The 278,264-nt window shown below is 55.7% G+C and overlaps 7 protein-coding genes and 1 long non-coding RNA gene across 25 annotated transcripts; 4 read left to right on the top strand and 4 right to left on the bottom strand.

The window, feature by feature from the left end:
• The first annotated feature begins 58,192 nt into the window (after window positions 1-58,192).
• On the top strand, window positions 58,193-120,826 carry DAGLA (diacylglycerol lipase alpha). 8 transcript variants are annotated; one of them, XM_067748798.1, is made up of 21 exons: window positions 58,203-58,329; window positions 84,684-84,823; window positions 93,776-93,914; window positions 94,320-94,531; window positions 95,909-96,010; window positions 96,782-96,920; window positions 100,738-100,825; window positions 102,833-102,967; window positions 103,569-103,646; window positions 105,545-105,669; window positions 109,315-109,468; window positions 110,055-110,138; window positions 110,253-110,330; window positions 110,802-110,882; window positions 111,731-111,873; window positions 112,194-112,262; window positions 112,598-112,670; window positions 113,871-114,067; window positions 114,883-115,012; window positions 115,527-115,714; window positions 117,151-120,826. In XM_067748798.1, exons 3-21 carry the CDS (start codon window positions 93,820-93,822, stop codon window positions 118,100-118,102), a joined length of 3,123 nt encoding a protein of 1,040 aa, XP_067604899.1. In that variant the 5' UTR covers window positions 58,203-58,329; window positions 84,684-84,823; window positions 93,776-93,819; the 3' UTR covers window positions 118,103-120,826. The 8 variants fall into 8 exon arrangements, with proteins under 8 accessions (XP_067604894.1, XP_067604901.1, XP_067604899.1 ...); XM_067748794.1 differs by lacking the exon at window positions 84,684-84,823 and adding an exon at window positions 88,175-88,426 and having other exon boundaries at window positions 58,206-58,329; XM_067748796.1 differs by lacking the exons at window positions 58,203-58,329; window positions 84,684-84,823 and adding exons at window positions 86,489-87,421; window positions 88,175-88,426.
• A 4,797-nt stretch (window positions 120,827-125,623) lies between these two features.
• Window positions 125,624-159,257, top strand: MYRF (myelin regulatory factor). 7 transcript variants are annotated; one of them, XM_067748779.1, is made up of 27 exons: window positions 125,625-125,792; window positions 137,957-138,044; window positions 138,208-138,471; window positions 140,883-140,944; window positions 141,840-142,098; window positions 143,168-143,418; window positions 143,513-143,636; window positions 145,290-145,485; window positions 147,218-147,294; window positions 147,478-147,588; window positions 147,984-148,074; window positions 148,429-148,629; window positions 148,878-148,989; window positions 149,480-149,589; window positions 150,270-150,430; window positions 150,503-150,575; window positions 150,851-150,939; window positions 151,231-151,299; window positions 151,734-151,814; window positions 151,970-152,055; window positions 152,165-152,344; window positions 152,600-152,851; window positions 154,165-154,270; window positions 154,516-154,590; window positions 154,960-155,065; window positions 156,409-156,483; window positions 156,663-159,257. In XM_067748779.1, exons 1-27 carry the CDS (start codon window positions 125,747-125,749, stop codon window positions 156,741-156,743), a joined length of 3,426 nt encoding a protein of 1,141 aa, XP_067604880.1. In that variant the 5' UTR covers window positions 125,625-125,746; the 3' UTR covers window positions 156,744-159,257. The 7 variants fall into 7 exon arrangements, with proteins under 7 accessions (XP_067604877.1, XP_067604876.1, XP_067604882.1 ...); XM_067748777.1 differs by having other exon boundaries at window positions 151,967-152,055; XM_067748782.1 differs by lacking the exon at window positions 151,734-151,814 and having other exon boundaries at window positions 151,967-152,055.
• Window positions 159,258-159,804: 547 nt separating this feature from the next.
• TMEM258 (transmembrane protein 258) lies at window positions 159,805-163,307 on the bottom strand. Its single transcript, XM_067748792.1, has 4 exons — window positions 163,173-163,307; window positions 161,127-161,236; window positions 160,524-160,660; window positions 159,805-159,910 (listed from the first exon to the last, which is right to left on the bottom strand). The coding sequence occupies exons 1-3, from the start codon at window positions 163,173-163,175 to the stop codon at window positions 160,534-160,536; spliced, it is 240 nt and encodes a 79-aa protein (XP_067604893.1). The 5' UTR covers window positions 163,176-163,307; the 3' UTR covers window positions 159,805-159,910; window positions 160,524-160,533.
• FEN1 (flap structure-specific endonuclease 1) lies at window positions 162,732-166,224 on the top strand. Its single transcript, XM_067748791.1, has 2 exons — window positions 162,732-163,630; window positions 164,327-166,224. The coding sequence occupies exon 2, from the start codon at window positions 164,345-164,347 to the stop codon at window positions 165,485-165,487; it is 1,143 nt and encodes a 380-aa protein (XP_067604892.1). The 5' UTR covers window positions 162,732-163,630; window positions 164,327-164,344; the 3' UTR covers window positions 165,488-166,224.
• Window positions 166,225-168,134: 1,910 nt separating this feature from the next.
• On the bottom strand, window positions 168,135-179,862 carry FADS1 (fatty acid desaturase 1). 2 transcript variants are annotated; one of them, XM_067748789.1, is made up of 12 exons: window positions 179,500-179,862; window positions 177,479-177,589; window positions 176,713-176,910; window positions 175,948-176,049; window positions 175,714-175,842; window positions 173,955-174,015; window positions 172,777-172,853; window positions 171,776-171,873; window positions 171,513-171,609; window positions 171,183-171,262; window positions 170,949-171,074; window positions 168,135-170,595 (listed from the first exon to the last, which is right to left on the bottom strand). In XM_067748789.1, exons 1-12 carry the CDS (start codon window positions 179,689-179,691, stop codon window positions 170,544-170,546), a joined length of 1,323 nt encoding a protein of 440 aa, XP_067604890.1. In that variant the 5' UTR covers window positions 179,692-179,862; the 3' UTR covers window positions 168,135-170,543. The 2 variants fall into 2 exon arrangements, with proteins under 2 accessions (XP_067604890.1, XP_067604891.1); XM_067748790.1 differs by lacking the exon at window positions 179,500-179,862 and adding an exon at window positions 179,350-179,487.
• A 113-nt stretch (window positions 179,863-179,975) lies between these two features.
• Window positions 179,976-244,828, top strand: FADS2 (fatty acid desaturase 2). Of its 3 annotated transcripts, XM_067748786.1 has the most exons (13): window positions 210,011-210,145; window positions 210,440-210,557; window positions 219,274-219,384; window positions 220,908-221,105; window positions 221,225-221,326; window positions 227,503-227,628; window positions 236,054-236,114; window positions 236,526-236,602; window positions 241,305-241,402; window positions 241,665-241,761; window positions 242,067-242,146; window positions 242,606-242,731; window positions 243,087-244,828. In XM_067748786.1, exons 1-13 carry the CDS (start codon window positions 210,138-210,140, stop codon window positions 243,136-243,138), a joined length of 1,254 nt encoding a protein of 417 aa, XP_067604887.1. In that variant the 5' UTR covers window positions 210,011-210,137; the 3' UTR covers window positions 243,139-244,828. The 3 variants fall into 3 exon arrangements, with proteins under 3 accessions (XP_067604888.1, XP_067604886.1, XP_067604887.1); XM_067748787.1 differs by lacking the exons at window positions 210,011-210,145; window positions 210,440-210,557 and adding an exon at window positions 179,976-180,168; XM_067748785.1 differs by lacking the exon at window positions 210,440-210,557 and having other exon boundaries at window positions 209,518-210,145.
• Window positions 244,829-249,668: 4,840 nt separating this feature from the next.
• Window positions 249,669-265,188, bottom strand: FADS3 (fatty acid desaturase 3). 2 transcript variants are annotated; one of them, XM_067748783.1, is made up of 12 exons: window positions 264,781-265,185; window positions 255,573-255,683; window positions 254,879-255,076; window positions 254,403-254,504; window positions 254,148-254,270; window positions 253,823-253,883; window positions 253,189-253,265; window positions 252,609-252,706; window positions 252,162-252,258; window positions 251,970-252,049; window positions 251,660-251,785; window positions 249,669-249,992 (listed from the first exon to the last, which is right to left on the bottom strand). In XM_067748783.1, the coding sequence occupies exons 1-12, from the start codon at window positions 264,985-264,987 to the stop codon at window positions 249,941-249,943; spliced, it is 1,332 nt and encodes a 443-aa protein (XP_067604884.1). In that variant the 5' UTR covers window positions 264,988-265,185; the 3' UTR covers window positions 249,669-249,940. The 2 variants fall into 2 exon arrangements, with proteins under 2 accessions (XP_067604884.1, XP_067604885.1); XM_067748784.1 differs by lacking the exons at window positions 249,669-249,992; window positions 251,660-251,785 and adding an exon at window positions 251,831-251,909 and having other exon boundaries at window positions 264,781-265,188.
• Window positions 265,189-270,662: 5,474 nt separating this feature from the next.
• LOC137230125 (uncharacterized) lies at window positions 270,663-277,774 on the bottom strand. Its single transcript, XR_010946009.1, has 2 exons — window positions 277,254-277,774; window positions 270,663-273,357 (listed from the first exon to the last, which is right to left on the bottom strand). It is a non-coding gene; the product is annotated as an uncharacterized lncRNA (long non-coding RNA).
• Between the last annotated feature and the right edge of the window lie 490 nt (window positions 277,775-278,264).

Raw genomic sequence — 278,264 nt, 5'->3', positions numbered from 1 at the left:
ATGAGGCAACTGAGGCTCAGAGTGGAGAAGTGACTGGCAGATCAGGGGGCATGTGGCAAATGGTCAGCCTCTTGGGAGTCCTCCGTCTGTTCAGGCAGGGATAGGAATTTGGGAAACTCATCCAATGGGAGAGAATGATCTCCCTTTCTTTATTAGAGGAGTGGGAAAGAGCCAGATACTCGGGGGGCTAGCCCGACTACTGAGAGTTTCCAGAATAAACCATGCCTCCTTTACACTCCAGACTCTGTCTGGGATGTTCCCTCTTCCTGGAACCCTTCCCTCCACCTGGCTAACTCCTACTGATCCTTTGAGTCATAGTTTAGATGTTGCCTCCTCCAGGGAGCCTTCCCTGGTTTTCCTAGGATCAAGTACCCTGATACGTGCTCCCGCTTCTCCCTGGGCTCTTCTCCACTAGCGCTCTACTCACCTGCTATGTAGTTGTGTTTCTCCTCAGCGGACTAAGCGTCAGGCTGTGCCTTATTAGCCTCTAATATCCACATCCCATTACCCAGCATGGAGCAGGAGCCACAGTTTGCAAGAGCTCTCTGTTGAATAACTGAATGACTGAATGAACATCTGTAGAGATCAGCCATGTCCCAGGCCTATGCAAGGTGTCCAGGTGTTGATAAGACCCAACCCCAGCCCCATGGAGCACCCACATGCACAGTGGTCCAGGACGCTGTCCAGAGTGACCCTGGACAGGGCATGCTGGCGGCTCAGAAAAGGGAAGGGCAGCATTGGAGAAGGGATCCTAGGAGGCTCTGCCTGGAAGAGAGGCAAGGGTCCCGGAATGACAAATAGTTTGGGTCAGGGGTTATGGCTGAGAGTGGGGAGCTGGCTGAGTGACCCAAGAGTAGGTGGCTTTGTCCCAAGCTTGGGACCGCACCCAGGAGTGGACCGGTGAAAAGGCTGCTGGACAGAGAAGCCGGGTCACATTATGGAAAGCCATTTCCAGACCAGAAAGGGCAAGCCTTGTGCTCAAGGTAACACAGCTGGGCAGTGGCTCCCAGCCAGGGCTCTGCACCATCCACCGCCCTGCCCCCCGACCTCCTGGCTCTGGACAAACAAGCCGCCCCAGGTCCCGGGGATGCAGCACCAGAGGGAGGTGACAACAAAAGCTTATCAAACAGCATGTAGGAGGCAGCCGCAGATTTCAGCAGCTAAGTAAGCTGTGTCTAATGTTCACTTAGCAGAGCGCGAGCCTCTGAAATGTCAGTACTCGCGGTCTGACCCTACAGCAGCCAAGACTGTTGAAGCTGGGGAAATGGAGTCACTGAGCGTTCCTAGAGCTCCGGGCCCGGGCTGCAGTGGAGGTAGCAGAGTTTTCAGACGCCAGACCGTCCTGGCAGCCTTAGCTGGCTGCTCCCCGGGGAGTGAAGAAGCATCTTTCTCGGTCCTGGGGAAGCCCTTCAGGAGCACGGAGTCAGAGCTGCCGTTTACAGATGGGCAGATGGAGGAGGCTGGTGGGAACACACCGCGGAGTGACTTCAGAGCCTGGTTTCACCCAGGAGCCTCTGCTGCTGCTGAGTGCCCTGGGGCCCCTCCCGCAAGGGGCGGAGGAGAGGGGTCCTGGGCTCTTCCAGCCCCCACCCCCCAGGACCATAGAAATGAGGCCGTGCATGGACCACATCGGGGTCAACCTCACCTCTGAGCCCACACACAGGGTCTTGGGGTCTGCCTCTGGCCCGTCTTCCTGGGCAATCTCAGGCAAATCCCTAGCCTTCCTGGGCCTCAGTTTCCACATCTCTCAAGGGACTGGAAAACACTCCCCAAGATTTCGTTTTTCTACAATATCTTTCAAACGATGAGCAAGGCGGCCACCCCACACCCTCCCTTACCCTGCTCTGCTTTTCCTGTTCCCCAAAGCATGGGGCCTTGTTCCGTTCACTACAATATTCCCAGTGCTGCAGCTATACCTGTCACATAGGAGGTGCTCAAAAAATTTAACTTCCCAGCAGGCATGTCCCTTCCTGATTACCTGCCCCCCCCCCCCAGGTTCTGTTTAATCCCCTCCTGGGTGGGGCTGCTTTGCAGACCACTGTGCACAGGTTGGTATGCAAATCTGGAAGCTTCCCCTGTTTCTATTCCACCCTCTCCTTTCCATAGTGGGTGCGTGGGTGTCAGCCATGGCTTCTTTTAGATCCCCCCGGCAAGGCTAGGACGAGTGCCAGGGCCCGGGTGGTACAGCCAGTGCTCTGTGGAGTTGTTTACAGTCTGCCCATGACTCACCCACAACAGCCCATAGAGGCTCTGCCCGGGCTGGGCCCAGGCTCGGGGAAGTGAGGCAGATGTGGTCCGAAAAGCCCGCTGGGATCCTGGAACCAGGGAGCAGTGCGCAAAAGGACTCCTGGAATAGCCGTGGCCAGGAGAGCTGGCACGGGGACTAGAGGGGCCAAGGATGGGCCAGGCTGGACCAGGACTGAGAACCTGTTCTGACTCAAGCCCGCCGATTCGCCAATGCCAGTCCTTTATCAGGAACTCGCTCTGGGTGCCCTGGGCTGGGAATGGACGCCTGGAGACGAATCACCCAGGTCTTGGCCTTCGGGAACTTGCAGGGTGATCTAGAAGGTAGTAGACATTACTGGCTGTAACGGAGGTAGCGTGCGGGGGTGACGTGGAGATGCCAATGAGGTTGTCATTCATTTGGTGGGCTGAGGCCACACCGAGGAAGGGCTTTCCTGGCAAAAGGACCAGCACTTGCAAAGACACAGAGACGGAGCTCAAATGACAGAGAGCGGTTAGAAGCTGGCCCTGTCCTCCTGCACTGTGACCTTGAGCCACTCCCTTCCCTCTTGGGTTGTTTCATCTGTCAAAGTGGAGGAGGTGTTGCTTGGGTAGGCACTTAGGGGTTGTCCTAAGAGTGTTCCATGGGCCTCTCCTGCTCTGGCAGGGACTCTGTGGGAGCAACAGGGGGTTGAGTCGCTGATAGAGCAGGGATCTGGGCGACAGTGAGGTCCTGGTGGCTGGGCAGACAGGACAAACAGGGCTGTGTGTTTAGACAAGGAGGGGAGCTGGGAGTAGGACACTGCCAGCCAATTAGACTGTCTCTCTAGGCCCAGTGTTTGCTGATGGAATAAGGGAGACGGGTGTGTCAACAGTGGGGAATGAAGCGGCCCTGAACTACACACACACATGGGCTGTCGCTGGACAGGGTACCACCCAGGGCGGCGGCTGGTGGGAGCCCGGGAAGCCTGATACACCCACGGAGCCCTTTAGACCCGTTAGTGGAGGTGCTCAGAGAACGGGGCGCAGGCTGGGTCTCCAGCCCTCTTCTCTGGCTCAGCCCGAGAAAGGGGCCGGGGAGCGGGCAGCGAGGCCATCACCCTCTGGGAGGCGAGGGAGTCCTGAGTCTCCTTCTCGCTCCGCTGGGGAAGTCCCACCACCTGGGTCTAGTATTGACTCTGCCTCCAATATGATGGGTGACTCCGGTCAGTCCCTCCCTTCTCTCAACTTCAGTTTTACTCTCCGAAAAGGAGAGGCAGGGAGAGAAGTACATATTCAATTTTCCGACGGGAGCCTATCTTTGCTTCGGTCAGAGCAGTTCTGCTTTAAGCAGTTTGCTGAGGATTCCCTCCTATACCGAACAGTTGCTGTGCGTCCCCTCAAGTGCCAGGCGGGTATGAAGTCTAATGGGACAGCCTCACTGAGTTCCCACTTGAGAAGGGGAGCCCCTGCTCCCGGAGCCTGCGCTGGACCACGTGTGGCTCTATGGCTCGGTGAGGGGGCTCCAGGGTCACACAAGTCGTGGTTCACACCCCGGAGCTGCCACGTGCTAGCTGTGTGAACTTCTGGGGCCCTTTGCGCCTCAGGCCCCTCACCTGTGGATGAGAGCACCCCACCTGTGAGAGCACCCGGTGTAAAGCCTTCAAAGGGTGCAGGGTGGGCGCTCCACAAGCCTCAGTTGCTCTTGTTACTCCTGAGGGTCCTGATGGCTCCTCCCAATTCTGGGAAGGGGCCGCTGTGGAGAACAAGTCGTGGGATCCAGGCAGGAGGGCACTGAGGGGGTTGAGGACCCCAAAGTTGGGGAGCAGCCTGGGGTTGGGCGGAGCTAACAGGTGCCTCTGCCCTCCTCCGTCTCCACTGCACCCCATCCACACCCCAAAGGAGTCAGCAGTTCAGTATCCTCTACTGGACCCCAACACACACAGGAGCCCCAGGAAAAACATGTCGGGAAAGCTCCTTCACACAGTAGGTCCGGTTGGCTGGAGAAGCCGGGAGGGAGCTGGACAGCCATTCCATCGTGCAGATGGAGACCCTGAGGTTCAAGTGTCAGGGAAACGAGTCATTGAATGTCCATCAGGGGCCAGAGACAGACCCCAGCCTCCTGAGCCCCCAGCCTGGACCCCTGGCCCATTTGTGGGGAACAGAGTGAGGCTCAGAGGCCCCAACACCAGGCCAGGAGAACCTCAACTCCACCCTGCCTTTCCAGGGGCACAAGCACCCTGGCACGCCCTCTACGGAGCCTGCTCCCCAAGGGGAACAGATGGTGCTGGGCCTGCTGAGAACGGGCTGTCTCGGAGCCCAGCTGTTGCACAGATGTGAGGGGTAGAGGAAGGGTGGAAGGGGGGTTAGGGAGGCAGGGACCCTTGGCAGCCGGGGAGAGGTAATGAGCGGCTTAGAATTACTGCAGCCGGAGGACACGGAGCGTGCTTGCTCATCCCAGCAGCCGCCGGCAAAGGGCTGATGACCGCGACTGCCGCAGCCACGCCAGGCCCACCTCGCGTGCCCTCCCATCACCCTGACCCCGGGGCAGCCTCTGTGGCCTTCACACGCCTCATTAGAGCCTCCTGGGCGTGCCTGCCGGCCCTCTGCGCAGACATCACCCTCCCCCCATTTCTCTAGCCTTGCAGGGGGGACACTGGAGCCTGCCTTGGACACTGGTAGGTGGGCACAGGATCCCTGTCCAGGAAGCTGGTATAAAGTCCCCCCAACCACTTGGAACCGGGGCAAGGACAGGGTGTGGCAGGGCCAGTCCTCGCCTGTCTGCTCACCTTAACCAGGCATATGAAAACTGGGGGCCACGTAGATCTGGGTCAGGGACACGGCGGTCTGCAGTGAGGGCAGCTCCTCCTTTCCCACTGGGCTTCATGTCTTCCCATCTGCTTCCCCCCAGAGCAAGAAGAGAGAACCGACATGTCACGTAGCTCAGGGCTGAGTACCAGGGTGACAGTAATAACAAATAACAACTGAGACTTAGGGCTTACTATGCTCTAGCAGGCCCTGCTCTGAGTGCTGGACATGTTTTAATTCACTTTGTCTTCACAACAGCCCTAGGAGGTGTGTTACCACCATCCCCATTTTATAGATGAGATGACTTAGGCCCAGAGGGGCTAAGTAACTGACCCAAGGTCACACAGCTGGTGAGCAGTACAACTGGGCTTCAGTCCAAGGATCCTCTCTTTCAACTCCCATGTCCTGCTTGTCACTGCACCTGCCCCAGGGCCTCTCTTCCTGAGTTGGTGCCCCACTGGTGGCCTGATCACCTCCTCTAGGAATCATCTTCTAGAAAGACACTTCTCATCGTGCCTGTCCCCCAGTCAGAACCCTCCCATGGTGCCCCAATGCTTCTCTCCTGGCTTTCGAACTCCATCCTTCTTGACTAGCCTCCCAGCCTCCCTCCATTCCCCATGTTTATCCTCCACACTGTCGAGACCAAGCTCACACCCCACACTTCGCGTCCACTTTCTGAACGGTCCCACCTCTAGATACTTTCGAGTGGGCTGTGCCCTCTTCCCGGAGTGCTCATTCCTGTAGGTTCTACCCGCCTCCAATGCCCCTGGCCTGTGCATCTGAGCTGACCCAGGACGTACAAGCCCCTCCAGAGGCCTGACGGGAAGAGACAGTGATGGGGAGGCAGAAAAGAGATCAGGAGCTTTGGGGGCAGGTAAGTCACCATCTCTCTGAGCCTCAGTTTCTGCAAAATGGGAATATTCATCCCAGCTTTTCATGAGGTTTAATCACGATGTAGGTGAAAGTCCCGACACAGTAGGTCTATAACCACCTGTTGAGATAAGTGTACGGCACTCCCTCCTCCACTTGTGGAGTCCAGCGAAAACCCTCTGGTGTTGGCAATGCTGGAAAAGCCATCACCTGAGGCCTCTGTCCCTAGGGAACCACCTACCCTCAGCCCCTCTCTGCTCTGGTCCCACCACTAACAGACTGGGAAGGGGCTTCTCCGTACACAAGGCAGCCCCCAGTGACCAGTCCTGGTGGAGGGCCCACCCCCGATCTCTGAGAGCCCAGCACCAACCATCCCCCGCTCTGGGAGGGGGTGGGCGGCACCCTCCCTCCTCCACATTGCTGCCGCCTCAGAGTCAGAATCCAGGGAGACGGTCTCCTGGCAGCACAGCTTCTGCTGCTCGCCCTGCCTGGGTGTCTGTGATGCTGTCACGCCCGGGGGCCACAGGCGCTTGGGCATCAGGGCTGACTAGACCCTGGGAGTGGGCCGGGGGTCTGGGCAGGGGGGCTGGGGACAGGGCCAGCCCCAGGTGTGCACTTGCCAGGGGGCAGCTGACAGCGTGGCACAGCCTGCAGGGAGCGTGGGCAGGTGAGACAGCGGTCCTGGCTGCCCGGGGCCTGTTCCACGACGAGCGAAAGCACCTGGCACAGGGACACGGCAGGTGCTCGGTGAGGGAGAGGAGCCTTCCCTGATGGGATTCTGAACACTTCGGGCGCCAGCAGGGCCAGAATCCCCAGGGGAGGGTGTGAGCATTTGATAATGGCTGTTGGGAAGATGTGGCATGTTCATTGTTTCTGCACGTGAGGGGCAGTAGCGGTGACCTCAACCCCAGGACCCTCTCGTACCTATCCCATCCACCCACTTCCCCCTCAGCACGCCCGCTCTGTGCCAGCCTCAGCCAGATGTGGGCGGAATGTAATGAGGGCTGACCTGTCCTCTAGGACTTTACACCAACTTTGGGGCCATGGCTGAGCAGGTGCCAACGTAGCTCCTTGGTCCCAACATTTTCCTGCCTTTGGGGTGGACTTGAGGTCACAGGCCTGGCCCACCCAACTCCTGGGGGTCCCACCTCACTGCCCAGACCCCCGGGCCCAGCTTCTGAGGTTCCCACCCCTGGAAACATGGAGCCAAAAGCACATCTAAAGCTCAGTCTCAGCAAGGAGAGTCTAATTTTTAAAACGGATATCTAAAAAAAAAACTACCAAAAAATTTAAAAAAATAATTTACCTTTGTATTTTGAATAGGTGATACATTCCCATGATTCAAAATTCAAAAGGACATACAGCTGATTTACTTCTTTGTACAGCAGAAACTAACACAACGTTGTAAAGCAACTACACCCCGATTAAAAAAAAATTCAAAAGGGACGTACAGCGGAAGGTCATTCCTCGACTCCGGCCCGGCCACCCAGGTCCCCTCTCCAGAAAGGAGCACTGTTGCCGGCTCCCGTGTGTTCCTCCAGAGATATTCTATTCTGTGTACCAACCATCACCTTCATACCTGTTCTCATGTGCTCTGCTTTTAAAATGCATACACATCCCGCTCTGTACCCGGCTAACTTCCCTTAAAGCTATCTCTTGGTTATTGTCGTATGTCAGTCGGAAAACCGTCCCCCACTCTTGCTTTATGACTGCACGTTACCTCATTGTATGGAGGGGCCACAAATTATTTCACTGATCTCCTACGGATGGACGTTTAGCTTGTTTCCAGTGTTGGGTAATTACATTAAATATTGTAATAAATAACCGTGTACGTACGCCACTTCAAATGTGTGCTAGTGAACCTACAGAGAAATTCCGAGTGGAACAGCTGAGTGGGACGTGGCTACGAGCAGCCATAAAGGAAAGGAGGGCGTGAAATCGCCCTCACCGGGGCTGCGTCAGGCTACCCTCCCGCCAGCCGTGTCTGCATTTGCCTGTTCTCCCATAGTTTTGCCAGCACAGTGTTTTATCAAACTCTGTGAGCTTTGCCAATCAGATATTTGAATAACGGTACGTCACTGTGGTTAGAAATTTTAAAACAGCGATTATGGGACTTCTCTGGTGGCGCAGTGGTTAAGAAACCGCCTGCCAGTGCAGGGGACACGGGTTCGAGCCCCGGTCCGGGAAGATCCCACGTGCCGAGGAGCAACTAAGCCTGTGTGCCACAACTACTGAGCCTGTGCCCTAGAGCCCACGAGCCACAACTACTGAGCCCCTGTGCCACAACTACTGAAGCCCATGCGCCTAGAGCCCGTGCTCCACAACAAGAGAAGCCACCGCGATGAGAAGCCCGTGCACGGCACCGAAGAGCAGCCCCCGCTCGCCGCAACTAGAGGAAGCCCGCGCGCAGCAACAAAGACCCAACGCGGCCAAAAATAAATAAATTAATTTATATAAATAAATAAATAAATAGAACAGCAAATATATCGGTGGCTGTTTACTGAGCAGGAAGGCCCCGTGCCAAACACGTGTTGCATGTGATGTTATGTTCATTTCTCACAAAGCACCGTTGGAAGCAGATAGCAGTTGTCCCATTTTATACAGGAGAAAACGGAAGCCCAGAGAGGTTAGGTATTTCCCTAAGATCCCACAGCCTTGAAGAGGCAGAGGAGAGATTTGAACTCAGATTGTCTGCCTGGAGCCCATGCTCCTTCCTCATTTCTGGCTGCCATCCAGTGCTGGGCTGCTGAAGAGTCCCCAGGGTGAGGGCCACCCCCCCTCCTTGCCCTCCCCAGCCCCACTTGGGCTCTGGGCCCACCCGTGGATGTTCCTCCCCAGGAGTAGGTGATGGACAAGACCTGGTTCCCCACAGCCCTGGCTGGGGTGGGGCCTCCCTGAGAAGGACTCCCAGAGCCCCAGCGCTGCCCTCGAGGGCAGAGGCTCAGCAGGAGGTGGGCTCCGCTGGTCCTCAGCTCCAGGCAGGTCAGCATCCCCGGAGGGCAGAGCCAGTACCAGCTCCCGTGGCACCCACGGGGGTACGTTTCGCAGCAGCAATTTCTGCGGGTGGCTCCCCCAGGCCTCTATCTTTCCAGAGCCCTCCCCTCCTCCCCTCCCCAGGCAACCCACAGCCTCAGCGGCCTGTGCTCATTTGGCCCTGGGTCCCTCAGGCCTGGCTCCTCTGCTCCCTGAGTCCACGCCCTCTCTCTGGTACAACCGACAACCAGCTGGTGAATGTTTCTTGATCCTCCCCAGCAGGCCCAGAGGTGGGGGAGGGAAGGCACTGAGCCAGGGGTCAGGAGTCCACCTCACTGTGTGGCCGCCTCCCGGCCTCACCTCACCCACACCTCCTACAAGCAAGCGTCAAGTGCCTCCCTGACCTGCCCCCTCTTCCAGGCTGGCCTCAGTCCCAAGAAGGCTGAGGAGACTCCAGCTGCCCAGGAGGGGCGGTTCCCCTTATACCACCCACCAGGCGGCTCTGGGGAGACTGTGAGGCCTTCACTACTAAGGTCTTTTTCTCCTGCTCCCCCCTTTCAAGCCCCAAAGGCCCAAGAACAGCTCTGAACTCTGGGCCGACCCGTCCAGCACGGTGGGGCAGTGTCAATAGCATTAGAGGCTCTGATGGTCCAGTGGCTGAGTGTGATGTGACGTGACATGATGGACGGTGGAGAAGGGCTCCCTGGGACAAGGGTGTGCATGTGTGTGTGCATGTGCGTATGTGCGTGAGGGCTGGGGAGAGAGAGACAAAGAGAAAGAGGGAGAGAGAAAGAGAGGGAGAATGAGTAAGTTTGCAAACGAAGATTGAGCCCTGAGAAGTGTTCTGCCTGGAAGCCTTCCGAGGAGGCTGTGGACAGCCTCCCAGGGGACTCAGAGTGACGGGTGTGTCACTCAGGCAAGGATGAGCTGTATCAAGCACCCACGGGGTGTCAAGCTCTGCACTGGTTGCGGCTGGGGCGGGTGGGAGCTGAAAGAGCAAAGAGAGAAGAAGGTCGCTTCGGCCCTTGGGGGTTCCAGACACACGGAGGAGTGGGCAGGGGGCCGACTTAGAAAGATCTCTGACCATCGCCCTTGGGTCACTGCCGAGTCCGAGGCTCAGAGAGGCTAGGTGAAGTTCTCGAGCTCACTCAGCAAGCCCGGCGCAGATCGGGTCCTGAACATAGGACTCCTGGCCCGGTGCTCACTGCAGAGCACTGCGTACCGCACAGCTGAGTGTGACACACGCACAGACTCTCGGTGCCTGGTGCAGGGTGAGGAGGACATCTTTTCAGGTCTTCTGGGCTAAGTGGCCAGGACTGGTGGGGCCGAGCAAAGCGTAGGAACCTGCTCCCTGCATGTCGGAGATGATGGAGACCCGGGTCTGAGTCCCAGCCCCACAATTCCGTGCGTGTGTGATCTCGCCAAGGGACTTTCTTCTCTGAACCTCAGTTTCCTCTCCTGGGACAGCAGGATGATAATCACAGGATATTAGCGAGTCTAAAGGAAAGGCCCTGGCCTGCAGCAGGGCTCAACGATGGTGCCCGGAAAGGTCAGTAAAGTCTCATGGAAGGGAATTGGCCCTGGACAGAATCTGAGGGAAGCCAGAGAAGCAGAAAGGAGGGCTGGTTGGGGTCCAGTTGCTCTTGTCTGGCCCCTAGGACCTCTCAGCTGTGGAGCCAGTAGAACTGGTGGTGGAAATCCCAGGCAGACAGCCAGGGTCCAGCAGGATGCGCCCCACCCCAGTAGCCAGAGCAGCCCTGCCCGGGCCCTGCTGAGGCCCCTCCCCTCCCCATACCCCAGGGCCCTCCTTGGGGAGGTGTCCTCAGCAGTGGGGAATCCCAGAGCTACCCGGTTCTGGGCACTGCCCAGGACATCTGCTGTGCCCGTGCTGCCCAGGCTGCTGGCTGGCATACAGACAGGCCGGCAGGCCGGCCAGCGGGCACTCGGGAGTGTAAATTCCACATTTGCATCGTGGATATTCCTGGCCCCAAGGGCTGACTTTTACAGCCGCTGCCTCGGTCCTCCTTCCCCTTCCAGGCCTCTGGGCTCAGCCTGGCTGGCTGTCCCTTGGATGCTGGAGTCTTATAGAACAGCGGGAGGGTCAGGGGGCAAGGGGGCCAGGGGCCGCTGGGCAGGGGGCCTGAGAGGTGGGCCCTGCCTCTTCACCCAAGCAGGGGGAGCCCCCTGTCCCCCGACTCAGCATCAGTTACCCAGTTACTCAACCCAGTCACCGCCTGACTCACGGGCAGCTTGAGCCCCCAGATTAGCAGCGTCACTGAGACATCATTCGCCCCCAACTGGCATCTCCCCGAGGATTACCCCGTCTGTGCTGATTGACAGCAGTGCTGAGCACACTGTCAGCTTTTCTGGGCTCAGCAGTCAGACCTGCCCTTCTGAGGGGCAGAAACCCTTCCCGGGCCCACCCCTACCCCTCCTGGCCCCAGAAGACTGTTGTCACGGGTGGCTCGGTCACCCAGCCGTCTGGGAAAATTCCCCAAGAAGCATGTAAATTAAAATCCATCTAAGGCCCTCCAGGAAGGTTCCTCTGCCCCGGCTCCTAGGAACATGGAGATGGGGATGCTGAGTCCTACCCCTGGGGGCTCGCGACCAAGAGACCCCATTTATTCATTTTTATTGTCCATCCCACTTACCTCTCTAGGACCAGGTGCTGGGGAGCTTTGATGAGCGTTATGGGTTGAACTGTGTCCCTGCAGAGGATACTTTGAAGTCCTTAACCCCCAGGACTTCAGAATATGACCTTATTTGGAAATAGGGTCATTGCACATGTAATCAAGTTAAGAGGAGGTAACACTGATGTAGGGTGGCCCTTAATTCAATATGACTGTTGGTGTCTTTATAAGAAGAGGGAAGATGGCACATGTGACAACAGAGGCAGGGATTGGAGAGATGCATCTGCATGCATAGGGACACCAGTATTGCTGGCAACACTGGAAGCTAGGAAAAGGCAAGAGGGGATTCCCCCCAACAGATTTCAAGGGCACTAGGGCCCTGCTGACACCTTGACCCCAGACTTCCGGCCTCCAGAACTGTGAGACAATACATTATTGTGGTTGTCAGGCACCCAGTTTGTGGTACGTTGTTACAGCAGCTCTGGGAAATGAATACAAAGTGTGACGGGGTCCTAAGCTACTAGAACTTACAGTGTAGCAAGGGGAGTTGGGACTCATTAACAAACAGGTGTAGAATCAGCCAGCGCGCTCAACTAACAGTCGCTGACCTTTGTGGAGTGTTAGCTACCTGCCTGGCATTGTTAAAAGACTTTTTAGATAACAATTTAAATCTCCACACCAAAACTATGAAGTAGGTACTCTTAGGATGCCCATTTTACGGATGAAGAAACTGAGGGACAGAAAGTTTGGATAGCTTGCCTGAGGTCACACGGTTGGCATATTACAGAGAGGGGATTTGAACCCAGGCAGTCTGGCTCTGGATCCCGCGCACTTAACCACCGCTCTCCATCTCCATGTAGGAAACAGGAGGAAAATCAAGACTATGGACTTTGGGGGTGGCGTTTAGAAAGACAAGCAAGGATCCTCTTAAATACAGATGGGACCATATCACCTTCCTCTCGCTCAGACCTTCAATGGCTCCCCGTTCTCGAAGTCCGGGCTCTGCTATTAGCCCCTCATCCTCCCTTCCAGCTGCAGGCAGCCGAGCCATGTGGAGGCTGAGAGCACAGACTCAGGAGGGAGGCAGAGCTGAGCTTGAATCTCTGTTCTGCCGCTGACCAGCTGTGTGACGTCTGAGCCTCAGCCCCTTCACCTGTGAAATGGGAGCGCAAAGAGGACCCCATGGTGGTTGGCGGGTTTCACCCCCTCGCAGCAGCTACTGCATAAGTTGTCCCCACCCCCACCATGTGCCTCTAGCTGCCCCTCACTGGGAGTTGCAGCAAAACGGACCCTGACAGGCTGGCGGTCCCGCATGCCTTTGTTCATACCGCCCCCTCTGCCTGAGATGCCTTTCATGCCCTCCTTTGCTTCCTCCAACTTGAAGCATCCTCTGCCCTGCCCTCTGCCCCCATGTGGGGTGGGGCGGCCCCCATTAGGGCCTCCCAGGGACGTCTCCCAAGGAGCCTGGAGACCCAGCCACAAGAGAAGTACAGCACGTTAGCTCACTCTGGGGCAGGGGTGTAACCTCGGTCTTGCCTCAGTTTACCCATCCTGACGGTGCTGTGGCGCCTGGCATCCTTGCTCTGCCCCTAGCCCCACTGTCTTCTCTCACATGTCTATCTGCCTACCAGCTGGCCCCCCATCACCGCCTCCCTCACTGGCTGCCCTGCTACCCCCTGCCTGCCAAGTGTCAACCTCAGCAGGGGGTGGAGGAGGGGGGGCCCCCTCTCTCCAGCTGACAGGCAGATTATATGGCTGTCTCACCCAGAAAACAGTGGGTGACAAGGGTAATTAACTGCCTGTCGGCCAGCCACCCCGAGCAGCCAGCCCTGCCTCTTGGGGATGGGGACAGTAGGGAAGGTCTCCTTCATCTCCCACTAGGGTCCATGTCTCTCCTCCTCCAGAACGATTCTGGGTGCCAGAGCCTTGGGGTCACCAGCTCCTGAGTCCTCTAATGGGGGTTTGTCAGTGAAGTCATATCATGTTGGCCAGGGGGGACAGTGGAAAGAGCTCTGCCTGTGCGCTTTGAAGGCCTGGGTTTCAGTACTCCCTTGCTTTGCTGTGTGACCTTTGGCAAGTCACTTCCCCCTGTAAATCCTGGTGCCCTAATATACACATGGGGAAGGATGAGCTTCAAGCCCCCTCCATCATGTGACTTGTGGAAACGCTGCTGACTGCCCACGTAATACCCATCACCCCACCGTGCTAACCACACTCCAGTTTTTTTCGGGGTTGCCTTGTCCCCTATCCTCATGGATGGATCAGGGATTACCTGAGCTAATCATGTTCCCCGATTTCCCAGCTTCCCCTGAGTCTATGGCTGACCAATGAGGCATAAACAGAAGTTGATTGTGGGAATTTCAGGAGAGTATTTGTTTTTTTTTTAATAAGAGGCAGACTGGGCTGGTAGGGTTCCTTTTGATTCCAACCTCCCTTTTTCTTTTTCTGACATAAATTTATTTATTTATTTATTTATGGCTGCATTGGGTCTTCGTTGCTGCGTGCAGGCTTTCTCTAGTTGTGGCAAGCAGGGGCTACTCTTAGTTGCAGTGCACAGGATTCTCATCCCGGTGGCTTCTTTTGTGGAGCACGGGCTCTAGGCACGCGGACTTCAGTAGTTGTGGTTCACGGGCTCTAAAGCACAGGCTCAATAGTTGTGGCACACAGGCTTACTTGCTCTGCAGCGTGTGGGATCTTCCCGGACCAGGGCTCAAACCCATGTCACCTGCATTGGCAGGTGGTTTCTTAACTACTGTGCCACCAGGGATGTCCCAACCTCCCTTTTTCTTGCAAGGAACCTTAGACATGATGCCTGGAGGTATGGCAGCCACTGTGGCACCATGAGTTTGAAAACCAACATCTAAGGATGGTAGAAGACATCATGAGGCCAGCCCTGGGCAGCTTACCTCTAGATTCCTTGTTATGTGAGAAGAGGAAGCCCTGAAATGTTTAAGCCACAGTTTTTAGGTTTTCTTTGACTTGTGCCCAAATGTGTTTCTCACAGATGCAGACTTAAATCTGTCTGTGGACGTCTCCACTGCTCTAGGCCACTGTAGGATATTTGGACCCTGTGCCTGGTGGTACTATTACATGCCTGTTGACTGACTGAGTGAGTGAATAGTAAGGATCAAGGTTATATAAGTTTACGATAATAATAATAATAATTGTCATATCATCATCATCATTACAATCCCACATACTGAGGGCTTGCTATACCCTCTATATGAAGCATTATCTCATTTAATCCTTACAGCAACACTATGAAGTAGAACTGTAACTGTTCCCATTTTATAGATGAGGAAAACTGAGGTCAGAATGGGTCACACAGCTGGCAGGTGGTGAGGCTGGAGTTTGCCCTGGGTCTGTGAGCTCCAGTGTATGCTTTCTGTTCTCCTCACCTCACACCTTCAGGTTGAGGGAACCAGCTTGATCATTTTGTCTTTTGGCCAAAGAACAGTACGGGGAGAGAGGGTGGTCTTGCTAGACAGGGTGGCCTGGAGTTTCCCTGAATCTCAGCTGTCACGTGCAGTTGTGCTGAGCTTGGGGGGCTGAGGGCTGGAAGTCAGGGGAGCCTGAAAGAGGGGACCTGGGAGGGAGGGAGTCAGAGAGCTCACGGTGGACCAGGCAATGAGGAGTCTGTCCCCAGGGCCTCTGGCCTCAGCGACCCAGATCATGAGGGGACCACGAGGTGCCGCCCACCTGGCCCCAGGCCCCTCTGGGAGGAAACCACTTGTTCTCAGAGATATCACCACAGAGGAAGAGGCTATGGAGGAAACCGGGCCCTGCACCTCTCCTAGCACTTTAGGGTTGCGCTTCCTTGCTCAGCCAACTTGGCCAAGGCGCTGTTCTGGGAGGGAACCCTGAGCCAGGCAGCAGGTTCCTACCCTCTAAGGGCTTATCCTCTAGGTAAGAGGAGCGGGGCCAGGGGAACGTGAGAGCCACTGCCAGAGAAGGGAGAGGAGAAGGAGTATTCCCGGGAGTGGGACCCGCATGGCAGAGGCCTGCTGGCTGGGCAGCGAGGGGCTTTCAGAACAGTAGCATGAGGGGCAGAGGAGAGAGAGGAGCCTGGGGGATAAGCGAGGGCCGGCCCTGGGGCTTGAAAAGCCACACTGTGCCACAAGGAGGTGTGGGGTGTGGAAGGGTGAGGGACAAGCCAGAAGGAACAGGCATTGGGCTAGAATTTGAAGCATCCCTCAGGTCTCTATTGGCTTAGAGGTTCTGTGTCTCTGAGGCCATAGTTTAAAAAACCATGCAGAATGGGTACCAGCCTCGTGGAAACATTCTTGAGAATGAACCCGAAGGAATCGGAGACCTAGGGAAGGTCTGCAATTTCCCTCAGTCCCACCCTCAGACTAGGGGTCGAGAGTCATTTTCTGGTTCTTCTTCATGTACTAACTCTGGGTTCCAGCAGTTCTTGTGAATTAATGCAATATCTACAACGATGCCCGTGGTGGCCGAGGAACATTTATCTTGTAATGTTTAAACAATTTCTATTACTCCTAAATCTATACATATAAATTTAGATGTAATGTGCATGGAGTGTGACACCATTTCTTTCCATTACCAGCCAGATGGGCATTGAACACTAGAATTGCTAAGAACATTATTTTTTCAAAAATGTTTCATAACATTTAATTAAGATTTCAAGAGATTAATAAAAATTCAGATTTGATTTATGTTTTCTTAATTAGAATTTGTATTCTGCCTTTTGATTTCAATAAATATCTTTTTTGAAAAATATTGTTAAAATTTTACATTTACTATAATTTATCATTTTCGTGAAAACATATTTTATTTCTTTAGTCTTTTCAGATCACTCCTTTTAGTAGAAAGCAAGTTAGTATTTTTGGTGAAATGAAGGCATGAACATTTTTGTGGAATAAACCTATAATAATTTATGAATTATGTATGTCTTTATTTTATCACTTGTTCGAAGAGAGCTGTTCTATCAACAGAATACCCAAACATGCCAGCTTTCAAACATATATGAAACTTAGCTTTAACACTTTTTTTTTTTTTTTTTTTGCGGTACGCGGGCCTCTCACTGTTGCGGCCTCTCCCGTTGCGGAGCACAGGCTCCGGACGCGCAGGCTCAGCGGCCGTGGCTCATGGGCCCAGCCGCTCCGCAGCATATGGGATCCTCCCAGACCGGGGCACGAACCCGTGTCCCCTGCATCGGCAGGCGGACTCTCAACCACTGCGCCACCAGGGAAGCCCTGAAACTTAGCTTTATACATAGTCTTCAACTTTGCCACTATGGAGGTATATTTGTCAAGGTAAGAGAAGGCAACATATTTTATTTGATAGCTTGTTTGCTTGATTTTTAAACATTCAGGCATATGGTATGTGTATCTCCAGCTATGCTCTTGCAAATATTAGCGACAGATCTGGGTTGCTTTGTTGATATGTAATTCACATACCATCAAGTCCAACCTTTTCAAGTGTACAATTCAGTAGTTTTTAGTATATTCATAAAGTTGTTCATCTACAACCACCATCTTATTCTAGAACATCACCCCCCAAAGAAACCCTGCCCCCTTAGCAGTCACTTCCTATCCTCCCCTGACCCCGAGCCCCTGGAAATCACTAATCTACTTTCTGTTTCTATAAATTTGCCTATTCTGGGTTTTTCATATAAACGGAATCACGTGTGTGGGCTTTGTGTCTGGACCTTTCACTTGGTATAATGTCTTCAAGGATCATTCCTGTTGTACCGTGTGCCGGAATTTCACCCTTTTTAAAGGTTGAATAATATTCCGTCACATGGATACCCCATGCTGATATCCATTTATCAGCTGATAGGCACTTGGATTGTTTGCTCTTTTTTGGCTCTTATGAATAATGCAGCTGTGAACATTCGTGTACAATTTTTTTGTGGACATATGTTTTCAGTTCTCTTGGGTATGTACCTATGAGTGGAATTGCAGGGTCCTATGGTAATCCATATTTAACTCTTTGAGGAATTGCCAAACCGTTTTCCGAAGAGGCTGCGCCATGTTTTTGCATTCCCACCAGCAGTGCACAGGGGTTCCGGTTTCTTCGCATCCTCAGCAGCATTAGTTATTGTCTGACTTTTTGACTCTAGCCATCCTAGAGGGTGTGACGTGGATCTCATTGTGGTTTCACTTTGCATTTCCGTGACGACGAATGGTGTCGAAAATCTTCCGTGTGCTTGTTAGCCATTTGCCGATCTTCTTTGGAGAAATGCTTCTTCAATTCCTTTGCCTGCTTTTGAACTGGGTGATTCAGGTCTGGTTTTAATAGTTGTAAAGATACAGCAAGTTATTACCGACCCAACACAGAAGCCTGTGCTTCCTTCCTCACCAGCCTGTGCACATCGGGATGCACAGACCGCCTTTTTTTTTTTTTTTCTTTTTTGTGGCTGCCCACATAGCTTGCAGGATCTTAGTTCCCCGACCAGGGATTGAACCCGGGCCCTCAGCAGTGAAAGCGTGGAGTCCTAACCACTGGACCACCAGGGAACTCCCCAGACTGCCTTTTAGTCTTTGCAGAGTCAGTTCCTACTGCCTAGAATTCCTTCCCTTCTTACCTTCTCAGCAAAGCCTTCTTTTTGTTTTTTTTCGGTACGCTGGCCTCTCACTGTTGTGGCCTCTCCCGTTGTGGAGCACAGGCTCCGGACGCGCAGGCTCAGCGGCCGTGGCTCACAGACCCAGCCGCTCCACGGCATGTGGGATCTTCCCGGACCGGGGCACGAACCCATGTCCCCTGCATCGGCAGGCGGACTCCCAACCACTGCGCCACCAGGGAAGCCCAGCAAAGCCTTCTTGGTAATCCTCTGCTTCACAGAGTGATAACTGACCACACTGTAGTGGACCAGCGTGGCCTGTAGCCCATGGCTAAGAGTTCAGGCTCTGGAGCCAGCCTGCCTGGTTCATACCTGGACCCCCAACTCTCAGCTGTGGAAACCTGGGCAGCTAACTTCTCAGGGTCCTCCTCTGGGAGATGAGATTGCAATGCCTTCCTTATGGCCCTGTTGGAAGGACTTGCCGAGAACATACACGGAAATCCTGCTGCATGTTGTGTGTGATCAGGACTTGGTGGACGTCCCCCTGGGCAGAGCACTGCCAATGACAAGAGGGTCACTGCTACCAGGGCAGGACTTGCCGTCTACGGATGATATGAACCGGAGGAAGCCGTTGGGGTATCTGGCTGAAAATCTCCTGCCTGTGATCCCCCCTGCAGGGTCCTGGGGCAGCAGCCCCAGCTTCCTGAGCCCTCGAGTCTGGAGCGAAGGCTGTGGGTCCCCCCACCTCTTCTGGCCCCAACCGTCCATCCACTCCTCCCCTCTGTGTCACCCACACCTCCTCCCTCCTTCCTCCATCCACTCCTCCCCTCTGTGTCACCCACACCTCCTCCCTCCTTCCCGAGTGGCGTGTGAATGCTCAGGGGATGGGAGGGGCAGCTGGAAATCAACACAACGTCCCTATTCACCCTTGTTCCTTCTATATCCCAGCACCTAAGTTCAGCCAGCAAAGCCTGGGCACTGGGGACCCGGTTCCTCCCCACCAAGCCCCCCACCCTCGGCAGAGGCAGGAAAATGAGCCCCAGGACAGGGTTTCTTACTCAGCACCTGCTCTCACTGCCCTGGGGGTGGGTCAGGGACGTTGCTAAGAGGCTGGCTGGGGACACTGGGCTCCTAGAAGGATCCTTCCTGCCACAGCCGCCAGCTGGGCCCCCAAGTCATGACAGAGCAGAGTGCCACTTGCCCACCCCCTGCCCTTCTTAATGACGGGGATGCCCGGGAGGGAGGGTCGGAGACAGCGGCTGGAGTGTCAGGGACACACAGCCCTGGGCTCTCAGCTTCTACTCTCCACCTGACAACTGTGTGACATTGGACAAGTCAGCAAACCTCTCTGGGCGTGTTTCCTCATCTGAGAAATGGGGACAATCATAGGATCTCCCAAGTAATGTAGTTGTGAAATTGAAATGAGATGATGCAAATAAAGCATGTAGCACCAAGTGGGTGCCCAACAGACTGTTTCAAAGCCCACCCCCTCCAGGAAGCCTTCCTAGCTGGCTCCATCCCAGGTCCCCCCATGTTCCCCAGGGGCAGAGTGTGTCTGCTGCAGACCACGATCCCCTCCCAGGCTCCAAGACAAGTTCCACAAGGGGAGGGCGTACTTGTTGCTTCTGTGAGCCTTTAAGGTTGCAGGACAGAGTTTCTGTGAACTACAAGTCACTGCTCTTTGGAAGAAATAGGCAAGGGGGAGCCAGCAGGTGGGACTATAAAAGGGAGTTGGGGTAGAAGGTTGGAGCTGGAGGAAGAGTCAGCCGAGGAAGGTGTGCCTGGCCCACTCTGTACCCCAGGGAGGTGACAGTGGCTTCACCCCGGAGCCGGGAGGCTGGGATGTCCTGGTCGGGGTGGCGGCCTCCAGGGTTGGTCAAGGCTGGGATCGACACCCCGTTTCTGGGTCTCTGGGCCTCAGTTCCTCATCTGCAGAATGGGACAGTAAACGCCAGCCTCCTAGAGGTGGGGAGAGGATGAAGTGGGGCAGGCGACTAGGCACCCACCCTGTGCCCCACATGGCTGGGCCCCCCAGCAGGTGGGAAATCTGGATGGAACCTGAATCTCCTGTTTCACCTGAGGCAGGTGTGGCCCCGCTGGGCAGCTTCCGTGAGTACAGCTCTTTCTCTCTCACACACACACGCATGCACGCACACACACACACTGCTTCTTGGCCACGCTGGAGCTCCTGAGCACCGTTCCTCAGGGGCACAGAGGGAGGCGCTGGGGCAGCCACCCCGCTACTGCCCTGGCTCCTGGTCTTCCCACATCACCAGCGCCGGCTGTTATCCCAGCTCATGCGGTACTTATCGTCTCACTGATTCATTATCCTGTGTCACCGGTGAGGAAACGGGGGCACAGAGGGGTTAAGGAATGTTCTGGAAGGACAGAACTTAGGTTCAGACCCAGGCAGTCTGGCCTCAGAGTCTGTGCTAGAAACTACTACACTCCTCCACCTCCCTGGATGGATGAGACCTTCTCCTCTGCTGGGATGGAGTAATTAGACAGCCTTACAAAGTGAGAGGTGTCCTTTCAAGGTGTGTGCTCAGGTAGCACCTCAGGAGTTAAATTCTTCACCGGAAGCTCCCTTCACTGAGGGGTCTCATTGAGTTTGAGCTTCTCTCTTGCAATATATAATAGTAATAATCATAATAATAAACTAGCAGCTAATATTCTTCCAGCCCATTTTATACACTGTGCGCCCATCCTAAAACTTGACAAGTGTGTTAACTCATTCAATCCTCATGACGGCCCAAAGAGGAAGGTATTGTGAATTTCCTCATTGTCTAGATGAGGAAACTGAGGATCAGAGAGGATGGATCACTGGGCGAATCCCAGAGCTGCTGGTGGAGCCGGGATCAAACCCAGGTATTCCTTCATCCCAGCCCCTCTTAATCTCAGCCTCCTGCCTTCTCCTGCCATAGCTGGTGCAAAGAACCTCTCCCTTTCCCCCTGTCCGCCCCCGTGTTGGGAAGCTGCATCCCGGCCACCAGGAGGGACCTTCCCCCAGCAGCCAGGATAACGAGGAATGGCCCAGGCAGTCCCCACCCGCACCCCCGCGCAGGGAGGCGGGGTAGGCCTGGCCCTAGTGACAGCCCCGGGTCGTCCTGGCAGAGCCCCTGCTGGCCCACCCCGGCCTCCCGCACTGAGCGCAAACATAAGTCAGAGACAGAACAGCCTGAGCCGCGTGGCGAGGAGGAAAACATCATCTTCCCAGCTGCTTCCCTTTCTCAACAGGGCTCCTGCCTGGATCCAGTAAGCGGCATGACCATAAGAGCAGCGCCCAGGCCCTTAACAACTGCTGCCTCACTCACGTAAGGAGGCTATTCCCGTAAAGGGCTCCATTAACTCCTTAGCCGAGGGCTGTATTCTCCATCTCAGCTGAGGGGGAGAGGCCACTGGGCCAGTCGTCTCAGACGGAGCTGAATGCTAGAGGGGCTTCATTAAGCGGCAACTTACTGTCATCATTATTCATCATTATCATTTCATCATGACAGAGATAAGACCACACAACCGTGTCTAGTGGGAAAGGGGTTAAAAGGACCCACCCAAGCATGCCCAGGGGGCTATAAGTAAAGTTTCTCTCATGTATTTACTCCTCCAACCGTGAGTGGCTCAAGCCTCTGGTGCCTCTCTGAGCGTGTGACTCTCAGGCCAGAGGACGGGGTCCCTGAGTCACGGCATCCAGAAGAACAGGTAGTCTGGCTTTTTCTCGGGCTGTTGTAACTTATCTGCAATAAAAGCAGTGCGTTTCCAAGCATCTTATTGGAACTACAGGGAAGGGAGACTCTGGAAAGGGTCCAGTGGATGAGGGTTGATACCTGGAATGGAATTGTACCGTGCCTGTTGTTACTGCTTAACAGCTATAAAAACCCCTGGGGTTTTCCTTTTTCGTTTTGTTTTGTTTACGGATTGATTGCAGTGGTAGAACAATTGGGTATAAGGGTTCTCAAGGTCCACTTCTGACCTGTGCGTTGTTTAGAATTACGTTCTGCCGAATGAGACAGAAAAGCTCAAAGAAACAGAGCGTCAAACAATATAGAAGTCTCTTTTCTCCCAAGTAAACAACATTTGGACATATCTAGTCTAGGACTGATGTGGCGGCTTCACGAACATCAGAACCCAGACCACTTCCTTCTGGTTGCTTGTTGGGTCATCCTTAACACATGGTGTCTACCTCGTGATCCAAGGTGGCTGCTTCAGCTCCAGCAATCATATGAATATTCCAGCCAGTGGAAAGAAGAAAAGAGGCAGAAAGGGTGCAAACCTCTGTCTTTAAATAACATTTCTTACACCCCAGTGGTAGAGCTTATTCACGTGACCATAGCTAGCTATAAGGGAGGCTGGGAAATGTCTTTATCTCAGATGGTTATGTGCGTAGCTAAAAATCAGGAGGACTATGGCAAAGAAGACAGGAGCACAGATTGGGGGGAGTAGTTAGCGGTCTCTAGCACACCATAACGTTCTTCCATTCCACTGGGGAAGGATGGCCATGTACTTTCCGGCACTGTGTTCCAGGCAGCCTGGGCTTGCCCTCAGCTTGTTCTCATGTGTTATTCTTGACTCCCCATCACAAAACCAGAGCTACTCTGAGAGCAAGATGCGGCTCCCAGAACATAGCCCTCACCCTAGCATCCAAGGCCCTTGGGCATTGGGTTTCCTCACCCGCCACAACCCCCTGCAGCCTTCGCCCAGCGACTCTGAGCCCCCGGCGGCTCCATTTCTTGCTTAACCAGATTGTTGCTTGAATTCCTCCTCCCAGGCCTCCTCTGCCAGGGCGACTCCTATTCAACCCCGAAGACTCACCACGGAAATGTTGCCTTGTCATTGCAGCCTCACTGGGCCCCTCTGGGGAGAATCAGAATCCCTCTCTCCTGCCCTCCCTTGGGCTTCCGGAGCCTTCCGTCATCCTCTATTTATAGCCTGTTCAAGTCAGGTGCCCCTGGACATGTTGCCGGGACGGAGGGAGGGGCCCCAGGCTGGGAGAGCAGGTTCTGTGACCTGCCTGGGGAAGGGCTGGGTGTTTCCAGGATGGCTCTTCTGGCCTGACAGCCCCCCTCATTCATCTGTCTATGGGGGAGACGGAGCTCCCACACCTGGAGCAGCCCCATCATGGTGCATGTGGGTGGTCGCGTGTCTCCCCAGCTTTGCCGCTTGTCCTGGGGGCTGGGCTGTGCTCATCTTCATCCCCCGGGGCCAGAGCCCAGCCCTGGGCCTGACACTGCCTCCACCACTGCTGCCCTGAGTAACGGGATGGGCATAGATGTCTCCATGCTGGGGAGGGGGCTGACTCAGGCCTGCTCTGGGGGAGGGTCCTGGCTGGGATGCCCTGACTGGGTGAGAGGGCAGGAGCTGGCTGTAACCTTGGGGAGGCTAGGAGGCTCTCTCCCCAGACACTCGGCTTCCTTCCTGCTTTTCCTGGCTGATACAGGCCACCCGCCCTGGGTGGTAGAGAAGCAACCACGCTTCAGAAAGCCAAACAGGGAGAGAAGGGCCCCGCAGCCCCACACTCTGCCACTGTCACCTCCCCTCACCCAGCCTAGCCCCTCCTGTCAGCTCTGCACCAGCTGACACTGGGTCCGTTGCTCAACACCCCTCCCCAGATGACCGACTTCTCAGCCCATCTCCGAAGGCCTCTCCCCACCCCAGTTCCCCAGTCAGCAGCGTCCTCGTTACTCCCATACGCTGACGAACCTGAATTCTAAGCCAGAGTGACCTGGGGCTCCTGAGCCCGACGCACTCCCCCTCCGCTCCCACCTCCCACTTGCACATCCACTTTCCGTTAAAGATGTCGACACCAGTGCCAAGGATATCCGCCAGCTGCCAGCTGAGTGCCTCCCCTGCCCTTTCACCAGCCTCCATGCCCGCCCCTGACTGCCCGGACCGAGGGACATTTTGGGGAAGGCTCAGCCCTTTTGTCACCACCAGGGCTCACAGGCCCAGCCGACAAGGACCTTCCTACCTGCCCTGGGACACCTGAAGGGCTGAGTCCAGTGCACGTGCCCAGAGCCTCCCCTGAACCAGGACTGGGCTCCGGCATTTAGAACCAGACGAATCTGGCTGTATGGCCTCAAGCAAGTTACTAACCCTCTCTGAGCCTCTGACACTTGTAGCTGACCCCAATCTGGCACATGGGGCTCCCAAGGGACCCAAGGAAGGAACCAATGGGCCCTGTGGGTTTGAGACCCCTCTCTTTTCTCCCTCAGCCTTGGAAGGAGCCTGCTCCGTAGGGGTTGGGTTGGGAGACGGAGGACCAGTGTGCCTTCTGACCTTGCCCCAGGAGCTGGCAGCCCAGCCCCCCCAGCTCAGAGCGCACCCATTGGGCGGGGTGGGTGAGGGGGGAGACCACACGGGCTGAAGAAGAAGGGGCTGGTGCCAAGCAGGAGGAGTGGTCTGGGGCGCCTCCTAGTGGACACCAAGGGAATGTCTACCTGGGCAGAGAACACTCACCGGGCTTCTAGTCCAGCGGGGTAATGAACGGCTCTCAGCTTGGAGTCGGGGTCCAGTACTGACCCATCACTGCCAGCTCTGGCAAAGGTCACCTCTCCTCAGGGAACCTCAACTTCTTCATCCCTCAAACGGAGCTGACGATAACGATATGACTCCTGGGACCACAGCGAGGCTTCAGCCGGGTGGCCCGGCCACTCCTCCTTGCACACAGCGATGTTTCTCAAGGTCCAGAGAGAGAGGAGCTTGACCGAGGGCCACAGCGAGCCGGTGGCCAAGCCGGGGTGAGGAGCTGGGGGCTCAGACTCCTGGTTCAGTGCTCCTTCCACTCCTGGGTGCTGTTCAATGTGACCTTGGACTCTCCAGGCCTGTTAATTCCTCCGTGTGGCTCTGGGCGTTTTCAGATGTTTTAGTGCTATTAGCATGGCTGTCCCAGGAACAAGCTTACGACCGTGTCCAATTAACCTTCCTGCCAACCATTATGGGATGTGATATCTTTTCCAGCGCTGGGAGGGATATCTCTGTTCCCATCTCCTTCCCAAAAGACGGAAGCCTCACGTGAGCCCGGAGGCAGCTGTCATGTCCCTCCAGCTGGTGCCGTGAGACCCCTGCTCAGCCAGGCCCCGGGGTGAGCCCTTGCTTCTGCTGCAGGAGAGAAACTGCATGTGTCTGTTGTGGGGTCAGAGGAGAGAGGCCTCCGCAGGGGGAGAAGGGAGATGTGGAAGGGGAGCCCCAGCCCCAGCCCCAGCCCCGGAGGACCAGTTTATTTGGTCTCTCATGAAAAGGGCCCTTCCTGAAACACACTCCTGAGCTCCTGAGCTCCTCTACGGTGGGGCTCGGGGTGACCCGGGGGCCACGGAGGGGACCGGAGGGGACCTGAGCCCAGCCTGACACTGTGCTTGCACGGCAGGCTCCCTTTTTTTACTTGGGCTGTGTGCTTATCTGGGGGCGGCTGCAGACTTCCCACAGCCCACCCCCAGCTCCCTCATGCTGGCTCCATAATTCTGGGCCCCCAGAATCCCCTCTTTCATCCTGGGAAGGCCCTGGGTCCTCACTGAGAATCTGAAGGGGTTACGTTCATACACCTGTACGCGCTGTGGCACACCCAGCTTTTAAGAAACACCCACAGGTGGGGCTTCCCTGGTGGCGCAGTGGTTGAGAATCCGCCTGCCAATGCAGGGGACACGGGTTCGAGCCCTGGGCCGGGAAGGTCCCACATGCCGCGGAGCAACTAAGCCCGTGCGCCACAACTACTGAGCCCACGTGCCGCAACTACTGAAGCCCACGCGCCTAGATCCCGTGCTCCACAACGAGAGAAGCCACCGCAGTGAGAAGCCCGTGCACCGCAACGAAGAGTAGCCCCGGCTCGCGGCAACTAGAAAGCCCCCGTGCAGCAATGAAGACCCAACACAGCCAAAAATAAATTTATTAAAAAAAACAAAACAAAAAACACCCACAGGTACACAGATGCACAGACAGGCAAAGACAGAGACTGCATGATCACATGACCCTGAAAAGACACACACACACACAAACACACACACACACACACACACACACACACACACACACAGAGCGTCCAAAGGATAGGGTCAGGCCCTTGGGAAGTGAACTGAGCTAGGGGTGTTAGTGGATGGTTGGGGCGCTGTGGCAGTTCCAAGCAAACAGAGCTGCACCCCCTCCCAGGCAGAGCACCTTGCAGAGGGAGGCCGCCACGAGCGTGTGGAGCAGTGAGGACTCACTTAGGCCTGAGGCTGGTAAACCGATCCAGGCTGGGCGTCTGACGGCTCCAGGAGGCCAGGGTGGAGCCAGCCCTGGAAGCTCTCCCCCACCGGGTCCCAGCTGAACGGACTTTCACCTTCTCCCTGCTCAGCCCCTCACAGACCTCTTCCCCGCTCATCTTTCACTGTTCTCCCAGCTCCCCCCTCCCCCAATCCCCTTCCCTCAGGTCCTTCCCCTCCTGGCTTTTGTCTAGCTGGCCCTTTACCCCGGTTCCTTGACAGACACCAGCTTACCCTCCAAGGCCCAGCACCGTGCCTCCTTCTCTGAGAAATTTTCCTGCCACCCCCTCCCTGAGGCAGGATTAATCCCTGCCTCCTGGTGCCCCAGGGCCCTTGCACAAACCCCTGCCATAGCTCCAAAGGCTTCCTGGTGTGATGCGCCATGAACACACCTGACTCCTTGACTCTGCTGAGAGGGCTGCACTTTTTTGTATTTTGTACTAAGGGCAACAGGAGGCCGTGCGACGGTTTTAATGGAGCTGTGTAGGATCGGATTTGTGATTTGGAAAGGTCACGGGGCAGCTGCCTGGCAGAAGGAGGCAGGGAGAGAAGGCCTAGGGGACTTCTCCTCATCATGGTGGGTGGCCGAGGTGGGGGAGGTGGGCAGATTCGGGGGACATTCAGGGTATAGCTTCCCTGCCACCAGGGGTCCCAAAGCCTGGCTGTGCACCCGATCCCTGGGGGAGAGTTTTAAAAAATAGATTGCTAAGCTCTACCTCAGCTCTACCTAGATAGGATCTCAGGAGTCAGGGACAGAATCAGTAATTTTTTTTTTAATTGTGGTATAAAGCAAGCTACATAAAATTTACCATCTTGGCCGTCTCTCAGGGTACCATTCGTAGTGTTAAGTAAATTCACGTTGTAGCGAAACAGATCTCCAGAACTTTTTTTATCTTACAGATCTGAAACTCAACATGCATTAAACAGCTCACACACACCACCACCACCCCGCCAGCCCCTGGTGACCACCACTCCTCTTTCTGTCTCTTTGAATTTGACTACGTTAGACGCCTTGTGTAAGTAGAATCGTGCAGTATTTGTCTTTTCGTGACTCAGACCCTGTATGTTTTCGAATCCCCAAGTAGCTCTGATCCAGGTGGCGTGCAGCCCAGAGTTTGGAAACCACTGTCCACGTTAACCAAGCTGAAAGGGGCCCTCTCCCTGTCTCTTTGCTCTTAGGAGCAAATTCAGGTGCTCGTGACCTCTGACCTTCACTGGGTGTTCCCCTTGACCTCTGGGGAGAATTGTCTCTCAGACAGGGCCCTGTGGTCTACTAAAGTCAGACCAGATAGTAACTCAGTGACCCACATTATTATGAATTTTCATGACCTATGTTTATATAATGTTTTGGATCCTGGCTCCTCGAGTCTGGTCCCAAACCAGCAGTGACGGCATGCTTGGGGGCCGGTGAGAAATACAGGGTCTCAGGCCCAGCTTTAGGGTGTACAGAGTGGGTCGGCTGGGGGCTGGGGGAGAGAGGGGTAGTCGAGAGTCTGGGGAGGTGGCCCAGGCTGAAGTGGGCTTGGTTTGTCTCTCCCACCCGACGGCCACAGTCTTGAACTTGAATAAGTTCCCCACACCAGGTTTAGCCCCTCAGTCACCTGCCTCACGGTCAGCTCTCCAGGGCCTCGACTACAAATTCCCGGGGCTTGGCCTCCGTGTGGGACATAATCTGTCTCCTTCGCAGCCCAGCTGTGGAATGATGCCCTGGCCCTCTTCCTTCCCCGGCCTGGCCTGACACTGACTCTTCCAGCAGGCCACCAGCTCTTGTGACGTCCCAGCAATCGCATCTGGTCTTCACAATGACCCTGAGAGGTCATGGTCGTAATAATGGCTTACTGAACACTTATTAAGCCCCAGACACTGGGAAAAGGGCTCAGGCCTCCCAGGACTCCATGAGGTTGCCACAGGGATTATCTCTACTTGGCAGACAAGGAAACCGAGGCTCAGAAAGGTGAAGTGACTCGTGCAAATTCCCATCGCTCAGAACTGCTAGAGTTGGGGTTTGAATTCCCATCAGTGTGTCGCGTCTGAGTTCTTAACAGGGATGCCTCTGTTCTTTCTGTCTTTTTACAGAAGGGGACTCTGAAATTCACTTCTGTAACTTGCCCAAGGTCATAGGACTGGTAAGTGCCGGATCTGGGACTTGAACTCAGGACCGTATATGCCCACACCCTGAATTCTTCACTGATGGGCCTGCTTTCTTCACCCCAGTAGCATCTCCGAGTGCTGGTATGTCCACCCCATTTCCAGCCGCATCAGACCCTTCCGCTTGGGTTGTCATGTCAGTGATAACTGGCACTGGCGGACCAGGGTCCCTGGAGTCACAGCTGCAGCCCAGAATGCACGGGAGCTCAGCACTGCGAGGAGAAATGGAAAGTGACACTTCCTGGCCTCACGGCTCTGTGCCTGGGCGGGGGAGCAGATCGCGCACCTGCGCACAGGAGGTGGCAGAGCACAGCAGCTGTCAGAGAATCAGGAGGCGGAGGGAATGGAAACTGACAGCTCACCCCCCCCGGGCACCGCTGGGCACTCACCACAGCTGGGATGGAAGCTGGCGGGGCCGGGGCTGCAGAGCTCCTGCAATGGCCCCTGGCTACCCAGGCAGGAAGGGACAGGGGCTTTCAGCAGGCTCCCCATAAAAATGGCAGGCGGGCTAGGGGCTACAAGCATGGATTCAAACAGCAGGTGACCCCTCACAACTAGCTCTGCAACTACAGGCAAGTTGCTTATCCTCTCTGGGTCTCAGTGCCTCATGTATCAAACGTGGGCGGTAATAGTACCTCTGGCACCGCTAAGGGCCTTAGGAGTATCAGCATATGTAATATGCCTAGCAACCAGTAAACGTCATGATCCAGGTCGACCAGGTAGAAGAGAGGCACTTTACACCTGGGTGCTGTGGGGGACAGATGAATTACAAATAGCAGAAGCAAGCAGTACCTGGCATACAGCAAGCTTTTTATCAGTAATAGGTATTATTATTAGGAGCAGGGCAGGCTACATAATTCGCAGAACCCGGTGCAAATGAACATGTGGGGCCTCTGTTAAAAAATGATTAAGAATTTCAAGATGGGGCTTCGCTGGTGGCGCAGCGGTTGGGAGTCTGCCTGCCGATGTAGGGGACATGAGTTCGTGCCCCGGTCCGGGAGGATCCCACATGCCGCGGAGCGGCTGGGCCCGTGAGCCATGGCCGCTGGGCCTGCGCGTCCGGAGCCTGTGCTCCACAGCGGGAGAGGCCACGACAGTGAGAGGCCCACGTACCGCAAAAAGAAAAGAAAAAAAAAAAAAGAATTTCAAGATGGTGACAGCAGACCATTAAACCAAGCTTGGGGCCCTGAGCCACTGCACAGGTTAGACACCCGTGAAGCTGGCCCTGATCAGGAGATAGGACACCCAGGTCCTTACAGTGGCTCAGCGGTCTTTCTTCGGGAAGGTTGTCCATCTGCTCAATGCTGGAGCTGGATGCGGGCTTCCCTGACTCTGCCTTCCATGGTCTTCGGATTATTCCAGGAGACCCCCTTGTGACCGGGAGCTCCTGACGGCCCCCTCTCATTTAGCCGAGGCCCAGATTCATTTGTCCTGCATGAGAGGAGGGCCTTGGGGCTGCCTTGGGCTTTGAACCCTTCCTGACAGCCCCAGAGTCTTTGAGTGTTAGGGCCCTCTGAGATCATCCCTGTGCCCACCCCAAGACAGGCAGGCACCTGCCCAAGGACACACAGGGCCCAGTGGCAGGATGAGGACACGGCCTCTGACTGTCAGCCTGGGAGTTCTTTCTTGGGGAATCAGCTCAGATACAACGGGGGGTCCCAGGGCTGTGGTAGGAAAAGGGGGTGCCGGGGAAGGACATTCTTCCGTGGGGGAGGGGGCAGTTTCAGGATGGGGGAGTTTCTGTTCTCTTGGCTTCTCTGCAATGGCACAAACTCCTTTTGTAATACCAGGAAAAAAATAAAACATAAGGGAACCTGCAGTTAAAGAAAAGCACAGCGTTCTCATAGGAACCAAGAAGACAAGCCCTTGATGCAAAGTATATTCAGAGGGAAGAAAATTAAAAAAAGAAAATAGAGAGACGGTTAGATTAGAGCAACTGATCTTCTTGTAATAGCTCCTCAACGCTCACCCCCTCTGGTGTGAGGGGCTAAGATCTTGGCCAGTCTCTGAGATTCCGGATGGGGGCTCGTGGTGTGTGTGTGTGTGTGTGTGTGTGTGTGTGTGTGTGTGACTGTGAGTATATAGTGTGCTGTGTGTGTGAGTGACTGAGTGTGTGAGGTGAGGGACAGTCGGTCCCTCCAGAAGCCAGGCGTGAGGTGCAGGGGAGCTGAGGGAGGCAGATGGTCCCGGAAAGCACACAGGCTCTGGAGCCAGGCCCAGTAGAGCCAGCATCCAGACCCATCAATGACTCTGCCACTTCATTTCTCTGAGCTGCAGTTTCCTCATTTATAAAATGGAGAAAATGACGTCCGCTTCACAGGCTGGCAGCTGTGGGGATGAAAGAAAACGAGCTGGCACAAAGAGTTAGCGCATAGTAGGTGTTCAACCACCATGAACAGCCCCCCCCCCTCCCAACAGTGACCCCTCCCTCTTACACTGACCTTGTGCTGGACAGTTTCAGAAGCTGATCCTCACCGTCATCTGTGATCTGACCCCAGGAGGGATCAAGGGGTACGGGTGGCATCCTGGAGGCCAGGGCATGGCAGCCCAAGCGGGTCGCCATCTAGCCTGTGCTCAGCGGGGCGGACCCTTCTCCCAAGTTAGCCAAGGCCAGCGGAACCCTTGGAGGGACCCTAGAGGAGCCATTGTGCGGAGCGTGGAGACCCCTAGTGGCCTCATGGGGGATTGCAGTCTCCTTGTGAAACCCACCAGGAATGTGGCAGCTCTGTCCAGGAGCTATCCTCTGTGGCAATATTTCTTGAGTCCCTGTTAAGTGTCAAGGCTTGTGCTAGGTGCTGTGGAAGCAAAGAGGAGAGAAGCTCACCACCCCGGAGAAGCCCACCACCAGGAGAGCTGCAGAGGCTGCCTCCCCGCCTTGTACTCCCACATTCACCCACAAAGAAGAGAACGCGGGGGTCAGTCGGAGACCTGGGGCAAGACACCCCCTCTCCCACAAAGCACCTGGAATGAGCAATATTTTTAAATTATTATGATTATTAAACGTATAAAAGGGCAAATGCATTGGGTTAGGGGTTATGCTCCCTTGCTTTTCTCAGAGCACGCTGGAAACTTCTAGATACTTTCATAAAACAAGTGCTTACGCATGTGACATCCATCTGATCCCTGAGGAACAGATACTAGTAGCCTGTGGATGAGAAAACCGGCACTCAGGGAGGTTTAGGTAATTAAGCAAGAGTTGGGATTTGAACCCAGGTCTCCCTGGCTCCAGAGCCCATGCCCTTATGCAAGAGGTAATATGTCTGCCAAGTGAGGAAGCCTGTGACTTGTCAAGAAAACTGACTCACCTCTCTGGGTATCAGAGCCCTTCTCGGACAGGCCAGATGTTTCACTTCGTTTGTTCTGTTGTTGTTGTTTTTCAAGCTCCCGTGGGCACCTGTTCCGAGTCCCGGCTGTACGTGGGATTCACTGGATTTCCTTGGTCTCGGTGCTTCCAGGGCGTTGGGATTATAAAGCTTCCCAGGTGATTCTAAGGTGCAAGGAGGACTGGGGAGAGCCTTGCTGGCCATGACACAGAGACTAAACTTTATTCTGCTCGGTATTAAGCCTGTGCGTCTCCCTCCAGCTCCCTGTGCCCAGTTCTACTCAATTGCTTTTTATTATTTATTTATTAGAGAAAATTCCTCCTTCTAAAGTGTACAGTTCACTGGGTTTGAGTATGTTCACAAGGTTGTGCAAGCATTCCATATCAGATTGCAGGAAGTTTTCATCACTCGAAAGAGAAACCCTGTACCTATTAGCCATCCCTCCCCATCCGCTCTCCGTGGCAATCACTAATCTACCTTCTGTCTCTACAGATTTGCCTCTTCTGGACATTTGATGTAAATGGAATCATATAGTACGTGGCTTTATGTATTCAGCTTCTTTCATTTACCTTTATAGCTTCAAGGTTCATCCTCGTTGTAATGTGTACCAGTTCCTTTTTATTGCTGAATAATACTCTATCGTATGGCTAGATCACATTTTAAAAATCCATTCATCAGTTAAGAGATGGTTTTAGGCTCTGATGTTCTCTTGGCCAGGACAGGTGACTTGATTTACCCAGGTGGAGGGGCCAAGAGAGGAAAAAGGGAGCCAGGACACTGCCTCTCATGCCTGCATGAAGGAACACCCAGAGGGGCAGAGACGTGAAAATCAACCCTCAGAAGCTCCAAAGGGGGCACAGTGGGAGAGAACCTGAGCAGCCGTGAGAGGTGGGTCATACCTGGTCCCCCACTTCCTTCCACAAAGATAACCAAGGACCCAGGCAAAGCTGTATCCACAAAGCTGCATCATTGCCACATAGCTGAACAGTGAAAAACAGAAATCACCTGGGTGTCCAACAATAGGGAACTTGTTCAGTAAGCGGTGCTACTTCTATCCAAGGGGATACCATGCAGTCAAAAATGATGCAGTTATCAGCTCACTTTTATTATAGTGCCAAACCCTCCTTGTGCATTTCACATGTGCTGACCCACTCAGTCCTCAGGGCAACCGCATAAGGTAGGTGCTCTTAGGATCCCTGTTTTAAATGAGGAGATGGAAGTAGAGAACAGTTAGGTAACTTGCCCAATGCTGTGGAGCTAGAAAGTGGTAGGGCTAAGATTTGAACCAGGGTCCACTTGCTTAATATCTCAGCTCTACCACCTCTCCGGGGGTAGAAAAAAATATTTACCAACAAGAGAAACCGTTTACAAAATATTGGTTCAGTGAATAAATCAGATTATGGAATAGGATGCAGGATACGAAGCAAGACTTGAAGGAAATATACCAGACTGTGGATAGGAGTGATCTCTGCACAGCTGGAGCAAATATAATTTTTGCTTTCTGCTTTGTGTTTGTATTTTCGCAGTTGCACACAAGGAACATGTTTTCGTTTTTAGGAAGAAAAGTATTTTATTTGATTCACTTAAAAAAATAAACGCCTTTCATATATTCCTGGTGGGAATTCAATATGGAATTCAATATGCCCTACGAAACGCAACTTTGTAGCATTTATCAAAGTTGCAAATGCATTTGCCCTTTGACTCAGCAATCCTGAATCTGCATATTATCCTATAGGTAGAGCTGTTCATGGATGACGTATGAGGCTACTCCCTACACCATTGCTTATTATATAGCAAAAGATTGGAAACAAATTAAACATGCACTGTATAGGGGATTGGTTAAATAATCTTTGAAAGGAATACTATACAGCTGTAAAAAAGAATGAGGATGCTTTCTATACTGCTAGGGAAAGGGCACTGGGATATTTTTTAATGAAAAGGGCAACATTCAGAACAGTGTATTCATAACTTCTGTGTGAAAGGAAGGAAGGGAGAAAATATATTTTGTGTCCACTTGTACTTTATCATAATGATGCTGAAAGGCAAGGTGACAACGAGAATATTTACAGCTAGTACACAACAGATTACAGCTGGCCTTATAACCACTGCAGAAGGGGAACCCAAGAAACTAAAGAAGTAGCTGCCCTTAGAGACGGGAAAGTGGGGTGCACAGGACAGGGGTGGGGACAAGACTGACTTCTCAGACTCTGCCCTTTTATACTGTTTTAATTTTTGAACCGTGGAACTGTATTACCTGGTCAAAAAATAATAATTTCAAAAACACCACACACAAAATCGTGGCTTTCAGTCCCTGTTACCCCCACCCCTGGGACATGAGGAAGGGGAGAGGGCTCGTTGGATTGCATGAGCAATGTCTATCAGGACATCCCCTGTTGTACTGGCCCAGGCACGTAGAGGACGGCATACATAAGGGTCAGGGGTGTTGCTCCTGTCCTCAAAGACCTCCGCAGGCTTCCTGGTGGGAGCAAAGGCCTTGGGGCTTTCTCGGCTGCCTCAGCCTGGCACAGTGCCTGGCACACAGTAGGCTCTTAGTAAGCGTACGTCTAATTAATTGCTCCGCCGCTGGCCGGATTATTTCACCCTTTGGGTGTAGGTAAGCCTCTTACCTACACAGATCTGCCCCTGTGGCTTAAGCCGTGGAGTTGCTGGTACACGGGCCATATTACTTTAATCAGATAATCAGATTACTCTTTCCCCTTGCATCCGGCAGAGACCAGGGCATTACCGAACGGGAAATGAAAGCATAAAGCGTCCATCCCATTGGGCAGATGTTTATCAAGTACCTGCCATGCACGGGCCCCAGGCCTAGGATCTGCAATACAACATGCCTTTGGACTTCCTGTCCCAGGGCAGCCGTTCTCTGTGCACCCCCTTGCAGCTAATGTCTATGCAGCACTCACACGCAGCATCTCTCTTGGTCCTCCCCCTAGCCCTGCATGAGAAGCGCTTTCATTATTCAGTGCCTGCAGGTGCAAGTGACACAAACCAGACTCGAACTCACTTAAGCAAGAAGAGATTCTTTTTTTAAAATAAATTTATTTATTTTACTTTTGGCTGTGTTGGGTCTTTGTTGCTGCGCATGGGCTTTCTGTAGTTGCAGTGAGCGGGGGCTACTCTTCGTTGCGGTGTGCGGGCTTCTCATTGCAGTGGCTTCTCTTGTTGCGGAGCACGGGCTCTAGGCACACGGGCTTCAGTACTTGTGGCACATGGGCTCAGTAGTTGTGGCTCGCAGGCTCTAGAGAGCAGGCTCAGTAGTTGTAGCGCACGGGCTTAGTTGCTCCGTGGCATGTGGGTTCTTCCTGGACAAGGGCTCGAACACGTGTCCCCTGCATTGGCAGGTGGATTCTTAACTACTGCACCACCAGGGAAGCCCAAGAGGAGATTCTTATTGGCTTGTACAACTGAAGGTTAGTAGGTTTCAGGTATGGTGAGATCAAGGCTCTGGCTGTTTCTGTTTTCTTCTGTATCCCCTTTGTCCTGAGGCCAGCTTCCCTCATAGCAGCGAGATGTCATCGGTAGCAGGGGGCGGTATGTTTCCCTGTTCATGTTCATCAGAAGAGAGCTCTCTCTCAAGAATAAGGAAGATTCTTTCCCCAAAGCCTTGAGTAAACCTAACCTCACATCTCATTAGCACACATTGGCTTAGACTTTCCCACCCCATAATCCCGTGGTTCTCAACCCTGGGGCTGCACATCACAATTACACAGGGAGTTTTTGAAAAAATATCTGGTGCCCAAGCCCTTCTACCCTGGTCCTATCCAACCAGAAATTTTGTAGGTGGGACCCAGGCATCAGCATTTTACGAAAGCTTCCCAGGTGTTTCTTTTCTTTCTTTTTTAAAAAAATATTTATTGGGCTTCCCTGGTGGCGCAGTGGTTAAGAGTCCGCCTGCCGATGCAAGGGACACGGGTTCGTGCCCCGGTCCGGGAAGATCCCACATGCCGCGGAGCGGCTGGGCCTGTGAGCCATGGTCGCTGAGCCTGCGCGTCCGGAGGCTGTGCTCCGCAACGGGAGAGGCCACAACAGTGAGAGGCCCGCGTACCACAAAAAAAACCAAAAAAAACAAAAACAAAAAAAACAACAAAAAAAATATTTATTTAGGCCGTGCCAGGTCTTCGTTGCGGCATGGAGGATCTTTAGTTGAGGCCTGCAGACTGTCAGTTGCGGCATGCATGTGAGATCTAGTTCCCCGACCAGGGATCGAACCCGGGCCCCCTGCATGGGGAGCACAGAGTCTTACCCACTGGATCACCAGGGAAGTCCCTTCCTAGGTGTTTCTAATGCACAATGAGGGCCTCAGGATTAGGCTTGGGGAATTGTCTCCCAAGGAAGTCATCTGTCCAGTGACAGAGAGCCTGGCCTGACTGAATCAGAAAACTTCACACCTGTGGCCCATTGCTGGCCCCCGCCGCCTGTCATACCAGCGATTAATAATTTTAATAAATCCTATAATTTTCTTGTGAATAGCGTAATTATATTGCTTAGCAATTTGTGTGTGTACTAAAAGCATTAATTTGTTCAATGTAAACATCTAAAGTGTGCCACAATTATCGTAAGCCCTGTTAGCATGTCTTGGTTTTTTAATAAGCTGGGAGCTTCCAGAACTGGATGTAGCCCAGGCCTCTAGGCTTCTGGGAGATTCCCAGCCTGATGTCGGCCCCAGGCTGAGTCACCCAGCCCCAGACCCTTCCCTTTCTTGGGAGTTTAAAATTTTGATCCCAATTCTTCATTGCTCTGTAGTGGTTTTGGCAATACCCCTTCACGGGGGCCTTGTGGTGGGTGGGGTGCCCTCCCCGCTCTTGACCGTGAGCTCGATCACGTGACTTGCTTTGACTGGTGGGGGATGGGGTGAACCGAGGCTTGAAACGTGCTTTCCTGGCCGAGCTTGCTCCCTACCCTTGCACATCTGTCAGAGCCCCTGGAAAACCACATCCCAGATGCGTGGCCCCTTCAGTCTGGGCCGTGGATGAGACATGCATCTGAGCTGAGCTGGACCTGCTGCCTGGAGCAGAGCCACATAGCCAAGCCCAACCCTGCTGCAGACCCATGAGTGTGAGAAGTCACGATTGTCCTTTTAAGCCACTGAGTCTGGGCATGTCTTGTTATACATCACGATTGCCGCATTCATCGCCTGATACAGCTTCTCAGACTGTGCAGTGGACAGACATATCAGCCCCAAGCTCTTTTGGCCCCAGAGGACATTAGGGACCAAGCATGGTGACAAGGAGAGTCTGAACAGAAAGCATTTCTCTTCTGCGTCCCAGTGATAGCATCCAATGCTTATGAAGGTTGTGGCCAAGCCTTAGTCTAAGTGTAGTGATTACAAGCATAGGTTAATTTGGAGCCAGTTTGCCTGGGTTTAAAGCCCAGCTCCACCACTTACATGCTGTGTGACCTTGAACAGGTCACTTAACTTCTCTGGGCCTCAGGTACCTCATCTGTCAAATGAGGATGTTAATAAGAATACCTACCTCTGCTGTGAAGATTAAACAAATTAATTTGTGTAAGATGCGTAAAGCAGTGCCTGACACGTAGTAAACAGTAAACAGTGTGAGCTCCTATCACTAAGCACTCTCCGTGCGTGCGTTTAATTCTCTCCACAAAGCAACCAGAGGATCTTATCACTGTTTTGTGGATAAAGGAACTGAGGTTAAGAGAGGTCAAATAACTTGTCCAAGGTTATATAACATGTGAGTCACTGAGCCAAGGTATGAAAACAATTCCATCTGATTCCAAAACATTTTTTTATCTCTGTATCCCCACACTTAGTGCGAACTTGGTGCCTGTCAGGAAACGATGCACGTTGATGAATGAATGAACAGCCATGGCTGGTGGGCAGCAGGCTGGACTGCGACCGGAGCTCCTTATCCAGTGCTCTCTTTACTTCTCCCAGTTTTTAACTGGGCTGGGCCTGGTTGATGAGTGGGAACCTCCCTCCAGGATGGAGTTGGGGGATGGGATGCCATGGAAGCTGCCCCAAGTTGGGAGGCCAGGTTCCACATTCCAGTCCTGGCTCTGCCCAGTCCAGCTGTGTGTCCCAAGGCCAGAGGCTTTGCAAACTCTCTGAGACTCGGTTTACTCTCCGCTTAAAGCAGGATCCTGCGGGAAGGAGAGCCAGGGAGCAGCAGGGCAGCCAACGCCAAGGTCTCCCCTCTGTCCTCTGCTGCCTGCAGAAAGGCTCTGTCCTCCGAGGGAAATCTGAGCCCTGCTGAGCTGGCACATTCTGGGGTCCAGACAGCTGTGTCCCCTTTACCCGCAGCCCAGAGTGAAGGCCTGTGCCTCCAAAAGGCAAGGACAGGTATGGGGCCTTCATAGGGTAGCAACGTGCCCTGGGCTGGACCCATAGGCTGAGCCCAGAGGGCTCAAGGGCCAGATACACCGAGGTGTTTCCTAATGGAAAAGGGTAGGCCGAGTCCTGTGTCCTGGTGTAGGGGAGAGAAAGGACCCGGAGGCAGAGCCCAGGGCTCACGTCCCAGCTCTGGTCTCTTAGCCACATGGAGCCTCAGTTTCCTCGGAATGGGAATCATAATTCCTGCATCTCAGGGTTGTGCCGAAGCTACAAAGGGAGTTCCTGGAGGGAGAAGGCCCTCTGTAAACTGTAAGGGCATCTGCTCCAGGAGGCTGCTTTCTGGATCTCAGTTTCTATGTCTTAAATGAGAGCAGGGAGCTCAAAGGAGGCTTCTAGCTGGGAAGACCCTCGGCCCAGTCCCCTAAGATATGGCGACCATAAGTCAGCATCCCTTATGAGATATTAGGCGGCTTCCGGTGTGATGCATTGCAAAGGAGACCACCACCAACCACCCTCCAGGCGTCCTCATCCAAAACGTCTCATAACTGGAGTCCAACAATTTTCCTGACAGTACAGGAGACAAAGGGATGAACTTAACAAGGCAAGAGGGAAACAGGGAAACAAATCCTGAAGGTGGAGCATTTGGCAAGACAACCGGTCTAGTCCTCACAAATCATTGTCATAAGAAAAGGACCTGCCAAACCCAAAGAGACCTAAGTGCAGCCAACCAGAGGGTCCTGGTAGCACCCTAGTTTACACAAATCAGCTTAAAGGATGTTTGGAGGACAATGCGGGAATTTGAATATGTGCTGTGCCCTAGACAAGATAAAAATGTATTGGTGGAGAGGTCGAGATTGTTAATTTAAAAAAAAAGCAGATTACAATGCAGCAAGGACATTTTGAGCTTGTCTTAATAAAAATATAGGGACTGCCCTGGTGGGGCAGTGGTTAAGAATCCGCCTGCCAATGCGGGGGACACGGGTTCGAGCCCTGGTCCGAGAAGATCCCACATGCCACGGAGCTACTAAGCTAAGCCCGTGTGCCATAAACAACTGAGCCTGCGCTCTAGAGCCTGCGAGCCACAACTACTGAAGCCTGCACCCCTGTAGCCCGTGCTCCGCAACAAGAGAAGCCACCGCAATGAAGAGTAGCCCCTGCTCGCCGAAACTAGAGAAAGCCACACACAGCAACGAAGAACCAATGCAGCCAAAAATAAATAAATAAAATTTAAAAATATATATGTATATATGTTCATAAAAAGAGATCTGGGAAGACAGACAAGAAGGTGTTTACAGCGATCCTTCCCAGATGGTAGGAATGGAGTGGTTTGTTTTATTTTTGCTTATCTGCATGTTCCAACTTTCTACAATGCACATATACAGCTTTGATGATAATCAGAGGTTATTTTCTTTTATTTATTTATTTGCCGAGTCGTGCAGCATGTGGGATCTTAGTTCCCCAACCAGGGATCAAACCCAAGCCCCCTGCACTGGAAGCATGAAGACTTAACCACTGGACCACCAGGGAAGTCCCTCAAAGGTTATTTTAAATTAGAGAAGTTCTCTACACAGTCCCCTCTGGCCTCAGCCTCCTCTCCGAGCTCCTGCCCAGTCTGGGACCTGCTATCCACATCAATCAGGCACTGGTGTCTCCCTCCCTCCCTCCCATCGTGTTTCCCCCATGGAGGAGTGTCCCTTGAATTACAGTAACATTCCAGCCTCTCCCATGAAGCTCACTCCCTCTTTCTCCCCTACAGAGAAGTGACTTATCTGATGGTCAAGTTTCAGAGGAGCTCTTGGGCACACCCAGCCCAGCCCCTTCTCTTTTGGAAGCCTTTACTGCATCCCCACTTGGGCCAGGGACTGGGTAGTTTTGGCGGGTGAATGTCAAATTCAAGGGTGGGATTGTAGGAAGCCCCCTTGGTCACCGATCTGAAGTCTCAGCCAGAGGGAAATATTTTGATCTCTGTCTAGGTGGCTGCTGTGTGTTTCTCTCAGTGGGTTCCAGGCTTGGATGGGAAAGAGGAGAGTTCTTCGCTGAATTCTCTAAAACCCGCATCTTGCTCTCCGTCCCCCAGTGGCCACTGCGCCCCTTCTCAACTCCAGGCCTCAGAGGAAACCCATCTTCTACCAGTGGAACTTCAGGACTGAGTTTCTATCGAAGAGAATAAGGCATCCCTGGGGGTGAAACCGTGCACCTCAGATTGGGACCAGAACCCACGTGCCGGGCCTCTAACCCAACCTAAACCCAGATTGGGACTCGAACCCAAGCAGCCAGGACTCGAACCTGGCCCAAATCCATGGTCTTCCAACTGAGATCACACGCCTGCTTTCAGGACTTAATGAAGCTCAGGTTCTTGATGGCAGGAAGAATTCAGTGAGAGAAAGTGATAGGGAAGAAGTGGATTTATTTAGAGAGAAACACACTCCGCAGACAGAGTGGGCCATCTCAGAAGGTGGGAGTGGCCCCAGGGTATGGGGTGGTCAGTTTTTAATAGGGCTGGGTAATTTCATAGGCTAATGAGTGGGAGGAGTATTCCAGCTATTTGGGGAAGGGGCGGGGATTTCCGGGGATTGGGCCACCGCCCACTTTTTTTTTTTTTTTTTTTTTTTTTTTGCTGTACGCGGGCCTCTCACTGTTGCGGCCTCTCCCCTTGCGGAGCACAGGCTCCGGACGCGCAGGCTCAGCGGCCATGGCTCACGGGCCCAGCCGCTCCGCGGCATGTGGGGTCTTCCCGGACCGGGGCATGAACCCGCGTCCCCTGCATCGGCAGGCGGACTCTCAACCGCTGCGCCACCAGGGAAGCCCCACCGCCCACTTTCTGATCCTTATTGTCTGCCTTGGAACTGTCATGGCGCCTGTGGGTATGTCATTCAGCTTGCTGACATGCTACAATGAGTGTATACTGAAGTTCAAGGTCTAGTGGACTTGTCCGCCATCTTGGACCCCTTTGGTTCTAATCCGTTTATGTCCTGTCCTCGGGCTATGTCACTTTTTCAAAGCTTGTGCCCTCCCCCCTTCCCTCCTGTTTCCAATCAGAGTTTTGATGGGTTTGAGTCCCGGCTGCGTGGGTTTGAGTCCCAGTGTGAGTTGCAGGTTTCAGGTGGATGGAGCTGGGAGTGGTGGTGAGGTTCGGGCATCCAGACAGAGGAAGCAGCCTGGGCCCAGGTACAAAGGCTGGATGGCAAGGTGGGAGGGAGGAGTGAGCAGAGAGGAGGCCGTGCCCTGTGCCCAGGCTCAGCGGGCACCCTGCGGGCCAGGCTGAGGGAGTCAAATGTGGGGCCACAGACCGGTTTTAGGTCCAGATGTGGCACAGTCACCTTCAGATATTGGGACCATCCATTGAGGCCACTTCGTGAGCACAGACCAAGGAGGAAGTGGCCTAGGAGTGACGGGACCAGCAGTGGGATGGTTAACCCAGAACATTTACAGGGAAGGAAAAAAAAAAAGAACATTTACAGGGAGAGGAAAAAGAGCTGTTGAAAAGAATAAATGACGGCAGCAGCCTCCACATTCAAGTGAGCTGAGAACTTCATTTCAGAAACAAATCACTCCTGGTTGGCAAGAGCTCAGGAGTGGGCTCTTACTTATGCAGAGGTGGGCCCTTGAGCAGTGGCAGCCCCAGCAGACCCAGGCCCCTTTGGGTGACAAATGTTTTGTAACTACCCCCGTTACCAAGCCGAAATGAGATTCCTAAGTAAACACACGTGCCCTCATAAGTGCTTTTTAAAAAAAATCAGTGTAGTATCCTAACTATAATATGAAGGAGAAATTAAAGGAAAGTAATTTATAGTAAAATCATTTCAGGGGCTTCCCTGGTGGCGCGGTGATTAAGAATCCACCTGCCCATGCAGGGGACATGGGTTCAAGCCCTGGTCCGGGAAGATCCCACACGCCACGGAGCAGCTAAGCCTGTGCGCCACAACTACTGAGCCCGCGCTCTAGAGCCTGCGAGCCACAGCTACTGAGCCTGCGTGCCACAACTACTGAAGCCCACGTGCCTAGAGCCCGTGCTCCGCAACAAGAGAAGCCACCGCAATGAGAAACCTGCACACTGCAACGAAGAGTAACCCCTGTCTGCTGCAACTAGAGGAAGCCCACGCACAGCAACAAAGACCCAACGCAGCCAAAAGTAATTAAATAAAATAAAAAATAAATTTATTTAAAAAACCCAGCATTTCACAGTGAAAACGCACAAGCCGACTGCAGAGGAGATGGGATGACGTGGCCCTGACACTTGATCCTAGTGGGACCACTGGGAATATGACAGCCACAGAGGCAGACGGACCCAGGTGGTCCTGATGGTGACTCAGACACCACGAGCCATGCTGTGACTGGTGATGGGAAATGGGCAACAAGTCTTGGCAAAATTCCGAACAAAACAAAGGACAGTCTTTTCCTTCCGTGTACGTAATAGTCGTGTTACTGGAAAATTCTGTGTGTATTAGAAGCATGCAGAATTACTTTGTGTTTATATATAATAACTGGTTACACACACATTGTGACAAAGAAAAATGCCCTTACAGATTTCCCTGACCCTTCCTAACAGGGCTGTCTGGGTCTCACTGAGCATCATTGTCTTAGAGCCTGTTCTACAAAGACAGCAACAGAAGCCAAAATGTAGATGCCCTGAAAACTCAACTTTGCTTCTTCTGGTGGCTGAGAAGGAGGCAGAAGCCTATGGAAGTGGGAGGAGGGTATGGAAAACGGGATGGTGAACAAGCCCCAAGAAATGGCGTCAGATCTGGGCCAGAGGAGGCAGCGGGCTGGTGAGACACTTCCTGAGATGGGCATGGACAAGAGATGCTAAACATGGTGAGGTCCGTGGTTCAGCTGTAAACTGTTCTGATGCTGCACTGTAATCCCCCTCCTCTGTCCCCAGACCTTCCATAAAATCAGTTATAAATAGTAATACTCAGTGGGGGGTAAATAAAAATGATGGCTCATGCCCTGTAACTTCCAGACACTGGACGCTTTGCCCACATCAACTCATGTGCCCTTCAGCCAGCCCAAAGAGGAGGGGCCACACTTGCCCCTATTTTATAATGAAAAACTCAAAGGCCAGGGCTTCCCTGGTGGCGCAGTGGCTGAGAGTCCGCCTGCTGATGCAGGGGACACGGGTTTGTGCCTCGGTCCGGGAAGATCCCACATGCCGCGGAGCGGCTGCGCCTGTGAGCCATGGCCGCTAAGCCTGCGCGCCCAGAGCCTGTGCTCCGCAACAGGAGAGGCCACAGCAGTGAGAGGCCCGCGTATCACAAAAAAAAAAACAAAAAAAACCTCAAAGCCCAGAGGGACAGAGAACCTTGCCCAAGGGCAGGCAGCTGTCTGTCAATAGCAGAGCTGGGCCTTGAACCTGGACAGTCTTGCCCTTGTGGTCCCGCTTGATCACGCCATCAGCAAGGGCCAGGCCTGTGCTTGGGAGAAGCACCATGGAGAGAAATCGCTGCAGGGGGGACCTGAGACAAGGTTGCAGAAATCTGGACTAGGAGAAACCAGGAGAGTGACCGTGAGCATCTACTGGGGATTCTCAGAGACGCAGAGAAGGATGCCGGACTTCCCCAGTACAAAGAAGAGGGACTCAAGCCGCTCCAGCTGGATCTTTTGGGGAAGGTGACTCGAGGGAGGTGGAAAACTTGAAACATTCCATCTCCTCCCACATTTTGGTTACCCCCAAATAGTCCTACTGGCTGATATCCAGGGCCATCTGATCGCTTTTGTTTTCTGAACTCCTACATTTCAGTGTCACCTATTCCCACCCCATTTACCAACAGTTGTATTTTTGTGAATTCACTAAGAAAATATAGCACAAAGACGACTGCGAATACTGAAAAGCTTTCAGTAAACTTGAATGTCGTTAATCACAATGGGATCCACATACATTGAAAAACATTACATACGCAGAAGCCGATTGCTTTCCAGGTACAACGCTTGAGGATCTATAGACGATGCTGGGTTAAGGGCACGGGTGGGAACCAGAGGCGTAGTAGGGGCAGGCGATGCATCCGTCACATAGTTCTCCCAGGCCCCAGATCACCCCACGGTCGGGGGGCGCTTAGGGTCACCACAACAGTATCGATCCGTATCATTGGCTCCCTGCTGGTACTATACGTCCTGAGGAAGGGCTTTGACTGGGTGGTCCTAATGCCACACTTTTTGAGATTCCTGGACCAAATTCCAATGTGTGTGGGGGGCTTCCCTGCACCAACAAGCAATTCTGCCGCACCATCAGAGCGTCTGAGAATTCAGCTCAGTCCTGACACCATCTTCCCAGATAGCATCAGTTTCCACAGGTTAAGGGCTCAGTCCCACAAGACTACCGGTCACAAGCCCAGGTGGTTACCTGTGCTTCTGGCCGACCAGCTATAAATCAGAAGTTCCTCCTTGGGTTCAGTTAATTTGCTAGAGCGGCTCACAGAACTCAGGAAGCCCGTTTACTCACCAGATTACAGCTTTGTCACCAAGGATATTAAAGGACGCGAGTCAACAGCCAGATGAAGAGGATGAGGCCCCAAACAAAGGAGCTTCTGTCCTCGGGGAGTCTGGGGCCAGGCCTGGCGGCACGTGGAAGCATCCTGGTTCCCCAACCTGGAAGCTCTTCCAAACCCCATCCCTTTTGTTTTTTTAATGGAGACTTTATTACTTAGGCGTGATTGATTCACTCATTGCCATTGTGACTGATTCAACCTCCAGTCCTTCTCCCCAACCTGGGAATCAGCCCCACCTCGCCCTCTGTTCATGGTGGTTCCCCTGACAACCGGCTGCCATTGGGCACTTTGCAGAAGTCACCTCATTAACATAGACCCAGTTGTGGTGGAAAGGGGTTGGTTATGAAAAAACAAAACACCCATTTCACCGTTATGTATGTGGAGAGGGTTCAGGAACTGAGGACCAGAGACCAAATATTATTGTGATGATTTTTAATCTATTTATTTATTTATTTTTGGCTGTGTTGGGTCTTCGTTGCTGCACGCGGGCTTTCTCCGGTTGTGGTGCCCAGGCTTCTCATTGCGGTGACTTCTCTTTTTGCGGAGCACAGGCTGTAGGTGCGTGGGCTTCAGGAGTTGCGGCACGTGGGCTCAGTAGTTGTGGCTCATGGGCTCTAGAGCGGAGGCTCAGTAGTTGTGGCATACGGGCTTAGTTGCTCTGAGGCACGTGGGATCTTCCCAGATCAGGGCTCAAACCCGTGTCCCCTGCATTGGCAGGCGGATTCTTAACCACTGCACCACCAGGGAAGTCCCAAATATTATTTTAAAAGATGCTCCCATTGCTCTTACTGCAAAGGAAATTCCAAGGGTTTTGGGAGCTGCGAGCCAGGAACCATGGACAAAAGCCAAATATATGAGAAATATATGTTTGGCCATCTGAATAACCAAATATATATATATATATATATATATTTTTTTTTTTTTTTGCTCAGCAACCATGCCTCACGGGCCCAGCTGCTCTGCGGCATGTGGGATCTTCCCGGACTGGGGCCCAGACCCGTGTCCCCTGCATCGGCAGGCAGACTCTCAACCACTGCGCCACCAGGGAAGCCCTATATATTTCTTATGTATCTGTCACAGCATCAAATACTCATTATAGTGTGACTCCACGGGGTGGAGCTTAGATCAACCCCCACCAGGGGGTTAACTGACCTTCTGTCTAGTCCGTATAGAGGTGCCTTCAGACCAGGGGCCAGCCCAGGGCAATCAGCTCTGACCAATGGAGTCACTGCAGGGAGTGGGAAGGGGAACAAGTTGGGTCACATTAGCTGGAAAGTTGGCTAAAACTGAAAGGAGAGACTCTACCAAATGTTGGCAAGGATGTGGAGCAACTGGAACTCTCATACATGGTTGGTAGGTGTGTAAATCAGTAAAACCACTTTGTGAAACTGGAAGAATTGACCAAACCTAACGTACGTATATCCTATGACCCAGCAAATCTACCCCTTGGAATATACTCAACAGAAATGGGTGCATGCGTATGCTCACTAAGACGTATAAACAAATGCTCATAGCGGCAAATATCTGTCAACTATAGAGTGGGTAAATGTTAGATTGAAACTTATGAAATGGTCTTCTATATTGCAGATTAAGAGGCTGAAGATTTGCAATTTCATATGATTAATCCTAATAGATTGTTGTATAGCCATGCAATGGAATACTACACAGCAATGAAAAAGAATGAGCTACTACTGTATGCAATGCTATGAATGAATCTCAGAGATATAACAAAGAGTGAAAGAAGCCAATAACAAAAATAAACACACTCTATGATTCCATTTATTTGAAGTTCTACAACAGGTAACATTATCCATGGTGATATACGTCAGAATGGTAGTTTCCTTCTTGGAATACTGACTGGGGCGGAGCCTCAAGGACTCTTCTGGGATGCTGGAATGTTCTAAATTTTGATATTTATGATGGTTACCCAGTTGTTTAATAAATTAACCAAGCTGCACACACTGAAGAATTGTATGTAACTTATGCCTCAATAAGAATAAAAAAGAAAAAAAAACCTACTTAGAAATGGCCAATAAGCACATGAAAAGATGCTCAACATTACAAATCAAAATCACAATGAGAGGGACTTCCCTGGAGGTGCAGTGGTTAAGAATCCGCCCGCTAATGCAGGGAACACGGTTCGAGCCCTGGTCGGAGAAGATCCCACATGCCGGGAAGATCCCACATGCCGCAGAGCAACTAAGCCCGTGCACCACAAGTACTGAGACTGCTCTCTAGAGCCCATGAGCCACAACTACTGAGCCCGCGTGCTACAACTACTGAAGCCAGCGCGCCTAGAGTCCGTGCTCCGAAACAAGAGAAGCCACCGCAATGAGAAGCCCGCGCACCTCAACAAAGAGTAGCCCCCGCTCGCCGCAACTAGAGAAAGCCCACGGGCAGCAAAGAAGACCCAACGCAGCCACAAATAAAGAAAGAAGGAAATTTTAAAAATCACAGTGAGACACCACTTCACATCCATTAGGATGGCTATGATAAAAAATAAACAAACAGGGAATTCCCTGGCGTGCCAGTGGTTAGGACTCCATGCTCTCACTGCTAAGGGCCCAGGTTCAATCCCTGGCTGGGGAACTAAGATCCCACAGGCCATGCCGTGTGGCCAAAAAATAAACAAAAACAAACAGAAAATAAGTGTTGGCGTGGATGTGGAGAAATTGGAACACTTGGGCATTACTGGTGGGAATGTAAACTGTGTAGCTGCTCTGGTAAACGGTGTGGTGGGTCCTCAAAACAGTAAACGCACAATTACCATATGATCCAGCAATTCTGCTTCTGGGTGTTAAAAACAAGAGAACAGGCCCCAAATAAAGTTGCTTAAACCCCATGTCACCAAACTGAGACTGAATTAGTTCTGGCTTTCCCAGAAATGGAATCTTAAACCAGTCAATCAGGAATCGCTGACCAGTATTAGTTAGGTCCTCTTCCTGATAGACCCCTAGCAACCCCTTAAGGGAAGTAGTTTTGCAATAACCAACCTGCTTTTTTGCCTAGTGTAATTTGCTTGTTCCCATTCCCTTCTGCCTATAAAAGTCTTTCCTTCTGTTCAGCTCCTCAGAGCTCCTTTCTATCTGCTAGATTGGATGCTGCCTGATACGAATCAATTTTTGTTCAAATTATTAAAATTTTTAATCTGCCTCAGTTTATCTCTTGACATAGGTATATACCCAACAGGATTGAAAGCAGGGGCTTGATCAGATATTAGTACATCCATGTTCACAGCACTATCATTGTTATTATTACCAAAAGGTAGAAACCCAAAATTACCAAATTACCAAATTACCAAAAGGTAGAAATAACCCAAACGCCCACTGATGGATGAAATGTAGTCTATACACACAATGGTATATTATTTGGTCTTAGAAAGGATGGAGATTCTGTCGCATGCTATAACACGGATGAGGCTTGAAGACATTATGACCAAGTGAAAAAAGCCAGACGCAGAAGGAAAAATATTGTGTGATGCCACTTATAGGAGGTACCTAGTGTAGTCAAATTCATCCAGACAGAAAGTAGAACAGTGGTTATAAGGGGCTGAGGAGAGAGGGAAATGGCGAGTTCTTGTTTAATGACACAGAGTTTCTGGATGGGGTGATGAAGAAGTTCCGGAAACGGTTGCACAGCACTGTGAATGTACTTAATGCCACTGAAGCATACACTTAAAAATGGTTAATTTTAGATCATGTATATTTCACCGTACACACACACACACACACACACACACACACACACACACACAATTTTTTTAAACTGCTAAGAAAACGGTGTCTGAGAGCAAAGGCCAGTCCTGAGGTTTCCTGAGTTCATCCTGCCCACTGCAGTCCATCAGGTTCTGTCCCCTCTGATATCTGTCCTCCCAAGAAGACCCATCACAAACCTGCCTCCAGTACCTGCAGTACAAATGCTGGCTTACCCTTCTTGACGTGGCTTCGAAAGGCAAGGAAAACAACAGGGTCCTACTGTATAGCACAGGGAACTATATTCAATATCCTGTGATAAACCATAATGGCAAAGAATATGAAAAAGAGTGTATATATATGAATAATTGAATCACTTTGCTGTACAGTAGAAACTAACACAACATTGTAAATCAATCATACTTCAATAAAACAAATTTTTTTTTAAAAAGGCAGGGAAGGGAATTCCCTGGATGTCCAATGGTTAGGACTCTGAGCTTCCAATGCCGGGGGCCCGGGGTTCGATCCCTGGTCGGGGAACTAAGATCCCACAAGCCACTCCTTGTGGCCAAAAAAAAAAAAAGTTAAAAAAAAAAGGCAGGGAAGTCTCTGAAAGGTGCTGCATCCCCTTAGAGCCCATTGGGAACCCATTTTCTTTCATGAAATTGCCACCTTCTGACTCACAGCTCAGGATGAGGATGGATGACATCTGTTTGTCCAATCAGGGGATCAGCCTTGAGTTTCTACTAACTGTGCTCATGTCCAGCCTAGACTGTCGCTGAGACCCCAGGGCAAAGACTCCGGGAAAGCACCTTGGCTGAGCACCTAATGGGGTGCCCAGCGCCATACACGGCATCCTCACCACCCCCAGGCCGGGCAGTGTTATTAGACTCATCTTCCTGGTTAGGAAACTGAGCCTCGTTGAGGGTTTTACAGCCAGGAAAACAGCGGTGGGGGTTGTTTAGCTGGCTCCGCTTGGCTCCAAACCCTGCTTGCGGACTCTCCAGCTTGGGACTGTCCTGGGGAGAAGCAGGCTCCTTGAGCTCGGGGCCAGCTCAGTCCTTCCTCCGGGGTGAGAGGAGGGGGGAGGGGGAGGGCAAGGTCCATCCTGTGAAGCTCGTCCACGTAGATTTCCCTCCACACCTTGCAAGTCTGTTTGGTAGAGGAGGCTTCAAGCTAGAGGGACTTCTGGTGTTTTCTACAGAATATATGTCTCCTCCCCCCTTTGCCTGTCTCCTCACCCACTGCGAGGGTCACCCTGACCCTTCCCAGAAGGGAAGCCTTTGAAGAGGATGGAGAGAGAGAGAGAGAGAGAGAGAGTGTGTGTGTGTGTGAGTGTGTGTGTGTGTGTGTGTGTGTGTCTGTAGGGGGAGAGCTTGAAAGGAGGAAGAGCTGATGACTCAGAACAGGGCTGGGAGGGGTGGGGAGGGCGGGAGTAGAGGTGGGGCACTCCTATGTTGTACTGAGTGGAAAGAGGCCTGGAACAGGAATCAAAGTCTTGAGGTTTAGTCCTAACTCAGCCTCCACCATGCTGTGCAACCTGGGACAGGTCCCTTCCCTCTCTGTGCTTCTGTTTCCTTATCTGTACAAGGACAGGGTGAGAGTTCATAATTGCTAAGGGTTCATCCACTAGTTACACAAATATTCATTGAGCCCCTGCTCCAGCCACCAGCCAAGGTCCGGGAACACAGAATACAGACCCGTCCCCTGCCCTCCTGAAGCCGAGTCTAGTGGGGAAGACAAACATGGCGTGACGAGGAAATATAAGCAACTGCGTGCTCCGGGGGAGAAGTGTGAGGGTGCTACAGACACCCACAGCCGGCAGATCCAACCCAGACACAAGGATCGGGCTCAAAGAACAAAGAATCAGCTCAAAGAACAACCTCTTTCTGCCTGGCCTTGACCCTGGATCCCCAAGAGGCTCCCCGGGTGCTCCAGATTCCAGCAGGGGCACAAGGATCCCAGACGGGGGGCTCCCACCCCTGTTTTCCTAATGAGCCTGGGGGTAACGGGAACTGTCCTCCTCTGAAACAGGAACTCTTCAGAGTCAACCAGAAAAGGCTGAGAGGAGCTGAGAGCAGAAGGGCCTACAGCAGAGTGGTTTGCAAAGGGAAGCAGCTGAGACTGCGGGGTTTCCCGAGGCTCTTCCAGGAGACAAAGTTGGAACTATCGTGCCCTTAGCAGCCAAGAAGCGACTTCTGTTGCACAGTGGTTCTCAACCTCAGCTGCCTGCTGGAATCGCCAGGGGAGCTTTGAAAACTCCTGATGCCTGAGTCCAACCCCCAGGGATTCTGCTGTAATTGGCCCGCGGTGCAGTCTGGGCAGATAATTCTAAGGTTTTTTTTTTTTCTTTGCGGTACGTGGGCCTCTCACTGTTGTGGCCTCTCCCTTTGCGGAGCACAGGCTCCGGACGCGCAGGCTTAGCGGCCATGGCTCAGGGGCCCAGCCGCTCCGCAGCATGTGGGATCTTCCCGGACCGGGGCACGAACCCATGTCCCCTGCATCGGCAGGCAGACTCTCAACCACTGCGCCACCAGGGAAGCCCTTCTAAGGTTTTAAGTTGAGAACCAGTGTCCTGGCAGGAGGCTGGGGTCTGCTCAGAGGCTGAAGACCGTGCGTCAAGGAGGTCAAAGAGGTCAGAGGGTGGCCAGCTCTGTCCAGGGGACAAACAGGCCGTATGTCCTAGAGAGCATGAGGACGCAGGTCCCCAGACAGGCCTGCTTAGTAGTGAAGCAGGGATTAACCCTCACCCCACTCCTGCAGCCCCATTGCCACATAAAATATAGGATGCCCAGTTAAATTTGAATTTCAGATGAATGACAATAATTATTTAGTATAAGTGTGTCCCATATAATACTTGGGACATACTTATACTAAAAAATTATTTGTTGTTCATCTGCAATTCTAACTGAATTGGGCACCCTGTTTTTTAATTTGCTAAATCTGTCATCCCTACCCTACCCCACCACTGAGCTAGGAGTCAAGAGCCCCGGTCTCAGGTCCCAGCTCTGATTCTAACATATTGGGGAGCCTTGGGAAACCCATTGCCTCTCTTGAAGTCTTGGTCATCTCCAGACTCATATATCACACCTCTCCTGCTTCAGGGGCCAGGCTGACTGTTTCCAAGGCAGAAAGTATGAGTCACAGGTCCCTGCAAAGGCATCAATCTGTCTGTGAAGGAATACAGGGCCTTTCTCGCTAAGAGATCAACATTTCACTCCTGAGGGTTTGGTTTGATTCTCGTGAATGGTTTTCAAGAGTCTTCTTGCCCTGGGGATGCTGGTGAAATGAGACTGAAACTGAGGGCAGAATCTGGGCCTTGGTGGTCTCCAGGGTACGTGTTTCTGTGTTTCCTCCTGTCTCCTTTCTTCCTCGTCCTTCCTCTTCTCCTCACTTCCTCTGACATCATCACTGTACCCAGACGTCTCCCCCTCCCTATCAAACAGATGTTCATTCATTCAATAGGGAGGAGGTAGCTGCGGTGGGCCTACGATGTGCCAGGCTCTGGGGCTGTGTGCTAAGGACATGGGGGTGACCCAGTCCCTACCCACATGGAGCTTCTAGTCTGGGGATGGGGTCTTGGGGAGGAGATGGGGGGCAAACTCAACCACCTCAATGAATATGTCACGGCAAACCTTGACAAGTGGCCTGGAGGAAAAGAAAAGAGTGCTCGGATAGCACATCAGTAACTGGGAACCTGACCTTCTTTCCCTGAGGAAGCATCCTGGGAACTGACAGCTAAAGAGTGGGGGAGGGGAGAGCCTTCCCAGCAGAGGGAGCAGCACACGTAAAGGGCATCTCTGAGGAACATCACGGCTGGCTTGCCTGATGTGGCTGGAGGGCGGAGAGAAGAGCCAAGAGTGGCCCAGGATGGGGGTGGACACGTTGGCAGGGCCAGACATGCTGGGTGGTGGAGATCACAAGAAGAATTTGAGTCTTTTGTCCATCCTACGACCCAGCAATTCCACTCCTAAGCATCTACCTGTATCAGTTTCCTCTTGCAGCTGTCTTAAATTGCCACAAACTTGGTGGCTTAAAACAAACTATATCTTAGCGTTCTGAAGGTCAGAGGTCCAGAATGGGTCTCACCGGGCTAAGATCAAGGTGTCGGCCGGGCTGTGTTCCTTCCAGGGGCTCTCTGGTTCTCTCACCTAGCTTCCCTCTCCCAGTTATAAGGACGCTTGTGATTAAGCTGAGCCCACCCAGATAAACCAGGATAATCTCCCATCTCAAGGTCAACTGATTAGCAACCTTAATTCCACCTGCAGTCCGAATTCCCCTTTTTCATGTACTCGAACATATTTACAGGTTCTGGGGATTAGGACGTGGACATCACTGGGGGACCATTATTCTGCCCACCACCCAACCTAAGAGAAATAAGTGCAATGTCCACCAAAAGACTTGTACAAGAATGTTCATAGCAGCCTTATTCACTAGAGCCCCAAGCTGGAAAAAGCCATATATCCGTCAACAGCAGAATAGACAGACAAATCATGGTGTATTTATCTAATGAAATATCATACAACAATAAAAAGAATGAACTGTTGATACACATAATAACATGGATGAATCTCACAGACGTAATGTTGTGCAAAAGAAGCCAGAAACAGAAGAGTATGTCCTCTAGGATTCCATTTGTAGGAAGTTCAGGAATAGACAAACCTATGGCATAGAAGTCAAATAGTGTTTACTTCTGGGGGGTGGCTATTGACCATTAAGGACACAAAGAACAGGAAATATTCTGTATCTTTGTCTGGGTCTGGTCACAGGTAGAAATTCATTATCTGTACACTTTACTGTATACCCACCAAAAATTGGGGTCTGTATTTTAAGAGTGATAAGAAACCAGAGCAGGGTTTTAAGCAGTGACATGATATAATCTGATGTTCATTTATAGAAGGTCACTCTACCTGTTTGGTGCAAAATCGATGAGAAGTAAGAGCAGTTAGGAGACTATGACAGTGGCCCTGAAGAGACAAGTGTGTCCTGGACTTGGGTGGTACTCGTAGAAATGGACAGAAGTGGGTAGTTGCAAAGATATTTAGGAGGAAAAATCAACTGGACATGATTTAGGACATAGTTGGGTAGATGGATGGGTGGATGGATGGATGGATGGAAAGATAGGTGGATGGATGGGTGGGTTGATGGATATGTGGATGAGTAGATGGGCGGGTAGGTGGATGGAGGAGTGAGTGGATGGGTAGGTAAGTGGGCAATGGACAGACTGGGTAGAAGAATGGGTGAGTGGGTGAATGGGTGGGTGGATGGATGGATGGGTGAAGATGCAGGTGGGAGAATGAGTTGTTGGGTGAATGGGTGGATGGATGGATGGACACCCTCAAGAGTACCCTCTACTCTTGTTATTATTGTCCAGAAAGTGCAGATGAATCCCACTAGTCCGTAAGCAGGCAATCTTTCCCCCGAGACATCTGTGTTTACATCCCATAGCTCCCTAGTGCCCCAAGGAGAAAAACTAGTTACTACAATGCTCATTAGGGAGCAGACACTTACAAATAGGCCGGTTTAATGAGATGCAAGGATCCCCCAATCCTCTGGGCATCACAGTGAAAGTGCCGGTGATACCCAAGTGAATGGAGGATGAGGTGGGAATGGAAAAACCCCTTGGAAGCCATCAGTCTTCTTTCCCCTCCCTCTCATCACCACCACCTAGACTACCATCTCTCTCACCTCCTCCAGCATCTCCACCATTATCACTCCATCACCACAGAGATTTGTCGAGACCCTGACGGCAAACTATGCTTACTCGGGTAAAAGGTATGGGCTGCAGGCGCCCCTCTGGTGGGAGGGGACAGCTTACTTCTCGTACAGGACCTCAGCACATCCCAGTGGGGGCTGATCTTTTCATTCCTGGCTGGTCCAGCCCCTACTTCCAGGCTATTTGCCCCCATGACACATACCTGTACCTCACAGCAGCAGCAACAAGGAGGCAGGAAAGAAGCTGTATTCAGAGAGAAGGAGGATTGAAATCCTGCCATGAGATAGCCAGGACGATCCCGAGCTGGGTCCAGGTGTCCCAAACCCCAATTCATAGGCATTGTCTAGACCTCTGCAACTGGCTAACTTCTCTCCCTGTGGGAGTCTGACAGCTCAGCCTCCAGAGCTTTTCTCTCGCCTCCCCAGGCAGGCTGAGTTTGTGCTATGTGGGTAAACAACATTCCCCTTGGTTGTCAGATGCAAACATTTACCTGGTGGTGGGACTGAGTGATTCCTTCCCATCCACCCCATCATGGGTACCAGGATTCTGGGTGAGAGCCAGCACTGTACAACACTCAGAGATGGGGGACCCAGCAACTGGGAGCGGGCAATGATCTCACACTGACTACTGGGAAAGTCACGTTCACTATTTCACTCAGGGGCCTCCCTGGATTTTTGCATTTGGGAACGAGCCAGGCTAAAGTCGCCATGCACAGAACTATGATTTCATCCATTACCCGATACCCTGCATCCAAGCTAAAATGTAGTCATTGGATCTCCTTGGCCATAAGCAGATACTATATACTTCAAAACACTGCATGCTTTGAATTCCCCCAGCCTTAAGCCAGTATGCCACATTGGCTTTCCCTCCCTCGGGCTGTGAGGAAAGGCAGTCAGTCGCTGGGACCACGGGGCAATGCGGTCAGGGGGTTGGTACCCAGCTCAGGAATTCTGCAGTTGTCTTTCTGCAGGCAGCTCTAACCTGATGCAATCACTAGCCAAGCCATCCCATCCTGCAGCTGCTGGGAGCTGAGAGTCTGGGGCAGGGCACAGCTGTGCCAGCTGTCGGAGACAGATTACTCTACGAAGCCGGGCCTTGACTCATGTTCCAGTACAGGGGAAATGAGCAAAAGTTAGACACCGACTTCGGGGGTGCCAAAAATCATCTTGGTTTTGTCTTGCAAGACGTTCAGGTTGCAGAGCGTGGGGCAGACGGAGGAAGGGGCTGGGGAGGAGGCGAGGGGAGCAGATCTGTCTCCAGTCTACTCTGCCTGTCACACGCTCCCCATTACTCTAATAACAACGCTCAGCATTTAATCAGCCCCTTTGTGGAAGCAGACGATGTCACACTCATTAATTAGTTAATCCACACAGCACCCCTGGGAGGAGGAGACATGTTATTATCCCCACTGGGACCTAGAGAGATACTGAGGCCAGAGCGGGAATTTGGCACCGAGCTGAGGGAACACAGCCTGGCGGCTGGACCGGGACCAATCGGTAGCTTGTGGCCCATTCTGGAACCCTCACTCTTGTCTTCCTCCCCTGCTCCACTCTGCTCACAACGCTCGTAGCTGTCTCCAAAGACACCTGGTCAAACTCTGTCAGAATGGGGCCTGAGGGCGTTCAGAGGGGAGGACAAACGAGATATTGGAGTAGAGGGGGAGCAGCCTGGTGGCTGGACCAGGTAAGGCCCCCAGTGGATGTGTGCTCTGAACCAGACATCTGTTATGGTATGTTTCCTCCAAAGGGTCTGGGAACTAGGGGTGGAGGCGGTGATGTGAGTTTCACCATTGTCAAAATGCCTGTCGTTTGCCTCCTGTTCAGGCAGTTCTGAGTTTTGATTGTCTGGTCTTAGAACTGAAAGGAGGAACATTTCCACCAGGAGGCACAATAACGGTTCCACTGAATTGGACACTGGGACTGCCACCTGGCCACTGGGGGATCGTCATCTCACACACACACACACACACGCACACGAGGGATATGGGTGGCGCGCAGGGTCCCTGTGCAGTACCTCCTACACCGTCACGCCCGGTGGTAAAGGCAGACGGAATTCTGCTGTGGTGTTTTACAGCCAGGATCACCGACGGCTCAGGCCCTCAAGGATGGAGACTCGGAACGGTCCACCAGGAAAATGAGATGCAGGCAGGAGGCAAGTGAACCAAAGAATAAAGAATTAGAGGAAGAAAGTCCTAAACACCTTTTAGGAGTTTGCAACCGGTTGCAAAAATAAAGACTGCAGCCGCTACCTTGATGGTTACTGGAGTCGGTTATTTCCATGTTGGTTACTGGAGTTGCTGAAGATTAAATAACTCACCCCTCCCCCTTTTCTTTTTAAACAGCAGTGATCACCATTGAAAAGCATCTTTCATACCTTGCCTTTTCCTTTCCATCCATATTTATAATAGCAGTGCTTCTCCAACTGTAATGTGCATACAAACCACCGGGGAGCTTTTCAATCTGCTGAGATGTGGGGGCCTGAGATTCTGCATTTCTCACAAGCTCCTCGATGGTGCTAATGCCACCCTTTGAGCAGCGAGGATTCAAAGGACATGTTTGTGGTACTTAAATGCACCCTTTAATTCAGTTGTTAGATGCCCAGATGGGATCACCATAAACCTTGAGGAAAAAGAGACATGGACATCACCTTGAAGACCTTGAACTTTGATCTTGATCATGACAGCAAGTCTGGAGGTGGCCGACCAGGGAATATTGGAACACAATATCGTTTGGTGAAGATGACTTTGGATGAATGGGAGGAAGATGTGTGTGTGTATGTGTGTGTGTGTGTGTGTGTGTACATGTGTGAATCTGTGTGCACTGGGCAGCTAAGGGGGTAGAATGTAGCTGCTATGATTGACCATGGCTCAAGCTGGACCAACAAGATTCTTTCTTTTGGGAATCTAGAACTTTGAACCAAGGGACATTACATTTGGCAGTTTTGATTCTGATTAATTACAATGATCTAGACAGAAGGCTCCCAAACTGCTATGTTACAGTCAGTCCTTAAAGCCTCCCTGATACCCGGCCCTTCCTGAGGCTGGGAGGGCCCAACTCTTTCTTGAATCCCCTGAGGTATCCCACCCAGTATTTGCTCTCCCCACCCCCATTCTTCTTTTTTTTTTAAATAAGCCGGAGTTTGCCTTCAAAATAACCACGGGTAATACAGAACTCCTTCCAGAAGTAGGTCCCACCTGCTTCAGCAGAGGGGAAGACTGCCCTGGACTCAGAGTCTCACCTTAAACCCAAAAGTCCGGATAGTTTTCAGGCGGCTACTGCACCACAGGCCCTGCACACGTAGCTCTTTACACTCCCACTTACACTAAACTGCTGTGTCTCACCCTGTTTTCTTGGGATGACGACAGGGCCCAGAGAACATTTTAGAGGCACTCCCCCTGCTGAAACATGCGACTCCCCTTTTTGCCTCTGAATTCTACTCCACCTTTGAGACCCAGCTGGGTCATCTCAGCCTCCAGACCCAACTCCCTCCCCCACGGCTTGCTTAAGTGCCCCTCAGAGCGCTCCACCCGCCCTCTCTGCTGAGCTCCTACACCACAAGCACCCTGTACCGTGACGGTCTAGTACCCCCTGGACTGAACTGAAGGGCAGGGCCTGGGCTCTGCTTGCCTTTGTGCTCACTCACTCCCCGAGCTCAGCACAAGGCACTGGACAGCGCTGCTCCGGCTCAAGGTTGGCTCTCAGGGAAGGTGTGTTAAGTGAATGAATGGATGCGTGTGAAGCAGAATAGGAAGGGCAATTTTCTTTATTTTCCAGGAATTCAAAATTGACCAAGCGCCCTTTTGGATGCCAGGCACGATGCTGGGCCCTGCAGGGGTAGAGGGTGAGGGGAGGACACAGATGATTATGATGTGCTCTGACCACCCCGCCCCCCAAGGAGCGCTCAGCACCCCGAGGAGGTGGAACCCATCTCTCTCTTTCCTCCCCGCAAATGAACCAGTTCTCCAGTGATCCTACATGCTTTTTTGCCTCTCTCCCACGCTAAACCCGGTCACGCGGGGCCTGAAGGAGGGGGACCCAGGCGGCTCCCTTCCCCGCATGCAGCGCGGCCGGTCCTGCCCCTCCCGGCCGCCCACGAAGCTGCAGCGGCGGCTGGAGTCCTGCGCCCACCGCCCCCACGCGTGGAGCCCCGCGGAAGACTCCGCTCACTCCTGCCTCGGCGCCGCTCCCCTCCCTGGCACCAGGGGGCGCTGCCGCCCCGCGGTCGTCGCCATGGTCACCGCTGGCGGCGGAGTGGGGTTTACGTAAAGGACGCAGCGTCCCCCGGGGGGCGGAGGCGGCCTTCGCGCCGGCGCCGGCGCCCTGCGGAAGCGGCGTTAGTGAATTGGGGCCTTGGGGAGCCCAGGATGGAGGTGGCGGTCGCGGTGGCGGCGGCGGGCCGAGCCCTGCGGCTGGCTGGAGGTAAGGGGGGCCGCGGGCGCGGCGGGCCGGGCCCCGGACTCGGGCGCGGTGTGAGCGGTGCGGCAGCTGGGCAGGGTCCAGGGCGCGCGGTGTGGCAGGTGTGAGATCCGTGGAGCCCCTGGCGCCAGTGTGGGAATGGTGACACCCGTGGCACGGGCGTGGGCAGCGTGGGTCTGGCACAAGCAGCGTGGTTTTCCCGGCACGGGTGTCAGAAGACTCACCCCCACCTTGGTGCGGTGGTGGCTGCCCAGGTGTGAGGCGGGCGCAGCCCTCAGTGCAGACTGATGACGGGCACAACACTTGGACTGGTTCTGGAGTGGCGGTGGGCAGCCTGTGGGCGCATGGTGGTGCCCCTGGCAGGGGTGTGAGGAAGTGCTCTCATTACTAAGGTGTCGGATGGTTCTGGCCTTGACATGGTCTGGAGTGATGGTACCCGGGGCTTGAAGAATTTGTGTCCTCAGCATGGCAGGAGTTCCTAGCGTGACTGTAAGAAATGGCCCTGGCACAGCGTGGTGCCGGGGCAGCCTGGCCCTGCGAGGGGAGAATCCATGGCCCTCAGACCCTGGTGGATGGGAAGGGTAAATGCCCATCCTCCCACTGTGGTGATGATGAGGGGCACTGCCTCTGGCACTGCGGGCCCACCTTTAATATCTGTTGGGTACACTGGACTGAGGAAGGCAGACAGCTGAGAGAAGGTTGGTGTCCTTTATAATGGACGTGAAAGAGCGATGCCTGGAGATGCTTCAACCCTGAGGACGCTGTTGGTGACCCAGATGGAGACCTGTCCTAGCATTGTCCTGGGCTCATGAATTCATCCAGCTTTGGGGAGGAGAGGAGAGGTGGACAGTTCTCAGCTCTTCTCACTCTCCCTGAACATGCGTCCCGAGGAATGTGCAGGGCTGAGAGGTGGGCCACGTTGGTGGGCAGGGGGGAGGTGTGTTGCTGCATCCATCCGTAGTTCCCGGGCCCTGCCTTTTCCTTCGCTCCTGGGTGTCTGGGAGTTGCCTCTCTTCTATGATGCTTGGAAGCCTTTGGGCCCAGAGGCTCATTTGGGTGATGTTTGAAAGACGAGTCTGCAGCCACCAGGAGTGTGCTAGGATTGCGTCTGCCCTCACCAGTCCTTTGAGAAGCTCTGGGCGAGGGTCACAGTCAGCGTCACCTGTGTTCTACTTCACAGAAGGGCAATTTACGACCCCCAGAGAAGTCTTAGGATGTGGGGGACTTTGTTAGGTCTTTGTGGCTCTCTTGGGGGTAGAAGAATAAATGAGGCTGGGCCTGGAGAAGACCTTTAGGAGTCCAGAAAGACCAAGTTGAGGGTATGGGAGACTAGGGTGGGGGTGGCAGCTCACTTGCCAAAGTGGGTGCTTGGAGATGCTGCTGAGGTTCCTCAAAGCTAGAGGTTGTCCAGTGTGTACGGAGCCAGAAAACTTGAATTCCAGCCTTGCCTGTGTGACCTTGAGCAGGTGACTTTATCTCTCAGAGACACATCAGAAGGTGGTCGCAGAGGATGAAAGATGGTGCCCATGAAAACCCTTTGTGAAAGGCTGTCCAAAGGTCAGGGATTATCATCAGGTAAAGAGACCAAGGCAGGAGGCAGAGGAAATGGAGGCATGGAATGTGATTGGGGAGGAAAGCAGCTGGAAGGTCGAGGGCCTGTCATAGGGAATTAGAGGCCCTGAGCGTAAGGGCTCCTGGTGGGGAAAGTGGGATCTGTTGACACTGTGAGTCAGCTGCCGAACAGGAACCAGGCCCCAGGGCTCCCGAGGACTGTCCGAGCGTGGCTGCAGCAACCGTAGCATCCTGCAGGAGTGGCCAGAGCAAGAGGGAGCGCTTCGCCGGGGCTTGCAGACGTGCTCGTGGCCGCGCAGGGCTGGGAGGTGTCCTTGGCTGACAGATCTGGGGTACCTGGGTGGGAGCGAGACTTGGAAGTGTGCACTTTCTCTTGAGAATTTCCTTTAGCTCTGGGTTCAGAGGATGGGGGTGGGGAGAAGCTGCATCAGAGTTTTGGGGGCTGTGGCCTGGAGAGAGCCCAGTGGGTCAGAGTCACCAGAGGGATGCAGGGCTGGGTGGTCCTGTGAGCAAGGTTGAGGCTGGTTGGCAGGAGGCTGGGGCCCATGGGGGATGCCCTCGGATACACGGGGCAAGGAGAAGGGGTGATGGGCACCCTCATAGGGGGTCTCTGAGGGCAGACAGGTGTAGCAGGAATTCCCCAGGACACGGGCCCACTTCTGCCTGAAGGGCCTTCCCAGGTGGAGAAGCTGAGGGTGGCTGCCAGTTGCTTTACTTTCTGCCACTGGGGCCTAGTTCCTGATAATGGGCTGCAGAGCCTGGATTACATACCCCACGGCTAGAAGGCTTTGCACTGGAAGGCCCGATTCCATGAACCCAGGCCCGGTTTCTCCAGCATTCCATGTGAGTGTCTGCCTTAGCCAGCAGCCCATTTCACGAGCTTGGTCCCGAGGCAGAAAGTTTTTGTCCTGTGTCCATGCTGCAGTGTCAAGCCACAAAGAGAGAAAGAGGACACGGCCCCCCAGGCCCCTGCCCAGGGGTTGCCGCCTGGACACTGCCTGGCGCTGCAAGCGCCTCCTCGGCTACTTGTTCCCGGGTCATCCGTGGGGCGTCCGAGGCCTGTCCCACGTGCTCCTGGGCCCCTTTGGCTGCCTCCCCAGGAGTTGCCAGCACTTGAGCTCCTGCTTGGAAAGCTCTCCTAGTGCAAGTCCATTAAGAGGAAGCCTCCGGCCTCCCTGATGTGAATATCCCGCATTCACATCCCCTCAGCTCACCCACCACACCTCCGCCTGTTTGTTCTGACTTGTGGCTCAGCCTCCTGGTTTGGGGACCCAGGAGCCACCCCTTTGCAGCCACCCCTTGCCATCTGCTTGGGATGCTGGGACCCTGCACAGCAGAGCTGGGTGGCAGGCGGGGCAGCTCGGAGACATCGACAGGAGGAATTGGCCTCTGTTTCCCAAAAGCAGAGCAGGGCTTTCTTCCGAGTCCTCAGGGTTTGAGGCCACAGGGAGCCCAGCCAGGTCACCACCACCCCTCGTCGTGCTGCACAGCTGCTGACTTTGAGCAGATGCCAGCGGGGGCAGGGGGCTGGTAACACAGGAGTGGCCATCGAGGGCAAGTGGCTGCCTGGAGCTGAGATTGTTTTCAACTCTGGTCCTCAGTCCTATTCCTATTTCTTTGTCCGTGTTTCTCCAAAAGTTGCTTAACTCAGCTCCTGGCAACCTTTCCTTCCTCAGCCACCTCACACATCATGGTGCCCAGCGGCTCAGCTTCAGGGGTGCCAGGGAATCGGGCATCTTTGGACAGAGGCTTCCTGGGCCACAGCTGAAGGCCCGGACCCTCCCCGCAGTCCCTCTCTCCGGGACCAGAAAGGGATCCCTCCTTAGGGTTTAATCGCCTGTTGGCCCACGTTCCATCTGAGTTCAGTTTCTCCCTGGAATAGCTTTACATTACACTCTAGTGGACCGGGTGAGTGGCGCTGGGGAACTATCAACGAGCGTGCGGTCAGAGGACGATAAATCTTTTAGAGCCGTGGAGCCCAGGACATTGTGGGATGTGGTTACATCTCAGCGGGTAGGGCTAAAGACTGTTAATCTTGATTTTCCTTTTTCCTTTCTGCTACCGACTTTGGCTGGACTGGATCTCTCTGGGTGGACAGGACACTGGGTGTGTAGGCGAGGAGGATCCAGGAAAGCCCCTGCCCTGTGGGGTCCTCTCGCTGCTGAGGGGGGTCCAGGGAGGTGATGTGGAGGGGAGCGGTTTGGCCACAGGTGAGGGCGGTGGGCAGGAGTGCCCAAGTCCTCTGCAGGATCACGGTGGAGACGGGCAGGGGTGGGGCTGTCGTCACTGCAGGCTGCCGGGCGATTGCACGTGTGCAAAGCCGCGTGTGCCCGTAAGCAAGCGTTTCTGTGGGAAGTGAGGGCTGAGGGGGTGTGGAGCGCCTGGTGGTGGGGGAGCTTGTGGGCTCCTGTGTCTGGCTGGCCTGGTGTCAGTGGGTGTGTGCAGTGGGGTGTTGCTGGGCCCCACGAAGCAGGAGAGAACTGTGGGAGTCAGGGGGAGGTCTCCTTCCAGCTCCAGGAGGGTGAGTTTAACGTCTCCATGTGATTCTTACGAGAGCAACCTTTCTGCTTTCTCAGTATTCCTTAGAAGGACGCCCAGGCTGGGGGTGTGGCTCTGTGACGCCCATATGTACTCACACACGCCTGCTTCCACCTCCTCCCCAAGCCCACTGGGAAGTCAGCCGGAGACAGTCCGCCCGGGTGTCAGAAGAGAGCACTGTAGCCCAGAGGCCTTACGACTTGGGACTCTGAAGTCAGACTCGAGTTTGAATCCTGCTATCTCTTTACACCTCAGTTTCCCCATCTGTAAGATGGGGACAGTAAAACCTCCCACAGGGGTGGTTGTAAGAATCCCATGCCTGACGAGTGGAGAGATCATGATGGAGGCAAGCATCATGTTTTTGCTCCTGCAGGCAGGATCTTTTCCACAGAAAAGCAGTTACATCATCATCTGCATACATTAGCAGCAGGGGAGATATCATAGGTCATGTCCCTTTTCTCGATAAAGAGAAATTAGCTCCACCCTACCCTTGGCATGGATGGAATCTGGCCTATCTGTTAATAGAATCACATGCAAGATAATGTGTTGGCCCCTGGGGAATGGTTCCACTCCAACTGAGTCGATAGTTATTTCTTGAGCACCCACTGAGGGTTGGGGTCAGTGAGGGCCATGAAGATGAAGTGGACACACTAGCGCCTCTACGGTATAGATTCGGGCGTTCACAATCTATTGAGAAGATATGAGATGGACACAGAGGTCTACGCTGTAACCTCAAGAGGCGGATGCTACCGGCGGTCAAAGGAGATCAGGGGAGACTTAAGTGGTGGTGACCTTTAACCTGGGCCAGCCAGGTGATTGTAGAGGAAACGGCAGCAACAGGGGATATGGCTGGGAAAGCGAGGGGCTGACCGTTTGTGGTCTGGCTTGACTATGGGCACCGGAAACGGAAGTGAGGAAAGGTTGAAATCGTGAGTTGGGGCCAGCTGGGTCCCCAAGAGCCACGACAGCGAGGCTGAAGGTTTGGCCCGTGAACGTGGGCAGTCACTAAAGTGTTCTGAGCGAGAGCCTGGCAGCCGGTGCCGGCGGGACCCGGGGGCAGGAGTGGGGAGGCCAGCTGGCGTCTCGGGCGAGTGCCGGGTTTGGAGGGCTTGAACTGGGGCAGGGGCCGCCCTGGGGAGGGCGGGGAGAGGCCACCCTTACTGATTTGCGGAGGGGAGGTGGAGGCCCCAAGGTCTGTCACTTTGGTCAGTAGAGGCGGGGCCTGGAACAGGGCCTCTTCCCTGCCTCCGATGCAGCTCCCACACTTGACTTTCAGCTGCTTTGACTCCGGTGGGTTCCAGGCCCAGAGTGGGAGTGGGAGGCTGTTGGGGATCCCCTGAAGGAGGCTGTTCTCGTCCCTGAGGACCCACTGAGGGGGTTCCAGTATTCTTAGCACTTATTTCCAGGCGTTTGGTCATTTTCTCACCAAATTACCCCTTGAAATTTCTCCTGCCTGAGTTCAGCCCAGGAGGTTACTATTCTAGGAAGTTTCATCAAAATCCCTCTGGGCATTTGAGAGCTCTCTGAGCCTGGGGGGTGGGGGGGGGAGGAGGGTGGGGGGGGGAGGGGAGAGAGGGCGGGGAGGGGGAGGGGTGGGGGAGGGGAGAGGGGGAGGGGAGAGAGGGTGGGGAGGGAAGAGGGGTGGGAGGGGAGCGGGGAGAGCGGGGCTTATCTTCACCTGTGTTTTGGGAGCTGCTCCTCAGAACCAGTTCCTCCACCTGGAGATGCTCCTGGCCACAGAGCCTGCAGGCCGGGGCCAGAGAGGGTGGGCTGTGCCGTGTAACGTGAGGCAGGATGCCGCCTCTAATTGATCTTGTCCTCGCGTCTCCTGGAGCCATTTAATTAATTTATGATTGATGTTCCTGGACTTACTTGAGGTTAATTTATTATTGATGTCTCTTCATTATAGACAGTCTACCCTGCACCTCCCAACACATGGCTGCCCCGGCTGGGCAGGCCTCACGGTGGGGTGAGCTTGGGTGGGGCTGCTCCTCTGGCCCCCACCCCCACCCCCACCCCAGGGACAGCACCCTGTACTTGGCTTTTGCCAAACCCTCTCAGGTTTGGGGGTCGGGAGGCCTCAGGGCATCTGTCTCCAGGAGCCTTTGCCCAGCCACAAAATAACAGTAATGATAGCAGTCGTTTCCATTTTGTGAATTCGGGAAACTCAGCCTGGCACAACATACACTATAGATGAGATCCCATTTACTCCTTGTAATAGGTATCCCTCTACTCCCCCCATCCTTCTACCCCTGTCTTACAGGAGGCTCAGACAGGGTGAGTTACCTGCCCAAGGACACACAGCAAGTAGGTGGGAAGCCAGAGTTTGAAACCAGGACCCCTCCCTCTGTTCTGTGAGCCCTGCCTCTCCTTCAGGCCCACACAGCCCCCCCCTCCCGTGACGCCTTTCTTCCAGCCCCACTGCACCCCGGGACTGTCCTACCTGACGTGATCAGGGGGCAGAGCGCCGGCGCCCCTCTGAGCGTGTGTTGTTAAATGTTCGTGGCTTGCTCCCCTCGCTAATCCATGTCCTCATTGAAGGCTAACAGTGATGGCAAATAGCACTTACTGAGCGCACACGCCAGGCGCCATGCTAAGCACTTTACATGCGTTCGCTCATTTAATCCCCGTGACCACGCGAGAGGCAGGTGGTATTACCCATTTTATAGGTGAGGTTTAGAGATGTGCTCTAGGCACTCAGCTAGTAGAGGGCAGGGCCTCCTGGACTCCAGCGGCCTTGAGATGCAGGGTGCTGGTCTCGATCTTCCTGTAATTCTCACCTCTCTCCATCTGCTCCGGCCTGTGTATCAGATATCTGTGTATTTATCCAACGCCTCAAACCTTCTGCCTGTCTGGCCTGATGTGTCGGGCGCCGTCCTTTGCCATGCGGACCAGGAGTATCTACTCCTGGGATCCCAGGATGGGTGATTTTAGGGAGACAGCAAGGCAAGTGGAGGGTGCTGGGCCTGGATTCTGCCCCTGGCTCTGCTGGGCAACTTCAGATGTGTCACTCAGCCTTTCTGAGCCTCGGTCGCCCCGTTTGTATAAGAGCAACAATGATACTCTCTTCTCCTTCATGGGCTGTCCCCATGCTCAGAGGTGATGCTGGATGGGAAAGACACTGTACTGATCAAGGGTTAGAATTGCTTGTGTGTGAGATTCAGAGCTTCAGGAGCTGGCGTGAAGGCCAGGAGCGCTTAAGCCAGGGCATAGTCCCGGGCCGGGGCATCTGCACCCACCCTCTGAGTTGCCCGGATGGGCTAGCGAATTCCATGGTTTGCCAGCTGGAAGGCCTTGCTCAAGGACCCTGTTGGGCCAAGAGCTGGGCAGGAGGTCCCTAGAGTGGGGGCCAGACCGCAGTCTGGTGTCCCGGTTGGCTGACCAATGCCTGGGCCCTTGGAGGCCGCCCCACCTGCGCTGGGGCCTTGGGTTGTGTGGAAGTGCGTGGGGCCCACCTGGGGTTCTGGGCCTCACCACCCCTCTGGTCTCCCACACGCCTGGGCAGCCTGACCAGGTCGCTTCAGGCAGGGTTTGTTGAGGAAGGAGGATAGTTCACCACGCAGCCGCCGGGACCTCTCCTCACCCCTCAAAATATGCGGAAAGCCTGGTGAAGAGGTGAGCCTGCGTCTGTTCCGGAAAGCGGTGAGACTGTCAGCCTCTCGATGGCAGGCTTCCCAGGGCGTTGGCTAGAAACCCTCTGCTTTCTCGTCAGCTTTACTCCGAGCACGTTTCAGCGCCGAGCTGGGCATGGGGAGCGCAGCGTGTGCTTTCAGGGCTCCCCCGGGCCCCGGAGAGGAGGGCAGAGGCCTCAGACTGTGGGTAGGGGCGAGGCCTGCCTGGCATGACTGTTGGAAATCTGTGGCCGGGCTGCAGTGAGGTGACAGCTGGTTTCACTTCCCAAGTTTCCACCCTCTGCAGGCGGGGGATTACATCAGGCTCCACTTCATCCACGCTCCTGCACTGCCCTGGGACAGCTGCCCTGCTGCAGCTTCAGGCCGGCTGCAGGACCTCCCGGCAGCCCTGGGCCCAGCAGCCGAGGACACTGTCCTGGCCTTTGCAGTCTCGCTGGATGCGCTACCTCCCAGGTGGCACTGCCCACCTGGCCCGCTCGGGACTGCCGAGTCTCCAAGACGATGCTGCCCTTTCGTTCCTCCCATCACCTACCTCTGATTCATTTTCTTTCTCTTTTAAGTTCAGTGTAACATAGGCCTGCAAACATGGACTTTAGCATAAAGCTCTATTCGAGTCCACTACTACTTGGGCAAGTCACTTAACCTCTCAGAGCCTTGGTTTCCTCCTCATCTCTAAAATGGGGGATCTAGTGGGATGTGGCACGCCGGGCAGCTGTCGGGATCAAATGAGACGCTACCTCTTTGGAAGTTCCACCCAATACCAAGAGCACTGTCAGTGTTACCTGCTGTCCACTCTTCTGTCCCCGCAGGCAGTGCTAAACTGAGAGGACCCTCCCTTTCCTGAGGCTGCGCCCTGCAGCCAGGCAACCCTTGCACCACCCCTAGCACTTCTCAGAGCTGGCAGGGTCTCTCTGTCCCTCTGGCACTGACCCTGTTCCCGCCCCAGCACTCTCTGAGGCTGCCCGTCCTTCTTTGGTCCCTCTCCTAGTTTGGTTTCCTTCCTTTGGCGCCTCTTCCATCCGGCTGCCTTTTTTTTTTGGTCCACCTTTTCCTCCCCTGAGGCCTTTGGGGGAAGCCAGGTCTTTCCTTAGACACTCTCTGACCCCCCCGCCCCGTGCCAAGTGGCAGCCCCCAGCCCCTCCCGCTCCCCTCAGCTGTGGGTGAGCTTGTGCGTCCCGAGCATGGCAGTCATGACTTGGCCTCACAGCCAAGAACACCGGCAACCTTGACAAGTCCAGAGTCCCGTCCGGTCCGTTCCAGCCCTGGGAGCTGGTCGGTTGGGGCAGTGACTGGAGAAGGAGGCCAGCCTGCAGGGCTGCAAAGCCCCACCTGAGGCTGGAGGTTCCCGTGACAGCAAACCCTCCCTGTCCTCCTCGGTTCCAGAGACGTGTGGAAGGAGAAGGCCAGAGTCAACCCCAGTGTCCCGGAGCCAGAAAAACCAGCCGCATCTGGAGTCTCTTTCCTCCTGGGAAGCCAAGGAATTTTTCTCAAGAGGTGGTTTCAGCCTCATACCTTTGAGAGAACTTGGTCTTCCGCCGACACCGTCCCTGGGACTGGGGCCAGATTGCGGAGCAGGGAATAGTCCTGCCACTTGTAAACTCCCGTCCACCCGTTCTCAGGGACACTTGTCCAGCAGCTACTGCACGCTTAACTCTGTGCCTGGAGCTGGGAATAAGAAAAGTTACCACCGCTTCCTCAGAGAGTTCCCAGGTCAAGGACTGACACATCAACAGACAAATGGAACAACAGCAACAATAGCAAAGCGAGTCCTCTCTGCCAGGCACCTTCCTAAGTGCTCTATGTGCCGTAACTCATTTAATGCGAAGGATAGCGACCGCTCTCGTGCGGTGGGCGCTCACCGTGCTCTGTGCTGGGGCACTGCCCTGGGAGGGAGGCACGTGTGTTTGACCGCTGAGGGACAGGTTGAGGATCTCAGCTTCCCTGGAGAACTGAAGGGACCTGCTAGAGGCCGTGTACCTGCAGCTGGCCGGCTGGGCCTCGGACCCCCGTTTGTCTGGCCCCTGCTCTCAGGGTGTTCCTTCTTGCTCCCCCATCTCGCATCAGGTTCGGGGACCCCGTGAACCACAGGAAGGACAGACAGGTTCCTACAAGAGGAAGGCCCCCTATGGCCACCCTGTTGCTGAGAAGACAAGCCTGCCCACTCCTTCGCCATTGCCCGTGTGTGGGCCCGTCTGTGGCTCAGACCCTGCACCTCGCCGCCCTGGCAGGCCCTGGCAGGCAGCACAGGAGGCTTCCTCTCACCCCCATGCCCCCTGCCAGCGGTGCTGAGCTGCTGGAGATTGTCCTCCTTGCCGCACTCTACCGTGCAGTTTAATAAACGGCTAACAGAGGGCCCCCGTGCTCTGGGGCCGCCTTCTCCATTTCTTGGGCCCTTCAGAGAGCCTGACCCCCACCCCCACCCCGGGTGAGCCCCATTCAGCAGGCTTCCGGCGGCGGTAACTAAGCCGGGCGCCCAGCCCACCACCTGCTCAGTACTTTAACCTTGATGGTATAACGAGCGCCCATCATAAAGCAGCTGGAGCAGTGCATCCTGGGACGTATAAATTATAGGAGCCCTCTGGAGTTGTACTTGGAAACGGCGCAAGTGGAAGGTTGAAAGGGGCCGGCCTCGCTGGGCTGAGCACGGCTATTCTCTGCCGCCTTTCAAAAGGCCCACGGAGCTGAGTCTGGCTGCGAAGAAAGAATGTCCTCAGACCAAACTGAACTCCTGGTTGCTCCGCCCCGGTTCCCACTTCCTGCCCCCGGCTGTGTCCGCAGAGCCTGCGGGCTTAGGAGGCGGAACCCCTACCCCGGCCTCGGCCGCAGAGCGAGTGGGCCGGGAGGGAAGAACACAGGCCTAGACGCCGCAGACAGGGAGGCCCGCGCCCCCGCCCCGGCCCGCCGTTTCCCGGGGAGCGCTTGGTCTGACGCCCCCCGCCCCCCCACCCCCGCCGTCTCCGAGGTCTCATCTGTAAAGTGCAGAGTCGGAGGCAACCTCTCACAGTGGTTGTGGGGCTTGAACAGGAACCCGCAGGGGGTGTCGTGATTTGGGGTGAGGGGCTCTGGAGCTGGACCGTACCGCTTCTAGTTGCAGCTCCTGCGGGCGGCACTTGTGAGACCTTAACCAAGTCAGTTAACCTCGCAGCTGCGGAATCTCGGCTGGAAAATCAGGGGAATAATTGACCTGCGTCTGAGGAGGGTTAGGATGGGGTTAAGGTCTCAGCAAAGTGCTGCTTTAGGGACTCCCCCGGCGGTCCAGTGGTTAGGACTCTGAGCTTCCACTTCAGGGGGCATGGGTTCGATCCCTGGCCAGGGAACTAAGATCCTGCAAGCCTCGAGGCGCTGCCGAAAAAAATTAAAAAATTAAAAAGTGCTGCTTTAATGGCACACAGATCCCCAGAGCTTGCCAATGCAGATGCCCGTGGAGGCTGGATGGGACCCCAGATCTGCTCCTCAGGACGTGGCTCCCGGAGCACACCTTGAGCAGCCAGGGCACAGCGTTCGACCCCTAGGAAGTGCTTGCTACGTGCCAGCTGTGATCGCCCCTCCAGGCACAGTGCCCGTCGCCGGCACCCACACGGGGCACCCGCACGGGCTTAGCTGAGCGCTCCTGAGTGTGGCCCATGAGCCAGCCGCAGCACCTGGAAACAGGTTCGAAAAGCAGAATCTCAAGGCGCCCCTCCCTCCCTCCACTGAATCCGCATCTCTGGAGTGGGGCCCAGGACTCTGCAGTTTAACCAGCTCCGAGGTGCTGCCTCTGCTTGCTCAGGTAGGAGGAGCATTGGTGGGCTTCATCCTCGAGAGCAGGGCTTCTCTGAGTGCAGGGAGGTTCAGACTCTCCTGGGGTTGGCCATGACGGGGCTTGCTCAGACACAGGCTCCTGGGCCCTACCTTGGACCAACAGCTTCAGAATGTCTGGTAGGGCCTGGAAACCTGCATTTCCCATCTCCTCCCTGCCGATTCAAGTTTGAGAGTCACTGGAAATCACTGACTGTCTGAGAGCTGTGGAGAAGGGCAGGACCCCCATCCCTACCCCTCTCCCCACGTTCTGCACAAGGCCCCGCCTCTGCTGGGGGAGAATGAACCCTAGAGAGAGACAGGAGCCCCGGGCTCCAGCACCACCCCATGGGGGCCTGGAGCCACTCATCCTGGGGCCCAGCTGTGGGGCTTTTCTCACAGGGAGAAGAGGGAAACAGCCTAAGGGCCACCAGTAGGGAACTGGTTGAATAAACTCACATACTCCATGGGCATGGACTGCTCCACAATAATGAGGGAAGGTAGGGCTGGAAAAATGTTAAATGAGGAGAAATGTTCACCTTCTCTAGCTCAGTGAAAAAAAGCAGTAGGTACGGAATGATCCCATATTTGAACAGGGGAAAAAAAGCTAGACAGATGTTAATAGTTAATAATTTTCCTAGAGGGATCATGGATGATTTCTATTTTCTTTCCCTTTCTCTTTCTCTTTTTTTGGTTTCTGTTTTCTGTGGAGAACATGTACTTTGTGATAAGAAGGAAAAAGTAGGTATAGATAAGCATGTCTGGTCCAGGGTCCTCAGGACACAGGTGCCAGTGGCAGCCCCAGACTCGCAGGACAGTGTTTCTCTTGCTCGACTTACCCCCGCTGGGGTATCCTTCACCTTGGTCCCTCCTTTCCAGGCTGTGCCCAGTGTTCCACAGTCCTTCCTGCTGTTTCTCCCACTTTTTCACTTCCTCTCTGCTTTGAGTCTTCCCTGGTGATGGCGGGGCACGTCCTCCTCTTTACACAAGAGGAACGAGTGGGCAGGGGAGAGCCGAGGGATGGGAGCCCCCCCCCCGGCTTGCAAGCCTCTGGGGCAGAGTTCAGTTTTCATCAGGGCATCGCCTAGGAGCCTAAGCCTACGTTCCAGAATCTAGGCACATAGAATGTGCTTGAGAAGTAATGGTTGAATGAATGACGCTTGGAATGCAGCCAACGAGAGGACAAGGACCCATAGCTGTGTGACCTTGGGCACATCAGCGCACCTCTCTGGGCTTAAGAGTCTTCATCGCTAAGAGTCAGGGAGTCTTGAACTCTGATGTCCCCCGGGCCCTTCCAGCTCTCCTCTCTGGTGAGTCACATGCCTTCCCACTCCTGCTCCTTTGCCTGATTTTCTAAGCAATTTGTGTTGTCCAGGAAGACCCCACCTGTCCGTTCCAGCTGCCCAGTAAGAGTGTGTGCAAAAGCAGCTGCTCAGGGCGGGGCCCTCAAGGCAAGAGACAAAGGGAGGAGCAGGAAGAAGGGAGACCCATGGTGCTGAGAAAGCCACCAATAGTAGAGGGCTTGAGGGCATCTGAGCGTTCCTGGATCTGATATAGTGGCCTCCCGTGTGTCATTTTTCATCTTCTCCTGACCGAAGCTGCCTTTATCCCAGTGCCTCTTGCCTGGCTTTGCAGCTGAGACCCAGTTTCCATCAGGCCCCAGCAGCCCCGAGTGTGGCCCTTTGAGCTGCTGTTTTCCAATGAGTGGCTCAGTGGAGAGAAGGGGTGGGAGAAATCCATTCAAGCCATTTGTTTTAAAGACATTTCAGTAAACTCATGGGATTTGTGGTTACATCTTTTCAATGTTCTTTCAAAGAAATGGGTGGGTTTCTGGGTCTCTCCAACCACCAACTCCCCTGCCTGGCAGCAGCCTAGAGGCAGGAGTTGGGAGCTAACGGCGGTGCTCAGCACAGAGCGCTTCCAGGGCAGAGGAGAGGGAGACAGGCTCTGTGCTGGCTGGGGCCCAGCCCCTGCACAAGGTGCATTGGCCCCCGGGGTTTCTGGGAGGCTTCTGTGTGCGGGGGGGGGGGGGGGGGGGCAGGGGGAGGTGGCGGAAAGAGTGAGCCTGGTTTCGCCCCTCTTTCTGCCTGGTGGTGAACTCCTGCTCAGCTGTGAGCACCCTCCTGGAAGCCTTCTCTGTCTGCCTTGGGCTAAGCAGCTGACCTTGCTGTGGGGTCCCTGGCATCAGAGCCTTGTACTCACTGACCTGTGTGTGGATTTCCTCCTCATTCTGCACTGTGAGTGCCTCAAGGTTGGGGCTTGTCATCTTCGCGTTCATAGCCCCAGAGGCTCCTTCTTTTTTTTTTTTTCTTTTTTTTTTTTTAATTTTATTTTTGGCTGCATTGGGTCTTCGTTGCTGCGCACGGGCTTTCTCTAGTTGTGGTGAGCGGGGGCTACTCTTCGTTGCGGTGGCTTCTCTTGTTGTGGAGCACGGGCTCTAGGCGCCTGGGCTTCAGTAGTTGTGGCACATGGGCTCAGTAGTTGTGGCTCACGGGCTCTAGAGCGCAGGCTCAGTAATTGTGGTGCACGGGCTCAGTTGCTCCGCGGCGTGTGGGATCTTCCTGGACCAGGGCTCGAATCCACGTCCCCTGCATTGGCAGGCAGATTCTTAACCACTGCGCCACCAGGGAAGTCCCCAGAGGCTCCTTCTTCAGATCCTGTTGAGCGCATCTGAAGCCTCGGCTGGGCGGGTCTGCTTCCCCACCCTGGTCTCGGAGCCCACCTGAGGCAGTGGGTGGGGCGGACTCAGAACATCACCCTCCCCTTACCTATGCCCAGAAGGTGGTCCTACCTGGGCGGGTGTCAGGCTGGAAGGGATGGGAGTAATGGAGTAGGTGGCATTCAACAGTGAGGCACCGGCCCGGCAGGACCTTGCCCACCAGGCCCCCTGCACACTCAGGCAGCCGGAAGCAGTGAGGTGACCACTAATGCCAGACGCCAACCGGTCTGGCGGGTTTGTGGGGACCTGGCCGGGTTTCTTGAGGGATGGGGTGTCCTGCAGGGAGCAGGCTTTGTTCCTGTCCTCTCTGTCTTTACCCTTTCAGGCTGCTCCTCTCCTGGCCTTGCTCTCCTCTCGGCCCCGCCTCCCTCCTCTTGGGCAGAGCCTTGACCCTGCCCTTTCTGGGGTTCAGGGCAGCCTTTAGTGGAGGTGCCCAGGCAGGAGACTAGCCAGGGCCCCACAGGAACGAGGTGGGCCCGTGAAGGCCTAGAGGCACTGAGACCCTGGGAGGCAGGATGCCCAGTGGCTGGGGAGAAGACAGGCACGGGGCCGGAGCTGACAGTGGCCTTGGCGACCGTGCTTCCACCCCCTTCCCCACTGCTGCGTCAAGCATAAGGGACCAGAGCCCCGAAGAGGCCACAGGGCAAGGCCTAGGGCCTGAGCCCTCACTTGTAGGGCTCCTCTGAGCCCTGACTCCTCCCTGCCCCGCAGCCAGGCTCCCCTCTCAGGGAGCAGGAAATGAGGGCGTTCTCTCGCCCTCTGCCGGGAGGGGCTGGGCACCCCGCTCCGGAGGTGTCAGCGGCACTGTCACCCAGCGGTGGGTGCGGGTGCCGGGATTTCCCTGGCTGACTCACTCGCCCCGGCCTGGCTGTGCCTCTGCCCAGGCAGGAGCTGTTCGTGAAGGTGTCTGGGTAGCGAGAGCGGCTCACACAAAGGGAGTCCCGGGAACCGGGGGAGGGGGGGCGGGGGGAGGGGGGCAGTTCCCTCCACGGAGCCCTCAGGCCTCCCTCCTGCCCCACGGCACGCCCCCCGCCCCTCCCCCCCAACCCCACACCTCCATCATGCGTAGTGACCCCACTTCCCAACACGGGGGGAGCCGTGAGGCATGGAGGGTCCTGAGCCCAAAGAGTGGGCCTGGCCGCTCCCTGCCTCCCTGAAAGAGTCCCCCAAGGGTGATGAAACGCCTTCCCTCCAAAGAACAGAGAAGCCATTGATTCCCTCGATCCCCAGGCGTTTCACAGACAGGGCGGCCTGCTGGGGGTACTGAGAGGCAGGAAGCGGGGCCGGCACAGTGACCCAGCCCAGGGGCCAAGGACCCTTGGAGAAAGGGTGAAAATTGTCGGCTCCCCTCCAGAAGAATTCACACAGGCCTGTGCGCAATTTCCGGGCCCACAGATGCCCCGGAGCACGGCTTCGGCCCCCCGGGCTGCCAGCGGCCTGTGCCGCCCTCCAGAGAGCAGGCCGCGGGACGAAGGTGTCGCAGTTACGGCGTGGGGGGGCCTGGGGAGGACCGAGCAGACAGAGTGTGGAGCGCGGCTGGAGAGCGGGCCTGTGGGGGCGGCAGCAGCAGGGCCGCGTGGGGCAAGCCGGGCTGGGGGTGGGATGGGATGCACCGTTCTGGGTGATTGCTCCAGAGCGCCTGCCTTCCCCTTGCCGACGCGAGGGGGAGTCGCCCCCTGACCTCTCCAGGCTGGAATGGCAAGGGCCGGCAGCCCCCCACCGCCCTGGGGGCCAGGCTGCCAGGGCTGAGGTCCCTGGGCGACATTCAGGACCCTGGCACAGTTCAGTCTAGGTGAGCAGGCTTCTCAGCCCCCTACCCACCCTCCTGGTCTAGTGAGAGATGCAGCGGTTTTTGTTGGCTGGGTGCCGGCGGGGAGCTCCAGTGTCTCTGATGAGCGGGCTGCCTAGCCCCCTGGCCAGCATGTCCAGCCTTGTTGGCCACACTAGTCCCTCTGTGAGCAGGCTGAGGGCAGGGTGGCCCGGGGAACGAATGGGGTTTGCGGGCCCAGCCTCCAGAACAGTGGGGCTGCAGGCACAGCCACGAGGGCAGGGCTCTCCCTCCCCGGCTCTCAGCTCAGCCCCCTGCTGCTGTCGGGCATGGAGGCTGCTTCACAGCAGCCCGAGCAGGCAGGGCACGAGGGAGGCCTGGCCTGAACTGGGTTGGGCCCTCGAGACAGGGCCAGCACACCTCAGCCCTCCAAGGGCAGCTTTCTTTAAAGACCAGAGGGCAGCCCTGCACAGGAGGCTGCGGAGGCCCCGGGAGCTGGGTTGCAGGCCAGGGGTCATGTTCTGCCCCCGACCTGCTGCTGACCTTGGTGTGGCCTGGGGCAGGTCTCTGCATCCTTAGCCCTCACTCTCCTCCCTGAAATGAGCATGTGTGACTCAGTGGCCCAGAAGGTTCCTTCCCACCCAGATGTTCTCCTGTTGTTCACTGAGCCCCCAGCTTAGAGACTGAGGGAGGGCCCGAGGACCTTCTCCTGATGCGCCTAGGTGGCCAGGTGCGCCCGCACCGTGGAGCAGGGCAAAGGTCCTCTCTTGGACTCTCCATGTCTCCTCCCTCCTCCCTGGGGTGATGGGCTAAAGTGAGATAATGGCCACAAGCTTCCAGTACAAGACCTCTGACAGGTCGTTGGGCTCTCGCTAAATAGTAGTTGGTATTGTCACCCTTATTATCATTACGTTTGAGATGTTATTATTGTGGTGGAGTTGGCTCCCCAGAGCCTGCAAGGGGCTCCCTGGAAGGGATGGTGTGGCCCATGCCCTGGGCTGGCATCCAGGCCCCCAGTCTGCTTGAGAAGCAGGAGGTCAGACAGGGGCAGCTGGAGGGTCTGGGCAGGCGGGAGGGGTCCTGTCCCCGGTCAGGCGTGGCTGAGCCACCGACTCCCATCTGCAGAGGGGCGACCCGCCCTCCGCGAGTTGGCTGGGAGACCTCAGAGCTGAGGAGTGCGTGTTCTCCAAACATCTTGTTCACAGCAGATGGCAGCCACAACTCCCTCTCTCCCTGCAGTTCCGGCTGCACTTCCCTGCGCTCACCCTCCTGTTAACTCTGCTTTCTGCTTTTGGAGGTGGAGAGGCAGCCTGCAGCCCCCGAAGCCGCCTCTGACTGTGGTGAAGCTTGGTGCTCAGAGCGTGGACAGTGTCCAAGGGAGGGGAAACCTCGAGCCCCCATCTGCCTCGTCAGGGAAGCCGTCTTGCCCAGGTTCCCACACTCCGTCTTAAGTCTCTTTGGCCAAACAGGCCAGCAGCGTGATCTCAGAAGAACAAGGGCCTGGGCCTGGTTTGACTTTTCTTGAGCAGCTGTTAGGCACCAGGCACTGTCTGGGTGCCACGGACACAGGCAGAAGGTGCAGCCCCGCCCTCTAGGAGCTCCCAGCCTGGTGGGGAACCAGGGTACCCGGGGCGGAAATGGAGGGGCGCTGATCAGGTCTGCCTCGGGGTTGGCAGGCTTCCATGGGCTTCACTGAGGAGGTGGTGTTTAGGCTAAGCCCTGACGGGCTGAGGAGTTCCCAGGAGAATAGGATTAGAAAAGGCATCCTGTGCAGCGAGAAGGGCCTGTGCAAAGGCACGGAGGCATGAAGAGCTCAGACCCTGCAGAGCGCTCGACTGTGGCGAGTGGTAGAGCAGATAAAGGCCAAGCTACTTCATCAGCGTGAGCCGTTCAACCCCAGGGTGGGGTCTGCCAGGAGGGGCAGACAGTGCCCCTCTGGCTGCTTGTGGGGCAGGGCCAGCCTGAAGCAGGAGCCCTGCATGGGGGCCAGTGGGGCCCTAAGCAGCTGGAGGGAGTTCCGGGATCTGACTGCCCTGACTGCCCTGGCTGCCCTGGCTGCCCTGACTGCCCTGGCTGCCCTGAGTTTGGGACCAGCAGGAGCAGCCCCTGCTGGTGGAGCAGCCCCTGCTGGTGAAGCAGCCCCTGCTGGTTGAGCCATAGGTTAGAAGTCTCCCCCAGGGGCTGAGGCCAGGAGGCGATGAATGAGCATGCCCTCGGAGGGTGTGGTGCAGACTTCCACGGTGCTGCCTCTCGTTCTGTGACCTGTCCCAGCTTCACCCCACATCCATGTGGCACTGGACAGAGCCCCCATGAATCGAGACCCTAGTCTATGCCAAACTGCACTAAGTGCTCCCACGCGGGCCTCCTCCCATTTAACCCTCACGAGAGCGGTGCACGTGGGCATCACCCCAAGGTCCTGAGACTTGTTCAGAGTCACCCAGCCAGGATGTGGCCAAGCTCCAGGCCCAGGTCAGCCTGACCCTCCCCTTGCACGCCTCCTGCGGGGTTACGTACCCTGTCCCCTAGAGAAGTCTCGGTGTGCAGGGCGGGGTGGGGGTGACCCACAGTATTTGCTTTTCCCAGCCCTGCTTTTGCTGCGCCGCCAGCACCTGGCTGACTGTTTGCCCAAGGGTTCGTCCTCCAGGAAGATGGGTGGGGCTGGACGGGGGTGGCAGGCAAGTGGTCCGCTGCTTCTGGGCTTCCAGCCTTTTTGCATAACTGAGAAGGGCTGCACTGCCCATAAGCGCCACACCCTGCAGTCCACGATGCTGCCCCAGCAGTGCCTGGCCTCGCCCACGCAGAGCATGTGACTTTGCAGTGCTGGGCCTGGCATGCCTGGCATGCCAGGGCAGCAGTCGCAGCAGCAGCTGGACAGTCAGCAAGGAGCAAGAGAGGTCCCCAGAGCCCTTGTGTCAGGGCACCAGTGTGGAGGCGAGGGGTGGCATCAATGGGACTTTTGTGTGGCCAGGGTCAGAGGAGCACATGGCCCAAGCCAGGAGCGTTCCACCAGACCCTTCTGCCCCTTCCTTTCCTGGGGTTGCTGCGCCTGTCCACGGCCCCTGCCCTTCCTCCCAGCGAGGAGAGCCTGCCTGGATTCAACCAATCCCTGGCCTGCCCTCACCCCCTTTCAGAAGAATCAGCCCCAGGAACTTCCCTGGCCCTGGGCCCTCCCCTCCGCCTGCCCTCCTGAGAGTGGCTTTCACTGACCCCGAATGTGCTGGCGGCTCCCTGAGGCCAGGGGCCTGGTCCTCGGGGCCAAGGGAAACAGATCAGGTAAACAGAGGCTGGGAGGGCCTGGTGTCCCAGGGGAGAGGGAACCCTTTCTTCCCCGGAGCTGGGACCCCAGGGAGACGCCTGCATTAGCTGGGCAGGGAGCCGCCACCTCCCTCCCTGCAGTCTTGCCTGTGGCTCCGGTCCTGGGAGAATGAGGAATCTCGCCTCACTGCAGGGTGCCCACCTTGCCTTGCACTGTGGCCTTTAGCAAGCCCACTGCTGTGGCCTGTGGTCACTCCACCACTTGGTAGCTGTCAGACAAGCGGTGAGGAATAGCAGGCTGTCGCCAAGAGGCTGTACTGTACCCACCATGGGCAAAGAGCTCCGTACGCAGAGGGGAGCCAGGAGAGCGTCCTCGCTCAGGCTTGGGGACAGCCTTCGCAGGTGGGCGCAGCTGCAAGTCACCCATGCTGGCCCTTGGGGGGCCGGCTGTGTGCTGGGGCTGGGGAGGCAGCCTGGTCCCTCCACCACCACCTCTTACCTGGGGAGCAAGGCTGACATGGAAGAGGGGAGTCTCCTTCTAAGTCACAGTGGCCGCCAGGCCCTGCCCAGCCCTCTCTCCTGCTGCTGGTCAGGGGTGGGTGCCCGCTTGGGGACAGACACAGAGTCTGCAAGCTCGGGAGTCATTTTAAACAGCCCCATGGTCAGGCCTTTCATCCAGAAGGAGGCTCCTTAACATACCCTGTGCTCGAGCCCCTTTTACAGGAAGCGGGGCTCCGAGAGGTTGCACCTGGCCCACAGTTCGTAGCAGCCGAGCCCATACCAAGCCTGGATTCTCTGACAGCGAGCCCCATGCGTCCCCCCCTCTGCCCCCGACTGAAACCAAAGTGCTAATAAATGAGCACATCGATACATAATTCATCCCACCTGGGATCCCTCTGGCCTTTTTTTCTCTGAGGAACTCTGAGCCCTTCCCAGACGTGATCTCATGTGTCCTCCCAAGGCCCAGAAGAGTTGAGAGGAGGCCAGGCGCTGAGGGTGGTGGAAGGGCCGCACAGAGCGGGCCAGGGGGCCTAGAAACCAGCCTGCCCGCTGTCCAGGCCCCCTTTAGCCCCCTGCCTCTGGTAGGGGAGATGCTGGGGCGGGGACGTGTCTCCCGGTGGGCCTGTGCTCTGCCTCTGGTCTCCCGATTGTGCAGGTGTGAGCCAGGAGGAGAAGGGACGCTGGGAGAATCCTGATGGGGCCCCACGGGGGGATGTGGGGGGGGGATGTCGAAGCCCAGGGCTCTGTCTTAAGGGGAAGTAATCTCGTTGTGAGGCTTTTTATAGTGCTTTCCTTCTAAGAAGCCTCCGCTCTGTCTTGTTTGTTCTCCTCACATTCCTAGGAAGTTGGCAGAGAGCAGATGAGGGTCACGGGGAGGAGGCAGAATGAGGATCTGCAGGGCAGGCCCTTCACCAAGTCGTCTCCTGTCCCCCAGCGGCCCAGGAGGCAGCCACTGTTCCTGTCTCCATTGTCTGGAGAGGAGCGAGGCTTAGAGGCTCCAGGGTCACAGGCAAGTCACTGACGGCCTAGGTTTGGGCCTTGGTTCAGATTGATTTAAAACACTGTGCCTAGAGTGGTCCTTCCTGGCCCATCTCCCTCCCAGGGCAGCCGTTCAGTGGCATCAGTATTTCAGCATCTTCCCTGGGATTGTGTCCCCCAGGCAGAGGCCGAGGGCCCTTGGCACTTGAGCGTTCAGGGGAATTAAAAAGCGAGTCCTGGGGAAACGGGAGATCGCTGAGGCTCTAAGAGGGGAGTCATTCCCCAGGCGCTCCCTTTCCTCCTCGCTGACAGCGGGCCCCAGGATCCTGGGGAGCCCCCCTGGCCACCCGGGCTGCAGGCACATGGGTCCCTCAGGGACCCTGTCTCTGGGAGGGGACTTGAGTGCCCACTGCGTCCCGAGAGCACGGCCCGCAGTGCCCTCCCCGCTGATGTGCGCCCGCCCCCCAGTGGCAGGTGGGCACTACAAGCCACCCCCCCACGGACAGGCCAGCTCATCAGTGCAGTGGAGCCCCTCAGTGGGGTGTGGGGTTGGGGTGGTGGTTGACCAGCAGACAGAGACACCCTCTTCCCGAGCCTGTCTCCCCTCCTGTAGGGGGTTCCCATCAACTCTGAGGTCTCCTCTGCCTGAGTTACGCGCCCCCCCCACCCCGCGTGGCCGTATCCGTGGTCAGAGCCAGTGGCCGGAAGAGTCAGGAGTTGAACATTGAAGGAGAAATGCCTCCAACCTCAGGCTCGTTGTGGCGAGGCCTCAGGTGTGGGAGCAGAGCCCAGGGACCACCCCGAATGGGTGCCTGCTGGACCGACACCCTGGCCTGTGGCACACGCGAGGGCAGGACTGGGCCGAGCTGAAGCTCTGGGGAGTGCGTTCCCCCAGGAGCAGGGGAAGCAGGGCGTGGTCCATCCTTCCCGGACTGCAGGAAGCGCTCCAGAGCCCGCCGGCCTGGTGTCTCAGGGCTCCGAGGGCTGCTGCAGTGCCGGCCCCTCTGCCTGTCCAGCTGCACAGCAGTCAGGCTGGGGCATCCTCGGCAGCGCCCGTCCCGTCTGTCACCACTGTCTGCTGAAGCTCATTCTGAGCCCTGCTCCTCTCCCCACCCCTGTCGTGCCCGCCCTGGCCCGGAGTTTCCCACTGCTCCCAGGATGAAGCCTGGCTCACGAGACCCCAGGAGCGTCTCCAGCTTGGCCCTCCCGTCTGGCCAGTCTGGTCTTTAATCCGCGTCCTCCAGGCTCTGCACACGGGCCTCTTCCATGTGTTCCCCCGCTACCCTCTCTCTGTGGCCGCCTTATTCCGTCTTATCCTTCAGATCTCAGCTCCGGCTCCCAGCTCTTAAGACAGCTGCCCCTCACCTCCCTGCTCAGGCTCTGACACGACCCCTCTTCTGAGCACAGGTCATAGAATTTTTCACCGTTGTGTGTGAAGATTAGCTTGAAACCTCTTTCCTTCTAGCCTGTCAGCTCCGGGAGGGCTGGACCCACCTGGGCCTTTATTTACTGCCGTGGCCCCTGGCATGTAGCGGGCACTCCGTGCGGTGGAGGGTGGAGGGTGGCTGCATGCGTGAACTTAATTTTTACTAGGCTTCACCTGTGTTCACACCCCCAGGCCCCACCTGGGGAGCTGTTCCCAGCCTCTTCTCGCCTCACATCCTGGTGCCACCCTGAGCCCGGGATCTGAAACCAAACTCTGGCCACATGTGAGGGCTAGGGTCCTCACCGCTGCCGGGCCCGGGGCCGCCTCATGTCCTGTGCTCCTGGGTCAGCCCAGCCTGGGGTTTGGGGCCCGGGTCCGCCTGGGGTCTCTTGAGGAGGGAAGGGCTCACTCAGACGCCTGCCACCGATTAGAAGAAGGACAGTCACAGTCGAGTGCATCCAGGGAGGCTTCTGGGGAGATGGCAAGTTTGGAAGCCAGGTGGGGTTGCCGAGGAGCCGTGGACTGAGGAGGGGGCCGGGGGCCCGGGGTCAAGGGGCCTTGGAGCCTTCGGGCTTGAGGACGGTGGCTGTGGTGGATGGTTACGGGCCTCGCCTCCTGTCTCCTCTGTGGGTCGGCCAGGCCTTCGCTCTCTGGGGACCCAGTGTCCCCGGCGCTTGCCGCCAAGGTGGTAGAAAGGTTGTGGGAGACTTTCTAGCCGCAGCCGTCCCCTCAGTGTCAGGGTCTTCCCAGCCCTGGCGGGGACCCCGCTCAAGGTGGGGATGGGCTGTCGGGCTGCAGGGACGTTCTGGGCGGGCAGCTCCATCTGACGCTGGCAGGGAGGGGCACCCAGGAGGCCCCTGAGCCCACGATTCTAGGTCACCTCCTGCACCATCCAGCGGCAGGAGTGGTATTTATAGCAGCCAGCAGCCGCTGAGGGTGGGGCAGTCGGCAGGAGCCGTGGCGCAGGCCGCCCCCCTCCGGCCCCCTAGCTCTTGCCGACTCCCTCGCCCCCGCCCCGCCCCACCCCAGAGCCTTCCTGGGCAGGCGGCAAAGGGCTGGGCCTGCCGAGGGGACAGGCGTTGCCGCGCTCCCCGCCGAGCCCCAGAGGAGACAGGGTGCCTCTTTCTGCCTGGCAGGAGCCTGTCCGCCTCCCGAACCCCAGGCGGGCATCCCGTTAGCACTCAGTGCACGGCCCTGCTGGCCTCTCTCGACGGCGCCGTCAGCTCTTGTTGAAAGGTTCGTCCCCTGGGGTCACCAGCAGCTTTGCCGACCCCCCAGGGCCGGCAGGTGCAGTGAAAGGCCTGTCTCATCCCTACTGGTAGTGGGCAGCTAATGGGGCCATGGGCACCTGCCCCAGGTTGACTGGGAGAGGCCCTGCCAAATGCCCATTGGCTCCCTGCCGTGGCCTTGTTAAGTGGCTATGGAGTGCCACGCAGGGCTGGAAGGACGGGCAGCAGTCCAGCCCTCGGTCACCAGGGCTGTGCCAGGCAAGTGGCCGCGGCTCCACCTCCTGCCACACCCAGGGAGGAGGCCAGGAAGCAGAGGCCACAGAAGTGACAGTGTGACGAGGCTGGGGCCCCAGGCCCTGAGGGTGAGTCCTCTGGGAAGGAAAGTGACACCCAGCTCCGGAGCCGGAGGTCGGGCCCTGCTCTCTCCGAGCCTTCACCTGCCCAGATACAGGGCAGGACCGAAGGGCGTGAGGAGGCAGAAGGCTGACCTTTGTCAGGTGCCTGATGGGGTGGCCCCCACTGTGGAGGCCAGTGCTCCCCCCATTTCCAGTCTATGTGGCCCCGAGCCTCTGGGTGCATCCCCCAGGCCAGGAGAGAAGCAGGGGGAGGCCAAGGTTTCCTCCTTGGGGGCCTCCAGTGTAGCGGAGAAGGTGAGGCGGGAGCGCCCGGAGCCTGCGGGAAGGTGGGCTGCCACTTCGCTGGTTAGCCACAGGCTGACCCACCAGGGCTGGGGCTTAAGGCCAGCTGGACAGGCCCTGAGCTTCGCCGGGGAGGAACCCCTGGAGTGAGTGGGCGTCTGGAGAGCAGGAAGCACTGGGCAGGGCCCGCTCCATTGATGAGCAGGAGATGGACATGGGAGCAGGAAGCAGGCTTGCCCAGTGGCAGGGCCGGAGGGGGCTGTTGGTGGAGAGCTCTGTAGCTAATGCTTGGGAGTTTTAATCTCATTTAAAGGGCAGTCAGGAGCCCTAATGCACTTTGGAGGAGGGGGTTGATTTAACTAAAACTGTAAACATGTGTGCGCCTAGCTACTGCTACCAAGCCCCCGCTCTGTGCCGGACCCGGCTCTCAGCACTTCACAGCTTTGAACTCACTTTGTCCTCTTCCACGAGGGAGGTGCTGTCATCACCATCCCGTTCTACCGAGGAGGAGGAAGCAGTGGTGGATTCGTCTTGGGAAGTGACTCCGTGCCGTACCGTACTTTGAAGGTCACGGCTCAGTGCACGTCTGAGTGGACAAAAGCCGGGTCCAGCCCTGTCCTCCATCCAGTGGCCTTCGAGCCCGCACCGCTTCCCGGAGGCCTGTGGTCACGTGCTTGGGTCCGGCTTTGTCGTGCCTGGGGAGGTGCGAGGGGATGAGGGGCCTGTAGGAGTCTCTGAGCACCTGGCTCAGTGTTTCCTTTGGCCCTTTGTGGCTCAGGCCAGGCAGACACGTGTGATGGTCGAATTCGCTTGGGCTCCTGGGTGGAGCCGTCCTGCACCAAAATAGCAAGTAGAACTCTAGAAGTCAAGGCCAGAGTGGACCTGACAGGTCATCCTGTCCAGGGCCTCTCAAACGTTTTTAAGCACTGAGACCGTTTAGCTCAAACACAGTGTTACCAGCAGCCCCAATATGGAAAAGCTGCTCTGGCCACGTAGCCTGCAAACCCTCGCCAGCTGTGACCGTCTCCCCTCCTCTGGGGGTGTCTGAGGGTTTCCAGAAACCCACTTGGGAGAGCACTGCCATCCGCTCACGGGCACAGGAAGGGAGGGCCACAGAGGGGCAGGGCCGGGGCTGAGGCCTGAGGGCCGTTGGAAGCAGCACCTACCACCTCCAGCGATGCTCTGTGGCGGGACAGGACGCCGGCCCTCCGGTCACACGCGGGAACTCTGCAGACCTCCTCCCCCGGGAAAGAGCTTGTGTTACGCAGTCACTCGATCCCTGCCTGCTTCTGCGATGCCCAGGGAATGGTTGAAGTGAAACTCAATAGCCTGAGTGCGGGCCTGTGCCCTAGATGGCCGTGCTGCCCGGGCAGGCGGCCCCTCCGCCGATCCTCCGTGGCCCGTGCAGCCTCCCGGAGCCTGGAGAGCATTTCCCACAGTGCAGGCAGAGGAGGCAGGCGCGATAGGACCGTGATGGCACAGGGTATGCTGGGCGTGGGGGTGGGTTCCCAGAGGGGAGGTGTCAGGCTAGGGGTGCCCACTTAACATCCTCATTAGCAGCCTCGCTAGGGAGCCCCTCCTGAAGTGGAGGGTGCTAATTCCTCTCAGAGGTGTTGCCGCACCTGGAACGGGGAGTCTCTTCTCGGAAGCTCTTGGGAAGCCGGCCAGAGCATTGCAGATGAACTGCCTTCTGGGGGCCCCCCAGGCACTGGCTCGCAGGAGAGCAGAGGCCCTGGGGGAGGTGAGGGGCGAGAGGGCCTGGCGGGGACTGCCGGTAGGATGCAGAACTGGGCATCCAGCCCTCAGGGCATCCAGCCACTGAGCCACTGAGCTGGGAACACAGACAGACAGGGGCATTCCGCAGGAGCACAGGTGTGGCCTTGGGCCGGAGCTCCCCAGTCCCAGCTGAGCCGTGGGATGGTGATTCCCATCTCAGTGGCTCTTCGTGGATTAAGGAGGCAGAGCCAGTGAAGCCTCAGCCTGGCAGGTGGGGCTCCTAGGAGAAGCTGCCATCCCTGCCTGAGAAGGTAGGTCAGGGCATTGTGTAGGCTGGCACGGGTGAGGGCAGGCATGGGTCAGCCTGGTGCCAGGGGTTGGGAGCAGGGCCTTTCCGTGTGGGAGGCTTGACTTCCCTCACGGAGATCAGCGGCCCTGCCACAACTCGGGCAGTGAGGACGAGGTCTGAGCGCTCTCAGGAGAGGTGATGGATAAATAATGCTGATATCAGCTAGTACTTCCCGAGAGCTGAGCGCTTCATATGCATTATTTCACTTACTCCTTACGACTCCCTGTGAGGCGGGTACCTCCATTGTCCTCTTTTGCAGATGAGGAAACGGAGGCTCCGAGAAATGAAGGTCACAGGCAACTAGAAGTGACAGAACCAAGATTCAGACTCGGGGCTGTCCCACTCCGGGGCCGGAGGGAAGGCAGCGGCAGGCTCCTTCGATGAGCCGTCACCCTCCAGGTGCCCGCATTTGAGAGGGTGGGTTCCAGGGGAGGCGGGGTAAAGACATTGAGCACGTGAGGGACCCTGAGAAGACCACAGGGGCAGCACAGAAAGGACTCCGCCTGGACAGAAACAAACCTGGGCTGGGTGCCTGCATCCGTCCACAGACAGACGGGAGGAACTGGCCAGGGGCTGGGAAACCCAGGTGCCGCGAGTGCCCAGCAGGAGGCCAGCAGAGCCTGCCTCTTCCCCGGGCACCAGAATGAGTGTGGGACAAAGGGCATTCCTAGTTTCAGGAAAATAAACAGTCTCCAAGGAAGAATTCAGAAATGAAACCTGGCCTGGCCAGAGGGGAACCTCTTCCACTATGGGAAACAGGTCCATTCCGGCCCAGAACTAAGTAAGCCCCGGTGTAACCGCACCCCCCGCCCCCAAGGAGAGCACGGGGAGGGCTGCGGAGTAGCCACGGGAGGGTCCTGCTGCCTCCCGGGCCCTCCGTCCTCGTCCCCCAGCAGCCAGCCACTCTCCCAGAACAGCTAGTTGATTCCCGGGGAGCTGGTGTCAGTGACAGGGCCCGTGGCAGATGGTAAATTCTGTTTGTTGTAGATGAGTGGAAAATAATTAGCGTGAGAACGAGAAGCTGGAGCCTCTGTGATGAAGGAGCCCTGAGGAGGGCTCGGGAGGGGCTGAGAGCACAGCCTGGAGCCTCGGGCCTGGCCCTCACCAGCTGAGTGACCTTGGGCACGTTTCTTAGCTTCTCTGGGCCTGTTTCCTCATCTGTAAAGTGGGTTAACAATAGCACTCACCTCATAGGGCTGCTCCAAGGACGCCACTGAAGTAGGTAATATCTGTGAGCGGCTTGCTCCTACGGTACCTGGCGTGTAGTAGGTGACACGTAAGAATTTTTTTTAAATAACTGGAGATAGAATAATGGTTGGAGCTATTTCCGGGTCCAGCCCAGCATGACCGTAGCCGTGGCCCCCAGTAGCTGGGGCCCCTCCTTTTCATCCTCTTCCCTGAACTCTGTGCCCAGCTCCCAGATTGCTCTTTCGTGGGGAGGGGCTGTGGCCAGCAAGCACGTGGATGTGGAGAGAACTCAGCAGGGAGGCCTGGCTTCGAAGCCTGACTTGGCCTCCCACTCCCTGGGTTATTTAACCTTGGAGCCTCGGTTTCCCTATCTGTGACATGAGAACAGCTATACCCACCCATGGGCTCGTGGTGAGGGGCACAGGAGGTGCTTCCCCTGGTCCTTCCAGCCTGCCCTGGTGGGGAGGGCCAGGAAGGGGCTTGCGAGTCTGAGACTCTGCGCGGGGGAAGGGAGCAGAGGCGGCAGCATCCCCCCCGCCCCCACCGTTTCAGTCCCAGGGCCTGGGCGTGTGAGGACCCACCTCTTGCCGAAATCCGGCCTCAGCCCCGGGCTGGCTTGCCTCTACCTTCTGCTTCGGCACAGCTGACGTGTGAAAAGCAGCGGCTTTCCGGCCCCTAACTTGGGTTGCACACACCCAGGCCCAGGCTGGCTGTGCACGTGGCCCCCGGCCCACGCGCGCTCCTTCTCTGTCGCCTCCTTCGCTGCCCTGCCCCTCCCCGTGCCTCCCAGAGCCCAGCTTCTGTGTGGGACCCCACACCTGGGAGGGAGAGGGACTCGAAGGGCCGAAGGAACATGTGGGAATAAGGAATCGCACTGAGGGGCAGGGAGTTTTCCTTTTAAGTAACTCAAGGAGGCTACTTTGAAATCCCAGCCCTGCCTCGTCTTTGTCATGGGATCTTCGGGCAAGCCATCGCCCCTCTGTGACCTCGGTTTCTCCATCTGTAAAGCTGGGGCGGTACCCCTACTGTCTGACGAGGCTGGAATAAGAGGACGCATAAAGTTTCTAGCTCTGGGCCCACCACCCACGCACCTCCAGGCAGCCCGTGGACCCACCCCCGACCCCCGGGCTCAGTTTTCCTTATCTGCAGAGTGGGGCCAATGCCCACAGTCTCCCCGTGGTGGTGTGACCAGGAGTCTGGAGCCACAGGAAGACCCGGAGAGCTCTTTGTGGTCCCCGAGGCCATGGCCCCTCACTCCGTGGGGGACACGGGACGCCTGCTCCTGGGTTCAGAAACAGGCCTTTAGCTGAACTCTGCTCCTCAGAAGCAGCAGTTAAAACATGGGCTCTGGAACTAGGCTGTGTGACCTGGAGCAAGTCACTTCATCTCATCTGTAAAACGTGGTAATAGCAGTGCCTACCTCACAGTTACTATGAGGATTAAGTGAGTTATGTTTGCAAAGGGCTTAGACAAGACCCAAGACGTGGTAGGCAACTGACAAATGCTGGAGGGAGCAGAACACCTGGGTCCCCAACTTCAGGTGGGCTGAGCTCTCCTCCATCGCCCTGGAACCGCCCTGCAGCCTCGTGAAATGATTCTAGTTAATACGTGCGGATCCCCTCTCTCTGCAGGTGCTCCCTCATGTAAGCCTCACAAGCCAGCAGAGAGATGAACTAGCTCTCTTAACTAGCCACACAGCTGAGAAGTGGAGGTGCTGGGATTTGACCATCCCTGGAGCCCGTGCTCTGGACACGGCTAAAGAGTGCAGGAGCCGTCTGCCAGCCCACGTAGGCCAGAGGGCAGCCCCTGGTGAGCCCGCCCCAGCTGGGACAGAACCTCTGGGGGCCACCACTTGCCCTGCAGGCTGCCCGGGGTCCAGTCTCCCTGCAGTCAGATGCACCCCTCAAGACTAGACACGCTCCAGCGCCCGACACAGCCCCAGAGGGCTTAGCAGGCAGCAGGTACCTGTCCCTTTCACTGTTTCTGGAGCATCTTCTCATTTCAAAGCCCTGTCACGTGGGGCATCCCATTCATTATGGGAATGGGAGTCCTGGGCCCTCCCCTCAGGGCCCCAAGGATTGCAACACCTTACAGAGCTACAAGAGTCCTTACCCAATTTCCCTTTTAACTTTGGCCACCAGGAAGCGCGGAGTCTAATGATAGTTCTACATGTAGCTCCTGTGAGGGCCTTTATGCCTTACACACGTACAACAATTTCCCTAACCTTCTATTTTAATCTACTTACTTTTTGTTCTGAGGTTTGTTTCTACATTTATATTCCACCTTTTCATTGTTTGTGGTTCCTGTATAGGCACCTGCAGCCTTAGCTGTGGATGTAAATAAATATTAACAAATACAAAAATACAAGCCTCCCTTAGTCCAGGCTCCTTATTCTTCAGAAGAGGTAACTGAGGTCTGGAGGGGTGGTGACTTTCTGGCCTGGGGGTGCTGCCCTTGGTCTGGGACTGGCAGCTCTGGCCCAGTCACCAGGCCTCAGCAGGTAGGGCTAAACGGGGTCTAGGGAAGGTGGGCTTGAGGCTGAGGTGTCCTCTTCTTCACCAGCTGAGCTGCAGAGTGATGGGGACCCCACCCGCCGAGAAGGTGGAGAGCTAGCCACTGATGACTCTGCGTGAATCCGTACAAATGATTGATGCCTTCTTTCGGGTTGATCTCCAGCGAGGGAGCTCGTGTGGATTTTGCCGGCTTCCAAGAGAGTTATGTATCAAGAGTGCAAAAGAGAGGATCTCAGCCCAGGCTCCCTGGGGTGACACTGCTAATGGGAGTGCCTCTCGGGGAGTTCGAGAAGGGCGTGCTGTAAGGAAGGGGAAGGGATGGGCCACCTTGGGGACCCTGACTGTGTGTTCAGCACCAGGTGGGGTGGAGGTAATGGGAAAGCTGGGAGCCTCTGGGGCCTCTCTGAGCCTTGGTTTACTCTCCCATAAAAGGGGGCCCCAGGACTGTTTCCAAGGCCCCTTCTAACCCTGACATTCCTGCAGTGGGTGTGGGCTTTGGACGGCAGAAGGAAGGACCTGTGTCCCTTGCCTGCTCAGCCTGTTGCTCCTCTGAAGATGTGGGGCAGAGTCTCTGAGCCTCAGCCTCCTCGTTCTTCAGTAGAAATATTTAGCGGAAGAGCCAGATGCCCTGAGCACCTAGTCTGTGACGGGTGCTGGCTTAAGTGTATGACTCACTTAACCCTTGTGACAATTCTGAGGTAGCTACTGTTCTTAGCCCCACTTTAGAAATAAGGAACCATGGCACAGAGAGGTTAAGTAACTTGTCCAAGGTCACACAGCCAGTAAGTGCAGAGCCAGGACTCAGACACAGCCTGTTTTTAGAGCATGTGGAGTGAGAGCGAGGCTGTCACCCTGCATCACTGCTGTGAGGATGGCAGGTGATTAGTCCAGGACATGGGAGGTGCTCAGCTGATGTCAGATGTATCCCGGTGGCCTGGACCTGGCTGTCATCCCTTCCTTCAGGCTCAACTTCTAGCCCATTTTTGGCCCGGATGCCTGAAGCCACCTCTGCCAGGTGGGAAATCTCATGGGCTGACCTAGAGGCTGCTGGTGACACTGGACGGGCCTCCTACAGCATCATTCTGTCCTCTGTGGTTCACACTGACTCTGGTGTCCTGGCCCCCCTGCAGGCAAACGAGGTGAACTCCCATGTCCCACCCGCCCTGAGCTGGAACTCTCTGTCCCGGGGGCAGCCCGTGCCCTCCTCCCTTCCCTGGGAGCTCTCAGCACCCCACCAGCTGGGACCCACCGCCAAGGGGCACTTCTCCCTGAAACCTGCTCCCTGGACCAAGCCCAAGGGGACCTTAGGATCAGGGGTGAGGCCCAGCCCAGGGCATTTAAATAGCAGCGCCCCTGCTCAAGGCCCCTGTCAGGGCTCGTATGTGCTCAGTCTGGCCCTTGCTGGTCAGCTGGAGCCAATCATGGGCATCCGCAGCACCTGCCCAAACCCCAGCACCTGTCGCAGATCACCGTGCCACGAAGTCCCCAGAAGCCCCTCAGGAGCCCTGTTGATGTGATGCCCCCCACCCACCCACTGTGAATGGAGCCCTGGGCTCCGCCGGGACCTATGCAGACCTCTGTGACCTCGTCCCAGCCAGCTTTCGCTGCAGCCTTCCATGGGGGTGCCGTTGTCCCCGTTTTGCAGCTGAAGAAACCAAAGCCCTAGCACAGTTAAGACAGCCAGAGGAGAGGATGGTCAGGGAGAGCGCTGGGGAGCGACATTTCCCCAAAACTGAAGGATTTGAGCGAAGACGGAAGGAGCCATGCCCCCAGCGCTTACGACAGCTGCTTCAGGGGGATGGAGTGGTGGTTTGGAGGGGCCAGGGCTGCCCAGGGGGAGAGGGGGTGTGAAGGAGAGCAATGCTGCAAGGCCCCCGCCCTCCGGGACTCTCGGGTGAGCTGGGACAGGGACGGGCAGCAAGGAATCAGCAGGTGGCCAGGGCTACGCTGGGATGAGGGATCCCATAGGGTGCAGCCTGTTCTGCATGAGAGGAGTGCGGGGTGCTGCCAGGGAGGGTTTCAAGGGGGGCCGACTTTTGGTCGGCCCGAGAAAGATGAGTAGGATTTTGCCCGGCCGAGGAACTGGGGTAAAGAAAGCACAGATTCCAGTGAGGTGTTTTTAGGGAGCAGCAAGTTTGGGGGGTCTGGAAAGGAGGGTGAGGCAGTGTGAGAAGGGGCTGGAGTGCCTCCCCAGCCAGAAGGCAGCCCTGTGCCTGTCTATGCCTGGGATCCTTAGGGCTTGGGGAGTATCTTCCTGCTTCAGGATTCAGAGAGGGCAAGGCACCTGCCCAAGGTTGCACAGCCTGCCTGCCAGTTACTGAGGCCATTAGCTGCTGCCTGAGAGGCTTGGACTTTATCCTGCAGACCACTGGAGCCATGGAAGGTTTTTAAAGTAGGGATCAGCGTGTGCATCTTAGAAAACAGTTTTGCATTTTTAGGGAGAGGAACTCTGAGAATGGTTAATACTTAACTCGGGGGCCTGAACCTCCATCAAGGAAATTGGGCTTTGTGGGTGGAGGAAGAAGGGGGCCTCGGAGTGCCACTCAAGTCCTTCCATCCACGTGTGGGGTTGTCCTGGTGCCTCCCCTCACACCTGCCTCTGTTGGGGGGGTGCCCAGCCAGGGGCATGGGAGGCGCCCAGCAGTGCCCCTGTTCTCCCCCGCCCACCGGCGGGGGCGCCACACCTCCCCTGGAAGTGCCCCTGGTCTGGGTAAGGAAGGGAGGCTGTGCGCTGCCCCCACTGAGGTTTCTGAAGGGCACGGACCCTGTGCCCTAGGGGAGGAGAGCCAGAGGTGGTGCTTTGTGGCAGCCCTGGACCAGGAAGTAGCCTCTGCCCTCCCCCATCCTGAGACATTTCCTCCGGATGAACTCACATCCCCAGCAGGGGAACAGGCCCCCATTGTGAAGGGCCGGGGTCTCGAGAGAAAGGGCGTCTTTCAGGCCCTTAAAAATAGCAGCCCTGGGATGTATGAATCTGCATGGAGTCGAGTGGCCCATCCTCCCCCAGCAGCAGCACAGGCGCTGTCGCCCCCCAGCCCACACCGTGACCTGGTGGTGACCAGCTGGAGAATCCACTAGCCCAGGCCGCTGGTCCACCGGCTTCACGCACTCTCCCTCTGCTTCGCCCGCCTGAGCTAAGACCGTCGCTGGCTTTGTCCAGCACTGCTGGGCCCTCTCGTATGGTCCGCACTAGACCCTTAGCAGGTGGGGATAATCGACACTTTACAGATGAGGAAACTGAGGCACAACTAGTAAGTCATACCTTTAGCGGGTGATGGAGCCCGGGTCGGAAGCCAGGCAGCGCTGGGCCTAGGATTCTGCCCAGCTGGGGGCTGGGCCCGGGTGCAGGCTGGAGGGCGCGGGGTGTAGTCCCCAGGCCTGTAATGGGGCACCCGGTGGGGTCAGCCCGCAGCAGCCCTGCCACGTGACCTAGGGGGGACTGGCACTGACCACAGCTGTCGGCTGGGCACTCCCTGAGCCGGGGGACAGAGGCTGCCACTGGCCGTATCACTCCAGGGTCTTGACAGATCTTCAGCCACTTCTGCAGGGGAGCCAGGCTCACCCCACCTCTCCCGCCTGAGAGCAGGTAGGGCGGGGCCGCGTGCGCCCGAGGTTGTTAAGTGAATGATACGTGTGAGTTGAGGGAGTTCTAGCCATTCTAGACTCCAAGAGGTGAAGGGCGGGGGTGAGAGCAGGCGATTGGGAAGGGTTCACCCTGCATCCCTGAGCACGAGATGTTCTAGGCTCCTGGCAGGGCAGCCCTCACCCGCCAGCCCCTCTGGGACAGCCCTCCCCTTCCTCTGCCGGGGTCTGGCCTGATTAGAGCGGTGCTGCAGCACCTGCTGGGACCTCTCAGTCACTTCATTTGTGTGAGGGGCCCCTGAGCCCAACCCCACGCTCCAGCTCACCCTCCGTGGGCCACCTGGAATCAGGGAAGGGCTGTAGAGAGCTGGCGGCTGAAATACCAGCTGTTGGCAGCTCTGCCCTTCCCAGCCCTGCTGCCACCCATGGAGTCCCAGCCCCTCCCATCCCGTCCGTCCTTTCAAACCGGAGCCGTTGCGGTCAGCCGCTTGTCACAGACACAGGACTGGAGCCCCAGCCTCCTGCAGTCCCAGACCCCCACCCCCCCGGACACCCCGCCACGCAGCTCCGCGCTCTCCATCCTTCTCCTGCTTCCCAGAATCCGTGCTCCGACTCCTCCTTGGAGAGAGTGGGATGATGTCACTTCCTGAGGGTGGGGGGAGGAGTAGGCACGACCCCAGCAGGCTAGCCCGCCAGCCTGCCCGCCAGACCGCCACCTCTCTGGGAGCAGCCGGGCAGCGGCTGGATGAAGCGGCTGCACCAGGGAGAGGGCGACCGAGACGGGCTGGGCTGGACTTGCTGGCCGGCCACCTGGCTGCACACCCCGTCGCCCACCCTGAGGGCCGCGCCCACCGGCCGGGGAGACTTGGCCACTTCCCGAGTGATGCCGGTCTCCGCAGACACTCTTTTTCCCTGGAGCCGTCACCGGGGAGAGGAGGACTTGCCGCCCACCTCTGGACCAGGTGCCATGTAAGCCTCTGCCAGCCTGGGGGCAGCTGCCCACCAGCACCCAGCCTCCCGCAGCAGGGGTTCCTCCGCACAGCTGAGCGCAGGGCTGCCCCGGAGCCCCTCACCCGTGTCTCCCGGGCCCCCCCCCGTGGGGAGCCAACCAGCCGGCGCCCCTGCCCTGGTTCCTAGGGCTCTAGGGAGGTGGGGAGGCCCAGATTCCTGGGCCCTCCTCCCTGAGCTTGCCTGTGGCTAACTTGAATTCAGCTGCTTCAGAGAGTTGAGATCTGGGCGGTAAAGGCTGCATGGCCCAGGGTGGGTGTGGGAGCGGTGGTCGCCAGGGGGATGGGATACCCGCAGGGCTTGCCCACTGCCCTTCCGGCAGAGGGGCTGGGCACCCCAGCTACACTCCTGACCCCCTGTCTCAACCACGTCCTTCCCTGCCAAGAGGCTTAGCTGTGATTGGGAATTCTGTCTGACGGGTGCAAAATCAAGTCATGGAGCGTGCTCCCAGCATTCCAGCAAAGCACGAAACGGAAGACATCATTCCGCAGATATTTACTGAACACCTACTATGTGCTGGGCGCTCCCATCCTCCATGTGTCCAGCCCCACGCATGCCCTCACCCCCACCTTCCCCAAGGCCTTCAGCCTTCCACCTGCCCGGCTCGGCGCATGCCGGGAGACAGACTCAGGCTCGGCCTGGGAAGCCCTCACCCAACCCCAAGGACAGAATGAACTGGGCAGCAGGTGGTGGGCGAGGGGGCTCCCTGATCCCATGGAAAGGGAGGCAGGGGTGAGCCCAGGTCTTTAAGGGAGCTGAGCAGTTCCTGTTGGGGTGACCCCAGGCAGAGCTGATCCCAAGGGGTCTGTGCCAGTCCTGCGGGGAGGAGAGTCCTCACGGGTAAGACTGAAGCCAGTGTCTGGCTGCTACAGTTTTAGATATTGGCTCCAGGGGGTGGATACTGTGGGAGGTGGATCCTGCCCAGGGATGGGCCTGAAAGCCCTGGGGCTGTAGGGCCTGGGAGAGATGCCTCTGCTGCTGGGCACACCTGACCAGGAGCGCGGTGGCCCTGGGTGCCGCAGCAGCCCGGGCAGCCTCAGGGTCCTCTGCTCTGTTTCAGGAGGTGAGCGCCAGGCCCGCTGAGCCTCTGCAGAGCTGCCAGCCATGCCCGGGATCGTGGTGTTCCGGCGGCGCTGGTCTGTGGGCAGCGATGACCTCGTCCTGCCAGCCATCTTCCTCTTCCTCCTCCACACCACCTGGTGAGTCTCGGGGCCACGCCACGGGCCTGGAAGGAGGCCTGCTGGCCATCTGTCCCAACCCTGTTGTGTTCCCAGCTCCCCGGAGTTGGTGCTGAAATGGCTATGCCTTTAGGGCAATACCCCCGTGGAGCCCAGAGACCCCGCCTGGCCACCGCCGGACCTGACCCCAGCACTGGGCAGAGCCGCTGTGCTGTCTGCCCACGGCTGGTGGCTGGGCTCCCCGCTCTCGTTCCCCTGTCCCTGGATGCCCGTGTCCTCAGAGGGACTTGCTGCCAGGTAGACAGGGGTCCTGCTCCCGGAGCAGTGAAGCCCTCCACCCCGCGTCCAGGCTGCGTGCGGCTGCCCGCCGGAGGCCGTGGGAGGTGCGTGGGCCGCCCGGCCCCTCTCACGTGCACGTTCCCCCAGGTTTGTGATCCTGTCCGTGGTGCTCTTCGGCCTGGTCTACAACCCGAACGAGGCCTGCTCCCTGAACCTGGTGGACCACGGCCGCGGTTACCTGGGCATTTTGCTGAGCTGCATGATCGCTGAGATGGCCATCATCTGGCTGAGCATGCGCGGCGGCATCCTCTACACGGAGCCCCGCGAATCCATGCAGTACGTGCTCTACGTGCGCCTGGGTAAGGGCCCCCTGCCGTGGGTGAGGGGGCCGCTCCGGCCCACCCCCACCCCCTCCCTCCTCCTGGGCCCAGCGTTCTTTCGGCCACACGCGATGGGCTGGGCCCTGTGCCAGCACCAGGGCCAGCAGCGAACAGGCAGACTTACTGGGCCCGGTTCTGGACCGGGGGTGGGCAGACTGCGGCCTGAGGGCCAAGCGCAGCCCGCCGTCCGTTTTTTAAATAAAGTTTTATTGGAACCCAGCCACACTCATTCATTTAGTACTTATTGCCTCTGGCTGCTTTTGCATGACCACAGCAGAGCCGAGAAGTTGTGACGGACGTTATGACCCACAACATCTAAAAATGTTATTTACTCTACGGCCCTTTACAGAAAAAGGTTGCCGACCGCTGCCCCGTCTAGGCTGTGCATATCCTTCAGCTGCTTTGTGACCCTTCCCCAAACAGCCCCCCACCCTCCCAGGGAAGCCCCTCAGGGGCCTGGACCAGCTCCCGGAGGACCCGCCTGTCTCCTCTTCCTTGGGCTCGGGTCCCAGCCGCCTCTCCCAGTCACTCCGGGTGGATACTCTTGTGCTCCTGTGGCCTCTGCTAAGTCCTCTTCCCGTGTTAACTCAGGGAGGAGCCATTGTTGGCCTCATTTTGCAGATGAGGAATCTGGGGCCCAGGGAGGTTACTTTGCTCGCTTAAGGTCACATGGCTAGAAAGCATATGAGTGTCAGAGCTGAGATTTGAACCCAAGTTGTCTGGCTCTAAAGCCTGGGCTCTCGGCTGCCACACTGGGATGGCTGTAGAGCTGGGGCTTCCAATGCTGCCCCCTGGGGGGCCGTCAATTCTCCCACCTGCCCCCCTAACCCCATCTCAGCCCTGGGCCCACTGCTCTGGTCTGGGCAGGGCACCTTGGGCAGCTGGCTGCTGGGGCCCTTTCCCTCTCCTGCCTCAAGTGCCAGAGGCCTCCTCCTGGGAATAGCAGTTTCCATGAAATGAACACCCCGTCACCCAGTCCTCACAGCCCTGTACCATGGACCTTGTCACCCCCATTTCACAGACGAGGAAACGGAGGCTTAGAGAGATTAGGTAACTTGCCTAAGATGCGTCTCATCCCAGAGTTCATGGATATAGTTCTCATTCCCGAACGAACAGAGAAACGCCTCTTCGTCATGCACCTTTGCAGTCACCTTCTCAGGGGGACGTCGGGGCCTGAGGGCACATGAGTAGAACCGGTGGTGGGACAGCCACACCCCCGGGCCCTCTGCGCCACGAGGCCTGTGTGGCAGGGGCGGCGCGCAGTCTACTGTGCTGGCCAGGCATCCTGTGACGGGGGAGCCGGGCCCAGGTTCCAGGGCCTCCCGTCCTTCAGCTGGGGCCCTCCTCTCCTTGCAGCCATCCTGGTGATCGAGTTCATCTACGCCATCGTGGGCATCGTCTGGCTCACCCAGTACTACACCTCCTGCAATGACCTCACTGCCAAAAACGTCACGCTCGGTATGTTGGTCGGCCCGGGGGTGGAGGGGCTGGGGCCAGCCCTGACCCTAACCCTAACCCTAACCCTAACCCTAACCCTAACCCTGGCATGGAGGGCACAGGACCAGGTTAGACAGGGCAGCCCAGGGATGGAGGGGCCGGGGCCAGCCCTAACCCTAACCCTAACCCTAACCCTGGCATGGAGGGCACAGGGCCAGGTTAGACAGGGCAGCCCCGGGATGGAGGGGACGGGGTCAGCCCTAACCCTAACCCTAACCCTAACCCTGGCATGGAGGGCACAGGGCCAGGTTAGACAGGGCAGCCCCGGGATGGAGGGGACGGGGTCAGCCCTAACCCTAACCCTAACCCTAACCCTGGCGTGGAGGGCACAGGGCCAGGTTAGACAGGGCAGCCCTGGGGTGCAGGGAACAGGTCAGGTTAGAGAATAGGAAGCTCAGGCACTGTGAGAGGGAAACAGTTTCCATGAGGACGCCAGGCAGTCTGCCATACCCCCTTGGGGAACCCTGGGTTTCGGGGGCAGCAGCAGGCACAGCGCTGCCCAGGGCTCCCGAAACCCACACAGCTGTCTGCTCGTGCCAAGGATGGGCCTTGGGGTCACAGCTCAGCCAGGGGAGACGGCTGTGTGGCCAGAGGCTAGGGCCAGGGCCTTTGGAGCCTTGCTCTTGGGCCCCAGAAGCAGTTGGGGGTAGGGAGGCTGCAGTGCCCCTTCTTCAGAGCCAGAGCGGTGTCCCCAGCACCATGACCCTTGGCTTCCCACGGCCGCCTCCACAGGGATGGTTGTCTGCAACTGGGTGGTCATCCTGAGCGTCTGTATCACCGTCCTCTGCGTCTTCGACCCCACGGGCCGCACCTTCGTCAAGCTGAGGGCCACCAAGAGGAGGCAGCGCAACCTGCGGACCTACAACCTGCGGTCAGTGGGCCGGGCGGGCGGGCGTCCCCCGCGGGGTTTGCCGACGGTGGACAGAGGCCGGCCCCACGCCTCTCTCCCGGCGTCTAAACCTGTGTGAGCCCCGGGCGCCGGCCAAAGGCTTACCTCAGGTTCCTGGTCTGTAAAGTGGGAACCGCAGTAATTCCTGCCTCGTGCTCTGCTGTGAGGTTTAACGGAGTGATTAACACCGTGCTCATGGGAGGTTCGTGCTCAGTAAATGGTAGCCACTGTCGTCATCTTCAGCGCTAACAACACGAGAATAATGGTAGGAAGCGCTCGGACGGCGGGCCAAGCATTGCATGTATTAACTTACAGTAGCTCGCCGAGGTAGCTGTTAGCGTCATCCCTGTAATATAGAGGAAGAAACAGAGGCACAGAGAGCTTATGTGAGTTGTCTGAGGTGACACAGCCGGTAAATGGTGGGGCTGGGGTCAAGCCTAGGCAGCCTGGCTTTAGAGCCCTTGCTCTTAAGCACTCGGCGAGGCTGCCTCTAGGGTTAAGGGGGCTGGAGGAGGTTAACCAAGGAAGGCTTCCTGGAGGGGAGATGTTTTGCACAGTGTTTTGGAGAAGCGGGGGAGGCCGTGCCATGGCAGAGAAAATGCTGGAGGACGTCCAGGCACATTCACAGGTTCCTGTTTATTGAAAGAAAAAGAGAGGGGGTGCTTCCAGGGTGGGTCACAGTGACTCCTATATATTGAGCTTCTGTTCTGCGTCAGGCCCTGCACTGAGCCCCTTCCGCCATCCGTCTGTTTAATCCTTTTGCCAACCCTGGTGCGGTTGTGACACCCATTCTACAGATGAGGGGTCCAAGTCCCAGAGCGGGCAGGTCACTTGCCCCAGGTCAGGCTGGTGGGGAGTGGAACTGGCACTCCATCCCCAGCCCAGGGCAGCAGGGTCAGGAGCCCTCAGCCAGGGGAGTGTGCTGCCCAGGCCCCCACCCCACCCTCGCGCACCTCTGTGTCCCAGCTCCCCTGGGCCCTCCGCGTCAGCTCGGCACTGTAGCCAGAGCCTTACCCGTGCCTGGGCTGGCCACCTCCCAGCCCCAAATGCCAGGTTTTGGAGCCAAGGCCCCGGAGCCTGTCGTTCCTCCGGGTGCAGCTGGCCATGACCACCAGTACCATTCTGCTCATTCCAATCACATGCCCCCACCTGGCCTGGTTTCTGGGCTCCTGGGGCCCTGGGGAAAAAACTCTCCCCTCCCCAACTCTGGGTAATTGCCTTTGGGGCCCAGGGCAGCCAACGCCTTTGCCGTTGGGAGTTGTCGGTGGCTGTCATCTGAATTAGAACGTTTTCCAGCGGTGCCGGGCCCTGTGCGGGTAGTGAGGGTCCTCGAGCTCACAGGTCCCCACCTGTTGTGGTTTGTCCAGCTCTCGAGCGGGCTTGGGAGGGCAGCCCAGGCCACAGCTGGGTGGCTGTGACCACCTCTCAGGCTCTTCCCCACTCGCCCTCCCTCTGCTCTGAAACCAACAGACAGTTTTTCTAACAGGGCCGTTTTCAAGCCTGCTGACCCTGTTAGTTTTTCTAACAGGGCCGTTTTCAAGCCTGCCTTCATCCACTTCCAGGTTTGGGGCTGTGCACAAGCCCTACTGCCTCACACCAACGGGTTATTTTAGTCTCTGGGAGTCAGGGAGCTGTTTAAGTCCTTTGCTCTTTCTCCTACCAGTGAAATCTGCTGGGGTTTGGGGTGGGTTCTTCCCACCACTACTTCCTGGAAGCCTGACCTTGGATCTTTGCGGAAGGAGTGTCTGCCCTCCCTTCGCTTTAGTGAGCCCCAGGGTGGGGGATGCTGGATCCATGAACTTTCTGTCCAGACTTTATTTATTTATTTATTTATTTTTGGCTGCGTTGGGTCTTTGTTGCTGCGCGCGGGCTTTCTGTATTTTCAGTGAGCGGGGGCTACTCTTCATTGCGGTGCACAGGCTTCTCATTGCGGTGGCTTCTCGTTGCAGAGCACGGGCTCTAGGTGCGCAGGCTTCAATAGTTGTGGCATGCGGGCTCAGTGGTTGTGGTTCACGGGTCCTAGAGCACGGGCTCAGTAGTTGTGGCGCACGGGCTTAGTTGCTCCACAGCATGTGGGATCTTCCCAGACCAGGGTTCGAACCCGTGTGCCCTGCATTGGCAGGCGGATTCTTAACCACTGTGCCACCAGGGAAGCCCACTTTCTGTGCAGATTGAGTGTGTCTCTCCCTGTCTTGGTCTATGTAGCCTAACTGATGCTTTATGCCAAATGTGTCATTGGCTCCATCTTCCCCCTGGTGGGCATAAAGGGTACTGCAGTAGAGTATACAGCACTTAACATCTGCCGGAGGGAAGGGAGGAAATTCTCTTCGAATGTTTAAAAGCCAATTTGGTTAGAAAGGGTTAAAGAACGTGATGCTCTGGGAACTCAGCTTGGCCAGCATGCTGTCCTTTCATCAAGTCCCCAGTAGGGGGGACGTTGGCTTAGGATGTGAGGCTGCCCAAGTCCCTTAGGGCTGGCAGGTCCCAGAAATAGCAAATCCCTTGCACCGTTTCCTAACCCCCTCCTGTAGCCCTGGAAGGCTCTGTGGCTTTCCCTGTCCTTGTGGCCCGTGGCCCGTGGAACCAGGGTTGGGAGCAGGAAGCGGCCCTTAGTTGCAAAGAGGAGCCGAGAGGCAGGGGAGGGGGGACCCGGTCTGTCACTCCTGATGGATGCTAAGTGCCTTGCAGGCACCCAGGGCCACCCATGTCTGCCCTTCCTGACCACCCAGCGCCAGGCTCTGAAGGAGCTGAGGGGAGGGCACGTGTCACGAAAGCAAGCCAGCCCCTCATGCTCAGTCTGGAAATTTACTTTTTTTTTTTTTTTTTTTCTGGTACGTGGGCCTCTCACCATTGCAGCCCCTCCCGTTGCGGAGCACAGGCTCCGGACGCGCAGGCCCAGCAGCCATGGCTCACGGGCCCAGCCGCTCCGCGGCATGTGGGATCTTCCCGGACCGGGGCACGAACCTGCGTCCCCTGCACCGGCGGGCAGACTCCCAACCACTGTGCCACCAGGGAAGCCCTGGAAATTTACATTTTTATATTGGATCTGTTATCTTCATGCTCAAAACACACCGACTTCTGGGCACCCAGCATTGGAAGGGTCTCCGTGGATAATCGGCCAATTGCTCTCCCTTTGGGTGCAGACTCCTGGGTACCCTGACTCCCCATCAGAGCAGCCAGACCCGTTGGGGCTGGGGTTGAGGGTGGAACAGACAGGGGCCAGCCATGCAGATGAAAGGCAGGGGCCCTCTCCCCTCTAATGCAACAGTTCCAAGGAGTTGAAGAATGCGGAGCCTCATTCAGCCCCTTAAACTTCCCCAAGTACAGACAATGTGAGAAATCCTTTCTGAGAGGGGAAACAGGTCTCTCCGGCAGGTCTGCTCCAGGCCAGGAAACAAGTCGGCAGAGAGGCCAGCACCCTGCCACCATCTCCCAGGGCTCTTGATTTGAGCTTTTGGAGTGGACCGCAGGGCAGCCCCCAGTTCGGGCTGCCAGCTCTGAAGCCCCCAGAGTGTGCTGTTGTCAGTCTGCCAGAAGTTGGGAGCGTAGGCCCTGGCCTCGGCCAACAGTGCACCATCTCAGGCCATCAGGAGCCCCCCAGGGAGAGCCCTGCTGGCTGATAGCCAGGTCACTGGCCGGCCAGCCTTGGCCGGACCCAGGCCTATTCTCCCCTAGACCCTCCTACTGGGGAGCCCTTTGCTGGGGTCCTGGGAACAGGCTGTCCTGTTTCTGTAATGCGGGCCCAGCTCTTCTGGCCGGGCCCCCTGACCTCACACATACCAACTCTCCCCCACTGCAGGCACCGCTTAGAAGAGGGTCAGGCCACCAGCTGGTCGCGCCGGCTCAAAGTGTTCCTCTGCTGTACTCGGACGAAGGACTCCCAGTCAGTAAGTACTGGGAAGTCGCCGTCCTGGGGCTCACATCCTGCTGTCAGCGACTCAGGAGGCTTCCCTCCGCAGCTCTGCCGGGTGGGGCAGGAGTGAGGTGACAGCCTGCTCCTAAGAGGACCTGTTACTATTCACTGAAGGACTCCCTCCAGCATGTGAGACAGCCAACCCCTTGCTTTGTCAAGGAGACAGAAACACGTGAAGACCTTTTATCCACCCCCTTGGAACTCAAGAGTTTAGTTTAGGAGAAGAGATACTCAAATATCAGGGCAACCCGAAGACAGAAAAGCAGCATCTCAGCAGCTGCAGGTCCCTCTGGAAGATCCGTCCCTCGATGCGCACTGTTAGCCTTCCGCACCCGCCAGGGCGCTGCGGGTCAGTGGTGGGTGGCCCCCGGGTTGGGGAGGGGAAGCAGGGCCCTTAGGGGTCATCTAGTCCCACCCTTCGTTTTGCAGATCAGGCTGCTGAGGCCCAGAGAGGTGGAGTGACTTACTCAGCATTGCACAGCTAGTTAGTGGCAGAGCAAGTGAGGTCAGGAGACCACTCCTCCCCAAGCCAGACAGCAGGTGCCCTGCATGGCAGCCCCCGGAAGCCTTGAGTGGCTCCTACCCACTAGCAGCCCCTGGTGAGCCGTGGAGTGAGTAATCAAGCGTAAGAAAGTCCCTCCCACCCCCAGAGGTTCCCTGGTGGGTGGGAAGCACCCCCCCCCCACCCCGGGGCTCTCGGGGGAGTCTGAGGGGTCTCAGCTCAGGGCGTGCAGAGGACACACCCACCCCTCCTGGCAGACAGCTTCAGGGCTGGCGTTGGAGCCTGGGGAAAAAGCAGAACGTCTTTTCTCAAAAAGGCCGGGGCTCCCCAGAACCTAGGTCCCATCAAACACTGACGGCCTGGGGGTCAGGTCAGGTCAGGTCCAGCCCAGAGAACGTTTTGATCACCTCATGCTGTGTTGCTTAAAAACTTGAATTGGTGGCCAACCTTTAAAAATCGGAGAGTGTAGGGAAAGTTCAGTCTTTCTAGATTTGCCCGAGGTGGGCCTCTCGCAGCGGTAGCAGGCTCTGCTTGGCCCCGCTAGGCTTTTGCCCGAGGTGGGCCTCTCGCAGCGGTAGCAGGCTCTGCTTGGCCCCGCTAGGCTTTTGCCCGAGGTGGGCCTCGCGCAGCGGTAGCAGGCTCTGTTTGGCCCCATTAGGCTTTTGAGTTTGCAGCCCTTGATTTTTCCTCTCTTGCATGTGCCACACACTCAAGGGTGAAACCCAGCGAGAGAAAACCAGTTGCCATGAGTTTCTTCCCATCACAGCCTCTCCTGACCAGTCAGGGAAGAGGTTCCAGACTCAGCTTGTCGTGGGGCAGGGCAGACGGCGCTCTGCTGGAAGGGCTGCGTCTGTCTGCCTTGCCTCCCGCTCCCAGGCCCCAAGCATGGCTGTCCTGAAACAGAGCTGGCAGGACAGCCAGGGGGGCCAGTGGCCCCACGTCACATGCCCCTTCTGCAGGCACATGGTAGGGGTCCCTGAGCCTACAACTGTGGACAGGTCGGGGAGGGGGCCTGAGACCCAGGGCTCCGTACAGCCCTTAGCAGGGCATTCAAGGTCACAGCTGGTGGGAGGTGGGAAGAAACTCAGTGTGGGGAAAGCAGCCAGGAGCTTAGTTTTGGCTCCTCTGCTAGAGAGAAAGGCTGAAGGAGAAACAGGCCAGGCCCAGGCCTTGATTCCTAGTCCTGGGGAAAGAACAGGAAATGGCTCCCGGGGGCATCTGTGCGGGGTAGACGGTGCCCGGTGAGCGCCGAAGGAGAAGGGTCAGCCGTGTCTGGGACAGCCTCTGCCGGGTCTACAGGGGCCCGGAGCCCAGGACAGGGCCCTCAGGGTCACGGCTGCAGAGGGCCGCATGTGGGGGGCTGGGAGGAACTTGCACAGGGGACCCCGAGCAGACACCCAGCCCCAGACATTCACGCCCCGTGTCTCGTCCTCTCTCCTGCTCCCCTGCCGCCGCCTCCTGCCTCCCTGGACCTCGTAGGACGCCTACTCGGAAATCGCCTACCTCTTTGCTGAGTTTTTCCGAGACCTGGACATCGTGCCCTCCGACATCATCGCTGGCCTGGTGTTGCTCCGGCAGCGGCAGCGGGCCAAGCGCAACGCCGTGCTGGACGAGGTGAGCACGCGGCCATGCTCAGGCCACCTCCCCGCACCGCCCTCCTGCCGGGCCCTCCCTGCCACCCCTGCTGCCCCCCGGGTTCCGCCCACCCTCTTGGCCCAGGAGGCCACCCTTTGACATTCCCTCCCCTCCCTTCCCCAGCTCACCCTTCACCACTCATGGCTCTTGCTTGAGTGGCTTCCCTCTGCGGGGCTGCAAGGCTGCCTCCAGGGCCCCAGGGGACGTCTAGTCACAGGGGCCCAATGAAGCATCCAGCCCCACATTCCAGCCTCTGCGCTTGCCTCTCCGCCCTACCCCAGCCAACACACCAGTCCTAGCTGGGGTCTCCCGGCATCCCATGCAAAATACGTTTTCTCCCGGCCTGGGCTAGCGATGTCCCAGGGGATTGATGCTTTGGGTGGAAGGGGAGCAACTGGAGATATGAGGAGACCTCAGATTTTGGAAAACTGGCCAGGTCACGGAAGAGCTAGAAACCACACGCCCCTTTGGGCTCTCAGGCCCTGGGGAGGCAGGCAGGGTGCAGAGCTGGGGGCCTGGACCCCTTTCTCAGCCGTGCAGCTGGGCCCGGGGCAGTCACCCTAACGCGCCTGTCTTCCAGGCCAACAATGACATCCTGGCCTTCCTGTCTGGGATGCCGGTGACCAGAAACACCAAGTACCTCGACCTCAAGAACTCGGTGAGTCCGAGCCACCCGCCTCCACCCCGTGCCGGCTCCTCTCCCTCTGCCGGGACGACCCGAGCAGACCACCTGCCCTGGCAGCATTGGGCACACCTGCTCTGCGCGGGTCCCCCCTCAGCCCTCCAGGCGGCCCCCCTTCTCAGTTCACGCCCCCTTCCTCCTGAGTCCCCCCCCAGCGGCCCCACCCCCACCCCTGCGTCACGCTGGTTCTGCATAAAAGGCCCCTGAATCGGCCTCTCGGTGCTCAGAATGCTTGGTCCTGGCCTCCTGAGATGATAAAGCGCTTCAGGAGGGTGAGCTGTTACTATTATTGCCATGGTTGTTACTGTTACAAAAGGCAGCAGGACACAGCACTTTGGTTTCCAAGCTCTTTTGAGTAGCAGAACCTCTTAAGCGCCTTTAGGAGAAATCCGGTGTGTGTGTCCCAGTAAAGGAGCGCCTCACCCAGGGCTGAAGCTGCAGCCGGAGGGCCGGCCCTGCCCCAGAAGCAAACCGATTTAGTGTAGCCGGGACCCCTCTGAATCTGCTCCTGCAGCAGCATAAACGGTGCCGGGCCTGCCTTTCACCCAGAGCCCCGGTGGGGAGGGGATGAGCCATCCTGAGCCCCGTTCCCTGCACGGCGCCAGTGGTGCCAGTCGGGACAGCGTTAGAAAGGATTCATCCTTCACAATCTGAATCCCCTGGAAAAGCCTGTTCTCCATTTGCCCCCGCTCCCCAAAATGGGCATTTGTATCCTTTCTTAAAATAGCCTGTCCTCCCTGGTGGCGCAGTGGTTGAGAGTCCGCCTGCCGATGCAGGGGACACGGGTTCGTGCCCCGGTCTGGGAAGATCCCACATGCCACAGAGCGGCTGGGCCCGTGAGCCATGGCCGCTGAGCCTGCGCGTCCGGAGCCTGTGCTCCGCAACGGGAGAGGCCACAACAGTGAGCGGCCCGCGTACTGCAAAAAAAAAAAAAAAAAAAAAGAGCCTGTCCGTAGCATGTGCCCAGAGCAGCCTCCTGGGGCTGCCCAGGCCCGCTCTCACCACGCCCTCTCTCGCCTGTGGGGGGCAGGGGAGGGGCAGCTGAGCCTCCAGGTGCCAGCGCCCCGCCCTCCTGCCTGAGCCGAAGAGGATCCCTCCCTCCTCCAGTGCTTTCCTGGAGAGCAGACACCTCGGGCCCTGATGAAGGTGCTGTTTGTCTCACTTCACAAGATGACTAATCACCCTCTTCACCTTTTACTAGCTGACTAATTCCCTCTAAGTGCAGGAGTCCCCAGTGCCTGGGGCACCCGGGACACCAGAAGCCGCTTTGCTGGGATACCTGGGCCTCCTTACCTTCCTGCAGCCGGTCAGGCTGATAACCGCCACTGGCCTCAGATACCAGCTTTCAAACGGGCGCCTTTCTCAGAGATCCCAGTCTGCCCAGACGCCCTGACGGTGGGCCACTGGTCTGGTCCCCAGCATGTCCATGTCTCCAGGGCCCGCCCTGCTGCTCTGTGGCCTGGGCAACCCCCTCTGGAGGGTCCGGACCTCTCAGGGTTAAATCACCCTTCCCGGGGGCCTGATTGCCGAGGTGGGCGATTGTCGCGGTAACCTCCCCCTCTCTTCCCTTTTCGGGAAAACGGGCGAGGAAATCGATCCAGCGCTCTGAGTGCTTTTCTGTCCCCAAATCATTAATTTCTGAGATTGGTGCAATGGGACAGGTCTTAGGAGGATTCGTGCCCTGGTTGCATGGAGATAATTAGGGAAATGCAATTATCTGGAGGAGCTGGTCCTCCAAGGTGGGGGTGGGGGTGGTCTGCAGCCCGTTGGGAGGGCAGCTCCTGCCTCCATCCTCCATCGAGGGGAGCCCATGGGCCCTGAGGCTACAGGCAGGAAGGGCAGGAGGTGACCGCCCTCTGCCTCTTCTCTTCCAGCAAGAGATGCTCCGCTACAAAGAGGTCTGCTACTACATGCTCTTTGCCCTGGCTGCCTACGGGTGGCCCATGTACCTGATGCGGAAGCCGGCCTGTGGCCTCTGCCAGCTGGCCCGGTCCTGCTCGTGAGTATACCGGCCCGTCCCCCTAGCTAGCGGCATGTGCAGAGGGGCTGTGGTCACGATGCCGGGCCTGCCCATGGGGGGCTCTCCCTAAACGGACTGTACCTGCTACCCTGCCCGCCGCGGCCCGCGTTGCTTCTGTTCCGCACCATCTCTGGGCCTCAGCCTTTCTAGTTCGGTGTTCTCCCTGGTTGGAGAAGGGCGTGGGCTTTGGAATCACACGGTATCAGGTTTGAATCCACGCTTTGTCACTGGCAGCCTTGGGCAAGTCAGTCTACCCCTGCAAGCCTCAGTTTCCTTATCTGTAAAATGGGGATGTTTGAGAGGACGAAATGAGACGTTGCCCAGCATCTGGCTGTGCAGCTTACCCCTGTCCCATCTCTCTCCCTGCCCCCTCGACTACTCCCCTCTGCCCGCATCTTCCTTCTCCCGGCTCCCTTCCTGTGCTCTGCCTTTCTGGAAGAAAGGCCTTTCCCGGTTGAGCCCCAATCCATAGAAGCCTCTGGAAGGGCAGCCAGAAGGCCCTTTGTGAAAGGCTCCAGCCCTCTTCACAAGGAGTTGGCAAGGCCTCAGCCGGGCGCCGCCCTTAGCCCACCGCCGGGGGCCGGGGTGGGCTCTGCTTTCCTAAGTGGGCCAGAGGAGGGCTGGGCTCCACGAGGGCCCCTCCCCTTCTTTGGTGTCTCCATGCTCTGCCCAGGCCGGGCAGAAGGAGGACAGCTCCCTGGGCTCCCTGTTCCGGAAAGGCTGGCACGCTGGGCGGGACACTACCGCCCTTGGGGCACAAGTAGCCACGCCCTCCTTCAGCGTCCTTTTCGCAGAAAGCTGGACGGCTCTCAGGCCTGTCCTCACCATCCCCCAGCGACTGGCACAGCTGACCAGGGCATCCCCACGCCCCTCCCCGTCTTTGCCAGCCCGCACACTGCTTCTCCCCCAGCATCCTTGGGCGCCCCTGCAGCGGCTGAGAGGCTTCTCCCAATGAGCACTGGGCCAGGAGTCCTGAGACCTGGGCTCCGACAGCCCTGCTCCATTTCTCACTGGCAGAGTGGGGACGTCATTTGTACAGGCAGTGTTCGTCCTGCCCACCTGTGGGGTATTTCAGGAGCCGGGGAGTCACTGGCAGCCTGGGCACTGGAGGGGCTCTGCAGACAGGAGCGAGGCTGCACTTGCAGCAGCTGCTCAATACTGCGGGGAGAGGAAGCAGAAGGACCTCAGACCCCGTGAGGGCTCCGTGAGAGCCCGGTGCCCTGGGGGGCGGAGAAGAGGCAGGCCTGGAGTCCCGGCCTACAGCCAAGGGTGTCAGGATGGAGGCCAGAGGGCCGGGCTCCCTTTTCTGAGTCCCAGCCTGTCCACAGCAGCCCAGAGACCCAGCACTGGCTGGAGGAAGGAGGGCAGCCCACCTGCCTCAGGCCCAGGCCCTTCACCTGGAGTGGTCCTGCCGTCCCACACAGAGCATGGCAGGCCATGCCTGTCTACGGCCCCGCCACCCTGGGGACACCCCACTCGGCTCCAGCCCTGCCCTGGACGTGTGGTCAGCCTCCATGGGCCAAGCGGGTCCTCAGGCTCCCGGGACCTTTGAGCCCCTCAGCGCCCCAGCCTCCTCTAGGCGGGAGTGCTGGCCTCGACGGTGCCGCAGGCCCCTCCCTTCCGGGCTGCTGGCCCCGCTGCTCTCAGCGGTTCCCCTGGCTCTCAGGTCACTGACTCAGGGGCAGCCTTCTCCCTGGAGAGAGGTTGGGTCCCTATTGTACACCAGGTGCTTCCTGCATCTTGGGCCTTTGATCCCACCCCAGCCTTGTAGAGTAGCTATCAGCACCTGCCCACCAGGCCCTCGCGGTCAGGAAGGGCCACCAGAGCAAGGATTCAAGCCCGGGTCCCTGTCTCCGAAGACTGCGTACACTTTGGCAGCCACCTGCTCGGTGCTAGAGGGCGGGGCTGAGGTTGGAGAGGGGCCACAGCTGCCTGGAGAGGGGCCACAGCTGCCTGAACACGGGAGCCTGGCCCACAGGCCCAGCCCTGTCCCCACTTGGCCCAGCAGTGGCGGGCGAGGGGCGTGGGGGTCTCCCAGAGTCAATGGAGATGGTCGCCCACCCCAAGCCCGGTTGCTTCAGAGACTTGGCTCGACCCTGGGTTTTCTCAGCGAGGCCTCTTCCCATTGAGGGGTGTGTATCAGTCCCTCAGGCGCTGCTCGGGTGAAGACAAACCTCTGTGCATCACCAAGATCTAGGATTCTTAGTATCAATAAAATCTCAGCCGTCAAGCCAAGAAAGCAGGCAGACACAGGTCACATGCTCTCGGGGCTCCAGGGCCCCATCCGTTGGTTGCCGGCCCCCTCTGGTGGCCCGAGGAGCCGCTGCACTCGAGCTGGGTGCCCAGCTCAGCCGCTCAGCTGTTCACTTTGGGGAATCCTGCTGGGTGCCTGGTGCTGGGGACGTAACTGTGAACCAGGCAGAGCCAACCCTGCCCTGTGGAGCCCACCGCCTGGTGGCAAGGCACAGACAAGGAAATGCAGCCCATTGGAGCACGTCAGTGTTTTGGAGAAAAATTAGGCTGTCTGTGCGGTCAGGCTTGGCAGGGGAAGCTATGTCAGATGAGGTGGCCCAGGCGGCGGACCTCCCATAGCATAACATTTGAGCAGAGGCCTGAAGGACTGAGGGATCTGGCCACACAGAAACCACGAGAAGAATGTTCCAGGCAGAGGGAACCACGGTGCAAAGAGGCTGAGGCAGGAATATGGCCAACGCATCCGAGGGGAGTCGGAGGCAACAGGCCAGAGGACCAGGGCCAGATGGGGCAGGGCCCTCGGCCCTTGCAAGGACTCTGGCCTTTATACTGGACAGGAAGGGCAGCATCAGAGGGTGTTGAGAGCAGTGACGTGGCTTGACGTATATCTTAAAGGGTCACTCTGGCAGCCATGTTGAGAACGTAAGGGGCGAGTGTAAATGAGGGAGACCAGTCAGGAGGCCCCTGTGACACTCTAAGGCAGGGATAAATGGCTTGGAGCAGGGTAGGGGGTGGCGGCGAGGGCAAGCGTTCGGAGTCCAGATCTGAATTTGAAGGCAGAGCCAGCGGACGTGCTGACGGACTGGTGTGGGACGTGAGGTGGGGTGAGGACCCGATGGCGATGGTGCCGAGCGTGGGGCTGAGCTGCGGAGCACAGGGGGCGGGGCCTCCGGGACTGGGGCCTGGAAAGGTTGCAATCCTGTGGGACATCTGGGAGGAGGTGTTGCACAGGCAGTTGAATGTGAGCAGGTCTCCGGGGCTTATTGGCGCGTAGGTGGTATTTAAAGCCCAAGACTGGATGAGGCCCCAGGAGCGAGTGTTGCTGGAGAGAAGAGGAGCTCCAGGGCTGACCTCTGGGTCCTCAGTGAGAGGACGAGTGCAAGGAGGCTGCCCCGAGGGAGAAGCAGCCCAGGACAGAGGGTGCCTCCAGCCGAATGGGGAGAGCGTTTCAAGGGGGAGGGCGAGTCCCGCTGGGTCTTGTGCTGCCGAGAGGCCGAGTAAGATGAGGGCTGGGCCCGGCCCGGGCTGGTGGAGCTTTGCAGGGGAGGCCTTGGAGAGGGGGTACGGCTGCAAGAACCAGTTCCAGAGAGGATGGGGGAGACCGGTGCTCCGTCGGGGTCCCTGGCTCTGAGCCCTCTGCCACCCGCCCAGGTGCTGCTTGTGTCCCACACGGCCCCGGTTTGCCCCTGGAGTGACCATCGAGGAAGACAACTGCTGCGGCTGCAACGCCATCGCCATCCGGCGCCACTTCCTGGACGAGAACATGACCGCGGTGGACATCGTCTACACCTCCTGCCATGATGCGGTGAGGGACTGGGGCGGGCTTGCCAGGCGGGTGCAGCGTCCCCCCAGCCTCGGTCCTCCACAGGCCACAGGAGGCAGGCAGCGCTGCGGCCTGGAGAGTGTACGCCGTCTCCCTCAGCGGCAGGAGCCCTTGGCCTGGCTGGCACGGCTGGCCAAAGCCTCCAGGCCTCCCCTCGCTGGGCAGACCAGAGATGGGCCGCCTCCTTCTCCCCACGTCCTGGCCTGCATCCGCTCCGGGGCTAGGAAGTGGACCCCAAGCCCGCACCCGGCACTGGGGCTTCCTGGCCCCAGCCTTTGGGGGAAGGAATTGAGAGGGAAGAAGCCGGAGGCACTGGGGAGGGGGCAGCCCCTCAGGACTGAGCAGGCAGGACGGCAGCACTCAGGGCACCCGGGTCAGCGGAATTAGGAAGGCCGGGTAGGCTGTGTGCCGGGTTGGGAGGGACCTACTGTGGCCCTTGCAGGCGTCAGGGGCCCAGTGGCCAGTGGAGCCAGATTCCCGGGCCCTGAAGGAGACCGGCTTCAGTCACTTGCCCAAATCTGCCTCCACCCTGGGGGCCGTTCAGGCTCATGAGCTGCCCTTCTCCTAGGTCTATGAAACCCCCTTCTACGTGGCCGTGGACCACGACAAGAAGAAGGTGGTGATCAGTATCCGGGGAACCCTGTCCCCCAAGGTACGCTGCCCAGTGACCCAGCCCACCCCGTGGACCCCCTCACAGCCCCCGAGGGTGCCCGCCTCCTTTTTCCCGTTCTCAGTCCCACCCCTCACCGTCCTCTCTCCCCACAAGGACGCCCTGACAGACCTGACCGGTGACGCCGAGCGCCTCCCTGTGGAGGGGCACCATGGCACCTGGCTGGGACACAAGGTACCCCTCCCCGTGGGCTCCCCCAGCGGCCCCTGGCCTTCTCCTCTCCGCTGCCAGCACGCAGGCCTGTCCTGTTGGGGTGGGGGCTCCTCCGGGGTCACTGGGCTCACCAGGAGAGACTGGTCAGAGAGGTGCGGATTCGTCTGGAAAGTCCACTGCCCCCCACTTGCCAGGACCCCCACAGCCCTGCCCGGCGCAGATCCTGTCCCACAAGGGCTCAAGGAGGCAACTGGGAAGAGATCTCCCTGGTTCCTATTAGGCACACCATCCCTGTGAGCCTCAGTTTTCTCATCTGTGAAATGGAAATGATGTGATTTAAGTGTCCAGCAGCTCCCCCAGCCAGCTTGTCGTGAGGACCAAAGGGGGAAATGGGAGGGACAGGGTTAGTGAGCTTCACATCCCTGGTTTTGCTGGTCCCTGACAGGCCTCCCTCCCTCCCTGTGACGCCCACCTCTGTTCCTCCTCACCCAGGGAATGGTCCTCTCCGCTGAGTACATCAAAAAGAAGCTGGAGCAGGAGATGGTCCTGTCCCAGGCCTTCGGGCGAGACCTGGTGAGGCGTTTTCCATGCCATGAGCCCTTGCCACACCCAGCGCGCCCTCCCCCAGGGCAACAGACTGGGGACAGGACAGGTGAATGATGGAGCCTTCCCTGCAGGCCAGGCTCCTACACTCTCCTTCCACCCCTGGCTCCCAGCCCCCTCCTCGCTTGCTCAGTCCCTCCCACCCGCTCTGGCCCTTTCTTCTTCTGTACCAGCTCCTCTCGAACACCCCTGCTCAGCCCCACGCAGTTGTGAGCACCCGCTCGGTGCCAGGCACTGGAGGCTAAAGATGGCTCAGTTCTGGGGCTTCCAAAATGCTGAGCAGAATGAACACAGAAGATAATTGCAGAACAGATAGAAGGGGTGCTGCTCTGGTTGAGGGCGATCTGGGCCTGCCCACTGCCCATTCCTCCCTGTGCAGGCAGGCAGCTCCTGAGGTGCTCCTAACTGCCCTGCCCAAAGCCAAGCAGTCCCTGGCCTCAGGAGACCCCAGTCTAGTGGTTGGGGCACAGGGATGGGAGCAGGTGACCAAATGATTATAATAGAGTGTAATCATTATAGTTAAAGGTCTATCCCAGGTGCAGATGCAGTATCTAGGAGGGAGCAAGCCTCTCCTGGAAAATCAGGAAGGGCTTCTCCAAGGAGGTAACCTCTGTGCAAGGTTTTGAAGGATGAATAGGAGTTTGCTATATAGTCTCCCCAAGAAGTTGCTCTGTGGGGGCCTAGCTTGGCCCTTCCTCTGCCCCAGCAGCCACACAGCACAGACGTGATCCCAGGACTCTGGGAAGCCCCCTCTGCCTCCCTGGTGTCAGCTTGGCAGGCAGCGGGGCAGGACTCTCAGGGCTTTTCTCGGTCCCCAGGGCCGCGGAACCAAACACTACGGCCTGATAGTGGTGGGCCACTCCCTGGGCGCAGGCACCGCTGCCATCCTCTCCTTCCTCCTGCGACCCCAGTACCCGACCCTCAAGTGCTTTGCCTACTCCCCGCCAGGGGGCCTGCTGAGGTGAGCAGTCTGGGGCCTCAGACTTGGCTGGGGGCAACTGGTGGACAGCGCTGGGAGCTGGCTTGGTCAGGGGGCTAGACTGGGCAGTCTGGGTTCCAATCATAAGGGAACCCGGGAACGGCCTGGAGAGTGGAGGCGGGGGTTCTGGCAAAAGCCAGGTGGACCCTGGGATCTAGCCCCAGCAAAGCCTTGCCGACGGGATAGGCGGGCAGGGAGCAGGCAGCCCCGCTCCCCAGAGGGTCTTGGAGTGCTGGAGCCGAGCCCGCTCGGGAACACCGCGCCCCTCCCCTGCCTTGGCACCCCCTCGGCTTCCCTTGCAGCGAGGACGCCATGGAGTATTCCAAGGAGTTTGTGACAGCTGTGGTCCTGGGCAAAGACCTTGTCCCCAGGCAAGTCGCTCCCTCGCTCCACCTGCCTGGCCTGGGCTGTTCTGCCACCTCGGGGCCTCACCCAGGTGCCCCGTCTCTCTCACTCAAATGCCCACCTCCTCGAGGGACCCCCAGAATCCCCCCAACTCAGGTGTCCAGGGTGAGAGGGCAAGGTCGGCCCGCCCTGCCTGGCCTCCCCTTCCTGGCTGGGCCCTGCCGAGCTGCAGGCTCCTCACCCGCCCCGTGACCCTGATGGCCTGGTCTCCTTGTTCCCGGGAGCCCTGCTGCCCCTCACCCCGCTCGTCTCCCCATCCTGGGCCAGCTCAGGCTGACGGCCCGACGGCTTCCTTCTCCAGGATCGGCCTCTCCCAGCTGGAAGGCTTCCGCAGACAGCTCCTGGACGTCCTGCAGCGAAGCACGAAGCCCAAAGTGAGCTCACTCCCCTCCCTGCCGCCGGGGCGCCCTGGGCTCTGGGCTCCCCGTTGGTCTTCTGCCCCACCTGTCCCTCGGCCCCCTCGCCACGTGAGGCCAGGCTGGAGTACGGTTGATGTCTTGGGGACCTCAAGCCATCAGGCCCTCAGCATCTCCGAGCTCACGCCATCCGCCCCCTACCTGTCCTTGTGCAGACGGGGGAACGGAGGCCCGGGGTGGGCAAGGGACTTGCTTTTGCTCACACAGCAAGTCGTAACGCAGTCAGGACTGGAACCGGGGGCTCCTGAGTCCTGACTCCTGCGGCACAGAGCTGCCTGCAGTCGGGACAGAGCAGTCCCGAGGTCAGTGCTCCGAGTGTGACGGGAAGGCCTCCTCCAAAGCCCACCGCGATCCCCAGGCTCGGGGAGGCTGGAGGTCGCCGGGGGAGGGGCTCTGGGGGCAGTTGGTTCCGGTTTTCCCTGCGGCTGAGAGGAGAGGACCAGCCCTCCCTAACCCCTCCTCAGGCCTGCAGAGGACACTGGGGGCTCTTCCTGTAACGTGGCCTTCAGCGTTCCAGGCTGGGGGTGGGCACGCTGCAGCCAGGCGCCCCGAGGCGGGCAGGGGGTGGCCGGCCAGGCCCAGCAGGGCCTCTGTGCCCCCAGGCCTGCCCTCACCCCATTCACCCTCTCAGCCCAGTTGGGACTGTTCCCAGCCTTCGTGCCCGTGACCGTCTGGCAGGCAGGGCACCAGGTGCCGGGGTGAGCGGGCAACGAAGGCACAGGAGGAGCCTAAGGACATGGAACTGCTCCACTCAGACCCAGTCCTGGGTGCTTGTCAGGCCCAGGAGGCAAGTGGCGGGGAGCCGCCCCCATGTGGCCGGGCCTGGTGGGTGCAGCTGGACTGAGCTTCGGGGTCTGTTCTGCCTCTGACTTATGAGACGACCTAGAGCAAGGGGCCTGTTTCCCCTCTGCTAGATGAGCGGCTGACTGGTGTTGCAGCCCTGAAGTTCAGCCCTTCCACGTCATCTGTCCTCGGCACCTTTTTGGCCATCGTGGCCGCTGGACACCTCAGCCCCCGCCTCCCCACTGGGCGCTGCCCTTCCCTCTGCCCCGCGGCCATCCCAGCTCCCCACCGTCACCTGTGAGCTCTCCTGAGCACCCCCTGCCCACCCGGGCAGCGCCACTCAGCTCCATCCCCCTCTTCTCCCTGTCCCCACAGTGGCGAATCATTGTAGGGGCCACAAAATGCGTCCCCAAGTCGGAGCTGCCCGAGGAGCTGGAGGCGACCACCCTGGCCAGCACGCGGCTCTGGACCCACCCCAGTGACCTGACCATCGCCCTGTCCGCCAGCACCCCTCTCTACCCCCCCGGCCGTATCATCCACGTGGTCCACAACCACCCAGCGGAACAGTGCTGGTAGGTGCTGCCCGCGCCCTGGTCAGCTGGGACGTGGCGGCAGCCAGGGCAGGGGAGTGGAGGGTGGGGCCAGCCTTCATTCTGTCACCCTTGGGGCGTAGGTGCAGAGGCTGGTGACGGTGGCCCAGGGCGCCCACCGCAGGGTTGCCCCAGCCTCGGGCCCTGGAAGTGCAACGACAGGCCAGTCCAGAGCAGGACTCCAGGCTCCTCTCTTGACGGTCCCGGTCTTCGTCCCCAGTGTCACCCTTCCCTAGTGTCCCCCAGGACAGCTGTCCCCACTCGCATCCGTTTAAAAGCGGACGCCCTGGAGGGTCACCCTAAAGCCCTGGCCAAGCTCACGCCTCAGTTGTCACTTGGCATCGCGGCTGGGATGAGCTGGTAGACAGCTGGCGGGGGCAGGAGAGAGACCAGGAGAGGGCGGGTACAGCGACCTCTCCCACCTCACCCCCCCCCCACCCCTTCCCACACTCTCAGAGGGTTGGGCTGACTCCTCGACAAACAAACGGCTTGCGCCGGGACCCTCCCTGGGGTGGAGCAGGTATGGCCCAGGCCACAGGCAGGTGACAGCTCAAGGTCAGGCTTTCCAGCTCCACGTGGCATAAACGTTCCTGGCTGCGGAGGGCTGGTGGCGAGGGCTGAGGTGAAGCAGAAGCAAGGAGCCCGGGGACACAGCCCTGCTGGTCCAGCCGGGCAGGGCGTCTCCAAGGCCCCCCCACCCCCACCAAGCCAGGGCAGAGAGCAGGGCCAGGGGCCTGCGGGCCAAGGCCAGGCTGCCCCCCACCTGCCAGCTTCCCTCTGGCCCCTGTGCCCCTCAGCTGCTGCGAGCAAGAGGAGCCCACGTACTTTGCCATCTGGGGCGACAACAAGGCCTTCAACGAGGTGATCATCTCGCCGGCCATGCTGCATGAGCACCTCCCCTACGTGGTCATGGAGGGGCTCAACAAGGTGAGCCCCACGGCGCCTGGCTGGCTGGGTCTCCGTCCCCATGTTACTCACAAGGGTGCGACGCTCCCTGGACACTCAGTGGGCCAGGGAGCCCACTCGTTTCCTGGGCTCCACACCCGCCTCTGTCCACACCACCGTGTGGTCCCATGGTGGGTAGGGGCTAGGAGACACCCAGGAACCTGTCCCTGAGGCAGGCTGAGCTCAAACCCTGAAGGCCACCTGGCACTTGGCGGACGCATGGCCAAGCAGGGGCAGCCTTGGCCATTGCCCGGCCATGGAAGGGCCGACCACAGGGTAGGAAAAGTCCAACCTGTCCCATCTGTGCGGTGGGTGAGGCACGATCACAGGGCCTGGCCTCGACCTTCCCGGAGGAGCCGGGCCCCGTGTGGGGAGGAGAGCAGGCCCGGCTGACCCCATGAAGCTCTGCTGGGCCTGAGAGGCCTGGCCTGCTGCCCTGCCTCCACACGTGATTGTCACCCCTCCGCCGCCACCAGCTTCCCCGTCCCGTTCCCAGGTGCTGGAGAACTACAACAAGGGGAAGACGGCCCTGCTCTCTGCTGCGAAGGTCATGGTGAGCCCCACGGAGGTGGACCTGACTCCGGAGCTCATCTTCCAGCAGCAGCCGCTGCCCACGGGACCACCTGTGCCCGCCGGGCTGGCCCTGGAGCTGCCCGCCGCAGACCACCGAAACAGCAGTGTCAGGTGAGCGCCGTCGCCCCGCAGCCCCGCCCCAGAGGGTGTGTGCAGTGGCCACGCGCGTGCTTTCAGCGCGCGAATGCCTGTGCACGTGTGCATTCTGTGTACGCGCCGGGCCCTCGTATGTTCACGCCACTCTGCACACGTGCACGGGAGGGATTGAACTTGCCTCCGCTGCTCGGGGTCTCTCCTGCTCTGCCCCCACTGTCCCCCAGCCCGCCACCACTGAAGCCCATGTGGGCTAGTAGCCATCTAGGGACCACAAACACACAGATTCACTCCTAGCTGTTTAGACCCAAACAGATGGACATCCAGGCACTTACACGCACGCACGTATTAAAGCTGACACGTGTATATACATGTGTTCACAAATAGTAGCTCTAAGTGCACAGAGCCCCATACAGACAGACTCACGTATAGAACACACACCAAGACAGAGGCCAAGACGCTTGGACACAAGGACACGCTTGTGTGGGCAGCCATGTGTGTAAATGGTGGATGCACCTGTACCCAGACCCAGCCTCTCAAATACATGGGCCGACTGACGTACAGACGCCTAACATGCAGGCTGCACGCAGAAACACAGGCGTGTACACGCTTCCAGACACAAACACACCCCACATTCACACGCACTCCTTTGGGGGTTGGGCTCTGAGGCCGTGGCTCCTGGGGTGGGTGGGGATCCTCGTGCCTCTCTGGGACCCTTCCCGCCCAGGTCCTGGGTCCAGGTTACAGATCTGGCCTAGAGGCCGCTAAAGAAGGCGGTGGCTGCTTCTTGGCCCTTGGTGGGGACACCTGGACTTCTCTCCCTATCTCACAAGCATTTCCCATAGCGGCTGCATGACCAGATGGGGGAGCCAGTGTCCGTTCGCAGCTGCAGTGACTGCTGCGTCCCCCACCCTGGCCCTTCACTCACTCCCTGCAGGCCGGTGTGCGGAGACAAGGGGCTCCAGGGCCCCATCCAGCAGAGGGCTACACCCCATGGGAGAGGTGGGAGGAACCCCCGGGTGAGGAAGGAAGTGATAGGAGCTCAGGAAGGGGCCCAGGGGGGTGCTGGCCCGGGAGTGGGGTTGAACCCAGCGGGGGCGGCTCTGGGCCATGCTCTCTCCCTCCCTACCTTCCCTCCTTCCCTCTCTACCCTTCCACCTCTGCCTCCAGTGACCTGGGGCAGCCAATCTCTCTGGGCCTCAGTCTCCAGGTGGGTACAGCGACGTTGGTGCAGTGATGGGCACCAGTGCAGGCCCCCGGCCCCCTCTCCCCAGCTCAGCTCTGCATCGACTCTCTTGTCTTCTATCTTGAGGTCTGGTTTTTAAAAAGGAGGGTTCCCTGTCCCCAGACTGTTCAACCACTTTCCCCTCCTCCCCCTCCCCAAGCTCCCTCCCACTGGGGAACTAGGGGTGGGCCCCCACCCCGCTGAGTCTCACCCCTCCCTACCCCCTCAGGAGCAAGTCCCAGTCTGAGATGAGCCTGGAGGGCTTCTCGGAGGGGCAGCTGCTGTCCCCTGTGGCCGCGGCAGCCCGCCAGGACCCAGTGGAGCTGCTGCTGCTGTCCACCCAGGAGCGGCTGGCGGCCGAGCTGCAGGCGCGGCGGGCGCCGCTGGCCACCATGGAGAGCCTCTCGGACACGGAGTCGCTGTACAGCTTCGACTCGCGCCGCTCCTCCGGCTTCCGCAGCATCCGCGGCTCGCCCAGCCTCCACGCCGTGCTGGAGCGCGACGAGGGCCACCTCTTCTACATCGACCCCGCCATCCCCGAGGAGAACCCATCCCTGAGCTCGCGCACCGAGCTGCTGGCGGCCGACAGCCTGTCTAAGCACTCGCAGGACACGCAGCCCCTGGAGGCCACCCTGGGCAGCGGGGGCATCACCCCCGAGCGGCCCCCCAGCGCAGCCGCCCACGACGAGCTGGAAGAAGGGGGTGGCGGCGGGGCAGCCCCCCGCAGCGGGGAGCTGGCGCTGCACGACGGGCGCCTGGGGGACTCGCCCAGCCCTCAGGTGCTGGAGTTCGCCGAGTTCATCGACAGCCTCTTCAACCTGGACAGCAAGAGCAGCTCTTTCCAGGACCTCTACTGCATGGTGGTGCCCGAGAGCCCCACCAGCGACTACGCCGAGGGCCCAAAGTCCCCCAGCCAGCAAGAGATCCTGCTCCGCGCCCAGTTCGAGCCCAACCTGGTGCCCAAGCCCCCAAGGCTCTTCGCTGGCTCGGCCGACCCTTCCTCGGGCATCTCGTTGTCGCCCTCCTTCCCACTCAGCTCCTCGGGCGAGCTCATGGACCTGACGCCCACGGGCCTCAGCAGCCAGGAGTGTCTGGCAGTGGACAAGATCCGGACTTCCACCCCCACCGGCCATGGGGCCAGCCCCGCCAAGCAGGATGACCTGGTCATCTCGGCACGCTAGCACCCCAGGAGTTGCTGCCCGCTGAGGCCCGGGCCAGAGCAGGCGGCTCCTCAGGCTTCTGGTGGCTGCCCCCCAGGCCGGGCAGCTTTGAGGAGAGGCCCCCACGGGGCCAGTGTAGCCTCAGGCATTGGGCATTGCTGCTGAGCTGGGGGTCCGCATCCCTACCTCAGCTTTGGAACCCCCAGAGCCAAGGCAGCTGGGATCTGGGCCCTCCAGATAGGGAATGACGGGGAGGGGCGTGGAGCAGGGAGAAGCCTGGGGCAGCCTGCCAGGTGGACAGGGCAACACTCCGCCCTCTCAGCCTGAGTGCCCCCCACAGGGCCATCCTGGTACCTCCCATTCCGGGACAGGCCATGAGTACGCTGACTCCCCGTCACTGCCCTCTGGCTGCTCTCCCAGGATGGAAATGGAGAGCGGCCCCCTCCCCACGTATTCTCATCTGTGGTCCAGGCTGGCATCTGCCCTGGCCACCCCCAGATCTGGTGCCTGCTGGCCAGCCCCCTGGGGTGACCCCCCCACCAAGGTGGCCCGCAGTGCTGTGTATGTTTACAGAAGCTGCTGGGCTGGGCTCAGGATGTGTCCTGGGCTTGCAGGCCCCCGACCCCCGCTGCAATCACGTGTTTAGTAGCCCTCTTCTGGGCAGGCAGGCACCAGCCTCCACAGGGCCCAAGGCAGCCATGGGGCCTGGAGGGGCCTCCAGGAGGGTGTGGTCAGGGCCGTCCCTTCTCTGCCTGATATCCTGCATGCTGACCCCTCTGTCGATGGGTCCTGGGTGCCCAGGCGCGCCCCGTTACTTCCTGGCCTGCCTTCTACCCCCGGGGATCCTGGCCACTCAAAGGGTGGAGGGCACAGGTGTGACCACCCCTGCCTGCAGAGTCAGTGCCCTGGAGGGAAGGAGGGCCCCACCAAACCCCCTTTTAATCACCTCCCCCCAGGCCTAGGCACGCCAGGCCCTGGGCTCTGCAGCCAAACACGCCTCCACTCTGCACAGCTGCCCCTCCCCGCTGGCCTGGGCTCTCTGCTGGGAGCGGGCCTCTCTTCCCTCCCACCCACAATGTCCTGTTGGCACTAAGTAGAGCCTGGCGTGGGGTATTGTGGGAGCCGGCTAGAGACCCAGGAGGGCCAGGGGCCCTGGGGCCATCCCAGTTTAGCCTGAGGCCTCCACAGCCCACACTTGGGAGGGTTCCTTCCCTGCTGGCTTGGAGAAGCAGCGGGGAAGTGGAGCCCCTGCCTGTCCGCAGAGGCAGAGCGGGGAGGGGGCGCATGCCAGCGCGGGGCGTGTGTGTGCATGTGCATGAGTGTGTGCCGAGGAAGGGGCTGCTGGGGCACCCTCCCCGCCCCGCCCGCTCTGCCTGCCTGCTGCCCCTCCCAGCCTGCCAAGAAAACAGGCAGCAAACATGACGGGCACCGCGCGGCGGGGGCCGCGGGACGAGCTCGGCTTCGGACACGGCCCGTCCCCCTCGTCTCGCCGGCTGCTCTGACCCCTGGTTTGGAAACCTGGTGTGTGCCGAGGCGTTGACCGCCCGCTTGTGCCTTCATTTCCTTGGAGGCAAGGTCCCACGACTCTGGGCCCGCCCATGGCCTCCCTGGGTTGGCTAGGCTCCCCTGACCAAGACCCCCGTCTCGTGATCACTGGTACCTGGGACCCCTGCCCACCCTGACACATGGGGACAGAGACCTGGGAGCTGGGCCTCCCTCACCCTCTGCGACTCCCAAACTTCATCAGCCCCATCAGGCTTCTGCCCCTGCTGGGCCCACCCACTTTTCCCGCAGAATCAAGACGGAATCAGTGTCTCTTAAAGTTTAAAAAAAAAAGACAAATCATAAATCAGAGTAAAGTTCCAACAAGCACCCCAGCCCGTAGCAGGGAGACTTGGGGTCTGGCCTTTTTTTTTTTTTTTTTTTTTTTGGCGGTACGCGGGCCTCTCACTGCTGTGGCCTCTCCCGTTGCGGAGCACAGGCTCCAGACGCCCAGGCTCAGCGGCCATGGCTCACGGGCCCAGCCGCTCCGCGGCATGTGGGATCTTCCCGGACCGGGGCACGAACCCGTGTCCCCTGCATCGGCAGGCGGACTCTCAACCACTGCGCCACCAGAGAAGCCCAGGGGTCTGGCCTTTTAACTCCTCCTCCACCAGGGTGGGCCTGGGATCTCTGAGGGGGCGTGGTGCCCACCCATGCCCAGGGCTGAGCCATCAGGGACAGACCCCCCACCCCCAGGGCTGCAGCCGCACAGGGTTACAGGCTTGGGGCTGGGGCAGGCTCGGACTCAGCCCTGGATGCTCCAGGGTCGGCCCACATCTCACCCGCCCCCTCCCCGCCTCTCCCCTGCAGGATGGGCCTGCTGCGTGTCTCTCCCTTCCTCTGCACACCACACTTGGGGGGTCTGAGCCACCCCCCTCAGCCCAGCTCGGCTCAGACCGACCCCCACTCTGTCCCCCAGACCTGCAGCACAAGGTTTCCCGGCCGTACGCTGGCCTATCCTCCCAGGGGCCCGGGCGACCTCCATATGCAATCGGTAGTGAGCCCCTGGGCCCCGCAGACACTCATGCACTGTACGTGCCATTCTCCCATGACTTTTTTTGTACTTAATGTATGAAAGATGCAAACTAATATTGCTGTAAAAAGGAGAGACAAATTAATATAGCTTATTCTATAAATATATCTGTATATAAAAGTTTTCTGTATATTGTATAGAGCTGTGTATAAACTGGATGGAGAAGCACACTGGCTGCCTTGAGTGACCTCTCTTCCCCGCAGGTGGGGTGGAGGCTGGGTCTGAGTGGCAGAGTGGCGGGAGGGGACCTCTGAGGTTGGCTGTCACCGCTGTCGATGCCCTGGTCCAGGACCACACTCTGAGTCGCAGTGAGAGACCAGAAGACCCTCAGAGCCCCATTTGAATGGGGGGCAGCTGCTTGTTGAGCCCTACCTGCATGAGGTACGTGCCAGGGGCTCCATCTGGCCTCATTAGGGCCTTGAAAGGCGGGGCTTCTTAGCCCCTTCTCCCTGAGGGGTCTGGGGCTCCGAGAGGGTAAGTAAACTGCCCAAGACCACAGAGGTAGTGATGGGGTACCAGGCAGGTCTGACAGTGCCCACCCCTTCCCCCCAATGCTGAGAGCCAGGGTGGGGTGAGGGCACTAAAACTCCCTGGCTGGGTCGCAGTGGAATGCAGAGCCCACTGGAAGTCTTTGCTGAGGGCTTCTCTAGGAGGATGCGAAAGACCTGGCCAGGCCCAGGGCACCCCAGGGACACCCTCCCAGCCTGGCCCCGGGACAGGGAGGCCTGGGGAGTGGCTGCAAGGCCACGGTGGGCAGGCAGCTGGGCCTCCAGCCAGCCCCATGCCCAGGCCTGCCCCCTCCTCGCAGCAGATGGCGCTGTTCCTCTAGCCAGTCCCAACGGGACCTGCAGCGTGCAGCCCAGGCACTGACCCAGCCAAGTTGTGACCGGACCTTGACCTTCCCCTCCCCACACTGCCCACCCTCCCAGCCCTGAGTCCAGAGTGGGGAGTTGGAGGGGATGATAGAACAGTTCTGTCTTCACCTAGGCCTCTTTGAATGGAAGAAACGGAGGCTACATAAGGGTGGAAACTTGCTCAAGGTCACTCAAGCCTGGGGACAGAGCTAGGACCAGAATCCAGGCCTCCAGGCCAGGACTCCGGCCTCCACCCTCGCCTCATGGTTTTCAGAGGTTCTTCACACCCTGTAGTCTCATTTGGTGTGCATATCATCCTATCTAATTAGTGGAGCAGAAGAAGCTGAGGACCAGAGAGGTTCTGTGACTTGCCTAAGGTCACACAGCCAGAGCGAGGAATGGGAAGGGCCCCTCGTGAGGAGCAATTCCAGGAAGGGCTGGAGCAGCGCTCTGCCTCCCAGACCCTCGGATGTCCCCTTCCGTCTCCACTGGGAGGGAGGTGGGAGAGAGGCTACCCTGCAGGGTCCCCAGCCTCACTGACTCCCTGGGTTCACACCCACCACCCTTTGGGCCCTCCTCTCTTCCTCTGCAAAATGGGCGGATGCCAGGGCTGCGTGGGCCCACGGGAGGCCTGGAGTGCTGCGCTAGGGAGGGTTCTGTCCACAGAACCCCACCCTCTCCTGGGCTGGCCTCCAGCCCGTTACTCATTAACCCTCAAGTCCCTGCCCCCCTTTCCCCAGGGCTGCCTGCTGAGCTGCCAGCTCCTCCTGGCCCTACTGGCACTCAAAGGCCAGCACTGGGCACTGGAAACTGACCTGGAATCAGAGAAAACACCATTTATCAATCACTTCCCTGGTACTTTACCTACACCGTGAGGTAGCAATAATGGGCTGATTTATTAGAGATGAGGTCTCCAAGGACCAGAGGACAGGGCTTGGAGAATGGCTGGGACAGCCACGTCTGCTGGGCCAGGACTGAAGTCTCGGTCCCTCACTCATGTGGCTTGGTGGGGAGGGGGTACCAATGGGGACCCCTCTCCATTGATGAGCCCCTCAAGGTCCTGATTGTGCAAGGCTCACCTCCTTCATTATGGATTTGGGGGTGGCAGCCTCGACTCTTAGCTGAGCCCTGGAGTCTGGGACCTTTCAGCCACCGTTCTCCCCCAGCCCAGAGATGAAGATCCCTGGGGACCGTTGCTCCTTTGCTCAGAGGCCCAGTGGAGTCGGGAGACGGCAGGGCTAGAACCTCCGAGCAAGGCCAGCTGCCACGGGATTAACAGGAAGCCGCATCCCACCCCGCACAACTTCAAGGCTGACCCAGAGACATAGTAATGCAGCCTGCGAAGTTGGGTGTCGGGACCAAAATATGCATAGCCCACCCACCCATGGCAAGGGCAACACAGAGCTCATTGGGATGGCCCTCTGATGGTGGACTTTTTGGTACCCTGTGGGATGTGGCAGAAAGACCTGCTCGTGGGGGAAGCTTATAAAGAAGCCGGTTTTCCAGCCAGTCCTGGGCAACTGCTAAAATAAAGTCATTTTTAAATATCACACAGCGTAGGCGGTATCTACTGTGTCCACAGGCAGGCCTGACCCGGGTGTGGGAGGGGGCAGAGCAGAGAATAACAATTGTCTTAAGGGAGGCTGCAGAGGGGGAAAAACCTCTGGGGTGTATCAGCTGGAAAAGAATAGGCGTCTCAGTGTGGCCCTCTCCCCCCCGCTTGGCCCGGCCCCTGCGGGGCAGCACTGATCAGCGCACACAGCTGGGGCCTCCAGCAAAATCCCATTCTATATATCTAAGAGCAACAGCTCGGAGAGCGGCCCCTGGGGCACAAAACCTCATTGTGAGGCGCCCGCCGGCCTGGGCGTCCCCTCCCCCAGCCCCAGAACTGTCGTGGCATTGACCCTCCTCGGCGGGCCACCGCAAGCCTGCTGACTGGGCCACATCTGGGGCTCAGGCCCTGGCTGTCCCTCCCCTGTGGCTGGCCGCTGGGGAGGGGGAGGGTGGCCTGGGAGGAAGCCACTTTGCAGGCTCTCACCCCCACCCCTACCAGGCAGCCCAATTCGTACCCCACTCTCCTCTGGGGGGCCACTGGTGGGCAGAGTTGAGAGCTCTGGGCTGGCTAGGCTGGCATCTTGATCTGCCAGTGAGTCCTCCCACCCCCCCAAGGGCCTCAGTTTCAGTTTTGTCTTCTGTCAGACAGTTCTGGGGTGGGATGGGTTTTTCTAGCTCTAACCTGCTGTGTCTGAGGACTCAGGGAGGCTGCGAGCTGAGCCACTCTGTAGTGAGATGATTTGCTGGGTCCGGGATTCCAGAATTCTCTGCTTCCAAGGTTTCAGAGGTCTAGGATTCTGCAGTGTGAAGCTGCCGCCATCCATTCATTCATCACATATTCATTGAGCACCTACTGTGTGCCAGGTAGTGTTCTTGGTGCTGAAGCTAGAGCAATCACCAAGCCAGAAAAATCCCTTACCCTCATAGAGCTTCCATTCTCGAGCGAGGAGAAGGATAATAACAAAGAGTAGATACAACTCTTTTATGTGGGGAGAAAGAAAGGCCTAGGTAGGGGGAATTGCTTTCAATGGGATGGTCAGTGAGGCGATGAGTGAACTGACTACTACAAAGGAACCAGGCGTGTGGGATCAACACTGCAGACAGACGGAACAGCATGTCCCAAGGCCCTGCGGCAGGGAAGTCCCTGGCGGTCCAGTGATTAGGACTCCACGCTTCTACTGCAGGGGGCACGGGTTCGATCCCTAGTCAGGGAAATAAGATCCTGCATGCTGTGTGGACAAAAAAAAAAAAAAAAAATCAAGGCCCCGCGGCAGGTGTGGGTCTGGCACATGTGAGTGATGGCAAGGAGGCCTTTTGGTGGCTGTGACTTAGTGAGCAATGGAGAGAAAAATAGGAGCTGAGGTCAGCGGTCCAGGCAGGGGCAGGTCATACAAGGCCTTGGAAACCAGGGCGGGAGCTTAGATATTGGTTTTTAAATGTTTATTGAAGTACAGTTGGTTTACAATGTTGTGTTAGTTTCTGCTGTACAGCAAAGTGAATCAGTTATACGTATATAATGCCATTTGCAGCAACATGGATGGACCTAGATATTGTTTTGAGTGCAAAGGGAAACCACAGGTTTTGGCAAAGAAGTGAAATGATCTGATTTACATTTTAAAGAGAGTAATTTGGGAGGATGATAGAGGAGATTGGGTGGGGAGAGAGGCTGTGCAGTTGGGCAGAAGAGAGATGAGGGGGCACTCACAGGGGTGGAGGCAGAGGGACAAGGCTGGTGGATTCACTCAGGACCCTCTTGGATGATTGAGGGGGGAGTTTCCCAAGTCAGCCAGGATCTGGCACTGATGCTGCCTTTGCTGCTAATTACTTGGAAACCCTTCGACCTGCACTGTTCAGTACCGCAGCCACACATAGCTATTTAAATTTGAACTAATTAAAATTAACTAAAATTGGGAAGTCAGTTTCTCAGTCTCAGCAGCCACATTTCAAGTACTCAGTAGCCACATGTGGCCGGCGGCGACCATGCTGGACAACGCAGAGAGCATTTCCATCGTCACGGAAGGTTACACAGGACAGACTTCCTCAGACGGTACTGAACTTCACTGAGCCTCAGTTTCCTCATCTGTATAATGCACGTAATAGTTTCTCCTTTGTAGGGTACCTGAGAGGACAACGTGAGATAACCCCTGTAGAGCAGCTCACTGTGGGCCTGGCACATAACAAATATTCGAGAAATGCAGGTTATTATTATTATTGCTGAGAGGGGGGTGGATAAAGGAGAGGAAACGGGGGATGCCTCTGAGGTTTGGTTCTGAAAATCTAAGATTCAGAAGCCCGCTATCTTCCCCTGCCCAAGGGGCTGCCGAGGACTGCGGGGGCCCTGCCCTCCCGGCATAGAGGCTGGGCCGCCCCTCGACCCCCAAGCTGGTTAGGACCCCGCGCCGAGCGCCCCCTGGAGGAGCCCCGCGCGTCCTGCCAGCCGCGGGGCTGCGGCGCGGGAATGGGGCGGGCCGGCAGGGGGCGCTGCGCGCGGTGGGCGGGCGGGGCGCGTGGGGCGGGCAGGGGCCGGGCCAGTGCCGCGCGGGGGGCGAGCGCTGCGGCGGTCCGGGCGGGACCGCAGCCGGAGCCGAGCCGGGACTGTCGCGCGGGCCGCGCCGGCGATGCCGCGCCCCCGGGCCGGGCTGTAGCGGGGCCGGGGTGGAGTGTACGCGGGGCAGGCCGGACATGGAGGTGGTGGACGAGACGGAGGCGCTGCAGCGCTTCTTCGAAGGTGAGGGACCGCGGGCCGGCGGGGGCGGCGACCCTCTCGCGCTGGGAACCCGCAGCCGATCTCCCCGGGGACTGGGACCCCCGACTGTGCTTTCATCAAGCTGGGACCCCCCCACCCCCCGCCCAGAACACCTCCTCTGGGCTGGGGCCCTCCTCTGTCTCCTGGAGGTTACTACCCGCCTCCGCTGAAGTTGGGCTCCCCACTCCCCGTCCCCCGACACACAACTTCCTTGGAGCTGTATCCCCTTCCCTGCTCGGTCCTCCTTCCTGCCTTCCAGGACCTGCAGTCCCCACTAAATTCTGACACCTCCCACCCCCAGCGCACTTCCCGACGACGGGACCCTCTACTGTGCTTCCCTGGGACCCCATCCAGGCCGGGGGCCCCCAGCATGCCTCCCAGAGACTGGGACCCCCGCCTAGAGACTCAGGCACCCTATGTGCCTTTCAGGTTGGCACCCTACTCCCAGCCTGACTCCTGCCCCCAGCGCCTCCCCACCAGTGCTTCCCTGAGGCAGGGACCCCCTTCAAGACTGTCACCCACCTTCCACAAGGCTGCTCCCCCCGCCCACGGCTGAACTTCCCCTTGAAGCGGCTATCTCTCCCCTACTTAGGGCTGGGAACCCCTCCCCAGCATTCCTCTGTGGGCTGGATTTCCCCACCTCCCACCCTGGAATACTCTCGTTGGTTCTGGAACCTTCTTGAAGTTGGCATCCCCCCCGTTAGCCACCTCCGCACTCCGAGACCCTCCCAAAGCTGTGAACTGCATCCTGCCAGCTCTGTGTGGCTCCTCGGGGCTGTTTCGCTCACACCTGTCCCTGGAGCTATGCCTCCTCTGGCTGTGCCCCCGTCCCAGGAGTGACCTCATCCCCTCACCTTGACCCTGATAGGACCCTCCCCAGGGCTGGGATCTACACACACCCTACAAGATTTTCTTCTACCCTCTCCCCTCTCCTGGCCAGTGGATTTGGGGGTCTGCTCCTACATCTCACCCACTCCCCTTTCCTGAGTAATCTCTGCCCCTTGAGGCTGTCCCCCTCCTGGGCTCTGGGTTCAGGAGGGATGAGACAGAGTGTGGGAGGGGGTGCAGAGGTGCAGGCTGACATCTCCCAGCTTCTCAGACCCTCACTGGAACATCCAGCCAGACCAGGGATGAGACAGAGTGTGGGAGGGGGTGCAGAGGTGCAGGCTGACTCTCCCAGCTTCTCAGACCCTCTGGGTGCTCTTGTGTCCCTCTCCACCAACCTCGGGAGCCCAGCCTCTGCCCCCACCCTCCCCCTAGTCCCTAAGTCCATCTCCAGCACCTCAGTGCCTTCAGAACCCAAAACTCAATGATCCAGAACCTTCCATTAGTGTGAACCTGCCCATGGCGAGGCGCGGTGGCCCACGGGGCACACTGTGCTGCAGCTGTTGGGCCACAGGGCAGGGAATTAGGGTCCAAGTTTCAAGCCCAGCGCCCAGCGCCCAGAGCCCTTTGGCGTCCCATGAGGGAGCAAGGAAGGCCTTTCTTTGACTTAGTTTCTCCCTGTCTGTGACTGCAGGGGGGGTGTGTGTGTGGGCGGGGGGAGCCTTTGTGCACTCTGCTTGCCGGACAGCCCAGGTAAGGGCATCCCCAAGCCTCCAGCCTCCCCACTCCAGGATTCTGGACACTCCCAGAATCCAAGAAATCAGGTTTGGACTAGATGAAGTGGTTGATCCTCAGGTAGTTGGGCCATTTGAGGGTCCTAGGCGTTTCCCCGTCAGTCCCAGGGGCTCTTGTTCTCCCCAGATCCTTTTCCTCCTTTAAGAGCCTTGAGGGGCCTTATGGGGGCTGGGGGCTCTGGGGAGGTAGGAAGGGGACACTAGTCCTTGCCTGGGGGCCACTATTTTGGGGGTGCCCGGAGCCCGCCGGACATCCCAGATGACTCACGGACCAGGCCCCCTTGCTTCCTGCAGAAATCCCTGTGCCCCCTTCCCCCAGGACCCTGGGCCTGGGCAGAGGGGTGGGCCTGGCTGGCCCAGGCTCCCTGTCTCCTGAGCCAAACTTTCCCTCCTGGCCGTGGGCGGGGGGTGGGGGTGGGGGTGGGGGTGGGGCCTGACGCCACGGCTCAGCCATGCGGCCAGCCTGGCTGGCCTGGCCGGGAGGCTGCGCTGCTCCCTCCAGAGAGATAAGAGCAGACTCAAGAATGTCTGTGGAGGGAGCCAGGGGCTGGAGAAGTGCTCCCAGAGCCTGAGATGGGGGGAAGGTGGGGCGGGCGCTGAGGGCTGGGGTCTCCGGGGCCACTTGGTGGGGAAGGCCTGGCCAGGAATCCGGTGGGCAGCGGCATGTGGGGGACGTAGTGGGGTTGTTAGGGCGCCCCTGGGCGGGGGCGCTGCTGAGTGTGCTCTCGAGTGGCAGTGTGGAAGTGCAGGGTGCTTTTGTGCACGTGGATGTATTTCCCAGGAGGAGGGTGCTTCGCACTTGGGGCTGGGGACACCTGAGCGCTCATCCTGGCTCCCGCTTGGCCTTGGTCACTCCCCAGGACAGTGGGTATGGTGGGCAGGGTCTGTGCTTTCAGCTCTGGACTTGGAGGTGGGAAAGGGCTTGGCTGAAGGGGGCAGGGCGTGCCCAGGCCCTCGTGTGACGTGGCCCACTCTCCAGGCACATCAAGCATATGCCCTGGGTCCTGCCTGGTCCTGTGCGGTGGGCCTGGCTGTACCCTGCCTCAGGCTGGTGGGCTGGAAGCTAAGGCGCTTTGGGCCTCAGGTGGGAGGCTGGGACAGGGCGGCCCCCTCGAGGCTGGTACAGCCGGGCCCCCGTGACTGCCCTGCTAATCCCCTAGAGGGAGGCTGCGGCCGCCCAGATCGGCGGGCACAGGGCCTGCAGAGAGGGGACCCTCCGGGCAGGATGCACTGGCTCCCAGCAGGTAACCGGGGCACAGTGGCAGGTGTTCCCCTCATCACCTTGACCGGCTGGGGCCTTGGACTCTCAGAGCCCGTCAGGGACAGGGCAAGGCAGCATCAGAGGATCCCTATAGGACTTGAGAGGTTCTGGTGCAGACTTGGCCCCTGAGAGCTGCATGACCCTGTGCAGAGCTCTTGCCCTCGCTGGGCCCCTTTTCCTCACCTGCAAGACAGGAGTGGGTGGCAGAGCAGGTCCTGATGATGCCCGCGGCTGAGCCTTCTCCTCCAGCCCTGGGGAAGAGGGACGTTTTAGAAGGGGGAGGGTGCTGGCCCCTGGCTCCGGGGGCACACGGGGCACGAGTGAGCAGCGATCAGCACTCGGTAAGCCGGTCGATGTGGAGGAAGCCACTGAGGGGAGCTGGGCTGGAAGGGCCACCGAGAGGTTGGGGGACCTCCCTTGGCCTCTAGAGCCCCGCCAGGGCTGGAGGTGGGAGCGGGTTTTCACTCCTTCCATACCTGATGGGTGCCTTGGCCTGGTGACTTTATTTCTCTGGCCTCATGTCCCCTCCTTGGGTAGGCAGGTGCGCTGGGCCAGAGTAGGGACTTCCAATGTGATTCTTGTTAGCCACCAAGCAAAGACAAACTCCTGGCCTCCGAATAGGACATATACACTGGACACAGGGCGGATGGGCTCCTCACAGACCCCAGACTCCAGATCCTGGTTTGAAAGCCACCCTTCCCCAGCTCTGGGATGTGGGAGGGGAGCGGTGGCGTTGGCCCCCTTTCCCAGGGCCTAAGACTGCGGCTCTGAGAGAAGGGAGTTAGCCAGCGTGAGCCAGGGCTGACACCCAGGCCTCAGAACACCCCTCTGCCTCCAGGGCTTTGGGGGAGGGAGGGTGGCCTTCCTATGGGGACCAGCATCTCTGCCTCCAGAGGGCAGGAGGAGGCCCCAGGAGGAGACCACCTGACCGCTTGTGGGAGAGGACGCCCACCCTGGACAGGAATCTGGGGCTGAGGCGCGGTGTGTGATGGGATGGCACGGTGCCTTGCGTCCGCCTGTCTGTCTGCAGTGCGACCAGGGAGTAGGTGGATGGGGGAGACTGCCAGACCCCTGACTCTCAAGGAGATGAGATGGAGTGCCTCTTGGGTCCACCCAGAGCCTCCCCAGAGGACTCCTGTCCCAGCCCCACCTCCCAAGGTCCTGACTCCAGCTGGAGGGGAAGTGGTAGCCAGGGGTCTGACTCATCGCCCTGTCCCCAACACACAGCACAGGGCCACACGGGGTGGGAGGGGGGCAGGAAATGTTCCCAAGGAATGGAAGCAACAATGACTGTGTGAACAGAGGCGGGGTGGGGGGCGCACCCCAGGAAGCTGACTCTCTGTGAGGGCCTGGCTCGGTACAGGGGAGCGGAGCCACCGGAGCCGGCCGCTTCCGACGTGCTGGCCTCAGGGCCTCTCCTGAGTCTGGGGGCCTGGGCAGAGTACCCCTGGGGGTCTTAGGCAGAGCCAAGCAGGGTGTCTGGGGGAGAGACAGGCTGCTCTGGGCAGAACGGCCTCCTCCTGGGGGCCTGGCCCCCGCTCCCTGACTCCCAAGGGCCTACAGGACTGGGGGGCCCTGGCAGCAGAGGCTGCTGGGTAACAGCCCGGCAGGGCTGCTGATTGGCTGCTGCCCTTGGACTTTGCCCACGCGATAAGGACGGGGAGAAGAAATCATTAACTAAATTATTAACCAGGGATGGCCCCGCCCCACCCAGGCTGCCTGCCCTTTTTTCCCACCTTCTTCCTCCTCACGGCCCCCTCCTCTGGGCCTCATTTTTCCTCACAGCCTGAGTGTGTGTATGGGGGGCCTCCCCTCTCACCTCCGTCTCCAGCCCCTGCTACCACCGTGTTGGGCAGCCCCTCGGGTCTGTGTTGGTCATGTGCACTCCCTGGGGTGGGCTGAAGGTCGGTCCCTAGCTCTGCCGCTTACCCACGGTCCTTCTCCTGGGCCTATCACTGCACCTCTTTGTGCCTCCATTTTCCCATCTGTAGAATGGGAATACAGTTGCAGTAGGAGTACCTGCCTCTCAGGGTTTCCATGGGGCTTAGGTAGAAGGGGCTTGAGCAGGGCCTCATGCAGTGCCTGGCACGGCTCCACTCCATGAATGTCAGCCTGGATTGTGATTATTCTCCCCTGGGACGCTTACAACAGCTATTATGCTCCCCACTTGGAGGATTTATTGGTCCATGGGTAGGTCAGTGCCCCCAAGCTTGGGCTGGGGCCTGTGGCTGGCGCTGTGTGCCTTGGGAAAGCCCCTCACCCTCTCTGGGCTACTTATTCCAGGGATGAGCACACTCTGTACTCCGGAGCTCTGCTCCATGACAGGTCTGGCCCTGCCTGGTCCCGCTGCCTGCTCCAGCTGGGCCTGCCCCGCCCTCTACCCCAGAGATTCGGAACTCGGCCCTTGGGCAGGTGGCGGGGCGGGGTGGGGGGGGTGTAAGGGGGGTGGGGAAGGGTCTTGACTGTCCTTCGTCTTTGCCTGCCACACCCAGGCCGGAGGTTTTCGCATGTGGTGTCTCCCGGGAGTCCTGGGCCTCCGTGGAAGTGTGGGTGGTGCCCCCTCACTTCCGAGAGGGGGCTGCTGAGGCAGGAGGGGAAGGCGATGGGTCAGGCTCACTCAGGGCGGCCACGGCAGAGCTGGGCTGGGACCCCGGGTCTCCTGACCCGTCACAGTTGGGTGCTAGCTTGGAGTGGGGCGGGAGGGAGCCTCTCCTCCTTGCGTGCTGAGGGTCCTGACCCACCAGTGATGGCTGTGCTGGGTGACTGCCGTCCAGCCCCTTGACCTCTCTGGGCCTCAGAGCCCTCACTCAGATGATCTAGGTTGTGTGACATAAGCAGTGAGACTCCCCCAGGGCCTGGAGTGGGAGGGAAGGAAGTTGGGTCCTGAGCCCCCACTGGCCTGGACTATGCACAGGGGGCTTCAGGGCTTCCTGGCCTCCCCCTGACTCCAGGCTGCATCAGTGCGAAAGTTTTCCCTCCATCTGACCTAGATCCCTCCAGCCCCGCAATGCACAACCGCAGCCTCTGTCTCTCTGAAAGGTTTGGGACCCTCCCTCACTCCCCTCTTCATCATCCCAGTCCCCTGTGCTATCTTCTTCCCCCATGGTTCTCCCTCCTGGGGTCTGTGGCCTTGGCGGGGGCTGGGGGGTGGGGGGCAGTCCCCATCCCCTGCTTTGCTAACTTGGAGGGGGCTGCCTTTGGTGGTGGAGTTTGGGGTCTGTGACACCGAGTTCGCGCAGCTGGACTGGCTCCACCTAGAGCTGATGGGGAGGTGTGTTGGCCTGGGCCTGCCATTGGGTCAGCGAGCATTGGTAGGCACAAATGTAGAAGTCTGTGAGGTGTGCTGAGATGTGAACATGCCTCAGGGCCTTTGCAGTGCCTCCCCACTGCCTGGAATGCGCTTCCCAGATGTCCCTGTGGCTCACCTCCTTCGTATCTTTGCTCAGTAAAGCCCTCCCTGCTACCCTGTTTAGAATTGCAGCGCTCCCCACCCTCCTAGCACCCCAGCCCCTCTCCCTGCTTTATTGTCTCCGTAGCATTTGTCACCTTCTGAAATGCTGTGGATTTTGCCCACCTGGCTTGTCATCTGACTCTGCTTCCAGGATGTCAGCTCCGTGGAGGGAGTAGGTTTTGTCTGTTTACTGCTTTATCTCCAGAGCCTAGAATTGTGCCTGATACACAGCAGATGCTCAGTAAATAATTGTGTGAGTGAATGAATGAGCACACTTGGAGCATGCCGGTATGTGCACACGTGTGTGTCAGTGTGCGGGGGGTGTGCCTCTGTACATGTGTATGTTCGGATGTACACGATCATGTGTGTGCCAGTGGATACACGCCTGGGAGTGTGCCCTTGTGTGTGCACATGCCTGTGGGGCATGCTGGTGTATGAACACAGGTGGGCATGGGTAACCCTGGTAGAGACCTGCTCCCACCCCAAGCTGCAGGGTCTCTACTCTGCCTCTGTGGGGAGGGGCCTTCCCCAGCCTGCCTGGCCTAGTCCCTGTGGGAGAGGGCTGGGGGCCCCCAGAGCAAAGTGGAGATCCCTAGGGACCCATGTGGGTTCCCTAAGAAGAGGCCACAACTGCTGGGCCAGGTCTGTTGGACCTGGCTTCGCAGCATCTTCGGGCTGTGAGTTCAGCCTTGTGTGGACCTGAGGACAGGGTGGCAGCTGTGTGGGGACTAGGGGAGGACATAGCTATAGCCCAGGGGTGGCTAAAGATTTCAGGTCCCCTGGAGGATCTGGGTCTCTGCAGGCAGGAGGCAGGGCTCTGCTGCATTTTTGGCAAGAAGTTGAGAGGGAACAAAGACAACTGTGGATCAGATTAAGGACCTGATGGCAATGACTCCAGAGCTACATCCTTGTCACTCAGCCCCAAGATGATTGGGGATTTGATGCAGAGATGCAAAGTGTAGCTTGCAGAATCAAGCATTTGGCCTGAAGGCGTTTTGACTGAGAAGGCTCTGGTCACAATCCGAAGCCTGAAGTAGTTGCCATATTAATCAATTAATAAAGATAGAAAGTCCAAACCAAGGGAGGTGAGAGCCCCCTGTGCCCTGTCCCAGTGGGAACTAGTTTGGTACATGTTGATCAGCTCAGTCAATATGGGGAAATGAGCCACCGCACTGGGGGCCCTCTGTGACTGGGGTGATCGAGGAGGGACTGCCAGGGTAGGCAGGCAGTCACAGAAGGCTTCCCCACTGGAGAGGGGATGGCTAGAGCCAAGTCCTGGAGGCTGGGCTGTGCCATGCGTGTGTCAGAATAACATCATGGCACAGGTTGGGCTTGGGCAGGAGAGGAGGTGGGAGCCCAGAGCAAGGTGAGGAATGGCCTTCTAGAGGTGAGGAGCTTTCCCACCATCTCACTGGAGACTCACGACCACCCCGTGATGCAGGGATCTCCTTCACTTGAGAGGGAAGGGAACTGAGGCACAGGGAGGTCAGGTCACTTGCCGAGGGTCACGCAGCAATGAAGGGGGACCCGCGTTAGCAACCAGGCCTCTTTGACCCCAGGGGTCCCTTAGGGCATTATGGGGATGCCAAGGTGGGCAATCCCCTGACCACTGCTACCCTGGCCCAGCCGTTGCCTGGAGGCAGGATGCCCCTCAGATTCAGATGCCTGGAGTGGACACTCAACAGCAGGGGGGCAGACCTGTGTCCTGTTAGCCCCAGGTTCAGATCAGCTAGGCCTGGCCGGCATCCTTAGGCCATGGCCTGCCCTGCCCACAGCCACGTGGCCGACGGGATTTCCGCCATGTTTGGGGCATGAATTGACAAGTGCCTCATTGACGGTTGAGGGGGAGGGTGTGGGCAGGGCACAAGCCTCCCACTGTGCCGGGTCCCCACCCTCCCCCCGTTCCCCGGGACAATGGCCGAGACTCAGCCAGTGGCCACAGCTGGTGGGGGGGGGGGCATGAGCACGAGGGGGCAGGAAGGGAAGGGTCCAGGGTGGAGGACCACCTGGGCCCCCATCCGCCCTCATCCCGCACCTGGCTTGTGTCGCCTCGGTTCCTCTTCTGCCTAGCTGGGTGGCCTTAAAGAGAGGAGGAGACAGGAGGGGAGGGGCTTCCTTCCCACAGCCCCGATCCCGCCTGCCTGGGAAGGAGCAGTGTCTGGCTCCTGTTAAAAGCAGGTAATAAAGGGCCTAATTAATGAGGAGCAGCTGGGGTGCATAGCTCAGCAGGGCAGGGGCGGTGCCTGGAGGGGCCCTGTCTAGCCCTGAACCCTGACCACAGCATGGCCGGGCGGAGGTGCCCAGACTCGGGCAGGCCTGGTCCCAGTGCCCCGCTTGCCACTTTGCTCATTCATCCCATGAACATTCGTCGTGTGCCTGCGGGATGCTTAGATGCTTACACCGCTGAGAGACAAAACGGGGCAGGACTCACGGCCCAGCTGCCACACCTCTAAGCTATGGGAAAGGCGTTTATCCTTTCTGAGCCGCAGCTTCCTCATCTGTGAAAGAGGGAACAAGAAAACCACCTACCCCGTAGGGTTGTTATGGGAATTAAATACGAGCCATGTAGAGTGTGTGTGGCATGGCTGGGCAGAGTGACCGCGCGGTGAGTGTGTGCTACGGGCAGTGGGTGGGCAGAGGACTGATTCTTCCCCCGAGGTGTGTGCTGGGCAGGGGAGCAAAGAGCCTGATGAGAAAGTAGAAGGGAGGCCGCTCAGGAGAATGGGGGAGTCAGACATGGTCTCTCGGAGGAACTTACATTTAAGCCAAAGCCTATAGAGTCACGAGGAATGGGAACAGCATGAGGGAACAGCATGTGCAAAGGCCCTGATGTGCAAGGGGGTGTTTGTCCCAGGATGGAATGAGGCGGGGGCTGGACTGTGGAGAGTTGCAGGGAGGGGCACTGGGGCAGGAGCGGCCACGGGGGCAGGCAGGGGGTCGACCGGGCCAGGCCTTGGACGGACGAGGGTCCTGGTTATCCCGAGCGATGGGAAGTTGAAGGGTCTGGGGAGAGGGAGGGCGGGGATGCTGGTTTGTGGCCTGGTGGTGCCGCCTTCAGGCTGTGGGACCTTGGCAGCCTCTCCAGCTCCCAGGGAGGTCTTGAGGATCAGCATGAGATTCTCAGCTTCCTTCCTGACTGTACCTGCCGCTCAGCGGTGTTCCAGGATGTTCCAGCGTTCTTTGGGGAGCAGTGGGGCAGGGGGCCATGCCTTTCTCCTGGGTTCCTGGAGGCTCTGCCCCAGCCTCAGGAGTCAAGGAGCCACTCCACCCTGTCCTGCTGGAACGTTGGGTTAGAGATCTCCAGCCTGGTCATGGGATAGGCGGGGCGCATCTCCTGGGTGGCTGGACCCTTTGGGACAGGCGGCGAGGACTCCCAGAGAAAGAGGAGGTGTGGGGTCAGTGGTCCTCAGGAGGCCCACCAACCCCCCAAACCTCATACTTCTCTCCCACCCATTGGCCCACCCCCACCCTGCCCCAGTGGCTCCCCCCTCCCTCCTCCATCCTCCCGTCCGCCCGGCCCCTGGCACCGAGGGTCTCTCCTCCCCCCAACCACATCTGGTTCTCGTTAGGGTCTCCCAAGATGCCTCTGTCGGAGGCACCCCCCACCCCGGGGGAGGGGGGCAGGAGGATTAGGGGTGATTAGGAGTTGCTCCTGGCCGGGGGAGGGGGAGGAGGGGGCCTGGCCTGTTATAAATAGCTGCACCAGGACTCTGTCACCCCATCATTCACTGTGGATTCCAAGTTCAGTCTCAAAACCCTGCGGCTTCAGCAGCCAAGGTGGGAGTGACGTGCCAGTACCCCCTCCCTCCCCACCTCCTGTGCCCTCAGGACCACCCGCGCCCCGTCATCCAGTGGGGCAGCCCAGCATGGCTGGGAAGCCTCAGCGACCACCAACTACACTTTCCCTCTTGGAGTCGGGCCCCTGCACTTGAGATTGGCTTCTCCTTGCTGGGTTGCCTTGGGCAAGAGGCTTGACTTCTCTGAACAAAGGGGATGATGCTAATAACAGACACCAAGTCTGCAGGGGCGATTGGGAGGTGAACCTGTAAAGCACTTAGGATGGTGCTGGGGCCTGGCAGGCACTCAGTCAGTGTGAGCCACTGTCATCGTCATCGTGATAGGTTGGGAGAATTATGTCACAGTGCACAGGAAGAGCCTGCAGGATGCCTTACATGTAATAAACTCCTGTGATTATTAACGTACTTGGCTCTGAAAGTGTCTGGCACACAGCAGGCGCTCAGTAAATGGGACCTTTGGTTAACAGGGAAGGACGGGGTGGGGGTCCTGGAACCTCGGCATGCAGCCTGGTCATTCCCAGCTCGAGAAGCTCCCCTTGCCCTGGGCGGCCATTGGCGGTGCTTGGTGGGTGTCCCTTGTTCCTGGCCGGGTGAGTCCAGTGTGGGGGCCAGCAGGAGGGCCTGTCCCAGGCAGCGCGTGACTCCTAGGAGGGCTTAGCCACTCATTAATCACCTAAGCGGGGCTCAGCATTCTTGAAATGCCGGCCAGGGCCAGGGAGGGGCCTGGGCTGGGGGTTCCTGGGGACCCCAGGGCTCTGGGGAGTGGGGACAGCCACTGTTTGCTGAGCACCCACTGTGTTCCGGGCACTTCATATACCTTAACTTGTTTCATCCTCAGAAGAACGCTGTAAAGTGTTAGCTGTTCACGTCCCCATTTTACTGAGGCGACTGAGGCTCAGAGAGGGTATGTGACCTGCCCAAGGTCACACAGCAGGGAGTAGGTGAGCTAGGATTTATTACTGGACCTGAGCTCTGTTCCCAGGGTTCACCAGGGGAGGGGGCATGAGGCACAGACCCCAGACTCAAGGCCTAGGGGCCTATGGGAGGGGTGCCTCCTGCCTCAGTGGGGCCGGCCAGCCCAGGTCAGCAGTGTGGGTGGGGCCGTCCTCCATTATCAGAGTTGACGCATCTCCCACGTCAGCCCCCTTATCACCCAGCACTCCAGCTCCCCCTGCAAGGTGACCCCAGGAGGGGAAAGGCCAGCGCCTCCCCCTCTCCTTCACTGCTGATGCCCAAGAGCACTGGGCTGCCTTTTCTGTGAATCCCTCCCGTTGGTGGGGCTGGGGCTAGCGGGGAGGGCCCAGGAGAGGTCAGGCAGAGGAGCAGCGCTCAGGCCACCATCGTTCCCCGCCGAACCTCTCTGGGGCTGTTTCCTCCTCTGGGCTCAGCCCTCGATGTGGGGGTGATGGGCACACGCAGTGAGGGTGGGCTGGGCACTCCTGACTCCGACCCCTGCTCCCTCGCCACCTGCAGCTGGGGCCCGGGGTTCAGGAGTCTCCCCCAGCCCCATGGGCCCCCCAGGATGTGTGGTCCAGCCCCGCCAGGCCTCCTGGTCCCGGCTGCCCGCAGCTGGGCCATCTGGAACCGCCTCCCGGAGGACAGGGCAGGACAGAGTCAGTGAGTCTGGGTCTGAGTCAGTGAGGGGGCTGGTATCCGCTGCGCACCTGGGTAAATAAAGCGCCTCGTTTGCTCCTCACAGCACCCCGCAAGATGGGGACACGGTTACCCCATTTTATAGAAAAGACGAAGGGACTTGCTCATGTCACGAAGCTGGAAAGGAGAATGGAGGGGCAGGAAGCGGCCGGTCTGTCCAGACCTGCACTCTGGGCCCCGCCCCTCCTTGCAGAGTCCAGCTGGCCTTGTGGACTGAGGGCAGCACCATCAATACCTCCTGGAGGGCTGGCAGGTGGGGGGTGATGAGGGACTCCCCCTCCACGTGGATGCACAGATGGGGAGGGCCCAGCCTGCGGAGAGTTGGTGGGCTGGGCCGATCTCTCACGTCCACCCCTCCCCCACAGGCCACGACATCAACGGCGCCCTGGAGCCCTCCAACATAGACACCAGCATCCTGGAGGAGTACATCAGCAAGGAGGACGCCTCTGACCTGTGAGCGGCCCCCGCGGCACCCCAGCCCCTTTGGCCTCCACCTGGGAGGGGTGACGGGGCCCCGCCTCTGAGAGCTGCTCCTTTCCCAGCCACTGAGCCCACTGCAGCGTCCGGGAGGGGCGGGGGTGCCGGGCTGGCGCTGAGCTTCCACCCTTCTCCGCAGCTGCTTCCCTGACATCTCTGCTCCAGCCAGTGCGGCCTCCTACCCCCACGGGCAGCCAGCGATCCCCGGCTCCAGCGGGGTCCACCACCTGAGCCCCCCCGGGGGCGGAGCCTCCCCGGGTCGCCATGGCCCCCTCCCACCCCCGAACTACAGCGCCCCGCTCAACTGCAACAACAACAACGGCATGGGTGCTGCTCCCAAGCCCTTCCTGGGGGGCTCTGGGCCCCCCATCAAGGCAGAGCCCAAGGCTCCCTATGCCCCCGGGTGAGTGAGGGCAGTGGGGGTGGGGTAAGATGCAGAGACCCAGGCCCAGGCGGCCCGTGGGACCAGTGACTGGGGGCCTGGGAGGTGCCGGCCGAGGCTGGGCAGTGGGCATCGGGCTGCCCTGTGGGTAGGTAAGGTGGCTGGGGGACCAGGGCCAGGCTGAGGAGGTGCTCACGGCTTTGTGCTGAGGCAGTGGACAGCCACGGAGGGTTCTGAGCAGGGGAGTGATGAGGGCTGACCTAAGTGCTAGAAAGATCTCCATCCCCGAGAGCTGTGTGGAGAGTGGCGGGGAGGGAGTGGGACTGGAGGCAGGACTGTTTACGTTCAGGGGAGCACCTCTACGTGCATGCAGGCACCCAGGGCACCCAAACCCCTCCCTGCACCAGGCCTACCCAGTCGCTCGTGCATTTATAGCTGCTGTTTCCCGCGGCCTCAGGGAGTTGGCCGTTGGTGCAGGTGTTGGGACCCTACCCAAACCGGCCCCCGATGTGCTCCCTGGCTCCTCTCCAAGGAGTCCACGTCAGCACCTGACCCAAGGGCTCAGCCCGGGCCCGGCTGTGACCCAGGGTTCCAGGTGGCCACCAGCCCAGCCAGACTGCAGGGCAGTCCACAGGCACATGCTCGTGGGGAGAGGCGGGGAGCGTGGGTCTGCTCGGCTCTGCAGAGGGGCTCGGAGAAAGTTCTGGGTTCCCGGGCTCAGGCAGGGGGCAGGTGACCCCATCTCTAGGTGGAAGGATGACAGGGTGCTGGGAGCACAACGCCGGCCAGGCAGCCTGGCTCCGTCTCCAGCTCCACCACTTCCGGCCTTCTGGGTGCTAACCCATAACCTCGGCACCCCGGCTGTGAAGGGAGCCCCGAATGCTTCCGCCCCTGCGTGACTGTGGAAGTCAGGGGAGGAAACCCAGAGGAAGTACTGGGGGGACAGTGGCTGTGTCTTGACTTACAGGGGGAGGGCCGTGGAGGGGAGCTGGGGTGCCAGCCAGGGGTGAGCCATTGCTGCAGGGCAGCTGGCCGCTTGAGGCGCAGAGGCTGTCCCTAAGCCACAGGCCCCGAAGGGCAGGGAGGGAAGGGAACTGACACATCATAAGCACCTGCTGGGTGCCCGCTGCTGTTCTCCATGCCTCTGCGAGAGCCCCTCGACTGTCCCCAGTTACCAGCTCCTGGGGGACCCCAAAACCAGCCAGCCTGCGAGTAAAGCCCCACCCCGCTCACGGCAGGATTCGGATGGCAGACTGGGGCCATTTCCTAGAGAGAGAAAGTGCTTGTCCAGAACCACTCAGACACGCTGTGGCCTCCGGGCCGCTCCAGGGCCACTGCCCCCACCCATGCCAGGCCCTGTTCTAGGTGGTAAACGAGGCAGGCACATCCCTCCTATAGTGGCTCCTGCGGTCTAGTGGGGGAGGGAGTGACTAATCAATAAATCAGCAAATCGAGGACTCGTGCACCGTGAGGAGTTACGAGGAAGAACACGAGGTTCTGTGGATGTGGCACATTTGATAGGGGCCGGAGGGTGAGAAAGACCTTTACTCAAGGCCGCTGTCAGGGCAGCGCAGGGAGTGGGGGCAGATGGTGGACCCGGAGCTGGAGAGGCCCCGGTCGGCCCGCTGGGCGCAGCAAGGACCGAGTCCCCATCACCTTTTCCTGTCATCTTCACACGGCCTGCAGGGTTTGGGTGAGCGGTGGCTTGTCCAGGGGAGCTGGGGGACCCTGCAAGCAGCCCAGGGCTGTGTCCACAAGAGCTGGGCCGCCTCAGAAGCTGCCTGGGCATGACGGTGGGCAGCCTTTCCAGATGTGGGGACCAGGGTGGCCAAAGAGTCAGCTCCCTCAGAGAGTGGCCGCAGCCGCCCCCCTGGGCGGACTCAGGGCTCACGCAGGACGTGTTGACCTCTCAGAGTTGAGTTTGTTCTTTTGCCCGAACCACTGATAAAACAAAACCTGCAAGAAAAAAATAAGTGCAGGCCTGGCGAGCTGGCTCCTTGCCCAGCCTACACCTGCCTGTGGCAGGGCAGCCCCCCCGGTGACCCACTGAAGTTTCCCAGGCCCGGCCCCTAGAGTCTCCAGGAAGTGGGACTTCTGTGGGTGCAGGAAGGAAAGAGCTGGCCTGGCCCTTCGGGCTGCAGAGGGAGTCCTTGAATCCCTGTGCCATCGTCAGGGACACAGGTGACACGCTCCCAAGTGCCCTGTAGGTCTGAGGGGATGCTGGGCCAGAGCCCAAGGCCTCCACCCACAACTGGGCCCTGCCAGGCACCCCAAGGTAGCTGGTACAGAGAAATGCCCATAACGGGGGCTGCGAAGAAACCTCGAAGCCTCCAGCCCCTGGGTCTCCGGGACCCTGCCCCGCAGAAGAGCTGCCCGGCTGGAAGGCAGGGGCTCGGCTGCCCCCCCAACCACCCTTTCCTCTTGCTTCCCAGCACGCTGCCAGACTCCCCCCCAGACTCTGGCTCCGAGGCCTACTCCCCCCAGCAGGTGAATGGTGAGTCCAGCGGGCACCGCCCTCCCCCTCTGGGGTTTGGGCAAGTGGCTGGGGCGGCCTTATCGGGAGGGAGGGGGCCAGCGGCCGCCCAGCAGGCCCAGATTATCGCTGGTCAAATACTCCGCGGCGCTGGCTGTTGTTCCCCATGGGTGGGTGGGGAGCCTGGCCCTGCCTCTGAGCAAGTGTCCCTGCCGGGGATGCCACCCGCCTGCCCGCCGGCGCCATCATGGACGCGCCCTTCGGCGGTAAGTGGACGGCTGGGGGCGGCTGGGTGCAGCCTGGACACAGGCCTGGCTGCTGCCGGGCCCACCTCCCCTTGGGAGGTGCTCAGGGGTGCAGTGGCCCCCAGGTGGCCAAGAGCAGAGGGATCACGGGCAGCCGTCTCCCCACAGCCCAGAGAGGGGTCAAGAGTTCTGTTTATCTTACCAAAAACATCTCTGGAATGCCTCCTGGGGAACAAAGGGAGCTGGGGCCTCCCCCCTCAGGCTGGGGGGCTGGCCCCTGGGACCCGCCGGAGGGAGGAGGGCCCCCCGCAGGACAGCGCTGGGGGTCCCGGAGACTCCTTCCTGAGGCTCAGAGAAGGAGCAGGCCTGAGAGGGGCTGGGGGAGAACCTGGGGATGAGGGACCTCCCCAGGGAGCCGGGCCAGGCCCGGCGGCCCAGGGGAAGGAGCTGGCTCGGATGGGGTGAAAGGCTGCCCACCCCCTGGGCAGGGTCTGGCTTCCCCGCCGGGGCCTGTAGTGGCCAGCCTCTAGACTGCCCAGCCTCCTCCCACGTGGGGTCGGCAGGAGGGCAGCCCCCAGGCTGGGTTCAGGAGGGGGCGGGAATCAGGAGACCCCGCCCCGGGGAGAGCTGGTGCCGGGAAACCTAATGGCCACCCCGCATCTCTCCCACAGACCCCCATCTCCTGCGCACCCTAACCCCTGAGAGCCTGTGCCACGTGGGGGTGCCCTCCCGCCCGGAGCACCCCCCACCGCCGCCCCCGCCGCCTCCGCCTCACTACCCCGTCCTGCAGCGGGATCTGTACATGAAGGCTGAGCCTCCAATGCCCCCCTACGCTGCCATGGGGCAGGGGCTGGTGCCCACCGATCTCCACCATACCCAGCAGTCCCAGATGCTGCACCAGCTGCTGCAGCAACACGGAGCCGGAGCCGAGTAAGAGTTGGGCAGCCTCCCCCAGGGTGGGGGGCGTGGGCGGCGTGGGCGGGGAGATGGGCTGGTGGGGGCAGGGAGGGGGGATACTCAGGGCAGCAGCAGGTAGGATAGAGATGGAGGTAGGGGCGGGGATGAATGAACCCAGGAAGGACCAAGGCTCTGACCCCAGAGATGGGGGTCAGTGTCATGTATATGTATGTACGAGCAGTGCATCGGGCACTTACGGCCAAGGCCAAGTGCTCACAAGTACCTTATTTGCGGGCATGGCCACCCCTGTTGCCCAGATAGGTAAACTGAGGCTTGAGGGGTGGGATGCTTGCCCTACGGAGCTAGGAGGGAGCTGAGCCAGTACTTGAACCTGGGACTGTGCTCTTACCCAGACACCAGTGACTTTCCAGTCACCATGGAGTCCTCGGGTTTCTGAGGAGGTTCCAGGCGGAGACCCAAGCTTCCTGCTCTGACTCCAACCCGTAAAATTGTCTTTTTTATCTGTTTTGCACATTGAGATTTCGTGAAAGATTTCATTCAAGGAAAGATTCCACTGGCAAAGCTTTTTGTAAACCAGAAGGGGAAGGGGTGCTGTGTAGCCCCCAAATCGTCAGCCCCCTTCCCAGGAAACGCTCTTTCCCAGCCTTTGTGGCCCAGGCCCTCTGTGGCTTGTTTCTAACTATGGAGGCTGCTCTCCAAAGAGCCGTCGCTATAAAGAGTGACACTGAGAATGACACTACAGGGAAGGGACAGACTCGTTCATTCCACGAACGATTCTGAGCGCTTTGTGTGCCGGGCCAGTTGCTGGGCGTGATGGGAACACACAGACAAGTCAGGTGTGGGTCTTGCCCTCCTGGATTCCACAGTCTTGGGGGTAGGGTGGAGGGACAGAAAGAGAATGATAACACAGACTGATGGGGGAGCACTTCGGAGGTAAAGGCGTGGGCTTCGTGCAGGAGGTATCCCCTGGGCTGGGCGTATCCTGCTGAAACAGGGTGAAGAGGGGAGCGGGGGTACTGCCCAGTGGGAGGGGGCTCGGGGAGGGCCAGCCCCCCATGGTGCACACCTGTGTCCCCCCCAGGCTCCCCACACACCCCTCCAAGAAGAGGAAGCACTCCGAATCACCCCCCAACACCCTCAATGCCCAGATGCTGAATGGAATGATCAAACAGGAGCCCGGGACCGTGACATCCCTGCCACCGCACCCAGCTCGAGCCCCATCCCCACCCTGGCCTCCCCAGGGCCCGCTCTCACCCGGCCCTGGCTCCTTGCCCCTCAGCATCGCCCGGGTCCAGACGCCACCTTGGCACCCCCCAGGTGCACCCTCACCAGGTACATGGCTGGCCTGCTCAAGCTTTCAAGGTGGGGGGGTGGGGGGGGGGCCGGGGCCCAGAGCCCGTGGCCCATGGCCGTTCTCTCTCTCCAGGTCTCCTTCAGGACAATGATAGCCTCAGTGGCTCCTACCTGGACCCCAACTACCAGTCCATCAAGTGGCAACCACATCAGCAGAACAAGTGGGCGACACTGTACGATGCAAACTACAAAGAGCTGTGAGTGACCTGTGCTCCCCCTAACCCCTCCTGGCCTCGCCGTCCTAGAGCAGGGCTGGGGAGCACACCGGCCACGAGATGGTCCCGTTTCACAGAAGAGCAGACAGGCTCAGGGAAGCGCTAGGACTGGCGCTCAGGGTTCCTGACTCCGGAGCCAGCCCGAGGCCTCCTGAAGAAGCTGGTGTCCGCCAGGGAGGGGCCGGTGGGTGGAGGGGTGTTTTCTGGCCCCCCTTCCCCTCCCCCACTCCTCCTTCTGCATTCCAGGAAGGTAGCCGGAAGCAGAGCGTCAGCAAGGCCCTTCCAGCAGCCCCCTCCCTGGAGGGGAGGGATGAGTGGGTGGGGGAGGACTGGGTCAGAGGCTGGCCGGGCATTCCTCGCTCTCCTTCAGCACCCACCCATGTGGATTCAGCTTCCTGGGACCTGGCCAGGAGCACTCCGGGACCAGTCCCCTCACTCCCACGGAAGGCCAGTGAGGGATGAGAGCATGGCTCACCATCAGCTCATTTGGACATTGCCAGGCCTGGGCAGGGTGTCTGGGACTTGGCCCTCTCGCAGCTAGACCAGCCTCCTGGAGTTGGGTGTCCCAGGCTATGCCGGGTTGTTAGCCACAAGCCCTCAGGGCTGGGGCAGGGGGCGTCCAGCTGAGGTAGTGGTGAAAGGGTCCCTTGAGGCCCTGTCTGGGTGGCTGGGGCAGGTCTTTGGCTGTTCAGCCCTATGGCCTGGTGAGGAGCTCCCATTCCTACTACTATACTTCTTGGGCCAGCCCTGCCACCCCAGGTCCCAAGGCCAGGAAGTTGGCAGCTGAGGCCCCCAGTGTGGCCCAGGCACTTCCTGGGTGTTCCCCTGGGTCAGGCAGGTGGGTGGAGCCCAGGGAGGGAGAAGTAGTGAGCTCCGGGCCTTCCCCTGGTTGTTAGCCAGGCCCAAAGGCCTCTCCCCACAAGTTTGGAAACATTGTCCCTGCCCAGCTTCCTCCAGGCGGGCCCTGGGCATCCGGGGCACTGCTTGTGCCTGGGGACCTGGGTGAGGGCGGGCCAACAATCACCCCCTTTCAGTCCACCTGGAGGTCCCCCAAAGGGTCCAGACTTGGAACACCTTGCCAGCAACAGATGTGTAAACTGAGACTGAGGCCAGGCTGCCCAGAGTGCCCCCTCCCCAACCGGGCAGATGGTGGAGTCAGAATGAGGACGTTTGGGGGCTTGAGCAAGCTGGTGGGCAGGGGCTGGGCCAGCGCAGAGCCGGCGCCTGGTTCCACCGTTTCCATGGCAACCAGCTGTCAGGCGCAGTGAGGCTCCACAGACGCATCCCCTCTCACCCCGGCTCCCGTGAGGGAGGGGGCTTCGGGCAGCGTTTTGGGAAGAAGCCAAGTGTGGTGAGGGGCCGTCAGGCCCCCTCCTCAGGAGTTCCCTCCCGTCCAAGTGTCTTGCTCAACCTGCCCCCATCACCAGGGTGGGGTGGTCCCAGGCACGTAGTGGGAAGAGTATGGGCTGAGGCGCTGGCAGACCTGAGCTCCAATCCTCCTGGGGACTCAGTTTCCATCTCTGAGAAGTGGGGGCACCACGTGGGAAGTTGCGTTGGAACGCAGGCATGTGGGTGGGACGGGCAGGGCAAGCCCGGTGTGCGGGGCCTCGGGTGACTGCCCCCACCTGTCCCCAGGCCCATGCTCACCTACCGCGTGGACGCCGACAAGGGTTTCAACTTTTCGGTGGGCGACGACGCCTTCGTCTGCCAGAAGAAGAACCACTTCCAGGTGACGGTGTACATCGGCCTGCTGGGCGAGCCCAAGTACGTCAAGACGCCCGACGGCCTCAAGCCCCTCGACTGCTTCTACCTGAAGCTGCACGGAGTGAAGGCAGGTCTGGGGCTCGGCCAGGAGGGCAGGGCAGGAGGGCAGGGGGGCAGGCATGCTGGGGGAGCCCAAGTACGTCAAGATGCCCGAAGGCCTCAAGCCCCTCAACTGCTTCTACCTGAAGCTGCACGGAGTGAAGGCAGGTCTGGGGCTCGGCCAGGAGGGCAGGGCAGGAGGGCAGGGGGGCAGGCATGCTGGGGGAGCCCAAGTACGTCAAGACGCCCGAAGGCCTCAAGCCCCTCGACTGCTTCTACCTGAAGCTGCACGGCGTGAAGGCAGGTCTGGGGCTCGGCCAGGAGGGCAGGGCAGGAGGGCAGGGGGGCAGGCATGCTGGGGGAGCCCAAGTACGTCAAGACGCCCGAAGGCCTCAAGCCCCTCGACTGCTTCTACCTGAAGCTGCACGGAGTGAAGGCAGGTCTGGGGCTCAGCAAGGAGGGCAGGGCAGCAGGGCAGGCAGGCTGGGGGGAGTCGAAAGAGCCCAAGGCCAGGTGAGTGTGTCCTGAGGAAACCCCTCGTGGCTAAGTCCAGGCCCCCCTTTCCGCCTGTCCTCCCATGCCTGCCCCTTAAGCGTTAGGCCCCTCAGCCCTTTTCTCAGGTACGCTTCCCGTTTCCTTCTCTACCCCGTGATCCCAAGCCGGCGCCGCCCCGCCAAGACCCCTCTTCTGACCCCGCTGTCAGCCGTCTCAGTGCCACACCCCCAAATGAACTCCCTGGGAACTTGCCCCTCTCCCGGGCCCCCTCTCTGGGAACGGGGCTCCAGGGCCCTGGTTACCTGAGCCATGAATCCGGGGCCCACTTGCCCACCCCTCACCATGCACCAGGCCCTCCTGTCGCCCAGAACTCCCCTCTGCCTGGTCCCCTCCTCCTTCCCCCACCTCCACCTCCTTGTCTGACCTGTCCTCAGCAGCTTCCTCTGTGGCTCCTGCCTGAGATCTTTCCCATTCTGCCTTCCAAGGCCTCCGGGACCCCATCTCCCTCACCCCAGCAAAGCCCTGACTGCTAGGCTGGGCCTGCAGAGGGCTTTGGGACCCCAGCCTCACCCGTTCCCGCCATTCGCTGTGCCCAGTCGCAGCCCCGCCTCCCCCAGGCAGCTCCCTTTCTCGGGGACGCCCGCTGAACACCACTCCATCCCTCCTCTGCCTGCTCACCGCCGCTGTTCCTTGACCTTCACCGTTCACACTGCTGCGTCCTCGGGGACACCTGCCCTGAGGCCCATCTTGACTTGAGGTCCCTCCCCTGCGATCCCCCGGCACCGCCACAGTGGTGGTTGATTTTGAGCCCGTGAGCTCCCAGGGGGGTCGGCCGGGTGCGACTCCTTCAGTGTCATGATTGAGCAGCGCAGCCAGCGCCCGTGGAGGGGTTGAGGGGAAGTGGGTGTGGGACGGGGTCTGGGAAATGTTGGGTGGCGAGTGAGCGGGTGGCTGTGGAGGCCGGTTCGGGGTGTGTGCTCAGGGCTGGGATAGGTGTGCGGACGGGAGTGGGGGCCGATGAGGGTGAGTGTGTGTGTGCACGCTCATGCGTGTGCACATAGGTGGGGGAGTGGCGTGGGTGTGGGGCTGTGGGATGTGTGGCGTGTAGGAGAAGGCACCAGCGTTTGTGGGCTGAGGGGAGGGCAGGGCCTCGGTTTCCTCACGAGCCCCAGCTGGGCCAGGCCTGGGCCGAGAGGCCGAAGGAGGGCGGAACCAGGTGGGGAACCTGGGCCCTGAGGTGCCTTTGGCCTCTGCCCCTCCCCCAGCTGGAGGCCCTCAACCAGTCCATCAACATCGAGCAGTCGCAGTCGGACCGAAGCAAGCGGCCCTTCAACCCTGTCACGTGAGTGCCTGGCCCGTGGCGGGTGGTCCCCAGGAGGGCTCACCCTGGCAGGAGCTGAGGGGAGTGCGGGAGTGCACCCACAGTGTGCACCTCCTACACACTCCTGACCCCAGTGCCCCACTGCGGCCTGGCTCTCCGCAGCCCCCTTCCCTGCGCCCTGAGTACCCTGCCCCTCCTCTGCAGGGTCAGCCTGCCCCCCGAGCAGGTCACGAAGGTGACTGTGGGGAGGCTGCACTTCAGCGAGACCACCGCCAACAACATGCGCAAGAAGGGCAAGCCCAACCCTGACCAGAGGTGAGCAGGCTGTGCCCCTGCCCTGGAGCCGCTCCATTTCTGAGGACGAGGGGCGGGAGGGTGCCACCCCACATAGCATGCCAGGCACAGAGTCCCACAGACTCACCCATTTCACAAAAAAGGGACCTGGGATTCAGAGCCCTTCCTTAATGACTTACAGATGGGAGAGCAGAAGCCTGGTTCCTAGCTGGTGGGCCCTGGGGAATTTCCGCCCCCTAGTGGAGACTCAGGTTCCTCCTCTGTAAGACGGGGTGTTCATGCCCTCTTCCTGGCTGGTGGGAGCCTGGGCGAGATGACCGAGTGGGCACTGTACATCTGACCCAGGAAGGCTGGCGGGGGGTGGGGAGGCAGTGGGGCAGACCCCTGGGTGCCTCTAAGACCCCTGTGTGTCCCAGGTACTTCATGCTGGTGGTGGCCCTCCAGGCCCACGCACAGAACCAGAACTACACGCTGGCCGCCCAGATCTCAGAACGCATCATCGTGCGGGTGAGGGCCACCTCCCCGCAGAGGGCTGAGAGTCCTCCCCAGACTTGGGGACTCCCCAAGACCCAGGAGAGATACAGGGGTCCTCAGGAGTCAGGAGCTGGAATGCTGACCCTGCTGGGCACTCGCTGTGTGGCCTTGGGCAAGGCTCCCACCCTGTCCGGGTCACAATAAAGTGTGGAGGTGGCCAGGACCTGGACCTGGTTGCCACAATGGGAGGGACAGTTTAAGCCGCCCCTCATGGTGGGGTGAGGAGGTCTGGCTGGAGCTGGAGAGGTGGCTGCGGGGTTTCCCCCTTTCCCAGGGCGCTGCAGGTTCCCCATCCCCCAGGACTGATCCAACCCCAACTCCTGCTAGGCCTCCAATCCGGGCCAGTTTGAGAGTGACAGCGACGTGCTGTGGCAGCGGGCGCAGGTGCCCGACACCGTCTTCCACCATGGCCGTGTGGGCATCAACACAGACCGGCCCGATGAGGCGCTGGTGGTGCACGGCAACGTCAAGGTCATGGGCTCGCTCATGCACCCCTCGGATCTGCGGGCCAAGGAGCACTTGCAGGAGGTGGGGGCGGGGCTGGGGGCGGGGACAACTGAGCGGGAGGAACTGGTGCCCGGGGTTGCCCGCGGGGGGCGGGTTTGCTTTGTGGGCGGGGCTCTGTAGGGGGCGGGGCTGCAAAGGAAGGAGCTGGGGGAGGCTGGCCCTGGATCTCTGGATCCCGCGACCCTAGTAGCAGGGTCTCCCCTCCACACTGCTGCCTCCGGACGGGCCCAGGACGGGAGGCTTTCAGTTCGGCCCTGGCTCCCGCGCAGGTGGACACCACCGAGCAGCTGAAGAGGATTTCGCGCATGCGACTGGTCCACTACAGATACAAGCCAGAGTTTGCCGCCACTGCTGGCATCGAGGCCGCGGCGCCAGAAACGGGTAAGGATTCACGTGCGCAGGCTGGGATCTGGTAACCCCGACCCTGTCCCTGTCCTCTGGAAACCCTACTCCCGGGAACCCCTTCCCATGACTCCTGGAAACCTGCCCCCCGGGAATCCCGGCCCTCCGGAAGACCTGCCCTTCGGGCCGGACCCCTTGCCCTTTGACACTGGAAGCCTGGGACTTGTGGCCTCGGGATCCTCACTCCTCTGTTCCCTAGATGAATCTTGCCTTTATTCTCCTGGATCCCTGCTCCCTTTCCCCTGGAGTCCTTACTCCCTGGAATATGCCCCTATCCCTAGCCCAGGGAACCCCACACCTTGATCCCTGGAACTGCGACCCTGTGCCTCGGAGCCCCCTGCTCCAGGGCTCCCTGGATCCCAAATCTCTAGCCCCCAGAATTTCACCCTCACCGATCCCTGCCCCTGCTTACATTACGGTGCTGTGGGCAGTCCTCCCCGCAACACACACTTGGCTTGCCCCTCCCCAGGTGTCATCGCTCAGGAGGTGAAGGAGATCCTGCCTGAGGCCGTGAAGGACACTGGAGACGTGGTCTTTGCCAATGGGAAAACCATAGAGAACTTCCTGGTGGTGAACAAGGTCTGTGGAGGAGGAACTGAAGGGAGCCCAAGGGGCAGAGGGGTGGACCCGCTGGAGGGCGTTCACGCCCTCCGTAGAGACCGGGGAGACTGAAGTGCAGAGAACAGGAGCATTCCCCCTGCCCCCCAGTCTTCTCTCATGCTGCTTCCAGAGCCCCCTCCCCACCCCACTGGGAGAGGTGGAGGTGGGAGGTGGGGACTCTGCCAGTCTGCGGCTGTGCGATCAAGAGCAAGAGGAACGTTCTGAGGGTCATCTTCCTCCCCTGCAAAAGGAGGGAAACGACACTTACCGCTAAGAAGTTCTAATGTGGTTATGGCAAAGTTTAAACGTGGGGTTTGTCGTGAGGATAATGTTTGTAACCTTCCTGGCGTGAGGATGGGCACCATGTGATGTGTTTTGGCCTCTGCTGAAGTCTTGAGACGTTGTGTTCATCAGATGGGGAGATGGAGGGTGGGAGCCTCTGAGAGACAGCGGGTTCTGACCGTGGGTGGGGAAAGGTGCAGAGGGGGGATGCTGTTCGGACGCAGGCACAGGGAGCCGAGGGAGCTGAGGCTGGACGAGAGGCAAGGCTGGCCTGGGGAGGGAGCCTTTGAGTGCCCTCCTCAGGCACCCCAGTGGGCCCACAGCCTGGGGCTCCCAGGGGCTGACTGTGCCCTCGACTCTGGCCGTTGCTGCGGCAGGAGCGCATCTTCATGGAGAACGTGGGTGCTGTGAAGGAGCTGTGCAAGCTGACGGACAACCTGGAGACGCGCATTGATGAGCTGGAGCGCTGGAGCCACAAGCTGGCCAAGCTGCGGCGCCTCGACAGCCTCAAGTCCACCGGCAGCTCGGGCGCCTTCAGGTGGGGGCTCGGGGCCGGGGAGGGCAAGACCCCCTTCCCAGAGGCACCTCTGACCCTGCCCTCTTGCTGCAGCCACGCAGGGAGCCAGTTCAGCCGGGCGGGCAGCGTCCCCCACAAGAAGAGGCCCCCCAAGGTGGCCAGCAAGGTGAGGGTGGGCAGGGATGGGGGCCAGGGACTGGGGCCTCCCCATCCTCGTGGCCTCCCTTTCCAGCTGGCGCCTCTCCAGGCTCACTGACTCCAGGCGCTTCCCCTCCCCTCCCCTCGCTTCTGGATCCTCTAGCCCTCCCAGCCCCTGGTTTCTCCTTCCTCTCCCTCTGCCCCCCAAGGGGATGAGTACCCCACCTCCAGCAGAGCCCACCGTGGGTCAGACCATGGGCTCCCTAAGTCTGGGCCTTTTCCCCCTTTCTTCTTGGTCTTCAGTCATCGTCTGTGGTCCCAGACCAGGCCTGCATCAGCCAGCGCTTCCTGCAGGGAACCATCATCGCCCTGGTGGTGGTCATGGCCTTCAGGTGACTTGTCCCCCAGACTTTGGGGGCGGCTGGCCAGGGATGTCGGGCTGCCCACGGGCCCAGTCCTGGGGGCAGAGGAGGGCGGGGCCTGGGAGATGAAGTGGCTGAGGTCTCGGGGAAGGAAGGGGGGCTGCCTCGTTCTGTCTCCTCCCCTTGGGACTGGGGAGACCCGCGTACAGGCATCACTTGGGAGTCCAGCCCCTGGGAGCAAAAACCACAGGCCCCGCCCTGGAGAGAGGGCGCCGGGTGGTGGCTCCAGCTCTAACAGTGGCCCCTTCCTGTGGCTCCCAGCGTGGTGTCCATGTCTACACTGTATGTGCTGAGCCTGCGCACCGAGGAGGACCTGGTGGAAACTGATGGGTATGTCCCTGGAGGCCTGGCTGCGGGGGCCATCGCCAGGCCGGGCGGGGCTTTGGTGAGCAGCCCAGGGTCGGAGGAGCCCTGGAGGCTGTCTCCTCTAAAGGGGGTTCCACCTCAGGCTCTTAGCCCGCCAGGAGTTTGTGGGGGTGGGTGGGAAGGCCTCTCTGGAAGGGGGGCAGCTGCTTCGCAGTCGTACTGAAGCCGATGTTTCTCCCTGGCCTACTCAGTGCTCCTCCAGGTGGCTGGGCCTCTGAGTGGCAGGGGGCATCTGAGCGGCCCAGGTTAGAACAGGGGGTAGGGGAAGGAGAGCCAGGGTGGGGCCTTGGGCTCTTCTGCCCACTGTCACCCTCAGTCCTTGGGCCATCTCTGACCGTGTCTTCTCTTTCTCTCCTCCCCTGTGCCTGCCCCCTCTTTTCCTCTCTGCCGCCCCTTAGCTCTTTTGCCGTGTCCACTTCCTGTCTTCTGGCCCTGCTCCGGCCCCAGCACCCTGGGGGGAGTGAGGCCATGTGCCCATGGTACGTGTCTGGACCAAGCCCTCTCCCGCCTGCCTCTGCCTCCTTTCTGCCTTCCTTGTCCACCTCCTCGCGCCCCTCCCGCTGCTCTGGGACTCCCAGGCCTCCTGCTCAGGCTCTCCCAGCCCCTCTGAGCTCAGCCCACCCTTCCCCAGCAGGTCCAGCCAGAGCTTTGGGACCACTCAGCTCCGACAGTCCCCTGTGACCACTGGGCGGCCGGGCTCACAGCCCTCTCTGCTGCTGGGTGCGTGTGGGGCGTGGCTTTGGAGGGGTGGGATGGGGAGCGGTGGCTGTGTTCTGGGTCGGGGGCTCTGCTGCCCCACTCCAGCTCATACAGCCTCTGGCTTCCTCAGTTACCACTGGCCTGACCAGCTCGGCCCCAGCTCCAGCCCTCCGCACCTTGGACCTGTGCTCCAGCCGCCCCTGCCCAGTCGTCTGCTGCTCCTCGCCCAGCCCCAGCCCCACCCCTGCCCCTAGCTTTAATCCTGGCCGTGGTCTCAGCCCCAGTCCCGGCCCCTCCACCAACCGCTCAGGTATGGCTCGCTTGGGGCCAGGTTTTGGGTTGGAGGGGTTTTTACAGGAGGCCTAAGAAAGGCCCCAGAGACTCATTGGTGGGAGGGTCTGGTCTCCTGGAGCCCAGAATGAGGCTCTGGAGAAAGACTGGGGGTTCCCCCTGAGGAGACCAGGAGATAGAAGGGAGCCACCCAGAGTCCAGTTGGGCCCTCAAGACAGCTGGGCAGGAGGCAGCCCGTGCCTGCCTCTCAGCCTGTGCCTGGTTCTCTCCACAGGCCCCAGCCAGATGGCCCTGCTGCCAGCCACCAACATCAGAGCCAAGTCCTGGGGCCTGTCAGCCAACGGCATTGGCTACTTCAAGCATCCAAAGAACTCGGACCCTGTGGCCAGCCCTGCGGTCCCCTTTCCTGGAGGCCAGGGCAAAGCCAAGAACAGCCCAAGCCTTGGTCTCCATGTCCGGGGCCGCCGAGGGGCCCCTCAGCTTGGCCTGAGCTCTGCTCAGCCCACCCAGGCCTGGAGCCAGCCAGGTACCTGCCCTACCCCTTCCCCCGCTCAGCCCAACCTGGCAAGGCTCACTGGCCAGGGCCCATTTCAGCCCATCACCAGAATACCTGGGTGCAGAATTGTCAGTCGACAGACATTTGCTGAGCATTACTAAGTCCCAGGAGTCAGGCCAGGCTGATTATATAGCGTTATATCCATCGCATCATTTAATCTTCACAACAGTCCTGCGAGAAAGGAATCGTCCCCATTGTTCAGATGAGGAAATGGAAACTTGGGTGAAGTGACTTGCCCAGGGTAATACAGCCTGTTAGCGGCAGGGGTGGAATTTGATCCCAAGTCCACGTGGCTCCTTTTATGTCACCACGCCAGGGCAAGAAGGTTACTGTTCAGAATCCCCCCAGTTTTCCAAACCTCATACCTTTGGTTTTAACAAAGCTAGAGAACCCTTTGTTTTCAAACCGGGTTTCTCTGAAGTATCCCCAGGGCTGCCTTGGAGGTTGAAGGGGAGGCCGAGAACCTTCCTGGCTTCAACCAGGCACCTCTGCTCTAGGTACTGGGCTTCCTCATCAACTTCCATTTGATGGGTTTTGTGGCTTAAAGAGAGAAAAAAAAAAAAAAAGCTTAGAAACTGGTTTGCCGAGATTGAAGTTCAGAGTGATGGGGAAACCCCACGGGGTAGATGCTTACCAGGCAGCCGTTTCCTGGGCCCCTTCTCTGTGACTGGCTCCGTACAGGGCACCGGGGGTGATGGAGATGGATGTGTCCTGCCCCCAGGGGCTCACAGACACGAAAACAGCAGTGTGGTGAGGCTCTGAGGGGACACACAGGCAGCTTGGCGACTGGGGAGGGCACAGAATCCGGACTGAGGTGCGGAGATGATTGGGGAGGCTTTCCTGGAGGAGGCGACATTGAAAGCTGAGTCTTCGAAGGACAGTGGGGCCCTGATTTGTGTGTGTGAATACTGCCGCCATGGCTGATTTCAAGCTACCAACTTGACGTCACTGTACCCCGAGTTGGGAAGAGATTTGTGCAGTCAGGGACAGGGGCCTGAAGAGCGGGCTCCTGTACGCCCCATGCAGGGGATATGGAAGACCCATCCCTACTTGTGGGTGTCCTGGGTCCGTCAGGGAGGCACACCTCAGGTTCATGGGAACTGTGTAGTCCTAGGGCTGCTGGGGAAGATGGTGGCGTGACCCCAGCCGTTGTGGGAGTCTGGAAAGAATAACCTGAAATTTATTCCTGCTGAGGTGTGAATGACTGATTCGAGTCTCGGGCAAGGACAGGTTTGGCTGCTTCTCATTTGTGTTCTGTCTTCTCACGCTCCTTCCTGCACCAGTGGCCTCTCTCCTTGCAGACCCAGTGCCGTCCCTGACCTCCATCCAGGTGCTGGAGAATTCGATGCCCATCACGTCCCAGTACTGCTCCTCAGAGGATGCCTGCAGGTGGGCTTGGCTACCTCCCTTCCCCCACCCCCGCCCCAGGACAGGTTCCCTCTGGTAACATGAGCCCAGGCGGTCCAGGTGTTCAGATCTTGCTCCCCTCAGGGAGGAACTTTCCCCTCAAGGTGGGGCAGCCCCTTTCTAGGCCCCTGAAGGGCTCCACTGTAGACTGGGGGCTGAGGAGTTGCTGGGAGTGGGGGGGTGCAGGGCAGGGTGGCCTTGTTGAGGAGCCAGCTTTGCCCTTTCAGGCCTGGAAATGTCACCTACCACATCCCCATCAGCAGCAGCACGCCGCTGCACCTCCGCCTGACCCTGCAGATGAAGTGAGTGCCGCCGTGGGGGATGGGGACCCAGTGGTCCCAGGCAGCCGGGGGAGGGGCTGAGGAGGGGTGCTAGCTTTATTGCCTGCTCCATGCTTCACTGGCTGTGTGACCTGGCAACCTCCGGGCATCGGTTCCTCATCTGGGAGATGCGCTGCTGCCTCCCAGGGGCCGTGAAGGCTGTGTGGGTCAGTGGATGGAAAAGGGTTTGTAGCCGTCTAGAGCCTTGACGGCTACGCATCATTTTCAGGCTGTGAGGATTCAGTGCCCTGTCTCACCGGGGTGAGGGAGGTAGAGTGGAGGGCTGGCTGGGAGCGGGCTGGGCTGGAGGAGCTCGGAACCCCACTTCCCTGCTAACTGGGTCTTTCCCAGCTCCTCGGCCCCCGTGTCCGTGGCGCTGTGCAGCCTGATGTCAAAGGAGGAGCCGTGTGAGGAGGGGGGCTTTCCACAGAACCTCCATGCCCACCAGGACACCCAGGTAGGAGACTGGGAAGCTGTGGGCCAGCCAGGCCGGAGCTTCCTCCGCGCCGGCACATCTGGGCTCCCAAGCGGGAGAGGAGAGGGAGCTGGAGTCAAGAGTGCAGGCATCTCCACGGAGGACATTTTGGGGCCTGGGCCTCTGTGTCGCAGGGAGCGGGGCATGCGTGCACTGCTCACCACTGAGTGTCTTCCGGCCCTGTGCCTGCCCTGACGAAGGCCTGGGGAGGAAAACAGTTCCATAAGGCCTAACCTGGGGTGAGCGCAATGGTGGAGACGGGGAGGGCGTGTGGAGGGCGTCCTGGGAGCCCGTGGCAGGGAGAGCTGACCTTGTGTGGCCTCAGGGTCAGGCCAGCTGCCCCCAAGTCATGTTTGATTAAGATGAGACCTGAAGAGCAATACGGGATCAGCTGGGGAAAGGAAAGGGGACAGCGTCCCAGGAGTAGGGGAACAGCGGGTGCAGAGGCCTGGCGGCCAGGGAGAGCATGGCGCGCTGGCAGAGCTGGAAACGTGGCGAGGGCTGTGCGCCCGGGGAGATGGGAAGGAGGCTGGACCTGAAGCTTGGGCGGGGGCAGTGGCATTGTTCCATCTGTGACTTTGGAAGATCTCTTGGGCTGTGTGGAGGGGGCTGCCTCCTGGTCTGGGAACCTGTCACCGTCGGGCTCCTCCCTGGCCATGTGACCCGAAGTTGTGACTCTCAACACAAGTTAAGGGAATTTCTTCTCACCCACTCGTGTGTTCATTCAACAAATAGCTGTTGGGGCCTCCTCTGTCCCAGGCCCTGTGCTGGGCCCAGCTGAGGGGAGACAGAGGTAGGGAAGAAACAGGCCTTGCCTTCCAAGAATGCACTCTCTAGCCGGGGAGAAAAGGGGTGCAGAAAGTAGCTTGAGTAGAGGATGGAGTGGGTGAGAGCCCTGAAGAGGCTCAGGCCCTGGGCGGGGAGGGCTGGAATCCCAGCTCTGCCCAGCCTCGGTGTTTAGGCAGGTGACTCAGCACTGTCCCCGTCTGTAAGCGGCACCGCCTCAGTGGGTTGCAGTGCGGATGGGGTGAGCGAAATACCTGGATGTGCCCGGAGCACAGTGGTGAGAGGGAAGGCAGTAAGAGAGCAGCGGCTGTGGGCCCCCGGCTGCCTGGCACGGAGTACACACAGACGGTGGGCGCTGTTGCTCCCCGAAGTAGAAAGTGCACCCTGCGATCTCTCTTCAGATCTCTGCTTCTCCACTTTGTAAACCATGCCACAGAGCCAGGGCTGCGACGGCCATGGCGGGGGATGCCAGTTGGGGTGGGACAGGGGGTGGGGGGCTGCGCAGCTGTCCTGACCCCTCTGCCCCCCTCTTTCCCCAGGGCACCTCCCACCAGTGGCCAGTAACCATCCTGTCCTTCCGCAGATTCACCTATCACTTCCGGGTGGCACTGCTGGTGAGCACCTGCGCCGTCTGCCCCCAGAGGTTCAGGGTGGGGCTTGGGGGTAGGGGGGGGACTGAAGATCACATGGCGGGACATGGGCAGTGTCCGGCGACGTCAGCACGGGGAGCGCTCTGGCATCCCCCCCCCCCCCCCGGAGCCACCTCACTGGTTCCCACTGCCCTTCCCTCCAGGGTCAGGCCAACTGCAGCTTGGAGGCCCCGGTCTGGCCGGCCGCAGACTACTACTTCCACTTCTACCGCCTGTGTGACTGAGCTGCCCAGGGAGGCAGCGCCACAGCAGGGCCCGGGGTCCCGGGCGCCCCTCCACACTGGACGCCATGGTGTTACACTGGGCCCGGGGTCCCGGGCGCCCCTCCACACTGGACGCCATGGTGTTACACTGGGCCCGGGGCTCCGGGCGCCCCTCCACACTGGACGCCATGGTGTTACACTGGAGCCCGCCGCTGACACTTCCTTGGAGGAACTGAGGCGGCTCGGCCCTCCCCGTGCCTGGTGAAACTGGAAGTCCTCACACTGGAGCTGCTGGGCCTGCTGGCGGCGCCCCCAGACCACGGAGGGCGCTGCAGGGAGACCTGCCGGGCCCAGGCCGGCCTGATTCACATGTGTCCGGATTCGGCCGATGGAGGGCTGGTGGGCAGCAGCGCCCCAGAGGCGGGGGAAGCCCGTGACTCGGCCCAGAGCCTACCCTTCCTGCCTCCCCTTCTGCGACTGGGAGCCACCCCTCTTGTGGAGAGAGGACCCGTCCGCCTTTGAGACCGGCAGGGGCTTGGCTCGAGCCCTCAGAGACTTGGCTGGACCCACGAGTCAGTGGAGGGCAGACAGCCCTCACCCTTGAAGCTGCTCCCTGGGGAGGGCTAGGTAGTGGACTTCTTAGGGTCTGACTGTTACTGGACTTGGACTTCTAAGCTTTAAGCATGGCCCAGGAGGTCTCCTCTCCCTGGGAGAGCTTGGCTCCAAGAGCTCCCAGGGCAGCTGAAGCCAGCCCTGGATGGGCTGGCGACCGACCACGTGCCTTGTGTACACTTAGTGCCTGGCTGAACCAGGGGAGCCAGTGGGCCAGGTAAGCCTTGGACCCTTGAACCTGGAGTATCCCGAAGGGAAGGAAGTTCCCTGTGAGCCCCCAGATGGCGTTGCGGCCCCGCGGCCTGGGCCCCTGGGAGCTTCCAGAGCTCACAGAGGTCTCTGAGCAGAGGAGCGGGAATCCCTGCGAGGCAGCAGGCTGGTCTCGTCTGGTGGGTGGATGCAAATAGCTTTTGCTGTTATTAATGAAATAATTACTAAAATGCACTTAAACCCGGGCAGGAGTCGAAGGATGGAGATTGAAAGCCCGGAGTGGGCCAGAGCCCCGGGGGGACACTTGAAAGGCAAGGCCCTGGCTCTGATCCGTCCCAGGGAGCTTTGAGACACCCACCCCACTCCCGACCACCAGGACTGGCCTTTCCCTCCACTCTTGTCTGCTGGTGGCCTCACCTCCCCAGATTCGAGGGCTCCTGTGCTGGGCTTGGACAGCCAGGCTGGGGGCCCCGTGCTCGGCAGTAGTCCCAGTTCTGCCCACTCCTCCCAGGAGCAGAGTGGTGGGCTTGGGTTACGGAAGAAGTCTTATCTCAAGTGCCAACGTTAACCTTTCTTAGTGGGTATCTGGAGCTTTCTGAGGCCACATCCAGGCTCATGGAAGGAGAGTGGAAATCATTTCGTCGTGTCTGCCATGGGTTCAGAAATGGGGACGGAAATGCCATCCTTGCCCTGGGATATTCTGCCACCGCTTTGGGAGCCAGGCCTTGCCCCATCTACCTCTCATTCTCAGCTTTGAGTGGGAGGCCTTTCTGTGGGAGACCTGGATCTTGAAGAAGCCTAGGGACCGCGGGCCCCCTTCTGCTATGGATGTCAAAGCACTTCTCCTAGGGATAGGGAAACACAGGGGGAATGGGGGTAGCAAGGATACCTAGCCTCCCAGCCCCCTCCCCAGTGTGGCTCCTCCTTCCGACATAGGAATTACGTGGCTGCCCACACCATGCTGGCGGCCGAGCCTTACTTAGCGCTGCTCTGTTCTCCTTCCTCCCACTGGGGGAACCCTCCCTAAATGCCATACAACTACCGAGCCCTGCCCCTTCTAATAGGATTCTGGGGCTTCCTCAGTGGGGGTACAAGTTCTTGGACCGCAGCCCCCCTGTGCTTAACTGGAAGGTGACCCTCCACTGCTCCCTGGAGCCATCTGGACACAGCATCGCCCCAATCTGGTTGGCAGCTGGCTGTTTCCATGCCTGGGGAGGGGGTCCTCAGTGCTGAGTTTGGGGCCGAGGCGGGGGGCGGGGGGAGGTCAACCTTGGACTAAAGTCGCCTTAAGCCCAGTGAGGGAAAGGGGCTTCAGGGAAGGCCAGTGGGCCACCCGCTGGAGGCTGACAGCTGCCTGGCGGGTGCCGGTGAGTGGGTGTCGTGGCTCCATCCCCTACCCCGGGTCCAGCAGCCTACCCCTCCCTTCCGCTCTCCCTTTTGGCATTTGCTCCTGTAGCCACTGGGCCGATCTCCCCCAGGCTTCGAGCTGTACACAGCGCCTCTCGATGCACAAGTGCCCCCGCCCCCCGGAAAGCCTGCGTATGCAGAGTGCGCCCCTTCCCTCCCACTTAACCGCCCCTTCCGGCCCCTGAGCTTTGACTCTGGAGTGGGCAGAGGGGAGCAGCCCCAGGCCTGCTTGCTTCCTGTCCCCTGAACTGTTCTTTTCTGAAGTAAATATACGTATATAAATAAATGTATAAATACTGCTTTGTATCTGAGCTTGCCTCGCCATCTTCTTGAGATTGCTCTGGTGGGAGATGGGGTTGCCTGTGGGCCTGGGACCAACTGGGGCTCCTGAGCCCAATGGATGCTTCGTACCCCATTATCCCTCGTAGCTTCAGGCCCGGCTTGGGAACAGGATGCAGCAGCCCCTTCCCCTAGCCACACCCCACGGACCTGCTGCTGCCCTGGCTGGGTTAAAAGTAGCCACCTTAGGGAAAAGCTGAGCCTTTCGAGGGTCCCCGGCACCACTCAGAGGAGGGGACTGGCCCAGGGCAGACTTGACTGGTACGGGTTCCTACAGAAGTTTACACTAGAAGCCACAGTGGAGGGCAGGCCAAGCCCCTTCCTATCCACAGGTGAGCCCTCAATTCTAAGGATAAGACACTCCCCATAGCCCTCTCATAGGCAGAGGGCAGGGCTTCCCAGCAAGCAGGAACCACCTGAAAGGCAGGTGAAACGGGAAGGGGTGGGACTGGGGAAGTCGTGGGTCCCAGCACCTGCACCACTCCCACCCCGCAGGACGGGCACCAGGCAGGGCTGTCACACATCTGCCTTTATTGTGAGCAGCAGGTGGGACATTTCTGGCATAGTAAAAAAAACTAATTTACAAAAGCAGGGATTCAGTGAAGCCGCCTGGCTGGTACCTGAAAAAGAGGGGTATCAGAATGAGAGCAGTGACCCTTCTTTCCATCCGCTTTTCTCACTGAACCCCTACGCTCCTGGGGCAAGCGCTGACGGGCACAGTCCTTGGAAGCAGGGCCACCAGAGCCGACGGATTCTAAGTGACCTGTTTGGTGGGTCATCTGCAGCAAGGTTGTGGGTGGTTTTTTTTGTCGCTTAGTCAAAATTTATTTCAATGACTGAAAACGTTGAAACTAACTAAAAGGCTACTCCTGGAAGCAAGTCCCAGATCCTGGCCCCTTGCTGGGTCACCCCCCAGCGGCTCTCCAATCACTGCGTATGACAGGTAAGAATGCAGATGTGTAACCACGGGAAGCCTGTGCCCACAGCCCTACGTAGTATATCCCAGAGCCAGGTCGAGGCCTTGGACAGTGTGGAGACCTCAGAACTGACAAAGGTGGTCCCACTTGGCTCAAATCCCCATTAGGAGACAGGGAAAGGGGCACCTGTGTGTGGTGTCCCTATCCACTCTGCTGAGTCTCACTCCATTAACCAAGGGGTCATGCAGGCCCAAGGACCCCGCTGATGTGGGCGTGGGGAGGCCTCTCCAGTGTCCCACCCTGCCATTGCTCTTACCCGTGGGAGCTCACACGTAGATGCCGACCCAGAGCAGCAGGAAGAGCACTCCAAAGCCCATGAAGAGCGAGGCCACCAAAGAGATGAGGAGCTCTTTGTAGATATCCCGAGTGTATTTGGTGGAGGTGACCTCGTAACTGGCAGGGCAATTAAGGAGAAGCAAAGGGGTGGCTGGCGTGGCTCCGGGCAGAGGGGCCCAAGAGGTGACCTAGACTCTGGTGCTCCTACCACCCTTCCAGCACCCATGAAGAAAATGAAGCCCAGAGGGGTTAGGTCACACAGCTAATGAGCGGCAGAGCCGGGACTAGCCCTCGTACCTCCTGACACCTGAGCACACCACAGGGCCCCGTACCTAGCCTCCAGTCCAGCCAGGCCCCTCTGCTCACTGTCCTGGAAACCGGAGGAGTGAACTGAGCTCACCTGAACCTGGAAAATAAGGCCACAACCTGACTTTGGACGTCAAATAGCCTTCCCTCAACCTCCTTACCATCCCCCGTCCCCATACCGGAACAAAACTGGCAGGGTGCATGTACCCAGCATGGTCCCTCCCTCAGTTTCCCACCTCACTAATTCTGGCCCACTGGCTGCTCAGTGAAAGGATACACGAAGAACCAGGCGGTGAAGAACATGCCAATGGCCAACAGCACCACAGTCAGATGCGGAAAGACAGCCGGGTTCACTGGACTGGTGTATCTGCTCATGGCCTCAAGCTCCTAAGGGAAGGCGTGAGATCAGAGCCATCAAAGAATCCCATGACCTCAATCTGGGGGCACTATGGGGTTATCACGGAGCCTCGTGCTGCTGTGACTGCTAGGAGCTTATTTCAGCTTGGGAAATGTGGAAATCCTTCAGAACCACCGTCAAATGATTCCGGTTGGGAATGACAACAATTACATCTTAAACTAAGGTGGCACTTTGTCTTTTCAATATGAGACAAGATGGGCAGCTGAGAGTCAGAGGCTGAGGCACACAGAAGGTGACTGATTAGCTACAGATCAATGCAATGGTCCTTAACATTATCTGAGGCCACCGGCCACCATGAAAAACACGTGATGAAAGGTATGGACTCTTTGCCTGGGACAAACCGCATACAAGAAAAAGTCTGCTTATAATTTTAGAAGCCTTATGAACCCATGTCTGTAGACGTCAAGCTCAGAATCACTGCTGAAAGACAGACTCTGGACTGGTACCCAGATCTCAACTCCTAATCTTGTATTCTTCCCATTACACAATTAAGGAATCTCAGGACCTACAGGCAAAAGACATAACTTAAAATTCTGGGGCTTCACTGGTGGTGCAGTGGTTAAGAATCCGCCTGCCAATGCAAGGGACACGGGTTCGAGCCCTGGTCCGGGAAGACCCCACGTGCCGTGGAGCAACTAAGCCCGTGCACCACAACTACTGAGCCTGCGCTCTAGAGCCCGCGAGCCACAACTACTGAGCCCACATGCCACAACTACTGAAACCTGCGTGCCTAGAGCCCGTGCTCTGCAACAAGAGAAGCCACCGCAATGAGAAGCCCAGGCATTGCAACAAGGAGTAGCCCCAACTTGCTGCAACTAGAGAAAGCCCAAGCGCAGTAATGAAGACCCAAGGCAGCCAAAAATAAAATAAATTAAATAAATTATAAGTAAGTAAACAAGTAAAAAATATTTTTTTAAAATAAAAAATAAATAAAATTCTGGCTCTACTGAATAACATGAGCCTCAGTAAAGTGATTATAATAATAACTCTCTCACGAGGCTGACGTATGATTTAAGAAAGGCGACAAACGCAATAGCGTCTAACTCACTGCCTGGCATAGAGTAGTTGCTCAATAGGTGTTTGTTTCCCTCCCAAGGTTATAGGGAAGATTATGAGATAATGCTTGTGAAAGAGGGCTGTAAACGTAAAGTTCTGTACAAATGTTAACTTCCATTGTCACCCACCAGCCAACGCTTCTAAAATCCAGAACACAACAACTCTAGAGAAGTAAATTGACCTCATTGTTCTCAGAGACACTGGAATTCAATTCAGTAAACATTTATGCCCCCCTAAAAATGATAAAGACAATCGCTGCCATTGATTGAGCCTCCAATTGCCGGCCCCAGTGTTTGGCACTGGAAATACAAAGATGAATAGACATCATCCCAGGGCCAGAGGCACGTCAGATGGTGGTCACTAGGAGGCGTGGCAAATAACAAAGAAGTCCATGACACGTGGCAAGAGGTCTGTACATAGGTTGCGGGGCTCCCAGGAGAAAGAGGACAAGTGCCCGAGACAGTTGTTAGTACTTCATCAAGAAGGTGACTTTTGCCCGGGACCGTGTAGTATGAGTACGAGTTCGGCAGGCGGGAAAAACTTTCCAGACAGGGGTAACAGATTGATCACAAGTAACAGAGATAAAAGCTCGAAGGTATTAGAAATGCTCCCCATGCTCCTCATCCTTATAAATCGTTAGATCAGAAGCCCATGCCATCAAAACCTCAGCCTAAGGAGTCCACGGCAAGGGGCTTCCCTTCCCCGCCCCTCAGCCCAAGCCGAAGGATCCAGGAGCCTCCAGCCCTCTGGACCTTGGACATCTGAGGCTTCTGCGAGAAAAAACAGGGCGCGGGACGGGCCCCGAGGGGTCCCCGAAGTCCCATCCGGAACTCCCCTCAACCCTCTCACCATTTTGCCGGACACAGGGTAATCCGCCGCTCAGCCACCGGAAGAACACGTCGGCAGGAGCAGGCGCGCTGTTCAGCCGGAAGAGGAAGTGCAGCTGCACAGGTGGCATTGTGGGATTTGTAGTCGTGTGGTTTCGGGTGTGGCGGGATCTGAGGCCTGCGGGGCGACCGGGGTGGAGTGGGGGCAAGCGGTAGAGAAGGGTAGGGTCGGCTCGCTGAGCGAGTCCGTTCACCCTGGCGGGACTGTTTGTCGTGAGAGAAGCTGGCCGAGAGGGCCGGGGCATGTACTACACTTCCCAGGAGGCTGTGCGCCGCAGCAGGTCACGTGACGGGAGCGCGGGCTTTGGAAGGCGGCGGAGCTAGAGTGTATCAGCGGCTAGTGCGGAGGAGGCGGCGGGGCTGAGGAGCGAGTTGGGCTGAGATCTGTCCTGGGCCACGCCGGAGCGCTCCAGAGGCCAGGTGAGCCCTTCCGGAAGCGTCTCCGAGAGCGGCGGGCCGTTTTGCCCCGGGTGCTGGGGAAGGCCGGCGGCTGCCGCGGGCGGGGCGGAGCGAGCGCGGGATTCGCGGTCAGGCGGGCCCGCCACTTTTCCCGCTCTGAGCCCGGGGCCAGTCGCTTAACTTCCGAGCCTCTTTCATCATTTGTAGAAAGAAGATAATTCCCAGCTCATGAGGTCGTTGCGTATTGTGACTAAGCTCCTGGAGGGGAGACATTGTTTTGAGCTACACTCGTTCACATCCCTTTCCTGCCTGCGTTTGTCGGACGCAGGGGGAGGATGCCCCGGCTAACGAGGCATTGTCCCCTCGGTACACGTTCTAGCAAAGCAGGCAGCTTGAGGCACGAACCAAAGGATCGAGTGGGTTCTGCAGGGAAAACGTTTACGGAGCACTTAATCTTTGTCGGGGTTTTTGTCTGTTAGTTAACTCTCAGGAGGCCTTAGTATGAATTGAGAGGACTTCCTTACTAGACTGTACGTTTCCTGACGATGGGAGCCTGTCTTGTTCTTTTCATCTTCCGAGGTGCTGACTTGGTGTCGTTTTGTTGTGCTAGATACGTTTAGCCGAGGGCGTGAAGTGGGTGAGATAGCACCCCTGGTAACCCTTCCTCCTTTTGCATCCTTTAAGTTCCTCCTTGTCTTACCTGCCTTTCTCTTTTAGCTGTCCCTCTGTATTGCTATGGGAATTCAAGGACTGGCCAAACTGATTGCCGACGTGGCCCCCAGTGCCATCCGGGAGAATGACATCAAGAGCTACTTTGGCCGCAAGGTGGCTATCGATGCCTCCATGAGCATTTATCAGTTCCTAATAGCTGTTCGCCAAGGGGGGGATGTGCTGCAGAATGAGGAGGGTGAGACCACCAGCCACCTGATGGGCATGTTCTATCGCACCATCCGAATGATGGAGAACGGCATCAAGCCCGTGTACGTTTTTGACGGCAAGCCGCCACAGCTGAAGTCAGGGGAGCTGGCCAAACGCAGCGAGCGGCGGGCTGAGGCGGAGAAGCAGCTGCAGCAGGCCCAGGCTGCTGGGGCCGAAGGGGAGGTGGAGAAGTTTACGAAGCGGCTGGTGAAGGTCACCAAGCAGCACAATGATGAGTGCAAGCATCTCCTGAGCCTCATGGGCATCCCATACCTCGATGCGCCCAGCGAGGCTGAGGCCAGCTGCGCCGCCCTGGTGAAGGCCGGCAGAGTCTACGCCGCGGCCACCGAGGACATGGATTGCCTGACCTTTGGCAGCCCCGTGCTCATGCGGCACCTGACTGCTAGCGAGGCCAAGAAGCTGCCCATCCAGGAGTTCCACCTGAGCCGGGTTCTGCAGGAGCTGGGCCTGAACCAGGAGCAGTTTGTGGATCTGTGCATCCTGCTGGGCAGTGACTACTGTGAGACCATTCGGGGCATTGGGCCCAAGCGGGCCGTGGACCTCATCCAGAAGCACAAGAGCATCGAGGAGATCCTGCGTCGGCTCGACCCCAACAAGTACCCTGTGCCGGAAAACTGGCTCCACAAGGAGGCCCAGCAGCTCTTCCTGGAGCCCGAGGTGCTGGACCCGGAGTCTGTGGAGCTGAAGTGGAGCGAGCCGAACGAAGAAGAGCTCGTCAAGTTCATGTGTGGTGAAAAGCAGTTCTCCGAGGAGCGAATCCGCAGCGGGGTCAGGAGGCTGAGCAAGAGCCGCCAGGGCAGCACCCAGGGCCGCCTGGATGATTTCTTCAAGGTGACCGGCTCCCTCTCTTCAGCTAAGCGCAAGGAGCCAGAACCCAAGGGGCCCGCTAAGAAGAAGGCCAAGACTGGGGCACCAGGGAAGTTCAAAAGGGGAAAATAAACGGGTTTCCCTTCATTATACCTCCTTGACCCCAGAATATCTGCCGTGTTGTCCCCGCAAGAGCTGGTGCGGGAGAAACCTCCGTGGGGGTGGGGAGGGCCTTGCATTGCTTCCCTAGCACCACCCTGCTCAGTAGTGCTTTTCCCTTTGTTACGTGATCTCATGGCAGAAAGGCCACAGAGGTTTGTTGTTTTCTTCTTTTTTAGCTCAGGAAAAGTATGTCAGGCTGAAGCCGCCTCTCAGGCCATTTAATGGACACTGAATCCATTGTTACATGAAAGTGATAGCAACAAGTTTTGAAGAAGAAAGAGGGAGATAAATGGTGGAGACAAAAGACTGGAAATGATTTCCTGCCTGGGCAACTGGGGGCTGGTGGGAGGTGACCGGGGGACTAGACTGTGCTCTTTGGCTCAGCCTTGACCCACCCTAAAGGGTAGCCATCAGGAAGATGCAGTCTTAAACAGGCGCGAAGAGCTGCCGGGACATAAGACAGGCAGAGTCCCTGGAGTTGGCAACAAGGGTTTGATTACCAGCTGTGTGTCCTAAGGTGGGCAGAAACCTGAACTTGCTATGTACATAACTCTAGTCTTTACAGTGGTTATTCAGAGGCATAAAGTGGTGGTGCTTCACGTGGCCTCTCTGAGGCAGTTAGTTGAGTTGAAACTTTGGGATAAGATGCTGCGTTTTTTGTTTTGAAAGATATGAGGAGAAAAGAGTCAATAAAATTATAAAAGTAACCAGAATGTCCTGTTCTTTGAGAACATTTGAAGACATCTCAAGTGCCTCAGGTTTCAGGCAGTTTAAAATGTTCTTTTCACTCCAAGTTAACATGCTGGAATTGCACTGTAGTAATGGGTGGTTTGAGTGGCCACGAGATGGCACTGTGCTCCATAGAATGGTCAAAGCGGCTTTGGCAGTACTTCAGCCATTTAGAGGATGGTGCCTAGCTTATCTTGCTGGGAAAGGAGTTTTAATAAATTGAACGAATTTCTAGTTTTCCACCTACTGTGTGAGATAAAGGAGCTCCTCTGAGAAATCCTCACAATTTAGATCAACTACTTCATAGCATCCAAGCATTTACCAGTTTGTAAATCGTGAAAGCTGCCATTCGAAAATCCCTTTTTGTTCCCTTTGTGACGTCAGCTTCAGGTTACTGTTTTTCGTAGAGGTGGGATGTTTTTGTACTCTGAAATTTTTATAATCCTAATAAAACTTGATAGGGGGCTGTCCTGTTTGAGTTTCTAATTTTGTAGCATTCCTATCACTTACTGCCATTTAAAGTTAACCAAGGACACTTAAGTGGTCTGAAATTTAAGTTGACAATATTTCAACAGATTAAGCAGGTAGGACTAAAGACCAGTAGTTTTCAAACTCTCGATCTTAGTATCTGTTCACTGCTCTGTCTCTAGCAGTTGACAAATGAAACCAGTTTTCCAGATTGAAGCAAGCCACACAACTTCTTTGAGCTCCGTTTTTTTTATTGTTTTTTTGGCTGCACCACGCAGCATGCAAGATCTTCATTCCCCGACCAGGGATCAAACCTGTGCCCCCTGCAGCGGAAGCGTGGAGTCCTAACCACCGGACCGCCAGGGAATTTTCCTGAGCTCCATTTTCTCATTCAGGTAATTCAATTCTAAGCCTGCAGTAATGGTGATGGGGCCGAGGTGGGAAGACTTAGGTGTTACCACCTCAGCGCAGTAGCTCTAGTTAAGGGCCTGTCCCCTGTGGTAGCAGGTAGCGTGTGGTTTGTTTTCCTCTTATTTTTGAAGTTGAGTTACCTGGTCTTTTCCAGTTTATTAACCACTGCAGGGAAAATCAATCCTGCAAATCCTACTTAGCACATTTTTTAAAATATAAATTTATTTTTGGCTGCACTGGGTCTTCGTAGCTGCACGGGCTTTCTCTAGTTGTGGCGAGCAGGGGCTACTCTTCGTTGCGGCATGCAGGTTTCTCATTGCGGTGGCTTCTCATTGCAGAGCATGTGCTGTAGGCACACAGGCTCAGTAGTTGTGGCTCGCGGGCTCCAGAGTGCAGGCTCAGTAGTTGTGGCGCATTAGCTGCTCCACGGCATGTGGGATCTTCCCAGACCAGGGCTCGAACCCGTGTCCCCTGCATTGCCGGGCGGATTCTTAACCATTGCGCCACCAGGGAAGCCCTAGCACATTTCCAATATTCTCGCTTGGAGAGGAGAGCTGTTCTAGTAGGGCAGTGTTAAAAGGGCATTGCTTTGCAGTCCAGCTCTGAGGTATTACGCCTTACAGAGATTTAGGCAAAAAGGAAACTTACGGAGACTACCTACACAGACTATCAGAGTTTAAAAGGGTGAGGGCATTGCCTCATGGTAGTAGGAAGCAGTGCACTAAACACTAGAATGGGCTAGCGCACACAGGCAGTCTAGCATTGGAACATGTAGGCATCATGGGAATGGGCTGGCCTTTCTTCTCCTTGCCACAGTCCACCTGTGCCTTGGTGTTTCTACAGCAGCCTGATGACCCTCCCTCTGCCCCAAGGGGCTTAGGCAAGGGGGAGTCAGTATGGGGACTCATATTCAGAAAGAAGTGAGAGAGTCGGATAGTAACTTGTAGCAGAGGTACAGGGACTCCTGTCAACAGATGCAGGAGAGGATCGTGGATTATAACAGCCTTCGTTTGGTCAAAATTACCTTTATTTCTGTTTTACTCCATTGGCGTGTGGTAACAAAACTGGCACACACAGAAAGGATGATATTGGGTCTGATGAAAATGCCTCTGGCAAAGTGGTAGGAAGATGAAAGTCACAAAGGTAAGCATAGAAGTTGGAGTTACAAAGTGAGTTCAAATGTTAGTTCTGCCACATCTATGACCAGAGGCAGCTTATCCTCTCTAATCCTGTTTTCTCATGTCATTGTTTGGATTTGAGATCACTCATGTTACCTTGCGACGTCTGAGCTTTTTGTCACTAGTCTGTCCCTTGGTGGCCATGTGAGACCACACTGGTCCAGGCTAAGGAGAGAAGGCCACAGTGGTTGAGGTGCTTTGAGGGCTTGGACTTGGCTCAGTAAGTTTCACTGGCTCTGCTCAGATCGGGCAGCCTGGGCCCAAAGCCAGATGGCTTGATGGGCTGGGTTCAGCACCTGTTCTGGAATGAAGGCGCCAGTGAAAGTAGAACTCTCCAATTCTGCTCCTAATTGTTCTACCCAGACTGTTTCAAGCCAGGTTCTGCCCAAATGGAAAAGATCTAAAATCTTCTGTAACCTGTTCTGCTGTGTGTGCGTGTGTGTGTTTAAGTCTGTCTTTGTTTTGACAAACCTCTGAGTAATCACAACAGCCTTCCCGTTAGGTGGTGCCTCTAATCCCACCCCAACATGCCTTAGGACCTTCATCTCCCTGATTACCATTCTCATCTCCTTGCCGTTCCTTTCCTAAACTAAATATGAATTCTCCCAGGTCTCTGCTTTTTCCTTGTAGTTTAAGGTACTTTCTTTCCAGTGTCCGAAATGCTCAATATGCTTCGAGTAGATGCTGTTGGGACAAGTGAATGAGCCCCTCACCTCACCTGCAAGGCTGTGGGTGTGGGAAGGGGAAAGGGTGTGAACGCTGGCAACCCATGGGGCACAGTCCTGTGTTCACTCTCTAGAGATGGGTTAAACTGTTTCTATCTTTTAAAAAAAAACGGAGATTAAAAAAATTGTATTTCAGTATTAGACTGATATACCTTTAAGAGATTCTCCTAAATTCCTACCTGGTCTCCAGCAGAGAAAGGTACTTGGACAGAATTGCCAGAGGAAGGATGCTGAAGGGCAGCCATGAGATCACAAACGTCTGCGTTTTCCCCTTCCTGTTTCCGGTTAGAACTATGAAGTCATTACACTTAACCCATTGCTCCTGCTCAGAAGTAATGCTACATAATTTAGGTGATGGAACATCTCTTACGGCCCTTATATTCTTCATGACTGAACCCCGTGTTTTCGTCATGACTGCTAATTCACCCTCTCCCGGCTTGGTCACTTGTGCTCACTAACTGCTACTTTATTAAATTTGGAATTACAGGTTGGGGAGCAAAGGGAAACCCCTGGGAGCCCCCGTTTGTTTCTGTGGAGGAGAAGACTAAGCGCCCGTCTGCCCACCTGCTTATGGAGCGAGAAGTAGACTCCCCATCCTAGGAGTGTGCTCTCCCTCGGGTGGTGGTCAAAAGCTGAAAGGATTTTTAATGGCCAGCGACTCTGCTGGCTGTTTTGGCAAGCCCTGGGACCTCATGCTCCTTTGGTACCCTGGATGGAATGCGGGACCAAATCCTGTAGTGGCAGCATCCTTCAGGGCCAGATGCCTCTGACACCACAGCCCTGGCCTTTGCCCTCCCTGCTTCTAAAAGTGGAAAAATTGCTTCTCCAGGAGCCTGAGGCAGACATGGGTCACACCTAGCCCTAGAGTGAGCCAAGCTGCCGGGCCTCAGGCGCTAATGCTTCCTTTCTAAATCTTGCCCAGAAGGTTGAGCTGCTCTGTCCTCCTCCAGCCTGCGAACTTCTGAGGTTTGCAAGCAAGAGTGGAGAAGGCACTGAGAAGTGGACCAGTGGGATGAGCTCCTCCCTTTCCTGGATGGAATTTTTTTTTTTTTGGCCACACCGTGCGGCATGTGGGGTCTTCGTTCCCCAACCAGGGATTGAACCTGCGCCCCCTGCATTGGAAGCTCGGAGTTTTAACCATTGGACCGCCAGGGAAGTCCCCTGGGTGGAATTTTAGTGCTAAATCTCTTCCTGATTTCTGGGCTCGGTAGACCCTCCCTATTCTAACACCCTCCTGACTCCCTCTTTGCCCACCAACCACTTGCATCTGCTAAACAAAAAAGGAAACAAAACTTTCACATCCCTGTCCCAACAGCTCCACCCCTCCTTCCAGGGGGCTTGCGCACCCCTCTTTGGGTCTTAGATCTGTGCCTAGAAGATAAAGGGGAGGGGTTTGAGTCAGAGCCTTTATCTCCTCAAACCCACCCCCTCTGAACATTAGGATTGTAGTGGCATTGTCCCCAAGCCCCCCTCTGCTTTGGCTCCAAGGCTCTTCTTCCAGATGGGAGGCTGCTCTTACTGGTGGAGATAGGCATCTAGCCAGAGCTGCCCGGACTCTCTCAGTGAGCTGAGGGGACAAGATGGGAGCAGACGGTGAGGGAGACAGAGTGGAGAGGAGCCCCAAAGCCATACCCACCAGAAGTGCAGCAGTGAGGCCCTTCCAGAGGTGATGTAAGGCCCCCTTGACTTGAGCACTCGCCTCCCCTTTGCTTCTGAGAAAGGGCTTGGGCCATGGCACTGAGAGCAAAGGCCCAAACTGGCCACAAGACCAACAGAGCACCTGGCCTTGGCCTTGGTGACCTCCATTCCAGATGAGCTGGGGACACCTTCCTGTGGCTCCCACCCCATACTTCACCACTGACCCCACTGCCCTGCCCTCTTCCAGCCCTCCCAGCCCTTTTCCTAGGCTCAGATACTCACTGGACAATGTCGGCAAAGGCTGAGAACAGGGGCTTGGACTGGTACTCTACCCCATGCTTGGCACACAGGGACTGCACCAGGGGAGCCGCTTTGTGGTAATTGTGTCGAGGCATCGTGGGGAAAAGACTTCACGGAGAACAGGGGACAGTCAGTGGCTCCAGCTCCTGTGGCCCCCCCATCCCCCTCCTACGTGGACCCTCCCCAGGTCCCTGCTTCCCAGGCCTCCCTACTCACTGGTGCTCAATCTGGAAGTTGAGGTGGCCACTGAACCAGTCATTGAAGGCCGACTTATGGACATTGCATGTTGCCTGGAGCTGGAGGAGAAGGTTGGGGGAGCATGGCTCTGGGTACCAGATGGAAAGGCCAGCCCAGCCTTCTCCAGGCAAAGCCGGCCTGTCCCTGGTCACTCCCTTCTCCACGTGGTGGCAGGAGAGAAGCTTCAGGCTAACGAGGCAAGGTTTGGGAGCGTCTGTTGTCAACCACCGCCCACCTCCTACCCTGGGTCTGTGCCCACCCACCCTTCTTATTAGTTGTGCCCAGGTCTTCCAAGTGACTGTCCCTCACCTGGGTGGAGACCCAGTCCACGTTCCTGTCGTAATCAATGTGCATGGGGATGTGGTTCATCTGTGTCACCCAAACAAACCAGTTGCTTTCCAGGAACCTGGTGGACATGGCACCCAGACAAAACCAGTACAAGCAGAGCCCAGAGTTCTGACTCGCTCAGAAGCTGCTCCAACCCCGCCACCCTCCCCAGCCAACGCCCCCAGACCAGACTGGTTACTCCCACACATCTCTGCGCCGCTCCCTCCTCCCCCATCAAGTACTACCTGACCATGAAGAAAAGGCCCAGGAAGCCTTTCAGTCCCAGCAGCGGCACGTAAGTGAGGAAGATGCGGACGTAGAAGCTGATCATCCAGGCCAAGTCCTGCAGCGAGAGGCAGAGCCCTGTGACGGCACAAAGCACCTCTCCTCTCACGGCACTTGTTCCTCTGCGTGGAGCAGCCATCCTCCCCGGTCCTGACACTGGAGTGCTCACGGCAGCCTCTCCCAGCTGCCCTGTCCGGCACCATCTAGCTCCGCTCCGTTCCTAGTGGCGCCCCCAGCCCTCCTTGCCTGTTTCCTTCACAGGTGCCAGGTCTCCCTGCCTCCACTTCCTCCCAACCCATCTCCATCCTTCACCCCTTCATCACGCTGCCAAGTGAGTCTTCCAGGATCGTGGCTGAGTCTGTGCCAGTGCCCTGATCAAATCGCTGATGAGTTTTCTGCACCACCCTCCTCCCCTGACACCCGAGTCCTCCACCACATGTCCGGTGACCAGATTCGCCCCTTAATTCCCAGCTTCTCTGCTCAGAGTCCATCCCACCTCCCCTGCCTCCGCCTGTCCTCCAAGGCCAGCTAGGTAAGGGACTTTGCAAAGTCCTTTCTGATGCCTCCCATCCAGCCAGAGGCAGTCAGGCCCCTTTCGGAATCCCCAAAGCTGCTGCCTGTACCTCCTGTCTGGTGTCAACCACATCCTGTTTCATCAGAAGTTTCCCGAGTGAAGGTGCCGTCTCTCATTCATCTTCCCCCTCCCCAGCCTGGCCCCTGCTTTATGCCGAACACAATAACCTCAGGAGATAACTCGCTGAATTAAATAGGGCATCAGGAGTCAGGTTGCCTGCTGAGCCCAAGTCATCTCACCTAGAGATAAGGAAGGGTCTATACCTGGTTCTGTTACTTTGCTCTAAATTAGGCCTGGAGTAAATCTTAGTGGGATTTCCCCTGGAGAACCCCCTTCCCATCCCTCAGGGTACTGGAGACAAAGGATGTGGGGGCCATGGATACTTACCACCCACTTCTTCCTCTGGATAACAAAATAGAAAATATACCACTGGAAGTAGAGAGGCAGCAAGGCTGGGGGCCCAACTGGGGAGGAAATGGACACAAGGGGGGAGGTGTGAGCAGCACTCAAGTGTCACTAAAGGGCCAGCTGGTGCTGGACAGATGGCCTCCAGCACAGGGCTGCCCCTCTGCCATCTCCTGTTGCCCCTCCAGCTGCCTCGGCAGTCCTCAATCCATTGGAACCGACGGGCGCTGGAGGTGGGCATGAATGCAAGTCTGAAGAAAGCAGAACCTCCCAGTGGATGCTGAGAGGGTGAGGTGGGGGGAACGTGGCATTCTCTTCCATGGAAAAGGATAGCTGGGGAGACAAGCTCCACGCATGGAACTTGCTCTGCTCCTGTGCCTTTAAAAAGGTACTGCTCTGGGACTTCCCTGGTGGCGCAGTGGTTGAGAGTCCGCCTGCCGAGGCAGGGGACATGGGTTCGTGCCCCGGTCTGGGAAGATCCCACATGCCGTGGAGCGGCTGGGCCCGTGAGCCATGGCCGCTGGGCCTGCGCGTCCGGAGCCTGTGCTCCGCAACGGGAGAGGCCGCAATAGTGAGAGGCCTGCGTACCGCAAAAAAAAAATTCCTTTGAACGAAGATGGGATCAATGGACTCATCCCCTCCTTTCCTTTAAAAATTTGAATTTTTGAAAGGGTTTAAAAAATTTTAGACATTATGGAGATTTTTAAAGCAGGGAATATACACAGCAGTCTTGAGAAAGAGCTTAAGACAACCACAGCAATGTTTTCTCCCCAGCTCCCTCTTCAGATCCAATCCTCCCATTGCTAGTCTATCTACCTTTGTCCTTCTGGGTGTTAGACTGTGTCCCACTGCGTCACCTTAGCCCTGGGCTGTTTGACAAGATTTAAAGTGAGGTTTCAGACTTAGTCGGGATGGCCCCCCACCATTCAGTTCCCTTGTGGAAGCCAGGGTGGGCCTGGAGGAACTAGTTTGCCCCCAACACAAGTGACCTTTGACCAAACATTAGCCTAACTCTTGCCTTTGCCCCTTGAGAAGGTAGACTGTCCCCTTGCAGGGGGCACCCTGTTCCAGGTGGAGATCCTCCAGCCTTCACTTCAAGTACTGCAGTCCCGCGGCAGCGTCGCAAGCCCCGCCCCCCGGGGCTGGACGAGGACACTCACTCAGGAAGAAGTATCTGTGCTGGTGGTTGTACGGCATGTACTTTTTCTTCTGTTTCCCAAGCTGTGAAGGAAAGCAAACACACATCAGCCCCCACAGGCCAGTCACCCATTCCCCTCCCCGTGACCTTGGCTTCTCCCTGCTCAGGAGCCGAGGCCTCCTGCGGGGGCCGTCAGCTTGCTGGCGCCACAGAAGGCTCCAACAAGCCCAGCCTTACCTCCAGCTCCTGGCGCGGGAAGCCCGGGCTGCTGGATTTGCCAAGCGTGCCACAGCGTGGACGCAGCTCGGTGGCCCACACCCACACGAGGCCTGGGCACAGTGGAGCCTGCAGGTCCTCAGTACACCTCGTGCTCAGCCCGAGACGCCCTTGTCAGGTTTCCAGGCCCCTCCACCTCCCCTTCCTTTCTCCATCTGGTACTCTTTTGACACCAGGGTCTCCACAGACAACAATTTTTACCCTTACCCGGGCCAGGATCCCCTCTACATCCAGCCCCTGACCTTCTCCAAATCTTTCGGTCTCTTCAAATGTCAACATGAGCTTTATAAAATCCCTTGAAAGCTAAGCACAGTTTGGCAAATATTTGTGGAAAGATTACCAAAATCAGCTTGGCAATCTGAAGGCTCTGGCAAGGTTTTCCCCAGCGGCTGGTGGTGATTTTGTAAGCTGAGCGGCCGTAGAGACAGGCTGGGGCTGCCAGGCCAGCCGGTCAGTCCGGGTCCCCTAGCGGGAGCTCTCACAACCATGACCGCGAAGCTCTGCGCTCGTGTTCGAGTCATGGCTCCTTCTGTTCCCCGTGTCCTGGTCAGTTCTGGCCACCAGATGACCACAGGGCACAGGAGGGACTCTACCCCAGAGCAGAATGCCAGCTCACCCTTCTTTCATGAGTCCATCTACTGTTTTTCTTTTTCTTTTTTTTTTTTTTTTTTTTTTTTAGCGGTACGCGGGCCTCTCACTGTTGTGGCCTCTCCCGTCGCAGAGCACGGGCTCCGGACGCGCAGGCCCAGTGGCCATGGCTCACAGGCCCAGCCGCTCCGCGGCAGGTGGGATCTTCCCAGACCAGGGCACGAACCCATGTCCCCTGCATCGGCAGGCGGACTCTCAACCACTGCGCCACCAGGGAAGCCCTAAATTAACTTTGTAAAGAACCCCCCTGCCCACTCCCAGCGTCCATCACTTTGCACTCACTGAAGGCTCACCAGATCTCCACCCACCCCCAGGCTTTAGCAGCTGCATTATAATGGTTGCTCACACCCTCAGATGACAACTCAAACCCAGTGCTGACCACCCTGAAAGTCAGGCTAGGATCAGGCGGGTGGGAAGAATTACTCAGTGAATGAATATTCTAGATAATGGGCATCAGAGAAGAGTAAGCCAGTGTAGCCGTTGCATAAGAGAGGATTACAAAGTGCAGGGGGCTGACTGCCTGGGGTGGGAGTGTCTAAAAAGCACCTGCAAGGAGGCCATCCATCACCTTCAAGGCCAAGCAGGGTTTGCACAGCAATCTGGTCATCCTTTGGGTCCTTAGCAGCGTGGGGTACCTTTCTGCAACAGCTATTTGCTGACTTGAACTCATGAGGGAGGACAGGTGAGTGTCCTGGGCAGCCTGCTTACTGCCTGTGGCGTCCCACAACTTCCAAACAGCCAGCCAGCCCGGCCCCCAATGTCTTGCCCACACTGACAGCATTGTGAGCACTTCCCTGCAAGCCCTGTGTGCTGCCTGGTTCCCATTCTCCGAGACCTTCACCGATACCTCTGCTCACCTCCACAGAGAGGATCTTCCCCAAGGCAAAGAAGAAGGGGTGCATGTTGATGTCCGGGTCTTTGCGGAAGCAGTTGGGCTTGGCATGGTGCTGGAAGTGCAGGTGGTTCCACCAACTGGCAGGGGCCCCCTACAGAAAAGCGGGGCATGAGTATGGAAGCCTGGTGCCCCCCCCCCCCCACAGGCAGCCCATTGTTGACTGGAGTTTCACAGAGTCCCTCCCCGTCCCATTGACCTTCAGGTGGCCAATCACGAAATGATGTAGCAGGTGGTTCCATGTAGAGGTGCTGAAGACGGACAGGTGTCCAAAGTCATGCTGCAGCCAGCCAGCCTGGGCCTGGGTGAGAAAGGCTAGCGCTGAGAGCAGCCCACCAGCCCTGCATCTGTCTCAACTGACTCGGCCTCTCCCTCGTCCTTCATCTGCCTAGGCCTGTGCTGGCCTAACTGAGCACATCAGGAAAGGAGTCAGGAAGCCTGGGTCCTGCTTCTGGCTCTGCCACTGACTCACACGAGAGCTAGGGCAAATCACTACCCCTTCCCTGTTCTTTGGTGTCCCCAGCTCTGGAGTTCTGTGACTTCTGATGGACTGAACATCCAAACTACAGAACAGGACAGAGTGACAAACTCAGGCAAGTAGAAGGCTTAACTAATGGTTCTGACAGCCAAGTATTAGGGCCCCAGCTGAGAAACCAGAATCTTGGTTCTTGGCACACCTGGACTGTGACAGAACCTGAATGTGAAGTTTCAGAGGAGAAATGCCACGGGAAGAAGGGAGCCCTGGGAGAAGCGGCTGGAGAGGCAGTGGGAGAAATGAAGGTGCACGTGGTGAAGACGAGATGAAAGCCACAGATGACGCAATGTGTGCTCCTTCTGCACCAACTCTACCACGTGTCTTCAGCTCTGCCCTGGGCAGAGGGCTCCTTGGCCTCCTGAGGGGTACAAAGAATTTTCCCCACGGAAGCTGAGCTGGCTGTGTTCTCGACAAGCCGAGGGCTCTCACCTGAACTGTGCCGAGCAGCACTGCACAGAGGAGGAAGGGCAGGAAGGATGTCCCAAAGAGCCAAAGAGTGAGCCAGGCAGCAACATCCAGCAGCAGGATGTGCAGCAGGTACAGCAGGAAGAAGACAGGGTTCGCCTTCATGAGCCCCATCCGCTCCACTGTGGCCTGCAGCGCCCGGAACTCCTCAGTCAGCTCTTTCTGTAGAAGAGTGGAGATGGAAAGGGTGTTATTCTCCCCAGATGCAACCCAGCACTGGAGCCAAGGACCCTCTTAAGCTCAAGGCCCCCCCACCAAGGTAGCTGAGGGAAGCCCACGGTCCTAGGTAAAAATACCACAATGCTGAGGAGGGATGACAGAAGGTGATATGGGATTAAGTCTAAGAGCATGTGGTCTTTGGAGTTAAACAGAATTCATTCAAGCCACTGCTCTGCCACTTAGTAATGGTGTGATCCTTGGCCGAGTTGCTTAACCTCTCTGAGACTCAGTTTTCTCATCTGTAACTGTGTGTGGATTATATGATGTTATGCTTCGCACAGAATAAGTGCTCGGTCGATAGGTCTCACGTTGAGGATGGGGATGGTGGTGGTGGCCTTGTGAGAACCACAGGTTCCAAAGCCCTGCAACCCAATAACTATGCAGGAGAAGCAAGGATCTCGAGATTCCCAAGAACTACTGACTGTGGTCCCCTGTGATCATATCTAGGGCTTCCTTCTACCCTTTGCCCCTCAACAACTGCAGGATCTCCAAACAGCAGATGGGGTCTCACATTCTTAGTGGGCTCAAAGCTGGGCTGCTCCGGAGACAGTTCTCCAATCAGGAGAGAGTTCATATACTTCCTCACAAGGCCCTTGTTGATGTGGAACGCCACAAAGGGATCCTGCAAGTTTGGGGAGAAGGCAGAACAGTGAGGAAGTCAGCCCGGCCCCCCCCCAAGATTTGTGGAGGACCATCCTCCTGATCCAGCAAGGAGGCTGTACCCAAGTTCAAACAGACCCCACCCCCCTCCAGGCAGCTGCCCTTTGAGAGTGCTCAGACCTGTCCCTGGTGTCCACAGCTCAGGATCACCCAACAACTGTGTTCTAGGAAGAAGGGTACCATGCCAAGGAATAGGAAGCACGGGTAGGGCGACCACAGAAAGACCTGCCTGGGCTGGCCTCTCCTCTAGGTGTCTCATGAAATGTGCTGAGGGAGACTCCCTGTGTCCAACTGGAGGACTCTTGCATTTCTCCCCCTTCCCTCCGCTGCTGTTCTGGTTGGGGTTCCATATTTCCCTTCCCACTCTGAACACCCCCTGCCCTAGGGCACTAATTTTGGTTACGCAAGGCGGGGTCCTCAGCGACTAGATTAAGAGATTAATGTCCTGAAGGTCAGACAGCCCCAGGCCCAAAGCCACAAGCTTGGAGGCGGAGGGAGCCGGGGCGGAGCCGGCGGCCAGTGGCACCACACATCCGGACCAATCGCGGTCTCCGTTGCAGCCGGCCCCGGCCCTAAATCACACTGCAGGAAGCCTGCTCCGTCTACGCATGCGCCAGTCCACACCTTCACCTTCGGCCACTGCCTGAGCTCCCCAGTGGTCACTCCTGAGACGAGCACAGGCTCAGGCCTCGACTCCCAGGCCAGCCGCGTCGGAGGGACCGGCGGGTCCTTACCGTGTTAGGCTGCACCGCCACATCACGGGAACCCTAGTGGCCCGAGGCGCGCTCCGAGATGGCAGGGAGAAAGCTGGGGACAGTGGAAGGGGTCACGCCGCTAGGCGAAGGATGGGGGAAGGATATAGGGGGAGGGGACACGGCGAAGCGAACGCTCCAATGTTTGGGTCCCAAGGAGTGGACCCCCAGCTCTCAAACCCAGAAGGGAAGTGCTAGGTGCTTTAGTTCCGAGAGCAGGTCGTCTAGAGAGGGAAGCAACAGAATCGGGGCTGGGACGCGCGCTGGCCCGCAGTGAGGCCTGAGGGAGGAGGGATGCGACCCAGCACGGGGCCTACAGCCCAGGACTGCAAACAGCTGCTGGCCTGAGGCTGAGTGACCTCCCCACAGGATTCCAGGACTGTTCCAGGGCCCTCGCTAAGTGTATGCTGATGCAGCCCCACCCCCTTCAGCACGTTGCTCCCACTCTTTTTTGTGCAAGAGCAGGCGCTAGCCCTCTCTGGCCGGTGCTGCCCCTTCCCCACCCTCCGGTCTTCACCCTGTGCAGGGGTTCCTAAGGCAGCGGGCACTAGGTGGCTTCCCCGCTCAGGAAAATCCCCGAGTGTGGTTCCCTCGTTCTCTGCCCTGCTCTCGCTCGCCAGTCTAGTCCGGCATGCTCGGCCCAGGCGCGTCTGCGCTTCCCTCCCAGCCACCAAGTCAGGTCAAGACTTGATCCCTCTCCCTGCCACTGACCCCTCCTCCCTTGGTCTCGGCAGTGCCGCCGTCCGGGGGTTCCACATCCCCGCTGTCCTCTCTCCTACCCCTGCTCCGGGGACTGCCCACGCCTGGAGACCGCAGACTCCGGGCAGCAGACGGAGCGCACAGACAGATGGCGCGGCCCTTTGTTTGTGCGTGCACGTTGCCGGCCTCCCTCCCTCCCTACTCCCCAGACTCCACTTTTCGCAGCCTCTCTCCTGCCCTTGCATCCCGTTTTCGCAGCACACCCAATCACCTGGCAACCGGGACGCTCCTGCGCCTCCCGGCTTTTCCCCGAATTAGAGTATTCGGCCCTGAGTGCCAAATCTCTTGTCTCGCGCGCTGAGCCCCAGGCTCCGACCGCCCGGCCCCGCCTCCTCCCGTTCCCTGGACTGGCAGCGCTCACCGTGGCGTCCTGACCCGCGTAGTGGCTGATGACCCGGGAGCCCCCGGGGTGCTGGCGGGTGAACTCGCTGATGTTGTACACCTTCCGGTCAATCACGAGCCACCGCTCTTTGTCGCGTCCCGAGCGCTGCGCCACCTCGTCCCAGGTGAAGTAGCGCGGGATAGGCCCCTGGGCCGGGGTCTCGGGGGCCATCGGGGCCGGGCGATGCCGCGCACCGACTGGGCAAGGGAGGTCAGGCGCGCGCACGGGACCCGCGGGGTAGCGCGCACCGGCCTCGAGTGCGCTGGGAGCCGGTCCGCTGGCGCCCGCCTAGAGCCCGCCGCCCGCGCGTCGGGTTTTCAGCAACCGAGGTGGTCGGCGCCGAGCCCCGCTGCGCGCGCTTCTATTGGTCGAGCCGCGTGGCGCGGGGACCGAGTCCCCGCCTTCCCGCCGGCCCCGCGCGGGCGGGCGCTGCAGGAGGGTCGTGGCAGGCCGGCTGAGCGCGGGGACGCGCGCCCCCTCGCGGGCTCTTTGCGGGGGTCGCCGCCGCCGGACCCCACTCTCTGACTCACGCCTGTAGCTCACAGGGAGCGCCGCGGGCAAGATAACGGTTCCTGTGGAGGCTCCTGGGTGCGGGTCCCGGCTCGCGGGGCGGCGGCACCGGGTGCGCGGGCGCCCTGGGCTACTAAGGTAGGGTGGGCTCGGCCGAGCCGGGTGAGTGGGTGCATGGAGGGCCGGTCTCGCGGCCTGGGAGGCCTGCCGGGCCCGCGGGTTGGAGATTGAGGGGTTTTGTGGGGGGGTGGGTGGAGAGGGGTTGTCCCAGGGGCCTCGTCTTTGGGTTGGGGGCGTCCTTGCCAGTCTCCCGACGCTGACCCTCCAGAGATCCACCTGATGAACTCCCGCCTCCTTGCCACGCCGCTCCACCAGTTGTGCGGCTGGAAGTTAAGAGCCTGAGAATCCTTGGCAATTATCTTGAAACAGCGTAATTACGGTTTATCTGCGCTGGGGTGTGGGAGTGGTTAACGCTTGACTTTGCTCAGTATAACATTAAAAATGCCCCACATGGCTTCCCTGGTGGTGCAGTGGTTGGGAGTCCGCTTGCCAATGCGGGGGACGCCGGTTCGTGACCCGGTCCGGGAGGATCCCACGTGCCGCGGAGCGGCTGGGCCCGTGGGCCATGGCCGGTGGGCCTGCGCGTCCGGAGCCTGTGCTCCGCGGCGGGAGGGGCCACAACAGTGAGAGGCCCGCGTACCGCAAAAAAAAAAAAACAAAAAAAAAATGCCTCACAATTTTCGTAATTCTGTGTGCCTTTTTTGCTTGTTTGTTTTTATTTTTATTTTTTTTCAATTAACTGCGATCCTTAAATAAAAGGAAGTGGCCTAGCATGTCTGGACCTCTGGGAGGGCCTGTGTGAAGAGCCTGGGTCTCCAGCTGAGGCATCAATGCTCCATCCTGGAGGAACCTGGGAGCCGTAGGAGGCCTTTAAGTAGAGAGATTGGGGGTTCAGAGCTCTGAGCTTTAGGAAGGGGTGAACACAGAGGCTGGGGCCTGGGGGGAGGGGGAGTCAAGAAGCTGTTAGCGTTATGAAGAGATTCAGTTCACGTACTAAATTTTATTTATTCAAAAAACACTTTTCAAAGCACTACGTGCCAGGCACTGTTTTTAGTGCTTTGCAAACATTAACTCATTTAATTCTCATAAGAACACTTTGAGGTAGGAACCTCACTTACAGATGGAGAAATGGAGCCACTGAGAGGTGAAGAATTTTATCACACAGTGAGTGGTAGGACTGAGCTTCGAAGCAGCGTGTAGCTCTGCTGTCTCTCCTCTGATTATACTAATGGATTCTGCAGCCAGGGGAAAGGAGGCCAAGCTTTATTCCATGCACTTGAACTAGGGTCTTTGCCCCTAGGAGTCAGGAGACTAGGAGAAATACAGCCAGATTTCTGGTAGAAAAGGACCTTCATCCATTCAACCCAAATCCCTCATTTCTTGAGATATGAAAATTGAGGTTCAGAATGGGGAAGGGACTTCCCAAGTTCCCAAGGGGAAGCTCCAGTTAAATGCCAGGCAACTGCACCTTGCTCAGGAATCATGGTCCATGCAGCTGCCCCCCTGGACAGCCAATTTTCCACTTAAATAAAGACTTTGCTGAACAATTTCACAGTGTGTAACACAGGAGGTGGGGGACAAGGGGCTCGTGCAGGATGAACTCATGGGATTTCCGTAACGCAGTTGTCTTCTTTTTGTTGTATAGAGGATAGACACCTTACAGACCAGTATATTAAACCTACTATTTAACAGATAAGGTGACTGAGAGCCAAAGCGTGGGAGCCACACATTTGAAAATAGGACATCTGGGGCTGGAATTTACCCTAGGACTCATTTATACCTTTTAGTTCCTCTCTGCAGGAGTTCCTAAACAGTGGGTTCAATGAACGTGTTTGATATAAGTCCTCCCTGGTTTCAAAAAGAGGCAGCAGTGTCAGTGTTGCTGTCCTTGCTTCTCTGGGCACCTTCTTCCTTCCAGGTCCTTAGACCCGCCTCTATAAAATGGGAGAAGGCAGGCCTGAACAGGTATTTCCCCAGGAAATTGGTCTGCACTGCCCCAGCCATTGATGTCAGCTTTTTGCTGCTCTTCTAATGCAACTTTACAGTACAAAGGATCTCCATTTAAAATAAAGCAAAAAGGGGAATTCCCTGACGGTCCAGTGGTTAGAACTCCATGCTTTCACTGCCTAGGGCCCGGGTTCAATCCCTGCTTGGGGAACTGAGATCCCTCAAGCTGAGCAGCGTGGCCAAAAAAAAAAAAAAAAATTGCAGTGCTGAAAAAATTTTAAACATAGATATTAGTTATATTTATGAGCATTTTCTTAGGATAAGTTCTATGTGTGTAATTAATGCACTAAGTAAGAACATTTTTGGGCTCCTGTTATGTGTTGCCACATTGCTTCTCAGCAAAGTTGGTTTACTGAGCATTTACTGTGGGTTGTTTAGTTTCACTGCAGCTGCTGTCACCAGAACAAGAAAGGAATGCTGGTCTGCTGCTCCCTGGCCAATTGCCTCCCCGCCAATACTGTGAGCTCTAAACATTCAGGAATGAAGCACCACCACTTGGGGTCTCTCCCGGGAGTCTCTCAATCCCCCACATTTTATCCAAATAATTGTACTATCAACCTACAAGCAAGTTCTATTCTAAATGCATTTCAGAGTTAGAGAAGGCTTTATCAAGTTCCAGCAGGATGTGATCACGGAGGGAGGCAATGTGATAGAATAGGAAGAATAAGGATTGCTACTTGAGAGACCTGGGGAAGTCCTGCTGCTCCACCGGCTGCTGTGCAATGTTGGATGCCATGTTAGCCTCTCTGGTCACAGATTCCATATCTAAAGTAAAGAGGCCAGATTCCTTCCAGCACTAGCAGTTCCTGCCTTTTTTGATGAAAATGTTACTCAAGATCCCATATCTCTGGTCGACATTCACCTAGAGATGATGCTTTTTTTTTTTTTTTTTGCCCTAGGGCCTCTCACTGTTGTGGCCTCTCCTGTTGCGGAGCACAGGCTCCAGACGCACAGGCTCAGTGACCATGTCTCACGGGCCCAGCCGCTCTGCGGCATGTGGGATCTTCCCGGACCAGGGCACGAACCCGTGTCCCCTGCATCGGCAGGTGGACTATCAACCACTGCGCCACCAGGGAAGCCCTGATGCTTTTGATAACAACTCGTTTCTTAGATAGACTACTCAATAGTTGCCTGTCATTTAAGGCAACTGAATTTGACAGCCTTATTAAGTTTACGCCATTTTTATTGTTGAAAATTCTTGAATTTTTTTAATAGTTAACAACTTTGGCTGCAAATTAAATTGTTATCTAGTGTACTTAGTTAAAATATCTTGGCCTGACCAATATTGTTAGCTAAGATAGTATGTGTATGTTTTTTTTCATACAACTTGTGTCCTTTGATCTTCATTATTTAAACAAAAAAAAAAAATTGAGTATGGTAAGTCCGAAGTTACAGTCTCCATTTTATCATGAGGAAACTGAGAGGCTGGGAGACCTAACATCAGGCCGTAATTGATGGAGCAGGAATATTCATGTGGCCTGTGATTGCTTTTGATCTGGGACTTCCCACAAGAAGGAACAGACACTCTTCCCCAAAGCCCAGATCCACAGCTGCATTTGTGACCTAGGCCTAGCCAAGCAGAATGTCTCATTCCTCTGACAACTGTAATTGGCCCAAGGGTCAGAATGTGACCTCAAGCCCAGCAGAGCCATTCCTGGGGGATTAGTGCAGGAAGCAGGGGCTGGGGAAACATTCTTTCTGCTGGGGTTGCTTAGCAAGTGCAGCCATTTTTGTCTGTTCCATGGAGACGACCTTTCTGCAGTAAGAGAGAAGCAGGCCAACAGGGAACGAAGAGCAGAGACAAATATCAAGTGTTGAATCGCTGCTTCCAGAGGCCCTGGTTTCTGAAGCTGTTTAGTTCTGTGACCTGTCTGGCTAGTCCTCCAGGCTAGGTGAGCCAGTAACTTTCTTTTTTTTCCTTACACTAATTAGAATTCCTTTTTTTGTTATTTGCAGCCAGGAAATGAACCTAGAACCTCTGGCTCTTAGGCCCCAGGGCCCTTTCTTCTAATGTTAATAACAGCAGGGAGTCATCGAGCACCTCCAGTGTGCCAGGCAGTGTGCTAAACACGTCACTTATTTACTGGACCCAAACTAAAGTCCCAATCCAGAAAGGCTGAATATGGGACCTTGGAAAAGAGAAACCCCTTCCTCAGGTACCGTGGCATCTGACCTATCTTTTTAAGGACTGAGGAGATTAGAGTTTTTGTAAAAGTGTGGCCAAGTGATTCTGAAACCGAGTTCCCCTAAAACCGGGTTCCCTTACCGAGTTTACGATTAATCTCCTTATCCAAAACTTATTCCCTTTCTTGTCCCCTCTGACCTCAGTCCTGTGCTAACTGAACAGTCATCAACCAGAGTCAGGTGACTAAAATTACTGTTGTTGATAACATCATTAATGTACTGAAATTGCTATTCTAAATATCATCATTAAACATACAAACTCGATTGTTTCCCAGGGCAATATGAGCTAACAGATCCCTGAGCCGTGGACCACTTGTCCAGAGAATCGTAAACCAGAGACATCCTGGCTCCTGAAACTACGCTTAAGAAATGCCATAGAACTTTCACAAGACGATGATTAATCCCAGCCTCTTTGTTCTTCCCCTTTTAAAAAAAACCCTCACTCGGGCTTCCCTGGTGGCGCAGTGGTTGAGAGTCCGCCTGCCGATGCAGGGGACACGGGTTCGTGCCCCGGTCCAGGAAGATCCCACGTGCTGCGGAGCGGCTGGGCCCGTGAGCCATGGCCGCTGAGCCTGCGCGTCCGGAGCCTGTGCTCCACAACGGCAGAGGCCACAACAGTGAGAGGCCCGTGTACCCCCCCCCAAAAAAAAAACCCCTCACTCAAAGACCAAGTTAGAATACATCTGAGGCTTGTCTCCCATTCCCTTGCTTGGTGCCCTGCAGTAAATCCTTACTTTGCTGCAAATTCCCGCTGTCAGAGTTGGGCTTTCTGTGCCACGGGTGCCTGAGCCCTTGCTGGGTTTCAATTCTGCCCTGGTAGAGAAGGGTACCTTACTGTGGGGGGAGGGCTCCAGACTGCAGCACACTTTTCTTCTACAATGGAGGAGCTGGTCCTTCCCCTGCCTCCTTCCTGCTTACTGCTCCGTCATTCTTTCTTTCTTTGGTTGAGCCAGGTCTTAGTTGCGGCGGGTGGGGTCCTTAGTTGCAGCTCGCAGGCTCCTTAGTTGTGGCTTGCGGACTCCTTAGTTGTGGCATGTGAACTCTTACTTGTGGCACGCATGTGGGATCTAGTTTCCTGACCAGGGATCAAACCCGGGCCCGCTGCATTGGGAGTGTGGAGTCTTAACTACTGCACCAGGGAAGTCCCTGCTTCCTTATTTTTATCAGCCATTCTGATTTGATGATGTGCATTGAATTATTGAGAGAGAGGCCTGATATAAGTGCAAGATATTTTCATTGCTAAGTCATTTTTTAAAAATTTCTAACTTGTTGCTCTTTTTAAAAAATAATTGAGGTATAATTGACATATAACGTATGTTAGTTTCAGGTATACAACATAATGATTTGAAATTTCTATGTACTGCAAAATGATCACCACAGGCAGTCTAATGAACAGCTAAATCATTTTAGATTGCAAAACTCTAAATGTTCACATCATTACATTTAATTACCCTCAGGCTTCACAGTAAAAACACAAAGAACATTTGCCATTAAATTTATGTGGTTAGTCCAGGTCACTCTTTTGAGCTTCTAACTCATGTAGCTCATGCCTTGTGGCCACTTCCATTAGGATGTCTTACCATCGTATCCAGATTAGCATGTCCAAGCCTTGAACTTGCCATCTCCCACTTCACCTCTCAAACCTCCCCTTCTGTTGTCTTCCCCGCCGTTATAAGTGCTCTGTTCCCTCAGTGGCACAAGCTAAACACCGGGGAGTCATTTCTGAAGCTTCACTCTCCAATGAGCTGCCGTGGTTGATTCATTACAAAGTCCTGCCAGTTATACCTCCAAAAATATCATAAATGTCCTCCCTTTCCTCATTCTCCAGTGTCTCCACTCTATCCAAGCTATTGTCACTTGCTCAGATTCCTGCATTAGTCTCCTCACTAGCCTTTCTGGCTTCATCCACATTTGACTCCCTCCTATCCAATCACAGAACAGCTAGAGTGGTCTTTGAGAATTTAAGATCATGTCAGTTTCCTGCTTAAAACCTGTAATTGGTTTCCCATAGCACTGGAAATAAAATTCATATTCCTGGGCTTCCCTGGTGGCGCAGTGGTTGGGAGTCCGCCTGCCGATGCAGGGGACACGGGTTCATGCCCCGGTCCGGGAGGATCCCACATGCCGCGGAGCGGCTGGGCCCGTGAGCCATGGCCGCTGAGCCTGCGCGTCCGGAGCCTGTGCTCCGCAACGGGAGAGGCCACAACGGTGAGAGGCCCGCGTACAGCAAAAAAATAAATAAATAAATTCATATTCCTGTGGGCACTGCCTACATCTCCAATCTCATCTGGTGGCTCTTTTCCCGTCACCAAGGACACTATGGCCACAGTGGCCTTCCTGTTCCTGAAACATGCTAAATTCATTCTTGAATGAGAGCTTCTGAATATGGCTGTTCCTTCTGCTTCAAACGTGATCCACTGCTCCTTCCATGACTCGCTCCTTCTCAACCATCTGTTCCCAACTTAAAGTTCATTTCTTTAAATACTCTTTCCATGACTACCACTCTTTCTACGGAAGATCCCTACTGCTGCTTACTCACGATTTTAACATCCTCTTTGTTTTCTTCTCACGGGAATTGTAATTATTTTATTCTTTCTTTGCTAATTTTCTGTCTCCCTGGCTGAACTATAAGCTTCATAAGGACGAGACGTGTCTTGTTCACTGTTGTATGCCTAATATGTACTCAATACAATTAGTTGGATGAATGTATAAAATCAATAAGAAAAAAAAACCCAAATGAGGTGATACCAACAGGAGGTCATAGGAGAAAATGTATAGAGAGCCAACAAACATAAGAGGATGCCCAGAATTTGTCCCATAATTTAAAAGGAGGGAGACTGCACTTTTCATATATCAGAGTGCCAAAATTTAGAGGTTTGGCCATATCTCTTAACCTTGGTGAGAGTTTGGAAAAACAGGAAAGCCCCAGTGTTTTTTTTAGAAAGCATTTGGCAATATCTATCAAATTATAAAAGGCATATATTCATAGACCCAAGAATTCCAGAGATACACTTACATAAGAATGCAAATAAGTATCCTCCAGAGTGTTTATTGTAGCTTTTTTTTTTTGCGGGGGGTGCTGCACCGCTAGGCATGTGGGATCTTAGTTTCCCAACCAGGGATCGAACCTGTGCCCCCTGCAGTGGAAGCGCAGAGTCTTAACCACTGGACTGCCGGGGAATTCCTGATTGTAGCATTTTTTGTAATAGGAAGAATGTGGAATAATAACAGCTGACATTTTTGAGTACTCACTGTGTTCCAGGACAGTATCTCATATACTTCACAGAGCAACTCTATGAAGTGGTTTTTATTATTATATTCCATTTTGCAAGTGGGGTAATTAGCTGGCAACTTCCCCAAGGAACCACAACAAGTAAGTAACAGAGCTGAGAATTTAACCCAGAGCTGCACACTCGATCATTATGCTGTACTATCATTTAGAACCACCTAAATATCTGTTTAAGTAGGGAACAAGTTACATAAACATGGTATTTGAAGTTCCACAGGGTGTGTCCCTCCCACCATAAACAATTATAAAACGGAAAAAAATACATGAAGTGACTGTTTTTGGCCGTTGCACAATCGGCAGTGTGATTCCCCAAGTAAAAATGAGGCATACAAAGTGGACCCCGCTATGTCGCTGGCTTTCTGCCTGATGGCACTTTCTGGTGCTGTAATGAGGTGAAATTCAAGCAGAAAACAGCAGAGGTTAATTTAACATTAAAAAAAAATTTTTTTTATTATTTATTTTTGGCTTCATTGGGTCTTTGTTGCTGCGCGTGGCTTTCTCTAGTTGCGGCGAGCGGGGGCTGCTCTTCGTTGCGGTGCAGGGGCTTTTCGTTGCGGTGGCTTCTCTTGTTGCAGAGCACGGGCTCTAGGCATGCGGGCTTCAGTAGTTGTGGCTCACGGGCTCTAGAGCGCAGGCTTAGTAGGTGTGGCACACGGGCTTAGTTGCTCCGTGGCATGTGGGATCTTCCTGGACCAGGGCTCGAACCCGGGTACCCTGCATTGGCAGGCGGATTCTTAACCACTACGCCACCAGGGAAGTCCCTAATTTAACATTTGAAACTGTTGAGACAGCTGGGAATTGTAGGTCGGGATATTAGACAAAAGCATGTACAGAAAAGGAGCTCCAGAAATTTGCATATGGATCTTCTTAAGTCTTTAGCCAAGCACTAAAGACATAACTATGTTTAGGGTGAGACCTCACAGGCCTAGCAGAGAACAGCTACTGGGTCTCACAGCACTGGGAGACATAGGAGTTCCTATTAGGCGGAATCAAGAGACATCATTAAATACTCTGAGCATTCAATTGAGACCCCAGAAAGGCCATGCATTAGGAATAGGGTTACTCTAGCCATGCATTAGGAGTAGGGTTACTCTAGACCTTTCCAATAAAGCTTAAAAATAAACCATTAAAAGAACAACTTATCTGCCAGTAAATTAACTTTGCCAGAACAAGACAAAACATCCTTTAAAGGAAAGCAACAAAATCCTGACACTCAAAAAATCTAGCATTCACAATGTCCAACATAAAACGTAGAATTGCTAGACATGAAAAAAAAAATCAGGAAAATGTGACCCATAACCAGAGTGAAAAAAAAAAAGCAATAGAAATTTACCCATAGATGACAAATGTTGAAAGAGCAGACAGGTAATTTTAAACAGCTATTCTAAATATACTTAAGGATTTAAAGGAAAAGATTAACATACTGGGTAAGAGATGGAAAAGCTCACTAAAGAAATAGAAACAGTAAGAAAAGAAATGGAAATTCTATTTTTTTTAAATTGAAGTATAGTTGATTTACAATGTTGTGTTAATTTCTGCTGTACAGCAAAGTGATTTGGTTATATACATATATACATTCTTTTTCATATTCTTTTCCATTATGGTTTATCACAGGATATTGAATATAGTTCCCTGTGCTATACAGTAGGACCTTGTTGTTTATCCATTCTATATACAATTGTTTGCATCTATTAACACCAGCCTTCCATTATATTCTTTCCCCACCCCCGCCTTTCCCTTGGCAACCACAAGTCTGTTCTATATGTCTGTATGTTTCTGTTTTGTAGTTAAGTTCATTTGTGTCATATTTTAGATTTCACATATAAGTGATATCATATGGTATTTATCTTTCTCTTTCTGATTTACTTCACTTAGTATGATAATCACAAGTTACATCCATGTTGTTGCAAAAGGCATTATTTTGTTCTTTTTTATGGCTGAGTAGTAGTCTATTGTATATATGTACCACATCTTCTTTATCCATTCATCTGTTGATGGACAGAAATGGAGATTCTAGATATGAAAAATGTAGCATCTGGAATATAAATTCACCAGGTGGAATTAATAGCACACTGGAAACCAGAGAAGGAAAGATCAGTGAAATTGAAGATAGGAACATAAGAATTATCCAGAGTAATGCTCACAGTGGGGGGAAAAAGGCTGGAAAAAGGGAAAAAAGCAATGGCTACTGGATAATATCAGAAGGTCTAACATGTGTATAATTGCAGTCCTAGACTAAGAGGAGAAAAAGACTAGGGTAGAAAAAAATAATTTAAAGAAATACTGGCCAAAAATGCTTCCATATTTGAAGAAAAATATCAATTCATTAGATCCTAGAATCTCAGTGAACCACAAACAGGAAAAAAAATGCAAAGAAAGTCATACCTAGGCACAGCAATCAAATTACTAAAGATGAAAAAGAGTTAATCTTAAAAGTACCTGGAGGAGAAATATACATTACAAATAGGCAAACAACAATAAATATACATTACAAATAGGTGAACAACAATAAGAATGATCACTGATTTTTCACCAGAAATAATGCTCTCAGAAGACAATGAAAAAATGCTGTTAATCTGGGAACCTATGTCCAGTGAAAATATTCTTGAAAAACAAAGGCCTGTGATGGTGGGGGTGGGGTTGAGGGGTGGTTCCAAGGGTATATGGGAATTCTTTGTACTTTTCACTCAATTTTGCTGTGACCCTAAAACTGCTCTATTTTTTTTAAATGAAGGCAAAAACATATATTTTCAGACAAAAAGGCTGAGAGAATTCACCAGTAGACCTGCACTACAAGAAATTAAATGTTAAAGCAAGTTCTTCAGGTCAAAGAAAATGAAGTAAGGTAGAAACTGAGATTTATACAAAGGAATGAAAAACACCAGAAATGGTGCATTTGTAGATAAATAAAAAATACTTTTTTCTCATTTATTAAATTTCTTTAAAAATAACTATTCATGGCTTCCCTGGTGGCGCAGTGGTTGGAAGTCTGCCTGCCGATGCAGGGGACACGGGTTCGTGCCCCGGTCCGGGAAGATCCCACATGCCACAGAATGGCTGGGCCTGTGAGCCATGGCCTCTGAGCCTGCGCGTCCGGAACCTGTGCTCCGCAATGGGAGAGGCCACAACAGTGAGAGCCCCGCGTACTGCAAAAAAAAAACCTATTCAAAGAAGAAATAATAACACTGTATCATGAGGTTTATAATATAATGTAAAGTTCTTCGGTTATATGTGAAGTGATATATTAACTCATGGTAGACTGTGATCAGTTATGGATGTGTATTGTATTCCCTAGAGCAACTATTAAAACAAAGATGTATATCTAAAAAGCTAGTGGAGGAGTTAAAATGAAAAAAGAAAAACAGTTTAAAAAAAAACACAAGAAAGGAGGCATAAAGGAACAAAATATAGATGAGACAAAGTGAAAACAAAGAGCAAAATCATAGACTTAACTCAACCATATCAATAAATACACTAAATGTAAACAGACCATATATTCCAGATTGTCAAACTGAATTAAAAAACAAGACTCAGTTATATACAAGAATTGCACTTTAAATATACTGACACAAATAAATAAAAGGATGGAAAATATATGCAATGCAAAGTGTAATCATAAGACAGTCTGTTCAAGATGGCGGAGTAGAAGGACGTGCTCTCACTCCCTCTTGTGAGAGCACCAGAATCACAACTAACTGCTGAACAATTATCAACAGGAAGACACTGGAACTCACCAAAAAATATACCCCACATCCAAAGACAAAGGAGAAGCTGCAATTAGATGGTAGGAGGGGTGCAATCACAATAAAATCAAATCCCATAACCGTTGGGTGGGCAACTCACAAACTGGAGAACAATTATACCACAGAAGTCCACCCACTGGAGTGAAGGTTCTGAGGCCCAGGCTTCCCAACCTGGGGGTCTGGCAATGGGAGGGGGAATTCCCAGAGAATCAGACATTGAAGGCTAGCGGGATTTGATTGCAGGACTTCGACAGGACTGGGGGAAACAGAGGCTCCACTCTTAGAGGACACACACAAAGTAGTGTGCGCATCAGGACCCAGGGAGAAGGAGCAGTGACCCCATAGGAGACTGAACCAGACCTACCTGCTACTGTTGGAGGGTCTCCTGCAGAGGCGGGGGGTGGCTGTGGCTCACCATGGGGACAAGGACACTGGCAGCAGAAGTTCTGGGAAGTTCTCCTTGGCATGAGCCCTCCTGAAGTCTGCCATTAACCCCACCAAAGAGTCTGTAGCCTCCAGTGCTGCTTCGCCTCAGGCCAAACAACCAACAGGGAGGGAACCCAGCCCCACCCATCAGCAGACAAGCAAATTAAAGTTTTACTGAGCTCTGCCCACCAGAGCAACACCCAGCTCTACCCATCACCAGTCCCTCCCATTACGAAGCTTGCACAAGCCTCTTAGATAGTGTCATCCACCAGAGAGCAGCCAGCAGAAGCAAGGAGAACTACAGTCTTGCAGCCTGTGGGATGAAAATCACATTCACAGAAAGACAGACAAATTGAAAAGGCAGAGGACTATGTACCAGATGAAGGAACAAGATAAAACCCCAGAAAAACAACTAAATGAAGTGGAAACAGGCAACCTTCCAGAAAAAGAATTCAGAATAATGACAGTGAAGATGATCCAGGACCTCGGAAAAAGAATGGAGGCAAAGATCGAGAAGTGGCAAGAAATATTTAACAAAGACCTAGAAGAATTAAAGAACAAACATCTAGAAGAATTAAAGAAAAAACAGACAGAGATGAACAATACAATAACTGAAATGAAAAATACACTAGAAGGAATCAATAGCAGAATACCTGAGGCAGAAGAATGGATAATTGACCTGGAAGACAGAATGGTGGAATTCACTGCCACAGAACAGAAAAAAGAAAAAAGAATGAAAAGAAATGAAGACAGCCTAAGAGACCTCTGGGACAATATTAAACACACCAACATTCACATTATAGGGGTCCCAGAAAGAGAAGAGAGAGAAAGGACCTGAGAAAATATTTGAAGAGATTATAGTCAAAAACTTCCCTAACATGGAAAAGGAAATAGCCACCTAAGTCCAGGAAGTGGAGGGAGTCCCAGGCAGGATAAACCCAAGGAGAAACACACCGAGACACATAGTAATCAAACTGGCAAAAATTAAAGACAAAGTATTAAAAGCAGCAAGGGAAAAATGACAAATAACATAAAAAGGGAACTCCCATAAGGTTAACAGCTGATTTCTCAGCAGAAACTCTACAAGCCAGAAGGGAGTGGCATGATATATTTAATATTTAAAGTGATGAAAGGGAAGAACATACAACCAAGATTACTCTACCCGGCAAGGATCTCATTCAGATTCAATGGAGAAATCAAAAGCTTTACAAGCAAGCAAAAGCTAAGAGAATTCAGCACCACCAAACCAGCTCTACAACAAATGCTAAGGGAACTTCTCTAAATGGGAAACACAAGAGAAGAAAAGGACCTACCAAAACAAACCCAAAACAATCAAGAAAATGGTAATAGGAACATACATATTGATAATTACCTTAAAGGTGAATGGATTAAATGCTCCAACCAAAAGACACAGGCTCGCTGAATGGATACAAAAACAAGACCCATATATATACTGTCTACAAGAGACCCACTTCAGACCTAGGGACACAGAAAGACTGAAAGTGAGGGGATCAAAAAAGATATTCCATGCAAATGGAAATCAAAAGAAAACTGGGGTAGCAATACTCATATCAGATAAAATAAACTTTAAAATAAAGAATGTTACAAGAGACAAGGAAGGATACTACATAACGATAAAGGAATCAATCCAAGAAAAAGATATAACAATTATAGATATATATGCACCCAACATAGGAGCACCTCAATACATAAGGCAAATGCTAACAGCTATAAAAGAGGAAATTGACAGTAACACATAATACTGGGGGAATTTAACAGCTCACTTACACCAATGGACAGATCATCCAGACAGAAAATTAATAAGGAAACACAAGCTTTAAATGACACAGTAGACCAGATAGATTTAATTGATATTTAATTGATATTTATAGGACATTCCATCTGAAAACAGCAGATTACACTTTCTTCTCAAGTGCACATGGAACATTCTCCAAGATAGATCACATTTGGGTCACAAATCAAGCCTCAGTAAATTTAAGGAAATTGAAATCATATCAAGCATCTTTTCCGACCACAACTCTATGAGATTAGAAATAAATACAGGGGGAAAAAGACGTAGAAAACACAAACACATGGAGGCTAAACAATACATTACTAAATAACCAAGAGATCACTGAAGAAATCAAAGAGGAAATCAAAAAATACCTAGAGACAAATGACAACAGAAACAAGATGATCCAAAACCTATGGGATGCAGCAAAAGCTGTTCTAAGAGGGAAGAGCTGTTTATAGCAATACAATCCTACCTCAAGAAACAAGAAAAATCTCAAATAAACAATCTAACCTTACACCTAAAGGAACTAGAGAAAGAAGAACAAACAAAACCCAAAATTAGTAGAAGGAAAGAAATCATAAAGATCAGAGCAGAAATAAATGCAATAGAAACAAAGAAAACACTAGCAAAGATCAATAAAACCAAAAGCTGGTTCTTTGAGAAGATAAACAAAATTAATAAACCTTAAACTAGACTCATCAAGAAAAAGAAGGAGAGGACTCAAATCAATAAAATTAGAAATGAAAAAGGAGAAGTTACAACCAACACCGCAGAAATACAAAGCATCATAAGAGAATATTACAAGCAACTCTGTGTCAATAAAATGGACAACCTAGAAGAAATGGGCAAATTCTTAGAAAGGTATAACTTTCGAAGACTGAACCAGGAAGAAATAGAAAATATGAACAGACCAATCACAAGTAATGACATTGAAACTGTGATTAAAAATCTCCCAACAAACAAAAGTCCAGGACCAGATAGCCTCACAGGTGAATATCATCAAACATTTAGAGAAGAGCTAACACCCATCTGTCTCAAACTCTTCCAAAAAATTGCAGAGGAAGGAACACTCCCAAACTCATTCTACGAGGCCACCATCACCCTGATACCAAAAACAGACAAAGATACTACAAGAAAAGAAAATTACAGACCAATATCACTGATGAATATGGATGAAAAACAATCCTTACCAAAAACTAGCAAACAGAATCCAACAACACATTAGAAGGATCATACACCATGATCAAGTGGGATTTATCCCAGGGATGCAAGGATTCTTCAATATATGCAAATCAATCAATGTGATACACCATGTTAACAAATTGAAGAAGAAAAGCCATATGATCCTCTCAATAGATGCAGAAAAAGCTTTTGACAAAATTCAACACCCATTTATGATAAAAACTCTCCAGAAAGTGGGCTTACAGGGAACCTCCCTCAACATCATAAAGGCCATATACGACAAACCCACAGCAAACATCATTCTCAATGGTGAAAAACTGAAAGCATTTCCTCTAAGATCAGGAACAAGACAAGGATGTCCACTCTCACCACTATTATTCAACATAGTTTTGGAAGTCCTAGCCATGGCAATCAGAGAAGAAAAAGAAATAAAAGGAATACAAATTGGAAAAGAGGAAGTAAAACTGTCACTCTTTGCATATGACATGATACTATACATAGAAAATCCTAAAGATGCCACCAGAAAACTACTAGAGCCAATCAGTGAATGTGGTGAAATTGCAGAATACAAAATTAATGCACAGAAATCTCTTGCATTCCTATACACTAATGATGAAAAATCTGAATGCGAAATTAAGGAAACACTCCCATTTACCATTGCAACAAAAAGAATAAAATACCTAGGACTAAACCTACATAGGGAGACAAAAGACCTGTATGTAGAAAACTATAAGACACTGTTGAAAGAAATTAAAGATGATACCAACAGATGGAGAGACATACCGTGTTCTTGGATCGGAAGAATCAATATTGTGAAAATGACTATACTACCCAAAGCAATCTACAGATTCAATGCAATCCCTATCAAATTACCAATGGCATTTTTTACAGAACTAGAACAAAAAAATCTTAAAATGTGTATGGAGACACAAAAGACCCCAAATAGCCAAAGCAATCTTGAAGGAAGAAAACAGAGCTAGAGGAATCAGACTCCCTGACTTCAGACTATACTACAAAGCTACAGTAATCAAGACAGTATGGTACTGGCAGAAAAACAGAAATACAGATCAGTGGAACAGAATAGAAAGTTGCACCTATGGTCAAACTAATCTATGACAAAGGAGGCAAGGATATACAATGGAAAAAGACAGTCTCTTCAATAAGTGGTGCCTGGAAAACTGGACGGCTACATGTAAAAGAACGAAGTTAGAACACTCCCTAACACCATACACAAAAATAAACTCAAAATTGATTAAGGACCTAAATGTAAGGACGGACACCATAAAACTCTTAGAGGAAAACATAGGAAGAACACTCTGACATAAATCACAGCAAGATCTTTTTTGACCCACCTCCTAGAGTAATGGAAATAAAAACAAAAATAAACAAATGGGACCTAATGAAACTTCAAAGCTTTTGCACAGCTAAGGAAACTATGAACAAGACAAAAAGACAACCCTCAGAATGGGAGAAAATATTCGCAAACGAATTAACAGACAAAGGATTAATCTCCAAAATATATAAACAGCTCATGCAGCTCAATATTTTAAAAACAAACAACCCAGTCAAAAAATGGTCAGAAGACCTAAATGTGCATTTCTCCAAAGAAGACATACAGATGGCCAAGAGGCACCTGAAAAGTGCTCAACATCACTAATTATTAGAGAAAGGCAAATCAAAACTACAATGAGGTATTACCTCACACCGGTCAGAATGGCCATCATCAGAAAATCTACAAACAACAAATGCTGGAGAGGGTGTGGAGAAAAGGGAACACTCTTGCACTGTTGGTGGGAATGTAAATTGATACAGCCACTATGGAGAACAGTATGGAGGTTCCTTAAAAAATTAAAAATAGAATTACCATATGACCCAGCAATGCCACTACTGGGCATATACCCAGAGAAAACCATAATTCAAAAAGACACATGCACCCCAATATTCATTGCAGCACTATTTACAATAGCCAGGTCACAGAAGGAACCTAAATGCCCATCAACAGATGAATGGATAAAGAAGATGTGGTACATATACACAATGGAATATTACTCAGCCACAAAAAGGAAGGAAATTGGGTCCCTTGCAGAGATGTGGGTGGATCGAGAGACTGTTATACAGAGTGAAGTAAGTCAGAAAGAGAAAAACAAATATCGTATATTAACACATATATGTGGAACCTAGAAAAATGGTACAGATTAACCGGTTTGCAAAGCAGAAATAGAGACACAGTTGTAGAGAACAAATGTATGGACACCAAGGGGGGAAAGCAGGGTGGGGGTGGGATGAACTGGGAGATTGGGATTGACATATGTACACTAATATGTATAAAATAGATAATAAGAACCTGCTGTATTTAAAAAATTAAATTAAAAAAGAGTAATCATAAGAAAGCTGGGATGGCTAAATTAATTAATATGAGATAAAATAGACTTTGAGAGAGTATTATCAGAGGGAATTTCATAATAAGGAAATCATTAAGAAGACATAAAAATCCAAAATTTGTATGAATCTAATAATTGAAATATGTGAAGCAAAAATTGACCAAATAAAAAGAGAAATAGATAAATCCATAATCATAATTGGAGGTTTTAACACCTCCTTTTAGTAATTTATAAAACAGACCAAAGAAATCAATATAGAATTTTGAACAATACCATCAACCAGTTTCACCTACTGACATGTATCAAACACTGCATCCAACTACTGAAGACACATTCTTTTCAAGAGTACATTGAACATTCTTCAAGATAGACTATATGTTAGGCCATAAAATAAATATATATCACTAAATATAAAATAAAATGATACAGAGTATATTCTCTGACAACTGTGTTAAATTAGGAGTTGATTACAAAGGACTGTTCAGAAGATCTCCAAATATTGGGAAATTATCATATTACCAGGTAATCCACAGGCTCAAAGAAATTGCAAGGAATTAGATAATATTTTTAGGGGCTTCCCTGGTGGCACAGTGGTTAAGAATCTGCCTGCCAATGCAGGGGACACGGGCTCGAGCCCTGGTCCGGAAAGATCCCACATGCCTCAGAGCAACTAAGCCCATGGGCCACAACTACTGAGCCTGCGTTCTAGAGCCCACAAGCCACAACTACTGAAGCCCATGTGCCACAACTACTGAAGGCTGTGTGCCTAGAGCCTGTGCTCCACAGCAAGAGAAGCTACCACAATCAGAAGCCCGTGCACCGCAACAAAGAGTAGCCCCCGCTCGCTGCAACTAGAGAAAGCTGGCGCGCGCAGCAACGAAGACCCAACACAGCCAATAAATAAATAAATTAATGAAATAAATCTATTTTTTTTAAAAAAGAAAATATTTTTAAATGAATGATGATGAAAACATATCAAAATTTATGGGATACAACTAGCAGTGCTTAAAGGGAAATTTATAGCTTTAAATGCTTGTTTTAGAAAAGGTATGAAATCAATGAAATATAAAATACAATTAAAGAAAGTAAATACAATAAAAAATTAGTTTTTTGAAAAAAATTGATAAATCTCTAGCAAGAATAATGAAGAAAAAAAGAAAATATCTCACACCATACACAAAAATAAACTCAAAATTGCTTAAAGATTTAAATAGAAGACATGACACCATAACACACCTAGAAGAGAACATTAGCAAAACATTATCTGACATAAATTGTACCAATGTTTTCTTAGGTCAGTCTCCCAAGGCAATAATAGAAATAAAAGCAGAATAAACAAATAGGACCTGATCAAATTTACAAGCTTTTGTACAGCAAAGGAAACCATAAACAAAATGAAAAGATAACCTATGGAATGGGAGAAAATATTTGCAGATGATGTGACAGACAAGGGTTTAATTTCCAGAATATACAAACAGCTCATACAACTCAATAACAAAAAAACAAACAACCCAATTAAAAAGTGGGCAGAAGACCTAAACAGACAGTTCTCCAAAGAAGACATATACATGGAAAGAGGTTCAACATCACTAACAGAGAAATGCAAATCAAAACTACAATGAGGGACTTCCCCGGTGGTCCAGTGGCTAAGACTCCATGCTCCCAATGCAGGGAGGCCAGGTTCAATCACTGGTCAGGGAGCTAGATACCACATGCTGCAACTAAAAATCCTGCATGCCGCAACTAAGACCCGACTTGGCCAAATAAATTAATTAATTAAAAAAAAACTATTAGAAAAAAAACTACAGTGAGGTATCACCTCACACCTGTCAGAATGGCCATCATTAAAAACTCTACAAATAACAAATGCTGGAGACGGTGTGGAGAAAAGGGAGCCCTCCTACGCTGTTGGTGGGAATGTAAGTTGGTACAGCCACTATAGAAAACAGTATGGAGTACAGATGAACCGGTTTGCAGGGCAGAAATTGAGACACAGATGTAGAGGACAAATGTGTGGACACCAAGGCGGTGAAAGCGGTGGCGGGTGGGCGTGCTGTATAACCTGCTATATAAAAAATAAATAAAATAAAATTAAAAAAAAACCCACAACAGTATGGAGGCTCCTCAGAAAACTAAAAATAGAATTACCATATGATCCAGCAATCCCACTCCTGGGCATATATCCAGACAAAACTCTAATCCAAAAAAATACATGCACCCAAATGTTCATTGCATCACTATTCACAATAGCCAAGACAGGGAAACAACCTAAATGTCCATCAACAGATGAATGGATAAAGAAGATGTGGTACTATATACAGTGGAATACTACTCAGCCATAAAAAAGAATGAAATAATGCCATTTGCAGCCACATGGATGCCACTTGAGATCATCATACTAAGTGAAGTAAGTCAGACAGAGAAAGACAAACAGTATCTGCAGCCAATCAATCTCCTGGCTTCTCAATGACCTTGAGATAAAGTCTAACTCCTTAACATGACTTGCAAGGCCCTTTTGAGCTATGCTTGCTGCCTCCACCCCACCCCACCCAACCCCGGGCCTTAAATCTCACTCTTCTTGCCGGAAGTTCTCCCTTCCACTTCCCCACCTCTTGTCTGTCTCTGTGTTCCAGACCTACTGAACTTCTTTCAGCTCCTCAGGAGCTGCCAACTTCTCTCTGATTTCTGTGCCTACAGGAGTCTCTTCTCACTTCCAGGAACATTTCTGCCATCCTCAGTCCCTTTTCACCTGGCTAATTCCATGCAAACTTCTGGGCTCTCTGTCACTCTAGAACCTGTATCTCTCCTTAATACTTAGCCCTTGACTCCTTTGCACTTAACTCACTATCTTGTGAGTGTTACGTATTTGCTGTGTCCTCTCCACACTGGGAGCTCCATGGGACCAGAGGCTATTCTATTTAATTATACATATGTTTACACACGCACACACACAGCTCTTGTACACACTGCTAGTAAAGTTGATTGTTTCTGAGTAGAGAGGATAAGCATTATTTTAATATTTTAAAATACTTATCTATATTTTCATAATAAACATCTCTTGTTTTCCTAATAACAAAAAATAATAGCACAATTTCAGACTTACTGTAAAGCTACAGTAATCATAACAGTGTGGAAGTGGCAAAGAACAGACAGATAGATCAATGGGACGGAATAGAGAGTCTAGAAATAGACCTACACAAATACAGTCAACTGAACTTTGACAGAGGAGCAAAGGCAATACAGTGGAGAAAAGAGAATTTTTTCAACACATGGTGTTGGTACAACTTGACATCCACATACAAAAAAATGATCTAGACACAGACCTTAGACCCCTCATGAAAAATTAACTCAAAATGGATTATAGACTTAAATGTAAAACACAAAACCATAAAACTATAAGGTAACCTGGGAGAACATTTAGATGATCTTGAGTTTGGCAATGTCTTTTTATGTACCACACCAAGCCATGACCCATGAAAGAGATAACTGATAAGCTGGACTTCATTAAAATTAAAAACTTATGCTCCGTGAAAGATACTGTCAAGAGAATGAGACCACAAGCCAGACTGGGAGAAAATATTTGCAAAAGACATAGCTGATACAGGACTGTTATCTAAAATACAGAGAACTCTCAAAACTCAAAAAATAAGAAAACAAATGGGAGAAAATAATTGCAAACCATATATCTGATAAGGAACTCATACAACTTAATAGCAAAAATATATAAGGAACTCATACAACTCAATAGCAAAAAAGTCAAATCATGTATCTGTTGGCCATTTGTATACCTTTGTATATGTTCTCTGGAAAAAATGTTTATTCCAGTCTGTATTTTAAACCCCCCCAGTAGTCCTTTCTTCCTATGTGTGTCCTTTTCTTTTACACAGAACACTTCACTTCTGACACTCTGCTCACCAAATGTGAAGGGGGTTTCCCCACACCAAGCAATTCTGTGACACCAGCAATTTAGCTCAATTCTGACACTGTGTACCTGGAGATAGCATCAGATCCTACAAGATAAGGGCTCAGTCCCACCAGACTGTCCCACACACCACCACTTCAGATGCCAGTATTAAGTTCAGGTGGTGACCTGCACTTCTGACCCACTGGCTATAAATCAGAGATTCCCATAATGCCTTCCTTGGTTTCAGTTAATTTGCTAGAGTGGCTCACAGAACTTAGGAAAACAGTTTACTTACTGTTTACCAGTTTATTATAAAAGGATGTGATAAAGGATACAGATGAACATCCAGATGGAAGAGATGTGTAGGGGGCAAGGTATGCGGGAAGTGGCGCCGAGCCCCCGTGCCCTGTCCACGTGCGCCACTCTCACCACACCTCCGTGTGGTCACCAACCTGGAAGCTCTCCAAACCCCATACTTTTAGGGTACTTATGGAGGCTTCCTCACGTAGGCAAGATCAATCATTAACTCCATTTCCAGCTCCTCTCTCCTCTCTGGAGGATGGGGGAATGGGGCTGAAAACTCCAAGCCCCTGATTATGGTTTGATCTTTCTGGTGACCAGCCCTCATCCAGTAGCCCACCCAGAGTCACCTCATTAGAACAAAAGACACTCCTATCACCCAGAAAATTACAAGGGTTTCAGGAACTGGGGACAGAGACCAATAGAGATTTTCTATTACCTCACAAGATACTTTGTCCATTTTTAAGTTGGATTATTTGACTTTTTTGCTATTGAGTTGTATGAGTTTCTTATATATTTTTGCTATTAAGTTGTGTGAGTTCCTCATCAGATATATGGTTTGCAATTATTTTCTCCCATTTGTTTTCTTATTTTTTGAGTTTTGAGAGTTCTCTGTATTTTAGATAACAGTCCTGTATCAGCTATGTCTTTCGCAAATATTTTCTCCCAGTCTGTGGCTTGTGTTCTCATTCTCTTGACAGTGTCTTTCATGGAGCATAAGTTTTTAATTTTAATGAAGTCCAGCTTATCAGTTATCTCTTTCATGGGTCATGGTTTTGGTGTGGTACATAAAAAGCCATTGCCAAACTCAAGATCATCTAAATGTTCTCCCAGGTTATCTTATAGTTTTATGGTTTTGTGTCTTATGGTATATATACACGATGTAATATTATTCGTCCATAAGAAAGAAGGAAATCCTGCCATTTGTGATATGGATGGAATTTGAGGGCATTACGCTACGTGAAATAAGTCAGTCAGAGGAAGACCAATACTGTATGATCTCAATTATATGTGGAATCTAAGAAAACCAGACTCAGAAACAGAGAGTAGAATTGTGGTAGCCAGAGAGATGGAGAAGAAAGAGTGATGGTGGTCAGAGGGCACACATTTCCAGTTATAAGGAATAAGTTCTGGGGATCTAACATACAGCAGCATGGTGACTACAGTTAGCCATACTGTACTGTATGTTTAAAAACTGCTAAGGGAGTAGATCTTAAAAGTTCTCACCATATATACACACAAAAAGAACTATGTGAGGTGGCAGACGTATCTTAGTCTATCTGGGCTACTATAACAGAAATGTCATAGACTGGGTAGCTTGTAAACAACAGAAATTTATTTCTTACAGCTCTGGAGGCTAGGAAGTCCAAGATCAAGGTGCTGGCAGATTGGGTGTCTGGCGAGAGGGTTCACTTCCTAGATGGCTGTCTTTTTGCTTTAACTCCGCATGGTGGAATGGTCGAGGACTTCTTGTATAGGACACTCTTCCCATTTATGAGGGCTCCACCCTCATGACCTAATCACCTCCCAAAGGCCTCATCTCCACACATATAACATTGGGGATTAGATCTCAACAGATGAACTTGAGGGAGACACAGATATTCAGTGCACAGTATACTGTATGATTCCAATTATATGACATTCTGGAAAAGGCAAAATTATGGAGACAGTAAAAGGCCAGGGGACAGAGGGGAGGGAGGGGTGAATAGGTAGAGCATAGAGGATATTTAGGGCAGTGAAACTATCTTGTACGATACTGTTATGGTAGATACATGTGTCAAAGCCCATAGAATGTATAACACAAAGAGTAAACCCTGATGTAAACAATGGACTTTGGGTAATGATGTGTCAATATTGGTCATCAGTTGTAACAAATGTACCGCTGGTAGGGGATGTTGATAATGGGGGAGGCTGTGTGTGTGTGGACATATAGCGGGTATATGGGAACTCTCTGACCTTCCTACTCAATTTTGCCGTGAACCACAAACTACCGTAAAGAATAAATGTATTCATCATGATTATGTTGGAAAAAGAAGAACAGTTTGTTCTTTGAAGGCAAAAATAAAGGTGTTTTTGTTAAAAAAAAAGAATAAGTGTATTAAAAAAATTAATGAAAGAGACCTTAAAAATCAAACACCAGCTGTCAGAGGTAATCCCACGCTGAGTCAAAATGCGAGGTGGTGTCTGAAAGTACCCACTTTCTAAATCTGGGATATGAGCAAGTTATGTGAACGCTCCAGGGCTTGATTTGCTGCTTGAAAATAAAGAGTTGGGCAAGATCAGCGGTTCTCGTGCTTTTGAATGTTTCATGAAGAAGTAAATTAAATATGGAAATGAGTGTAGAGTTGTCCACTTTTCATTTTGTAAAATAAACATATTTTCAAAACTCCACCATCTACTGTTACCATTTCATTATTAAAAAACATTTTAGTACAGAAAATTAGGACAGAATTTTTAAAAAGGCAGTCACTTAAATTGAATACCCTTAGTTTTATGAAACACTCTACATTTTCCTTTATTTTTCTAGTTTTTCAACTAACTGCTGAAAACTCTATGCTGTCTGGAACCAGTTTGTGGACCAGTACTTGGAATGACTAAATGATGTCTTCCAAACCTAATATTCTGAGGCTTGATGCACAAGTAGGTTGGTGTGGCAGAAATGTCCAAAGTGCTGGACCTAAGCAAACAGTGAACAGTAACCGTCAGGGCCCAAGTCCCTGATATATATGCTGAGCATGTTATCGCCAATGCTTAAAACAACCCCATGGGGTAGGTATCATTGATGCAAAAAAACTGAGGCTTCGAAAGACAGAGTAACCTGTCAGAGTCCAGCTACAGCAGTTGCAGCACCAGGACACATACCCAAGCTGGTCTTGACTCCAAAGCCCATATTGTTTCTGCCTTCACATTCTGGTTTTCTGCCTAGCATGCTCTCCTCTTCTGGTAGCAACATTCTCCTCCTCTGAAAGTGGCTCCTTTCCGTGGTGCTCCAAGGACAATTGTGCTTCAAGGACAAGGACAACCCTGTCTGAAGAACTTTCACCATTACACCCCCTACTGGACTCTTAATCGGCCTCCCCATAATGTTGCTCTGCTTACAAAATCCCTGAGCCCACCTGGGCAACGCCCACCTGGGCAAAGGGGCCTGTCCCAGATAAGGAAAGGCATAAGGCCTGTCCCACTCCCACCCTTACGAAGGAAGGTATATGTGCCTCGACCAATCAGTAACCAAATTTTTTTTTTTTTGCGGTACGCAGGCCTCTCACTGTTGCGGCCTCTCCCGTTGCGGAGCACAGGCTCCGGACGCGCAGGCTCAGCGGCATGTGGGATCCTCCCGGACCGGGGCACGAACCCGTGTCCCCTGCATCGGCAGGCGGACTCCCAACCACTGCGCCACCAGGGAAGCCCTTGGATGAGCCTTCTTGTCCCCCATCTCACCAGCCTCTTCCCCAACCTGCTGCTCCCCAAGCCCCACCTCTCTACCTGCAAGCAGACCTTCCCTCCCCTCCCCACACTCGGTCACGAGCAGCCCAACGCTCTGAATCGAGTCCCAACATGGTTCCCCTACGAGAGGCCGCTAATGGAGACCGAGGTACTATCAGGGTTCATGTCCCCTTCCCCATGTCTGATCTCTCATATTCAAGGGAAACTGGGCCCCTTAGCCAGGACCCCTCCACCTTCATCAGGGAATTCCAGGCCCTAACTATAGCCTTTGACTTAACCTGGCCAGATATTCCTGTGTCCTAACTACCTGCTGCATCACGAAGACAAGGCTGGGATCGGGGCCTTGGCTCAGGCCTGGGCAGGTGAGGCACACGCCCGAGATCCTAATGAGAACCGAGCCGGGGAAGAGACAGTCCCACGGGCAGGCCCAGGATGGAGATACCAGGCAAATGAAAATGGGCCAGCAGGAGGGCTCACTAGGAGAAACTTCATGACTACATATCTACTGAAGGTATGAAAACGCCAGTCATCAAACAGGACAATTATAAGAAGCTCAGAGAAGTTACCCAGGAACCCTTGGAGAAGGCGGCCCTTTTTCAGGCCCGATTGGCAGAGGCTATGAGGAAATACACCAACCTAGACCCTGAGACTCCTGAAGTCCAGGCTGTATTGCGGTTCACTTTATAAGCCAGGCATCGCCAAGCATAAGACAGAAATTACGGAAACTAGAGCAAGGGCCACAGACCCCATTTTCCGTCCCATTGACAGGGCTTTAAGGTCTTCACGAATAGGGAGGAGGCTTCTAGGAATAGACGAGAAAGAGAAGAGGAAAAGTTAACACGACCTGCTCAATATATGGCTCTTGTCATTACTCAGTCCCTCCCACAGCACGGACTCAAGGCAGCCCATCTCCCGTCGCAGAAACCACAGCTGACCTGCGACCCGTGCGGTCAGCAGGGGCGCACAGTGAAGAACGGCCGCACCCCACCACCCGACACCCCGTGCCCTTACTGTCATCAAAAGGGCTACTGGAAGAGGAGTTGTCCCTGCCGCCCTCAAGCTGGTAGGCCAACACCACAACCACCCAACACCTGGGGTATCTCGGGTCCCAGCCCCCTGGCTGAAGTCAAGGCCAATGGCCCCTGTTGGTGGTAGTTGACTACCAGGAGTGACAACGGGATTACGCTCAAGATCTGGGGCTCCTGGATGCGGATGACTGAAGGTGCCCAAGTCTCAGTCTACAGGCCCCTATGTTCCCCAGAAGACCGGAGGAGCCCCAGGTAACCCTGGATGGGGCAGGGGCTACTATAACCTTTCGAAGTGACACAGCGGCTACTTATTCGGCCCCGACCTCCTTCTCTGGTCCCACTCGCTCTTCCTCGATCCTCCTAACGGGGATGGGAACAGGCTTAGCCGGACTCTTAAACCCTATTTTCATCCCTACAGCTCTCTCTTGAACTTACACAACAGACTGCCAACCTCGCAGCTCAAATTAACATGCTACAAGACAAATAATTTCTCTGCAGGAGTAGTTTTACAAAATAAAAGAGCTCTGGACCTCCTAAAGGCTTATCAGGGAGGGACTTGTGCAACATTAAAGGAGGATTGCTGTTTTTTGGTCAACCGTCCGGGCAAGGTCCAGCCCAATCTTTGGGCCATGTATTTTTAAACTTCTTGTTAAGTTTGTCTCTTCCAGAATACAACAAATAAACCTCCAAATGGTGATACAACAAGAATACCAGACAGGGCTTCGCTGGTGGCCCAGTGGTTAAGAATCCACCTGCCAATGCAGGGGACTCGTGTTCAATCCCTGGTCCGGGAAGATCCCACATGCCATGGAGCAGCTAAGCCCGTGCACCACAACTACTGAGCCTGCGCTCTACAGCCCGCGAGCCACAACTACTGGGCCCATGTGCCACACCTACTGAAGCCCGCGTGCCTAGAGCCCGTGCTCTGCGACAAGAGAAGCCACCACAATGAGAAGCCCGCACACAGCAATGAAGACTCAATGCAGCCAAAAATAAATAAATAAATTTATTAAAAAGAAAAAAAGAATACTGGACAGTCAACACTCGTACCCTTGAACAAGCCAACATCTCTTTCCATGGGGCCCACACTCCTCCCTAGATGCACCCTGACAGAGAGCAGGCGAGGGATCCCAGGGCCCCACGACGCCCTCACTCAGCAGGAAGCGGCCAGAGAGAGTTCATCGCCCCTTCTCCTCCCAAAAGGGCTTCCTGAATGCCTGAGAGGGAATTAGGCAGTTAGGTAGATATGAGTAGGGTATTCAATAAGGCCAAGGAATTGGCCCTACACATAAAGAGAAGGGGGAGTGTGGTGCTCCAAGGACAATGGTGCTTCAAGGACAAAGGATGACCCTGCCTGAAAAAGTTACTGGACTCTTAATCGCCCTCCCCACCATGTTGAGATGGTTTTGAAATCCCTGCGCCCACCTGGGTGATGCCCACCTGGGCAATGGGACCTGTCCCAAATAAGGAAGGAAAGGCATATGCCCTGTCCTACTCCCACTGTACAGAAGGAAGGTAGGCGTGCCTCGATCAATCAGTAAATGAAATTTTCACCTTGGACCATTCCTTTGTTTTCTGGCTATAAACACTGATCAATAACACATGTGCGGGCTCGACTCTCCCAGACTACTAGGAATTCGGGCCACTGTTCTGGCAGCGACCCTTTCCTCTAATAAATTCTATCTTCTTTACGTTCTGCTTTATGTCTGGAAATTCTTCTCCAAGCTGCGCTCACACCTTGACACTTTCCCCACTCCAGCATGTGGACTCTTTGAGATTAATCTCCAGGCCATAGTTGACTCATCCAGGCGTGGGTACTTGATCCAAGAAGGGCGTGCCAGTCAGAGTTCTTCCTTCTGTGTCTGAGTTTATACCTCGAGAGATTAGTAGGCCTACCTTCCAACGCAGCCAGCCGTAAGACCTAAGACTCAGTAGTTTTCAGCTGTCTCTCCACCAGACCCTCGTTTGCAAGGAGAGAGAAAGAGGTGACATCAAGGAGGAACAGAGGAGGGAGAGACCTGGCAGCCTTCAAGTTCCTGCATCTGCTGGTTCCTGAGCCCCTCCATCCCCACCTTCCTGTGTTCAGATTGTCCCACCTTTCCTTGAACTTATTGATTTTTTAAAAATAAATTTATTTATTTATTTATTTATATTTTTGGCTGCGTCGGGTCTTCGTAGCTGTGAGCAGGCTTTCTCTAGTTGTGGCGAGTGGGCGCTACTCTTTGTTGCGGTGCGCGGTCTTCTCATCGTGGTGTCTTCTCCTGTTGCGGAGCATGGGCTCTAGGCACGCAGGCTTCAGTAGTTGGGGCAAGTGGGCTCGATAGTTGTGGCTCGTGGGCTGTAGAGTGCAGGCTCGGTAGTTGTGCTGCACGGGCTTAGTTGCTCCGCCACATATGGGATCCTCCCGGACCAAGGCTCGAACCCGTGTCCCCTGCATTGGCAGCTGGATTCTTAACCACTGCGCCACCAGGGAAGTCCCTCCTTGAATTTAGCGAGACAACAAACTCCTCCTATTTTCTGAGCCAATTTGCGTTTTGTCCCGTGCAACCAGTGAGGCTTCCATGCCATTCTTCCTCCCTGGGAAGTGTGGAGCCCAACCTCAAGGACACCCTACATCGAGGACACAGGACAAAAACTCAGGAATTAACGGAGCCCCCATAGCGACTGTTGCCATGCGCGCTCCTAATCTAAACCAGACAGCCCCCCTCCCCCATTCCATATTAGGCAAAAATAATCGCCATGTAGTAACCTTGTAGCATCCTGACCAATCACCTAATGCCATCCTGCCAGCAGGAATTTTCTTTGTCTTGAGGCTATAAAAGTTGGCTACTAGCCCACAAAGGGGGTCGGCTCGCCCCGGTCTATCAGGAAGTCGCCCGCGGTATTTGCAGCGCCCCTAACTCTGCTCTTTGTTCTCAATAAACTCACTCTTTTCTAAAATACTTCGTGTCTCGAAATTCTTCTTCCAGCCCGCGCACGGACCACAACACTTTTGATACCCCCATTTTTATTTCTTGTTATTTATAACATCACTGAACAATTAATCCTATGAGGTCCTGTATTGTTTCCATGGTACCTCTCCCAAATCGGCTGTGAGATTCCTGAGTTCAGGGAAAGAACCAAGTCCTGGAGTCCCCACTCCCATGCCCCCCCCACCCCCACCCCCGCTTCCCTCCACCATGGCGCCTAACACAGGGAAGTCCATCAGAGGTTCCACAATTCTTTTCTAAGATCCACTGATTACAGGCCTTGGGCCAGCCGGAGGCCGGCTTCTTCCCCCAGGGAGGCTGCAGAAGGGCGCCAATGTGGATAGCACGGACAATGTGGATATACTGGAGTCCGGATTCCAGCGGGTTGGGGGAGGGCGTCACCTAACCAGGCCAGTCCCAGAGTGGAACTCGCCAGCCCGGCGGCTCGGCGCCGCCTGCGCGCCCGCCAGCCGGGCCCTGGGCCGGTCCCCACCGCAGAGCGCGCGAAGCGGCTGGGTCCTCTACGTGCCGGCATCAGGTGCAAACCCGGGAGCGCGGGCCGTGGGTGTGCGCGCAAGCGCCCGGAAAGCGCGGAACTCAGCCGCCGCCCCAGCTCGCCCGCCAAGCTACCCTGGGATATCCTTGGGTCCCCCCTCCAACCCCCCAGCTCGAGCGGGGGAGGGAGGAGTTCGGACACGTAACCGACCTCCAGGCCCCTCTCGACTCCGCGTGGGGGGGCAGGCGGGGGAGCCGGGGACCGCTGTTCCAGCCCGCTGGCCTTCGAAAGATCCTCCTGGGCCAATGGCAGGCGGGGCGACGCGCCCGGATTGGTGCAGGCGCTCTGCTGATCACTGTGGAAACCCAGGCGGAGGGGAACGCGGGAGGATGCGAAGCCCCGGACGGGGGGAGCCAGCGGGGCGGGAAGAGGAGGCTTCGAGGCCCTGAGCTACCGAGGAGTTTTTACAGGAGGCAAAAGTCCACTGCGGGCCGGCGGGCGGAAGGAGGGGCGGAAGGAGGGGACCGCTTGGGGGCACTGGGAAGCCTGGAGGGAAGGCAAGGATACTCCGGAGCGAAGGCGAGGCGGCTGGGGGAGGGGGCGCGGTGGGGGGAGGAGTAGGAGAAGACAAAAGCCGAAAGCGAGGAGGCCCCGGGCCGCACACACCGCAGTGCGCGGGGCAACCCTGTCGGCAGGCAGCATGGGGAAGGGGGGGAACCAGGGCGAGGGGGCCACCGAGCGCGAGGCGCCGATGCCTGCCTTCCGCTGGGAGGAGATTCAGAAGCACAACCTGCGCACGGACCAGTGGCTCGTCATCGACCGCAAGGTCTACAACATCACCGAATGGTCACACCGGCACCCGGGGGGCCACCGGGTCATCGGGCACTACGCAGGGGAAGATGCTACGGTAAGGGTCTGGGGCCTCTCCCGCCACCTTTCTCTGCTGCAGGAGGGAATCAGGAGTCATGGGTCCCAGGGCGCCAAACAAGACCTCCAGCGCTGAGTGGAGCTTGGGGCGTCCTGGAGGGAAGGAAAGAGTCTACTGCGCTCATCCCCCGCCCCGAATCCTCGTCCTCTGGGACAGCTGGGCCAACGTGCTGTGGGGGTCGGATTTTGGAGCCCAAGAGGCATATTCGAGCGGTGGAGAACCATGCAGGATCTACCGCGCGCACTGGGATCCTTGCGTCCGTTCCTTCCTCAGAGTTCAGCCGGAGCCTGGGACTCCCCAGAGAGGGCGCCGGGGCCCTGGAGCCTTGACGCCCCCAGCGTGGAAGATGGCCGCCCCTGGGCCCCGCGGAGAGGAGCGGGAGAGGAGCCAGGTGTGGGACTCCGCGCGCGTCCCCCACTCGCCAGCCAGACTAGGGGGCGGGGAAGGAAAGCTCGTCCCCGGCCAGGGCTCGCTCCTGCTGGAATTCCAGTCTCAGAAGGTCCGCAATGGCTGCCGCGGAGACACCCCCTGGTAGCTCCTGTTCCCACGCTCTCAGAGACTACCAGGACCCCCGCCCCCCCCCACCCCGGCAAGGGCCGGCCTTCTTGGGGGCCCCGGGTGGGAATTGGTGGAAAGAAAAAGGGCTGGAGTTTGCAAAGCCCAGGTGGAGAGGGGCCTTGAGACGGGACGATTTAGCAGCACTAGGCTAGCTTGGCAACAGGTCCAGCTGCATTCGAGGTTACTCTGGGACTTCAACTCAGTGGTCCTCTGTTCCCAAATCCGGCCAGGAGTGCCCTCCCTCATCTTGCCCTCGGAAAGGTAGTGGGACTCTGGGATCTTCCTGGAGCCGGGGCTGTCCATCTTACCCTCACCTTTGCGCACCAAACCTGCAGCTCTGCGATGACACAGCACCCCACCACGCCCCCCAGCCCCAAATCCTTGCTTATTCTTCGGGTGCAGCTGGATCTGCTCCCCCCATCCCCACCCCATGGACTCGAAGAACAGAGGCCGGGAGGGAAGGAAGGGGCCACTCTTGGTGGCAGTGAGCTGGAAGCAGAGCAGGTCTGGTGGCATGGAGAATTTGGGAAGGGTGACTAGGGAGAGATCAGCTTGACATAGCTCATTGCACCTGGAGGTCTGGCACGCTGACCTGTTTGGGCTTTTGCTGGGCAAGCTGTATGGGGCCGTCAGTTGGTGGAACTCTAGATCTCCCTACCTCTTCTATCTAATTGGGACAGACAGAGTCAAGTGCTGGGGGGCAGAGCAGGCAGCTATAGTGTAAGCTGTGGCTTGGCTCGCTGCTCTGGCGAGCAGAGGGTCAGCAATAGCGCCTACAGCTTTGGGTCCGATCCCGTTTTACCTGCTTGTGAACTCGCCTTGAGCCCTTGGGGCTGGGATACCGATTGTAACTTAGGTGGGTATAAGATTTTCAAGCACCATCAGTATATTATCTCACTGGGACCTTCCCACAGCCCTGTGAGGAGGTGGGGTAAGAGTGATTCCCAAGTAAAGACCTGGTTTGAGATCTTTCATAGGTGAATTCTGAAGGTTCCTGTCCTGGTTGAGCCTTCACCGAAATGTTTCCTAGAAGGAAAAGTCAAATCCAGTGGATTGGTCTGTTTATTCCGTAGTGTTAAATAAATATATTCTCTTTTGCGGCAAGGCATTTCCTAAACTAAGCACTAGATAAATGCAATGGAGTTTGACTGTTACCAAGTCTAACCTCATATGGCTCATCGCACGACAGGCCAATAATCGAGAGACGAGTTGCTGGGGCAAAGGAATAACGACTTTATTTGGAAAGCCAGCAAACTGGGAAGATGGTGGGCTCGTGCCCAAGGAACCATCTTGCCTGACTTAGAATTCAGGCTCCTTTTATACTAAAAGGGGAGGGTGTCAAATCAAACATTTCCTGGTTCCCGTCAGCCTCTGGAGGGGATGTATGTGTTCATTTCTTCCTCCCTGTAGTCATAGGTGGGCCTGGTCAGGATGTTTCCTGTGAGCTCAACAAAGGTATTGTAGCTTAATGTTCATTACCTGAGAAGCAGGGTTCCCAGAGATAGGCCACTATGTATAATTTAAGCTTATAGACAACATCCCTTTAGTGATTAATTTGTAATAGAATGCAAAAGGTTCTTCTGTATTACATTATCAGATAAGTGAGCGGTAAGAGTGAGGATTATGTAACAGCTAGAATGTAAAGTAAACAAAGAGGAATTTGGAGGAAAATTTTTTAAATCCAGGCCAGCTCTATTTGGTGTAGCAAGATATAAAGACAATCCCTATGCCCAGAGCTTACTGCCTTCCGAGATAAAACTTTGGGGGCATGAAATGCACTAATCTAGTTGAATAATGGTGGACGGAGCAACTGGATATTTTCTCTCTCTCTCTCCCTCTCCCTCTTTCTCTATTTTCTGGGACCAGGTTGGAAAAAGGCCACAGGAAGTGTGGGGTCTCTGGGCAGGGGACTTGAGAGGGGCAGGAACAGGCTAGGCATGGAGAGACTCTGTCTCTTTATTTTGGGGCTGTTGAGCAGGTGGTTTTGCCCTCGGGGCATGGACTTCTTCAGATCTGGGGGAGTGAGTATTTATGGTCCTGTGAAGTGTGGGAAGGACTGATCTGCAGATAGAGGTTAGATTCCAGGGAGCACTTGAATGCACTTTTACGGGCCAATCCTGATGCAGTGGTATCCTCACCAGAGGCTGACAGTCAAGGAAGCCCGATAACCTGGGGCCTCCATAGGGGATTTTCCTGTTACTGAAGAAGAGAAGACCTCAGAAGTCAGGACGGCCTCCTCCCCAGAAGGGTGGCTTAGTGAGGGGTAAGGCCAGTCGTCATGTGGTCCTTCTCTCTGCAAGAATAAAAAATGAAACTAAATTTTTACAGCTCACAAAGCACATTGTACGGATCACCTCATTTAGTGCTGCGATCAGCCCTGTAGGGAGTAGCTCCCTTGGGTTTAAACACCTTGCTGTCTTCGCAGCAGTCAGACCTCAACTCAGGATCTACCAACACAGAGACCTCCCAGCCCCCCTTCCCTTCCCTCCTCCTCTCCTCCTTCCTTCCTATTTACACCTTGGGTTTCTTCCCCTCTGTTCCTCCAGCACTTCCCTGGTCTTTGCCTTGCTGTGGGCAAAGGGAGCCCTCGCCTGGGTCCCAGGGGTGTCTCTCCTCTTTCAGGGCAGAACTTTTTTTTCTGTTTTTCAATTGAAGTATAGTTAATTTACAATGTTGTGTTAGTTTCAAGTGTATAGCAAAGCGATTCAGTTATATACAGAGTTATAAAAGTTCCCCAGAACTTTTCATCTCTAACAAAGACTCATCACACATTTATTCCAGTGTCTCTGTGGTTCCGAGCTGGCCCTGGGCACAAAGATGAATAACGCCCAGATAGTGAGTGCATTTGCTGGATTTGCTTCTCTCCTTTCAAACTGGGACTTGAATCTGGACCCTCTGCCTCTAGGCACCAGCTTCCCCACCTCTGCCCCCCTCGTCTCGGTGACTTTTTTTGCCCTGTCTGCGTCAGTCGCCCCTTGGAACCCAGGGAGGGCGAGAAGAGATCAGGATTCATTCCATCTTTGAACTTGCTCCGATGCCGTTCTTGGGAAATGCAATGGAGTTTTACTGTTGAAAATGGAATGAATCTCTGGCCTCCTTAGGGCAGGAGGGTCGAGGTATTGAGAGGCAGAGGACCTGGGTTCGAGTCCCAGCTTTAGGAATTCTAGGCAAGGCACTTAACCCTGAACTTCACTTTCCAGGTCTAGGAAATGGGAAGGTTATTATCAGGCTCAAATTGGCTGTAGATGAGATCATTCTCTCTGCAGGTGTGAGGGGACATTACCCTGGAACCCTTAGCCTCCTGAGCACTTGTGTGCATGTTCCCAGCACGCACAGTAGGGGGTTCAGTAAACAGGAAAAGAACAAGGGTGAAGCAGAGGAACCTTGGTGACCTCCTTTTCGCCAAAGGTAAAAGGCGTTTACCTGAAATCCCTCCTGTGGTTGTGCCTGGAGGGCAGCCCCACCCCCTCAGCTAGATCTTGGTAGGAGCAGTCGACTCCTTGCAGCCCCCAGAAGACCCCATACCGAGCCCAGCATCCCTGGTATCTTTGGCATCTTATCGAGGTGTGTTTCCTTTGCTGTAATCCCTTCATGCCCAGGCTGCCTGTGCATGGCATCAGCAGGGATGCTCTCGCCAAGGGTCCTTTGGCCACAGAGCACTACCCCGCCCCCCGCCCCCCACCCCCCCACCCCCCCCATCGCTTCTTTCCCTTGGAGGGGACATCCTGCCCACATCTCTCCGCCATGGAAAGGAAGCTAGCATCCCTATTTCCAGCTGAGAACGTAGGGTCCCTCCTCTGCTTCTCCCTCCCTAACCCCGTGCTCCACAGTCTTGGTTCCCAGGGCTGCTGCCGGCAGCATTGTCTGCCCTGAGTTTGCTTCTCCTGCGCTTCCGCAGTCCCTGGCCGTGTGCCCAGATGTGAGAAGCTGGATTAGAGATTCGCCTTGCTCTGCAGAGAAGGTGGACACAGCCAGAAACGAGACGTGACGCCTGATGCTCAGTGCAGGAGGAGCTGTGAGTTCTGTTCAGCGCCTGGGAGCCAGGCAGGGAGGCTGTCTTCATGCAGAAGGGGCTGGCATGGGAGCCGGGCGATGGCAGAAGCAGGAACTGGTGAAGGTCTTGCATTTGAGAATTTGGGTGTTCTGTCCCTCCATCCTCAGCCTGACCTCCCCAGCACCCAACAGGCACACCTACCCTCCTGGGGGTGGATCTGCCCCCGCTGGAACTATTGGCCACTCCCTCCCCTTTACTTGTGTCCCCGGCCTTCTTCCTGGAATGTCTTTGCCTCCAATCTCCCTGTCGGACGAGGATAGAGCCTGCTTCCAATTCTTGTTCCAAAGTCAACATTTGGATTGGCCGTGTCCTGCCTTGTGCCAGCCAGACACTTTAACTTTTGGGAACCCGCTACAAGTTGGTGAGGCACATCTGTGACACTTGCAAGGGGGAGACACAAAAAGTGATCACCTCTCAGGAGAAGGAAGCTCATTTTGATCGAGGCTTTTGTATGAACAGCAGAAAAGTCTAGAGTTGGGCGGACCTGGAGTGTGACCCGTGGGCAAGTAGTTTCACCTCCGTCAGCCTCCTTTCTCACCTCTAAAATAGGACCTGCCTCACAGAGTTTGGTAAAGATTCTTGGGTTACGTACACAAAGCCCATAGCTCAGTGGCTGACCTGTGTAATCTCAGCCACTGAGCAGGTGAAGATGTTGCAGAAGCACAAGCCGGGTTGTGCAAAATGACCGAAGAGTGGCAAATTTCCTGGGCTGAGAGGGTGACAGCTGTGGGGTCTTGTGAGCCTCTCTTAGGCAGCGTTGTTGGCACTGGGGTTATTGCAACAAACGAAACAGGCTTGGCCCTTTAGTGGAGCTTATATTCTAGTTGGGGAAACAGGCAATAAAGAAGTGAGCACATAATAGAGCTTGTGGTTTTGATAACTGTTAAAACAGGGTGATGTCCCCGAAAGCGTGAGGCTGGAGGGTGGCTCTTTCAGATAGGGTGGTAGGTTGGGACGAGCCAGCCCCGGGACGCTGAGGGAGCAGGGCTCCAGGCAGAAGGAAGAGCCAGAGGCCCCGGTGTAGAAACCAGCTTGGTGGGTCCAAGCGTGGTTTCCACCAGGTCTGCTCGGAAAGCTGCTGGATCTAACATGGATAATGAGATAATTGAACAGCGCTCGGCTTTCTAAACCTGCGTGAGGCTTGTGGGGTTGCGGTCCCTGGATCGGGTGAACCTGGATTTGACCCTGACTCTGCCACTTGGGTGTCAGCTTCCTGGGCTCCAGTGCTTTCAACTGTAAAGTGGGGCTTTGAGGCATCAGGGAGGTAACAGAGACAACTTTCCTGGCTCCCCACCTGGCACGTGACCCTTCCTCTCCCTTGGCCTCAGGGAGATGACGCCACCCAAGAGCTCTCTGGAACTGACCCAGGGATGGCCTCAGTCAGGACAGGAGTCTGCTCCACCAGGTTCCTCAGCCCAGGCAGAAGCTTGGAGGTGGGACCTGGACCTGGTGGGGGGCAGGGGGTGCCAGAGGAGAGGTGATGCGCTTGCAGGCTGTCTGTCTCCCTGTGAAGAGTAGAGATTGTTTCATTATTCATTATCAGCCGTCGTTCCTCAGGAAACTGCCTTACCAAGAACGTCCCCCTTCGTTTCTCAAAAGCCGTGGTGTCTTGTGAGGTGGGCCAAGGAAAGGGCCTTTTACGGCTCTGACTTTGGAAGGCAGCTGTGCTCACTGCCCTACCACCAATGCCCGAGCCCTGACTTTGGAAGCTCCTGGTAGGCCCTTTCCCAGGGCCTTTGAACACTGGAGCTGGAAGGGTCCTCCCTTGCAGAGGAGACGGAGGCTGGGGGGCTGGGTGGCAGCTGGCCCAGCGTGGACCACAGGCTCCTCGCTGCCCGCTCAGGACCCCTGGGATAGCAGCCCATCCCTCCTCTGAAGATACACTTGCTCTGATCCTCTGCTACCATCCCTTTCTGTTCAGTGAGGCGGGTGCAGACATTTTTAAGAGACTCTGGGCCCAGTTTTCCTCTGCACAAAGCGTTGCTTTGTGAGTCTGTTCTAGACACAAACAGAACAAAGACCAGGCAAAAGGCTTGGTGCCAGGGCAATTGTGAGATACTTTGGCAGGCGGGTGGGGTGGGGGGAGGGGAGGCCGAGCACATTTTCAAAAATAAATTTATTTACTTTATTTTATTTTTGGCTGCCTTGGGTCTTCGTTGCTGCCCACGGGCTTCCTCTAGTTGCGGCGAGCGGGGCCTGTTCTTTGTTGCGGTGCGCGGGCTTCTCATTGCGGTGGCTTCTCTTGTTGCAGAGCATGGGCTCTAGGCACGTGGACTTCAGTAGTTGTGGCGTGCGGGCTCAGTAGTTGTGGCTCGTGGGGTCTAGAGCGCAGGCTCAGTAGGTGTGGCCCACGGGCTTAGTTGCTCCGCGGCATGTGGGATCTTCCCGGACCAGGGCTCGAACCCGTGTCCCCTGCATTGGCAGGCGGATTCTTAACCACTGCGCCACCAGGGAAGCCCTGAGCACATTTTCATGAGTTGTCAGCAACTTCCTTCCTCTTTTTGAAAAAATTTTGAAAATTTCCAAACATACAGAAATGTTGAAAGAATCGAACACCTGTATATCCTCAACCAAGATTCACTAATCCCAACGTTTTGCCACATTTATATTCCTCTTTATGCATATATGCACTGTCTTTCGCCAAATCATATGAAAACAAATTGCATCATTATGCCACCTCACCATCTTCTCCTAAGAATAGGGACATTCTCTTAACATAATCACAATACCTTAGTTACATTTAAGAAAATTAATAGTGATTCTTTTTTTTAACTTATTTATTTTGAAATTTTATTTACTTATTTATTTTTGGCTGCGTTGGGTCTTCCTTGCTGTGCGTGGGCTTTCTCCAGTTGCGGCGAGCGGGGGCTACTCTTCGTTGCGGTGTACGGGCTTCTCACTGTGGGACTTCGGCAGTTGTGGCTCGCGGGCTCTAGAGCACAGGCTCAGTAGTTGTGGCGCACGGGCTTAGTTGCTGCGTGGCATATGGGGTCTTCCTGGACCAGGGCTCGAACCGTGTCCCCTGCATTGGCAGGCGGATTCTTAACCACTGCGCCACCAGGGAAGTCCCAATAGTGATTCTTTAATATGATCAGATATCCTGTCCATATCCAAAATCTCTCATTCAATACCAAAATGTCTTGGGTAACTGCTGGGTTTCCCGCCCTCCAATGGGAACCTTTCAAATCAAACACTGCAGTTTTTATAACCTTTTGTTATATATTTTTCTGTCTCTTTTAATCTAGGACCCCTCCCCCAACACACACACACACACACACACACACACACACACACACACACGTGCACCCTCACTTCTTTTTCCCCACTACATTGATTTTTCTGATTGCTTCTCGTGGTATCATGCAACTTGTTCCTCTCTCCTAGCAAAGTCTCAAGACTTGTTTTTAAAAAACTTTTTAAAATTGAGATATAGTTGACGTACAATATTATGTGAGTTTCACCTTGAAGCTTGGTGTGATGCTAGGTGAACATTGTTTATCACTGCGACATCATATTGTATCCCATGCGGTGGGGGGCGGGGCGGTCTATGGTCAGCACATCTCTAGTGGAGATGCTGTATTTGTTTTATCTAATTTACATAGCATGTATAGAAAAAAACTGGAAAACAAAATCCTGAAATATTAGCAATGGTGGTCACTCTCTGGGTGGTATTTATTTTCCTCTTTATTCTTCTGTACATTTTCTAAATTTGCCAAAACTATGCACATTACTTTATAATTGGAAAAAAAGATTAAAAGGCACAATCTTAATTTAAAAAAATTTTTAAAAGCAATAACAGCAATGTTAGAGAAAGTTTGGAAAAACTAAGAGAAAACAAGGCATAATGCCACCACCTTAACACATAACAGTTTAGAGTTCTACATAAAAAAGTTTTCATAATCTACACAATTATTTTCATACCTTTTCAAAGTATGAAAATGCTGCCCCCACCCCTCCAGAAATGCGTTTTACGGAATTCTGCATTTGTTTCTGGTTTAACATGAGCTAAGCACATTTTGCATGCTTGCGGTAGGCTCCAGACTTGTTCTTTCTGTTGATAGGCGTGTGCACCACGTGGTGGGTGGTGCAGTTCGCCGGAAACCGGGCAGCCCACGCCGCAGGAGCAGCTGGAGGAGAATCGGGTTCCCGGCTGTGCCCCGCCCGGTGCCCGCGCCGTGTAGCTCTGCAGGGGCGCGTTTTCATGACTCGCCCAGCGGCAGGCCGCACGTCTCTGCGGTTTTGTAAACACCCATGGCGAGTTCAGCGGCCCCTCATCAGGGCAGAGCCCGAAGTGACACCTCCACTGGAATTGGGCACTTAGGGACCTGCCGGAATGAGGCTGAGAGAGCATTTGGGGTCGGATGATTGCAGCCCCGTTCGGTGTCCTGATGTCCTAGTGGGACAGAGCTTCTGCTGGCGAGCCCCGTCTTGCCTGGGGTGGAGGCACTGGCCGAGGTCGGGGTCTCCCACTCACCACCTGTCCCCTGCTCCCCAGGATGTCTTCCTGGCCTTCCATCGCAACCTTGATTTCGTGCGCAAGTTCATGAAGCCCCTGCTGATTGGCGAGCTGGCCCCTGAGGAGCCCAGCCAGGACCACAGCAAGAATGTGAGTCGGGCCTCACAAGGAAGAAGGGGAGGGTTTGTGGGGGGAGGGGGTCTCGCCCCAAGAAGGAGAGTGCAGGGCGTGGGGCAAAGGAGCCATTATGCCAGGCCAGGGGGAGCCACTGCTCATCACCTAGGGTCAGGGAGGACTCAGAGCCTCCGATGGCCCTGGTGAGCCCCCCTCCTGATGCCAGCCTGGGCTGGCCCTCACCTTGGAGAAATTCATTCCCAGCCTCTCCACCTCTGGGGCTTCAGCGGTGCCAGGCTGGGCACAGGGTCTTTCCGTCCTGCCCAGCCCCCTGCCCTGGTATCTGGCCTTTCTTCCCCCTCCTGCCCTGCCCCTGCCTCCTAGCTTCCCTCTTTGTCCCAGTGATGCCCTCCTGTCCCCAGAGCCACCCTTGACTCTGCCTCTATGTCCCTGACCCCACATGCCCAGTGCCCACCCAGCCCTCTCCTGCCTGATAGAGTGTCCGGAACAACTGGTGCATGTCAGGTAGTGGAAAAATAAGCTTTTAAAAAAAAAAAATATTGTTGTGAGACTTCTCTGGTGGTGCAGTGGTTAAGACTCCACACACCCAATGCAGGGGGCCCGGGTTCAATCCCTGGTCGGGGAACTAGATCCCGCGTGCAGCCAAATAAATAAATAAATAATGTTTTTTTTTTTAAAAAAGGAAAGAAAACATTTGCTATAAACCTTGTATTTTAAAAAATTGTTGTAAAATAGATACAACATAAAATTCACCATTTTAACTTTTTTTTTTTTTTATTTTGGCCACACTGGGCAGCTTGCGGGGATCCGAGTTTTCCAGCCAGCGATTGAACCCAGGCCCTCCGCAATGAAAGTGCGGAATCCTAAGCGCTAGGCTACCAGGGAATTCCCCATTTTAACCAATTTTAAGCGCACAGCTAAGTGGCTTCGAGCACATTCACGTTGTTCTGCAGCCGTCACCACCACCCATCTCTAGAACTTTCATCACCCCAAACTGACATTCTGCCCCCATTAAACATTAACTACCCATCTGTCCCTCCCCCCAGCCCCTGGTAAACACTATTCTTTCTATTGATGAGTTTGCCTAGTCTAGGTGCCTCATATAAGAGGACTCATAAGTATTTGTCTTTTCGTGTCTGGCTTAATCTCACTCAGCTTAATGTCTTCAGGGTTTGTTCATTAGTAGCAAGTGTCAGAATTTTCTTCCTTTTGAAGGCTGTATATTCCACCGTATGTATAGACCACATTCTGTTCAGTCATTCATCCATCAGTGGAATTTGGGTTGTTTCCACATTTTGCCTATTTTGAGTAATGCTCCCGTGTACAATGCAAGCTTTTGAGTTAAGTCCTTTCTCTGCCACTGAACTGGCTGTGGACAGACACACAGCCCCAGGGCTGTGCCGGGCTCAGGCAGGTATGCGGTGACGGCAGCTGTTGCAGTGAACGGCGGCCGGCCTCCTGTGGAGCTTAGGTGTGTCGACTGGTCCCCTCTGGAGCAGCTGGGAGGCTGACTCCTTCCCGGTGCTCTGGCTCAACAGTCCCAGATCACTGAGGACTTCCGGGCGCTGAGGAAGACGGCTGAGGACATGAACCTCTTCAAGAGCAGCCACCTGTTCTTCCTTCTCTACCTGGCCCACATCATCGTCATGGAGAGCATCGCCTGGTTCACCATCTTTTACTTTGGCAACGGCTGGATTCCAACCGTCATTACGGCCTTCGTCCTCGCTACCTCTCAGGTGAGGCGTGACACTCTCACCTGTCACTCGAAGCCCCCGCCCCCTGACTCCCCCAGCTGGCAGAGGCCTGGTGCCTGGGTGCCAACGCTGGGAAAGCATCCGTGGCCCTCTCTCCCCAGGCCCAAGCTGGATGGCTGCAACACGATTACGGCCACCTCTCTGTTTACAAGAAGTCCACGTGGAACCACATAGCCCACAAGTTCATGATTGGTCACTTAAAGGTAAATGTCAGCCGCCCTGGGCATCTGTCCTCTCAGTTAGTGGTTGGTGTAACACCATCTCACTTTACTCAGACCAGGTCCACTGTCAGGTCACTGTCCCGGCTGACCTGCAGGACCTGCCAACCCTCCACTTCTCTGAACTTCCAAGCCCTGTCTCCTAACCACATTAGACATGCAAAACCAGTGTCCTAGTCATAAAAACAAGCCCATGCTTCTTAGTTGATTACATTTGTTCCTTACCTAAGGACTTACTAATAAATTCCTTTCAGTTTGGGGCTGGTAGATAAGCAGTCTCTCTCTCTTTTAAAATTCCTTTATTGAAGTAGAGTTGTTTTACAATGTTGTGTTCATTTCTGCTGTACAACAAAGTGATTCAGTTATACGTATATATACATTCTTATATATACATTCTTTTTCATATTCTTTTCCATTATGGGTATTGAATATAGTTCCCTGTGCTACACAGTAGGACTTTGTTGTTTATTCATTCTATATAGAATGGTTTGCATCTGAAGAAACAGTCTCTCTTGATAAATCGGTTTGCTTCCCTCCATCAGGTAATGTTTGCTATCTGATACATTGTGTTTCGCTGTTTTTTCCCCCTTGGATGCCAGGAAACACAAAGCAAAACATGAAACAGCAACTGTCCCTAATCTTCGTCCTCCTTGTATGTATCCTCCCCTCCCACTACCTGTCATTTACACTGTTATCTTTAAGCGTTCTGTTATAGATGAGTCCTTTATCAGAAGCCACCTCCAGTACGTTTTGGAAGTATATGGGGCCATGAAAAGGGAATATTGTCATCATATAAGTCTTTTTAGATAAGGGAAATCAAACAGTGTACTGATCAGCTGAGCCAAAGGGCAAGAGTTGTTTCAAACTCAGAAGGGAAGGTAGTTCTCTCACCACCCTCCAGATCAGGAGGCAGACCTGCAGTAGCCTTCTAGCTCGGCAAGTCTGTAAAAAGGCGAGCTCGACTTGCCAGCGACCTTGCGCTGCTGTGATAGGCGTTATCTCCTTGGTTTCGGGAGTAAGTCCTTGCCACTTCTCACCTGGAAACAGATCTCATCCCCCACCCCAGCACTGCCTCTACATCATTCAGCTGCTTCCTAAGAAAAGCTGTGTCCTAAAGACCCCCATCCTTCTCCACCCTGGCTTCGGAAGAGCTCCGTGTCCGGGTTAATCGTCTCTCCCTGCGACCTGACCCCATCCAGCTCCTGGCTTGCCGGCTCCGGATCTGGCTGGGCGTGAACTACCATTGAACTAGTAACCAGTTCCTCAGCAGACAGTTTGCCTGGACCTGAGCCTGGAGCTGTCTGAGAACCTGGTTTCTTTCCAGAATTTCAGGGGTGAAGGTTGCACATAGTTGAGCACTTTGTTTCATTTTATATTCTTTTCTGTTGGAGAAAACCCTCCTGGGTACTGAAAGTAACATTTCACTCCGGACCCATGTTGTCCCCACACACTTAACAAAGATGGACTGTGTCCTGTTTTCAGACTCTGGGCAGGAGGGCCTTTCCCGCCTGATGTCTCTCGGTCCTTGAAGGGCCCTGGGGCACAGCTCTTGGATCAGACGGAAGATGCAGTCAGGACGGAAGACTGGCCTCCATGTAGAACGTTGACTTGTAAACTCTGGGGTGACAGGGTACTCAGGCTGGGAGGCTACAGGAGGTCAGGGACCTGGGTTCTGCGGATGGCTTCCCAGCCCGCTGCGAGCTGTGTCCTTCGTGCTGTGTCCAGGCCAGTGGTGTGGCTGGGCAGGGGTGCCCCAGAGCGAGGAGCATCACAGCTTTTGTGGAATCGCTCTGGCACCCAGTGGCCACACGGCTGCAGACAAGCCTTGTCGGTCCAGCTGTTCCTCTGGTCCCTTTGTTGGGACAGAAAGGAGCTGGCTGCAGGGAGGTCCTCAGGTGCCCTGCCAATTTGGATGTCTTAGCTCAAGACAGTGAGGGCACTGAACAGGGTGCTGCAAGCTTCGAGATGTTGGGACCCGCTTCTTACTGTCAGCCTGTGCTGCTGTAGGGTTCCACGGGTGAGCCCTCCACCTCCCAGCTCCCCCTTTTCCTCAGCCCATGTCACTTCCGCTGGACATTTCTTCCCAAGGGTGATCTTGTACAGAGACAGTGCTGAGAGGTCGAATCTCTGTTTGGCACTGCACTGAGGATAAAATGCAAACCACCAGGCCTGGCGCCATCTAGGCTCTACATCTGGAGATGGAAATCTTCGGAACCCACAGCCTTTTCACAACCTTATCTGGGGCCACCAGGGCCAGAACTAGGGTGAGGCAAGTGAGCACACAAGTGTGTCCCAGGGGCACAGAATTTAAGGGGACACCAAAACGAGTCAGGAATTGAGATAAGTAACATTTTAATGCAATATTTAAAGAAAAAAAAGCAAAATTAATGCAAAACAATCCACAATGAACAAAATACCAACATTTCAAATAAAGCTCAGGACTGTGTTGAGCCATATTGGGATCTGAAGCCGAAGGACAACTTGTACCTTACATACATGTTTGCATGTAGTCGTGTTTTTCTCTTTTTGATGGTAGATTTTTTTTTTTTAAAATATAAATTTATTTATTTATTTTTGGCTGCGTTGGGTCTTCGTTGCTCCGCATGGGCTTTCTCTAGTTGTGGCGAGCAGGGGCTACTCTTCGTTGCCGTGCACGGGCTTCTCACTGCGGTGGCTTCTCTTGTTGCAGAGCACGGGCTCTAGGCGCGCGAGCTTCAGTAGTTGTGGCACGTGGGCTCAGTGGTTGTGGCTCGGGGACTCTAGAGCGCAGGCTCAGTAGTTGTGGCACACGGGCTTAGTTGCTCCGCGGCACGTGGGATCTTCTGGGACCAGGGCTCGAACCCGTGTTCCCTGCATTGGCAGAAAGATTCTCAACCACCATGCCACCAGGGAAATCCTGATGGTTGATTTTTTTTTCCCAGAGCATTAAAATAGTTGAAAACTACTTAAAAATTGGAAAGGTGGTATATTAAAAATCCTAATATGAAGTTTAAATTGATTGTTTATACTGAAACCGAATTTATTGTTATTTTACAGTTTAAGTTAATTAAAAATTATTTAAGGGACTTCCCCAGTGGCACAGTGGTTAAGAATCCAACTGCCAGTGCAGGGAACACGGGTTTGAGCCCTGGTCCGGGAAGATCCCACATGCCGCGGAGCACCTAGGCCCGTGAGCCACAACTACTAAGCCCCTGTGCCGCAACTACTGAGCCCATGTGCCGCAACTACTGAAGCCCACGCACCTAGAGCCTGTGTTCCACAAGAGAAGCCACCGCAATGAGAAGCCTGCGTACCGCAACGAAGAGTAGCCCCCGCTCGCCACAACTAGAGAAAGCCCGCACACAGCAACGAAGACCCAACGCAGCCAAAAAATAAATTAGTTAATTTTTTAAAAAAGAAAAAAAGTTTTTTTTTAATTATTTAAGAGTCTTTCCTGGTGGTCCAGTGGTTAAGACTCCGCACTCCCAACGCAGGGGGCCCGGCTTCGATCCCTGGTCAGGGAACTAGATCCCACGTGCCGCAACTAAGACCCAGCGCAGCCAAATAAATAAATAAATATTTTTTAAAAATGATTTAAGACTGTCACTTGGTTGAGAGAAATTGTCAAACTTGGCGGTTCTCTCAATTGAAAATGGGATGGGCAAAAGCATAGATTTTTAGAAATATTGTTGATGAGTTTGCCTCAGGGTCTGCTATGGCTCTGCCCAGCACTGCTGGCCCAACTGAGGGGGCCTTCTTTTGGCTTCTGGAACATTCCACGCTCCCCTTCCCCCAAGGCCTTCACCTAGGCTCTTCCCTCTGTCAGAAAAGGGACCCTCACTCTGGCCGGCCTGCTCCTGCCCAGCCTGCTGCCCAAGGGCAGGCCTTCTGAGTGGCCTCCCGAAACTTTTCCAGCTCCGTCAGCCCACCCCAGTGTGGAGTGATACCCTACTCTCCCTCGCTCGACAAGGGCTCGCCTCCCTCCCCACTTCATCCCCAGGACAGGCAACATCGGCACCATGTTCCGAGAGCACAGCACTGAGTCACTGTTCCAGGGCAGGCGGGGCTTCCCAGTGCCCAGGAAGGATACGTAGGGTTGAGCCTAGTGAAGAAGGATGGAGAAGAATCACAGCAGAGAATAGCACCATCGAAAAATGTTTTGTCGTTACAGCCGATGCCAAGTTCGGGGATGGCCCCACCTTGCCTCCTCTCATCCCCGTGGTGCTCATAGCCTGTCTTTCCTCCAGTTACTCAACAGACATCTCTTGGTTGGTGTATTGTAAACATCGTGCGTACACGCCTTGCCCCTTGATTTCTTTGTGCCAGGGACTCCCTTGAGCTCTTCCCAGGAATTTGGTTCCTTTTGTCTAGAAAGGCCAATGTGTCATCTGATTTCTTAATCCTCTAAGCTCTCATTCGCTGACTTTTTTTTTTTGCCCTGTTGGGTTTTGAGGCCCTCCTGCTTACAGGGGCCTGAGGTCACTGCAAAGGCCACAGCTGCTCAGAGCTGTTCCCGCCCTTGTCCGTTAGGGTCCAGAGACTATGTTTGTATCAAAACGTCTTCCAAGTAAAATATTTGTTTTCGCAGTTAGGCCTTTTTATAGATGGCCAGACCCTTGGCCAAAGCATTGATTGATCCGGCAACAGTGAAGTCCTCATGCTGAAGAGTCAGAGGAGTCTTGTTTCCTTCTTTGTGTCACTGGGTGACTTTGCAGAGGGACGTGCCTTCAGAATGTGCCCAGAGCTGGAGCTGGTGAGACAGAAATTTGTGGCCTTGAAAGAAATACTCATGCGATGCTTCTTGTCTGCTAGAATTGTAATTTTATTATTATTATTATTATTGGCCGTGCCGCACAGCTTGTGGGATCTTAGTTCCCCGACCAGGGATTGAACCCAGGCCCTTGGTAGTGAAAGCTCAGAGTCCTAACCGCTGGACTGCCAGGGAAGTCCCTAGACCGTTAGAACCAGGAAGCTCTGTTGGTGATTGCTTATGAAGCTCCGCCAGCCTTCTGGGCGTGGTGTGACTCAGCTGTCACCTCTCAGTGCAGCGGCTTGTCTGGCTGTCTCTTGGCCATCTGAGAGCAGGGATCACTTGTGTTCATTTTTGTTTTTTGTTTTTAAAGCTTTCTTGATTTAATTCACATGCTATACAATTTGCGCATTTGAAGTGTACAAACCAGGGAATTCCTGGCAGTCCGGTGGTTAAAACTCTGCACTTCCACTGCAGGGGGCGTGGGTTCCATCTCCGGTCAGGGAACTGAGATCCCACATGCTGCGAGGCAAGGCAGAAATAAAGTGTACAAACCACGTGTGTGCAACCACCATCACAATCAGTTTTGGAACATCTTGATCCCCCCCAAAGAAACCCCACACCACTTAGCCGTCACCTCCCAACCCCCTCATCCCAGCCCTAGCGCTAGGTAACCACTCATCTTTCTGTCTGTGGGTTTCCCTGTGCTGGACATTTCATATCAATGGAATCCTTTGTGTCTGGCTTCTATCACTTAGCATCGTGTTTTCCAGGTTCACCCACGTTGTAGCACGTGTCAGTATGTCACACTTTTTTGTGGCATGGCCAAACGTATTCCATTGTACGGGTCTGCCATATTGTATTTATCCATTCATCCGTTGATGGACCTTTGGGTCGTTTCCGCTTTTTGGTTATTTTAAATAATGCTGCTGGAACGTTTGTGTACAAGTCTTTGTGTGGCTCTGTTTTCATTTCTCTTGGGTATACACGTAGGGGCAGAGTGCTGGGTCATATGGTAGGGACCCCTTCTTACTGTTCCCAAAACAGTAGGGTTCCCCTCTGCGCAACACACGCCAACAGGAGGCCAGCAGAGGATGAGGGAGGTGGAGCCTCACGCCCGGTGTTGGCAGAGAGCTGAGACTCCACCGCACGTGCTGAAGCACGTGCCTCTCTGTCCATCCCCAGCACCGTCTTATGATCAGGGAAATAGGCCTGGAGGGGGGGAGTGACCTGGCTCCATACGGAAGCACTCTGGACTCAGCACTGGCAGGACTGCATTCTGACTCTCAGGGGCCCGAGGCCCTGTGTATAAGGGAGAAGTCAGCCCTGAGTATTGGACCTGCTGGGAACTGGTCCTGAGCTGGGCCTGTCGTGGATCCCCTTCCTGCGCACCGAGGACTGCACTGCTCACCCCCTATTCCTCCCCCGACAGGGTGCTTCTGCCAACTGGTGGAACCATCGCCACTTCCAGCACCACGCCAAGCCCAACATCTTCCACAAGGACCCGGATGTGAACATGCTGCATGTGTTTGTCCTGGGTAAATGGCAGCCCATTGAGGTACGATGAAGGGGACCAAGTGGCCATGGGCAGTGTTGGGCCTGCGCAGGGATCAGGGGAGGAATCCCGTAGGGTGGAGAGTGTCTGATGTTTACACGAAAACCTTTCCTGGACACCCTGAATTATTCAAGCTGAAATGTCTGTGGGATGGCGTCCTGTGTAAATAATGGATACAGATCCTTATGAGAGTGGTCGATGCCTCCCCACCTCCCATGGGCCGGGGAAGAGCATTTCCTGGCTTGTTCCTTCCAGTTTAGCAGGAAGGCACAATTCCAGAGCTCAAGCTTGGTCCCCGAAGACCAGCCCCAGGAAACCTTACCTGGAGGGTCACAGTCCCCGATGCTGGGAGGGACCTCAACGGGGTCTGGTCCCACCTGCTTCACCACAGATGCCAAGCAGCGCTTGGCAGGAGGAGGGTGTGTGTTCAGGGTGACAACTAGGCCCTTTCCTTCCACTCCATCACACTGCCTTGTTTTTACATTAGTTTTTTAAAATTATTATTATTATAAATATAGAACATACCTGTTACAAGCATTTAAATAATAACAGAAATAGAGCAAACTAAGAAGTGAGTCTCCTATTATCTCTACCATCCCCCCTTTGCCTCTAGTGTCATGCCCCGAGGGTGACCACTGTGGACAACATACTACAAAATCCTTCCAGATATTTTCTATGTGTCTAGACACACACACATATCTTTTTTTAAACACAAAAATTAAAACTTAAACAATTTTTCTGCAACTTGCTGCCTCACCAAACGTACACTTCCTTGCTGGAGTCAGAGGTGTATGGGCCTCCACCTGGGGCTGTCCAAGTGCTCTGTCGTAGTTCTATGCCATAATGTAACCCACACTATTTTATGACAGGAAAAATTGGTGTTGCTAAGTCTTTGAATAAAGGCCCCCCCGCCAACGCCTTTAAAGAATGTAAAGACTGTCCTCATTTAACATTCTGTGAAAAGTAGAGCCTCTATGTGACAGCCTCTAAAAAAATCTACATATGCTTTACTTTTCAGAAATACATTGGTGATGTAAACTAAAGTTTAGAAGATCCTTGTTGCTTTTACGCACATCTTAAGTGTGACGCGCAGAGTAGGGGCCCGATAAGCGTTTGCCACGAGAGGCATGTTTACCCTCAGTAAGGAGCAGTGTCTTTAGTTGGTCGTAGTCCCAGTAGTGTTGGCCTCCAAGGATTGGAACAGGGAGAGAAGAGAGCCTGTCCCCTCAATCCTGGTTGGTACCCCCCTCTCCTGTTTCATATCTATCTGACAGAATATCTGAGCAGAAACGTGGGTTTTCTGTGATGTTGTCAATTCAGAGGAAATTAGCCAAAATTCAGTACTTTGGAAGTGTGGAGGCTCTCTGGCTGGGCAAGGATTTTATTCTCTGCCAAAATACATGCTTACGTTTTCCTTCTAGGAAAGAGTTTGCTCGCTTTGATTTGAGGTGTCTAGATAGCAGGACTGATTAACCTGGGTCCATCTGATAAGAAGACAAAGGCTTCCCTTTCTGGGTGAGGCTTCATGCTGTAGAGCTGTTGACTGGCTTGACAAATGCTCTCTGTGTCCCTGAAAACGAAATCTAGTCTCACCAGTGATGCTGGCAACAAGGCGTCTCTCCTCTCTGTGGGGTGGCCGGCGAAACTTCTTCCAACATTTCTCCCTAGACGCCTCTCGAATGCCGACTTCTGGGGAGGGGGTGCGGTGGGAGGATTTGGGGATCTGGCCATCCAGTTGCCAGTGGCCTTGAAAGACCATGGCCACGGCCACGGTGCTCCATGAAATCCTTTCTCTCACATACTCGGGGGAAAGGCCAGCTGTTTCTGGGTTCCTGGTTGAGCCATACCCTGGTGTCCACAGGACCATGCTGCCTGGAAGGGACCTTTCTTTTATGCTTAGAAAGTTCTTCATATATTTTCAGTGTTTCATGGTTTCACTTTTTTTTTGGCCGTATGGTATGCGGGATCTTAGTCCCCTGAGCAGGGATCGAACCCGTGCCCCCTGCAGTGGAAGCGTGGAGTCCTAACAACTGGACCGCCAGGGAAGTCCCTGGTTTCACTTTTATTTATTTATAATTTTTAATTTTTTAAATTTTTTGGCCGCACCACGTGGCATGTGGGATCTTAGTTCCTGGACCTGGGATTGGAGAATTTCTCCTTCTCATATGGTGGACTTAGAGCAGTGAGGAACCTTCTTGCTACAGAAAAAGAATATCCCGCAAAGAGAGGCCATGATTCCTTGAGGCCCTGTTGTTTTCCAAGATCTCCAAAACCCACTTCCTGCCTCCAAAAGAAAAGTTAGAATGAAGCTGGGAGGTTGGCCAGGAGGAGCTGGGGAAGCTGGATCTTGGGCAACTATACGAAGCCAGGGCCCTCAAGGAGGACTGAAGTGTCCCATGCTGGTGGCACCCTCTGGCTCCTGGCAGAAGCAGAGGCAAATCCCCTTTGGAGGGAAGTGTCCAAATACAGGTAAGAAGATTCCCATTGGTTAATACCAAGTAATGAGCTCCCAATCAGAGATCGCCAGCACAGAAGGAGGCTAGCCACTATGAGTGAGAATCAGAAGAAACAACATAGAACAGATTTAGATGCTATAGAACCCCGGATACTCAGGTCCTATGTACAATATAGAAAGGTTATGTATGAACTTAAGATAAATAAACAAGTGATTATTAAAGAGAACCAAACAGATTTTTGAATGACCAAATGAAGTGTAGATATAGATGTATATCTCCAAAAGAATGGGTTAAATAGATTAGACAGAGCTAAAGAGAGAATTAGAGTCCTGGAAAATATATATAAATAATCAAAAAGTAATATGGTTTGCTCTCTGTTGGGTCCCCAGGGCCTGTGCATAGTAGGCCCTCAGCGTATGTTTGTTGAATGAATAAGCTGCTTTGTGTCGGCCTGTGCTGGGAGTTGGAGGCTCGGAGCTGGCCATTGTCCCTCTTCCTAGGATACTCCCAGCCCAGTGAAGGAGCTAAGACGCGCCCTCAGATGGGCATGTTACCCTCTAGGGGGTAGCAGGAGACATCAAGCCAGCAGCTCTGTTGAGGGTGTTAGGAGTTGAGGGAGTGCTGACAGCAGGGATCTGCACCCAGGGAAGGGGGAGAGTTCTACGGGGTCGAGAGGGGTCTGCAGGTGGAGAGGGTCTGGCTGTGGATGAGAAGTGGTGGAGCCCCATCAGAGCCTGGTTCCCTGGACCTCTTTTTTTTTTTTCTTTCTTTTTGGCTGCACTGTAGCATGTGGGGTCTTAGTTCCCCGACCAGGGATGGAACCCATGCCCCCTGCAGTGGAAGCGTGGAGTCTTAACCAGTAGACCGCCAGGGAGGTCCCCTGGTGTCACTTTTGAATGCTTGACTCTTGCCAAATGGGACTTGACTAAGACTGCTGGTCAACCTTCATAATTTTCAGGAGTCAGCCAGTTTTCCTGGTTCCCCCTCACCGGGTCACGCCACCCCTTCTGAGTGGGAGGGTATCCCCTCCTGAACCCCAGCACCTGGTCTGGGCTGAGCGTCAGCACGGGACGCTGTCTGGGTGACTTGGGCGTCGTGCCGATCCGTGCCGATCCATCCACAATGGCTCCTTAGAGCTCACTGCAAGCTTGTCGTGGGCCGACTTCCCTCCCGGAAAGCATTTACGTCTTTACATTCAACCTTTCCATCCAGAAATGAGACATCTTTCTCCATTTATGCTTGAGTCTCCTTTTTATATCTCTTAGAAAGGTTTTCCTTTTTTAAAAAAATTTATTTTTATGTATTTATTTATTGTTGGCTGTGTTGGGTCTTTGTTGCTGCGCACGGGCTTTCTCCAGTTGCGTCGAGCGGGGGCTACTCTTCATTGCCACGCGCGGACTTCTCATTGCGGTGCCTTCTCTTGTTGAGAGCACAAGCTCTAGGCGCGCGGCTTCAGTAGTTGTGGCACGTGGGCTCAGTAGTTGTGGCACGCAGGCTCAGTAGTTGTGGCGCACGGGGCTTAGTTGCTCCGCGGCATGCGGGATCTTCCGGACCAGGGCTTGAACCTGGGTTCCCTGCATTGGCAGGTGGATTCTTAACCACTGCGCCACCAGGGAAGTCCTCCTTTTCTTTATATGTCTTGTGAATTTTTTTTTTTTCAATTAAATCCTGGGTAACTTCTATTTTTTGTCATTATGATAGGGGTTTCTCCAGTATTCAGGAAACCTGTTAATGTCTGGCTAGTTATCTTATGTCCAGCTAGTGTCCACTTATGTCTGCTTATGATTCTAGTTGTTTTTCAGTTGATTTTTTTGAATTTCCCGGGTAGACAGTCACATCCCTGAAAATAATGAAAATTTAGACTCTTTCTAATCGCTCTACACTCTTATTCCTGGCTTGGGTTTTATGGCATTACTGGAACTTCAGAACAGAATTCGTGGTGATGTCAAGGACGGTCTTGTTTTGCTCATCCTGCCCCTCCACCACCCACTTTTTTTTTTTTTTTTTCCATATCATGGGGGGGAACGAGGAGGCCCTTAGCCCTGTAGCTCTGTAAACGGGCTCTCAGAAGCTGGGGATGTTTCTGCCTTCCTGCCTGAGATCCTGCTTTTCCTGCCCATCTGGGAGGCTCTCCCTGCCCCACGGCCTGTCTGCAGCTGACCCTCCAGGCTTCCTTCTTGAACAGGCCAAATATTCCCTTGGAGCACCTGTGGCCCTCCTCTCAGGGCCCTCGCATGCCTGCCGTGGCCATGTTCCTCATTTCTGTGTGTGAGTCTGGGCAGGGCTTTGCAACTGCTCCCTTCCCCCTTCCCCTGACAGACAAGGAAGGGCCTGGTCATTCCTCAGACTTTTTTTTTTTTTTTTTTTGCGGTACGCGGACCTCTCACTGTTGTGGCCTCTCCCACTGCGGAGCACAGGCTCCGGACGCGCAGGCTCAGCAGCCATGGCTCACAGGCCCAGCCACTCCGCGGCATGTGGGATCTTCCCGGACCGGGGCACGAACCCGTGTCCCCTGCATTGGCAGGTGGACTCTCAACCACCGCGCCACCAGGGAAGCCCATCCTCAGACATTTTGTTCTAATGCTGAAAAGTCCCCTGCACATGCCCCTGGCACCCCCTCAGCCTATAATCCAAGCCTGGCCTTGTGGTCCTTCCAGAGGCTGAGCGCAGGAGGGTCAGCTGGCCGGGGCCCAGGGTTGTGGGCCTCCGGGAAGACAGGCCGCCGGCGCTGGCCGTACTCCACCTCCCTCTGCCTCGGGCCTGTGCTCCCTTCAGCCTCGGCTTGAGGACGTGTCAAAGCAGGATCTGCACGTGCCGCCACTCCCTGGGGTCTGGACACGACAAGCCACCCGGATCCTCGCCCGCAGCTCGAGTGGAAGCACCCCTATCCTCCTGCAACTCCCCTGTGATGGCCTCATGACCCGAGCTTTCTCCCTGTGTGTGATAAGGACTGTCCTGGAGGGCAGAGGCCTGTGGTCCCCACTGGGGAGGAAGGTTGACTCTTACTGAGTCCCCGGGCCTAGCACTGTGCCGAGCACTGCACGTGGGGCGTCCCTTAATCCTTGCTTAACCGGGAGGCAGGAGCCCTCATGAAACCCATTTTATAGATGGAGCAGCTGAGGCTGAGAGAGAAATAACTTGCTCAAGGCTACAGCTAGAAGAGCAGTGCCGCCATCCAAACCCAGGCTGCCTGGCTCCCAGCCTGGGCTTCCGGGTCCTGTGGGGCCCTGCCTGGGGCCACCACCTGCTGGACACTAGAGGCCTGTGTTTGTTGGATCCCTCCAGCTTCCCGATGAATTAAGAAGCCAGGAGCCCCTCCTCCTAGCTTGGTACATTCTGAAACAGCTCTCCCCATCCCTTCCCTGTGCCCATGACATACAACTGAGTGTTGCAAAGAACTGAGCGTGTGAAAGTCAAGAAACCAGAAGGTTGGCCCCGGGCCGGGCCTGGCATCACCAAACCACAGCTGTGCCTGGCTGGTTTTCGGAGGAAAGCTAGTGCCCTGGATCAGCCTTACCCTGACAGGTGACCTTGCAGTTCCCCTAACTGAGGTCATCAAGACGGGAACAGGCGTCCCGTGACATTTCGCACGTTACCACACACGGGCGCACGTGTAACCGTGACTGGCCTTCCCCCACGGTCCTGAAGTGCTTTCACGGCCCCATCACCAACGGGCCCTCGACAGCCCTAAGAAGTACTAAGAAGTACCCATCATACCTCCACTTGACAAATAAGGAGCCCACAGCTCATGGGGTGGGAGGGCGCGGGGACAGCAAAGCAATTTGCTCAAATAACAGATTGTTTCCAAATCTTGAGCCCCCGCCTCTCTAAGGCTGGGAGCCCTCAGGGGTGGACAGGGGAGGCCTGCCGCTGCCTGGGGGCAGGGACTTGGCAGCTCCCACACGACAGTCTGGGGCATTGAGGGGACACGCATGGGAGCCTGCAGTGCTAAGCGGCCAGGGGCAGCTGGGGAGCATCAGCCCCGTGTAATCTCCTGTCACCCCCTACAGGGCACCATGGATCAGTGCAAATAGGGTGCTTACTGTGCAAATGCAGCTTCAAACCAACTCCCCAGCTGCGCCCACCCCTGAGACCTTCTGTGGGGTCCCTCTGCCAGCCAGCCTGCGCTGCCTTCAGTGCTCACTCCCCGAGTAGAGTTGGACCAATCTGAGGGTCTTCTGGGCCTGGGGCTGTCCACTAGGTTGACCTGTGGGGCAGAGATGTAGGAGGCCTCCTGTCCAGGGCTGGAGAAGCATGCAGACAATGTCTGGGCCCGGTTCCTGGCTTCTGGGAGGAGGTTAGAGCAAGACCTGGGGGCCTGTTCTGTGGGCCCCATGCTCCCCAGAACTCAGACCACCAGACCGGCCGCTCAGGGGCGCCTCTAATCCCTCCCTCCTCTGGAAAGTTGTCCAGAACTGTGTCTGGTGTCCCCCGGCTGGGACCTCTCCAAGGCCAGCCGCAATCTCACTGACAGCCTTCGTGCAAAGGACGTGCATTCTGGGGATGGGTGAGACCCCTGCCAAGGCACAGGGGGCCGCACGGAGCAAAGGGATTGATTCTGGTGGTGCTTCAGCTGGGTGGGCCACGGCCATGGCCTCTGTGCCAAGATGCACGTCCTGGGGACAGGCTTGGCTTTGCTCCCACCGGGGCCCCTCTGTCCGTGGGCTCTCCCTGTGATTTTGGCAATCCCTCCCCTCTTGTGTTCTCACCTCAAGAACAGGAGCACAGGCCTAGAGGACGTCCAGGGTTTCGCCGTCCATATCATGCTTTGATCTCCCAGCTGAAGGAAGCAGCAGTGGACATGATTGGATGAGAGCGCGCCAGCCTCCGGAGCCGGGCGTGGGGTTGGGGGAGGGGGGCTGAGGAGCTGTGGCCCGGGGGTCAGCCCCTGGCATTTGCGCCCTTGTTCTCATTGGCTCCTCTTGGCAACCAGTGATTCGGATGCCAAACAGGGCTCAGGCGGGCTCCGCGACCTGTGCGGTGTCTCAGCGCAGGTGAGACGCAGAGCCGAAGCCCAGGCTCCCCACACAGACCCCCAGCATCGCAGGTGCCCCTCTTCGAGCAGCATCTTTTGGTCTCAGTCCCCTAAGGGCCAGGTGGGCTGGTCCCTGTGGGGGTGGACCTTGAATTAAGGAGCTGCAGGGGCCCTGTGGGGCCGTGGGTCCCCTCACCCGGGTTCATGGTCAGTGTGGCCTGAGCCACTTGGTACAGTGAGGATGCCCACGCCCCAGCCAGCCCTCCCAGCCCATCTCACTTGAATGTCTGGGTGTCAGGGTGCCCTGGGTAGGACCAGGTGACCAGGTGTGGCCTGAAGAGTCCACGTGGTCCTCGTGGTGACCTCTTCTGGCCCGCCGGCATCCTCAAGTGAAAAGTCTCGGCCTGGGAATTGCAGGAGGCTCCGAGAAGGTAGATGCGTCTGGCCTGGTGACTGTTAACGATTCCCCAGGCCCTTACCTGAATTCTCCTGCCCATTGCGGGCTCCAGGGAGCTTCTCAGGGGGACCCAGGAGCTTTTCTGTCTCCCAAAGGGCTGGAAACTGGCCAAGGAGCTCCCTCTGGGTGTCTGTGCCCCCCACGTGCACTGTTGAGTTGTGCATTCACTCAGCATTTATTTAGTGCCTGTCGCATGGGCTCTGCGTCCACTTTCTTGGGTCCAGATCCCAGCCGGCCCTGTGGCCTCGGGCAGTGATTTGACCCAGAGCTTCAGCTTTGGAAGCACTGCTCGTAGAGGAGCGCATGAGCTGAGGTCAGCACGGGATGCAGCTTGGCATCGGCACGCCCAGCGAGGGCTGAGGAAGTGTTGGCCGGAAGGGCCGGGGGCCCACAGGGGCCCAGCCCTGGGAGCCCAGGGTGCAGAGGGCAGAAGCCCCCTGGGCAGGAGGAAGGAACGGTGCTGCAGAGCAGGTGGAGGAGAGCACGGGAGGCTGGAGCCTGAGGGGTGCCGGGGGCTCATGGTCTCTGCTCTCTCCTCAGTACGGCAAGAAGAAGCTGAAATACCTGCCTTACAACCACCAGCACGAGTACTTCTTCCTGAGTGAGTGCTGGGGCACCCCGCAACCACACCCGGACCCCCTTGTCACCCCAGTGTGGCCCTCTGTCTCCCCTCCCACCTGACAACCTTCCAGACCCAGAAAGTGACACCAGACCTGGGAGAGGAGAAGGGACCACAGCAGCCATCCCAGGCAAACCCCACGTGGCCCATGATGCAGAAGGGACATGGGCCCAGACACCTGCCCAGGGTCCCACACTCATGATGGCTGGGCGGGGTGCCAGCAGGTGCTGTCTGCTCCCAGCCCCCTCCTCGGGTACCGGGGCCCCGGCCACCTCTGCCCGGGAGCTGCAGAGCTGACACCACATTCCGGCTTCTGCCCCCAGCTCCCTCCCGTCTTCCAGGCCCACCCGGGTGAGGCAGGCCCTCTAAGTGCCTCTCCTCTCTCTCCTGCAGTTGGGCCACCGCTGCTCATCCCCCTATACTTCCAGTACCAGATCATCATGTCCATGATCGTTCACAGAGACTGGGTGGTGAGTCCAGGGGGCCCGGGAGTGTGGGGAGGAGGGCGACGGAGGCGAGTGGACCTGGGGGTCTGCAGGGCCCCTGGCATCTCCTCCTGGGGTGGCTGCCTTGCCACCCTCAGGAAGGGACTAGCTCTGAGGCTGCCAGGAGCCAGGGAGGCCATAGCACCCCAACCCTAAAGATCCCCCCACACAGGGCACCCACTGGGAGAGCCACGGCCTTGGCAGAGCTCCTCAGAAAGTTCCTGAAGGCAACGTATGAGCCCGCCCATCCAAGGCTCTGCTCCAGCCATCGCCCTCCTGTGTCCCCGTGCGGCCCCTAAGACCCGGTGGACCGGGCCACACTGCACTCTGGTTGGTAAATGGAGAGCCGCCGGGCACTTAGTTTGCTGCAGCTGCATGAGAGAGTGCCACAAACTGAGTGGCGTTTCTGTTAAAGGACAGCATCGCATGTCTCGCAGCTCTGGAGGCTAGAGCCCGAGATCAAGGTGTCTGCAGGGTTGGTCCTTCTGAGGTCTCTGAGGAAGGATCTAGTCCAGGCCTCTCTCCCTGACTTGTGAATGACCATCATCTCGTCCCTGTGTCCCTCACCTTTCCTCTGTGTGTGTCTGTATCTGTGTCAGGTCTTCCCCTTTGTATAAGGACACTAATCCTAGTGGATTAGGGCCCGCCCTAATGACCTCATTTCCACTAATTACATCTGCAAGGACCCTATGTCCCAATAAGGTCCCGCTGTGAGGTCCTGGGGGTTAAGACCTCAACACACTCATTTTAGGGGCCGTGATCCAGCCCGTAACTCCAGAGAGAGAAAGGGACCCTGGAGAGGGCCGTGTGGCGTGGTGCACAGAGGTCCTTGGCTTGATGTAGATGTGCAGGCGTGGTTCTGTGGAAGAGGACGATGTGCCCGTGGTGGGATGCCCTGGGTGGAGCAGTGACCCTCGGCAGAGACTGCTTTGGGCAGAGCAGGATTCCCTGGGGCGGGGACAGGGCCCCTGCCCTCGGGACCAAGCGGAGAGCCACTGAGTCAGTATTGCTCGTCTTTTTTTAAAAACCTAGTTTCATAAATGAAGATATTGAAACTCTAAGAGTTTGGGACTTGCCCAAGGTGACACCGAGGGGTGGGTCAGGCACTAGAACCCAGACCTCCCGATGCCACGGCCTGGATCCTGTCCCCACACCCCAACCACCACTGTCCATGTTTGTACAGCAATGGAAGCGCTTCAAAGTACTTTGTCTTACGTTCTCTCCTTGGCGTTATTGACAAAGGTGCCTGCTGATTCTGCTAAGAGGGCCAGGCCTGGGACTCGGGAGCAGGTGGGGCTGTTTGGGGAGGAGGTGGGAGTCTGAGGTCTCTGCCAGCCCCGTGCTGGTAAAACCTGTACTACACTCTTCTAAGACACGCTCTTTTATCCGTACCCACTGTGTTCCGGGAACGGTTAAGCACTGCCCCCTACGTCGTGTCATCTAACCCCGTTTTGCCAGCAAGGCAGGCACAGGCCAGAGGGAAGGAGTTTCTGGATCAGTTAAGTGGTGGAAATTGGAATCCAGGTCTCCTGCACCTGAGCTCACCTGGGCCCTGGAAGGGGTCACAGCAGAAAGGGACCGCGATGCTGCTGCTGCCGGGGGTACTTGAATCTGCTTTCATGGCAAATGACTCCTGACATGAATATTTAATCCTTATTTTATTTTTTAAACTGTGTTTGTTACCTCAGGAACAAAGCATTACATAGGGACAGCGGGAAAGGGAATCAGACTTTGTACCTGAACCGGCTCAGGTGGCCCCGCCAGGGACATTTGATCGGGCCCCTCAGGGCAGAGCTCTCCCGCTGGGGAGTAGGGTTCAAGCTTGGGTTTCTAGTACAAAACTGTAGCTGACTGCAGCCAGGCATGGCGCCAGACCCAGCGCTCCCCTCAGGGGCCCACATGGGCAGAGGCATGCCCTGCGCTGTGGTTTTCTGATTCATGGTAACAGTGAGCTTGGGTGCCACGTGTGGCTGTGACCTGGGGCAGTGGTCCTCAACAGGCACAATTCTACTGAGCCACTTGGCAACATCTGGGAGACTTTTTTTTTTTTTTGGCCGCGGCATGCGGGATCTTAGCTCCCTGACCAGGGATCGAACCCGTGCCCCCTGTAGTGGAAGCTCAGAGTCTTAACCACTGGACCACCAGGGAAGTCCTGGGAGACATTTCTGATTGTCACAACTCAGGGCGGGTGGAGAGCTGTTGGCCTCTAGTGGGCATCCTACCGTGCCCACGACAGCCCCCCAGAGCTGAGAATTATCCAGCCCCAAATGCCAGCCAGCGTTGCCAGTGGTTACATCCTGGGGATGTTTCCCAGGCCTCAACTTCCTGGAGGTCCGCTGTATCCGATACCACTTACTGCTCCTTCTTAAAATTCTCCGTGTCAGCTTCCAAGTGCCGCCTCTGCTGGTTCTCCTCCACCTGTGTTTCCCTGCATCTCCTCCATCCCCTACCTGTGAAACCAGTGGTCCCACAGTCACGTATCGCTCCGCACAACAATACCTAAGAACGCACCTCCGTTAATATATACGTACATACTACTGCACTGCTTACGCACAAACACGGAATTAAAATGAATGTTTAGACCGCCTCGGTCCTGAGGTCTTGCCCTCCGCCCACCGCTGGCCCTTCGACTCCTCTCCGCAGCCGCTCCCCCCAACCCCTTCCTACCCCAGCTGATGGTACCCACGCCAGGGACCAGCCCAGATTCCTCATGACCAAGCAGTCCCCAGGTGGAGCTGTCCCTGCCTCTTAAATATTTCTGGAATCTGTTATCTCCTCCTCAGTGCCATGGGTCCTGGTTTGGGCCTCTGTCATTTCATTCCTGAGCTACTGGAATAACCGAATCTCCCCACCTCCAGTTGGCGGGGATCCAGTTTAAGATCCAGAAGGGACCACGTTCTTGTTTAAAGCTCTCAGTGGGTCTTCATTGCCGGCAAGGTAGAGGCCAGTCCCCCCAGGCGGACGTGACCTGGCCTTGGTGTCCCGCCTCCACCTCGAGCGCTTGGGCTGGGGTATATGGAGCATATAATCTGTATGCAAACACAGCCCTTGCCTGGTCTTTTCTCTGGGCTTTTCTTCGTATTGTCATCATTCTGCAAACATCCATCCTACTGTTCTTCGCTTAGCTGACGTCCGGCGTTTCCCAGCCCAGCACAGGCACCACCTCCTGATGGAGGCCCTTCCTAAATCAGGATCGGGTCGGGACGTCACGCCACACTCCCATCACCCCTGTGACTGTGTGTCCCCTTCCATATGACATTGAAGGGATCTCTGTATAAGTCTGTCCTTCCAGACGAGGGGCTCTGAAGGACTTCCTTTTGCCCCCAGCACCTAACTCGGTCCCTGACACAGAGAAGGCATTTACTGAGTGTTTGTGGAGCTTAACTGAACAGAGCTTGTTTGAAGGGTGAGTTTGCTGAGCAGATAAGGGGAGGAGCTTCCAGGTGGATGCAGTGAGACGCAGACGCTGCAGCACAGCCTGGCTGTGGAAGATGGGCTGCGGATGAGGCCAGGTCGGTGGGCAGGCATGTGAGGGCCGTGCAGCTACTAAGGGGCTGGATTTTACCCTTTATCCCCCGGCGGGGAAGGAGGCCCGTGACGGCTTTGAGGATCGCAGTGGCGTGGTCCAGCTTGCATGTTAGGAAAGTCTCTGTGGTCGCAAAGTGGTGCAGAGACCAGATTGGAGCCTTTAGAGCTCAGACTTGTGGACTGTGCTTATTGTTGCAACATCTTCAAGCCATGTAGAACCTCAGGGGGTGTGGGGGTGTTCTATTCCCATCCTGCAGATGGAGGAACTGAGGCACAGCTCAGAAAATTACTTACAGCTACACAGAGTAGGGTGGAGCTATAATTAACAGCCAGCAGCCTGACCCGGAGCCTCTGCTCTCATCACTACCCTGCCGAGTGTCTGGGAGAAGTGATGAGGGAGAGGAAACAGTCAGTGCAAAGGCCCTGAGGTGGGAACAGGCTGGGTCAGGGTGGCTGAGAAGACAGTGGTCCCCAATCCCTGTGGGCTGATCTGGGTGGGATGGGAGGGCTTAGGGAAAGATAGAGTCTGCTTGGAGCTAAGATGGTCGCTCTGGTTGCCATGGTTATGGAGCCACTGGGGCAGCTGGGGGAGGTGCTTGCCCAGGAAGGGAAGAGAGCCGAGAGGAAGAGGGGCCAGGAGGAGAATCAGGTGTGGGAAGAGGGCCAGCAGTGTCAGAGGTTGCTGGGAGGGCCCAGAGGCGGGCGATGGATGGTGTCCCTGGCCTTTGTTGTGCTGGAGTGAATGTCCGGGAAGGAGACCCAGGTGCTGATGAGCAGTTTGTGAACCTGCAGGTGTCAGGGGTGCGTGCAGATGGCAATGCACCTTCAGAATCCTCAGGACCATGAAAGAGCTGCTGACCCCCGGCCCCTCCCTATGGCTGGCATCTGCTGGTCCCCATCCCTGTTTACTTCCCTAAATGCAGAGCTTGCAGCCCCCTTCCTGTTGCTAAAACACTCAGCATTTCCCTAGACATATAAAGACAGTCGTGCACACCCTGCGCTGGCAGGCGCCGCGTCCTCAGTGGGCCTGGTGCCCAGTTTCACGGAGGCCCCTTGGCCCAGCAGTGAGAGGGAGGTGCTGTGTACACACACCTGTGGTCGGGAAGCCGTACCGGGGGGCGGGCGGGACACTCCCATATCTAACTGTTTCTCTCCACAGGACCTGGCCTGGGCCATCAGCTACTATGCCCGTTTCTTCATCACATACATCCCTTTTTATGGTGTCCTGGGGGCCATCATTTTCCTCAACTTCATCAGGTGCCTGCGCTTTGCTGGTTAATAATCCCTGGGCCCCTCGAGCACTGGCACTGATGGGGGCTTTGATGCGAGGCCCCCAAGAGGAAAGGCTCAGAGGTCCCCACTTCCTGCCCCGGCCCCTCATCAGGGGCTGCACTCGCTTCACCCCCCACCCGCCCTGGGCTGTGCGGGGTCGGGAGGGAGGCTCTGTTCCCACCGATTCCCCGGGCCCCGTGGAGACCGAGCATGCCGGGCTCCAGTGCTGAGCTGAGCTCGCTTCCAGGTTCCTGGAGAGCCACTGGTTTGTGTGGGTCACGCAGATGAACCACATCGTCATGGAGATTGACCAGGAGCCCTACCGTGACTGGTTCAGCAGCCAGGTGAGGGTGGCCAGAGCTGGCCACCGGGGCCCTGCGGAGCCTGGACCCGAGGTCCATGTCCTTGGTTCCCGGGAACGTGGCTGCCCAGTGGGCCCGGAGCCGTCCTGCGCTTCCTGGGGCTGCCTGTGTCCTTCCGCTGGGAGGAACAGGGCTGGGCAAGAGAGAGTGGCGGGGAGCTTTTGGAGGGACCAGTGGGGAATCTGGACAGGGCGGTGAGACCCCTGGGTAAGGCTGGGCCTCGTGGGAAGGAGACGGGGCCCTCTGTGCTTTGGCTCTTGGCCACTCATCCCCCTTCTCCCGGATAGCTGGTAGCCACCTGCAACGTGGAGCAGTCCTTCTTCAATGACTGGTTCAGCGGCCACCTCAACTTCCAGATCGAGCACCAGTGAGCGCAGGCGCGGGCGGGGAGGTGGGGGTGGGTGGAGGGTGGAGGCCGTACAGTGGAGGGAAGTAGCCACCAGCCTCCCCGGCAGAGGGCAGCAGTTGGGGACTACCTCTCTCTTCCCCAGTGAGGTCCCCCCACCGACCCTAGAGCGTATCTCCACCCCAGCGCCCCCCGAAGCCTGGAGAGCGGTTCTCCTGCCCTGGGCCACATGGTATAGTGGCGCCCACCCCTGCACGTGTGGCTTGGCATCTTCCTTGGTCCCGTGAGCCTAGCAGGGCAGGTGATTGGTCCCTTTATTGCCAGGGAACCCGAGGCCCGGCCCTCCCCCTCCACATGCCAGCCGCCCCTGTGGGCACATAGGGAGAGATGGACGGGGTCCCCTGGGCCCGGCCAGCCTCCAAGTGGGCTGTGAGAGGAGGTGGGTGCTTCCTCACGCCCGGCCCCCCGCACTCTCCCCAGCCTCTTCCCCACCATGCCCCGGCACAACCTGCACAAGGTCGCCCCGCTGGTGAGGTCCCTGTGCGCCAAGCATGGCATTGAGTACCAGCAGAAGCCGCTGCTGCAGGCCCTGCAGGACATCATCAGGTAAGGGCTGGCGGGCACGGGTGCTGGCGCCCCTGGAGGTCCGTGGGGCACAGGGGGGAGACTGAGAGGCATGTAGCTGGGACCACCCATGGTGAAGACGGGGTGACGAGAGGAGCCGAGGCCCTGCTGGCACTGGTGCCCCCCGCCGGCCCCTCTGTCGCTAGGAATTGCCTGGCCTCTGTGTGGGTTGGATGAGGACCTTCCCTTGGTCCTTCCACGGGGTCTCCCGGGGAGCCCTGAGCTAGCAGGCCCACAGGCCCCTGGCTGAGAGCTGAGAGGAGGCACCCATGCTCCCAGCCCCCCGCTTCCTGAGGCTCCCTGGTCCCTGACTGTCCCTATCCCTCTCTCTTCCCAGGTCCCTGAGGCAGTCTGGGCAGCTGTGGCTGGACGCCTACCTCCACAAATGAAGCTGCAGCCCTCTGGGTGCCCATGGGGAAGGGGGACCAGGTGGGGATGGTGGCCAAAGGGAAGGGTGGGACTTGGTTCAGGGGGGTGTCATGAGGCTGTGGTACCTGCTGGCTCACAGACTCTGGGTTCGGTCTTTCCTGTTTTGCTCTCTGGTTTCGCTGCCTTTGCGCCTCCCCCCAGCACCCTCCCTCCTGGGGCCTGCCCGGTCAGCCCGGCTCTCCCCACCTAGGAGCAGAGCCAGGTGGCTGCAGCCTGGCCACTACCCTCTGCCCCTAAGCATCTGCAGACCAGAGGTGCACAGGTGCAGCCTGTGGCCCCCACCCCCTTGCACCTGGCCTCCAGGCCTCACACCGCCTTCTGTTCTCCCTCCGATGCTCTTGAGGTCTGCGGGGCTGGGTCCTAGCCAGCAGGACGGCTCCCTGAGCCTGCAAGCCTGGCTTCACCCTCTCTGATGGCCGCCCACCGTCTGCCCCTATGTGGGGTGGCGTGCTTTGTGCCTGGGTCTCCTTCCCACCGCCAGGATCGGTACTTGGGGCGTCCCTGCAGGCCCCACTTTCTCTTCAGATGTCTTCAGCCCCTGGGCCCTGACGCCAGGCTCCCGGTGCCTGTAGCGCAGCCAGCTCAGGCCTCGGGGCCCAGGGAAATGTCCTCCTGGCCCCACTGGAGCCCTCTGGCCCAGGGCTCGAGCAGTTCCACCCTGCTGCCTCCCAGCTCCAGAGCCTGGGACTTTGGGTCCAAGGGGGCAGTGCCACAGATGGGCTTAGCAGAAGCAATGGCCAGGTCACGGGTCAGCCAGCCTGTAGGCTCAGCCCTGTCCCCCCATCCCTGTTCAGATGTTTGTCCTGGTTGAGAGGCCTAAAATTCCGGAGCAATCAGACCCTTCCCCAGAGTGCTCCGTTACCTACCGGGCAGTGCCAGCCAGTCCCTGGCTGCTTGGCCCGTGCAGACTTGGGTCCCACAGGCTGCAAGCGGGCACTGGAGCCTGGGGGCTCATCCCAGCCCCTCCCCAGGTTGGGGCTGCCCGCGTGGACACTCTCTTTCACCATCTATGCTGTCGTGTCTTTTCCTGGTTTTTTAACCTTTTGCTACAGGATGCATTCTGATGGGGGTGGCAACGGGACTGGGCCATGTGACAATCTGCCTGTTACCAGCCGCCCCTCGCAGCCTCCCCAGGCCCCACAGTGGGTTGAGCTGGGCTCACTCACTGAGGCCACGGTGGCCCTGAGTGTCGGGAGGCAGAGAAGGAAGGAGTCCCGGAGGAGGTGACCCTGAGGAGCCGGGGGTTTGGGGGAGACCTAGTGGGACAAGGAGGGGTTGGGGCTGGAGGCCAGACAGCTGAGGGGACAGGAAAGTGAGAGGGGAGGGTGGGGAGCTTGGTGCCCCTGGGAGGATCCAGAGCTGCTGCATTTGGAAATTAACCCACTAACCATTATGTAGCTCCAGGGGAGGGCGGGACAGGAACCAGCCGCTGGCCAGCCAAGAGGGACCCGCCCTGGCTGGTGATGGACCTTCAGGTTGCCATGGCAACGAGGGTCCGCCTGAGGCCCTCCCACTGAGAACACACTGGCCAGAAGAGCCGCTGTCCCTCCCCTGGGGCAGAATGGATCCATAGGGAACTGATCTTAATTTTTATCATGTTGCTTCCCCACCCCTACATTTTTGGAAATAAATGAAGTGATTTTATTCTCACTTCCGTGATCAGCGCTGGCCGCGTCCTGCATGCTGATGCCGGGCGGGATGTCGGTGGAGGGTGGAGGAGGGGGCCCATGTTGCACTGGGAGCCCTTTCCCTCTGTCCACCCCTCCCCAGCCCCCTCCCCCCGCCACGCCTTTTCTCGGGAGAGGACTTCCTCTCCCCTGCCCCGCAGTGCACTCCAGGCCAGGAATTTTGGACAAATGGCCCAAATAAATGAGCCCTCCTTCCTCTTCCTGGGGGCTGGGGACTCTCCGCATCTCCCACAAAACCACCACCACCGGAGTGAGGCTTTCCGGAAGGTCTCCGGGGGGCAGCAGGGGGCTGGCACAGGCCACCTCCTGACATCCTCATTCCCATCCCCCTCCTCCTTTAGGGACCAGTTGTCTGCCCACAGGCCCACATCAGCTGGCTTCTGCTGGATTCCCCTCTACCCGTTTCTGGTCACTGTACCGAGCGCTGGGGGCAGAGAGTCTCAAGGGGCTGAGGAAAGCCCTGGGGATCAGATGTCTTATGGCCGCTGTGCCCGTGCAGTGGCTCATTCAGTCCCCAAGCCCGGAAAGAGTCCACAGGAACGCGCCAGGAGCACTCGTACAGTTTTTACCTCCCAGTGGCTCCCACACTGCTCTCTGATGACCCTGCTCTGGGCTGGCTCAGCTGGCAGGTCAAGCTGGCTGTGCCAGGGAAGAACCAAGAGGTTCACGGGGGCCAGAATCCCAGGGGCTCCCCACCTGGCCTTGCGCCTCCTCCCAGCAGGGCTGGGGAGGCTCCACAGCAGACACTTGCCCTCCCTCTTGCTTAGCCTATGACCTCAGTATAGCCGGCAGGGACAGCCAGCTGATCCAGGTCGGGTGTGTGTGTGATTCCCCAGTGGGCACAGACTGTGGAGTAGGACCTAGGATTCCAGAAGCCTCGAGCCAAGAGGCAAAGACCCAGCCCTGGCTCACTGAGTGGCCTTGGGTGAGTCCTTTGCCCGCCCCAGCCTTCAAGGCTGAAGTCTCCCCATTTGTACAGAGAAGGCAGTGGGCTACAGAGCTCCAAGGATGCTGTCATCTCCCAACACTGAGCCCTTGGCCTCGCCCTGCCTGGACACCCACTAGAAGCCTTCAAATCTGGGAGACACTGGGGAACAGACCTTTCATCCTTCTTACCTGTGCCTGTGTTCTGCCTCCTACCTGGGCTGGGCCTCGCACCCTGGCTCGCAGGATGGTAGAGTACACACACACCTCTGTACCCCTGCCAGCTGTGAGTCCAGCATCCCTCACCAGTGACAACCAGGATCCCAGGAGGGGGAGGAGAGTGGTGGCTCTGAGGGCATCAGGTCGATGGGCACCAGGTCGATGGGCACTTGGCCCAGGTTGATGGGCACCTGGATCTTCTGTGACTTCTCCCCCCCTCCAACTCCCCACCTTGCCCTGATATATTACCTTTGGGGTAAGAAACTGGGGACACCCATACCTGCTCTCTGTCCAAGCGCCCCTCCTGTCCCCAGACCCTGCTGAGGCTCTTGCCCAGCCCAGAATCGTGGGTTTCTGATCCCCACCCCTTGCCAAAGTCATGACACCCTAACGTGCAAGGCCCTGAGTGGTCACAGGACCAAACCGCCATTCACAGGTGAGGCTGAGGCCAGAGGGAAAGGACTGGCTTGAGGGCACTCGGCGCAGCAGCTGAAGCCCGGCTCCTCGCCCTGCGCTCCGCCTGGCGTGTCCTTCACCGCCGCCGGGGAAGGGCCATTTCCCAGACCATGGGCTCTTCCCATCCCATCAGGCCAAACGTCAGACTGCTCCTGAGAGGCCCAGCGGCTGGGTGGACGGGGTGGAGACACGCAGGGAGTTAGTCCCTGTGGAGGGGATAAGAGCTCACCCATGGCAGGTGGCTACCCTGATAAGGCTATCAGCTTTGTGGGTGGCGTGGACATGTGCTGGGCACCGGGCCCAGAGGAGGGGCTGGCAGAGCAGCCTGTGGACCTGGAGCCCCAGAGGTGGTCACTGGCTTGACAAGTTCCTCAGGCGTCCAGTGGGACACTCAGACCCTCTTGGCCCACTGGGAGGAGAGAGGAGGCCTTTGGTGGGAGGGGCAGGGCGGAGGTGGCAGCCACCTAGACTGGGCACAGACGGCCCTCAGGAGTGACAGGCTACTGCTTGTGTGACACAGTGCCTCGGGGACTCCTCAGCTGTCCCAGCCACGCCGTCCCTGGAGAGGTGTGCCCCTCTGGACAGAACGCAGCTGCTCACCCCTGGTCTGAGTCTGAGATGGAAATGATTAGCTGTGGATCCAGTAGGGTACCTACACCATCTATGAAGAAACCGAGGCCTGGAGGGGGAAGGCAGGGCCCAGGCAGGTCTGGAACTACTAGCCCGTGCATAAACAGAACAAGAGAACACCTAGCAGGCTAGGACTTAAAGATCATGTCTCTACTGTCCTCTGCTATTATAAATACATTTCTTTGAGTTTTGAAGGCATTTGGGTCTTTCTTCCAAATTATCTGGTTTAAGAGCAAGTATCCAGGAGGACTAGTGACAGGTACCAGGGGCTTGGAAAGGGCCAAGGAGATGGAGGCAGCCAGGTGCTCCGGGACGTGTGTGGGGGAGGGGTGGGGCGGGAAAGACCCACCACCTGTCCCGTCACATAACCTACCAGCTGCTCCCAACGTTACAGGCAGGGGCTGGGTCTTGTGAATCTCCTTTTCCCCCATCTGCCCAGGCCAACTCACAGAAGACTCTGATTAAATGCTGGTTGATTGAAGGGGGCAAAAGGCATGGCTTCCCTAAGGAGTTTTGCTTCTCCTCTGGGCCCAAGACTGCAGACTGTAAAGCAGGGCCACGGCCTTTCTTAGAGTTTCCGCCAAGGCCCTTCCCTCCCTCCTTGTACAGACCCAGCCCAGGCCCCGTGACTGCATAAGAAACCTATAGACATAGAAGGGGGAACTCAACTAGGGAGAGGGGTGGTTGACTTGTCCTCAGGGGTTCCAGCATGGGGGACAGAGAGGGACAAGGGCAAAGATGACCCCCCAGTGAAGGATTTCAGGCAATAGGGAGTGGGGTGGCTAACTGAGGCCAGAGGGCCTTCCCAATGGTCTTTTCAGCAAGTTACTAGGCAACTACCCATTTGCAGTTGTGAGGGCCCACTGCCCTCAGCCACCACCAGGGGCAGCACGGAGCTCGGCCTGCCCCACATTGGTGCAGATACTCCAGGTACCTCTGGGGGGCGTTGCAGGCTCAGCGTTCCCGCTGGGTGGGCACCCGCTGTCCCTGAGTCTAGTGTGTTAGCATTTCCCTGATAAGGGCATCAGAGTCACTGCAGGAAAGGCACTGACCATCTGCCCAGGGGGATTGCCATCCCAGGGCCCACAAGGCACCAGGAGTCAGCAGGTGACCACAGGAAGAGGGACTCCCACAAAGAGAACAGCCTGTGCAGGGGCCCTGGAAGTGGGACTTGCCCTACACACAAGGATTTGCTCTCAGGGCAGGAAGTACCTTTCAAGGACAAAACAGGCTTGGAGGCAGCCAAGTGCTTTTCTCAGGTGAGAGCAGGTGATGGCCCCAGGGCCATGGACTCTGTGCAGAACATTTTAAAAATAAAGTCTAAGCCCTATTGCTGGAGCCCCTAAGCAAAGAGCCCTACATAGCATCCCTTTTTTTTTTTTTCAAAGCATCCCTTTGATCTTCCATCACCCTAGGAGGTCATGCTATTACTCAAAGAGATTGCATAACTTCCCCAAGGTCACAGCCCAGAGTCCAGGCAGAGGCAGGTCTTTCCCTTGGCTGCCTGATTCCAGAGAAGAGGGGGTGGAAGCTGCGTGGAGGGGGTCAGGGTGGGGCTGGGTGGTCCCTGGAAAGACTGGACAAGAATTGCGGTACCTGCACCTCTTCCACCTCCTGTAGGGAACCCAGTCTGGGGCCATGGGAGCCCAGACAGAGTGGGGAGCAATCCTGCAGCTGGTGGGGAGATGGCGGCTCCCACTCCAGAAAGTCCCTCAGAGAAATTCTAGCTCAGCATTTCAATTTTTTTGTTTTTTAAGCTGCTGACATTTCTTCAAATGAAACCTTCTGCTCAGCTTGGAGCTGCCGAAGTGTGTGTGTACTGGGAGCGGAGGAAGCCCTTCTTCCCACCTTCAGGAAGCCCCAAGAGGCAACTCAAATCCCTCCCCAGAAGTGTCCAAACACCACAGGCCCAGGCCAACCACACCCATCTTCCAGATGAGGAGCCCAAGGCTTATTAGTGAAGGACAGCGCTGTGCTCTCAGACTCTAGGGATGGAAACAGCCCCTTCCCAGGGGTCCCGCCTGAATGGTTCACTGCAGGCAAGCACCTGGCCCCAGGCAGGCACTGGGGGGATCCGGGATCACCTCCTGAGGTCACTGAGCATGGTCAGCTGCACCTCCACAGGTGTGATGTCAAGTGTGGGTTGGAGATCAGCAGGGGACCCACTGCCCGTGGTCCTCTGAGGCCCCTCAGCGCTGAGGCTGAGGCTGCAAGAAACCAGTGCAGATCCAGGACAGGGGTGCCTCTTGCGCCCCCCGGGGGCTCCTGCAGACATGGCGCTCAGCCCTGAGGCCCCATCTGCTGCCAGCCCCTGTCCCACTGTGCAAAGGAGTAAAGTGAGGGGAGCCCAGCGTGATCTGCCAAGGTTGCTGGTGAGTGGGTGAAGAACAGGAAGGAACCAGGCCCTCAGGTGACCTGAGCCCAAGGCAGATGCCAGCTCCCTGACCCAGAGCGGAGCGCAACTCGGAAAGCCACCACCCACCACTACCCCCTCGCCCCACCAAGACCCTGATGGCTGAAGGATCTGAACTCCAGCTCCAAAATTCATGCGAATTCAATACTCTACTCCGTAATATATCTGGGTTTGTTTTTATATAAAAATAACCTTTTTCCCTAAATTTTTGCGCTAGGAAAACATGCCATGCTCACCATGTGGTTTTATATACCGTGCCCCCAGCCCTGGTCCCGTGGGGTCTAGAGCCATGGCCTGAGGGGCGTGGAGCAGGCGGGGAGGGGGCCCAGGACGGCGGGCAGGGTCCTCAGGCTGAGGCAGGGCAAGGTGGGGGCAGGTGGGGGAGCCCGGCTGGGTGGCTGGGTGGCGCTGGGGCCCTGGGTGCCGCTGCCTTCACTGGTGGAGGTAGGCTTCCAGCCACATGTTGCCAGACTTCTTCAGGGACCTGGGAGGCGGGGGGCAGGAAGAGGTAAGGGACTCAAGTGCAAATATTAACCCCTTCCCCCCACGATGAGGAGTGTGAGTAGAGATGTCCCCGTTCCCCGGTGAGTCCCTGTCCCCTGGGGCAGGCAGCTGGGTGGGGCTGGAGGGGAGGATTGGGAGAGGAGGCTACATGCTCATTAACTGGAGCGGGACCTAGACCTTGAGTCGGGAGGGGGGCAGCCAAGGCCAAGTCCAGGCAGGAACCAGGGTGGGCCTGTCTCTCCTTCACCCAGCTCTCTCTGTTGCTTCCTCCTGCTGAGCCCCGCTAAGGCTTGGGATCTGCCCACCAGGAGCCTGACATCAGGCAGAGGAACCAGAAACATCAAGAACTTGCTAGGAAACCCTATGCCAGGTGTCCTAAAGGGGCCATGCCAAGTGGCAGTGGCCCCAAGGATTGGGCTGGGAAGGGCCATGAAGAAGTAGGCGGGTCTGGTGGCGCAGCGGTTAAGAATTCACCTGCCAGTGCAGGAGACACGCGTTTGAGCCCTGGTCCAGGAAGATCCCACGTGCCGCGAGCAACTAAGCCAGCGCGCCATAGCTACTGAGCCGGCACTCCAGAGCCCGCAAGCCATGACTACTAAAGACCGCGCACCTAGAGCCCGTGATCGCAACAATAGAAGCCACCACAGTGAGAAGCCCGCACACTGCAACGAAGAGTAGTCCCCGCTCGCCGCAACTACAGGAAGCCCACACGCAGCAACGAAGACCCAACACAGCCAAAAATTAATTAATTAATTAAAAAAAAAGAAAAAAAGGAGAAGTAGGTGTTCCAACACCAGTATAGAAGGAAGGGCATCCAAGTAAAGGGAACAGCATGTGCTAAGGCACAGAGCTGGAAGAGCTCTGGCTGAGAATCCGGCCTCTGTTCCCCACGGCCAAGGCTACCATCAGGGCCAAGCCATGTCATCCCTGGACAGCTGCAGGAACCCCCACTCTGTTCTTTCTGCCCCATCAGTACCTTCCCACAGCCAGAGCATCTTTCCAAAATCGTGCCCCTCCTCCACTCAGCGACTCTCCCACTCACCTAGCACACTCCTGCCTCAGGGCCTTTGCACGGCTATTCCTTTGCCCCAAATCTGCTTCCCCTAGATTTCTCCATGGCCAGCCCTCTCCCCTCCTCCCTGTCTTGCTCACACATTGCCTTCTTAATACCACCCACCGTGCCACCCCACTAAAAATTGCAACCCTGCCTGCACCACCCAGTCCCTCTCCTGCCCCCACCCTCAGGTTTTGTGCTTTTGTTTTGTTTTTTGCCGAAGCACTTCTCCCCTTCTCACATTTTCTGTAATTTACTTATTTTAACTGCCTTTTTTCTGTTTCCCCCGCTCAGATGTCAGCTCCAGGAAGGCAGGGATGTCAGCCTGTTTTGCTCACTGATGTGTCTGTAGCACCAAGGACAGGGCCTGGGCCTATGGTAGGTGCTCCCTAAACCCTGGCTACGTGGGCGGACACTGGGAAGGGAGGTCACGGGCTGAGGGCAGAAAGGCTGATCGGAAAGGCCTTGGATGCCAGCTTCTACAAAGGAGCCCACGTGAGCTCAGAGAGCCAGGTGGGTGCTCAGGACGGGGCTGGCCAGGCCCAGGGTGGGCAGGGGCCCCCAGGGAGCCACCGTGAGCAAAGAACCCTTACCCGATGATGTCCACCAGGGCGGTGAGGAAGGGCTTCACCTCGTAGCTGAGGCCATGCTTGGCGCACAGGGCCTTGACCAGCGGGGCCACCCTGCGGTAGTTGTGCCTCGGCATCGTGGGGAAGAGGCTGGGGGCGGGGAGAGCGTGTGCTGGCACCCCCACCCACCCATCGCCCCCCGGGCCCCGCTCACCACCTCTCCCAGGCCCTCCAGGAAATCCAGGGCTCACGTCTCGGCCTCCCTGGGGGAAGACTGGACAGAGAGGCTCAGGCCTCACTCCCACCCCCGTGGGCCCCCGGGGCCCGCGCTCACTGGTGCTCAATCTGGAAGTTGAGGTGTCCGCTGAACCAGTCAAGGAAGACAGAGGGCTCCACGTTGCAGGTGGCCGCCAGCTGCCAGGAGCGGGCGGGGCACACGTGAGGGGGCTGGCACGGAGCCCGACCCCGTGGCAGCCCCGTCAGCGCCCCCCTGCCTCTCCGCTGGGACCCCGCCTCTGCTGCCCACCTGAGAGCTGGCCCAGTCCCGGTGCTTCTCGTGGCCGATCTCCTTGGGGATATGGTTCATCTGGGTGATCCACACGAACCAGTGGCTCTCCAGGACCCTGTCAGGGGAGGCCCAGGCGCTACCCCGCGTCCAGCTGACCACGCAGACCTGGGCCTCGGCTTCCCCATCTGTGCTACGGGATTGCGGCAAGCCCTCCCCGCTAGTGTTTAAAGCAGCTGAGTGGTGCAGGGGCCATTGCCAGGCTGCCAGAGTTGCCCTACTCAAGACGGGGGACACCCCCGGGGCCGCTTCCCTGAGGCCTGCCACCCCCAGGATCTTGCCACTCGACAGCCCAGGGAGACAGTACTGTCCCCGTTCTGCAGATGGGGACGTGGAGGGCTGAGGTCAGGGGCCCCTGCCGCCCGTGTGTGAGCTCCCCACACCCCGCCATGCCAAACCTGGCCATACCTGACAGCCACAAAGAGGAACAGCGCCCCAGGAACACCGTAGAAGGGAATGTAGGAAAAGAGGAAGCGGGCGTAGAAGCTGGCGGCCCAGAGCAAGTCCTGTAGAGGAGGGAGGAGGAGGGCAGAGGCCTCGAGGCAGCCGGGAAGGGGAGCTGGGTCACCCTGGACGGCACGTCACCGCCCCTCTCTGGGCCTGGGTGTCTCAGCCAGGTAAGTGGGTAGGATCCCTGCCCTGCCAGCCTCAGGGGGCTGACCACGGAGGTGAAGGTGCTGTGCAGGGGTGCGGGCTGAGGGAAGCCTTGCCCGGGAAGACCAACGCCTGGCAGAAGGGGCCCAGTGGATCCCTAGCCCCAGGGAGGACACCCCACCGTGAGAGACCCACAGCACGCCCCGTGCACACGCCCCTCTCCCCCTGCAACCACACACAGGCACACACTCACGCCCCCTGCGCGGGTGCACACGCCTACCGCACCATCACAGGCACACCTGTTTGCGCTGGTTGAGAGGGGCTGCCCCCTGACGCCCCACCTCCTGCCACCACAGCTGTACGCCCAGGGGACCCGAGCGGGGCCCCCACTCACCATCCACTGCATGCACACCAGCATGTACGCCAGGTTTTCCACCTCGAAGTTCACCAGGGTGAGCAGCGGCGGGCCGACTGCAAGGAGGGGCGTGAGAGGGCTCAGGGGTGGGGCGGGGCACAGGGCCGGGGGCGGGGCTCTGCTCCCCCAGGAAGGCCAGCGGCACTTGGCGCTGGTCCCATCCTGCTGGGACGAGCCCGCGTCACCCACAAGGCCCGGTCCTCACTCATTCCCTCCGTGTCTGAGCCTCTCCAGGCTGGTCCTCGCCCCGCCACCTCCTGTGCCTCTTCAGCAGGTCGGCCCCAGCCTTATACATCCGCGCCCTTTAATCCTCACCTTGTTGCCCCAACGATTGCCCTAGAGCTCTGGCTCGCCCTGTGGTGAGGGTAGGAAAGAACTCTGAAAGCTCCAGGCAAGACTGTGGTTGCTCCCTTCTGCCGGAAGGTACCCCGGGCAGAGGGAAGGGCTGGGGCAAAGGCCTGGCGATGGAAGTCGGCATGGGCTGCAGGGTAGGGCGACCAGAGGGAGGCCGGGAGAGACCTGGAGGTGCCGTGCTGAGCGGGCTGGAAGCGTCAGGTGCACCGTGCAGGCCCCGGCATGGCTCCCACCCCCAGGGGGACAAGCGGACACTCACTCAGGAAGAAGTACAGGTGCTGGTGGTTGTAGGGTAAGTATCTGCGCTTCTTCTTGCCGTACTGTGGGGACAGGCAGCCGTTGGGGAGGGTGGCTCTCCAGGCCCTCCTTGTCCCAGGCAGGGTCAGGGGGCCGGCTGGGGCCCAGGGGCCAAGGCAACTTTGGATTCTAGCCAACTGGGAAAGGGGGAAGGGGTACCACCAGAGCAGGGGCTCAGCCTGGAGCTACAGTCGGGGGCTGGGTCAGGGGCTGGGCCACAGCAGGGGGTTCAGGGACTACCAGTTCCCCTCTGCTGCAGGCCCAGCCCGAGCGTGTCCCCCATGCACCTCGACAGACGACTCCCCCAGAAGGAAGACGGGCGCCACGGTCACATCCGGGTCCTTGTGGAAGATGTTGGGCTTGGCGTGGTGCTGGAAGTGGCGGAAGTTCCACCAGTGGGCAGAGAAGCCCTGCAGGGGAGGGGGCTCTCAGGAGTGGGGCCAGGCCGCGCCCCCCTCTCCATGGCAACCACACACTTGCGCAGACCCAGTGTGGCCCCCCCACTAAGCCCCTGGCTGCCCACCACCTGCCCCCAGCCTCACCTTCAGCTGCCCCATCACAAACTGCTGGGCCACGTGGTTCCACCGGGACTTCCTGAAGATGGAGGTGTGGCCCAGATCGTGCTGCAGACACCAGCTCTGGGCCTGGGGAGACGCAGGGTCAGGAGCCGAGGCAGGGAGCCGCCTGGGCCCCGGCCAGCCCTCCCAGCTCGCAGGGCACCCCCAAAGCTGGCACTCCACTCTAGAGCCTAGTAGGCCAGTTTCCTCGGGAGGTCCAGGGGCTGCGGGTCTGTCATGGAGCTGTGGGCGGCAGCCGTCCAGCTCCCAGCCGTGGGCTCCCTCTGGGCTTATTAAGTAAAGAGCTTCCTTCACATATTGAAACTGTAGCTTGACCCACAGATACACACTTATGGGACTGGGCATTCATTCATTCAGCAAGTATGTCCCGAGTGTCCGTGTGTGCCAGGCCCTGTGTCTGTTGGTCAGTTTAGGTGTCTGCAAGACAGTGCTGGGGTCACCTGGGAGACGGCCAGGATGAGGGCGGCCAGGGTGCTGGGCACCCAGCCGGGGCCAAGGAGGTAGATGACGAGCCAGGCGAGCATCTCCATGGCCAGGATGTGGCCCAGCAGGAAAGCGAAGAACGTGGGCTTGGCCTCAAACAGCTTCATGTCCTCGACCGCCTGGCGCAGGGCTCGGAAATCCTCGATCAGCTGGGCCTGCCACGGCGGCACGGCTGGTCAGCCGAGGAAGCGAGGGAGGCCCCAGGCGTCCCCGGAACCCCCCCAACAGCCACTCCTCCCAGTGTCAGGACCCGTGGGTCTGTGGCCGAAGGGGACGGAGGGACCAGAGTGCCCAGCCTGGGGTGTGAGCTGGGTTGCTGGCTGGCGGCAAAGGCTCCTCCGCCACCCACAAAAGGTGTGGGGTACCTGAGAAGCAGGGAAAACCCCGAGAGTGCAGCTCATCAAAATCCTCATCATAGATGGGGCTGCAGAGCCCAGAGCAGGGAAGGGGCTTGCCTGGGGTCGCCCGGCAAACGCTGGTGCGGGTGTCCCTACAGCTCTGCCTACAACTGTCTGCCCAGGAAGGGATGGCAGAGCCAGCCTTGGCCCCAGGGCCCCTTGGGATATTTCCAATGAAGCTGCCACTGGCAACGCCTTCCATCCCCTCCAGCCCCCCCACTGGGGGCTTAGCCTCCACCAGGGCCCTTCTCACATTCTGGGGTCCATCCTGGCTGGGCTCCTCCGGGGCCAGCTCTCCAATCAGCAGGGGCTGCAGGAACTTGCGCACAAAATTGAGGTCCTGGTGGAAGGCGTGGAAGGCATCCTGAAGGAGAGCAGACAGTCAGGTGGACAGACAGACGGCTGGAGTAGCACCCAGAGGCAGCAGGCAGAGACAAAGTGGAAGGGCTGTTGATGCAAGGGCAGAGCAGACAGACGGACAGGCAGGCAGGCAGGCAGTCCCCTGGTGTTTCCGCCGTCACAGAAATAGGACCACACGGGTCAGCCTTGCCTGTGAGCCCTCCCTGGTCCTCCCCAGACCTTGGGTGCCCCAACAGACACCCCTCGCCTGCCAGGATCCAGCTGTTTCACGCCGCCATGGGGCCCTTCCCCAAATTTGGTCGGGTATTTTAAAATCTGGACTAACAGGGGACTTCCCTGGTGGTCCAGTGGGTAAGACTCTGTGCTCCCAATGCAGGGGGCCCGGGATCGATCCCTGGTTGGAGGAACTATATCCCACACGCATGGCGCAACTAAGAGCCCGCGTGCTGCAACTAAGACCCGGCGCGGCCACAATAATAAATAAATAAATAAATGTATTTTTTAAAAGTCTGGATTGGGACTTCCCTGGTGGCGCAGTGTTTAAGAATCCGCCTGCCAATGCAGGGGACACAGGTTCGAGCCCTTGTCCGGGAAGACCCCACGTGCCACGGAGCAACTAAGCCCGTGCGCCACAACTACTGAAGCCCGCATGCCTAGAGCCTGTGCTCCGCCACAAGAGGAGCCACGGCGATGAGAAGCCCGCGCACCGCAACGAAGAGTAGCCCCCGCTCGCCGCGACTAGAGAAAGCCCGGGCGCAGCAATGAAGACCCAATGCAGCCAAAAATAAATAAATTAATTAATTAATTTAAAAAAATAAATCAGGATTTACAGAAAGTTCTCCCTGGAAGACTCTGATTCCTTTCCTGAAAGGGTTTGACTTTTCCAAAAAGATCACTGGAAAGCTTTCTTGAAATCATATGCTTTTCTACTGGGTCACAAACATCAGATTAATCACCTTTCACACACACAAGCAGTGGGTAAAACGTGGGTGAGGGAACTTGCAATTGACGACCACTGGGCCACCGGGAGAAAAAAAAAAATCAGTCGAGGACCACACAGCCCGAAGATGCTCAAACAGTTAAACTCGCTTGATTTTAAAAGCAGGAGTGGAAAATATAAGTTTTTTAAACAGTAAGTTAAATAAACAATCTAACATTCCTGTGATTCTCTGTCATGGGGGCAGGGTGCAGAGCGGGAGAAGGGGTTGGAGGAAGAGAGCGACCCCAGGAAAGATAAAGGGCTGTGGAAAGGGACCGGTCAGGAAGTGACCCCGACCTCTAGCACCGGGCAGTTCTGAAGTGTGAGTAAACTTGAACTTCACGCTTGGGACTCACTCAGTCTTCCTGATCTAGCCCTGGTGTCACTGGCTCATTGCTGTTCACAGCTCTTCAACCCATTTTTATCTTTGCACTTTCGGAGACTCTCTCTGAGAGAGCCAACCCCCAGCCGGCCAGCAGCCTGAACTGTGGAAGCAGCACCTGGAGTAGTGGCGGGTCCCCTTGGGCCGGGGAAGGTGACTGCTGGCTGCTAGTGAGCCTAGCAGTGCCTGGTGGGTGTTAAAACAGCAGGGCCCCTGTACTCACTTCAGGACATCCCACACCGTCCCATCCCCGGGGACAGAAGCACCTCAGGCCCCTCCAGCTCCCACCTGAAGGCCACCCCTGCAGGATTCACCCGAGGGGTCCCCTTTCTTGCTGCCTGCTCTCTTACTGGCGCAGGGCAGTCTGAGGACCTGGGGGCTCAGAGGATGTAGCTTCTGGGATAACCTAGGCCCTTGGGAAGGCTGACTTGGGGCCCCTCCGCGGAGCTCATAATAGGGGAAGGGGTTGTATAGGTACAGACCTCACCCTCACAACGGAAGAGCCTTGATGGGGCAGCGCCCCTGGGAGGGGGGGGAGGGGAAGCTGGCCCCACAGGAAGCTGCCCGGGCGCTGGCCTACTGGGGAGCCGCAGGAGCGGCACTGGCTGGGGAGCTAAGAGGAAGATTGCTCTTGTGGTTGGTTGACCCCGCTTACTGTGACCTTGAGTGAGTCTGTTCTCCTGCCTGGAACTAGGCAAATCCAGGGGAACATCAAAGGGGCGCGCCCCCAGGGCCTTTCGGGCTCTGGACTATAGAGCACTAAGGTTTTTTTCTTTTTCTTTATAGTCAAACACACATAAAATTGACCATCGTCACCATTTTGAAGTGTACAGTTCAGTGGCATTAAGTGTACTCACACTGTTGGGCAACCATCACCGCCATGCATCTCCAAACCTTTTTCATCTTCCCCAGTTGAAACTCTGTCCCCATGAGACCCTAGCTCACCATTTCCACCTCCCCCCGGCCTCTGGAAACCACCGTGCTGCTTTCTGTCTCTACGAATTGACTCACAGAAACTTCCCTGGCGGTCCAGTGGTTAAGACTCCGCGCTTCCACTGCAGCGGGCACGGGTTCCACCCCTGGTCAGGGAACTAAGATCCCACCTGCTTCGAGGTGCGGCCGAAAAAAGAAGAATTGACTCGTAGAAGAGGAATCATACAGTATTTGTCCTTTTGTGACGGACCTGTCACTTAGCATCACGTCTTCAAGGTTCATCCATGTGTGGCATGTCAGAATTTCCTTCCTTTTTAAGGCTGAGCGAGCGCTGACTCTGATTACCTCTCGTTTTCTTTGAAACCGCCCTGGTGGCACACAGAGGCACACGGCATGCTACAAAGAGCGTGACACCAGAGGTGCACACGTGTCACGGAAGTGCAGTGCCTTAAGGGTGCGCCTCCACGCGTGCAGACACCACCACCGACCCGCTAAGGCTCCCAGACACGCTTGGGAATACGCGCACAGGCAAGGCCACAAGAACACCCAGACAGACACGGCCTGGCACGCACACAGACTCACAGAGCAGATGTGTGTGCGGTGGCCCCGGCCCCAGGCTTCCCTCTCTCCCAGCCCCGCGCTCTCACGACCTCTGTGTCTGTTCTGGGGCCGCCCCAGCGCCCGGCCGACCTCAGATGCTCCAGGGCCATGCCGAGGAGCTGCGGGAGCAGCTCTCCCTCCCCAACTCCTTTCCCTTGGTCCTGATTCACCCAAGCCAGGCCTGGAAATGCCCTGAAGGAGGACAGAGCCAGGCTTGCCCGAGGGACCCCCAGCCAGGCACGTACTTTGCACTGAGGAGGGAAGTTGTGCGCCCCCTCAGGTCTGGGCAGGGACATCCCAGAGCTGGTGGACAAGCCTTCCGCTGGTGGGTGGGAAAGCGCGGGGCTGTGCCAGGTCCTCGGATAGCAGCTCGGGCTCCTGGGGCTGGGTGGGCACTGCTGAGCCTACGCTTCTTGCAGTCTGAGTACCAACAAGGTGGGTCCCTGGCCGCAGACCAAAACCTCAGCAAACAGCTTTTCCTGGAACATTGGCTGGGGCCATGTGACTCAGTCCTCTTTGGCCTCTGTTTAAGGATTCAGGAGCTGGGCAGAAGACTCAGAGAGGTTGAGCCACTTACCCAAGGTCACACAGCTCCATTTGATGGAGGTTGGACCAGAACTTGGTCTGACCGTAAAACTGTGCTTGTGGCCACTCGGCAGTAGCCCCAGGGTGGCCACTCCTGGTCAGAGGGGAGGCAGTGGGTCTCCTAGGTGGAGGGAAGGGGCCCTCGTCACGAGACTGGTCACCATCCCGGGGAGCCAAGGAGCTGGCTGCTCGGAGACCGGGCTGTGGGGGTCGGGACGGTGGTCCTGGTGCTTCTGGGGCTGCACTGACCAAGTTTCAGTGTACTGCAGGAGGCCCCACCCCTGATGCGCCTGGAAACGTCCTCCCAGGGACATAGGTGCAAACTTTGTGACCCTCCCCCACGGGGATGGCAACTGAGGCCTCTCACGGGTTCTTGGAACAGAGTTGGGTGAAACTTTTAGAATTCAAACGATGTCTCTAAACATAAGCTGCGGTTGACAGGGACAGGCCCTTGTTCACAGGGGTGGCCTCAGAGCCCTGCACGGAGCTGGGGCAGGATGGCAGGTGTGCGTAAGTGGGCAAGGAGCTCACAAGCCAGGCATCTGAACCATTCTGCCCGTGAGGGAACAGAGGCTCTGGCCTGCCCAGGTCAGAGTTTGTAGTGGCAGAGCTGGGATTCGAATCCAGCTCTATCTTCTGTGACGTCCCTGCTCTCCCAGGACAGAGCTCCCACCCAGCCTTGCTTCAGTCCCTGGAAGCCTCAGAGTGGCTCCTGCCCTGCCCCCAGCCCCGCCTTGAACTCCAGGTAGCAGCTGGTTAAGGGTGGGAGTGGGGAGACTCAGGAGCCAGCCTGCAGGGGATGGAATCTGAGCTGCCACTTAGGAGCTGAGCCCTGGAGCCACAGACAAGGTCGCACCCCCTCTCCATCCTATATTTTTTCAGTAAATCAGGAACCACAAATACCCATCTCGTGGAGCTGCTGGGAGGACTGAGTCAGTGCAGGCAGAGCACTTAGAAGGGGCCTGGTGTCCCGTGAGATTCAGGCCCGCAGGCCTGAGGCAGGAGGGTGGAGGTGCGCCCTGCTGGTCACTGTCCTGGCCAGCCTGAGGCTAGGAAACAGGAGGGGCTGGCAGCCTCCTTCCACCCCAGAGATAAGGTAGGGGCGGGGAGCATTTCTGGTGACTTCTCCAAAGAATCTGGAATGTTCCAGATCAGGAAGGGGGTAGAGCAGGGAAGGAAGCAGGGCTGCTGGGGGCTCAGGTGGTCTGGGTCTGCTCCTCTTAACCTCAGCTCAGGAGGCAGCAGGGGGTTGTGAGGATGGGAGAGTGGACACACCCAGGAATTTCTTCCTCCCTCCCTCTCCTGGGTGGGAAGATAAAGCAGGATCTCACGCCCAGGTCAGATGCTCCCTCCCATCCTCTCCCTGGGTCTCCTCACAGGAGGCCAATGGGGAGGCACTATCAGTATCCCCATCTTATAGATGAGGAAACTGAGGCCAAAGGGCACACAGCCCTGAACATGAGCATCAACTCCCGCTGGAGCAGCAGAGCCCAGCTCAAGGACGGATGTCCTCAGGAAGTTGCCCCTGTCCCCCCAGCACCCCTGGTGTCCCTGGTGACAGGTGTGGTGGTGGTGGTGGGGTTCCTCCATCCAGCACCCTTGGCCTCACAGGTGTCACTGACCCCGCGGTGGCCTGAAGTGGCCAGGCCCTCTGGCCCCGGGTCCTCTCTCCACCACTGAGCTCTGGCTCTTTCCCGCTGCTGTTTCCTGAGAAACCCATGGCTGCCACTTGGGCATCCTTGGGAGGAAATGCAGAGGGACTGCCGGCGTGCTTAGGATACTAGCATCCCCACCCCTGCTCCCCAAGTTCCTGCCCAGCACCATATGATCCGACGCCTCCCCCAGGGCACTGCCATCCCCCTCTTGCCCCACCAGGGGCCTGGGTGGGTGGGGACATTGCAGAAAACACCCACAGAGCCCAGAGAGGTCACACTTCACGGGGAGTGGCCCTTAGGCAGCTCTCGAGGCCGCTGGCGTGGTAAGAGGAACCAGAGTACGGCTTCCTCAGCTCTGGAGCCAGGTTGTCTGAGCTCCTGGCCAGCCCGTCTCCGGCCCCACCCTCGCTCCACAGCCTCAGATCTGCCCAGATCTCCCAGATACAAACCCCACCCTCCAAGCCCATGGACAAAGGCCCTGCCCTTTGAGGGTTCCAAGAAGGTCCCTTCAAATCACCCATATTCAACCTCAGTCTCCTCATCTGCAAAGTGGGCTAACGCTAGGACTACCTCTGAAGCTTGTTTTCTCGAGACCACACTGAGCTAAATCCTAATGGTTCCTGTTGGTGTGCCTGAGCCCACAGCATCACCTGCCCCCTGCCCTGGACGTACCTGCACGCCAGGGCCCAGGTGAATGGCCACCTCTTCCAAGCGGCCTCCCCTGGGGAGGGCAGGTCCCCACCATCTCTTCTCTTAATGCCTCCCCCTTCTCCTAGGAGGCTCTGCCTTCCCCCTCCTCATTAGGGATCTGTTTAAATGTATATCAGATTCCCCTGGCTTCCCTGCTCTGCCCTTCAAGCTCTCCTTAGAATAAAACAAAAGTCCTGCTTCCCCTGCTACCTCTGGACCACACTGCCTGCACTTCTGCTCACTGCTGTGCTCCAGCCACGCTGAGAGCTGATAGCCTTGCTGTTCCTTAAATGCACGGAGTCCCACCTCCGAGCCTTTGCCCTAGCTGGTCCCTCTGCCAAGGAACATCCTCCTAGCAGATTTTTTTTTTTTTTTTTTTTGCGCAGCACGTGGGTTCTTAGTTCCCCGACCAGGGATCAAACCCGTGACCCCTGCAGCGGAAAAGCGGAGTCCTAACCACTGGACTCCCAGGGAAGTCCCTCCTAGCACATTTTTTTGTTCACAGCTGTATCTTCAGAGGTTAGAACAGGGTTTGGCACGTAGGATATGCTCGTTACATATCTGCTGTTGGATTTAATGATTTGATAATTGAAGAATGAATGAATGAATGAAATAAACAGCTAAGTGGCAGTGAAGCGGGTGGTTAAGAGCATGGCCTGTGGATTCAAATCCCAGACCCATCATTTAATTTCAAGTCACTTTGCCTCTCTGAGTCTGTTTTCTCATCTTTAAAATGGAAATAGCAGTAACAGTACCTGTCCCATAGAGGTATCATGAGGATTCAGAGAGGGAGTATCTATAAATCAAGCACTGAATTCAGAGCCCGGCACACAGTAGGTGCTCGGCACCCAGGCCTGGTAAACTCACGATCAGCAGCGGCTGGGCCTCACCCCTCCATGGCTGGCTCCACTAGTCTCAGGCCGCCTGTGACTCTTAGACAAACCTGGCCCAAGGCCCAGAGCACTCTCCCCAGGGTACCCGGCTTTGTATCCCAGGATGGCCACAGACTGACTTCACGGCGCAGGAACTCTGGGCATTTCCTGGCAGGAAGGCTTTTGTGGCGTGAACAGGAGAACAGCTGATGGGCAGCAGGGGCTGCTAAAAGGTGGCTGCGGGAACAGAGCCCGGCAAGATGGCTGCCCCACCCCCACCTGTGTTCCAGGGCCGGGGATGGCGTGCCTGGGGTCTGGGCTGGACCACACAGGGCACTGGGGTGATCTGATCCCTGCTCTGCCCTGTGGGCCCACCACAGACAAAGACTGGGGTCCCCCAACCCCAGCCTCCTCACAACCCCTTTGGCCTGAACAGACCAGGTATTTCTGGCAACTCCAGCCCAGGGTTTGGGGCCTCGGGGAAGCTAAGAGATGGCCTAACATCATGTCCTGTTACAGCCATGAACGAACCAGACAAGGTCACCCAGCAAAGACGTGGCTATGCCGTGGCTGTCCACTGCACTCTACAGTCTGCAGGGCACACTCCCACTTCTCAGCTGGCAGCGTAAACTGACCAGGAACAACTATATAGCAGCTCTGGGGCCACGGAGCTGAGAAGGCACAGTCCCGCCCTCCGCCGGCTCACTGTCTGGCCCAGCTGTCCCCACTTTACAGATGAGGAAACTGAGGTTCAGAGGAATGATATGCCTGGCTCCAGGTCCCTCAGAGCCTCCAATGGCAGAGCCGGGACCTGGCCCCAGGGAACGGACAGAGTGTTTTAATGGAAATGGGAAAACAGACCTTACTGGTGATGAATCAGTGAGAAACCTGTCACGGGGGGGCCGGTCTCAGGGTCTAGAGCTAAATGGGGTTCCCACACGGGAGGGCCCCCAGCACAGACCTGGGCACCAAGCGGGAAAAAACGATTCGTAAATATTCTCCATCGTCTTCCTCTTGCCAACCTCCATCCCATCCGACAGGTCAGAGGTTGAAAAAAGGCCAGAGTAGCTGCCCCCAGCATCCTGGAGGGGTGGTCAGGGCTCAGCCAGGCTGAGGGGGGAGGGGCTGTGGCACCTCACGCCCCCCACGCCCTGGCAGCGACACACACATGTATAACCACGCGCACAAACACATGCCTCGTTCGCACGTGGACAGGCCTAACACGGTCACGCACTCCCTGGCCCACAGTCAGCTCCAACGCCGTGGCCACCGCCGGGCCGTCCGGCACTACCCACAAGGCTTTCCCGGTCAGCTTCTAGGGTTTCAGGAGGTTTCTGACCCTAACCTCTCAGCTTCCTGGGGAAGTGAGGAAGAGACACGTTTCCCCCTAAAAGAGTCCCAGGAAGGTTGCGCAAGCCACGGGAGAAGGCAGTGGGCAGAGAGCAGATGTTTCTGGCAACAGGGGCACTGACCCTCCTGCGACGGGACACAATCGCTTTTGTTATCTGAAGTTCCGCCAGTCAGGGATTCATCCCCTGGAATCTTGAAGACCTTCCTGGTACCCAGTGGGACCAGCCTAGAATTCTGGATGGTCAAGGACAGAGCGTCACGGCCCCAGGTCCTATTGTCCAGCTGGGGGACTGTGGGAAAAGGGGCTGGTGAGGACTCTCATCCTGATGCTGCTCTGCCAGATGGTCCCACTGGACAGGCCACATTCCTCCTTGACCAGAACATGTCTGAACATGGCTGCAAAGGGGAAGCTGGGGTCCACAGGGGCCAGCCTGTTCCTGGGGTGAATGTGCTTCCCAAAGAGGCCCACCCAGCCTGACTAGCGAAATTCTCCCCCATGCAGCTGTTAGCCCACGAGAGGTGAGTCACGGCTCCTCAGAGCCATTTACAGCAGCTCTGGGGAGCCACAGACCTCTAGGCCTCACTCAAGCTTTGCTGCCCAGCCTCCAGCCTCTGATGGCAGGCACATCCTTGCCAGCCCCTGGGGAACCCGCCCTACCTCTGGCATCCAGCAAGCGCTCGGCATGAAGAGCCTGGTCTGGGAGAGCCAGCACTGAGAGGAGGAACCTCAGAGCATCAGGGAGCCCCCTCACCAAGGGCCAGTGCTTTCTGCCATGACACACCCACCTCTGAGAGCCCCTTCCTCCCCGCACAGATCTGCTCCAGACCAGCCCTGGTCCACTGCCGGGGGTATGGGTCCTCCATGCTGATGTGGTCTCCCTACTCCACATCAGGCCCCGGCTAGTAGATCCCAACTCTGGGTCCCCGGCCGGGAGGTCAAAGGTCAGCGAGAGTAAGAAGGATGCTAAGGCCCCGCCGGTGGAGCAGGGCACGGTGCCCACGAGCAGGCCCCAGCGAGCGCTGGGCTCTACCCCGCCAGCGGTGGGTGGCCTTACCGTGGCGTCCTCGGCGCCGTGGTGGCCGATGAGGCGGCTGCCCCCCGGGTGCCGCTGTGCCCAGCGGCTGATGTCGTAGACGCGACGCTCGATGACCAGCCACTTGTCGCCTGGCAGGTTGTGCGGGCGGATCTGCTCCCAGCGGAAGGTGGGCAGCGTCGCCCCCAGCTGCGCAGGTCCCCCTCCGGGCTCCCCGACGCCGCCCATGGCTGCGTGCAAAAGTCCTCGCGAAGCCGGGACCTCGCCGAACGAGACCTCTTGAGGAGCGAGGCCGCGTTCAAAGACCTCCTCCGCCGCCACCCGCTGCTCCGCGGCCCCGCCCTGCCGCTGCGGCCGCCGTACGAGCGTGCGCCGGGCTGTCTGCCGGCAACTTTTCACTCCCTTATAATCGCGCTGACAGCGCTCGCCTCGCCCTCCCCGCACCCCGGCCCCTGCCGCCGCCCCGTACCCGCCCCAATCCCGGCGCAGCGCCTTGGCCCCCATTGGCTGCGCCGCGCTCTGGCGGGGCTGGCGGGGAGGGCCGTGTCGAGGCTGGCGCGCCCCGCCCGCGAGGCTCCGCGGCCACAACACCCTGGCCTGCGGGGGGCACCGTCCGCAGCCGGGCTTTGCGCTCCGCAGTGCGGGGGCGGGGCGGGGCCGGAGGGACGGAAAGCCCACAGCCGGCGTCCGCCGCGCCCTCGGGGGTCCGGTCCGCGCCCAGTGGGGCCCAGAACAAGAGTCTGCGAAGAATGGGCTTCCCGCCGCGCCTCCTAGAACGTTAAACCCTGAGCGCTCAGAGGTGGGGACACTACCTAGGGGTGACCATAAACAGCTCTCAAACCATGGGTCCCCAGAATCGGCTCAGCGAGCTCCCTCTATCGGGGCTGAGGTTACTGGCCTGACCGCCCTCCCCCCGCCCCGCCCATCTATGGAAGTCGGTGGGCTTCCTGCCTTTGGAGCTGCAGGGTCGGTGATGCCTTGGGATGGCCATTGGGGCAGAAGGGGAGCAGGGGCGCCAGAGTGGGGAGTGGGGTGCTGTCATTCACCGGATGTGGTTGCTCTACTGGCTGGCTTGCTCGGTACGGTACCCTTGCCTACTTTTTACTTAAATTCCTTCTGAGAGTGTAGGTTGCTCCCCTACGGTCTGTAGTTTTTTTTGAGACAAAGGTACGTGTTCCTAAAAGTTAAGAATTCACACCTAACAGCGAATGAAATCAGGCTAAGGTTATGCTACAGGGCAGGAAGTGTCAAACTTGAGTGCACGTCAGAATCATCAGAGGGCCTGTCAAGACACTGACTGCTGGGCTCATCCCCGGAGTGGGACTCAGCAGGTCTGCTTTGGGGGCAGAGAATCGTGCTTTAACAAGTTCCCAGGTGATGCTGATGTGGTGATGCGGATGTCCTGGTTGGGGGAACACACTTTGAGAACCCTAAGTACAGTTCTCTGATGTGCTAAAATTTTATTTTCGTTTAACACTTTGTAGGAAATCATTGTCACTAACGTTTGTGGGACAGGTTGGGCAGGATCCAAAGAAGGGCTTGAGGGGTCGTGTGGGCTCTCCTTGGTACCAGGAGCACCTGTATTCTGTTGCCAGGACAACCAGGAAGGCCTTGTCGCCAGCACAGCCATAGGCGGCCTGAGCCCTCTCCACTGAGGCATCCTCGAGCCCCCTCCCTGAGCATGTGTGGGGATAGAGGAATGTGGTTGGCAGCTAAGGCTGGAGGTGACGGCAGATGCCCCTGCCCCCACCACGTTCACACATGGGCACAAGGATGGAGGAGGCGTGGCCCTCACCCTGTCTTCAGCAGCCATCAGTGGTCAGTTGCTGACACCTGACCCGTTCCCTGGGCCCGAGCCTGGTGTCAGCTCATGTGAGGTAGCGGGGAATTAAGTGGGTTAGAACCTTCACTTGCCCCAGCTGCCCCCAGAGAGATGAGGCAGATGAAGGCCCTCATAGGATCCCCTTGAAGGTAAAGCAAGGACAGGGCTCAGGGCCAGGCCATTGCCTCCAGCTACTTCATCCCAACAGGGGGAGAGAGATGGCTGAACCCTCCTGCCACCTGGAGTTGAGTGGCTAAAAGCCGGAACTATGTCTCCTCCCCAGAGCCCAACCAGCAGCTTCCCACATTTCTCTGCAGGCCTTAGGGACTTCCATAGCCTCCCTGGGCTTCAAACCAGTGGAGCTGGCAACTTTCCTGGAGTCAGGGGCCCTGGGGAAACTTGGGATTCCATTGTCTCCAAACCCCCATCAGGGCAGCGAGGCCCCTCAGGCTACTTGGAAAGAGAGAGGGACTACTTGACATTCCTGAGCTGCCAAGGGGCCACTGTCAGGGTTTAGGCAGGGGGAGGGGGAAGTATACAAAAGGCAAGGGAGGGTCTGGCCAGCTGGAGCATTTTTTTGGGGGGGCACATGAGGTTTGAAGAGAGCCCCTGTCCCAGCCCCTGCTGGGCTTCTCCACGAGCTGCTACACAGCCTCTTGGACACACTGAAGTCTCCACACCCCTACGGTGCCACCAGCCACTGTCCTGGGGTCAAATGATGTTTGTGTAGGCCGCGTAGGGGCGACGGTGGCCCAGTCGGGCAAATTTCCGAAAAACTCTGAGTCTACCAAAAAGAGCAGTCACAAAGCCCAGGCGTTTGTTCTCCAGCAGACACGCAAAGGGGACCCAAGTCAGAGCTTTGCGATTTGGCTTTGAGTTAAAGCTCACCACTTTTCGAGCTTGGTTATTAGGCCCTAGACACAACTACTCAGTGAAGAGTTATTATTCATTATTCAAGAGCCCTAGCAGCCATGAAAGACTCTCCCTGGAGGCATCACTATGATGGAACAGTAGAGCTCCTTAGAATACCCCGTAGTAAAAAAAAAGAGGCTGTGTACAAATGGCCAATTGGCATATGAAAAGATGCTCAACATCACTAATCTCAGAGAAATGCAAATCAAAACTACAATGAAGGGGGCTTCCCCGGTGGCGCAGTGGTTAAGAATCCGCCTGTCAATTCAGGGGACACGGGTTCGAGCCCTGGTCTGGTAGGATCCCACATGCCATGGAGCAACTAAGCCCGTGCGCCACAACTACTGAGTCTGTGCTCTAGAGCCCCCGAGCCACAACTACTGAGCCCACATGCCGCAACTACTGAGGCCCGTGTGCCTAGAGCCCGTGCTGCACAACAAGAGAAGCCACTGCAATGAGAAGTCTGTGCACCGCAAGAAGAGTAGCCCCCCACTCGCCGCAACTAGAGAAAGCCCGCGCGCAGCAACAAAGACCCAACACAGCCAAAAATAAATTAATTAATTTAAAAAACAAAACAAAGCAAAAAACTACAATGAGGTACCACCTCATACCAGTCAGAATGGCCATCATTAAAAAGTCTACAAAAAAAAAGTCTACAAATAACAAACGCTGGAGAGGGTGTGGAGAAAAGGGAACACCCCTACACTGTTGGTGGGAATTTAAGTTGGTGCAGCCACTGTGGAAAACAGTATGGAGATTCCTCAGAAAACTAAAAATAGAATTACCATATGATCCAGCAATCCCACTCCTGGGCATATATCCAGACAAAACTATAATTTAAAAAGATACATGTGGGACTTCCTTGGTGGTGCAGTGGTTAAGAATCCGCCTGCCAGTGCAGGGGACACGGGTTTGATCCCTGGTCCGGGAAGATCCCACATGCAGTGGAGCAACGAAGCCTGTGTGCCACAACTACTAACCCTGTGCTCTAGAGCCCGCGAGCCACAACTACTGAAGCCCACGTGCCTAGAGCCTGTGCTCTGCAACAAGGGAAGCCACTGCAATAAGAAGCCCGTGTACCACAATGAAGAGTAGCCCCCTCTCACTGCAACTAGAGAAAGCCCGCACGCAGCAACAAAGACCCAAAGTAGCCAAAAATAAATAAAATAAAATAAGTAAATTTATAAAAATAAATAAATAAATGGTAGGGACTGTGTTTTATACAAAAGAAAAAAAAAGATGCATGTACCTCTATGTTCATAGCAGCACTATTCACAATAGCTAAGACATGGAAACAACCTAAATGTCCATTGGCAGATGAATGGATAAAGAAGATGTGGTACATATATACAATGGAATACTACTCAGCCATAAAAAAGAATGAAATACTGCCATTTGCAGCAACATGGATGCAACTTGCAATTATCATGCTAAATGAAGTAAAAAAGACAAAGACAAATACCATATGATATCACTTATATGCAAAATCTAAAATATGACACAAATGAACCCACCTACAAAACAGAAACAAAGTCAGGGACATAGAGAATAGATTGGTGGTTGCCGAGGGGTGGGAGAGGGTAGGAGTGGAAAAGTATGGGATTAGTAGATGCAAACTGGTATATATAGAACGCATAAACAACAGTAGGATAAGGTCCTACTGTATAGCACAGAGAACTATTGAATATATTCCATATCCTGTGATAAACCATAATGGAAAAGAATATGAACAAGAATGTGTATATATGTATAAATGAGTCACTTTGCTGTACAGCAGTAATTAATGCAACATTGGAATTCAACTATACGTCAATTTAAAAAAACCAATAAGATATCACACAGCCATTAGGATGGCTATTATCAAAAAACACCAGTGAAACAAGTGTTAGCAAGGATATTGGAACCCTTGTACACTATTGGTGGCATTGTAAAATGGTGCATCTGCTACGGAAGACAGTATGAAGTTTCCTCAGAAAATTAAAAATAGAACTACCACATGGGGCTTCCCTGCTGGTGCAGTGGTTAAAAATCCGCCTGCCAATGCAGGGGATACAGGTTCAAGCCCTGGTCAGGGAAGATCCCACATGCCACGGAGCAACTAAGCCTGTGCGCCACAACTACTAAGCCTGCGCTCTAGAGCCCGCGAGCCACAACTACTGAAGCCCGCGCGCCTAGAGCCCGTGCTCCACAACAAGAGAAGCCACCGCAATAAGCCCGCACACCGCAACGAAGAGTAGCCGCCGCTCACCGCAACTAGAGAAAAGCCCACGTAGAGCAAGACCCAATGCAGCCACAAATAAATAAATTTTTTTTTTAAAAAGAGCTACTATATATATCATCCAGGAATCCCACCTCTAAATATCCAAAAGAAGTGAAAGCAGTGTCTCAAACAGATGTCTGTACTTCCATGTTCATAGCAGCATTATTCACAATAGCCAAGAGGTAGAAGCAACCCAAATGTCCATCAACAGAGGGTGGATAAACAAAACGTGGTCTATGAATACAATGGAATATTATTCAGCGTTAAAAAGGAAGGAAATCCTGTCTCAGGCTACAAAACAGATGAACCTTGAGGACATTATGCTAAATAAAAGAAGCCAGTCATAAAAAGACAAATACTGCATGACTTCACTTATATAAAATCTCTAAAGTAGTTATAGAATGGTGGTGGCCAGGGATGGGGGAGGGGATTTGTTTAATGGGTACACAGTTTCAGATTTGCAAGATAAAATAGTGCTGGTGGCGCAGTGATTGAGAGTCCGCCTGCCGATGCACGGGACGTGGGTTCGTGCCCCGGTCTGGGAGGATACCACATGCCGCGGAGCGGCTGGGCCCGTGAGCTGTGGCCACCGAGCCTGCGCGTCAGGAGCCTGTGCTCCACAACGGGATAGGCCATAACAGTGAGAGGCCCGCGTACCGCTAAAAAAAAAAAAAAAAAATAGTGCTGGAGATCTGTTTCACAACAATGCAAATATACTTAACATTACTGAACTATACGATGAAAAATTGCTAAGATGGTCAACTGTGTGGGTTTTCACCACAATAAAATAAATGGAAAAAAAAAAAAAGGGAAAGAGTGGGGCTGCAAAGGTCATTTAGTCTGATATTGTTAGACCTGCGCGGTCTCCTAGGAGTTTCGACTCGCCCAGGAAACAACAAGAGTCGGAAGTCGATGCAAAACGCAAGAGGTTTATTGAAGGCCGGTGCACCGGGGTTCCTTGGTCCTCACGCAGGAGGTCGAAGAAGGAACCCTTTTGGGCGCGAATATGTCAGTTTTATAGGTTCCCACTTCCCCGTATGTAAATTATAGATTTGGTTGTGTTCTCCTGCTGATTGGTCCCGGCTTAGGCTCGGACCAGAGAGGGAACTTGTCCCCAGCTGCCTGATTGGTCTTTGACAGACACCTTTTTTACCTTTTGTTATCTCCCTCCTTCTCCCCAGCTGTCTGATTGGTCTTTGACAGACACCTTTTTTACATTTTGTTATCTCCCCTCCTTCTCCCCAGCTGTCTGATTGGTCTTTGACAGACACCTTTTTTACATTTTGTTATCTCCCCTCCTTCTCGGAAGGGGGCCGGACATCCTGGAAATTCACCCATTGTCTAAGAAGCCCCTATTGTCTGGAGAGTTTCTTAATCATTAGCTGGAACAATGTCCCTCGAGTCCCACATTCCCCCCTTTTTCTTGTGACTATTGATTCCAATCATGGAATCTCAACCTTCTGTTCGTAAACTTTGGTACTGTTGTCTTAACATTAGAACTTGTACAGTACTGATACGTTCTCTAATAAATGCTATCAAGCGATTTAGAACACATGGTCCAAAAGTTAAAATCAACAATAAAACAATAAGAGGTCCCAACAGAGTAGAGATTAAGGTGGTAAACCAGGGGGACTTATCAAACCATGATTGAAACCATCCTTTTTCGTTCTCTCTCTCCCTTTGCCTTTTATCTAAGCGTTCCCTTAGTTTATCCATGGTTTTGGTAATGGTTCCTGAATGATCAATATAAAAGCAACATTCTTCTTTTAGAGCGGCGCATAATCCCCCTTCCTTAAGAAACAGCAAATCTAGGCTGCAACACCATTTCTGAAAGTGAGGTGAGTGATTCCTTTAGTTGAGTTATGGAACTTTCTAATGCTCGAAGGTCGATGTCTACAGCCTGTCTTAAACTTGCATAATACTGGGGTTGTTGTATGAGGGCTGTGGTTCCTGTTCCTATCCCGGCAGATATTCCTAGTCCTAGAAGGACAGCCAATGTGAGGGTTACAGGTTCTCTTTTGTTTTTTGTTTTTCCTACATATTCATCTAAAAAGGATGAGTCTGAATGGTAGATAAGTCTAGGGACTAATTGCACTAACACACAAAAGTCAGCTGAAGTATTAAGAACCTCTAAAGAGACACAAGGGGTGAGCCCCGTGTTACATGTCCACCATCCATCTTGAGGAGGTACAAGATATCCTGAGCCTGAAGGGAGGCTAAAATCATGACAAAGGTGTCTATGGGACTGGGGAGGTGTTCCTATACAAGTACCATTTCCAAAAACCGAGGACAGGGTTAATTTACTGTTCCCTTCTTGCTTCCATCGACATTGGTCTGAGGAGGTAGAATTAGTATAGTTGGAGCTATATCCTATAGCATCATAATAAGGGGGAGGGGCAGCATAGCAAAGCCAACATGATTTTGTAGCCTCTGGGTTTGTAGCATTGAGAACCGTAAAGGCTGCCTGCACCAAAGAAAGCATCCTATCCTGAGGAGTCCCAGGCTTAACTGTGGGTTCTTTGGATCCAGAGGTTTCATTAGTCTCATTCTTTGTTGACGTAGTTGAAGGGGCCGGGGGAAGCAAAGGGGGGCCAAGTACGGGATTTGGGCCTATTGATATAGGAGCAGGAGTCTCAATCTTTAGCTTAAGGGTCATTAATATTCCTAAATCATATCCCCTCATGTAAAATCTAACGCCCCAAGAATGACCATTTATCCATTTTTTATCTCTTTTTCCGGGATTACTAAAGGAAATTTTAAGGGGATGACACCATCCTGAACATTTACTCCGGTGTCCGGTATCCTCATTATGAGAATAATTAGCCGTTACAGTAATAAAATCCCAAGTTGAGGTGGGTTTCCAATTAGTATCCCCGGTAGTTTCACATCCCCAGCTTTTGCAATAAAAGTTTTCAGTTCCACCACATTTATAATTCAGAGATCAAGGGCGGTGGAACCCGGGGCATACGTAGAAAGTGAGGATACCAAGCATCATTCTTTTGCCTGCATTTTTGCAACCCGGCCCAAACCAATCAGTTTCCGAAACTTTGGAAGGGGCAGTGTTCATATCATGAGAATCTTCTGTATCCCAATAAGGTGCTCCTATAGCCAATTTACAAACATCAGGAAAAAGATCTGGCCACCAGGTCCAGGGGGGTGCAGTATGACTAATGGACCAGGTTACATCTCCAGTCTGAGAAATTACCTGCCAATTTAAACGTTGGGGGAGGTGAGGGCTAAAATCACTTACAGTCAGTAAAGGTAGTAAAACCAAAATTATAAGTCTTAGCTTCGTAGAAGCTTGAGTTTGAGCGGGTTGTCGGTTCTTTGGGCCCGCCATCCTGATGATGCCGTCGCTGGCGCAGCCTTCACATGTGAAGCATGGATCCAGGCAGCGATGCCGTCCACTTTTATGGCCGTTGGGGTGGTGAGGAGGACGGTGTATGGTCCTTTCCATCGAGGTTCCAACGTCTGGGTTCGATGCCGACGGACGTATACGGAGTCTCCGACTTGGAAAGGATGAGTTTCTCCCGGTGTTCCCGGTTGGTAGGCCTTGGCGAGTTGGGACCATATTTCTTTCTGGACCAATTGGAGTCCCAGTAGCCTAGCATATAAGTCAGTGTTATTTTGACAATCAGGTTTTATTTCTTTTCCTAAAGTGAGGAGGGGAGGCGGGGCACCATATAATATTTCAAAAGGAGTAAGATGGTATCGGGAAGGTGTATTTCTAACCCGGAATAGGGCCAAAGGAAGGAGCACCATCCAATCGGTACCGCCAGTCTCCAAGGACAATTTGGTTAGGGTCTCTTTTAGAGTCCTATTCATTCTTTCTACCTGACCTAAACTTTGGGGTCTATAGGCACAATGTAATTTCCAATCAGTCCCCAAATATCTGGCCACATCCTGACTTACCTGGGCGACGAAGGCTGGACCATTATCAGACCCTATTACCTTTGATGCTCCAAATCGAGGAAAAATTTCTTCTAAAATCTTCTTGGCTACTACAGCAGCTGTTTCTTTCTTTGTTGGGAAAGCCTCTATCCATCCTGAAAAAGTGTCTACAAAAACTAAAAGGTATTTATTACCGTACCTTCCAGGACGCACTTCGGTAAAGTCCACTTCCCAGTAAGTTCCTGGGCGGTCCCCCCTGAGTCTCTTTCCAGTTTCAAGTTTCCCTTTGTGAGCATTTACCTGTTGACATGGGACGCATTCCTGCACAATTTGTTCAGCTAATTTTGTCATTCCAGGGGTTTCGTACCCGGCTTTTTGTAACAAGGCTACCATCTTTTTAGTCCCCAAATGTGTCCATCTGTGCATCTGTTGTAACATGGATTCTGCTTGCTGAGGGGACAAAGTTCCTTTTGTTGTGGCCGGGATGATTTCTTCATCGCGGCCTGGTTTTTCAGGAACTTTATCTGACAGTCCTAAAATGACTTCTCCCGATGCTATTTCTCGGGCCACTTGGTCAGCCATATTATTTCCCCTAATTATTGGGGTATTTCCTTTTTGATGTCCAGGGCAGTGGATGATACTGACTTTAGTAGGAAGCATGAGTGCAGTCAACAAAGCCACGATTTCGTCTTTGTTTTTAATTTCTTTGCCACCTGAAGTTAGTAGCCCTCTCTGTTGGTAAATGGCACCGTGGATATGAGCGGTAGCAAACGCATATCTACTGTCTGTGTAGATGTTTACTTTTTTATTCTCTGCCATCTCTAATGCCCTCGTCAGGGCAATTAATTCAGCTCGTTGGGCTGAGGTCCCTTGTGGTAGCGCCGCTGCCCATATGACTTGTTTTCCATCTACTATGGCTGCCCCAGTTCGACGCTTACCTTCCTCCAGGAAACTGCTCCCATCCGTGAACCAGGTGAAATCAGCATCAGGGAGGGGCAGGTCCATCAGATCTGGCCTACTGCCGTGTGCTGCGGCTAGTACTTCCTGACAATCATGTATGATGGTGGAGCCTTCCAAGTCAGGATCAGGTAGCAAGGTGGCTGGATTGAGTCCTGTGGCTGGAGCAAACTTGATGCGATCTGAGTTTAGCAACAGGGTTTGGTAATGAGTCATCCTGGCATTAGTTAGCCACCTATCCGGTGGTTGACGGACTACATTTTCCAGGGCATGAGGAGCTGTTATCGTTAGATTTTGTCCTAAAGTTAGTTTGTCAGCATCTTTGACTAGAACGGCCACTGCAGCGATTATCTTTAAACAGGTGGGCCATCCTGATGCCACAGGGTCCAATTTTTTGACAAATAAGCAACTGGGCGATTCCAGGGACCCAATTTCTGAGTCAATACTCCTTTTGCAATGCCCTTATTTTCGGCCACATATAAATGAAAAGGTTTGGTTACATCTGGCAGTCCTAGGGCTGGAGCTGAAAGTAAAGCTCGTTTGATTTGGTCAAAAGCCCATTGTTCCTTATCGCCCCAAACGAAAGGAGTGCTGTTTTTGGTTAGGGGGTACAATGGGGCTGCCAGCTCAGCAAACCCTGGAATCCATAGTCTACAGAATCCGGCCGTCCCCAAAAATTCTCTAACCTGCCTGGCGTTTTTGGGAGCCGGAATTTGGGCCACCGTATCCTTTCTGCTCTCCGTGAGCCATCTTTGCCCCCCTTTTAATAGATACCCCAGGTAACTGACCTGTTGTTGGCATATTTGTGCTTTCTTGGCTGAGGCTCTATATCCCAGGGTTCCAAGTTCCGTTAACAGTTTTTCAGTACCCTTGATACAATCTCCTTGGGTCTCAGCAGCTAATAAAATATCATCAACGTATTGGAGTAATGTTACCTGGGGATTTGATTCTCTATATAATGCCAAATCCTGATGGAGGGCTTCATCAAAGATGGTCGGGGAGTTCTTAAATCCCTGAGGTAGCCGTGTCCATGTCAGCTGACCAGACATTCCCGATGTAGGATCTTTCCATTCGAAGGCAAAGTAGGGTTGGCTCAGGGGAGAGAGTCTTAAACAGAAAAAAGCATCTTTAAGGTCCAAAACAGTATACCACATATGTTGAGGTGGAAGAGTGCTCAGGAGGTTGTAAGGGTTTGGAACTGTGGGGTGGAAGTCTGCCACCCGTTTGTTTACCTCTCGTAGATCCTGCACCGGCCGATAATCATTTGTTCCTGGTTTCTTTACCGGCAGGAGAGGGGTGTTCCATGCTGATTGACATCTTATTAAGATGCCCAAGTCTAGTAGCCTCTGTATATGGGGACGGATACCGTCTTTGGCTTCTCTACTCATGGGGTATTGACGGACCGTTATTGGGGTGGCAGTTGCCTTGAGTTCCACTAGCACCGGGGGCCGATTTTTGGCCATCCCCATTCCGGCAGTTTCTGCCCAGGCTTGAGGGAACCGAGTTACCCAATCAGTAACATTAACTCGTGAGGATGAAGGCTGCTCGTATAATTTATATTCATCTTCTAATTTCATAGTCAATATTTGAAGTAACCTTCCCTTATTATCAGTTATGGTGGGACCTTCTGGCTGAAAGTGGATTTGAGCCCCTACTTTGGAGAGTAAATCTCTTCCCAGCAAAGGATAGGGGCATTCCGGAATAATCAAAAATGAATGGGTTACTCGTCCAATCCCAAGATCTACTGTCCTTCGTGTGGTCCATGAATATTGTTTATTCCCAGTGGCTCCTTGTACCCATGACCTTTTAGCTGAGATAGGACCTTTTGAGTGGAGAAGGACGGAGTGCTGGGCTCCGGTATCTACCAAAAATTGAACAGGTTCCCCCTCCACTTTAAGAGTTACCCGGGGCTCGGGGAGAGGGTTCGAGCCCTGACTTTCCTAGTCTTCTTTCAATGTTAAGATTTTGTTTTTGGTTGGCCTTCCTCCATTCTTTTTCTTAGGGCATTCTCTCACCCAATGTCCTTTTTCTTTACAGTAGGCACATTGGTCCTTGTCTAATGGCCGCCTTCTGTCTGCCGTTCGCCCTTCCTGCCTATTTCTATCCCCTATATTTCTTCCTCCAACCACAGTGGCCAGTATCTTACTTAAATTCCTCTCCTGTCTCTTATCCCGTCTTATTTCACGGGCTTCCTGCTCTTTCTGCTTTCTTTCTTTACCTCTACCGAAAAATTATGGGCTGTGGCCCGAACTTCGGTCCAATAGCTTAGGGTAAGGGAAAGAGGAGTCGTCATAGTTTGTCCCATTGTCGTCCGTCAGAGAAGAAGAATAGACCACAATACAGAAAGAGTTAAAACTCCACGAAACACATATACGTATGGGCCACCGCGAGCTCGCTTCAAAACCGAAACTTCTTCAGATGGCAGTTATCACCAAGGGAACTGCCGAAACCGAGTGAAGGGGAGACAGAGTTTGCCTCTCCTTCCAGATGAGCCACTAGGGCGTCCCCTAGGGCTCATGGACGCCGGCTATTAGCACGTCTGCCTAGCCAGAGGTCCGATACAGATTCCATAATAAGCCGATTCTTACGGCTTTCCTCCGATAATGGCCCACAAAGAACAAGGGACAAACAGACAATCAAGCTCGAGCTTACCTGGTACCTCCAACTCCCGATGTTCTTGTGGTCCGGGGCGAGTGGAATCCCGGACGAGCCCCCAAATGTTAGACCTGCGCGGTCTCCTAGGAGTTTCGACTCGCCCAGGAAACAACAAGAGTCGGAAGTCGATGCAAAACGCAAGAGGTTTATTGAAGGCCGGTGCACCGGGGTTCCTTGGTCCTCACGCAGGAGGTCGAAGAAGGAACCCTTTTGGGCGCGAATATGTCAGTTTTATAGGTTCCCACTTCCCCGTATGTAAATTATAGATTTGGTTGTGTTCTCCTGCTGATTGGTCCCGGCTTAGGCTCGGACCAGAGAGGGAACTTGTCCCCAGCTGCCTGATTGGTCTTTGACAGACACCTTTTTTACCTTTTGTTATCTCCCTCCTTCTCCCCAGCTGTCTGATTGGTCTTTGACAGACACCTTTTTTACATTTTGTTATCTCCCCTCCTTCTCGGAAGGGGGCCGGACATCCTGGAAATTCACCCATTGTCTAAGAAGCCCCTATTGTCTGGAGAGTTTCTTAATCATTAGCTGGAACAATGTCCCTCGAGTCCCACAATATTCCCAAGTCAAAGATGAGAAAACTGAAGCCCAGAGAGGAGTGACTTGCCCGGGTACACAACCCTGGCAGGACCAAATCGGTACAGGCTTGGCAGATGGTAAAATGTGACACAGCAGCGCAACGTGTGAGGCCAGGGTGGGGCCGGGCTCAGGCTTGGAGACTGTGGTTGGTGCTGGCTTGTAAGAGGTGGCCACCTGTGCGGCACTACTTAGAGAGACCTGAGTGGGTTATCTAGAAAATTCACTTAAGAGGAACAACTCCTGTGTGGCTGATGTGAGCTAACCTTCCCCGCCCCCCAACTCCAAAAGCCAAAGCCCTGAGCTCCCCCCATACCCACCCCCAGAAGCCTGCAGAGCAGGGGTGAGGGCACCCCTCACGGGGTAAAGGTGAGAAACAAACCTAGATTCAAATTCTGCTCCGCCACTGCCTCAGCCTGTTTCTAC

Source organism: Pseudorca crassidens, chromosome 9 (assembly GCF_039906515.1).
Source record: "Pseudorca crassidens isolate mPseCra1 chromosome 9, mPseCra1.hap1, whole genome shotgun sequence".
Taxonomy (NCBI): domain Eukaryota; kingdom Metazoa; phylum Chordata; class Mammalia; order Artiodactyla; family Delphinidae; genus Pseudorca; species Pseudorca crassidens.
Note: the sequence above shows the minus strand (reverse complement) of the source record. Positions and strands in the feature narration are given on the sequence as shown.

Excerpts from the sequence above, each read along its gene's own strand:
- FADS3 (XM_067748783.1), bottom strand. The coding sequence starts at position 264,987 with ATGGGCGGCGTCGGGGAGCCCGGAGGGGGACCTGCGCAGCTGGGGGCG. Across the intron at positions 255,684-264,780 it reads ACGGCGCCGAGGACGCCACG|GATGCCTTCCACGCCTTCCA; the intron begins GTAAGGCCACCC and ends GCTCTCCTTCAG. Across the intron at positions 254,505-254,878 it reads TCATCCTGGCCGTCTCCCAG|GCCCAGAGCTGGTGTCTGCA; the intron begins GTGACCCCAGCA and ends GCGTCTCCCCAG.
- FADS1 (XM_067748789.1), bottom strand. The coding sequence starts at position 179,691 with ATGGCCCCCGAGACCCCGGCCCAGGGGCCTATCCCGCGCTACTTCACC. Across the intron at positions 171,874-172,776 it reads TCCAGAGGAAGAAGTGGGTG|GACTTGGCCTGGATGATCAG; the intron begins GTAAGTATCCAT and ends CTCTCGCTGCAG. Across the intron at positions 171,263-171,512 it reads TGGACTGGGTCTCCACCCAG|CTCCAGGCAACATGCAATGT; the intron begins GTGAGGGACAGT and ends CTTCTCCTCCAG.
- FADS2 (XM_067748785.1), top strand. The coding sequence starts at position 209,939 with ATGGGGAAGGGGGGGAACCAGGGCGAGGGGGCCACCGAGCGCGAGGCG. Across the intron at positions 221,106-221,224 it reads TCGTCCTCGCTACCTCTCAG|GCCCAAGCTGGATGGCTGCA; the intron begins GTGAGGCGTGAC and ends CTCTCTCCCCAG. Across the intron at positions 242,147-242,605 it reads AACTTCCAGATCGAGCACCA|CCTCTTCCCCACCATGCCCC; the intron begins GTGAGCGCAGGC and ends CACTCTCCCCAG.
- DAGLA (XM_067748793.1), top strand. The coding sequence starts at position 93,820 with ATGCCCGGGATCGTGGTGTTCCGGCGGCGCTGGTCTGTGGGCAGCGAT. Across the intron at positions 94,532-95,908 it reads CGTGCTCTACGTGCGCCTGG|CCATCCTGGTGATCGAGTTC; the intron begins GTAAGGGCCCCC and ends CTCTCCTTGCAG. Across the intron at positions 110,331-110,801 it reads GCACCTGGCTGGGACACAAG|GGAATGGTCCTCTCCGCTGA; the intron begins GTACCCCTCCCC and ends CTCCTCACCCAG.
- TMEM258 (XM_067748792.1), bottom strand. Across the intron at positions 160,661-161,126 it reads TTCACCGCCTGGTTCTTCGT|TTACGAGGTCACCTCCACCA; the intron begins GTATCCTTTCAC and ends TTGCCCTGCCAG.
- MYRF (XM_067748775.1), top strand. The coding sequence starts at position 125,747 with ATGGAGGTGGTGGACGAGACGGAGGCGCTGCAGCGCTTCTTCGAAG. Across the intron at positions 154,271-154,515 it reads TCCTCAGAGGATGCCTGCAG|GCCTGGAAATGTCACCTACC; the intron begins GTGGGCTTGGCT and ends TTGCCCTTTCAG. Across the intron at positions 154,591-154,959 it reads CGCCTGACCCTGCAGATGAA|CTCCTCGGCCCCCGTGTCCG; the intron begins GTGAGTGCCGCC and ends GGTCTTTCCCAG.
- FEN1 (XM_067748791.1), top strand. The coding sequence starts at position 164,345 with ATGGGAATTCAAGGACTGGCCAAACTGATTGCCGACGTGGCCCCCAGT.